Source organism: Ambystoma mexicanum, chromosome 3p, assembly GCF_040938575.1.
Source record: "Ambystoma mexicanum isolate Mex_15411 chromosome 3p, UKY_AmexF1_1, whole genome shotgun sequence".
Lineage (NCBI taxonomy): Eukaryota > Metazoa > Chordata > Amphibia > Caudata > Ambystomatidae > Ambystoma > Ambystoma mexicanum.
The window spans coordinates 287,466,875-287,755,232 of NC_090925.1; the positions used below are offsets into that span (position 1 = coordinate 287,466,875).

Here is a 288,358-nt window from a genome sequence, read left to right on the forward strand (position 1 = left end):
TGGTAGGGCCTGTGAACAATCGGCAGGTCTGAGTAACAGTGCCGGTGCTTCAGTGTTCCCATTACGGTGGAGTACTATGGGACTCCATGGGAAAGGGAACTTACTGTTCCTCCACCGTCCTTAACATACCGGTATTACCAGGCTATCAGGCGCCGGAAGCTGTAAACCGAGATTGCCGGTAGGCCGCCAGTACTACCGGCAGCCTACCAGCAACATTATAATGAGGGCCATTGTACCTTGAAATGTGTACGAATTTTCTTCACAAGTTGTATTTGGTGAATCTTAGATGTTGAGGTGTGTCATATTTCAACTTGCCAAACAAGGTGGAGGCACCGAGCATGCAGTATGTCTGATTGTTATGACTGCCTGTAAGAACAGCGGTCTGTCACTCAGGTCCATTACAGTGGATGGCAGATAGGTATGGCTTTCCTGTTGTGTTTACAACTTATCATTACACAACAAACACTACACACACACACACACACACACTCTCACTTATGCCGAACAAGCACTGCCACAGACACATCCTAGGTAAAAGTGGTCCATGAGCATACACTGACTCAGCACCAGATTTCGGAAGACTCGACAGTGAGTTATCCCAACTGCAGACAGAGAATGGGAGAACATCATCAAGAAAGAAGCGATGCCATATGGACAGATCGTATGAAAGCCTTTAATATGCAGGAACTCATGTAGACACACTTGATGAAAATGCATTCTGCAAACATGCACTCTTACCTGATTTTACAATTTAAAAGTTCCTTTAGTAAAATCAACTGAGAAATTAGCCACATGTGTGCTGGGAATCCAGCAAAAGAGAAACCTATGCCATGGATGAAATATCTAGGAACTTAACCATATTTGCTAGTGCGAATTGGTTACATCAAATTACTGAGTAATGCTACCCAAAATATGGCATTGCTGTTTGATGAGGACATAAAACCTGAGGGGGGTGGTGGGATGGTGTATTTGTAAAGTAGTCCAATCGCTGCTCTTTATTTTGAGACAGCACTGGATGTCTGCTGAGCTTTTATTAGGTCACATACTTTGGGGCGTTCCCAAAACAAGCTAATTCTCCCACTGTTTTTCATTAGGATACCACTGATGACTTTAACACACCCACACATTGGGCCTCATTATGAGTGTGCTGGTCCGGGAACAACGGTGCCGTTAAGCCTACCGGCATTGTTGTTTCCGGACCGGCACACTACAACTTGGCGGGCGGGTGCCGTCCCGCCCGCCAGTGTCAGACCTGGCAGGCGGAACGGCACCCGCCAGCAGAGTTTCACAGAAGCACCTGCACTGTTGATAACGGTGCCGATGCTTCCGTGGTCCCCATTCCCATGGAGTCCTACTGGACTTCATGGGAATGGGGACTTAGAAAATTACCGGCACCTGACTTCCCGGCCACCTGGGTCGGAATACCCTGGTGTTACCGGGAAGTCAGGTGCCGGTAATTCATTACAGGTCTGGCGGCAACCTGCCAGTTTTACCGGCACAGTTACCGCCAGACCTGTAATGAGGCCCATTGTGTTTTATTGCAGTTCTGTGTGTATTTGCAAAACAAAAGTGGTGATGGCTGGAAGGCAGTGCTGGATTATCCATTAGGCCAAGTATGCACCGGCCTATGGACCCACTACTTTTAGGGGTCCCTCGTAACGGATCAAAATAAAGCAGTTCCGAAAATGTAAAACGTATTAGCAGATCATTTGCAAGGGGGGGCCAAGACATTTCAACTGCTTAGGGGCCTCCACAGGTTTTAATCCGGCACTGCTGGAAGGTTTTCAATTAATCTTAACCTCTGGCATTGCGCTGGGCAACCCTCCAGACCATCGTTCTTCACATGCCAAGCCATTACAAAAGAGGAAACACTGTATACAAAACTGTCTTGCCCCCTCACACCCAAAGTTGCGGTCAAACCCGAACTGCTAGGTCACATCCCTTCTGCACGAGACCACAAGCATCCCCAGACATGTTTTGACCTCATTGTACGACATCAGTGAGGAGAGTAGCTTGGGTCTCTAGGCCCAGCAGGCACGGGACCTACATATGGGCATACCTGTCCCACATGGGGTAACAAAAGCAAAACAAAAGAGGTGATGGCAGTACCTGACTGATTTGCATATGTCTGGACCCCTTTTGCAATGGCACAGATGGGCTAAAAAACTGTGGTGTGGAAAGTTACCCAGAGCAGTGCCAGTGGGTCAGATTAATTCCAAGCCTTCCACCAATCACTTTTTTGGTTTTGGTTCTGTGAGTATTTGGCAAAGTATGCCACAACCAAGCATAAACTGTGGATTTAGAAAGAAAGTTCATGTAGACAATGGGCCTCATTATAGGTTTGGCGGTAACCCGGGATACCAGGTGGCATAAAGTATAAGTCCATATTATAGGACTCCATGGGAATGGGGACACGGAAGCACCGGCACCCGTTGCTAACGGTGCCGGTGCTTCCATGACAGCTTCGCCTACTGGGGCCTTTGCACCTCCAGCAGATCAGACCTGCCGGGCACAATGGCCCAGAAAGGCAGTATTGGAGTGTGGCGGTCCAGAAAGGGTGCCGGCACGGAGCAACAAGCACTGTTATTTCCAGACCGCCGCACTCTAAACGAGGGCTGATATCAGTTGATAAGATGGTGGACCCCTGTATCCTGCTTAGGAATCAAAAATATATAGAGCAGGTAAAGGCCAAATCAATCACGTGCACAGAAACTAAATAAACTGGGCCTCATTATGAGACTGCCGGAATCATTTTTTTTTCCGGCGCCCGCAAATGGGCAATTACTGGGGCATTAAAGCCCCCCGTAGGGCTCAATGGGAATGGGGAGGCTGGATGCACCGGCACCATTCAGGAATGGTGCCGGTGCATCCGACATGGTCAGACCTAGTGGACGGAAAATGCACCCGAGAACAGAACTCGTAGTTTGCCGGTCCTGTAGCAACAGTGTCAGCAAGCTTACCGGTACCGTTGTTACTTGACCTGCAAACTTATAAACATATAATGAGGCCCACTCTGTGTGTAGATAGCGACTCCCTGGCATCTACATAGTTAAGTCAAAATCAGCTCTTACTTTTAAATGCACACTTTGATTTTCTTATGACTGCTAAAAATCCTAAACTAAAGCTCACAGTTTTTCTCATCGGAAATACAGATAAATTAAAAAACAAAGTGCCAAACTTGAAGATGTGCGCAGTAGTTAATTCATAAAACACTGTAAATATATATGTTATAATGTTGATCCAGAAGAAAACAACGAGTCAATTCCTTAATTAGGCTAACAAAGTCATTTGCATATTTGCGAGCTTTCGTGGAATGTCTCCACTTCCTCAGGCAGAGATGAAATGCCTGAGGACGTGGAGACATCCCACGAAATGACTTTGTTAGCGTAATTAAGGTATTGACTGGTTGTTTTCTTCTGGATCAACATTCTATTCAACCCTCGGCTAACAAACGAACTGAACTTTAATTATATAGATGTATACACATATCTGTGTGGGTGATTTTATCTGAAGATTTCTCACTCTTGAAAATTGTTCACGTCCTTTATTTACGATGCGTACATTCAAGTTTTCAAGTTGTGTTTTCTACTAATTAATTTCAACCTCTTTGTCCCAATCAGGGTATAATGAATGACATACACATATTGCGCAATGTTTTAACTACGAGCACATGGACAAAGTTTGAGTGACAGGGCAAATTATATTTACAGCTCAAAGTGTTTGTTGTGAAAGATGGAGGGCTCAAACATCTACACAAGTGCAGCATCTCTCGCCCCGTTCACGCTTTGGACAAACCCACACGTGCACAAAGTGGTGTCACACCACGGACACTGTGCCAGCTTTATTGGGGTGTTTTGCGAGGCCTTGCAGACACTAGGACATGGTTTTCCTTTTAAAGAACTTCCATTGGACTTTAATGGTGAGCAGCCAGTCGTTGACATGTGAGCGCTTACAAGCAAAGGGGCACATATGCGCCTCGGGGGGAAGGGTGTGGAGTCCAGGGGGTGGGCACGCTCTCTGTGCGGGGCACAGGTATCCTGCGATTCATTTGGAAGCCTTCTGAGCCTTCTGGGCTGACTTTGTCACTTTGCCAGCACCACCGGTCTTCTTCTCCACGCTTTTGATGACACCAACGGCCACAGTCTGCCTCATGTCACGGACAGCGAAACGCCCTGCAAGAAGGAAGTGAAAGAGAGAGACCAAAATCAGAAGAGGGTACGAAATGGAATGAATGTTGGAGTCTCCGATGATTGGAAGTGGCCATGGGTGAAGAGTGACAACGTGGACATTAGCAATGAGGACATTTGATCATCTCGGGAGGATGGCTCAGGGGCAACGTGCTCACCTTGGAAGCAAGACGACACGCAGAACCACAGGTTCGATCCCCGGGTCCGCACTATAAATAACCTATCATATCAATGGACAACGCAGGGATAGCAAAAGACAGGAAGTTGGATCGAGATAAACAGGATGTGGGCCATGCCTAGTATTGAAAGTCAGAACAGAACAAGGTAAGAAGTGGATGGGAACATCAGAAAGCAGGATGTGTTAACAACAGAACAAGAACTCAGTCAACTGGAGGAGAAGGCCTCAGGAAGCGAGGACAGCAGAAAATAGGGATTGTAATTGGGAGTGGGTTGACTTTGTGCTTCCAGCCTGGCAGCTGCTTCATTTTATGAATGCAGGGATTGGGGAGAACGTCACAAAAAGGATAACCCAGATGCAAAAGACTGCTTTTGAAGACGCTGGATGCCTTGGGACCTTTATTTCTGTAGGACAATATGAGGCTCCTATAATACTGTGACTTCTTTCCGCGTATGGGTGCAGCTACCAGTAACACATTAAACTATATTTACCAAGAGCAGCTTCAACCAAAATAATCAGACAGACCCACTTGACTCTCACATCCAATCTAGTAAAGTTGATCCAGTAAAGAACCCACCATAAAGGGAGGGCTGGTGGGTGCAAGCAGTAAGCAAGCTAGGTGGCTCCGTAGTGCGCTGGCCGGCACGGAGTGACAAACAGCATTTGCCATCCTTTATCATGAAATACAGGAGAGGAGTAAACCAATCTGAGCTAGACTATCTGCATGATGCTCGCCTGCAATTAGGGGGTGCCCTGCTGCAGACCACAGTGCCCACATGTATAAGTCGCCAGCGGGACTGTTGCCTATTGACACCTGTTTTTGAGCAGCACACCACATGCTGTGGCTCAAAAGCGAAAACACAGAGACCTAGCAGGGAGACATCTGTCTAAATGTAGTCAGGACCAGGTCGCTCACCACAGGCAGGTCAGTCATGGAAGTTCCTTCCTGGAGTTGCAGGAGGCAGAGCATGAGCAGGTTGAAGCAGCCACTTCACAAGTAAGAGCAGGAGGGGATGGGGTAGGTTTAGGGGTCTCGTGCAAGTTCATCAGCAGGGGCTTGATAGGCTTTTCGACATAATCTCAAAACAGGTAAATGTATCCAATGCTTACAGGAGATTTTCTCCTAAACTGTTTGATAGCATGAACAACCGGATATCACTTAAGCAATGCTTGAGAAACTGCCTTTGAGCGCTACTTCCACAATGGGTAAATTGTTGCAGTGTTTGCTCTCAAGCTGAAGTATTCATGCAACTTTAAAACTACCACATGAATATGCAGACTTTACGATACTCACGATTTGTGATATTTCAAATCTGGATAAATGCATAGAAAAGGTGCGCAATTGATGTGCACATTTGATGTGCTAACTTTCCAGACAATGCTGAACCACACTGGTCAGGCCTTGCTCATGTATGCAAGTGTAGGTTTATCCAATGCAGTTTATAAAACCAAGATAAACAAGCTGGTTGAGAATACATGTATATTGAGGGTGAATGCATAGAGCTAAACCTGTAAAGGTTGATTGATTGATTTTGCATTTATATAGCGCTACAAACTCTCAGGCATCTGAGCGCTGCTTACTATTACCCACGGTGTGTGGTGCTCATTTATCGACCTCGGAAGGATGAAAGGCTGAGATTAGCCCTGCCGGGATTCGAACCTGCACCAGCAGGCTCTGCATAGATGTCTGTACGTAGGACGCCTGATGTGAAAATGCTGATTCAACATTAAACTTGCTTTGAAAGCCATTACATGAATTGAACATTTTGCAAGAGCATTGCAAAACAGTGGTACTTTGATGATGACATTGAGGTCATTCAAAAGCAGGGCCAGAGTAACTAATAGTTCCTGGGTGGTGACATTTGATGTTGAACTGATGGCATTTGCCTGCTGCACACATGCTATCCAAAGGGATCCCTATGCTCCAGCTAAAATGCACTGCCCTGTGGTCTTGGGACTCTCTTCCCCCCCCCCCCCCCCCGGCCCACCTCCCACTTTGGCAGACTGATATTGGCTAGCGTGCATACTGGGCAGACTTGGGAGTGGAAACTATCAATGTTGGCCAATGGCTCCTATTAGCGAGTATGCATGATAGTGAGAATATGTGTGGTGTGTCTGTGTGTTTGCAGACCAACAAGAACTGCACTTACCATTGCAACATCCTCATCTGGTCTTTTCAATCCCACACAAGTAGTAATACCGTCAATATGATACCTCTAAGAAGTGTGCAGAAAGCAGGCATGCTTGTGCAATACCCCGCTCTACTTGCCTCTCTTTCCATTCAGCACATGGCCACTCTTAAGAGCTGCTGATTGGGGGGAGATGGTCATGTGAAAGCAGGAGTCTGTGTGCATGAGAATAAAGTAGTTACTACTGATGTTTCCTTCCTGTCGAGTGTTTATCCAAACAGGTTTGTGCTTGTGCCAAAGCTCATGTTACTCCAATTCTTCTGTTTCGCCTTCCACTCCCATCCCCAAGTTGCAAAAACATTACAGCCGTTACTTCTTCTAGTTCTTGTTCCCAGTTCTGCTTTGTTACAGCCCTTCTCCATCATAATCCTTTGTCCCAGTCCTTCTCCTTCATCACTGTCCTCCATTATTGTTATTCGACACAACTCTTGTTCACCACAGAACTTCTTTACAGTCCTTCTTCGATGCATCTTTTGACACAGACCTTTTTTGTCAAAGTCCATCTCCTTTGTCATAGTCCTTCATCACAATCCTTCCCTTTCTTTGTCACAGTCCTTCTCCATCGTAATTCTTTTTCCCAGACCTTCGCCTTCATCACAGTCCTTTCCCTTCTCCTTTTCATCACAGAACTTCTTCATCACAATCTTTCATCAGAGTCTTTCGTCACAATCCTTTTTATCACAGTTCTTCTCCTCCCTAATAGTCCTTCATCACAATTCTTCCCTTTCATCGCAGTTCTTGTCCTTTGTCATGGTTCTTCTACATCACCACAGTGCTTCTTCATTGCAGTCCTTCATCAAAGTCTTTCATAACATTCCTTCTTCATCATTACAACCTTCCTTTGTTACAATCTTTCTCTTGCTTCACAGTGATTCTTTCAGAGTCGTTCTCTTTTGTCATAGTCTTTCATCACAGTCCTTCTCCTTTAACCCAGTGCTTCTTCATCACAGTCATTCTTCTTCAGCACAGTACTTCTTCCTCATGAAGTCATTTTCTTTGCACATTCCTTTTCCTTCATCACAGTCTTCTCTTTCGTCACAATCCTTCGCCATTGTCCTTCTCCATCAAGTCCCTCTCCTCCAGAAGAGTCCTTCTTGAGTAAGGCGACCAGAAATGGAAGAAAGGTGGCTACACAAGATCGCAACATGTATTTACTTACTTCATGACAGTCCTTTATCACTGTACTTCTCCTTCATCAAAGTCTTTTTGCTTCATTACAGTCCTTCTGCTTCATCGCAGTCCTTCTAATTCATCACAGTCCTTCGTCCTAATCCTTCTCCTTCATCATAGTCATTCTCCTTCACTGTCACAGTCCTTCTCCTTCATCAGACTTTTTCCATCAGACTTTTTCCATCACAGTCTCCTCTTCATCACAGTCCTTTGCATCTATCATAATCGTTCATTAGCATACCCCCTTGCTCTTTCTTCAGTCAATCTTCACATTCAAATTATGTCATCCACCCCTCCTGCACCCTCTCAAACTGCCTGATCTTCCCTTGACATATTCTCCACCTACCCCAGTGTGTTTGTGTGCATTGTAAGGGTACAGAAGGAGGAGACTGGCACACAGTTGGCATGCTTGTTGGCATAACTCTTTATTTAATCAAAATGAAGAGGAAACCTATCTCACCTTAACTCTAAGAGGGATTTCCCTGCCTCAACTAAAGAACTAAGGATTCGGCCAGAATGTCCAAGTAAATGAAGAGAGTCCACCGTTGTGTGTCAATATGCCTCCTTCTGTCCCTCACACTTGTAACGAATACTAAAGAAGCAGTGGATCTTATTGGTCCAGAAGAATGGCCCCCTTCTTCTGGACAGTTGTCTATAGTTCCAGTTGCAGGTAGGAACTTGGCCTGAGAGAATGACTCCCTTCCCCAGGTCTCAGTTCCTTTCCAAGATGCAAAAGCAAGTTCCAGCTTGTGATGCTATAAGGTTCTCAGTTCAAACTCAAAAGGTACATTTCCAACTCAAACAACAACATTCCTTATTGCACAGTGTTTTCTTCACTATTGGGTTCCTGGAGAATGCCTCCTTTCTCTAGGTATCTTGTTCTCAGTATTTTCTGAGTGTCAGGGGAATGACTCCCTTCCCCGGGCCTTTTTCAGCTTGGTTTCACGGGAGACAACACCAGGGGGTATAGCTTCCTTCCCCTGGTCTTTCTCAGGCTATTTATCACAATTCATGAAGGTTTGGGGAATGACTACTGTTCCCTGACCCTCCTCAGCCTTTCGGAGGCAGTTTGCAATGCCAGCGGAAATGACTCCCGTTCCCTGGATTTGGTGTACCAAGAAAATGTCTCCCCTCTCATGGTACTGTATTCTCACAGTTCTACTCCATCGGGGGGAATGCTTCTCTTCCCATTGCCTTCTTTCTTTTCACCTTGTTTTACTGGCCTGTAAGTTTGGGCCCCAGACTTTTAGAATTCTGCTGCTTTCCTTTGGCCGATATGGCTCACTTTCCTGCCAGGGGCTATGCTGAAGAAGAGGATTTGTAATGCTCTTATCAATTGAGTGCGTATCCCAGACCCGTATTTCTCTCTCGGATTGTTCTGGTCGGTCTGACTCACCCCTATAACAGGAAATGTGCCGAAGAAGAGGATTTGTGATGCTTTTCTCAATTGAGTGTGGGTCCCAGACCCATATTTCTCTGTCTGCCTGTTCTGCAAGTCCTGGCTCAGACCTCTTGGCAGAGCCTTGGCAGAGGTCTGAGCCAGGACTGTCAGAACAGGCAGACAGAGAAACATGGGTCTGGGACCAAAGAAGAGCATTTTTGATGCTCTTCTCAATTGGGTGCGGGTCCCAGACCCGACTTTCATATCTCTTGAATCCTTCCAAAGCCCCACCAAGTGTCCCAGCAACCCTGGTACCTGTGAAGGCCTTCCCTACTGCTCTCTGGTTGGTGTATGGCTTTGTTGTGTCCCCAGTTGGGATTCTGTAGGCTTTGTTTGCCTTTTCATTTGAAGCAGTGGTTCCATATCACTCTGCTCCTCGCTGGCAGCCTGTCTTCCTCTGAACTCCACATCCAGCAGTCTTCGTCATCTGGAGATTGGCTCTCATGGCCTTCCGGCCCGTCCAACCTCAGCAAATGGTAAATGAGCTTCCCAGACGGTCGGTAAGCATCGCAGACGTGGTCTTTGAATTACTCTGCTTTCTGTCTTTCATGATCCTGGCTCCTCCATGGATAAGTTCTCTCTTTGTTCCTCCAGGAAGGGTCGAACACTGTTTCGAGTCCCTCCTCACTTTTTATGCTCATACTGTGTCAACATTGACAGGAATGCCTACTATGGTTCTGCGGCGCATTCCTCATGGCAATATTGGCATGGTCAATCTATACTGGGTTAGTTGGACTCTTCCTCATCTCAGTCTTTCAGTATACTTCAGGTGTGTAGTCCTTACTCTTCCTCATCTCAGTGTTTCTCAAAAGGATTGTGTTATCTCCCCTACACACATACATAGACGTGTAGGGAACTAGTGTTACCTTTATTGGGTAGGAGAATGAAGGAAGTTGTGGTTTAGAGTGGACATACCGCACTCTCCCTGGATAGTTGTCCCCAATCCCACGTGGGGGGATCCCTCCTCAAGAGATCCTCCCACTGAGTATCACCTCCAGGGGGACTATCGGGTAGCAGCCTCACCTCCCAGGCCTCATGAGTAACTCGCCCTCGGGGAGAAGTGACGAAATCCAAGGATTTGTCACAGCATTTTTTCAATATTTTCCAACAACTATAGCTGTTAGCCTGGTCAACGATTGTAAAGCTAGATTGAAATGGCCTGACTATACTGTACATGTTCAAGGTTTTGAAGAAAAGCTAGACTGGCCTCAAACATGCTGCATCTGTACTAGTGAGATGGTAGTTTTCTTTTTTTTAATTTAATTTTTATTACGCACCACATGCCCATGGGCCTCAGTGCACACACATAACAAAGAAAGATATAAGGCAGTAGCGTCAATTCTACTCAATTCAGCTTCAAGTGGAACAACACGTTTTGATGGATTTCTTTAACACAGAGAGGAAGATATCCTCAACGAAAGAGGAAGGGCATTCCATTCTTTGGGAGCTTTCACATCGAATCTTGTCAGAACACATTTCACAAGCTTCAAGTGTAGTTGTAAAAGATTGTGATTGTCAATGGAACGCAAGTTTTGCCTGGACGGATCAGCTTCTAGGCGGCTCGTTAAAGTTTTGAGGGAGCAGGGCTGTCTGACATTTATATGTCAATGACAGCAGTTTGTGGGTAATCCTGTACTTGATGGGGAGCCAATGCAAGGCCCTTCTAAATGGTGTGATGTGATCACATTTTGGTAGACCACAGATGGCTCTAACAGCTCCCTTTTGCACAGTCTGAAGAGAGTGTAGATTAGGTCGAGTGGTTCAGATCAGAATACTGTTGCAGTAATCAATTCAATACAGAAGCGAATGCAAGAAGGGATCTAATTTCAATGGACAAATAAGGCCTTATTTGATGTAGGAGCATCGTAACATATCCACAATAGGAGCGAAGATGGGAAATGTGAGGTTTCATAGACACATCTGCATCCACGTAGACAACCAATGTTTTAACCTGTCTGACTACAGGTATCTCACAACCCATGATCGGGAATTGATTGTAAAGTGGGTCTTGTTTCTTCAATTGAGGGCCCAACGCAGTAATGAGAAGTTCTGTCTTCTCATCACTGAGACCAAGATTGTTTATAGTTATCCCATATTGAATAGCAGAATAAACTCTATTCATGACCTCAGTATCCTGAGAATGATTACCCGATAACTCAAGGATAATCTGGGTATCCTCAACATAGTTGGTATACTGTACTCCCAGACTATCCAAGAGGTTGAATAAAGGCCCAATGTAGATATTGAATTGGGTTGGCGACAAACATGAACTCTGTGGTACTCCACAGGTGGTAATAATGGGAGATGCTCTGGAGTCCTCAATTGCTACTCTAGGGCCCATAAAGAATTGAATCCACTGGGCAGCTGACCCCGAGCAGTGTGTGGTGCCCTTGAGCCTGTTCAGCAAACTGTGTGGCCCACAAGGTTGAATTCTGCTGAGAGGTCCAGTAACATCAATAGTGCAGAATGACTCCTCTCCACAATACTACTCATATTGAACTTTAAGTCCAATAAAGCTGTATCTACACCATGTTTAGATCTAAATCCCATTTGACGAGTGCCTAAGATGTTATTAGTGTCTACAAATTCCTGGAGCTGCAAATATGCAACCCGGTCAAGGATCATCAGAAGGTACGGGACATGATGGGACAATAGTTTTTCCCCATGGAGGGTCCAAGCTGCTTTTCTTCAGAAGTGGAGTAAGCCAAGTGTCTTTAAGACATGAAAGAACTAGACAATTTCTGAAAGCAGCATTCACAATCTTCGTGATCAAAGGAACCAGCAGGTCAAGAGACCCTTTGAAGTTGTTCGCTGGATAAGCATCTCCAATGCAAGAGGCTGGTTTGAAATTAGATTCTTTCTTGGCAATTTCTGCTTCAGTACATTGTCTGAGTTCAAACTCGAGAAACATTGGCTTAATGGCAGCACTATCTGCAGTCTTTGGAGACCATGTATCCGGGGAAGAACCTTTCAGACAGTGCTATCGAGATATAATTGCCTGTTGATGGCCAGAGAGTTTCTTTACAAACTCATCCTGTATTTCCTGATACCAGGCTGCATTCCTAGCTACTAAAGGATATGCTGCGTGTTTACCCTCGATCTCTTTCAAGGTTTTTAAAAAGTTCACTAGAGCTAGACCTGGTGATATTGATTCTGGTGTTAAAATCAATATATTTGGCCTCAATAATGTAGTGTTTTTTTCTGAAGTTTTTTCTTCATTCCCATTCCGAAACTCCCATTCTTTTCTGTTTCCTGGCCTGAATGATATCATCACTAAACCAGGAATTTGATTATTTTTGGTGCTAGAAGGGCAATTATAGGTCAGCTAGATTGTAAAAGATGTGACACCAAGTCAGTGTGGTGATAGGAAAAATAGTAATATTATGAGTCAGTACCCAATCCAATGTGTGACCATCGACCACGAGCTCCATAACTGACTGAGTATAACCAATAGCTCCAAGGGCTACAAGTAATGATGATGCCCGAATATCCTGCTTATCCTCGGCCCAAAGATTGAAATCATCTAGCAGAAGCATTGGTGATTGGGGCTTAAGAATGTCATTAAGGAGAGCATGGAAATGTTCCTCAAACTGTGGCCTACAGTACGCGGGCTTATATAGGATGAGAATACTCACTGGCATATTATGATTAACCTTCATTTTTACAAACAGGATTTCACAGCCCTCAAGGTTTACTGTGTTAACTGAAAAACAATCTAAGTATTCCTTAACAATCAAAGCAACCCCTCCACCTCTCTGCCCAGATCCATCAGACCTAAACATCTTATAGGCAGGCGGGAGAGCCTGAGAGGCTGCAAGATGGGCCGCCTCATGGAGCCACGTCTTTGAGATGGCAAAAATGTCTAGATTTGATGTAAAGTCTGCAATCGCGACTCCATGTTGTACGAGAGAGCGGGGAACTGTTGAGATGCTCTTCCTAAGCAACGTCATTAACAGACAGCAGGTCTTATGAAGTAGAATGCATTTGACAGTTGTTAAATGTGGGCAGCTTAAGTGAACGCAAGGAGATTGACTCAGGTTTATTCTCACCGGATGAATCATTTCCAGAGAACAATATGTAAATGACTAGTGTGTCAGGACTACGAGATTGCAATAGTTCTCCAGATTCTGGTGTTAATACCATGATGTTGCTAGGAGTAGTTGCTTCAGTAGAGTGTTTAATGATCAAGGCAACAAACTCAGAAAGATGTTCATCCTGATTTGTTTCCGTAATCTGGGATGAAATTTTCCCCACCCGGTTTGAAACCTCTAAAATGGGTGCTTCACTAATCTTGCTAGCATGCCTAGTATCTTCCTGAAACAACATATTTTAGTCAGGCTTAGAAACTGGAATAAAAATAATCCATGACCAAATAGCAGGGCACAATCACTGTGTGTGTAGCGTGTTGTGCAGTGGTGAGGTGCAGTGGTGAGGAGGGGTAATTATTTTAGTAGTATGATGCATGTTATCTAGTAAAGCAATGAGATCAGACACAATACCATCGTGTGACAATGGACCTAGGAGGAAGCGCATGTGTAATACAGAAGGTTGCAATCAGAATCAGAATAAGCCACCAAATATACCTGAACAGTATTGGATTCTGCACAGAGGCTATCGGGTGATAGCAAAGCACCAAGGCAAACTGGATGCAAACTTGCAAAAACCAGCTTATCAACTTGCCGGTACTAACATGCTGTCAAGGATAATAAAACAGCACCTGGATTGCTGGGAGATGTAGTTTCCTTGCTGGTATCCCAACTACATGCTAAGCAATGACACAATGCACGAGATTATATTACCTAACTTGAAATGGTACAAATATTTCTAAACAACGAGCTAAACGGCAGCAAACAAATAAATCAATATTAGGAGGCAAAACGAACTGTCAGATGACGTTAGCTTTAAATAGCCGGTGAACAAACTGGCTTCGCAATGCACGAAGGATAATAAAGAAGAGCCTGGATTATTGGGAGATGAAATTCCCTGTTGGTAATGCACCTACTTGGTAAACAATTACACAATGCACAAGATGATATTTCCTAACTTGAAATGGTACAAATATTTCTGCAGAACGAGCTAAATGGCAGCAAACAAATAAATCACAATTAGGAGTGTGAAGGCATCATGAAGTAGAAACAGACAAGTGAATACAGTTTTGGGATACAAACCTTTACTAACTAAAAAGGAGGTTGGAAAAAGGCCTAACTTGCCCTATGCTAAGGTGGGATTTCCCTACCTAAATAAGGCTAATGATACTCTGTGTCAGGAAGTTCAAAGAAATTGGCTGTCTGTGTCCAAAACCTATACTTGCCCTCACATATAATTGGATACAATGTGTAGGGATGCCAGCATCAAATGAGAAGTGTTCAAAATAAAAGTTTGGAGCTTCTTCCAGCTCTTGTGTGGAAAAGGGGTTTCCCATCCCCAAGGTTCAAATAGTCCATGTTACAAAAGAGGGATTCCCTTTCCCAAGATTCCAAGTCTTTCAATGTTCCAAAATACCACAATTCCCTGGGATACTTTCCAGCTCTTCAGGTTTGGTTACCTTTCACCAATTTATAAAGTTCAATTCCTCAATATTAGTTCACATGGTTTTCCTTTATTCAATCACAAAGTGGTTTTTCCTTTGGTAGGTGTATTCAGTCTAGGCGCAGTTGTCAGACCACATGGTCCACCCATTACAGGTCACGCAACTGACACACCCTACTTGGATCTGTTTCATAGGTGTCTTACCACAGTTTCAGCATCACAGGGAGGCTTGGCTTATTATCCTTTCAAGTGCCCTGGAAACTTTATTATTGCTTGTTTTGTCACCATTATTGGCTTTCACTTGCAAAGACCAACATAGGCTTCCCAGAACACTCTCCTGCTCGGAAACGTATTCACTGTTTCAGGTGTCTTGGTCAAAGTATTTTGAGCCCTTCCTCCAGGTTACTCTTGCATACAGGCTTTCTTTTCACACCCATTCATCTCTTTCAGTAAAATTCAATAATGTCTGCTTAACTGTTAGCAATTATTGTTTTCCCCTTGACAATGTTCATCACATTTATTCAGTTCTGCTTGCCTGTTTGGCTTTGTTTGTTAACATTAATTTTCATATTAGTTCACAATCAATTAAATTCACTAGTATGTACGTTTCCTCTGGTTTTATCACAGTACATTAATTTGCTGTTGTATTTATTCTGAATTTCCCCCAGATTATCTTAAGTAAAGGAGTTCACGTAAATACAGTCTCTATCATTTAACAGTTTGTCATATATGGCAAATTTCCCACTGAACCCCATGTCGGTGTGCCCTGGGCTCCCAGTTCTCCTGGGCAGACTCGCCGGTGTTGCTTGGCTTGTCCAGCGTATGGTGTGGGACTGCAGCACTGGCCATGTCTCCAGGAAGCTTTGCCTGTCCTGCCAGTCCTCCTGCAGCTTTGTGGACAGTTTCTCTCTCGCCTGCCAGTACAGACAATGCACCTCACAGCCTCTCTGACTCTGCCAGCCCCTTCTCTGCTGTGGTTCACTCGGCGGCGCTGCTTTGGTTCTCTCCAGGCCTCTCCAGATGCCTCCCCAGTTCAGAGGGAAGCACCAACTTTTCTGTGCAGAGGTTTCTCGCACCGGCCTGCTTTCCACCTTGCTTCCTGCTGTGCTTGCTCTGCATCCCTCTCCGGTTTCTCCGGATTTCTCTGGGTTTTGCTTACACATGGCTGCTCTCTCATTCATGTTCCTCCTCTTCCAACAGTACTGGAATTAAAATATCCTGCCAGCTTGATTAGGTACTCAGCAATTAGACTGTGCATGTTTAGTTCTGTAGTCTGTTGTCAGGTTTTCTTGCATCCTCCTCGTCCCAGTACCAACGTGGTGTTCATGTGAGTAAGAATCAATAAACAGAGGATGTATGGCTCTGGTATGTCTCATGCTCATCCCCGTACCTGACTGGTGTTCACTGGCAGATGATTTATGGGAAAGATATGGCAGGGACTGGCAATAACCTACAAAGGCCTGAGGATATTAGACTCATTAGAAAAGTGAAATGGGGGATACTATTCCTCACCTAAGGGTGCCTCATCCCCAATCCCCAAATCTCCACCACCCAGGTGATCCTCCCTCGCGTGTCCACCCCCATGGTCAGGATCCCATAGGGACAGCCTTTCCCTAGCCACCTCCGAGGATATGTGGATAAAGAAGTGAGGACACCATCCGATTCCTCACAGGAGGCAAAGCAAGCTGGCAGGTGAAGTTGGCTTTAGATAGCCAGAGAAAAACGTTTTACCAGCGCCCCAAGGAAAATAAACAGCTCCTGAATTGCTGGGAGATGTAGTTTCCCTACTGGTATCCCAACTACATGCTAAACAATTCACAAGATTCTGGGCCTCATTACACGTTAGGCGGTAAGGGTTTACCAGTACCGGTAAGGGCACCAGTACCGGTAAACCCTTACCGCCTTACTACGAGTTCCCTTTGTGGGACCCGATCTTAACGGCTGGTTTTGCCAGCCGTTAAAGTAGGCTGCCGCAAAGGGACCTTGGTGCTAATTACGGTACTGCAATTTGCAGTACCGTACAATTTGCGGTACCATAATTGGCGCCTTCCCCATTCCCATTGAGCCCTATGGGGGCAAAAATGGGAATGGGGAAGTGCCTGGGTGAATGGGGAATTACCGCCCCCGCTCACCTTGGAGTAGGGCGGTAATTCCGCCATCCACCAAGGCGTACACAGTAAAATACTGGCGGCAACCATGGCGCTAATGGCGCCATGGTTACCGCCTACCGTTTAATGAGGCCCTCTGTGTTATAACTTGAAATGGTACAAATATTTCTGCACAACAAGCTAAATGCCAGCAAACAAATAAATCACAGTGCACCTTTGTAAGGGAAATTTGCTGTGGCGCCAGAATGCTCAGCCAATACTGCTTTGCAATGGACTTGCACTAGACTTGCACTGGCACTGCCTATGTTGCTCTTGTGCCGATATGTGAGAGGTGCTTTCACTGTTTTTGTACATCCTGCAACTACACCAATTTGTGAGGGAATCTTGGTCTGGCCCTACCCCTACTTCCCATGTATGTACCCTTGCATCCTTTTGTTAGGGGTACAGGCTGTAGCCTTGTGGGACCACTGGCCCAAATAAGGCCAGCCTAGGTTGGGATTACAACGCACAACCTGAATTGGTGAAATACAGTTTATTTAATGAGTAAACTATGCAAAGGTATTTTGCATTATTAGGGCAATGGACTGTTCCTTGAGCATGAGTATGGAGCTTTTGGAATGCCTGGGTAGAAACAATGGATTGTTGACCCCCTCCCAAAGCGTTGCCGGCTGAGAAGGGAGAAAGGTAACAGTTGAGAGGGGAGAGGGTGGCGGGCAGAGCCGGGGGCTCTAGGAGCAAGGGGCTCAAGGGGCAATCAAGTGGTGCGGTCACACAGGGGCACCGCAAATAAAGGGGGCCACCAGCTCATACAATGTTAAGGGTCATCATGACACTTTACATTGTGTGAGCTGGCAGCACCCTTTACATGACACAGTCATGTAAAGTGTCAGTCAATGACTTTCTATTAGTGAGTGACAGAGGTGCGGCGCCAGCGCATATTCAAGAATCACGCATTGCAGGGTGAACAGCAGAGTTCTTGCATCGCTCCAATCCTGTTGTTGAGTTGTTCGAGGTAGCGCTGGTGTTTTATTTCCGTTCATGGCACAGGATGATTCGATTGTGCTTGATAATGAGCTTGTTCCTAGCAACCGTGTGTGAATCCCAGGCCTGGCAACTTTTTTTCCGGATTTAGCCCCCAGTATCCCTGCTGGAAGGCCATTACACTGATGTGCCATGCTGTCTGAAGAACAGCGTCCTTGTATTATAGACCAGAGTCTGTACGGCTGCCATGTCTCAGTTGCTGGTGGCGGCCTGAAAAATCTTGCACAGGGCGCTGGTAGACCTGTGGCCGGCACTTTTGGCGGCTATGGAAGGAGAGAAAAAGGGGAGGAAGAGCAATTGTACCTTAGTGGGGCAGCTATTTTGGGTGGCCCTCAGGGCAGGAAAGTCTAGGCCCACTGTCTGGCGTAATCTTCTTTCCGAAGAGGGAGAGAACGACACACTCCGAGGAACTAAGCTAAGGTTGGCTCAGACAGGGAAGGCATTGAGCGCAGTGCACTGCTGTCCGCGAGAATGCCTCTGGGCCTAAGGTAGACCCATGCCCCGGGTCTCCATGAAAAGAGGGTAATCCAGGGGTGGTGAAGTTTGGCGCTGTGCGAGAGAGGGATGGGACAACCAGTACCGAAGTCTGAGACCAGGTGTGGGAGGATTGGCCTGAAGAGGACCGTAATACTGCCCCTTGGAGGTGCTCACCAAGGTCCTGGTGCCTCGCGGGGACCCCTGAAAGTATGAGGGGTTTGGCCATGGTCCAGCAAGTGTGGGGAGCCTGTACTACCAAGGCCCCATTAGCAGGTGGGCCCAGCAGGCCATGAGCAGCTTTTCCCCATGCTGGACTAAAGGCAGCAGTGTGGGGTGCTCCTTGGACATTGTACCACATTCAAGCGATGCCTCAAGATCAGGCACAGGCAGACAGGTGCAGGCATGCTCCTTCTAAGCACTGACCAGGCACATTGCTGTGAAGTGGGTAGACCCCAGGCATGGGGAAAGCCTGCTGTAAGCCACAGGGGGCCAAACGCTGGAGGCTATTACTTGTGGCTGGAGAGAAGCGTGATTTCTCATAGCATAGTAAGAAAAGTAGGCCACCTCCTTAAATACAAATATGCTGGCAGACAGTTATGATTTATAGGTGCAGCAAATCGTTGAGAGGCCGTTCGGGGTCAGTCTGCACCTGTCCACGTTCACTGGTTATGGTTGTATGTAATTCAGGGACTTCATTTCACCAAAATGCCTGGGGTAGCGGAAGTGACATCACACGACCCTTGACCTCTGATGACATCACAGGAAGTGAAGCCATTTGACCCCCACCCCGAAGTGACATCATGGGAAGTGATGGAACACGACCTTTCAGCCCTTGACAAAAAAGGAAGTGGCATCACATTGCATTTTTCCTAAGTACACTATGAAAAATATGGGTACAATATCACTGTAATGTGATATACATCTCATACAAGAATAGATCACCATATGTATCATTAATATCAGTGTCTATAGGCCCGTATTACCAAATTACTGTGAATACATGCCGACGTTCAAGGCCAAATGATAGTGATGTGTTATTAAATAGCACTTAAGCTAAAGTGCTTTATATTGAATAAATATGCATACAATATCACCCAACCTGTGTTGGTAATGTATCAACCTCAGAAAGATGAAGGCTAAATTGGCCTTGCCGGAACTCTAACATGCAACCTGCAGATCACACATATCGCAGCAGCAAGCGCTCAACCCACTGAGCTATCTTACTGGCTATAGCTATCTCACCGGCTATAGTAAAGTGAGCAATTACATGTCTGAATGTTCTCAAAGTCAGAAATCAAATTACACTCTGTAGTGATACCATTAAACTGAGATTTAACAGCAGGCCAGTTCGTCTGCAGGTCTGGGGGCATAGTTGGCCACATGTCAAACCTGCGCAAATCTAGTTCAAGGGCCATTTAATGTGCTATGGTCAAACAATTCTAGACTGTACACAAGCTTTTAGGCATAAGGATATTGTCAAGTGACCCAGGACAGCGAGATGCAATGTCTTGTGATGATCGTAACACAGACAACGGCAGAATAAACATGCTATAACTGCTACTTGAGAATAGCAAACTACATAGTGCGAAATGGATGCTTATTCTACTCTAAATGCTTTTTGGAAGTTTTTGTCTGCATTGTGAATTTGAGGTGTTTTAGAACAGACTAAATTAGTGACTCAACCCCTGATGTGTGCCTGAAATAAACCTTTACAGAGTCTAGCAATTATTGCATAGAATTCCATAAAGACATTATTTGTTATTCCTATTCTTACTTATTTGGGGTCAGTGCTCGAAGTGTTACACTTGTGGAACCCCCTGTTTTATTTTAAGAGGCCTGAACAAGAAAACCAGCCACCCCAGAATCAAAGAGCAACATGGCACTGGCCACAGTCCAGAAGCTACCATTTAAAAACCAAAAAAAAGAGTTTTCTTTTTTCCTTTTTTTAGGGGTAGCAAGGGAGACCACAGGGGTAGGAAGGGAGAAAAGGGGTCGCAAGTGCGACCAATGGCAACTCCCAAATGACTACCCTCAGGTCATTTGAAAGGAATTGGGGTGCTCCTCGTTCAACCTAAACCCCAGTACCCCCTCCCCATGTGCTACGCTACTATTGATGAGGGTACTGTACATGCTGCTCCAACACACGCACTGTTAGGCTCCAACAGATGCCATATTGCAGGTAGCCCAGGGCGTGATCATCAAAGGTTTGCCAGCTCTTCCTGCCTGTTGCCTTGGCCTCCCTTCAAGGAGATAAAGAGGTTGTAGGTGGGCACAGGTGAATGCAACACCCAGAAGTAATTTGGGTCCGATGTGTACGAGTTTAATACAGCTTTCAGAGGTTACCGTGAGTGCAGGTAACAGCGTGCGCTCATTGTGGTGGCGGCCTATGTTTGGTTCAGCAATTGAGCCGGCTGATTGTGAGCATACTGGCTGCTAATGACAAAAGAGAGCCCCATCCCCCTACCTGCCCCCACCTTGGGCAGAATATCATTTGAGCATTGTGTGATTATTGCTAAGTGTTGCTACTTACCTGTCGATCAAATTGTGTGGTGGTGTCTCGAAAAAGTGTTATTTAATCCTAGAGGTGTTTACAAATTGTCTTATAAAAAACGTACGTGAATTTATCATTCACACTCTTGTGGGGTGGTTTTAAATGAGCAAATGTAGAAGGGGTCTTTTAAAATTCCATTATAGGAGCCAGAGTGTTCCCTTGTATTGCTTTTAAGACGACCTCACTTGTTTAATTTAGTGGGGGGAGGATGGGGAGGGTGTTCTATTATGGTGCTTCTGATGGATTTGCATTGTTGGGCATTTAAATTCGGTTCTTGGGAGTTATTTCAGTTTTTACATTTAATATGGACGATCCAAGTTAGTTTGTTAAGATAGTCCAAACTAGTATAACATAATGGCCGCTGTGTACCTCCGTCCCATCCTTTGTCTGATGGCATAATGGCTGTTGCATAGATCCGTCCTGTCCTTTGTCTGATGGCATAAGGGCTGATGCGTATATCCGTCCCGTCCTTTGTCTGATGGCATAGTGGCTGATGCGCAGATCCGTCCCGTCTTTTGCCTGATGGCATAATGGCTGGGTAGATCCGTCCCGTCCTTTTTCTGATGGCATAATGGCTGATGCGTACATCTGTCCCGTCCTTTGTCTGATGGCATAGTGGCTGATGCGTAGATTTGTCTCATCCTTTGTCTGATGGCATAGTGGCTGATGCGTAGATCCGTCCCATCCTTTGTCTAATGGCATAATGGCTGATGTGTAGATCCGTCCTGTCCTTTGTCTGATGGCATAATGGCTGATGCGTAGATCCGTCCCATCCTTTGTCTGACGGCATCGTGTTTCGTTGTAAGTAAGGCTTCTTGGATCTCCAGGTGCCATGCACACTGTCTTTCCTCTCTAAAGGTTGCTTTGCAGAAAGCAATTCTTTCTCTAGTTCCATAGAACGCTTCTCGCGGAGATCGGCCCGCGCGCTTCATACGTCAAAGGGAGCCTAACGTTTAAGGTTCTGCGCATTCAGCTTTCTGTATTTGCGATGACTTCTTGTGATGCAAACATTGGCATAACAAACAGGTGAGTGTTTTTGCCACAAAATGGACATCTGATGAACACTTTGCTTTATTAGTTTGTACTTTGGTTAAGGTATAGAATTATCTTCTAGTTTGTAGAATATTTGTTTAGCAATTTTAATTTCAACTTTGTTCTATGAAGATTTGGTGACGTTGAGGTTCCTGGTCGTTCTATTTCAGTTAAGGTGCTGGTGTATGCTGGTAATTCGACTGGCGGTGTACCAAATTAAATCTAAAAAATGTACTAATTTTTTCTTGATCGTGTTATAGAAGAGCAGTAGAGCTGACCTCTTCTCCGTAAACACATTCGCCTGTGGGTGTGCAAGGTACATTGCCTTTGCTTTTTGATCTTACACGCAGTTTGAAAATATCTATGTCTGAACAACCACCCCCTCTTTCACTTCTATAAAAACATAATTTGTATGGTTTTGTTAACAGAACATTTCCCTGATGAATAGGCGCCTATAACCTGCAGGCGATGCACTGAAACCGGTTGGCTTGTAATCTCCACGGCAAGCATGTTTTGTCTTTTTGATTTTCCACAACTAGTCCTTCTTTGTATTAATTGTGTTCATATTGGTGAGCATTATATCATGTTCTCTTTATGGGTATTTATTGAATGCTCTGATCCTCTTTATTTCTGTAAAATGCTTTTGATATTACCCTTGTTTGTAATGTATTCACTTATTTCTTCATCAGTACAGATGTTTTGAATTAAACAATGGGATGTCTGTTTCATATTATCTAAGAGAGTGTTTTGTTGGTATGTATTAAAGTGGGTATTAATTACTACTACACTATTATATATATTTTTTTGTTCTAGTTCAAATTGGTGAGGTGTCACGCCGTGACGGGGCGATCTCTGAACCCTCCCCCACCGTTTTGTTGGATGGCCCATGTTTGGGTCAGAACACTCCGGGATGTGACCTTGAGATAGTGAGGGGGTGGGACGAGGGATAGGGTTGTTGGGGCGGGGGCAGTGGAATTCATTCATGTAACAGCGTAGAATAAAGTAGTTTCTGCATTCTATCGGCCAGTGTGCTGGTCTCTTTCTTTGTCGGAGGCTGCCCTGCTTCTCCGCTCCTCGAGCGCGGTATGCTTGACTTTACATGAGGGAATCCTGCTTTGCTCCTGCCCATGTATTTACTCTATGGCCTGCATTTGTGGGACAGGCTCATAGTTTTGGGCTGTTTCTTTCATGGGTGACTGTGAGAGAACTTGTCACTGCTGCTACCTAGCCTGTACCCATTACAATGTATGTTGGTCTGCTTGCAGTGCTGTTGTCCATGATACCTGCTCAGTGTGTGATGAAATCGTTCAATGTGGCTTGCTTCCTGTGCTGTACCTGATCTTTGTGCAGGCGTTAGTTAATTGCTTATCTGTAGGTCAGGGAAATGTACACTTCTGCTTTATGCCATACTTTCTTTGTGTTACTAAAGTTCGTGCTGTTTAGGCCATTGCTGAACTTGTGTACTGAGTTAAGGAAGCAGTGTGGCCTACATTCACGAAACATAAGTGATGTCTTTACACAACAAGTGTATTGCTACTGGGGGTGCTTCATGGGCATTTTGTGTAAAATGTGACATTTTAAAGGACACTGGGATGGCAAATTGATCAAATGTAATAGCTGCACAGTGTACTAAATGCCGTATTGAGGAAATGGGGCTGAAACAGAGATTCTGCAGTTTCCCAGCTCCACTTCCTGGCAGTCTGGCCAATAAGCAGAGCCATTGCCCCATTCCCACATCTGGCAATAGCAGTGACCCATTGGCAGAAATCAGCCAGGCTGAAGACCTTTCGACAGGTGGATTATCTGCACCACCCGATGGCGCTTTGGGTAGCGTGCCACATGTTTAGGGCTGGCGGGTGCAGTCGCATTTCTGTCCTCCGGCCAGATCTCTGAGATTCCAGAGTAATTACTCCCACTCAGCCACTAAGGGTATTTCTTTACCGTCCCTGATGCGTGGAAGGAGGTTGCAAGGAAGTCTACCGCCATCACCAAGCTAGTAGTGGAAGTAGTGAAGCTACTGAAAGCCACTAACACCCTCTGCCTTTTCACTGACTTGAGTGGGGGTTTCTGCACCTCAGTGTGATGAAGGCAGAATGAATGCAGGTGGAGGCAAGACAGTGGCATTGAGACTACAAGAAAAGTCAGTGGTAGCTCCCTCTCCAAGTCGGGGGCGGGGGGATGCTAGCAGTGAGCCAGCTGTGTTGGTTGAAGGAAGCATTAGCCTCCATCTGGCAATCCTTAATTAGATGCCTATTATATCATTAAAGTGGCCCACACTGGCCCAGAAATGTGTCTCACACAGGGACAGGTAGGTGTGTGGTGGGTATGAGGGTAGCAGAGGAATGCTTGATGGTCATTATTTCTAAGTGTGTGTGGGTTTGGTGTGGGTGTGGTGTGTGTGGTGTGTGTGTGTGATAACCAAAGGGCACCATGTGAGGGTGGTGGGCAGAACATGTATGTGAAGAGGTGGGGACACATTTTGCAAGCGGGGATGCTGTAGTCGGGGCACATGGAGTTGATATTGGGGAATGGAAATCACCTTTTGCCTGGAGCAGCTACAATCCTTGCTTCAGCCCTGCATACATGTCACATCCTGTCTGCGCCCCCAGCGCTCTTATTTTTCTTTGCTGCTTGTGGCTCATGTAAGTGTTTTTCTTTCTCTTCTCTAATCCTTGGTGTGCTCTTGTTTCCTTGTCTAGGCTATTGTGCTATGCCTTATTGATTGGGAGCATGTAGATCGTGCGCACTCAGGTATAAGCAAACATTTAATCATTGGTCATACCCTGGCTGAAAGAATACCCAATTCCCCTGTCCCCACTCCAAGGTGCTCTACACCAGTCCCCACCTCCCACCATCATTCATCCTCCCCACATAAACGCAATGGGCGTGTTACTCACACTCCCATGATCCTGTGTTTCTCTCGGGTCACTCCATAGCTTCCTTTTTGTTTGCAAAGGTTGTGACCTGCAGAGTTCTGCTTGTTAGGTGGTCCAGCAGTCTGCTGCTTTCGCTGCGCTCATGAATTTCTCTGTGGATTCCTCTGTGGATTCCAAACATGTCTGGGGATGCTTGTGGTCTCGTGCAGAGTGGATGTGACCTAGCAGTTCGGGCTGGACTGCCCCTTTTGGGGTGGGACTAAGCCTGATTTGCATATGGTCTTTCCCCTTCTGTAATGGCTTGGCAGGCGAAGAACGGTGGTCTGGAGTGTTGCCCCGAGCAATGCCAGTGGTTAAGATTAATTCTAAACCTTCCAGCCATCACCTCTTTGTTTTTGCTATGAAATGCATTTGCCTATCCTTTGACTGTGATATGTAAATACACCAGTTTTACTTCAAAGAAACCTTCAACACTTCATGATTTATTTTGGAATTCCTTCGACTACATATCTACAATGTTCGTGACTACCCGGTCAGGACACAGCTTTCATGTAGCCAAGTCTCGCCCACTGGCGCGAGGAGTCACTTACTATAGGTTTACATGCAATGGAAGAGATGTTGGTGGCTGGTTGGACATATTGAATGTACTCACCCAGGGGAGGATACTGGGAGAAGCTCTCCACACACATGGGCTTCCCGGGGATCATTTCCACGATGGCCGCGTCCCCTGACTTCAGAGACTTGGGGTTGTCCTCCAGCTTCTTGCCAGATCGGCGGTCAATCTTCTCCTTCAGCTCAGCAAACTTGCAGGCGATGTGGGCAGTGTGACAGTCAATGACCGGGGAGTAACCAGCGCTGATCTGCCCGGGGTGGTTCAGGATGATCACCTGCACAAGGAGTACATTGACATAGTCACCACCATTCAACTTCAATTCTCCTTTTACTCTTAACTTGATCTTCTCTTCTTCATCTACCTTGCTTCCTCCCCCTCACTGCTACCTGCCCCTCTTGCTCTCCCGCATGTGTTTTATCTACCAGTCTTTCCCTACCACCTCCTTTTATCTCGCAATGTTCTTCTTCCACTGTCTTTATTCTCTGCTCTTCCATGCTCCTCACTCTTTGACCCACTCTTCCTCTTCCCTTCTCCATTCACTTCCCACTGTTTCATTTCCCTTCTCTCCTCACCTCACACCCTTCAGTCTCCCCCTCACTTTTCTCCTCCCGCTCTTTCACTCCCCTTACGTCCTCATTTCCCACTCTTCCCCTCTCTTTTCTTCTGCTTTCTCTCCTCCTCTCCCCTGCTGAACTCCTGACTGAAACTGCACTGGTCAACTGGCTACCCTCTGATCTAGGGCCCAGGTCCCCTCCCCCGCCAGCTGCACACCTGCACACCTGCACTGCCTTCCAGACAACCCCTGCACTTGGGGGCTGTTTCTGTATCCCTACAGTCCCCACCAGCTCTTAACACTTGATCTCTGCACTTACCCCTGCACTTGCAACTAGCTGGCTGTACTTTTACCTACTGTTTTTATTTATTCTATTTATTTTTTACTGTTGTTCCTATGTATTGCATTGCCCCCTCCCCCTACCCACACTTTCCCTTTCCCCCCTCCCCTGCACTTGCATATCATATCTTCCACGGCTCCTCTTCCATTTCCTCTTCATCCACGGTGTTCATCTCTTCTCTTTCATCAATCCTTCTTTATTTTCCTTCTAATTGACCCCTCTTGCTCTCCCTTTCCATGTTCATCGAGCCATCTTCCTCTCCCTCCACATCATCCCCTCATTCCCTCCATTTCCCTCCTTATCGCACACTCATACACTCTCCTTCCTCATCTACCACTGTTTCTCTATTTCTCTCTTCAATGTCTGCTGTTCCTCTCCCTTTTCACTCTCCCCTCCATCTCTTTTGCTCCCCTTCCCTCCACAACTCACACCTTTCATCTCCACTACCCTCCTGCCCTACTCCTAGTCCTCTCCCTTTCCATCCTCATCGCTCATCCTTTATCCTTCTTCCCTCCTCATCTCTCACTCTTTCACTCCTCTTCCAAAGTAATTGCTCACTCTTCCACTCCCTTCCCATCCACCTCCCCCACCCTTCTCTCCATTTCCCCTCCTTATATCCTACCCTTCATCTCATCTTCTCTCCTCACCTACCACAGCAAAAGAGGAGTGTGTGAAATCCTCATGTGAGCAGTGTGGTGGAGCGCTACCACACATAAAGGAATGCCCCGCTACGGATCGTCAGCGCAGAAGATGCAGCAATATGAATCACTATGCCAGTATGTGCCGCCACTGCCATTTCAATGCCTGCCCAGCCAAGCAAGGGTACGCCCAACCAGAGTGGTAGTGGTAGCAAAAGATCTGCCACAGGCAGCAGATAGTGGCAAAGAGATGTTCAAGGAGGAGGATGTATTCTTCAAATCAGCGATTCCGAATAGTACCGCAAGCAAGCACACACAGCCGCAGTGCTGAGTACAGATTCTGTCGACAGACATCCCGGTCCGTATTGACACAGGTGCCTCGGTCAACGTGATGCCAATAGAGCAGTTCAAGAGGCTATTCTTATTACCAAGACTGGCAACCCCAAAAATGTGCATCTTCACCGATGGAGGGAAGCACCCATTGCCAATGGAAGGGGCGTTCTTCACACAGGTAATGCATGACAGGGTATCCACACCAGCGGTTTTCTGTGTAAAGTCAGAGCAAGGGACACTTTACTTAGCAGCCACATGGCAGAAGACCTTGGTCTGGTGCAATTTGCCTTTAATGTGTACAAGACGGACATTGAAAGCCTGTAAAATGAATTCCAGGATCCATTTTTAAGAGTCAGCTGCCTGAAGGGACAGGAAGTTCGACTATATGTGGACGACACCAACAAGCCGGTATCATTGCAACATAGGCAAATTCCTTTCCACCTGCGGAGAAAGGTGGAAGAGGAGCTTCTGAGACTCCAATAAGAGGACATAATAGAAAAAGTCAATGGGCCGACACTGTGGGTCTCCGGCATTGTACTGGCAGCCAAGCAAAAGCAGCTAGATGCCATACAGATATGCGTGGACGTGTTCATACTGAACAGGGCAATAAAAAGAGAATGCCACCCGACCCCTACTCTAGATGACATCATACTGACCTACAAAGTGCCCAAATATTCTTTACGATTGATTTTCGAGTGGGGTACCATCAGATATCACTACACAATGACTCAAGAGCGATCACCATGTTCTCACCCCACGTGGGGCTGTTCAACACTTCATTTTGGGGTGTCCTCAGCAGCTGAGGTATTTCAGAATACAGGCTTAAAAGAAGTAGCAAACGTAAGTGAAGATATGCTCGTGTATTCCAGGATGTGAAAAGCGCATACAGACCGTCTGAAGGTGGTTTTGGAAAGACTATGTAAAAAGGGGCTGAACCTACATGAAGGGAAATGCCAGTTTCAGCAGAAGAAGGTCAAGTTCTTTGGGTTCATTTTCCAGGATACAGACACCTCAGTTGACCCGCTGAAAGTTGAAGAGATCAAGATGTGTGCCCCACCGACAGGCCCGGCAGAAGTATGCAGCTTCCTGGGCATGGTTAACTTCTGCGGGAGGATTGTGCCCAACTTGCCGATGATCACAGAACTGCTGGGCAATATGATTTGAAAAGATGTGGAGTGGTGCTGGAATGGCCAGACCCACAGTGCATTCAAGGAAGTGAAGGCCATGTTCTCAGAGAGTACCACCATGCCATTTTTCTGCCCCAAGAGGAAGTCAGAGATACTGGTGGCCTCCAGGCCCATGGGTCTAGGGGCAGTGTTAACGCAGATTGATTCAGACAGCGCAAGATATCTGATAGCCTTTGCCAGCAAGGCACTCACGCCCATGGAAAGGCGGTACTCTCAGGATGAAAGGGAGGCGTTGGCAGTACTATCGGACTACGGTCATTTCTACATCTACATCTTTGGTTGCCCCATTAGTGGTCATTGACCACAAGCCGTTGGTACCCCTTTTACAGGGCTCTGCACCGAGGCCCCTGTTGAGAGATGAACGATTGATGTTACAGTTGCAAGTTGGCACTGAAGTTTGAAGCAGGAGTGAACAATCCAGCAGACTATCTGTCATGGCATCCATCATTAGCAAGTGCAAGCTCTTCAGAGGGGTCGGGTGAGGCAGAGAAGATGGTCAGGATGATCACTGGTGCCACGTTCCTTAACCCATGTCCCTCAATGACATTGCGAAAGCCATGGCACAACATACAGGGATGCAAATTGTGGTGGATCCATTGCAGGCAGGACAATGGAAATCGCTGGTAGCTGACATTCACCATTGCACACAGGACACTTGATCTTTCATGAACGGCCTGTGGAGCGTGAGGTCAGAACTGTCAGATGGCACAGAATGGGTGCTGCTGAGGGGCACCAGAATCGTGATAACGCCGAGTGTGATACCACATGTCATGACTAGAGCACACCTGGGGCACCAAGGAGTCAATAAAGCAAAGATGTGGTTGCATGAAAGGTGTGGTTCCCGGACCTGGAAAGCAAGGTGGATGTCATGATAGCGAAGTGCAAGTGGTGCCAGGTGTCAGGAAGGGTTTGCAAACCACCCTCTGTTGAGTCTCCGGTGAGGGAAGTGGTGCCGTGGCAGGAACTGAGTCTATACTTTGGTACGATCCAGCAGAACAGGCATTTCTTGGTCATGCTCGACGAGGTCTCTCGATAGCCGGTGGTGAGATTTGTTGACTCTGGGGCAGCTGAAGTGGTGATTCTGGAAATGGAGGATATGTTTGCAGCTCAGTGGCTGCCTGTCTCTGTCCGCATAGACAATGGGCCGCTGTTCCAAGGAGTAGCGTTCCAGGACAGATAGCATTGCAGCATCACCCCGGGTTGGCTAAGGTCAAATGGGGATTTTTAGCAATTTATACAGACTCTCGAAGTATTCTGCGTCGCTGGGGAAGAAAGTACCCTCATGGAGAGAGCATTGATAACCTTCGGATGGTGTGCAGAGCCACCCCACACACAACATTAGGAGTGGTGCCTGCAGAAACACTGCGTAATAGGAAAGTGAGGTCTACAGACCATGACCACAAGTCGAGAGAGAGGGCTTAGTGAATGTGACAGCCGTGTCAGCATGACAGACATCCCGCAACGACAAGAAGTCCAGGAGAAGCAAACTGGCAGCGTCAGGTGGGCGATGAGATCCTCCTTCGAAACAGGAAGGTTAGACAGTAGCTAGATCTGCCATTGGAGCCAGAGTCATGGCACCAAATGACAGGGGTCGATGGTCACTGCCCAGAGGAGAAGGGAAGAAGTAACACAGAACTGCAGTTGGTTCAAACGACTTATGGACCAGGGGCAGGAAAACATCCAAAAGGGCATACAGTGATAAAGATGGTGACCATAGTGCAGGTGGCTTGCACGAGAAAATGGAGGAACAGGAGATCCAGACGTGCCGCCGAGGGTGCTGAACAAGGAGTCAAGTGAGGATGGAGACAACAGTGGAGAGCAGAGGAGACCCTGGATCGATTTGAAGGATTTTGTAATGGAAGAATAAGAAGTATGAGAAGCCATGATTGTGGTTGCAATGTTGTGGTTTTGTTTATTATGGATGAAGGATGATATAATGTAACCCCACCAACTGTTAAGTTTCTGGAGGCTGTATTAGAAAAACTAAAGGAAAAGGGATGAAAGACTTTTGGGAAAGATAAAGACGAACAATTCACTAACGAAATGCCTGCAAAAACTTTCGGGAAAAGGCGCATTTCTGATTTGTTTGCTTTTTTTTAGTTTACTTAATTTTAATGGATGCAAATAGTGAAAATGTTGTAAAAACTATTTACACTAAATTAAAAAATTCAAAAAAGATATAACGTGACGGGATAGTGACATGAGGGGAGAATAAAAGCACCACATCGCTTCCGAGGAGTGGCCAGTAAACCAACACTGCTTGAGTGCGCATAGTTATTGGGCACTGTGCTCTTCAGGCAGCTACCCCGCCAGTACGTACACATCACAGGCCTTTAGGTGCCATTTCTCCTCTCTACCCCTCTCACCCCTCTTAGTCTCCAACTGACCACATTCCTCAGCACATCCTCCCTGACCCCTGTCTCCTCTAGTCCTCCTGTTCCGTCTATTCTTCCCTCAGTCTCTCACTTCCGTACTGACCTGGGAAGTGAATTGGGCGGCTTCCTGCGGAGGGTCAGACTTGCTGTCACCACAGACGTTTCCTCTGCGAATGTCTTTCACGGACACATTCTTGACGTTGAATCCCACGTTGTCTCCGGGCAGCGCCTCACTCAGAGCCTCGTGATGCATCTCCACTGATTTCACTTCTGTGGTGATGTTCACGGGGGCAAAGGTCACCACCATGCCAGGCTTTAAAACGCCAGTCTCTACACGCCCCACGGGCACCGTACCAATACCTGTAGAGGAGAGCAAGAAATAAGAAGTTTGATTGAACAGTCTATTTATGACTGTGTTCATCAATGCATGAGGTTTGGGGAGTAGAGTTTCTGGTTCCCTTTCTATCACTCCTGAGAGAATGTTTTCTGAGGACTTCCTGAGGTGTCTCCTGCCCTGAGCCGCCACACCTGGAATACTGCGTCAAAATACATGCACTGGACTGAGTGGGACAAGTTGAGAAGGCGCTTCATTTAATGTGTGTGGTATTTTGCTCCAGTGGTGCTTATTTTCTCACTGCCATATTGCACAAGGTGCTGGTAAATTGCATTGGTGTTGAGTTGCACTCTTGATGTGCCTTTTCGTTTTTAAAATATGTGGCCATGTCAGCATAAACTACACCGTGAAGAAAATATAAGAAATGAAGCAAAACCAGCACCCGGGATATCATGCAACGATTCCGTTTTCGCGTTCTCTCTCTCTCTCTCAGGGCCGGCCTTAGGGCACGGCGGGCTGGGCGAACGCCCAGGGTGCCATGCCCCACAGAATGCCATTAGCCCCCGCCAAGCCAGCACAGGGTAGTCTTTCAAGGGCTCCCGCAAGCTGGCATAGTGAGAGAAGGCATGGAAGCGCCCTTTTGTTATTAAATGAGCCTGCGGTGGAGGGGCGCATATAATAACAATGGGGTGCTGGTGCTTTGCATCAGCACCCTATTCACATGATTACCTCCTCGCTCCGATGCGGGAGCGAGGCGGTTTGCATTGGAATAGGGCTATTCCAGTGATTTAAACCCCTGCGAGGCTCTGGAGCAAGGTAAAAAACAAAATGTGGTGCATCCTGCCCCCTGCCCTAATTCGGCTGATAAGCAGGCCCTTGTCTCTCTCTCTCTCTCTCTCTCTCTCTCTCTCTCTCTCTCCCTCTCTCTCTCTCTCTCTCTCTCTGTCTCTCTCTCTCTCTCTCTCTCTCTCCCTCTCTCTCTCTCTCTCTCCCCCTCTCTCTCTCTCTGTCTCTCGCTCTTTCTCTTAGTGGGGGAGAGTCATGTAGTGCAAGTGACGCAGAGCGAAATGCTCACAATTGAATTGTATATTTTACAATTCAATTGTGAGCATTTCGCTCTGCGTCACTTGCACTTTATTTGCTACTAGGTTTTAGAATGTATTTTTAAGATGTTCTTTTAATGATTACTAATAAAATGTATATTTTGTGATAATAGATTGGTGCAGTTGATTATATCCTCTCTACTTTTGCTTTTGTATTTTGTTTAACCAATCCAAAACAGAAGTGTTCTTGTTTCCTCATCCTCTCCTTCCTCCCCCGGCATTCCTTTCTTTTCCTCCCTCTCTTTTTCCCCCGTCAGTCCGGAATCTCTGTGTCCTCTTTGACTCCTCTCTCTTCTTCTTTTTAATCTCTGTCGTGCTCATCCCTTCCTGTAATTTCACGCTTCCAAACTTCTCATCTCTGTCCTAATTTTCTTTGGAGTCATTTATTGTTCCTCCCTTTTGATTGGGCTCCCCGTGTTTCGTCTCAACCCCTCTTCGTTCCATTTAGAAGTCTGCCATTCGGCCTCTCTTCTGCCTCTCTCCCTGCGCCTCCATCTCTTCCTCACTTCTATTTGCATCCACCCTACCATTCGCATCTGACATTCTGTTTCATTTCCTTTCCATTGTCATCAAATGTCTGCATAGTCTTGCTCCCCCATCTTTCATCAGTAGTTTTCTTCTGTTCCCCCTCTCATGCCCTTCACTCTCAATCTCTCTTACGCCTTGTTGCTCCTAAACCCTTCTGTGCCTCTTCTTGCTTTTGCTCTTTTTCCCTACTTGCCCCGCTTCACTGGAATTCTCTCCCTCTTGCTATCCCCTCTCCCTCTACTTATCACATTTTCCGCAACCGCTTAAATGCAGGTCTTCTGTTTCCTCTGTCTGATCCTTAACCATCTGATTTGTACAGCCACTTTTGCATTTGTTTTTGTACTGTTGTCTTTTATGTCAAGCGCTTTGGCAAAAGCGTTATATAAATTCAAATAAATACAAATACAAATGCACAATATCAAAACCTAGAATAACATATACGTTATTTTTGTATACATTATTATTCTGAGATGGGTACTCATGTGCACTCATATTTTACTTTTTAAAAATAGCCCTATGAGAAAGTGTAAGGGGACACATAGCACCAATGAGGCTTCCTGGCTGCTTTGCATAAAATTGGAGTACTTCTAAAACATATGAATGACCACAAATCTTTATATTTGACAAATATGTCCGGGTTAAAAGGGTTGTATGTACATACAGTACACTGGGCTTGGAACGCATTTCACTTTTCACAACACGCATTCTACCATGAACATTTTTGCAACATTGAAACATTTTGCTTATTCAGACAGCTTCAAATTGTGAATGTAAATTTAAAATGTCTGCAACATCAGATACTGCAATGGGATGGCAGACGCCTCTTTACATGTCTCGGCAGTGCAAATAGAGTGAACGCTGCCTGCCATGTACGCATGGCAGCGCCCGTTAATATTTGATTTCGTTGGTTTCCTGCAGCATGAATATGTCATGATGACATGAAATCAAGTTGTTTTTGAAGGCAGATGGCAAACAGGGAATCAGGGGCAGAAATGTAACTCCCACTATGACTTCGCCCTCTGCCCTAAAAAAAAAGAAAATACCCCTGAGTGTGAATGGATGAGTTAAGACAGACGTGAAGTTGCAACGCCTATCTTTAGCCCCTCCATTTACGCGCTGGGGACATTGAGAATGACCTCCTACGTGTCGGCTAAAGAAACCCAAGAGGGCTCAATTTCAATAGAAACGTAATTTGACAGCGAGGAGCCACTACGTTTACACTGCTACCTGATTTTCAACATTTGCACTGAGGGATGGAAATGTAAGGAGCAAAAGACGGTGTACAAGTGTGTATGCAGCCTTTCACATGCCCTTCACATTTGCACTCCACAGTGCAAATTGAGTAGCATTTACTTTTGATGGTGAACGCCGCTTGACATGCCTGCGTGGCAAGTGGTGCTCACTATTAAAATGAAATGCTTATCATGCGCTCTTGGTAAGCAGCGTTCCCAATTGAAATTGAAGCAGGCAGACTTTATAGGGATCTCCACATCTTCACCGGCATGTAAATGCATGCCGTCGCAGATGCTGGAGCATTTGTAGGGCAGAGAGGAAGGGAGCAGCAGAAACGCAAGTTGTGTTCCGCCACTCCTCTCCGCCGTACAAATAATTGAAGATGGGGGTAACGTTCATGGAAGGCGTAAAAGGCTTATGCCTTCCATGAACGTTACACCCCCATGGAATATGAGCCCCAAGTTGTTTTGCTGGATTATGACTTTCGGGAATGTGAATGCCTCTTATGACTGCTCACTACTTTCTTATTTTCGAAAAGCTCTTTTCATCTTTGCACCTCTGCTCGTAGCACTTCCGCGTGAATAGGAAGCAACAGACATTGGGCCTCATTACGAGGTCGGTGGTAACCCACAGGTATGACCGGCGGGTTACCCACTGTTAAAATGGATTTCTAAACTCTAACCTGGTGGGCAAAAGTTAAGAAGGCCACCCTCAGTTTAGTGAAACAGTGAACCTTGTGGACAAGCCAGAGCAATCTGGGTAGCTTGGCAGGCGGTCAAGACTAAACTCCTGATTCATGGAATTATTTGCGTGAAAAACACAGATTTGCGTGCCTTTCTGCGCAGAAAATCCCCATAATTCAAACAGGGATTTTCTGACAGAAAGGAGCGCAAATCTGTGTTTTTCACACAAATCATTCCATGAATCAGCCTGTCAGTCTCAGGTGGGGTGAGAATGATCGGAAGCCAACAATGAGCACACAGAGCAACGAACCACAAATTCCTCTTAAACAAGTGTAAATGAAAAATAGCTATACATTTATTGTCAGCCGGACCAATAGACACAAGTAAACTTCAGTTATATAAAAACAGTTGCCACACAAAATCCTCTACTATATGACATATGTACAATATATTTCCTAATGCGACAAATGAGTAAAACACAGGCACAACCTGTAAAGAGAAGGGTGTATTAACTGACTATGAGCATTAGACAATTCTTCAGAGTCATTCCCTAACTTTCCAGTCCAGCCCTAAGAAGTGGGGAGCCTTATGCTCAACAGTACAGTTTGTGCGTAAAAATGCATGATCGCGCAGGCAGACCAAAAAGTGGGTCTTCTTGGGAGGGCTGTGGCAAGTCAGGAAGGGGCATAAGGTGATGAAGAATTGGTTCCCACTTTTCGAGTAGGATCTGCTCTGGGTGGCAGAGCAGTTTTCAAAAGGTGAGAATAGCTGGGGAGCGCAGGTTAACCCAGCCAAATGCAAATACCTTCTTAGGGACATCCGTGCGTAAAAGAGATTGGATTTGCAAAGGGGCCACCGGTAAGTGATGCAAGTACTCACTGACCCTCGGCACAGTCCGGGCCAAATTTTGCCAGTTTAGTCGACTAGTAGGTTAGAGTCCTGCAGATTTTCGGTGCTCCGCCTTTCAGCGGCTGCAGGCTAGAACGATTATCTGTGATGGGACAGTTGCCTTTTCCCAGCTTCCGAAGGAGATGCAAAGAAGACTCTGGTGCAGCAGGATTCAGAGCACAGGAGAGCAGGTCCGAAAGACACCTATAGCAACCGTCACCAACAGGTAGTGATGCAGGAATCATAGATGTGTGCAGCTTACACACTCTCCTAATTTGGGACCCAGAAGAGCTAGGCCTGTGAATTTTCGCAGGAGAGGGCACGGGAACACAAGCAATCAATGCCCTAAATCTCAGGTTCCAACTCGAGGTGGCAGCGATTCTGCGGGATACCCTGTGGTTGAACTGGACAGTTCACTGGATGGCTGAAGATCACTTCAAGGGGCTTGTTTTGCAGGCAAGCAGGGGGCGCCAAGAGTAGTTGTTCCCACTTCTCCAAAGGGGTAAAGCAGCCTGGCAGCCCTTCTTGATCGATGAAGAAAACAGGGGTCTAATGGGACAGCAGAGGGTGAAAGGTGCCAAACCTTCCAAAAGCACCTTGGCAGTTCCATAGGTCTATTTCTTCAGTGCAGGATACTTGGCTCCTTCTGTAGTTCGGCAAGAACTCAGGTCATCGACCTGGAATGGATGCAGAGCCCTTTCTCTTATCCAAGATTAGCTTCATGCCAAAATCAAGGACTTCCAATCAAAGATCTGCTCTCATGCTTTCAATCACGGTACACTGTTGTCCCAGTCATTCAGGCACTCCAGACATCCTGACACTAGTAGTGTGTATTGGGACCACACAGTTCCAACCCGCTTCCTGGACACACACGTGACAGGCAAAGACCGCAAAAAAGATTGGTTTTCACGGGAGGCTGCGTGCCCAAATAAGGACAACATGGGTTACTCGACCTGGGTGAAGGCAAGGGAGAAAATGGCCATGGGACAGAACAAAGGCCCTTGTGGCTCTTCGGACCTGGCCACAGTCTTGAACCAAATGCGGGAAACGCAATATGATTCCATAAAAAGAAGTAAAACACTTATAAAAAGTAACTTCTGCCACCAGTTCGTCCCCGGCACACTCATAAAATCACCAAAAATTCCTTTGAGGTGTCTAGGGCCACAAAACAAAAAAAGACCCCAGCCCACAGTACTGAAGGCATATTGTGCACTATTAAAAAGTTACCAAGAAATGGCAACATAGTCAAAGACTAATGCAAACATAGTTTCCCAGTACTGACAGTCTGAAAAACGTGTCATTTTCCCCATAACAAGTGAGCAAAATCCCAGGGGAGCACAGCTGAAGTCTGGGCTCCACTGGTGAAAAGTCAGGATAGGGTAGCCAAACAAAAGCAAAAAGGTTGGGGGCTCCACAATTGGAGGGAAAATTATACATAATGAAATCTTTCCTAACACTCGCCCCTCCCAGACAAAGGACAGGGGTAACTAATCCACCCCTAGATGGGCCTCATGTTCAGGTTGGCTAAACATTCTGGACAACACATCAGCATGTTTATGCTGGACACCTTGCCTGTGCTCAATAATGAAGCCAAACGCTTGCAGGCTTATGGACCACCTGAGCAACTTTGAATTATCTCCCTTCATGTTCAGCAGCATCTTTAAGTGCTTATGGTCAGTTTGCACAGTGAAGTGGGTCCCATAGAGGTAGGGCCCCAGCTTCCTTAAGGCCCACACAACAGAGAAACATTCTTTCTGTACTGTGGACCACCTGAGCTAGCTGTCCTTAAGCTGGCGACTAATTAATACAATCGGGGGTTCCTTGCCTTTCTCATCTATCTGTGATAGTGCAGCACCTATCCCAGTGTCAGAGGCATCTGCCTGCACAATAAAAACATGTTTGGCACAGGGAGTCTTTTAAGCCATTGAAGGCCTTCTCGCACTCCTTAGAACAAGAGACCTTCTTAGGCTTTTTGGAGTGGTGAGAGCAGTCGGATGGGGCAGCTATGGTGCCATAGTCTGCTATAACATTTTGATAGTACCCAGTGAGTCCTAATAAGGCACTCACTTGGGTTTGTGTAGTGGTGGTAGGCCAGCCTTGTACTGCTTGTACTTTACTGTGTACTTTACTCCGCCTACTTCATGTCCAATGTAGACCACAGATCCTTGACCAATCTGGCATTTTCTGACCTTTATAGTTAAGTGGGCCTTCTTAAGAGCATGTAACACAATTCTAAGGTGCTCCACATGTTCCTCCCAGATGGCACTGAAGACTGCTAGATCATCCAGATATGCTAAGCAGAATGCATCCATCCCATTTAGAACATGTTTCACAAACCTCTGAAAAGTGGCAGGTGCTTTTTTCAACCCAAATGGCATTACCCTGAATTGGCAAAGGCCTTCCGGAGTCAAGACTGTTGTCTTCTCCTTGGCATGCTCTGCTAGGGCTATTTGCCAATACCCTGCACTGAGGTCAAATGTGCAGAAGAACTTGGAGGCACCCAAGGTATCCACTAGCTCATCTGTTCTAGGTAAGGGGTGAGCATCTGTCCTGGTGACAGCATTGAGAGCTCTGTAATCCACACAGAACCTAAGTTTAGAGGTACAAGCTGTTGCACTAGAACCACGGGACTGGATGATGGACTACAGGAAGGCTCAATCACCCCAACATCCAACATCTTGTTGACCTCATCCTTGATGTAGGATCTCACCTTATCCGACATTCTGTAACCCCTACTTTTTGTAGGTACACTATCCGTGTCTATTTCATGTTTGCACCAAGTTGTCCAACCTGGAGTTAGTGAGAACAAGGAGGAGAACTGCCTCAGCAAAGTTTTTACTTCACCTTGTTGGTCAGAAGTCAGGTGAGGGGCTACTTGGACACCCTCAATGGAGCCATCTGAAGGACCATTCTGGAATAAGTCAGGGAGAGGTTCCGATTCCTCCTCTTCCATATCTGATGCCAGTGGCAGTGCAGCTATTTCAACCCTACGGATGAAAGCTTTCAACCTATTTATGTGAAACACTTTTGGGGCCTGTCTGGGACTTCTAAGGTCTACCAAATAGCTGACCTCACCTAGCTGCTCCACAACTGTGTATGGGACCATTAATCCTGTAGGGCTCGAGGCCTTATTGGGTTCATGATCAGGACTTTTTGACCTGGGGTAAAGTAAACAAGTGAAGCTTTCTGGTCATACCAATGTTTGACCAAAGCCTAACCAGCCTTCAACTTGTCACTGGCCTGAGCCATCAGGAGGATCATCTTCTTCCTTAACCCCAGCACATAGTTTACTACATTGGTAGTTACAGGAGGAGTGGGGAGCTCCCACCCTACCTTAACTATAGCCAGTAGTCCCCTTACATGGTGACCAAAAAGCCAACCCCCTCTTCAGGTACCTTTCTGTACTCAAATAGTAAGCATGGTAACAGAAGATCCCATTTTCTCCTTTGGGGTCTTGCAGAAGTCTGAGGGTCAAGGAGACCAACAATGGCAATCCCTACCCTCTCAAATGGCACTCCCACAACAGGGAATGACTCCAATGACGCCTGGATTGTTGAGCCATTTTTACCAGAGATCTGACAAGTGGCACAACTCCTACAATGGCCTTCTACCTGGACCCCATCTTGGGTCAGTAGTAATGCATAGATAACCTCTGCTTGCTTCTCTTGATCCCAAGGTGACCAGCAAAGGGAACTTCATGCGCCAATTGTAGGAGGAAGGTTCTGACTTGAAGGGGGACCTCCAACCTCCTAGGTTCACCTTCAGTAAACACTGTTTGCTCATTGTACAGGAGCCCACCTTCCCAATAAATCTGATGCTTCCCAGGAGGTTCACCCTCAAGCTGAGAGCAGGCCTGTCTTCTTAGGCCTTCTTAAGATGAGCACTCAGGTTGGCCCTTACTGAACTCTTGCCTATCAGGACCACACCACCTTCAACCAGTAAACGTTGGAGTTCAGGATGGTCATAGGGGTTGAGTAGTTCAGGCAGCACCTCTTCCTCATCAGGTTCAGGTGCTTGGCCAACTGCCTCCACCTCAGCGGTAGATGAGTTTGGGGGGATGTTCTCTTTCCCTCTTTTTGGTTTTCTGACACCCTTAGCCTTAGGTTTCCCCTTTGGTTTTGGCTTTGGCTCAGCCTTGGACTTGGCTAGGGCAACTCTTGTTTGTGACCTTGTGCAGGGCATCTCTGCTTTATCCCCCACAAGACCGAAGTCTCTGAGGTCATTTCCCAGCAGGCCCTTTACAGGGAATTGCCTCTGTATGCTCACAGGAATCCTCACTAATGTACCATTAATAGATTTAAAAGGCATTACTGGGAACTTGAGAGGGGGGCCATCAGCTAACTTGGTGGGCATCAGGGGAGCTCTGGCTAGCTCCTCCTGGTTGACCAGCGTGACACCCACCCCAGTTCTGCTGGCTCCACTATCCCTAAGGGCAAGGGTGTCTACTCCATTGATCAGCACAATGTCTTTAAAGTAGCGCTTGGTGTTGTCAGGTATCCTAGAATAAGCTTCTGAAACTCCAAGCTCACAGGAACCGAGGGAAACTAAGACTACGTCAGAGTATATCCCACTGGGGAAGGGGTCTGAAGAGAAGGATGCCCCTGTGATAATGCTTTCCTCCTCATAGGAGGGGAAGACCAGACTCACAGAGTGGACCCCCAAGCTGTTGACCTTACATCTGGAGTCCCCCTTCACATGGTCACTTGCTCCACAAGCCACGCAAGATCTGCTGGGTCTGTGTACATAGGGAGGCTTATTGTAACCAGAGCTATGCTTGGGAGGATTGCTCCCACTACTCTGACTATTCTTAGGTGACTTACCCTTTTTAAACATTTTGTGGCCCTTCTGAGAGGAGGATTTTTTAGATCCCCCATCCTCATTATCTTTGTGCTTTTCCCCCTCCTGCTTACCAGAATCAGGTTTGTCCTTATGGACGCTCTGTGTGACACCCATACATCTTCTGCAATGGCTAATTTCTTAGGATCTCTCTCCATAGAGTCAGCCAAGTGCTGCTTAAGCTCAGGGAACAAGTTGCCAAAATATGTTCAAGCATGACTAAACACATCATACCCTCAAAGGTGGTGACCTTGCAACTTTCTACACAACCACTCAAGTTTGTAAAGGAATCAGTTACATACGAAACCCAAGTATTACTTTCGTTCTTTGTGTAATATCCGAATCTCTTTAAGTATTGGGCAGAAGTCTTCCCAAACTTTGAGACCAGCGTTTGGTTCAATATCGCAAAGTCTTTTCTGTCAGCCTTTGACATATCCATAATAGCACTGCAGCCAGAATGGGGTAGTTGAGTGAGCATCCATGCAATCTTGTCAGCATCCACTACTTCTTGTACCTCACTTGCATACTCAAATGCAGTCAACCAGTCCATAATGTCATTCTTGCCATCATAGACACTAAGCAGACCTTTGGAAATCTTGGATGAGAGGAAGGGCCAGACCCATTACCAGACCCTCTAGTCGCACCATTGGTGCTCTGCAGTCTAGCCAGCTCCAATTGGTGATCCTGGTCCTTCTGCTTCTCGGGCCTCTCCAGGTCTAGCTCAGCCATACGGAATTCAAGTGACTTCTGCTTAAACAGCAACTCTTGCTTCTGGAATTCCAGCCTGGCCTCAGCCTCAAAGCTGGTCAGTGAAACAGAGGACACATCATCATCCTCATCAGTGTTCCTTTCAATAACAGCCCTAGTTACAACATTTGCCCCACTACCTTCTGCGCTATCGTAGGAGGCCAAAGCCTGAATCCTAATTTCCCACCAATCTGTGATCCTCTGGATCATTTAGGATTTGGCACCCTTGTTTCCGGACCACCACACTCGTAATGTGGCCCATTGTTTTTTGGGACTGGCGCCCTATTCTCTGCTCTCCGATTTCTGAATTCACCACGAAAGATAAGCAGTTCAAAAAAGAAATCACAAATGAGGTGGAAGTTACCCTCATTATTAAGGTAGGCCGTCGGTGTGCCAGGGGAATCTTCCTGTTTGGAGGCAGTGCACGTGACCATCTGGTGATCCCGTGTTCACATCAGAACAGCACAAAAAAAAATGTTTTTTTAAGCTGTGCAAAGCAGAGGTATGATAGAATTGTAGATTTGTATTATTGCTCCTTCTGCGAGACTAGATTAGGGCATTTCAGCCATCTAGCCGCACATGGCAGGTGCCACCCAGTAGCCACCCCTAGAAGTTTACCCCAGTTAACACCAGGTGTCCTATGCAGTGTAGATATGTAAATTATCTCAAAAGAATGTTTTTTTCTGTAGTATTGCGGTACTGAAAGTGTAACTCGAAGTTCTGCTGCCACCTAATGGTCAAAATCAATGCATTTAACTAACGGCTGTTTTCAGAGTGCATTCAAAGGGTGTTTGAAGTGAAAATGGCCGCAGACAGTGATCATACTGTAATGTGATTTATCCTCTAACATGACATTTTAATTTCAGATAATTGAAGTTGAGAATGTACTACATAAGTAACTTGTTCTAAGAATTTGATCAGCTTAATATGTATTTATTTGTATATATATATATTCCAAAGAGTGGTGAAATAAACCTCGATCCGGTGTAATAGAAACAGGGGGGGTATGTAACTTAGCTTATGACTATGGGTTTCCGTCTTTCATCCTAGTTTTCGAGACAAAGCCGGATAGCTCAAGGCCACCAAATAGACTGCCTTCTTTGTTCACTTAAAGTAAGGGAGTGGGGGGAGTGGGGGGAGTGCGAGTCTGTCGTGCCTTCAGCCGGATACTGCAGTGGAGGGTAACTGGCGTCGGTGGGACATGTGATGAGTTCTGTTATGGGAACGGTACTCCTATGTGGGCAAATAAATGACATGGCACTGTCGAGCAAAGGATATGGGCGGATGCACAAGAACACGTGTATGGGAGACGGAGACTGCCGCCAAAGTTCTCTTCATTATTGCCAGAGAGATGGGTACTATCTTGGCTCCAAAGAGCCAACCAAGCTGTTTGATCACAAGCAAATCTTACTGACGCCTATCATTTGTCAGAAATACGTGAACTAAGAAACATCCTCTACATTAAGAAGTGTTCTATAAAAATTAGGCCTTGCTTTGCGTTTTGTTTTGTAGATGATAATAGTTGCTTTGCTGGCTCCATCAGTGACACCGAGGTGAAAAGTGTTACATAAAAGCTGATACTTTTCAGTGAGTTCTGAATATGGGCGTATGGCCAGAGGTTGGTGCCAAGTTCACTGCGCCTGCGCAGTCATGCTGCAGATCACAGATGCAGCCCAATGAGGCCAAAACATGAGAAAGAAGAGATCCCACAGTTAAGTGCTTGTGCAAGAGGCTTCATTTTTAGTGCCTTGCTCCCCACATGGTCATCACGGATCCCCGCGCTTTCTCAAGGCTCTTGTCAGCTGCTTAAGACTAGGGGCATCGCGACCAGTCTCTGGGAGACAACTCCAACTTCACCTCCCAAGCCCGACCAGTCGACACAGGAGTCCCACAAGGAGCGTGTCTATCTGCCCTCCTCTTCAATCTCTACTTGACCGCCCTCCCACCGATAATTCAACATCCTATGTTACAATTACGCCGATGACACACAACTAATTCTAAAATTCCTGAACACGAATCCTAACTCACGACCAGACCTGGCATCCTGCCTCCTTGACATTGAACGCTGGATGACCCAAAACCACCTCTTGTTAAACCCCTCCAAAACAGAAATCATGGTGTGCGGCAACCCAGATCTTCTCCCGCACCCTCTACCCTGGCCAACTGCCATGGGCAACTCACCGATACCCTCCAACACAGTGAAAAATCTTGATTGCACCCTAGACTCTGACCTAACACTCTCGCGCCAAGTCAACAATGTCTCAAAGTCCTGCCACTACCACCTCAAAAATCGTAGGCGCGTCTTTCCATATCTATCATTTCCTAACAGAGTCTCTGCGGTACAATCAATCGTCATCTCACGGCTGGACTACGGCAACCCCCTATACCTCGGAATCCATGCCTACCAAATGAACAAATTTCAAAGAGCACAAAACGCAGCGGCCAAAGTGTTACTTGCGCTTGGTCCAAGAGACCACGTATCCCCAGCCCTCAAGACACTGCACTGGCTTCCAGTAGCCCGTAGGGTAGCTTTCAAAACCTTATGCCTCACCCATCGAGCAGTACATAAAACTGGACCGCAATATCTTCAAGGAAAACTAATAGCTTATCACCCCACTCGCACCCTCAGATCAAGCACAGCCGGCCTCCTAGTAATTCCTAAGACTAACTCAGTCAGGTTAGGCGGAGCATCATTCTCAGCCCTAGCCCCAACCCTGTGGAACTCTCTCCCACCCCACATCAGGCTAACCGAGGAGCTAACAGCTTTCCGCAAACTACTGAAAACCTGGCTCTTTCCGTTAACCAACCGGTTCCGTGCTAGCATCATCAAAATAACACCGACCCAGCGAAGCACCTAAAGCAATACCAAAACAAAAAAAAAAAAAAACGGATTGTATCAAATGTTCACAAAAGAAATTATAACGAGTAATCTAGATCTAAACAGTGAAGTCAATAACACGAATTGATCACTGGACAAAAGAAAAATAGAGCGTGGACGAGCTGAGTGTGGTGAACGGATAAGTGAGAAGGGCGAATGAATAAAGATGATTCTAGACAAGTATAAATGAATGTGGAGGATGAAAGCGGTTGACAAGTGCGTCTGGAAGACGGTTGGGTCTGGAGACCCGATGAATAATACGAGCAAAATCAATGGGGGTGACGGATGAGTGTGTAAACCAATTGACTGTAGAAAGCGGTCCGAGTATGGAGAGCGGCTATGTGTAGAAAGTGACTGTGGAGGGCGGATGACTATGGAGGACGAATGACTGTAGAGGGCGGACAACTGGGCAGGGCGGATGACTGGGCAGGGCGGTCGACTGTGGAGGGCGTATGCCTGTGGAGGGTGTATGCCTGTGGAACATGACTGTGGAGCGCGGATGACTGTGGAGGGCGGACGACTGAGCAGGGCGGATGAATGTGGAAGGTGGATGCCTGTGGTAGATGACTGTGGAGGGCGGATGTCTGTGGAGAGCGGATGTCTGTGGAGAGCGGATGACGGTGGAGGGCGGATGAAGGCGGAGGGCGGATGACGGCGGAGGGCGGATGACGGTGGAGGGTGGATGACGGTGGAAGGCGGATGACGGCGGAGGGCGGATGACGGCGGAGGGCGGATGACGGCGGAGGGCGGATGACGGTGGAGGGCGGATGACAGTGGAGGGCGGATGACGGTGGACGGCAGATGACGGTGGAGGGCGGATGACGGTGGAGGGCGGATGACGGTGGAGGGCGGATGACGGTGGAGGGCGGATGACGGTGGAGGGCAGATGACGGTGGAGGGCAGATGACGGTGGAAGGCAGATGACGGTGGAGGGCAGATGACGGTGGAGGGCAGATTGACGGTGGAGGGCAGATGACGGTGGAGGGCAGATGACGGTGGAGGGCAGATGACCGTGGAAGGCAGATGACAGTGGAGGTCAGATGACCGTGGAAGGCAGATAACTGTGGAGGGCGGACGACTGTGGAGGGCGAATGCCTGTGGAAGATGGGTGTGGATGGCGGAAGACTGTAGAGGGCGGATGCCTGTGGAAGATGAGTGTGGAGGGCGGATGCCTGTGGAAGATGACCGTGGAGGGCGGATGACCGTGGAGGGCGGATGGCCGTGGAGGGCGGATGACTGTGGAGGGCGGATAACTGTTGAGGGCGGATGACTGTGGAGGGCAGATGACTGTGGAGGGCAGATAACTGTGGAGGGCGGATGACTGTGGAGGGGCGGTTGCCTTTGGAAGATGAGTGTGGATGGCGGATGACCGTGGAAGACGGATGACTATGGAGGGCGGATGACTGTGGAGGGCGGATGACTGTAGAGGGCGGATGACTGTAGAGGGCGGATGACTGTGGATGGCGGATGACTGTGGAGGGCGGATGACTGCGGAGGGCGGATGACTGCGGAGGGCGGATGACTGCAGAGGGCGGATGACTGCGGAGGGCGGATGACTGCGGAAGGCGGATGACTGTGGAGGGCGGTGAGCGTACAGAGCGAACGAATATGAAGAGCCAATAAATGTGGTGGACAGATGAATGTGGAGAACACATGAGTGTAGAATGCGGCTGAATGAATATGGAGAGCACATGAATGTAGAAAACGGTTGAGTGTAATGAGGGGAAGAACATGGACCGCGGAGGAGCTGAGGAAACGGCTGAGTACAGCTATCGGCTGAATCTGACGAGCGATGGAATGTAGCGAGCGGCTGAGTATCGCAAGCAGCTGAGTATGTCGGGCGACCGAGTGTAGTAAGCGGCTGAGTATGGCGAGAGAACGGGTATGCGTCGAACGAACGAGAAATAAGAGCGAGAAAACGAGTGTACACAAAACAGTTAAGTACATTGTACGGAAGAGTGAACGGAGCTGATGAATGCAGAACTGACAAGTGGCGGATGAGCATCTGATGCGATTGAGTGCGTAACAGATGAGCCTGGGAGCGGGTGAACGCACGAAACAAATGAATGAATGGACCAGAGCGCATGATTAGCGTACTCCTCCATGCTAGATGGAGGAGTACGCTATACGGAAGAATTTGCCGACCCGATGAATAGTGCATAAGAGCAGATGAGAAACAAAACACATCGCCCGGACCGGACCCCCCTGAACTGCGTAATGTGCAGACTTTGATGTGGAACGCAAGGAACCGTTGTAAGAGCATACTTCATTTCACACCCCACGCTTACTCTCTCCTTACACCACCACTCAAGTAGAACACAGAGATACTATGACACCATTCGGTATATCTGTTCTCATATCAACATCCGCCGCTCACTCCCCATCACTCTAAGTAAACATTGCTGGTTTCTCACCCCCAGCCAAGCGTTCTCGTCAGGCCTAACGCTGCCTCACTCGGACTGGATAATCTCCTGCCAGATCGAACACATACTCCTGACTCCTCAACCACCACACCTATCGCTAGGAAGCAGCTACCACAGAAATTCCGCACCAGCTGCACACATACCTGGTGCGCACACGCACCTTTGACCCTCTCTAATCTCTCCACTGACCCGAACCTCGGTTCCCAAGGGCGTTCAACCTACCAGCGCCTTCGGACCATACCAATGGTATATAAGGCGCTATATAAATGCAAAATAACAATAACAATAACAATAACCCTCATCTCATCGCCTCAGGTGTCACACTGGTAATAGAAAACGGATATGACAAGTGCATAATCTTGCCAAGAGCCTTGAGAAAGCCCCTGGAACAGCACGAAACATGGCATTGAAAATACATTTTGGCTTAGGCAAGCACTGAATGGTTTGGGTCATAGTTGCTTGTGCAATCTGTTTAGCATAAGTGGGGCGCACACACCCACACAAGAGATTTCGGCTGCATGAAAAACGATACAGAGTGTGCACTCCACTAACCTAACTGGTACTGTGCATAGGCGGTGTGCACCAGTCCATGTGGGGTTGCTGGCCATGAGGTCGAACATGACTGGGGCAGTTTGTATTGCCACGCAGGGATGGTGTGGCTTAGCAGTGGAGGGAAGACTGTACGTTGGCTGGGTATCTGGCTGTGGGGGCACAACACCCACCTACCTATGCGTGTTGCCCTTATGTGGGGGGCCACACGAGCTAAAAACAATGCTATGGAATGCTACCCAGAGTAATGCCCAGTGGTCCTGGAGCATTGGGTCCAGCCGTTTCATCCATCACTCTATGGATTTCTCTGAGATATGGGGGTTCATTGTGTAGATCAGTCTACTCTGTTCTGGATCCCCCCACAAACGACTCATCTTATGCGGGGAGTGTCTACACCTGTGGATTTCTTGAAAGGTCGGTTGAACTGCTTTACAAAGACTCTAAACAAGTGTGTCCTGATGCCCCCAGATTCCCAGCTGCCAAACTATAGTTGGGGTATCATTGTACTTCAGGGTTGTAGGTTTGGAATAGGTTATGTTATGTATTGTAAGCACGCAACCTTTGCAAAGTTCACTGACACCATCAGAACAGCTTCCTAGCACTCGTTGCCCCACTCAACCAAACACCAGCGAGATGGCAGGATTATTGAGGAAAGAGGACAGACGCAGGCGCCTTTCTACACTGTAGGTGGGTATCCGTCGCCTGGATTGTGGCGCAGACAGTCAAGGACCAGCGCCAGGGATTACAAATAGCATCGCAGAGGCTGATTTTAAATTGCAGGAGAAGATATGGATAAGATGTACCTCTCAAGAGCAGCGATCCGAGGTTCTGCGCTTTCTCTACAGCTAAACCTTCCTGGGTAGCTGCACATCCATGCTTGGGAGGTAGGTTACTGCAAGGATGCCCCGTTCTCCTTCCTTCCACCTCTGCCTGGACGGTTAGCCAAGATGGCGGCTTACCCATTGGCGTTGTCTTCATGAGGCAAACCAGGATCAGCATGCTAGGTCCCTTCTACCGTCCTTTCGGACTTACACATTCTTTCTTTGCAGCCTTAAGAATGAGCATATTGGTAGAATAGAAAGTAGTCAGGATGCCATCTTGATGAGCTGGCTTGGCCTGCTGGGATGGGGTCAGGGTTGCTACTCTACTAGGGATATTGGCACCCTCGCGGTCCCTAATGATATTGCACAGCCTCTGGCACCCGACATACCTCTTGGATCAAGTCTACAAATAGGAAGGGGTGGGATAAGCACTGACAGGGCCTCAGGGTTTCTCCTCAAGACAAAGGGTACTCTCTGCTTGGGATTGTTCTGCATCAAAAGTGTCATACTGTATCAACCAATAGTGTCAGTGCAATACCTACCAAGGGGATGCACATTTCCAACAGGATCTCTTGCGCACAACACATTCTCGAATAAAGGACCCTACCCTTCTTGTTTCATGTCACAGTCTCAGGGATAGAGCACCCTCAGCTTTTTTATTTCAGCACACAGTATCAGGGATATAGCACTCTTAGCTTCATGTTTCAGGACTCGATATCAGGGATATAGCACCCCCAGATTTTTGTTTCAGGACACAGTGTCATAGATATAGGACCCTCAGCTTCATGTTTAAGAACTCTGTATCAGGGATTTAGCACCCGCAGCTTCATGTTTCAGGACTGGGTATCAGGGATATAGCACCCGCAGCTTCGTGTTTCACAACTCGGTATCAGGGATATAGCACTCTCAGCCTCATGTTTCAGGACTCACTATCAGGGATATAGCACCCTCAGCTTCGTGTTTCAGGACTCGGTATCAGGGATATAGCACCCTCAGCTTCGTGTTTCAGGACTCGGTATCAGGGATATAGCACCCTCAGCTTCGTGTTTCAGGACTCGCTATCAGAGATTTAGCACCCGCAGCTTCGTGTTTCAGGACTCGGTATCAGGGATATAGCACCCTCAGCTTTGTGTTTCAGGACTCTGTATCAGGGATATAGCACCCTCAGCTACGTGTTTCAGGACCCGGTATCAGGTATATAGCACCCTCAGCTTCGTGTTTCAGGACCCGGTATCAGGGATATAGCACCCTCAGCTTCGTGTTTCAGGACTCGGTATCAGGGATATAGCACCCTCAGCTTCGTGTTTCAGGACTCGGTATCAGGGATATAGCATCCCCAGTTACTTGTTTCCAGTCACAATCTCAGGGATATGTGCAGCTTCTTGTTTCAGGTCACAGTCTTGGGGATATAGCACCCTATGCTTCGTGTTTAAGGACTCAGTATCGGGATATAGCACCCTCAGCTTCGTGTTTAAGGAATCGATATAAGGGATATAGCACCCTCAGCTTCATGTTTCAGGACTCGACTCGCTATCCGGGATATAGCACCCGCAGCTTCGTGTTTCAGGACTCAGTATCAGGAATCTAGCACCCCAGTTAGTTGTTTCCAGTTACAGTCTCAGGGATATGTGCAGCTTCTTGTATAAGGTCAGTCTCAGGGATATAACTCCTTCCGCTTTTTTTTCAAATTAGTCTCAGGGATATAGCACCCATCAGCTTCTTATATCAGGGCACAGTCCATGGATATAGCACGCTGATGCTTCTTTGTTGCAGGCCCTCTTCACAAGGGTATAGTGCCCTGCTGATTATTTGTAGTCCACACCAGAGAGATAGTGTCTTTCACATGGGTTTGTTATTGCCTTCCACTAAAAGGGATGGCTCTCGACTTTCTATAAGTGCCATCTAAATGCCCAATGTATATTTAAAAAAAATGAGAGGTGGTGCCCTTCTCATCAGTGACATTTCTCTTGCCCTCCCATTCTCTATCCTAAGGGCTATATTGCCCTTCTCACTCTAACGGACAGCGTGCCTTTCTCACTATGCCATGGATTCCCCCTTCTCTTTCTCCCCTACTAACACATATTCAATATGGTGCCCTTCTCAGCAAAAGGTTCCTTTGCCTCTCTCTACCAGGCAGCTGCAGGTCTCTCTGGTACGTCTACCCCTGCAGTTGTTTCCAGCCCCTGGACCTCCTGTAGCTCCCAGCTCTAGTGACCTTTCAACTCTCTCAAGCCTCCCCATAGCCCCAGTCCCCTTGGTTTTCTCTTGTCCCTTTGCTGACTCTTGCCCCTGCGATGGCTCTGGTATCACAGCTGCCTCTGCTCTCCTAAACCCACTCTTTCTCCTTATGATATAACGTCTCCAAAGATGGTCTAGACTGTTGCTTTCTGTTCAAACCACCCTCCTGCTCTGGTAACTGACCTTTGTACAGGGCCTCGGCCATATAGCAAGTATCGGATTGGTTAAGTGGTCAGGGATTTCTGTACAGTGATCTGATTGGGAGAGGAGCTTTGTAGTCCTAAACATTGGAAGGAAAACATTAAAAGGGCAGGTGGCCATGTTGAAGTCACACCATGTGCTTCCAGCATTTGGTTGCTGATCTGCTGCTCTGCTTCCAGGCACACGTGGTGAGTCCGAGGGCTTTTTCCTTTCGTTTGGCCTGCTCTCCTGCCTTAGCCATGGGAATTTCGAATTGTGTTTCCCACGTTGTTTTCAGGGCTGTTTCAATGATTTGTTAACAGACTTTTGTGTTGACTAGTGGGGGTTTTCCTTCAGAACGTCCTTTCCCTGCTCAGTGAATTGGAGGGGGTCATATGGATTTGGCTCCCCTAGTGTCTAACAGGCTCATTAGATGCCTTTTCTCTTGTCCATGGCGGAACAGAAACAGGGGTTGTAGGGAAAGCAATGCAGTTTTCCAGAACCTCTATCTTCCAAGCTTTTCTTATCTCATGATCCGACTATGGAAAGGGGAGGAAGAACTCTGGGACAGAGTCAGAAACCTGACACGTCACAGAGGAAATGACCCTAATTCTGTTCCAGAGTTGAAGATTCCCAGAGATCTTTCTGTTCATGCTCTAAAGCAGGGGTCTGCATCCTTTGGCTCTCCAGAAATGTTTGACTACAACGCCCCTGCGCCCTAGAGAGTATAGTCAAGTGTGAGGGATCACAGGAGTCGTAGTCCAAAACATCTCAAGAATTGCAGGAAGCAGAAGACCCCTGCTCTACCTGGAAGCATAAGCCTTTCCCCCAAACTAATCTCGATGATAGATCAGAGACTCTCATCTTATCTAGAGTATTTGGAACTTCCTCCTCGATGACATCGATGCCAGCAGGTGAACGATGGCCCCCTCAAAGGCATTGCATATAAATGACTGCAGGCTGGGGTGAGCCTCCTTTCCACTCCTTCTTCCGAGGCTGACTATATCTGCACCATGCAGTGCTTTCTTATGCAGAAGCCGGCGGGGTGACCTTTTCCATCATGGTCGCCCCACGCAACAATTGTAACAGCTAATCCTGCCTGCCCAGGCTCAGAGGAAGCTTGCCATTGGCTGGCTGCACCAACTTCCTCCTCGACGGCATCGATGCCGGCCGTTGTCTGTCCCTGTCTGGCACAGGGAGGTGTCCCTACTGCTGCCCGCCTGACTGTTCACCCTGTGCACTGTGCTCTTAGAGCCCGTATTACCGCTTGCCTCCTTGCCTGGTAAGCACTTCTGGCCACCGGCCTAAGGATGCATCGGCGAATGTTTGCATTGTGACATTGCTGTCTCTTTCCCCCTGTCTCACTGAAAGGCTCATTGACGGTCTTCAAGGATGTTATTTACCCTGACGTGCCCTACTTGCTATGCACCTGGCCATTAGTATTGATTCTCATGCTTCTGGGCAAACTGGAATCTAGGAGCGCTTCCATCTGCTCATGCATGGCTTAGTGCTTCCTGTATCCTGCACCTTCTGCATAGCTTTGCCTTGGGTTAATGTAATCCCTGACGGCTAGTCACCCTTCCCCCCCCCTGCCTTCTTCTTACCCTCTTTACCTTCTTCCTGTCTGTCACTGCCCCTCCCCCCACCCTTCTTTCCTCATTTATGTTACTAGCTCTGAGATGCTGCCATGTCCGTATGATATATATATATATATATCTGATGGATATTCTCTATGTACTCTAAAGTGTTATATATCTGTACCATTATAACGCATGACACTTGCCCATTCTGAACAACTCAAGTCCCTGCAAGAGTGGTTATTATTATTCTTAATGCATCTTTCCCTTGTTCCTCCCCTGCCTTGAAGCATTTTGAAACATTTGTGCTTTGTGCTTAGGTGCTTTACAAATGACCAATACATAAATAAACAGTCTGCAGCCTGCAATCCTTCAGGGTGATGAAATTGAGCTATCTCTTACCTGAATCCCTGTTCTGATTCGCCATGCCCCTGCTGAACGGAGGACCAGTAGACGCTGGGACTAAGCACTGCATGGACACTTTGGGTTCTGCACAAAGCGGCCATGAACGGCGCCTACAGAGACACGCCTCTACAAACATTCCTGCCACGAGCGAAGCGCTGCATAAACTGAAGATCAAAAACGTAGACTCCAGTGGGGAGCACTTCCTGCTCAGGGTTTAAATGCCTATGCAGAAGGGTTTTTGCAGAAGAGACGGAGAAGCGTTTGCTAGGGAGGGGCTTAGGGAGCAATAGCCCCAGGTCTTTTGGTTGTAGCCCCAGATAGAATCTCAGGGCCTACAACCAAAATGCTAGCTAGCCCCGAGTCCCGACAGCCCCGACATTAGCGTAGCCCTGGATCTTTTCCAGACCCAGCAACACCCTCTCCAAGGAGCCTGGCTGTTTAGGGCTGCTTCAAAACCTGGGCACAGCCTACCGAGAGATCCTTTCCTCCATGCTCCTCAGAGCTCCTGCGTCTAAGCCGCTACTCGGAATTCTTCCTTACACGATTGGCTCAATCGATCCACCTGGAATACTGACTTACAAATGTAGGGATTTATGTATTCGATTAATAAAGCACATACCTAGCTGCAAAGCAACAGAAAGCTGTACATATGGGGAAGGCAGAGGAGCATCTTGCTGGACTCCGCCCATTTCTAGGCACAGTAATAACAGATGCAATTATCACCAATGTACTGCTACACACATGTAGGGCGTCAGAAGGCTGAAGGGCTGAATGATGCCTGCTGGGATGTGAACATGCAAGATGCAGGCTGGCCCCATGTAAGAGGTGAGCGCTCAACCCACGATCGGAGGCCCGTCACCAGCTGAGATAGCCATGACACTACCTCCACGTTCAGACTTGGACAGTTCTCTGATTTTAAACAACTGGTTAATCCACTGCTGTAGTTTTGACCCAGGTCACAAGAATTTACCAATTCAATATTTCTATTAAAAAGTGAGATGATTATGGGGATAAGAAGATTTCCATTGGTCAGGGTTGAATATCCAACGAATTAATAAATTCAGCTTAACTATGGTTGTTATTTGAGTGCAATTTTCCTTACATTGACATTATTTTCTCTGCTTGAATTGCTTATTTAATTGTGTCTTCCCATAACCTAAGAAGAAAAGCTCTGTCGCGCTGAGCCATCTACCAAATAGAGAGTAAGGTTTCCTTCTCCTCAATAATGTTGCCACTTCAAGCCAGACTGACTATCCCAGCTTTGCTGAGAAGCTTGGCCTCAAACCTTGAGTGCCACAGACTAATCCTCCAACCTACTGAAGCTGCAAAATAACCTCACAGTGAGGAATAGGCAATAACCATACCTCCAATCTTGTAGACATCCTGTAGAGGAAGGCGAAGGGGTTTGTCCGTCGGGCGAGAGGGGGGCAGGATGGTGTCCAATGCTTCTAGCAGCGACACACCACTGGCATTCCCTTCCTTGCGCTCAACCTTCCAGCCTTTGAACCACGGCATCTGAAGAACAAAGTGACACATGAGCTCATGCGCACCACCACAAACAAGTCCCCCTCGCTACATAGAACATCTAAGAGTGGTTCCTCAACTACATTGAAAGTGTGCCTTGAAGGGTTAAACAGCTGTGTGCATTGTTAACCTGGTGGTGAGAAGGTCATCCATGGTTATGATGATTGGAAATGGAGAGGGTTTAGAATACAATTATTGGTGGAGATCGGGGTGATGGGCGGGTCTAATGATTGGATGATTGGTTGAGCTAGTATAATTGGTATTGAAGAGCTGTGGTCAGGTTTATCATCCATAGACATGGGGGACGTTAGTCTGTATTGTAATTATAATGGCCAGCAGTATCAGAATTCCCTGTAAATAGGGCTGTTGGGCCTCAGAGCAATAGATGACATTGGGCCTCATCACGAGTTTGGCGGTAGCCCTTAAATCCAGCATTAGCGCTTTTACTGCCGGATTTAAGGGTCCGCCAAATCACGGGTAAGGCTGATTTCCCCCCAGCTCTGAGCTGGGAGGTAATCTGATGAGAATTTGAAGATTTTCGGCGCGTTTACCGGCGGCGGGAAATCCGCCGGCAGTAAAAGTGTGAAATGTCCCCATTGAGCCCAATGGGGAATGGGGAATTCCCAAATGGGCTTAATGGGGAATGGGCAATACCCGTTACGCCAAACCCGTGATCCGGCGCTAATAGCGCCGGTGGGTTTGGCGGTAGGGCTAATAACACCAGCGCTATTAGCGCCCAACTCGTGATGAGGCCCAAAGTGTGGTGGATCTGGTCTGTCAGTATGATTAATGGGACTTGCAAGAGGTTGGAAAATACCTTTGACAGAGCTGGAGAGATGGAGCTTAAGGTATAATTAGTGGAGCTTGACGTACATTTTGTTGTGGTTATGATTGGTGCAGATGTGGATTCAGGTTTGACACTAGGTTTTGGGATATCTTGAGTTAGGCTGGGCTTCAGTGACTGGTGGAACAGAGCAGAAGTTGGCTTTTACTTATGATGGGCCTGGCTGTGTGGGATCAGTTTAAGGTTATAATTGATGGATGGGGAGAGGTTGCACCGTAATGATGCTTCGTGGAGAGGAACATGAGTGGAGCTTCAGTGATAAGGGGAGTTGAGGAAAGGCTGGCGATAGTTTAATTGATGGGATAGTGGAAAGGATGGGGCTCAGAAATGTGTGAGGCTCAGGAGGAGTTGGGCTGCAGTGATCTACAATTAGGACTGGTTGGGGCAGGTTAAACTGCCCCGGGAAAGATTGGTGTCTACTAAAGGATGCTGATCAGGAGAAATAGAAATTGAGAGCTAGGAAAGGGGTAGTCGTGGTTTTGATAGGTCGCGCGAGGACAGGGTGGCCTGTAGGTTTGATTTGAACTGCTTGGAAGATGGCAGTTCACAGTTATGCCTGACAAAGGCAAGAGACGTTAGTCTGACATGATAGCTGGCAAATGGCCTGCACTGTGATTAGGACTTCTAGACAGATATCAGGGAAGATTAGCCGGCTTAAAGGTACTAAATCATGGAGCACAAACTGCTTCAAAGACCAACCAAATCAGTGTAGCTTCACATGTATTAAAACAATCCAACAAATCATCATAACAGGTAACCTAAACGCAATCCACATGGGATGCGTGGTACCAGAAGTAGCTCGAGGTTTCCATAACTGACCTGGGCATTACAATGTAGACCTTGATGATACTAGAACTAGAGAGGACATAACCACTGCTAACCTCCCCACCTCTGGTGTTTGTTCTGGTGATTCCCTCTACTCTTTATGCTTTTCATCCAGGTCTGCAGACTCTTAAGCAGTGCAGCGTTGCCATGGTGTATGTGACTGGTGGACGTGGGTTATTGTCATGACTGGTGGGAAGATATGGAGGAACTGAAATGTATATGCTTCATATCTGCTAATAGTTGGTAGGGCATAACGGCTGTGACTTACTGATGGTTGGCGATTGTTGGATTGAGTGATGGTTCAGCCTTTTGCGTGTTGTGTAGCACGGATGAGTGCTCGAGTTAAAGAGAGCCAGACATTGATACTGTTTGGGGTTTGTTGATAGGAAGGATGCGAAGGCGGTTGATAAAGGTGTTGTGGGTTGGGATGTGGCCGAGTTGGTGATGATGTGATTTCTTTGCTGATGGCAGAAGTTGGTGAAAGCTGTGATATGTGGATGGTGTGTCAGTGTTGCAATGTGCTGGAGGTTGCTGGAGTTTGTGTTGGTTAAGATATGATAATAAGGGTTGTGTGACATAGAATCACCCAAACACACAAGTCAGACTGTATCATTCAACAGTCTTTATTAGCTATGACTGGATGGGTCAGATTAATGCCTCTAGGACATGGGTCTGCAACCTGCAGATCTCCAGATGGTTTGGACTACAACTCCCATAATACTTCACCATTGACTATGCTGACAAGGATTGATGTTAGTTGTAGTCCAAACATCTGGTGAGTCACAGGTTGCTAACCTGTGCTTTAGGGCCTATTGTGCAACACAATCAGGATAACAATATTATAAGGTGTCAGTATGGGGTTACTCAATATACTGCCAAACCTAACTAAGGGTTCACTGGTCCTTCCAGAACTCACTAATGTAATGAAGAGTTTCAGGGATATTGCACCCATTGCTAAAAGGTTTAAATTGGAGTCTTGGGAATATAGCGCTTAGCTCACTTCTTGGCTTCACAAGCTCAGGATCATGGCTCCTAGCTAGCTTCTTAACTTCACCTACCAGAAAGTACTTCTCTCCTCTTGCCTTATAATGCCTGTCAACCTCCACAACAATGTTCCACCCTCGATCATCACTTCCTGAAAAATAATCAAAACATGTCCCTTTTCCCACACCTAGTCCAGTCAGACCTCCCCTACCGCCCTCTGTCTATCCTATTCTTCCTATCCTCCTATCCTGTCTTGGAAACTTAGTCTTCCCCTCCTCCCTTTTGAATTTTTGAGCTTTCAAAGACTCTCGGACACCCTCTGATAACGGCCAGCTCTGGACAAAAATGTAAATTAAATATAGGATCATCATTTAAGCCATGGGTCATCCTCTGGGGTGAAGCACAGTATCATTAGATAAAATCTTCCCAGCGAGTATGTCTTCCCCCTTGCTGAGGGTTTTTGTCAGGCTGTGGTATTGTCACCCACAAGCCACAAGGTACTCTCTTGTTAATTTTTAGTATTGTCTCCTCCAGTGGTCGAAGTGGTGGGAGCGGCCGGGAGCGGTGCTCCTCTACTTTTTAAAATTACGTTTTACAGCTCCTATACCTTTATTTTAAAAAGAAACCGTTCCGGAATGGTTTCGTTTTAAAATAAAAGTGTAGGAAGACGTTGCAGCTTGCATTTTCAGTGCACTGCACTGAGCGTTTCCCTAAACATCAGGCACATGTGTTTGGGGGTTTGTATTGTGTGTGAGAGGGGGTGTGGTGATGGGGTTTGTGGAGAGTGGGTGCAGGCCAGCAGGTAACATAGTTCCACTACTTCTTTTTTTACACTTCGACCACTGGTCTCCTCTAATATCTGAGATATAGTTTCCAGCAGGTTTTCTCTCTTATTTGGCCTGTTCTCTGATAGTCTCTGAGTTCTAGCTCTAAGCAAGCTTTCTTTACTCTCTCTGCCTGGTTTCCCCCAGTGTCTGAGATGCACAGGCTTTCAGCTTTCACTGAGGATTTTAGTTTTCTCGCCTTCTTTTGGTTTGGTCTCTGCCAGTGTCTCTTTTGTAGCTTTTATCAGGCTTTCAGATTCCTCTTCTCCTCTGGGTCTAGTCTCTGCAAGTGTCTGAGATGTAGCCCACAGCAGGATTTCAGCTTTTTCTGAATCCTTCTCTGTACACTTCCTGTTCCGGTCGGTAGCCTGTTCACTGCCTATCCCTGCAGTGCCCTGAGCGCTTTTATATGGTTGTTGATGGCCTTGTTCACTAAATAATGCCCCAAGTGTTTATTCCCTGACTTCTCTGACTGTGATTGGTTATTCTCCCTATTTTTTCTTTCTTCCACAGGTGTTCTCTGCCTTCTGGTGATACCCCCCATGTTTCCCTAATTATTATTTCCCTGTTGGTATTGGGGGGCCCAGTCAACATTTTGTCAGTGGTTGACAAGGACTCAAAAAGCCAAGGCGCCATTTTGAAATCACTTGGCGGTAGCATATGCACGGCAAAGCTCTGCTGCACACAGTGATGGATACCAAGGAAATTCCTGGTTCTTTGTGGCTAATTGGTGGTCTGTGAATGATATTGCTTTTCCATCATATGGTCACGGAGGAAGAAATACTGTGGCCACCAACATCAGCGTGAGCTTCCACTTAAGTGGCTCCAGCAGTGTTCCTTTGATGAGAGCCCTAGTAAACAACTGAAGACCGCACGAGGCTGGATTTATAGGGTCTCTTTTTTTTCAGACACCTCTATTACATGGGCACCTTTCAATAGCATACCTTTGTGATGACACTAAGGTGAACGTTTTTGGTTCTGACCTGAAATCTATGCACATGTGTTGCCTTACAAGATAAGTACAAATAAAATCACATATTTTCCTTTAATAAGATTGAGGACATCTGTGACAACATCGTCGAACACACTGTAAAATGACACCCTATTCCAACAAGGCTCATTGATTAAATCTAGCATGAGCTAATATGGACATAGCCCCGACTTTTTGTCTACAGAATGTCTAGACGATAGAATTGCTAATTTAAACTATTAACCCCATCCACTGCCCAGAGATCCATGCCAGTCAAGTATCCTTAGAAGCAATTCTGATTCCTTCCTGCAACACATTGCACATGTATTAAATATTTCCCCTGGAAGTAGTCCTTGACATCTCAATGACGCTTTGGATTATAGCACTCCCTGAAAACCCAATGATGGGCTGTCATTACTCTTTTTAGCTAGTGGCTCACATCTCTCGCGCCTTTTCCTGCCAAGACACCAAAGAGGGCTGGCAATCAGCAGCAAGATCACTGCACCGGCTGCCCACAATGTCGACTTTCAAAAAGCCGACATCCATTATGGCACTGCGCAGTGATCACATACATCACTGTGCCCCACATCCCCCTACCCGCCCCCCCCCCCTACCCACTGTATCCCTGCGTGTCTGAACTGGCGCTGTAGGACCCTTTTTCTTTTTTAAAATGTTGTTTTACTTTTCTCTGTATTGCCGCCCACTATCATCTAATGGAAGCAGGGGACACCCCCAAAACCGCCGAACCCCATTAATCTGAGTAACAGGAGCGGGGAAAACAACCCTGCTTCCATTAGTCAGAGTAATGGGGGTCAGGATTTTAGTATGGTACAAAGGCGCCGTATTCGGTATAGGGGAAATGTTTAAGTCGTAGTATTTGTACAAACCCAAATTTTAAACCCATCGAATGCAGGCAGGCTTTTTGCCAGATACATAGACCTAGACTGTCCTGCTCAATTACCACCTATTATATGAGGCCATTGAGAGAGCAGCATCCTTGGTTAATGGTTGGTCTACATGAGGCCAATGAGAGAGCAGCATCCTTGGTTAATGGTTGGTCTACATGAGGCCAATGAGAGAGCAGCATCCTTGGTGAATGGTTGGTCTACATGAGGCCAATGAGAGAGCAGCATCCTTGGTGAATGGTTGGCCTACATAGGGCTAATGAGGGAGCCGATTCTTTGGTGAATGGTTGGCCTACTCATAGCCTTCAATCTTAGTTTTCAGAGAATGAGTAGGGACATCCATTTTGGCAATAGACATGGTGCCCTCTTTTCTCTCAGGGAATAAAACCTCAAGTTTGCCTGGATCCACACTGGAGAGCAAGCCTGTTTTTTAAAGTGCATGTGAAGCCGTTGCATAATTTCCTTGAGAACCCTTAATCATGCATGCTGATTACAAATGTCTGGGCACTGTCTTTGATAATCTGTATCCCATGAACCAGGCAATACTATGTGATGTAATAAGCTTGCAGAAAGCTTTTTTATGATGAAATCTGACTGAAGTGCGCAAATACCTTGACTAACCAGGCAATGCAAAACAGCATTCTAGGAACTGGAGTGAACATTCCCAATGCCTCAGGTGGGGCTATGTGTTGAATGGACCCCAACATAAAAAAACAGACCGCAGGCATTACCAAAGACCTGATACGGTAGCGGGTAGGACAACAAGCATGGAAAGAGCTCTAAAAGGGCAGGCAGGACTTTAATGCTTTCAAATCCTGGTCAAATGATTTGGTAGAAAACAACTAGACTGCAGAGTCAGAAGCAGGAAGCACGCAATGCCTAACGTGGAGGAAAAAACAGGATAACACCTACACTGGACACTTGCTTCCTGTAAAACACTGCCATGAACGTTCATTCAGAGAAGAAATTCTTAGAGCAGCATTTCTGTGCTAAGGAGTGTATTTAAGCCACACAGTAAAGTACAGCACTTAAAATTGTATCAGGAGAGAGTTCCAAAACTATGAAATGTTTGCTTTACATCCAGACAACATTGTAAATAAATATGCTCCATATTAAGAATTATAATTTGTCGCCATCTTTCAAGGAGTAAACCAGAATGCTAGCTAGACAGAAGAAAGCTGAGACCACGAAATGCCTCTCTTGATGATGGATGAGATGCAGCTGGTCTATCAGGTGGTCTATCCCATGTTTTTTTGCAAACTAAAGTGCCGAGCACAACCTAGAGGGATACCCGGTTTTAAGCCTGTTTCCTTATTATCTTGAGATTTAGCATTGAGATCAGCATTATATGCAACCTTTCCATCCATTGAGCCTGAGGCCATTTTAGAATTCGCAATATACTCTAGACCAGTCACCGCAAGCCCCCACTTTTCATGATCAGTGGAACATTTCCAATACATTAACATGCTTATCATTTAATACTACACACCTGCTCACAATGGGCCGTCCACCATTTGACAGCTGAATGCTGTATTTGTAAGATGGCATATTAAGTTGCAATACTCATTAGCCTTATATCTTAGTACGACGGGCTTCTTTGTTTACATGTGACGTCACCCACGCGCGAGCGTGATGATGTCACTAGGTAAGCAATGACAGCTGGTATGATCGTACTGGTTATCAAGAGACAGCCCTAATTAGTATCCGTACTAACCAGGATTGCTGAGCCTTTATCTACAGGCTACGCTCCCTACACCCTAAAAACATAACCTTAACCCTATTCAATCCCGTTGATGATGTCGCACACGCATACGCGCAATGTAGTCACGGGCATACCCGTCATAAATTCGCCGCCGTCGCTCAGGATGGAATAGGACGAACCTGCTTCTTCCTGATTCCGTGCTGTTCCGACGGCGACTTTAGGTAAGTGCATTATTCTTTGACCATTAGTAGGCTGTCAAGCTAGCCCACACCTTGCCCTATATTTAGCTATTGGGAATCACATTTCAGCTGTGTTTTCTCGATCTTTTTCTTTAGAAATTGGACTTAGCTACTTCCCTCAAAGAACTGGGGTCCCTCCAGAGATGGTGATGATGATACATAATGACCCATAAGTTACTTTCCACCAGTTGAAAACATCTTTTTCTACTGCTGGGACACATGTAAGTGGCATTTGTACACACGTTGCCTTTTTTTAACTAAATTACAACAAGGATCACCTGTGGTGAACCACTGCACTACCGTTGTCTTTCAGATAGAGCTAAAGTTCCCAACCCTATCGACTCGCACCCCCGAGTTAAAACCTGAGATTCCTGCTTCTGTTGCAGACATCCTCCCATTTAATTCATAAAAACTACGATCACAAGGTTAGTACTGGTTATTTATCAGCTCTTGCTTTATTAAGCTACACCCATGTTACTACTCTCTTTTCTTTGTTTTCTTCCCCCTTTTTTTAATTGGCTAATGGAATATACAGTATTTCCATAGGACTTTTTTGAATGGGTTGCTGACCATAATTTAGTCGAAGTGAACTGAATGGACATGTGTTTTATGTTAATGAACAATGTGAGTCTGTACATTTTTGTAAGACAGAAAAATATGAGCTCTTCCATCTATTGCTATGATGTTTAGAACACCTTTCACAATGATTAAAATGCATATTTTTCAAAAAACTATTTTGAGATGAATATGATGTTTAAACATTGATCTAAAAATGACTATACATATGTTTTTTAGAACCTTGATTTGCCCCTGATGAAGAGTGTTGATTCACTCGAAACGCGTTGGGCCCTCCACAGCTTCTACATCACGAATAAATTGAAGATTGGTTCTCGTGACCTCATCTGATTAAAAGTCTATTTTTTTTAACAATTTCCTTTTCTAATCGAGCTAACTTGAAATCTTGTGATAAAAAAGAAATGACACATTTTGCAAATCATCTATGAATTATTGATCTGGTTTTCCCAGATACTAGAAAGTGTGCAGGGGACATGAGTTCCCAAATTGGGAACTTAGTTGTTTCATTCACTATCAGGTGACAACCCCAAGAGTAAATGGCATCTAGGAGGACATCAAGAAACCCATCCTAGAGATCTTTGGATTTGATGAAGAGACTTTCCAGCTAAACCTATGAGCTTTCCACTTAAGTTCAGGGGAAGCCCAAAGACAATTCTGCCATCGGGAAATGACTTGATTCAGGGCCTTATAGAAAAGGGTAGGACCATAGAGCTATGTATGGAGACAACATCAATGCCCATACATACATACATGAGTTTGGCAACACCATCACCCGCCCCTGGAGGAAGCAATCAACATTGCATCAGCCAACCAATGGGTAAATGAAGCTTGAATACAAGTTGCGAAGTCATTCCAATCACCAAGGCTGGCCAGGATTAAAGAAACTGGCTTTCAAACCTCGACTGAAAAATCACTGCCCAGCAAAGCTTCTGGGTGAAACTTTCAACAGAAGGAAAGACCTGTTAAAGCAAATGTTATGGATGGAAAAGCCAGCTGAACACCCACGCCCATTACAGTGTTTTTGGTGTGGAGATTGTGGACCTCTGGCCCAGAACTGTCCCTTCAAACACCAACCTTGAACTATGGAAACAGGAGGTGGGGGAATTCTACCTGAAGAAAGCGAACGAGTGGCAGAGAACATAGAAAACCAACACCCTGCTTCAACTACAACAAGCAATGGATATCTGGAAAACTCCACAATTTAGGAAAAAAGAATAACATATAACCCCCTCTTGCATGATATCATTTCCCTCTAAAGGTAGGACCATATAAGAGTCAGGGCCTATTGGATTCTGGAAATAGAACCACAGCATCCAGACTCCTGTTCAAATGGCCGCAGGGAACGGTGGGAAATAGCGAACATGAGGTCAACGTAAGGGAACAAGAGACAAATCATAGCTAAGATACATGGATCACTAGTTTTATTATAAACAACAGAACATGAGGGATTCGTTTTAACTGACATCACTAAGAGGAGTTTCTCAAATAATACACAAACTAATAAGGCTCCTCTCAGAAGGATGGCCCTCAGACCTTCTCTCTCTCTCCCTTCAGCTTCTATGGTGGGAAAAGAGTCACAGGGTTTTAAGTGCCACGCATTTGTTTTGTGCCCTAATACAATGCCTTTATTGTCAGGATGTCACACATCTGCTTTGATTCTGTAACACCTGTTGCCACCATATCTGGTACCCTGGCTCATCTAAACGTGGGTGAGGTATCAAGCTATTAAGACTGTATTAGACCTAGTAGTTCCCTTCAGGCTGTGTGGGCCTTGCCTGGGAGATGCCCGCTCACCAATTTAACACCCTCGCTGGATTAACTGACTAGCAAAGCATGTCGTGGCCCCAATAGCTGAGCTTATTTTATGTAGTGCCACCATCTTGGATTCAATGTGTGGACTGAGGTTTGTCTGTGCCAGAATCTCCCTCTTCACAGGACCTCGTTGATATGGGTCCCTGCAAACGTAGTCAAGCAGGGCCCTCACTGGACGGCGCTGGTGTTCAGTGTGGATCTCTCTCTTGCAGCAAACCCAATGTTCTTCCAAATATCCATGGATATCAGCAGTCTCAACTTCGTGCCACAAATGAACATATTGTGTATTTTTGTAATTTTTTCTCTTCCCTTAGCCCTCTCACCTGTGTAACTGGTTAAAACAGCGCCCTGATGCCTTCGAGCTTAGGCGCTTTACAAATACACAAAATAAATAAAATAAATTCCATTACATTCTCTCTGGTTTCCGTGGTTCCCTACATTACAGCTCGCCAAGGGGTGTTTGGGTTGGTTATGGGGCAAAGATCATTGGCAGACACTCCCTTTTCCCAGAGGCAATATTTCTTGACTCTGTTCTACATCAACCAAACAGCCAGACCTTTCTGCCCTCAGCATCTTCTGACTGGCGCTGATGTTCTAGACGTTTCAGTGTCTTGTCACAGCTTTCGCTCTTTTTCAATATGTTTTGGAAAATCTGGACAGTCTGTTCGGAGAATAGGTTCTTACGTAAACACAGGGATTACGTCAGACTCCACCAGCACCCCTTCATTTTTTCCTTTGAATAGGTTCTATCTCCATCATAGCCGCAGGTGATGGGTACTGGACCCTACCAAGAATTTGATCAGGGAATATCTGGTTAGCCAGAATTTGCAGTTTGCTTATTCCTGGAGTCTGACAAAGCTGTCACTCTCTGCCCATCTACTTGGATCACGATATAAAGGGTTTATTTCCCCGGATGCCTGAGTGAGCATTTCTAGCTGTTATTCTGGTCACTTGACTTGGTCTTCTGGGTCAAGCCACCACTCCTCTTGGTCCATCTTGCTAGGCTACTATAACAATAGCTGGTATCCACTGGTTTTCATGGTGGCTGATCGGGACAGGTCCGAACAATATGGTCAGTTTTGCCACATACAGGTCTGTCCATGCCCCTGGCTCAGCGGGTCATCATCCTGGATACCCTGCTCCTCCCCCGCCTTTGGGTAATGCAAGAGGACCTAGCTCTGGTGGAGTGTGCACTGGAAAGGCGACCAGTGATGTGTACTGCTTTGGTCAACTCCCCACCCACTTTCTTTTGCTGACTTTCAGGTTGGGTGGGTCAGGGCTGGTACTGTCACAAGTCTCTCCCCTTCTCACCTATTTTTCCTGTTTGCTTGCGACCTTCTTTTGTGACTTCTTTCGCACGGTCCGGGATTTGTATAAGCCTGTGCGCGGGTCTTTGGATTCCAGTGTGCTTCGTTCAGATTGTCCGGGATGGAACCATGAAGGAACAATGTCCGCGCGCGGAGGCACAGAAGCCGTGACTCGAACGCGGGTGAAAAATCCAGGAAAGCTCGGTAAAGTTTGAAGGATGAAAGGAAAGGAGGAGGAATCAAGGAACCTGGAAATAGAATTCAGGAAATTAGCCCCAAGCAAACTCCGACAGCACACGTCCAGCTACGGCGAGCAGTAGCGTTGAGACGCGCAGAGCCGCGGGGGCGTGGGTGTTTTGTAGAACGTAGAGCGTGTAAGTGTCACGGCTCGCTCTCTTCGCTCCCGTTCTCGCTCCCTTCGTTCCCGTCCCCGCCACTTGGGGGCATGTTCTGGGGTTTATTCCTTACTGGACATTTCCTTCGAACCCTATGCTACAGTGTTCTGATGAATGGGGAGCGTTAAAACCTTACTTCCCTTCCGGATCCATTCCTGGTTTTTGGCAGCCAGCATGCTATTTAAATCAAATGACTATGTTTCCCAGAATGCCTTGGCTCACTGTTTCACCTCCTGCTTCCCAGAATGCCTGGCTCACTGCTTCATCTCCTCCCTGGCATCCGGCATGCTACTTAAATCAAATGACTATGCTTCCCAGAATGCCTTGGCTCACTGCTTCACCTCCTGCTTCCCAGAATGCCTGGCTCACTGCATCATCTCCTCCCTTGCAGCACAATGCTGGGAGGAGGATAGGCAACACCTGTGGCTGCAGGTGCAGCAGGCGGCACGCCTGAGGGGTGTGCTCGTTAAGCAGCTTTAAAAGCCTCAGTTTGCTTCAGTCCGGCGCTGGTCATTGTAGCAGTGTTCCTGTTGTGACTAGTCCCTGTTTCCTGTACTTAGTTTCTGTGCCTTGTACCTAGTTCCAGTTCCCTGTTCATAGATATTGAGCCAAGTATCTATTTCCAGTTCCTTGTTCCTAGTTTCTGTGCTTTGTACCTAGTTCCAGTTCCTTGTTCATAGATATTGTGCCAAGTATCTAGTTCCAGTTCCTTGTTCCTAGTTCCATGCCTTGGACCTAGTTCCTGTTCCTAGCTTTGTGCCCAGTTACTAGTTCCTGTATCTTGTTCCTCTGTCCTGGATTTCGGATTTATGCGCTTATTTGATTTATGCTTTCTGAATTTCCCTTTCTGTCTTCCTCTGTCTGCAGACAGCCTTTCTCTGTACTTTACTATTTGATGCAGCCCAGTTTGCCGGTGTTTTCTGTCCCTTTATGCTGTCCTGGTTACTGAAAAGCAGGATGTATTAATATTTACTTTCGTAGAATTAGTTACTGCCTTTTCTCCTTGGATTGGGTGGGAAAGGTTTCCTTTTGTGATATCATTTTCCCTGCTCCTGATCCTACTTTATTGAGATTCCACTCCATGTTTTCCACTACACTTCTGCATTCATTTTCCATTGATTATTAGGTGTGGGTTTGTTGTTACTAGTTCCAGAGTGTTCCCCTTTTAGTTTTCCTCACGATTTATTATCACAATTCAGACTTGCCTTTTACTAGGGTTTATGTATTTTGTTATCTTTAACCCTTTGCTTTTACAGCCTTCTGGGTCCCTGTTTGATCTACAGGGTTCGTGAAATTACTGACATTCAAGTGGTCTTTCCGGTCCTCGTGAGTACTGTTTATAATTTCCTTATTCAGTATTCTACAGATTGTCCGTTCACAGAATCTGTCCTTGCTTGCCCGCTACGTGGGTTTAGCACTGTCAGTATCTGTAAGAGCATAGTGGGTAAAGAGTTTGTCGACTTTCCTTTCAGTCATAAGGAGGTCCTAAGTGTTTACCCCACATCCCTTTTCCTATATTGGTAATACTGTTTTACCTTATTGACGTTCCTGGGTTTTACATATATACACAAGACTTGGGTATTATATACACGTTGTTAGATTCAGAGTTGTTCACAGTGCAACTGTGTGCATTTTCCCTTTTGCCATAGTATGCCTTCTTCCTTTCTTAACAGTAGCGCAGAGACTGGCAAGCAGCGTTCCGCATCAAACGGCCATGTTGGAAGGATTACTGAGTTCAATCCCCTATGTGTCAGGGACCACAAAGTACAGAAGGGACGCAGACGGCGGTTCATGACAGTATGCCTCCTCTGAAGCCCAGCTCCTCTTGGTTTGCCCGGATGTATAAAATGGTATCTTCGAATCAGCCTGGGAGCATTCATGTTTGGCACGGATTCCCAAGTGCGCTCACTTGGAGGGTATCCTTTCCATTCGACCAAATATTGTAGTTGACCATGTCGGTATCTAGAGTCACAGATTCTGGAAACCTCATATTCGAGTTGGTCATTGATGATCACTGGGGTAGATCTTGGAGCAGTTCGAGAGGGCTGAACATATGGTTTCAACAGAAAAGTGTGGAAGACTGGATGGATCCTTTTCCATGATTCTGGTAGCCGAAGTCAAAAGGCCACTGGATTGACTATTTCTTTTATAGAAAAGGGCCCGTAATACCTGGGAGCCAGTTTATTTGGTTGCAGGTGTCGAGGAAGGAGTTTCAAGGATAACCTGACGTTTATCGCCTATGGAGTAAGAAGGCCCAGGTCTTCTTTTAGAGTGGGCATGATGTTTAACGTCTTTTCGGGCATTTTCTAAGTGTTTCTTTGCTTCTTTGTGTACATTAATAAGGGTTTCAATCCAGGAATCAACCGTAGGAACTGGGGTAGGGTGTGGGAGAATGGAAGGTAGAACTGAAGGATGAAATCCTTGACTACAGAAGAAAGGACTGGTGTTGATAGCTGAATGATCCGAATTGTTGTAAGCGAATTCGGCCACAGGTATTAAGAGTGACCAATCATCCTGGACCTTGGTGGCGAAGCAACAAAGATACTGTGCCAGAGTTTGGTTTACACGTTCAGTGGCTCCATTGGTCTGTGGGTGATAACCTGAGGAGAAGGCATGTTGGGTTCCCAGTATACGACATAATTGTTTCCAGAACTGGGATAGGTATTGGGGTCCTCGGTCAGAAATGATCTTGGAGGGTATCCCATGAAGCCGGAATATGTGATCCAGGAAGATTCCGGCGAGTTCAGATGAGGATGGCAGTTTGTATAAAGGCGTAAAATGAGCCAGATGAGTGAACAAATCAATGGTAACCATGATAGTTGTGTATCCCTTGGAAGATGGTAGTTCCACGATAAAATCGGTGGCGATGAATTCCCAGTGTCTTTTTGGTATTGCTGGTTGAAGCAGTAGACCTGCCGGTTTCTTATTATCATGTTTGTTCTGATTGCAAATTGCACATGCCTGGATATGGATCCGGATATCCTCTTTTATCCTCGGCCACCAAAATTGTCTTTGTATTAAACAGAGGGTGTTGGTAATGCCACTGTGTCCTGAATGAAAAGTATCATGACATAGGCTTGTGATCTTTTGCGCAGTCCAGGAGTGGGGATGACCAAGCGATTGTCCTTGAACAGATATCCGTCCCTTGTCTTGAGATTCCATCGATTGTTTCTCTTAAACTCCTTCCAGGTTTCAGAGGACTGAGTTTGAATTTGAATATCCTCCAGGAGGGTGATTGCTTGGGCAAGAAATATTGTGTGGGGAAACATCTTAGGAAAAGTCAGATCTTTAAGGGTTTCGTAATCAGGACGTCTGGATAAGGCATCGGCTATTATGTTGTGTGTTCCAGGGACATGATGGATTTGAAACTGATATTGAGCAAAAAAGAAGGCCCAACGGGCTTGGCGACTGTTTCTACATTCTAAGGATTGCAGGACTTGAAGATTCCGATGGTCCGTGCGGACCTGTACCGGGTGTTTGGCTCCCAGGAGAAGATAACGTCAATCAGTGAAGGCTTGGTGGATGGAATAATGAGTTTCACTGGGAGTCAAGGTGCGAGAAAGATAGGCAATGGGTGTTCTAACTTATCATCAAGTTCCTGTTTTAGGACTGCCCTGATGGCGTAGTTGGAGGCATCAGTTTCCACAAGAAAAGGGCGATCAATGTTGGGTTGAGCTAGAATGGGAGCTTGTCTAAACTCCGACTTCAACCGTTGGAAAGCCGTATCTTGGGCTGAGGTCCACTAAAAGGGGGTATCCTTCTTTAGCAATGTAACAATAGGATGTACAATCTCCGAAAAGGCTGGTATAAATTTCCGATAGAAGTTAGCAAGCCCCAAGCAGGATTGAATTTGTTTTACAGTAGTTGGAACGGGCCAGGATAGAATGGAATCTACCTTTGAGGGGTCCATTCCAATCCCCTTAGGGCTAAGAACGAATCCGAGATAGTGAACAGTTGATACATAGAAAAGACACTTCTCGGGTTTGGCCAGGAGCTTATGTTCACGTAGACGTTGTAAAACTGCCTTTACGTGTTCTTCATGTTTCATATGGTCCCCGGAGTATATCAGTATGTCGTCCAGACAATGGCAAAGTGGAACAGCATGTCAGAAAACATCCGGTCGATAAAACGTTGGAAGACCGCTGGGGCAATAGCAAGTCCGGAGGGCATAACCAGGTATTCAAAATGGCCAAAAGGTGTTCTAAAAGCTGTTTTCCATTCGTCACCTTCCTTTATACGAATTAGATGGTAGGCACCCCTGAGATCTAATTTTGTGAATACTACTGCACCTCTTACTGCTAACAGGATATCCGAGATGAGAGGCAATGGGTAGCGGTCCTTGAGAGTACACTGGTTAAGGCCACGGTAATCTAGACATGGTCTAAGCTCCTTGGTATCTTTCTTGGGAACGAAAAATAATTACGCGCCCGCCGGGGACTTGGATGGTCATATGGTGCCATTTTCCAAGTTAGTATCCAGGTATTCCCGGAGAGCCCTCTTTTCAGGTTCTGATAAAATAAACATTCTCCTGAAAGGGATCACTGCTAAAGGTTCAGTATCGATGGCACAATCCTCTGGTCTGTGAGGAGGAAGAGCTTGAACTATGGCAGTCGAAAATACATCTGTGTAAGCCTGATAGGCCCTGGGAATTCGGATGATGTTATAGACAGTGACTGGACTTTGCTGGATTTCTTGCGAGTTTTTAGAGGACTTTGGTAAGGAATCTAGGAATAAACAGTGGGACATACAGTGTTCAGAACCAAGAAACAAGGAGCCTGCTGCCCAATTGATGTAGGGGTTATGCTTCTGTAACCAGGGCCTGCCTAGAACCATTGGATAGTGGGCAGATCTTATGATGTCAAATTTGATCCTCTCTTGATGGTTATTTATAGAGAGTAGGATCTCTTTAGTTTGAAGGGCTATGGGTCCTAAAGATAGGGGTCTTCCATCAATTGCCTCTACAAGTTGCATAGTCTCTCAAGTTTCATGTGGAATGTTGTGAGTAGTGACCCAATCATGATCTATGAATATACCCATGGCTCCGCAATTCACTAATGCCAGAAAGGGGTAATATTCTTTCTTGGAAGGCGATAGAAAGGCCTGAAGAATCACAAGCTTATTTGGTCCAGGAGAGTTCAAGGAAGGAATTGATGTGGAGCAGACATCATTCTCCCGAAACTGTGCCCCATCTAGGATCGGGAGCTGCGTTTCCCGAACGCTGTGGAGGAGCAATAGGGCACTCTCTGACAAGATGTTTATTGGAGGCGCAATACATGCAGAGACCAGTGTGAATACGGCACATCCTTTCTTGTGGGTTAATGGGTCCACGGAATGCCCCCAGTTGCATGGGTTCTGGATCTGAGGTCGGAGAAACTGCGGGTTCTGGGCTAGAAGGGTGGTCTATGACAGCCTTTTGGAATGATGATTTTGACTTCTTTTTCTCCGCCTTTCTTTCCTGGATTCGAAAATCATTTTGCAAGGAAAGGTCCAAGAGGGCCTGGAGGGAATTAGGGCGAGCTACCCTGGCTAGCTCGTCCTTTATTTCTTAATTCAAGCCTCTGCGAAAGAGAGTGAAGCTAGCCTCTTGGGACCAATCAGCTTCCTTCATAAGTTGTTTGAAATGGGTGACATAGCTAAGCATATCCTGGGATCCTTGTTGAAAATCAAGTAGACGTTCTTGAGCACTGTAAACCTGCTCAGGACGATCAAACATGGCCTTTAGGGCTTCCACGAATCCATTGTAATCATCCAGGAGGGCGTCGCCCGAATTGACTAGGGGAGTTGCCCAGGTTAATGTGTTGCCAGTGAGGTGTGATATCATAAACCCCACCTTTGCTCTAGGGGTGAAAAAGTAGTAGGGCTTGAAGGTGAAATGCACCAAGCATGAAACAAGGAAGGCACGAAGGGTCTTTGGAGAGCCATCATATTTGTCCACCACTCCTCCCAATAACACACTTTCCTTGGTAGCAGAATCATGAGACAATACCAGCTGCTTTAAGGCAGTGTTCTCAGCTTTAAGGTTTTGAACTTCTGTGGTGAGTTCCTGCATGCCTCGCATGAGGTTTTGAACCGCGGCTTCCATCCCTGTATCCATATCGATTTTTAGGCATCTCAATCTGTCACAAGTCTCTCCCCTTCTCACCTGTTTTTCCTGTTTGCTTGCAAACTTCTTTTGTGACTTCTTTCACACGGTCCGGGATTTGTATAAGCCCGTGCGTGGGTCTTTGGATTCCAGTGTGCTTCGTTCAGATTGTCCGGGACGGAACCAGGAAGGAACAATGTCTGGGCGCGGAGGCACGGAAGCCGTGACTCGAGCGTGGGTGAAAATCCAGGAAAGTTTGGTAAAGTTTGAAGGATGAATGGAAAGGAGGAGGAATCAAGGAACCAGGAAATAGAATTCAGGAAGTACAGCTTGTTTCAAAATGGGGCAGTGTAAACATTGAATGGCCTGTTGGAGAGATGGAGGCAGCGAATTGCGAAAGGGTTCAAGTATGGACCTGGCTTTGGCTACTTCTAGCGACATGCCATCTATCAATCTGTCCAGTGCATTTTATATCTTATAAAACAGTTGGCATGAGGTCTCATTTGGCTTTAGGCGTAGGACCCAGAGCCATTGAAAATGATGTTCTGAGTCTTTGCAGAGCCATTCCTAGATACCATTTGTAAGTGTTCATGCCTGCTTTATGTGCCTGTATCTAGGAGTTTCCACTACTTTTTCTAAGTGTGTGAAGAAAGAGTCTGGATTTATCACATTACAATATCTTTGGAATAAGTCAGGTGATGAATGTGGTGTATGATTGGCCTTGGCCAAGGCCTTCTTCAACATCCCAATTACTTTTAGTTGTCCGGAGTCCAGCTACTCAATAAGCTTTTTAAGAACTATTCCTGGGTAGGTGATGGTTTGGCTCTGGTATTCTTCTGAACGCTATGCAGTCAACAGTGTCAGAACAGGGCTTGGAAAGGGGTCTTCTGGATTTTCATGATCTACCCTCATTGGAAAGGACTCTGGGGAAGGTCCAAGATCCAAGGCACTTGATGGACCAGTAGTAGAGGTTTTACCAAAGTGAGATAGATGTTGGGCCATTGGGGTTGAGACTTTTTTGCCCTCTGACTAGGATTCTTGCAGAATCACACAGGCACGAAACCCACGTGGCTGTCCCCAACTAACTTAAAAGACACCTTATGCCCTCAAGGAAGATGCTGTCCTGCCAACAGCTGAGGCACCTGGTTCTAGCTAGTGTGGCCACTAAACTAGATAACTCCCTCATGTGATGTATCCCTCCTCCACCTGAGAAAGGGAGCATGTATATGGCATTTAGTTCTCCAGGGTCAGGTGTGAAGGTACGGGACAAGCTTTATTTTATTAATTGCTAGCGAAAGTACCCATACTCCAAACTGTTTCTGTGGACAGACATGACAACACTGTCATTCATTGTTGGAAATTAATGATCCTGTAGGTTGCTGTTCCGATTTGCTTATCGCTTGATGTGCTTTGCACTCTGACGTAAACTGCACTAAGAATGGGCGTGGGTGGCTGGCTGGCATACTCCAGAGCAGACGTTGTGGGGAGGCAAGAGTTGGTGTGATGCTGCATACTGGGACCTTCTGTGCTCTCTCCCCACCTGTCGCCTCACCCTGGCATGGTGCAGTTTGTTGCAGTGCATTGTGGTGTAAATATCTTGGAAACTGTGCTTTCTAGTGCCTTGAAACACGGTTTTCAAGGTACTGTAGGGACCTTGAGTTTTGTTCCTCGTGTGGAGACCGGTCCTTCTATGATCACATTGATGTTGTCGATTTCAGGCAATCGTCTCATGTGTGAAGGTGTTGAAATCCAGGGAAAGGAGTGGGTGTCCAAATGTCATGTAACTAGTAATGTCCAGATGGTCCTAACAGGTAACTATGCAAAATGTGGTGCAGATTGGTGAAACAGTGTGGAATTGTATAAGGAACAATGCTTCACTAAGCCACAAACTCACAAACAAATTTAGAATTTTGCTGAAATCCGGGGAAAGGAGTAGGTTGTCCAAATGTCCTGTAGTCAGTAATGTCCAGATGGTCCTAACAGGTAACTATGCAAAATGTGGTGCAGATTGGTGAAACAGTGTGGAATTGTATAAGGAAAAATGCTTCACTAAGCCACAAACCCACAAACAAATTTAGAATTTTGCTGAAATCCGGTGAAAGGGGTAGGGTGTCCAAATGTCATGTAGCCAGTAATGTCCGGAGGGGTCTAACAGGTAACTATGCATAATTTGGTTCAGATAAACTACAGCAAATCAGGGATTAGGTTTAACTGAAATGCAAATCTTCTCTGGTGTTCCAGAAACATCTCCTTGCAGCGGCCCAGGGGTGTCTGAGATGGTGGAGTGGCAAATATAACAGCCTGGACTGTCCCTTTATTTCTTTACTTATGCAGACCATGGGCCGGACAAGTGAGCCTGGTCCTTTGCTTACTGAGACGCTTGCACTTGCAACTCTCTGCTTCTTTAGAAAACGTACCACATAAGCAGATGTCATGTGGAACACTGGGGACTGGGCTAGAAGGTTTATCTGTTTTAGACTGGTCACAAGCCTATTTTGACCAGCTCTAGTCCGCGCAGGGTAGTTAAGGCTCTCTAAATGGGGACCACACACAAGGCTGGGGATGGGCTGCAGGCCTGGGGAATCCTCTGTGTAGCCCCTCCAGGACCTGCATTACAGAGTGGATGATGGTACCCGGCTGTCAGGGTCACCCCAGTCCCATCACCCAGCCTCCACCAGTGTGGGAATTTGTCACAACGGGAATAACTTCTACTCATGGGAACCACAAGAATTACTATGGCAGCCCATACGATGGATGCTAACTGCCTTACCTCATCTACCACAACCCATCATTTTGGGTAAAGATTTTCCTCGATTTAAAGAACTGATGGAAGTCTAATGCTAGAAGTGGAAGCCTGACGAAGATCCAAAAATAAGTAAACACCCGGTTGAGAGACCCCCTGAAAACAAACTAAACCAGAAAAACCCCAGAAAGAAACAAAGGAATTCTACAGTAGGAATGGCATTCCTATGTACTGTGACTGGATGATTTGCCATTTCCAGAAGAATCCGTACACATAGGATACCCTGGCATCGGAAGAGAATTCCTGGAAAAACCAAAACATTGTCAGTTGGACAAATTAACATCCGATAATTGGGAGGAAGAGAGAATGTAGGTTATTTTATTAAAAGAGTTAATTCCATGCTGGGATTTGCCAATGTTAAGTGTTGTTGGGCCCCCTTCATGCAATTGTAAACTTTGGCAAAGAGGAATTTAAAACTAAAGAGTATAAAAGCAGGTGAAATTGTCTTTACTCTTTGGTTTTACACACAGTATGGTACAAAATAGAAATTTGCAGACTGCATTTACTATGGATTCCAATGGGATCCACCTATGTTTAGTGGGTGCTCAACGGAGGTGGATTTCAAAGGAATCCATTTGTTTCAACCTGCTTGAAAATCTCATGTAGGCGTAAAACGAAGTAGACAAAGGAGGAAAGCATGGAAGAACCATCAATTCCACCTTGTGCTCCTTCTGCGCCTTCCAAGCAGAAAAGTGTCCTGAAGTGGTAAAACAAGGCAGAAATACTTTCGGGGTCATTTTCAATTCTGGGGACTGCAAAAGTAAAACATAAAAGCAAGGCATTAGGTGTAGGAGGGGCATAAAACAGAGTTTGCATCTCTGCTTTGTTTTCCTCCTCCGTCTTGGAAGAGTACCAGATTTTATGCTGCATGAAAGTGACAGATGACAAAGTTGTGAAAGCCCTTTGTTTTATTTTCTAAATAAAAAAATCGTGGTAGAAATTCTGTTTCTGAAAGGGGAGCCTGCCAATCAGACCCCCTTTTAAAATCGTCCTTGCAAAATACATAGGGCATACATGTGCCCTTGCAGCATCAGTCCTCTGGCAGCTGCCGCAACTGCTTTTCAATGGCTTAGGACTGGTACAAATGTCACATGTGCATTCCTGACAGCTGCTGTGAACAAAAGTCACCCCAGACAGAGCCTGCAATGTTATCTTTGCACCTCTGAACCAAATTGTAACAATGATTGCCTTATTTGCCTGGTGGCTGGGTAAACTCTAAGACTAAGATATTATATGTTGTGATATAGTGACCGATAAGAGCACACAAGTATTGATGCCACACTACTTTGATATCATAACAGTGTCAATCATGTGAGCTCAACCCAGCTATGTGATGGAAACATGTTCCGGTCAGACTGCTTGTTTTGCACTGCTCCCAGTGAGACAATGGCATGGAGGCTGTATTTCTTTGATCGCCCAGTTAGAAGGATAAGCCTCCTCTCATGCATAGAAGCTCTCACCAGGAGTTCTTCTGGGAACCCTAGTTTTAGAGGGGCACTCACATCACAAAGGCCAACCTCACAACAGGGTGTGCCACTCCAAAGGGCTTGTGAATTTCAGGTTTGGGAAGGGAAAAGAGTTAGGGAAGCCAGGGAGATTCAAGGGGACCTACGAAAGGATACCACCATCTTGCTTTTCTGTGGTGCTTTCTTTCCTTCCTGTCCCCTCCATTTCCCATGGAGAAAGGCACTCTGAGTAAGATTCAAGGCAAGAGTCACTTGTTACAGCAACAGGAATTGAACCGAGGCTTGCAACTCTCAACTGCACTGAAACCCAGCTCCTACCTCAAGGTGGAGGAACACCTGCAGGTGCCAGCCTAACTCATTGGACTGGGAAGAGCAGGCTAAGAAGGACTCACTTTGTCCCAGGGCCCCTGGATTTCCCTGGATTGGGACTCCTATCAAGCCGGAAGCCCAACTGCAGCTTGAATCTTGTCTGCACAACTTTGAACCACCTTTGAACTGTATTCAACATCCTTCAAGCTGCAAGGACTCTCAGTGCTGCTTTTGGCACTCAACAGCTACAAACTGCTCGCCTGCATGTTCGAACCAGCCCAACTCTGCATCCCACCAGCAGTGCACATCGCTGCCTCGGTTCACAAACCGGCTCAATGCTGTGCAAGCCTTTGACTCACTGCTTCTTCGAGGACTGCATCGAAACAACAGGACCTCACTTTTCTGTGTTCTCTTATGGTTTGTTGCTTGTGTTTTCTAGTTAGTTATTTGCATTCTTGATTGTTCGATTAAAGTATATATATATTTGTTTAGAAACTTCAGTGGATTTTCTTTTATTTTGGAGTTTTGGGATTATTGCTGTTTGAGTTGCTACTGTGATATCTTCACACACCTCCTGAGAGTGTAGCCTGCCCCCAGCCCACGTTACCACAAATGGCAAAGGAGGTATGGCTATTGTGCTGTGCCTGTTTTACCTTTATGATTGGTATTGCTGCTGGTTTAGTAGTAGTGTGGGACAGAAAGGCAGTTTAGATGCTACTCAAACCTGTACTCTGGCAGAGCAGTTGTCATTTTGTCACAATGAGATTGTCATGCAGGTGTACAACCAGTTGAATATGCCTTGCATTTGCAGCTGGTAAACAGCAACAGGATTCCATACGACTCGATTATAAAACATTGCCTGCGAAGCGTAATTTGCAGGCAGCGTTTTACTTTTACAAAACGGAGCAAAAAAGTCAAGAGTGCAGGTGATTTACTCATCAACATTACAATCACCTTTGTACATGATGCAAACTGCATTCAGGGGACCCACCAGCACGTAAGTGCTAATGTTGACTGTCCCAGGCATTCAATTTGCTTTTCTTCTAAAATGACCCTGTCCATGTATTGCATTTACACCTTAATTTACCACTCTGCCCCTAGTAAAATTATCGCCAAAGTTTCAAAAAAGGAGCCCTCTTCAGGATAAGATGCCCTGGAAAAAACAAACGCTTAATCACTCCAGTCACAAGTCGAGCAAAGATGGCGGAGCTGTGGGTCACATGACGTTATGAGGCACGTTCGGAAAACCATTATGCGTAAATGACAGAAAGTATATATCTATCTTCTGTGCTTCGATGTCTCCGACAAGGTGACTGAAGCCAGAGAGAGGCTTAATATAAGATGGACTTATGCTGAAAAGGATGGAGATAGGTGAGGTATCTCTGGAGGAGGACAGAGCCAGGAGAACCGTGAGGAACGTGAAGTGCAGTTGGCACCAGTAGTGATCCCGAACAAAGCTGCAGACGAAGTGGCTGCGTGAGTTCCATACTGTACCATGCCGTTATCATGTGAGACATACTGAAAGACAAGGAACAGGGATACATTGTTGAGGGTCCGCCAGTGGTGCAAAAATATTCGACCTTTTCTACTGCATGCTGCTGGTCACCCAGGGTCGTGTCCAGATTCTTTTGACTGGGGTGGCCCAAGTCAGACACTGACTTATGCAGGGGTGGCATGCAGTACAAGTGCACACACACACAATGATCATAGTTTAGGATAATGGGGTGTCACTTGAGGTGGCCAATCAGATACCAGGGGTAGCGCCTGCCACCGCAGGCCACTCCTAAGGTCAGCCTTGAGGCTCCCCTAGAGATATTGGCTGCTGACACACAGCTGAGTGGCCAAAGGAGAGCCAGGGGAGAGCACATATAGAAGGCACCATAGAGATACAGTGTGAAGGAAACCCGTAGAAAATTAGTGAGACCCCAGCAGGATGCTTTGGGAGATTCATCTCTGGTGAAACTCACACCGAGACACTGGGGGAACCGAGAGAAATCCAAGAATCAGCAGTGCAGTCAAAACACTGTAACAATCAGAGAGAGCCCAAGCTGCCGGGGAACTGCCAAGGAGGCCGGAGCCACAAACCACTAGAACATTGGGCAACCTTTAGCAGAAAGGATAGACGTGTATTTTGTGAGCAGGCGAGGGACTACAAGAAGCGCAAATCTTGACCCAAATGTGGTTGTTCCAAACAGAAGAGAAAAAAAATGAACTAATAAAGAACACTCTGTATTTTGGGAATCAGAGAGAACATTTCAAAAGCATTGCAAGTGTGGGAACAAATAACCTAAACAAATAAATAAAACACAGCATTCTGGGAAATGGAGAGAGACTCCCAAAGCGTTCCAAGTTGAAAGTCATTTGAATCAAGTGACCTAAATGGTGCATTATGGCAATTGGCCGGATGACCCAAAGCATTTAAGGTCTGACCAAGATAATTGAACCAAGGAAGAAAATGACCTATTCTAGAAATTGCATTGGGAATCACAAGTCTGCATATGATAACGTTCCCAATATAGGAAATTCTGCATCCTGAAAAGGTGAGTGAGGACTCCAGAAATGTTACAAACCTACGATGGGCAACGGAGGCAAGTAAGCAAGCGCTGCATTCTGATAACTGGAGGGTATTTAGCAACACATTTTGTCTTAAAGAAACAGAAACCATTAAAACATTAATGGCTGGACAGAGGAATCAATATATGGACCATACGAACATCCAAAATCCAAGAGGGGTCTTATGGAATGCCACAAGACTCTGAGAGAGTCTGTGCCATTTCACAAAGGCAGAGGAAGCTAAACCAAGTACTCCTCCGGGGGATGAGCGTCCAAGGCAAGAAAGGATTCTGCAAGACAACACTTCCCAGGTAGAGGAACAGCTCGATCCCCTTTCTGATGAAGAGATAATAAATACGATTAGTGAAATAAAACTGGTAGTCAAAAAGGTAAAGTAATCGCAAGAAGAACAGTTCTGGGATTAGGAAAAAGAATTGAAGGAAATGTAACATAGGATACACTGTGATTTCATGGAAAAACTGTGAGATAGGAAACAGCTTTGATGAAATTCCAGATCCTGATAACAGCATATAAATAATATATTTAATTAAATGTTATTGCAGTTGTGCGAGTTTAGTTAGCTCCACTCTGCCACAGAGGATCAGTGAAGAACAGTTGCCAGAATAGCCAGTGGAGCTGCAAGGTATTGTGGCAATAAGACCTGAGGCAGCGATCCAATACCGCCCCAGGTAAAGCCCTGTGGGCGGTATTGGCCCGCCACCGAGGGTCTAATAGCCATTATTTCCCCGGCCCGTTAGACCGGGGTACTATTGGCATTTTTTTCTGTTCCGAAACTCTTCCGCATTTCGAAACAGAAAAAAAAAATCAAATAAAATGGCCGCCGGGAAAAGAAAAACGTAGTCCATTTTCCCTTTCCATGGCGGCCATCGGGAGTGGACGTGCTGGGAACAGAAGTGTTCCCAGCGTGTTCGCTCCCGAGAAAAAGAAAAAAGAAGGTAAGTGGGGTTGGGAGGGCGGGGAGGGGATAGTTTGCAGCAGAGGTGGGTGGAGGAAAAAAAAAACTTACCTGAGTCCCCGGCGGGGGACGAAGGCAGCCTCCAGCCTTGGGTAGGCTCGGAGCAGGGATTGCCCCGTTTTGAGCCTCATTGGCTAAGGGGCTGGCACGCCCCCCGCCAGGAACAAAAGCAGGCACGTACATGAGTCCAGGGGAATACCATGTGGTATGGCTCGGAAAAGAGCCAATCCACGTGTAGTATTTCCTGTGGACAGCGCGTGCCGGTTACTAATGTAGTTTAGGTTCCCAGGCTGAGCCATCAAGAGTTTAGCAGTGGTGATGATCTGCAGAAGTGGGGCGCAGGTGGGTATTAGAACTGGAGAAGATGCAAATGTGGTTAAATAATATTAAGGAATGGGTTGGAACTTGTTGAAGATGTTGGGAGGCAGTTCTTCTTGTCAGTTCTTGAAATAGTAAAACTGAAGCTATTGTTGTACTTTGTTGAAAAGATTAGGGGAATGTTTGTTTGACTTGTTGGGTTATTGTTGCAGTAATGGACTAGGATATTTGTATTGTTGGACTTTGTTGAAAAGGTTAAGATGCGGTTATTGTGGAATTTTGTTGACGAGGTTTCACTAGAGTTATTATTTGACTTTGTTGAAGATGTTCAGTGTTAAATGATTAGGCTGTGGTTACCATTGGACTCGGCTGAAGCTTTCTTGTTGTTGGGCCTTGCTTAACAGGTTAGTCTGCATCTGGTTTGGATTGTTTGTGGGACGTATTTAAGCAATACGCTTATTGCTATTAGTACTCCGGCCTGTGAGAAAGGAGTACTAATAGCATATTTTTTCAGTTGCGAAATGCTCCGGCGTTTAGCAACCGAAAGAAAACAAAAAGATGCCTGCAATGGAACAGGAAACAACGTCTGTTCTCCTTTCCATTGGAGGTCGTTTGAAAGATTTTTAAAAAAGTAACAAAGAAGATGCCGCCATGGAACAGGAGAAGGGACATCTAAACTGGAGTTTCCAGTTTAAGCAGTTATTCTATAAACTGGGAGGCAAAGCAGATACACTCTTGGAATTACACGGGAATGTGTACCATCAATAATCACTGGTATTGCAGTGATTATTGTTATTGCAGTTGTGCGAGTTTAGTCAGCTTGATGAGGGCAGAACTATCTTTCAGCTGTGAATGAGGTCAGGCCCATGAGTAACAGGTGGCCTGGAATGACCTTCCGCCCTCTTGGACAGTGTCTGCACTATGGATATGAAATGTCGATCATTGTTTGAGCCACTCACAATGCACTCGATCAATACAGTTTTTTCAAAGGATGGCTTGGTGGGGCTCTAAAATTGAATTACCCCAAGGAACAGATGGACTTGACCCAACCCCATATCCTCTTTGTAACATGATCTGTGCATAATCAGGGAGAGCCTGGCAATAATGTAGCATCTTGTGCTGACTTACTCCTTCTGGGTAGGGCTGGCCATCAAACCCTGCCCAGGAGGAGAGACACCTAGCACAGCGTGACTGACTTGAGATGCCCTAGCAACTCATGCCATGAGGTGCCTGTGTGTGCATGTAGGTTGATCTGTCTGTACGCATGCACATGTGAGCGTGCGTGAGTGTGTTTGTGTGAGGGGTGTTGGGGGAGGTTATGTGGCCTTAAGAGCAACACTGCATCAGAATCCTAGTGCTGAAAGTGACATTGGGGCAGAGGTGGCTCTGGGAGAGTCACACAGACCATAACTCAGAGAGGGAGAACCATATAGTTCAGACCTGGGGCCAGGAAAGTCACATGTGGAAAACTTGGGCCAGGCAGAGCAACATGGGGTAGGACTGGGGAAGGGAAAGTGATCTTTGACAGAATTGGAACAGTGAGGGACCAATAGATTTAAAGAAATCAGGTAGTGGGGGGCACATGTGGTAGAATTGGGGCTGCGAGACTGGCATGCAGCATAACTGGGCCAGTAGGAGTTGCAAAGGGCAGGAGTGGGGCAGGCAGCACAGCATGGGCAGAACTGTGGCAACAAGCAAAATGAAAATGTCTTTTACAGTGGCAACGCTTGCATACATTGTTGAGACGAGCCCCGTGATTGTTGGTGGGAACACACAGCATTAGCATGGCTGTTACAGTGACAGAGACCATATATAATTGCTGAGACTGGACCTCATAATTTTCTTTGGACACAACAGCACGAAAGGAGGGCAGCACTGGAATATATTCTTGCAAAAGTCCCTATGATTGCCTTTTGGCACAAGTGGCATACACATATGTATTACAGATGCAATACTGTCATATATCATTGAGGCACATGTAATTTTCTTTGGCACTGCTGGCATATACACTAAAAAAGGTCTCCTGGATTTCTTTGAAGATAGGCTGCATAAAAATATGTCTTACATGTGCAATGCTGTCTTATATTGTTGAGGTACGAACTTATGATTACCACTGGGTGCAGGAGTATTTAATGTTTTCAACTGAAGGAATTATAATACCTGTTAAAGTTTTTCGCCCCATTTAGCTGAAATGTGCCCTGTCAAATGTATTTTTTTGACCCATTATTTAAAAAATATGATCATGGACAAGAATCACTGAGTTGTTTGAGGTTCCCTCACTCACTCCGATTTGGGAAAAACATGTATGTTCCATCACTTTAAGATTCAGCAACACCCACCGCTGTTGCCAATACCTCTGACATTTCAATCCACAGCCACTTCAGGTCACTTTGAAGAACTGGGAATGTGGTGGGTGTGGACAATCAGCCACGCCTAGGGTCGGAGAAGTTGCGAGTACATGTGTCATTTTTCACTGGCTGACACCAAATCCTGGCATATAGTGATATTGGATAAGAGGTCTTCTTCATGATCTACATGTCAGGCTGGTGTGCCATCATGAAGGAGGGTCATGGTCCCATTTTATCACGCAAGTGACGAAAGGATTCTGTGAAACAGCAGTTTTCAGCTTTCTGTCTGAAGATTAAGTCGTTTGGCTGAATTCTGGGTTTTGGGAATAGAGTTTGCTAGAGCATTGGGCCCAGTGCCCTCAATTCCCCCTCCACATTTCTGCCATCTGATGTTGATGTGGTGTATTGTAGCAATGTAGAAGGGGCTTGGGTTTCGGGTGGGATTAAAGTAATTTGTGTTCACTTACTTGAGATTGAGACTTTTTTTGTGTATCTAATTTATAAAAATAAATGAAAAGGAAAGATCTAAGGGAGAAACTGTGTGATATGTAAAAGAAATGGTAATTACAACTGATGGAACAATTATTTAATCAGAAAATTCTCAACATGAGTTTCTTCCTGGCATCAGCGGAAAGATCATGATACAAGTGGCGGTTTTCATGTAGTCAGAGTCTTGTCACGGTCATGGAGGAACATTGTCGAGAAATTGCTCTTCGCTGCCTCTCATGACATGGCCGCGTTTAGAATGTGCTATCTGAGGGTTTTCCACCTACAACGATGGTCCGGGGCCTCGGAAGTATGAAGCAACATCCAACAACTTCATGAGAATAGGGGGGGTAGAAAAGGCAAAGCACAAGAGACTATAATACTCACATTAGGCGAGGGCTCCAACATATTGTCGCCATGCCACCCCGAGACGGGTACAAAGGGCACAGTGGCAGGATTATAGCCAATCTTCTTGATGTAGGCGCTGACTTCCTTGACTATCTCATCGTACCGCTTCTCGCTGTACGGAGGCTCTGTGGAGTCCATCTTATTGACGCCAACTATAAGCTGCTTGACTCCCAGGGTGTACGCCAGCAAGGCGTGCTCCCGTGTCTGCCCGTTCTTGGAGATGCCAGCTTCAAATTCACCGACCCCTGCAGCGACTATCAGGACTGCACAGTCTGCCTGGTTGCAAACAAGACACATGGGACAAAAAGTGACCTTTCTAATCCAGAATCACCTGGATAAGATTTCTCAAGAAGGGGTGGTGCACAGCAGCCATGCCCTGAAATGCTGGGCACACACTCACAACTGTTTCATCTAATTCATACTTCTGTCTTCATGTATTGCCCAGCCAGCTTCAAATAACATTAAAGACAGTTGCAAACAATGAAAGAGTCTTTCTGCTCAAGCAGTAATAACTGCTGCAACCCAACACCAGCTATGCCATTCCCCATTGCAGCAAAATCCAAGTCGACCAATCACCATTGCAGCCCAGCCTCACGACCACCAATCACGGTCCCAGACCAACCACAGCTCTGCCAATCGCTGCAGCCCAGCCAGATTCTGAACGCAACAGAAACCCAGGTCAGATAATCACCATTGCAGCCCAAAGCATTGTTCTCCCACCTCCACTTCAGCCCTTCCCCATCCACCCAATCGTCACTGCAGCCCAACAAGAGATCTGCTTGACACTGCTAGAGCCTAAAATCGCATCCACCAATGTTTTTTTTAAAAAATATTTATTTTCAAGAGATACACAACATAGAAACAATATGTACATAATATAACATCATGAAGTAATGACAACAAAGCCAACAAAACTATATACAGCAGAAAACCCCCCTTAGCCCCAGGAGTCACAAAACAATCAATGAACTGGTCTAATATAACAACAGAAATGTACCCCAAATCTTGTTAAATAATGCAGTTTTCTTCTCTCTCTGATACAACACTCTCTCCATATCCGCTAGAGAATACATCTCCGAAATCCATTCCTCAATAGTAACAGGGGTAGATGTTTTCCAATGTCTCAAAATTAGTTTCTTCCCCACTATTGCCCCACGAAAGATCCATTTCTTCTGACGCATCCACCAATTTTAATGGTGCCAACAACATCACTGTAAATCATTGTGGCAGAAACGTTCCACCCCTCTGACTACGGAGGACTCCCGCCCTCTCCGACAATGATTCCTGCAGCTCAGCTTCTATAGGAATCTGTGTAGTGTGATGCGAGCTGAACAAAACCTCACTGAGTCCAATTCCAAAAATGATTATTGAAGCAAGATATCAGCTCCCAACCGCTTCCTAACATGCTACTGCAACTGAACCCTTGCATCACTGGTCACTATCTTCCAAACTCAAATACATCACTTCCCCACTAGTCAACCAGTGCTCTACCGAAGAGACTGTAGTGCGTGTTTGTTTGGTTGTTTTTATTACTTGTAAAGTGCTACAATACCATATGTACAGCTTCAAGTCGCTAGCAGCATTTCGGAACAATCATAAAAAATAACAACAAATGTACAACTAAAAACAATAAATACACCACACAAGAACACATTAAAATGCCATGGTAGCGGACAAGCAGATCATTAAGTACTCACGTCCTCCCGTCCCCAATGAAGCCGAATATCAGCTCCGGCCATCATTACCACAGCCCAGTCCTAACTATGCAAATCATCCATTCAGTACAGCTCAGTACAGCTCAGGCTCTAATGTTATTGTTACCCTGGACATCACAATCTCAATGGGAATCAGTGTAGTTAGACATCAGAACCACCAAACACTCAACTCAGTGCGCTGATCACTAATTAATCAATAAGCCCAGAGCAAGGGTGGCATTACCACTTCAGGTAGTTCCCCGGGGCCCATAGTTACCTTAACAAAGGCCCTGGGGTATTACCTGAAGTGGTAATGCCTCCCCTGCGAGGGGCTTATTGCTATTAGTACCCCAGCTCTGTAAGACCAGGGTACTAAAAACATTTTTTTTTTCTGTTCTGAAAAGCTCCAGCGTATTGGAACAGAAAATAAAATGTAAACAAAATGGCCACCAGGGAAGGGAAAACAAAGTCCATTTTGCCTTTCCATGGCGGCCATTGAAAAAAGAAAACAAAAAAAGGCTGCCATGGAAAGGGCAAAGGGACTACATCTAGTCCCTTCTCCCTTTCCATGGTGCACATTAAAAAAAGTTAAAATAAAAAATGGCCGCTGTGGAAAGCAGAGAAGGGACTACTTGTAGTCCCTTCTTCCTTTCCATGACGGCCTGTCGCGGATCGGGAGCGGACGCACTGGGGACAGAAGTGTACCCAGCAAGTCTGCTCTGGAAATGGACTGAAAAGAAGGTAAGTGGGGGTGGGGGGCATGGAGGGAATTCTGTGGATGGGGGATAGAGGGAGGGGAGAGGAGAGGGGAAGGCAGACAACACATACCTCATTACCCGGCGTGGGGAAGATGGTGGTATCCGGCCGCAAGGCGGCTCGGTGCGGGGCTTTACTGCTGATAAATCCCCCGTTCCGAGCCTCCTCATTGGCTGAGTGGCTGCTACACCCCTCCACCGGGTAGGGACGGGGAAGGAATGTTGTAAACAGTGCTGCATGCACTGCAGGTAAGGGATTCCTGGTCAGGTAACGCCTGCACTGCATCCAATGGCATGCGCATTTAGAAAGCATGCGATGCCTCGCCGGGTACTAATACAACCTAGCATAGCGAGAAGAATATCATCCAAACATTGATGCATCTACTATCACTCCTCTTTAACAAAAATAACTGAAGCCCAACAGTAGCTGAACAAGTAATGCAGCTCAGCCCAAGGTCCACTAACAACCTCTGCAGCACAGCTATGGCCAATATTTCTAAACATCATCATTATTACAGACTTACAGAAACCAACCAATAATTTCTGTATACCAGTTATACTCAAGCAATCAACATAAGCTCTTAAAACCTTCAATGGAACTGAATGAACCCCATCAATAACCAGCACAGTCCAGACATAGGTCATTCAATGACTAAGCTCACGACTAATCACTGAAACCAAGTTTTAGATCAACAAAACAGTCAACTGAACTCCCTTGCATGTTCAGAAATCATCACTGCAGGCAAACAAACTGCACCCAACACCAATATAACCTCCCATTACTTCAACCAATCACTCAACTCAGCCTCAACTTACCGTGGAAGCAAAGATCCAAGCTATTTAAGCCCTGTGCATGCCCATCAGTATCTCACCTGGGAAGTGCCAGTAATCATGTTCTTGATGAAGTCTCTATGGCCAGGGGCATCAATGATGGTAATGTAGTACTTGGTGGTCTCGAACTTCCAGAGGGAGATGTCAATAGTAATGCCTCGTTCACGCTCGGCCTTCAGCTTGTCCAGTACCCAGGCATATTTGAAGGAGCCTTTTCCCATCTGAAGGCCAAAGAGTAAGGGATCAATAGGGGAAAAACTCCCAGATTTCTTACACAATACAAATGAGAGAACCCCACATCTCCAATAGGACATTTCCTATTGCTTGACCTCTTAACAATGTATTTATTTATTTATTTATCTATTTACATGTGTAAAGCGCCTCAACCCAAGAGCATCAGGGCGCTTTTGATAATGTAAAGTGACAAGTGCACAGGCCACTCTCCAATAGTCATGCTGGATTCATCCCATCTCTAAGTGATGTCATGATCGTATTGTTATTATTATGCAATGTTATGAGGCTCGAAAGAGGTCATTTTCCTGGAAGTGCAAACTGCGTGGTGGGGACTAGATCCGTGTACACTTATGCGCACTTCGTTGACCTCTGTACAGTTTTCGTCATTTGCAGTACGAAGTGCAAAATAAAAGCAATCAAGCAGGTGAAATGATCTTAACACACTAATTGTACACTTCATAGAGCAAAAAGTGTAAATTACACCTGCCTGTCCTGCATGGAAGAAGGCATTTATATTGTACTCCTATGGAATCTGTCTGCTTTTAGCAAGGGATAGAGGAATCCAATACTTTTCCATTCAAACTCCCCGTGGACTAAAAAGATGTGTTAAGCCATGTGTTAGACTGTTAAGAGTGTCTATACCACCTGTATCTGCTCCAGGGCACTCGAAAATCATCTCCCATGTACTAGGAATGACTGCAACTCCCGCCCCCATTGTAACACTGGTGTGAGGCTCTGATGCATTTGTGGTGGGGTGCTCAGAGTCAGAACCCAGGTGTGTCAGATCTGGCAATTACACAGGGATTATATGAGAACTGATGGAGCCCCACCACCGTTGGAAACACCCTCGTAATATACACTACTGCAGTTCAACACATCATTAGACACATATCCTGGATCCTTCATTTCCTTGGTCAGTGTATTTTCGCCATTTCTCGAGGTGCAGAATCTGTGGCCAATGCAAAGATGCAGGAACAAGGCTCAAGGCGAAAGCGGCTTGCTCCTGTGTCTTTAGAGACCTGTACCCAGAAGACTAGAGTCTTCCTGTTCCCATTACTGGTAGAGACTTGGGATGGAAGGAAACAGGTGTGATCAGCGGTGCTATCATTTCCGCTGTTGACAGAATCAGCCCTGATGATGGACGCTGTGTCCGAAAATGCATTGGCCACAGATTCGGCCACTCGAGAAATAGTGAAAGAACAATGACTAAAAACGCTGTCCAATAAAATGAAGACTCAGGATATTCATTTGCCTGATAATGTATTGAACTGCAGTAGAGTATCCTGCATGGGTATTATCAACGCTGGCGGGCCTCAATCAGTGGCAATAGTGCACTTCAGGTTTTGGTACACACCATATGCAAGTTTGTGTATATACACAGTAGATTTGGAATAATTGGTGTGCCCGCTCAAACGTTTGCCAGTTACGAAGAGACTAACAGCTCTTTGGTACACCCCCCATTCTTTGCATGTAACTTCTTTTTTCCTTTTTCCTGCTCAGTCACTAAATCACTGGTAACAGCAACCAAGCCTGAGAAGTTAGGGTCCAGTGTTCCTCTAGCTGTTTCAGGTAGGGCCCTGCATGTTTCAGATGTCAGAGTCTCACCTCAGCTGCCTCCTTCTCAAACTTCTCAATGGTCCGCTTGTCGATGCCCCCACATTTGTAGATGAGGTGACCCGTGGTGGTGGACTTGCCGGAGTCCACATGCCCGATGACCACGATGTTTATGTGTGTCTTTTCCTTCCCCATCCTGTACCGCTGTTCCGGCTTGGCCGGTGTGCAGGATCTTCAGGTACTGAGCTGTGGCAAGAGCCGGAGATGGCAGTGGTCTGGAAACAATGAGAAAGTTACACAAAATCAGTCTTGCAAGCAGATATTGTGTTTAATGACTTAATGAAAACATTCATTATTTCAGGATATTGGACCATATCAGAACATGCAAGCAATGTCATGCATATCGCAGATATCACACGACAGATAGAAGGTGAGCCATCCAGGGCGTGTATGAGTCAGAACCTTAGCAAGCTGGTGGGTGTTAGTTGATCATTTGTTTTCATTAACAGTGTGATTTGAAATGTGCAATGAAAGATCCTGGGGGCGATTGCTCAGGCTACTTACAATGACAAATCTAAAACATGATACAATGTAGCACTCAACCCAGAGACTACCCGACTCCTCTGTCAATAGGGAATGGGAACAAGGGAACAAGACTACAGCCACAAATCATACTTTCGGTGCAATGTGTCCTAAAGCAGCCCTGAAGTGGATTTTCAACCTAAGTGAAACCAGGACCTACATATCAAGTGCACAGCTCTGAGGAGTTTGCTGAATAATTAATTTCCAAAAGTGGCTGGAGGTCACCCTTCAATATGCTTCTGTTCAGAAAAGAACCACCAGACCAAAATGTTTTGAAAAGCACCCCTAAATTAATGACGTCACAAGCTCAAGTGGATTTCTCCTGAGCCTTCACTGACAATCACTGGACCACTTCTGATTAGGCCACAGATAGGGAGGATTCTGGGAGCCCATAGAAACATTGCCTCAAACCTCATCTGCACGACTCAGCATTGGAATCCCGACATGGAGTTGGAAACCCGTCTGGAAATCCGCCACGTTGGTTTCCCAGCTCTGCACAGGGAATCTGCATATGTCTCTCTGGCATTGCGATGCCAATGGAGCTGCTAGAGCCTCACAGACTGTGTATTCATTTTTATTGATGAAAAAAGCACGCACAATCTGTCAGCTGCCATTTCTGATATGTGTTCTGTGCACAGAAGGGAGTGAGGAGGGGGAGTAAGGAGGGAAGTCCCTAAGGGGTTGAAAAAGGAAGAAAAGGCAACAGAAACTCAGAGGCTATTTCTTAGGAGGTGGGTGTTGCCTACAAGGGCAAAGAAAGAGAGCAGGACAGGAGTTTAGTGGAAGTTCCTTGTAACCAGAAAGTAGCGCGATACAGTGATACTCACAGAGTTAAAGAAGGAGAAGTGGTGGAGACCATTGCTTAGAAAGTAGGAGTTACCCATGGGTCGAAGAAGAAAGTAAAGCGATGGAACCGGGAGAGCCAGAAAACACAATTGCCAGATTGACAAGAGATGGCAGAGAAAGGAAGAAGAGAAGTCAAAGGACAGAGATGAAGAATTGCCCATGAATTAATCCAAGAGATAGAAGATTGGAGAGCCAGAAGAAGGCCATGAGGAGAGGGAGTGGTTGTAGACAGCCCAGAAGTGAAGAGTAACATGAATCGTTCTCATAGACAAAGGGGATCCGAAACAGCAATGACCAAGGGGCTAAATTACAGAAGAGGGACCCCTGAGAGTAGGCTGCTGGCCGTAGAAGCTAGGATACCATGAGGGGTACCTCGTGGCAGGTATGTTGGACAACCTCTCAGCTCAAATCCAGGACTGCGTGAGCTACCCCGTACTCCACCCAGGGCCCTCAATACCCTGCAGGACATCATATCAGTTGAGCAGAAGATTAAGAAAAACACTACAGAGACCAGAAATACCAAGTCACAGAGAATGAAGGCAAAGGAGGAAAACCCACCAACGTGAGACCAGCACAGAACTGTGCTCTCAAAGGAATCCATAAGAGGACAGGACCCGGGTGTTTGGAGACCCAGGGAGAATTACTTAGAGATTGTGCTAAAAAAAACTCTCCTAGGATGCAAACCATCAAAGCAACTCTGAACTCAAGAGCTGTGATGTTTATTTATCCCCAATCTACAAAACGATCCTGACAATTTTTTCTCCATCCCTGTTTATTATTGTGTCCCACACTCTATAGATCCCTTAATGAAACACAACGGAATTGGTTTAACTTTTATTATTATTATTGTATTTATTGAGTGGTGACCTAGCTTCGAGAAGCAACGGAGCGCTTTACAGAGATATACAACAATACAGATACACAACGGAGCGCTTTACAGAGGTATACAACAGTACATATCCATAACGGAGCACTCTACAGAGGTATACAATAGAATGGGTGCATAGCAGAGCTCTTTACAGAGGTATGCAGCAGTACAGATGCATAACTGAGCGCTTTACAGAGGTATACAGTAGTATGGATGCATAACGGAGCGCTTTACAGAGGTATACAATTTCTTTTTTTTTAAAGTTTTATTGGTTTCAAACTAAAAAAAAGAAATACAATTAATAGTACAAGTGAAACCTTTAACAGTTTTAAAAAGACCAAAACAAAGAATCAACCTTCCATCCTTCCCAACTTCCAGCCATACTTGTGGCACTTTCACAATATCATTTCCAAAAGCCAGATCCCCAGCCGGGCATGCCCCAGTACTACACTCCCCTTTTCTTCTTCTTCTTATTTTTGGCCAGTCGTTGCATTTATAAATTTCAACATAGCCAAAGTGGGCCCTTTATGATGACCAATAAGGATCCAGTCCCAGTATTCTTCAGAGCTTAAGGTTCCCCTCCAATGAGATCCCATATAGTTTGCTCATTCCAAACTAAGGTTCTCACAGACCATAGCAATATGGTAAAGGGATTCTACCTTATCAGACTTGTTACAAAATCGACAGATATTATTTTCAATCCCCTTTTGTTGACGCTTGTACTGGATTTCTCTTGTTGGAATATTCAATATGCAACGAAGTAGGAGATCCCTATAGAATGGTGATGGGAACTTACATAGGTATGATGGAAGATTGTTTAGACTTTTTTTCTCAATCCACCATTTAAATGTATTTGGCATAATGGGTCTTGCTTCACTAGTCTTTATCCAGTCAGCTCTTTCCAGACGAAACTTGACCTTCATCGGATTCCCCTTTAGCAAGGCCAGATCTACTTCCAATGATTGTAATAACTCTACCATAGCTTTTTACCAATCGGATAGTAGTTTTTCCTTAGGGCCCTTTACTAAGTCTAGTATGGAAAAGAAAATAGCAGGGTCTTACATAACGCATTTCTTAAAAAAAGAAATGTCCTTCCACAAAACGATGGATGTCATTGATGATAATGGTAACTCATGGCGATTTTTGGCTGTTCATAAACACCTTGGTAGCTTTAAGATTTTCCGCCAGAAGTGACCTTCCATTTGTAGCCATACTTTTCTATTTAAGTCCAGTAGAGACTCAGCCCCATAAGTGAGGACTTGTATGACTTTTTGTTGGTAGAAAGTTAAAATCGGTATTATAGAGAAGGCCCCATAACGTCTGTGTATGGCAATTCCTTGATTGGAGTTTTAGTTTCAGCCAGGATATGTGAGTACTTTAATATTTCTATTAATTTTCACACCCAAGTATGTGATGACATCAACGACATCCATACACATGTTACCGACCATCCAAGAAAACACTGTTTTCTTCCTCTTCCTAGTTGACGACATGATCAAAATTTTGGATTTCTCTACGTTCATTTTCATGCCATTGATGGTTAAATAGTTGTTAGAGGCTACTATTCTCCTTTGCAGGCCAATTTCGGTTTGATCTAAAAAGACAATATCGTCTGCATACAGTAGTCAAGCTTGCTCACATCCATTCAATGTGGGTGGATAGGCACGGATGTCGTTTTGAGAAATACCCAGATCTGACAAATAGAGGCAGAATAGGATAGGGGCAAGCGCACCGCCCTGTTTCAGACCCTGGAAAGTCAAGATTTTCCTGGACAACCGACCATCAGATCCGAGTCTGATCCGAATAGAGGTGTTAGAGTATAAGGCTTGTCTTGCCTCTAAGATGTCCACTGGACAATCCCATGCTTTAGGTTTGGCCCACAAGCAATTCTGATCGACTCCATCAAATGCTTTATGTAGGTCTAAAAAGGTCATAAACATTTCTGAGTTCTTAGCCAGTGTTCTTCGTATGAGCAAATTCATGATGAAAAGATTTGAGGAAGTTCCTACCTGCTTTAGAAAACCTGACTGTCTGGGATCTAAAATTCCCTTAGCCATCGCCCATTTATTAAGGTCACGAAGAATTAGTGAGGCAAAAAGCTTTACCAGGGAGTCGAGAAGGGTGATAGATTTTCAGATCAGTTCTACCGCCCTTCTTAAATATGGGCACCACCCACCCCTCACGGAAGGAGCTCGGGATCTGGCGATTTAGCATTACCTGGGTAAACAGTGAGAAAGCGAAGCTTGCCCAAGCTTCTGGATTACCTTTCATCTCGCTATTAGAAACCCTGTCAGGGACAGCAGCTCTGGATGAACTGAGCTGCTTAATCATAGTTTCCAAGTAATCCCTATTAAATTCAAATCTCCAGCCATTTGCCCCCCCCCCCACTCTCGAGTTGTGGTGATCTGGTTACTGGAGCCATGAACAGATTTGTGTACTGACACACCCACCCTTCTTCAGTTACTCCCCCAAATAAATGGTGTCTCTTACTACCACCTGCATTATTAATCAATTCCCATAAATTATGGGAGTTATTACTACATATTGAATGGAGAATTATTTCACCATCATTTTGCTTAAGTATCTGTATATCGCTCTTTACCCAATTTGTATACGTTTGGCTACATTTTTTCAGTTGGGTCTTCGAGGTTGGGGAGTTTCCACGTTTTAGTTTCCTCAGCTCAGCTCGATAGAGCCAATGCCTTTTTACTAGCTCCATATCATACGTATGTAAGGGGACTAAGTCAGACCTTCCTTTGGGTCCTATTTTTTTTATAAATCTTGTCAGGGCCCATGCATATTCCACAAGTTTCTCATCTTTGGCAATTTCCTGATCTAACCATTTGGCCAGAAGCAGGGTTATATCTGCAGGGATTTTTAGTCTATTCAGACCTTCATTAATCTCAATTGTAGGCATGATAATGGGCTTGACTTGGTCATTAAGTGTCCGGAAGGTTAGCGATAATAAATCATGATCGCTCTGGCAAACAGATATCACCTCGAATTTTGAGATCAGCTGTCCCAGAGCCGAGGAGACAAAACAAAAATCTATGCATGCGGTCTGTGACCCCTTTCTCCAAGTATTCTTACCCGGGCAGTCACCCACATACAGGCCATTCACAAGTTCCATATCATGGGCAGTAATCTCATCCATCCATTTCTTTCCTATCCCTTGTAAATTCTCATGACAGATGGGAATGGCCACTTTTGATAGGAGGCGGAAGTTGAAATCTGCACAGATTAGAATTTCACAATTACTGCCCTCTATCAAGAATTGATCTAATTTTTCCACAATCATCTTTAACCATTTCTCAATAGCAAGGCCCTTCATTCCTCTATATACATTTATCAACAGGAATTTAGATGAACCATTTGTCTGAATTCTTTCCATTTCCAGTAATGGGTATAGGGGTTGGGGGTAGAATGATGTAGGCCTGAGTAGGGTCTTCCACGCCCCCCTTTCAAAGCAGGATTTAGATACACTTCATATCCATTGCAGGCAGTTTTGTTTCTGACCCACGTATGTTGGAGGCATATAATGTTATATCCCCAGTATAAGATCTTTGTTGGTGAAAAGGAACTCGAAGCCCCGAGTATTCCCGCAGCCCACTTTTAGTTCCTCCCCTGGAGCATAATCACAAGTCCATACATGCCTTTTCACCAAACTTTCCGCAATCCAAGACCAGTACTTGTACTCAGTAACAGGTTTCCTCTTTTTTGTCGGGTTTGAATTATCTTGTATAGAGCAATCTTCATTCCTGATTGTAAAGTTTCCTAGATGTGACAATTCCTTTCTGAAAATGGGCCGGCCTGGTGCTTTTTGGATTGAATTTGAGATTTTCATAGTTTTAGGCTGCAGGGAGGCGTTCAAATGTAATCTAAAGTGTTTGCCCTGGGTACAGATCTTTCTCGCAAGTTTAGATGTTGATTGGTTTTGCAGATATTCCTTCAAGTCATACCCCAAAGAAAGTAATCTTTCCCTTTGTTCCAATAGGGCTTCTTTCATAAGGGTAGATTGTAGATGCAAGATTACTCTGTCCCCCGGATCGTCTGATACAAATTCAACAACTCTTATGTCATCAGATGATATATATCGCAGTGCTGGCACCCGTTGTAGTAACTTCATCACATTACATCTGTTCAGGTGTGACTTTCTATCATTTGATATTTTGGTCAGAATTAGCTTTAATCTATCTTTCCAATTCTCTTGAGTAGTTATCTGTTTGCTTCCCAAGTGGAACAGGGATTGAATTTAGTCCCATTAGATTGATTAAATCTTCTGGGCACATCCTCTTCAGTCCTTCTGTTGACCATTGATCTGACTATAGCCGGCTTGGTTTTAGCAAGTAGATGGTTTGTTTCCACTGGCGGGGATCTTTTCCCCTGTCTTTGGTTCGAACTATCTTGCATTCACTCTTTTTTGACTCCTCCTTTTTTCTTTCGTTGTTTGGAAGAAGAAGACTGAATTCTCAGAATCTAGAGGATCGTGCACTTTGCTTGTTTCTTTCACTTCTGTGTGTATCAGTTCATCTTGTTTTTCAATTTCCTGCCAATCTGAGGCACTCAGGTTTGTCCATTGGGCATCTTCTTCCTCTTCTATTAGTTCCACCAGGTCGCTAAATCCATCCTCCGATTGGAATGAGATGTCATTACTGCCGTTTTCAATATTATGATTTGTAGCAGTGCCCATGCCGGGAATACATGATTGATCATTATTCAGGCTCAGCTCCTTCCTGGGTTTTTTTTGAGGTCTCAGCCGGTGTCAACTGAGAAGGATTCTGAAAGCTCTGTAGGAATGCTCTCGAGCCATTCATTTTTGTTTTTGATGTAGATTTCACATTTTTTTAATGTTTTCTCCAACAGAACTTCACTCTTCCTTTTCTTTCCCCTAGTACCCTCTTTATTCAAAGATCTAACAACTAAGAATTGCCCGCCTGAAGTTAAGACAGACCGAGCATAAATGGCAAAAGAACTACAATCCTGATCTCAGAGAGTCTTATAAAGCCTGTCTTTCCATCTACTTGGAAGACATTAAAACTGCCAAAGCTATTTTTGTCACCAATAAGATTGAAACAGCACTCTGCCAACCCAAAACTCTCTTTCCTGTAGTTAAATCTCTAACCTCCTCAGAAGCCCTTACCTCCAGGGTCAAACCTACCCAAGAACTGTGCAACGACTTGCCCCTTTTCTTTATCAATATAGAGGTTCTTCGCACCAATATTGCTAAATCTTTCGCTACATCGGCTTCTGATGTCAGTAATATACCTTTTGTCTCATCCTCTGATAATTCTGCCATCTGGTCAACTTTCCCTCTCTTTTCCGAGGTTGAAGTCCTATCAGTTATTCAACAAATGAAATCCTCCTGTCCCACGGATGCCATTCCTATGGAGATTATGAAGAAGATCGCTCCTGACCTTCTGGTAGCCCTCACTTCAGCTGTTAATGATTCCTGCCAATCTGGCTTCGTCCCCCCTGAGCTGAAATCGGCTAGGGTTGTACCCCTTTTGAAAAAGCCCACGCTTGATCCAACGGTTCTTGCTAATTTCTGCCCTATTTCCTTGCTTGCTTTTCTCTCTAAACTCTTGGAATCACTAATTGCTCCTCTATTATCTTCTTTTCTGGAATCCACCAATATCCTTAATCCTGCCCAGGCAGGCTTCAGACCAGGCAGAGGTACTGAGAGTGTGCTGGTGTCCGTGCAGGACGATATGTCCAGACTGGTTGACTCAGGGGGGGTTGGAGCCTTGATTTTGCTCGATCTCTCAGTGGCGTTCGACACTGTCGACCACCCCATCCTGTTGTCTTGCCTGGCCCAGATCATAATATCTGGCCAGGTTGTTGCCTGGTTCATTTCTTTTCTGTCGGACCGCACACAAACTCTTGCCATGCCTCCTTTTCTTTCTTTACCCTGTTCTCTCATGTGTGGTGTTCCTCAAGGCTCTTCTTTGTCCCTGATTTTGTTTAACATATATATCTGGGCTTTAGTGTGCCTCATCTACGCCCACGGCATCAGCTGTTACTCGTATGCCGATGACACCCAAATCCTGATCCGGCTAGATCGGGATCAGGCGGTGGCGTCAGCGTGCCTTTGTGACTGTCTGAAGGCCATGGGCGACTAGATGGACCACAACTGGCTCAAGCTTAATGGGGATAAGACTGAGGTGCGGGTGGTGGGATGTCCCCCTGATCCTTCACTATGGATCTCTGCCTTCTGGCCCTCTACTCTAGGACCCCTTACTTGCCCAGTCAGTAAGCTAAAAAATATTGGGGTTATTCTTTCTGACTCTCTCCCCATGGCTAACCAAGTAGCGGCTGTGTGCCAAGCTGGCCACTTTAAACTTAAGATCTTGAAGAAGGTCCTTCCTATGGTATCTGAACCTCTTCGTACTCCGGTAGTTGCAGCACTGGTCCTATCTCGCCTTGTTTATTGTAACTCTCTGTACCTGGCCCAGCCAATCGGCCTGATACAACGGTTACAACGAAAACAGAACCTAGTGGCTAGGCTAGCCACAGACACCCCATATGGAGCTCATATCTCCCCGGTACTGCGTTCACTTCATTGGCTGCCAGTAAACCAGCGCATTCGTTTTAAGGCTATGTGCATTGTCCATAGAGCTATTCACGCCCAAGGGGCTGAGTTTCTGCAGGCTAAATTTCTTTGTTACCACCATGCACGGGATCTTCGCTCCTCTTCTGCCAAACTCCTGGTTGTCCCAAGGTTCCGGCGTACCAGGATAGGTGGTCAGGCCTTTTCCATAGTTGCGGTTAATCTATGGAACGGCCTGACGTCTGCAATGCAGAAAATGTCTAATCACCAGCTTTTAGAAGAGCACTGAAAATGACCCTCTTTTAGGCCTTCGGATTTTGGCCTCATAAGCATTGGCTCTCCTCTCCCTCTCTAGCGCCATGATGCCTTCAGGTGGCCGTGCACTGTATAAATGCATATAACATAACATAACATCCTGTTCGGGGAGCATTAAAAATTCAGAAGGCATTTTTCCTGGGGATTTCCACTGTTATTTTTGTCAAGTCAATTGCCACCGTAGGAGCATCAGGGACCACTTCTTTTTCCTGATTGATTGAAGGAGTGTCATTGGCCTTTTTGCATACTTGCTCCGCCGCTTTCCAGTGGGCTCTCATCCACTTTCCATCTTCCAACAGAGCCGTCATCAATAGCATTTTGTCATTAGACTCGCTAGGTCACAAAATCTTCTTTGCCATTGATTAGAGTTTGTTGCTTCCAGTTTTTTCGTGAAAGACTCAATATTGTCCAGTTTCGTTTGCCAAGCTTGGGCTGAGTTAGCTTGTTCCTGCATTGTCAAATTAATAGACTCGTATAGTTTACAGAAGGATGCAAGGGAGCTCGTCAGGACAGCCATTACTGTATTTTGCAGGCTTGCCCATTCTACAGTTGTTAATCCACCCTCCTTGCTTTTGTTCCTTCCTGGGTAGGAGTAGATCGAGTCAGGGCTCGTGTCGTCTAACGAGGAGATGTTTCAAGATTCAATACTGTTATGAAAGTAGATTTCTTCCTTGCCTAAATCGAGTCCGGGCAGAATCACTGGTAGTTGATCTTTGCCTCCAGGAGATTTCTCAAGCATTTGTGCCGGCATTTACACTGGTTGCTTCCCTACCGCTGTAGGGACCAGAAATGGGCTCTCTAAACCAGCCACCCCTAGTTCTTCCACGCTAGCAGATTTTGTATTAGCCAATGAAATGTATTCCAGGGCCACCAGTTTGTCTTTAATAAAAGACATACTCTTTCGTCTTTGTCTGTTGATTTTGTCTGATAGTGCCGATAGATCTATTATATTCAATTTCATTGTGTTAGTACTTTCATCCTTACTTAGCGGCTCATCTGCTCTGGGATTCACAGGATGATTGCCTAGTCTCAAAGCCTCTGTTTCGGTTTTATCCCTTGGTTTCCCTTCCTGACCAGTTGCAAGTAGTCTTTTCGGCGATATCCTCGGAGTGGTTATCAAAGGGGTTTTGGCGATCGCTTCAGACCCCACACTTTCCATTTCCATTTTACGGCGTGTCCAGGTACCTGCTGATTCATTGTTTCCATCCTTGAGTTGGTGGGAGGGCTCCGCACCTGGCCCGGGGAGTTCACCCAAGGCTACTGTGAATAGAATATCTTTGAATATAATCACACCGGGGTGGGGGGGAGCAAAGCCCATCTTGCGTAGCTAGAAAGGCTATTCTGTAGATGTTTATCTCAGGGTTAGAGTGATCTAAAGTATCCACGGAGGAATATTCCACAGCCGGCCGAGAAATACGGTATTTAAATGCCACTACAATCAAAACTCAGTTTCTGCAGACATATACAGTGTGGCTTACCTCCGAGCCGTCCGTTCGAAAGGCCCGCTCACGGCCTCCACTGGTAGGCTGATCTTCACAGCTGATCACAGCTAATGGGTGCAAGGCACGGAGAAGGACGGGGCAAAATGCCTGCGGGAGGACAGCAGTCTTCGCTGTTGGGCGGTGTGGGGGTGCAAAGATGTGCGGGGACAGCTAGCCTTCCAATGTCAGCGCTAACACTCGCCAACACTCCACATACGCTCTGCATACGTGGGAGCTGGCGATTTTAAGGGTGAGACTCCTCCTCCTCCAAGTCCGGTCCAGTAACAATCACTATAGACAAACTTTGCAGAATATTGCAGAATGCTCACCACACTCGCCAACACTCCACATACCAATAGTATGAATGCATAACAGAGCGCTTTACAGAGGTATACAGCAGTACAGATGCATAACAGAGCACTTTACAGAGGTATACAATAGTATGGATGCATAACAGAGCGCTTTACAGAGGTATACAGCCGTATAGATACATAACAGAGCGCTTTCCAGAGGTGTACAATAGTATGGATGCATAACAGAGCGCTTTACAGAGGTTTTCAATATTATGGATGCATAACAGAGCGCTTTACAGAGGTATACAGCAGTACATATACATAACAGAGCACTTTACAGAGGTATACAATACTATGGATGCATAACAGAGCGCTTTACAGAGGTATACAGCAGTACAGATGCATAACAGATTGCTTTACAAAGGTATACAACAGTACAGATACATAACAGAGAGCTTTACAGAGGTATACAATTCTATGGATGCATAACAGAGTGCTTTACAGAGGTATACAGCAGTACAGATGCATAACAGATCGCTTTACAGAGGTATACAACAGTACAGATGTATAACAGAGCGCTTTACAGAGGTAACAACAGTACAGATGCATAACAGAGTGCTTTTCAGAAGTAACGACAGAACAGATATACAGCGGGGATAGGATACAGAGGGGCACAGAGGAGGGGTACAGCTGTAAAGGGTGGCGGGAGCAGAGGGGCAGACGTTATCTGGGCATTGCTTTTCTGTCAGGGATGCAATAGTTGCTAATACATTACCGCCCGCAGACTATACATATTTCAGTCTATGTACAAATGCTTTAGGGCATAATTAATTAATCTGTTTAATCGGGTTTAATACTAGAGACCAGTCTGAGACAAAGTCTCTAGGCATGGGACAGGGATTCAAACCTGTGTTGTTTTGTGTTGTCTTGCTTCCAAGACAAACACGTTGCCTGGGAGGGTGAGATAATTGGGAGCCGTAAAGCCTGCAATGTTTTGCCATCTCTGGTCCCTGAGCACCACATTCATGCCAGGTGTGCAGGAAAACCAATGACTATGTACAGAACTCGCATTTAAATGTACCCTATTTTGTGTAGTTATCCTCAAAACACACAGTGTATTGTGCTCTTAAGGTCGGGATCGAGGATAATCCTAAAAGGCGGCATTGTTCCTATTATCTCTGGTGAGGAAGTATTGGGAAAACCACTTCTCCATTGCTGCTGGAGGGGAACACAGGCCTTCGGATCATTTTGGGGATGTGGTGACCGTTTTTGGACAAGATGATGTCCTATTGAGTTGCTTGTTATCTAAACCATAAACATATGAGAAATACAATGTCTGTGGGTGTGTTCGGGCCAAAATAACAATTGGTAGGGTCTATAGTAAGCTTTCCAGTTTTCTTAAGACCCCACTCGTAAACCTGTCCCTCTATTCCTTACGTTAGGGATTTCTCCTGCTGCATGCAGTCTCGGGGATCTTATAGTGATCCCAAGTACTTCTTTCATGCTCTCGGTCTTTCTTTGCCATCACAAAACTTGTCATGCTGTTGAGTTAGTCCTACAGGCAGCATCACGTCAGAACCCTTGTGTGGTCCGCCCGGGGTCAGGCATCAGACTCTCCAGCAAAGGTTGAAGCACACAGTACTTGGAAGTTCTACTTGAGGCAAGGTTTGGCGTGGCAACCCTGCTCCAAGTGATTTACTAACCATCCCTTCTGCTTCTTTTGTTATCTCACTGGTGTCAGCCTGTTCTGTGGTCCAGGGGTTGGTTGGATGTGGTGAGTTGTCTGCTTGGTCAGTCTACTTTGTATGATTCAATGTATGTCGGAGATTTCACTCTTAAAGTGATCTGCACTCTGCTTCACCTGCTCCTGACCAACCTTCTAGTTCCAATTCAAGACTTTACCACCATCCTTGCTTCTGGTGGTTACATCCCTACTCTGCTTCCTCTTGTGTTATGCTTCCTGCCTCTTCTGCTCTCCTTCCTTCCTCTCTTGTATTTTTACCACCCATCATCTATCTTTGGCTCTCCTTGCTCAAACCTTTGACTTCTCTTCTCTTACTCTCTCTTGCTATTTCTCCTGCTCCTCTCAGGTGTTCTCTCTTCTGCTTGCTGCTTATCTTCCTCATCACTCTCTCTATCCCTATCCCTCCCTATCTATCTCGATGTTCAGCATATCCATATGTCTCTTTTCAGTTTCCTCCTCTTCTCTTTCTCCCTTTTGTGTTCCTCCTCTTCCCTACCGCATTCCTTCTCCCTTGCGCTCTCAGTCTCTCTCACTTTCTTTCTCTTGCTTTCTCTCCCTCCCACTCTCTTTCTCTCTCATATTGTTTTCCTCCTCCCGTCTCTCTTCCTTCACCACTCCACTCACTTTCCCTCGAAAAATTCCAACCTCTCCCTCCACTGTCTTTCTCATCTCTGTGTCTTCTCATTTTCTCCTGACTACCACCTCCCAACCCCTCTCATGATTGTGATACTAAGGGTTGGAGTGGGTGCAGCTGAACGTGTTTTTTGCCTTGACTATCTGATTGGTTTCGGGTTTGTCCTGTCTCCTCACTGTGTTCTGTGAATGAAGTTTCCATTGTCCTTGAGCGGCCCTTGGCTCCACAAGCAAAGGCTCAAAAGGGGAGTCTGCCTTCTCTGCCTTGAAGTCAGGTGAGCCCATCTCTATACCTCCCAAACCCAGAATGCGTACTCTGTTAATTAGCTTTGTTTCGCTTCTATGTAGGTGTGCTTTCCCGGTCCACACATTGCGATGCAAGCTGCCCCCTGTCAGAGCCAGGAAGAAGTATGCGTAGCTTCCTGATCTGCACATCTATCATGTTATGTTGCCTGGTTTCTAACAAGTAAATTAGAAGGGTCAGGAGCCAGCGTTCTCAGATTAGGCACGCTCCTGCTACTCAGGTGTACCCTACTACCTATGGGTGAGACTCCCATTGAAGGGTCTTGGCCAGTGTGTGGGTGGTAGCCCATGATGCTAGGAATGGGGTGGAGGCCCTGTGGGATCCCCCATATTCCACCCCTGGAGCCAGCATTTCTGTTGCGAATCGCGCTTCCGGTTCCCAGGCTCTCCAGCAGCACATTTGCTAGCCTATCCATTTTGATTTTGTTACCTACGTCCCCAATTTACTGTGCCACATTGGAAGGAGTAATTCTTCTGACTGACCTTACTCCAGCTGCAGTGAAAGTCCTTATTTTGGAATAAGGTTGTCATGGTTCTCTCCTGACTCCCTTGCATGATTTGCCGAGGTTCAGGAGGGAGCGTTTGGCCTGCTCTTTGAGGCCTATTGTCTGCCCGAATAGGTTGGGCCAGTGTAATTCTTGTACGGCTTTCGGGAGGGAATTGGGTAGAGATTGACACCGCTTCTCTGAAACCAGTGCCTCCTTCAATGGTTCCAAGGTCATTCTCGCTCCGTCCACTTCTTGATCAAACTTTGTATCATGTAGCAGAGTTGCTGGGGGGGTGGCACCGAGGGACTGTATCCTAAAATTTTGGTTCTTCTTCCAGTGGCATACAGGATCGTGGCCAGGCCTTTCTGGATCCCTTATTGTATCTGGTCACAAGGAGTCTCCTAGTTAGCGATGGGGATTTCTTCTGCTCCCTGTAATTCACCGGTCAACAGCAGAGGAATGATTCTTTCTCATTGTCCCTTCTGTTTCAGCGTTGCCCCAGTCACTCAAAATAAGCGACAATCACTCCTGGGTCTTATCCATCACAAAATGTTTGCAGGAATGATTGGTGATGTTGTTTCACCCTGGTAGTTTGGGCCACCATTGCCATCAGGTAACCGATCACCATTATTTGTCCACCACCAGTTCTTTAAGACGTACTTCTAAAGACATCTTCTGGTCCGGTTTAGGATTGGGTATTAAACACTTTTCCTCTTTCCTCCAAATTTATGTGGGTGAAAAGATTAGGTAGATCTTCCAAAGGGCTTGTGCCTTTGGCAGTCTCTAGAGTCTCGATTATCACCATCGGTGGTGCAGGAAGTAGGTTATGTGCCTGTCTAGACGGCAGAGATGGTTTAGCACCCTGGAGGTGTCAGCCTTACCAACGAGGATGTGGCTCTAAAGTTGCCTGGGCTGAGGGACACTCCATTTTATCTGGGTTGGATTTGTCAACATCCAGCTCTTTGTCACTGACTAAAGCACATATTTCATCTTCAGAGAGAGAGGAATAGGCCAGTTTGATGGGAGGCTGACAGGAGGACATTGACAACTGGGTGTGTCCTTGTCAATAAGATATTTCCTTCTCGCCCAGAGTGAGACATACAAAGGAGGGGTCTCTTAACCAATTTGCCAGTACTCGCTCTCCCTTTTGGACACCCGACTCTCTAGTCTCAAATTTCAGGTTTGAAGGTTTGTGATGCCACTTCTGGAACCATATGTGAAGATCGAGGGGTGGATAGCTCAGGAGGATAGCTCAAGGCAGTGTGCTCACCTTGGAACCAAGATGACACGGAGCACCACAGTTTCGATCCCTGGGTCCGTCTTTAGAAACCTCTGGGTATTAAGTGTGTTATAAATAACCTATCATATCATATCATAACATACCACTCAAACCAGTGTTAGAGCGTTCATTGTTCTCGGCACAATGGTTAAGGGTGGGGGTTAAGAGCAATGATGAATTCTGGGAGAACTACACTTGGTGTAACTGCACAGAAAATGGTTGGGTTTGGGTCAAAACACCAAGAGAAGGAAGACATGGATGAGCAGGAGTGAGTTTTGCCGCAAATGTAGAGTGAAGTAGATTTGAAGTGGGGAGCACCATAAGATAGGAAAGCTCCAGGCAGAAGACGGGGCAAGATTAGAAGAGAGGCAGCCAAAGGCCAGAAGGCTACTATTAGTGCTAGAGTGGAGGGCAAGGATACAGTTGGAAACCCAACCAATAGAGTGTCCACAGGAGCTGGGCGGAGATGCCAGAAATGAGGAGACGTTGGCATTGATTTGGCAATACTTCTCACAGGTTCCGTTAAGCTGAAGAAGCAGAGCACAGCAATACCATTGACAGACTCAATGGAATGCATGAATCCACACAGAGGCCAAAGCTGAGGAGGTCGAATGAGAACAGAAAGCTAAGGGGAGCACCCGAGAGCTGAAGGGAACACTGCACAAGACCCATTATTGGTTTTATAACAGACCTTCCACAGAGACACCATAAAAAAGCGAAGGCCACGAGGTTGTTAAATTGCTATGGTGCCCTGGGATCAGAGGGAAATTGCCAGAATTCTATGTAGAACAAGACAGGAACAGAGCGGACACCGTAAGGAGTTCAGAGTCCAATCTACGCATGGCTCTCTAAGGACTATTAAAGAAAGTATGAAACTTTGCATTCTGTGAAAACTTGCACAGAGTCCCAAAGTGATATGCACACTCGAGTAAGGAGAAAATAGGCAAGTGTGAAATTGTGCATGCTGGAAATGGAAGCATGTCACTCAGAGACGTATACACCTATGCAGAGGAATTCGTCTCCTGTGGGAGAGATGTATTCATTATAAGGCATTCCACCAGAAGAGGCCGATGAGAAGAAGGTATCAAATCCGAATCACTGTCCAGGAAACTCTTGGACAAGAAAAGGGCGTGTCCATTGGTGTCAGAGTTTTAAGAATCCCCCATAGATACAGAATCAGGGGAATTGAGAGAAAAAGAGAGTTTTGGAACTAACAAGATAATTACCAGACATGAGAATATCTAAGAACAAAGTGAGAAATACTGTCCTGATTATTAAGGCTATGACAGAGTACTGTTGGAAATTGACAAGAGCTGTGGAAGCAGATGTAGTGAAATGGAAGTCTATGATGACAACTCTATTGAATCATCTGACATCCAATTTAAATGTCCTGTCCCATTCTTTTGGAGCAGAAATCAGTAACGGATGTATATTTTGTTTTTAGGATACCTTCTAGAATGTTCTTGTAATCTGTTTGTGCTTTTAATCAGGACAGTTACTTTAATTGAGTTAGAGTAAAATGTATCTTATTTTGCATTCATTGACATCTCCTGAAAATGCGGTTGGGTGTTCATGGTAGCAGGGCAAGACACTTTCTGGGAAGGCAAGCGAATGTCTAGTGATCGTCTGTGCCATGTTTCTGTCCAGTATTGGTGGAGGTTCAGTTAAGGTAACATTGGATCACTATTGTGACTATTCCAGTAAAGCAGGGATCTGCCTGTAGGATGGCTTAGGTCTTGCAAGGTCTAGCCTCAATCTGGTGATAATGCGTATTCATTGCTAATGATTTAAAAATCAGGGGTCCCGTGTGTTTACTTTGGACAAATACTTGTATTTCTGTGCACACACTTGTATTACTTTACAGATTTAATTTACAGTAAAGCATGTTACAACTACTGCATTCTTTATCCTTTAAGCAGAATAGTGTTACTGTAAACAAACCAGTGTAACTGTGTAACTTTACAGTGAACAACATTATTAAAAACTAAGGAATTACTGTATACACAGTGCACATGATCATGTTACTACAAAAGCTCATAAATGTTTTACTTTCACACAACATTATTGTATGTGCAATAGTGTTATTATGCATGCATTCATGTTCAGTGGCATGCGATTATGTTATCGTACATACTTCTTTTACTATACAGTAATCTGTGTTACTATACTATGTGAGAATCCTGAGGGTATTCTCCCAAGAAGAACTCGAGAATCCCTTATTCAGGTGGCCAGGGAAGGGCTGGTGCTCTCAGATCCCCATCTTGGGGGTGAACGAGCGAGGTAGGATCACCTGGGTAGGGTAGCCCAGGGTTATACTCGTGGGAATACCCCAGGTGAGATGCGATATTATACCAGGGATGAAGATGAGGAGGAAGAAGTGCTGGAGGCCTTTGTAGGTTGTTCTATGTCTGCCTCTTCCACCCAACAAATACCCCTTACCCAAATGTAACGACCCCTCCATATCTGGTAAATCCCCTAGGAGTCCAAACCCTGTTGTATTCAGAAACCACATCTCAGAGAAACCCTGTTTTTCTAGTTCCTACTCGAATACTCCCAGTCATTCTTCTCCACGTTCCTCTGGTTATTATTTCCCAAACTCCCAGCATACTTTGACAAAACACTACCATTCCCATAATGCCCCCTATTCATTTCACGAACCCTACATATTTCACCTTTCTGAATTGACCAAGCACTCCCTTACTTATGACATCTTTTCCCCATCCAAACCTGTAGGATATCTAAAAACTCTACGCCCCTCCTTTTTCAACACAAACACTTTCTTACACTGTGACAAACAACGGACTAACACCAGAGCCGTTTACCTGACATGTCCCAATACAAGGGTCAGGCAGAGTCAGGCAATTGACAGTAACCAAGCACACCTGACAGCACTTTACCTTCCCCATAGGGATTAAAGACAGAGCACGAGAGCACACGACGAGCAAGGCCGAACGCACGAGAAAACAGCTACGCTGGACAGGCAGTTCAACTGGAGGAGAAAGGCTGTGAGACCTGGAGGGATGACAAAGGGGGAACTGCCCTTGCCCTTTTCAGCTCAGAGCCGCGAAGCCTCCAAAAGGGAAATCATAAGACCGGGTTTACAGCTGGCATGTGGTGTGACAAGTGTCACCGGTACACTGGTGCCTTCCGTCTTGATAACACAGCCGGGGAGGCAGCACACTGGCTACTGTGGTACCATCACTGACTCCCAAAGCAAGACAAGCCAATGGGTGCACCACAGCCGGTGAGTCGGAGAAAGCTGATAGCAAACCAATCTGTGTTGAGCCCAAGGTTGCCAGTGGCAACATTATATGAATGCAAGAAACTTTGGTAGAAAGAACTTGTGTGTGTTTGAACTTTCGGAAAAACCCAGAGAAGGGCCAGCTGCAGAGTGGTCAGGTGCCACAGGGGTGCTCAATCGGAGGATTATGGCTGGCCCCTTTGTTTTGTGTAGAAACTACAAGTACCAGAAGGACCTAGTAGAGGGTGCCGTGATGCGTCAGAGTGGTCCTACAAGGGTCATGGCCAAATCCCTTGTACAATCGGAAGTCTCTGACCCGTTGCTGGGAGAAAGCTAGGCGAATGGAACACCCACCCCCCCCTCACTTTCTGATAAAATTGTGAACATTGTGATCTAAGGCAAGTGTGAACCCGACAGAGGGATACCAAAGAAAAGCTAGAGGATGGAAACCCCTGCATTCCAAAAAGGTTGTGAAATTGTGAATTAAGGCAAGTGTGAACCCGACGGAGGGATGCCAAGAGAAAAACTAGGGAAACGTAAACCACGCTTTCTGAAGAGATGAAGCAAATAATGAACTGTGTTAAGAACTCATGAACTTTTTGTTAATGATGGCTATGTGAACCCGACGGAGGGAGGCCAAGGGAAAAGCTAAGAGAAGTAAACCCTGCACATGATAAAACAAAGTGAACTGTGGAATTGGCAAATGTGAACCTGGTTGAGAGATGCCTGCGAATCGGGTTGATACATGATGCACCCAAAAACATTGTGTGGATATTAAGAGTGAAGAGCTTTAGTGAACTGACGGACCGGCGGAGGGAGATCCAAGGGACGAAGACCAATCACTGAAGGTACTTTTGTCTGTTTGTTGTTTTAATCCAGGGGCCTTCTAAGGCATGAGACTTTGCAGGAAAGAGACTTTCCCCTGAAGGTCCTGACATCATTGAATAGAATTGTGAACCTTGTGCTAGAAAGGCCCAGTAGTGTGATGTGCTCAGAAGTCCTGCCTTGTCCCGTGCTTAAAACGTGGGGAAAGAAGAACCCGCCATACTATGTTGGCTTATCATTTTGAGAACACTTCTTTCTTTTCTGGTGATCATAATTGCACACTTTTTTTGCAACTTGGGGTAAGGATTGGCAATAGGATGTTTTAGCATAGGCCCTTTTTATTTGACAAGAAGCCACTGGACTGCTTTATCATTATTTGATGGTTGTAGCTTGCTCCAATCTTATCTTTAGGTTTAGGTTAGGCATTTTTCTCACCCATTCATACGTTTAATAAACATCCTTGAACTGTGATCACTTGTTTCTGTCTTTACTGTTGCCACCATGAGTTCATTACAACATGCACTTCAGTTACTGTACATACTGTAGTAAATGTACAGAGGAGTCGGACAGAGTATTCTGAAGTGTATTACAAGGGCTGAGGTTTACCATGTCTGTGCCTCTCTTCTCATCCTGTCCTCCTTGCAGCAACATCATGCCACAAACCCTTGTGGCCTCAAAGATCCCTGTTGCCTGACTACATGGTTGGGCCTTCTTCAACATGGCCGTCGGTTGTATTGTAGTGTGCTGATGCACACCATCTGCCTCCCTGTTTCTCTCCGGATTGGTCAATGTGAGGCTTATCTCATATATGGGCCCAGGAGCTGGCAGGCAACATCGGCCCCCTCTAAGAGCCACCTACAAGGGTTAAGGCTTACCCTGTCTGGGCCTGTCCGGAGCTGGAAGGGGCTGTGCTCTCCGTTTGCCACTCACGTCCATGAGCTCATACTCGTCTGGATGCCTGCAATAACATTGACCCGGTAAGACTCCTCGTTCACACTGTGACACCTTGACTTTGTTACTGGCCCCCCTCTAATTGCCCTACTGGGGTGCACCTTCACAAGCCCTGTGCTTCCCTGATTGCAATATCTCCTTACTGTCCCTGTCCCCAATGCAGAGGCTGTGATGCTTGTGCACGCTCCATCCCCTGTGATTCAGCACCGTCGACTCTTACCTGCCTTCACCTTTCTCCGACTGTTCCTACAGTGGGGCCTATGCGACTACTGGCTTTGCATGCCTGCACAGTACTCCATCTTACTTTTCATCCTCGGCATGCCTCGAGCCTCCTGTTCTCCCTTCCTCATGCTGCCTCAGGACTCATGGTTCCTCCTTCACATTGTACTTGCTTCCTACCTTCACTGAATACCGGACTTTTCAAGACTTTCTTACCCTAATGTGTTACTTCGTGTAATTCTGTTTTCACTCTGCCTTCAAGTTGGCCTGCACTGAACCCCAAATGATTCTCTTCTGCTTCCTGACAACGTCTTGCATTGTTTGAGCTTGTAGCCTTTATCAATTTTCAAGTCAACTCTGTGCGTTCTGAACCCTATGATTGTGTTTAGAACTTAGGCCTTTTTTCACCTGTATCTTGCAATTAAAATGTGTGCATTGTGTATCTTGTGACTGTGTTTTGGGACCTAGGCCTTTTTACCTGTTATTTTGACATCCAAATTTGGGCATTTTCAATCATGTGTCTATGTTTTAGGACTTGGGTCTTTTCATCTGTTTTTAGAAATCCAAATTTGAGCATTTTGAATCCTGTGTCTGTGTTTAAAACCTTGGCCGTTTCACCTGTTATTCTTATCTCATTTCATTATGTTGTGCTTCTACTTCTCGCTGTAATTTAGGCCCTATTCCACTTGGAATCTGACTTACTGCTCATCTGTTTCATCTTCCCTTGTCTTGCTGCTAGGTCATCTGGTGAGTTCCTCATGCACAGTGCAGTCCTTCTGGCTGTTCCATCCTCCCCTTCATCCATGGTGCTCTCTGTCTCCCCTATCTACTATAACTGTTACTCTATCACCTATCCTACCTCTCTCTCGAAGCCTCGAAGGAAAAGGTTTAAGAAAGAACTCTTGTTCTCCAATCCAGGCCTGCCCATTGCCGATAAGTACGTCAATGCTTCCTCCAGGGAGACTATCACTGACATGCTCTTTGTCACTTCCTCTCCGGACCTGTGGACTCCCCACATGGTCTCTATCCTCTCGCCTTTATCTTCGTTGCCCATTAATGATGGAACAAGACGGGAAGTTCTCTTGGCATTCTTCCCATTGTCTAGGTGTACCATTAATATCTATCAGAATGGCACTGTCATGGCCCAGGGCTCTCAGCCAAATCTGTTCTTTCTGGATAGGCGCCTTCTGTCTCTCATCAACTTCCTTCCTTCTCCTGCCATTCCTCCCTCTGTCACCTCCTGACCCCGTTGTCACCAACGGGTATACCACATCCCTGTACCCCTCCTCGGAAATCCTTCAAAGGGGACAACCAGATTCACTTAGCTACTCTTAATGCTTGTTCTGCAAGTAAACCTTCTTCTAACATCTCTCTCCTTCTTGAAGACTTTGACCTTGACATTCTCGCCCTCACTGGGACGTTGCTCAATGCCAGCTCTGTGACTGCTCAAGACACTCTTCTTCCTGAGGACTACGAGCTTCTCTCCAAGCCCAGGCCTAACAGGTGCAGAGGGGAAGTGGCTCTTGTTTTCCCTGAATGGGTTTCTGCTACCGTCATACCCACCCAATGCTATTCTTCCTTCGAATACCTCGTCTGCAGTCTTGGTGTGTGTTTCTCCTACCCTCTCCCTTACTCTTGCCACTATCTACAGGCCCCCTCACCCACTCACCCTCTTCCTCTCTGAATAGGCTGACCCCACCTCTTCTCTGCTGACCTGCACCTCCGAGCTTCTCCTCCTCTGAGACTTCAACATTCATCTTGAGTGTTCTACTGAAGCCACTGTACTGTCAGTAACCTCTGCAACCCCCTCTCCTTCACCATTCTTCCCTCCGTTCCGACTCACTCAGCCAATCACACCTTGGATGCTCTCATCTCAGCAGACATCCCAAGCTTTCTTTTTAAATTTCATTAATTGTATATTAGTCATGATTTTGACTTTTTCACAAATAAATAGACAATTCTTACAAATACACATTCATTCTATTAAATCATTACAAAATAATTCATGTTATTTCTACTCATATAAAACTATTAACCATAACTATTAGCCTCATTATGTACAATATCAGACCCTCAGATAATTATAACTATAAAATGTAACTCATTTAATACCCTCAGAAGCTCCAAAGGTAGGAAGACCTCTGTCCCCGCTGATAGTCTTAGCCATACTCTTCTGTGTTGATCCAATCAGGGTTATGTACAAATTGTGCAAAATATCTACCCCACAAGCCCGCAGTGGATTTACATGTCATCAGTAAATGTCGTAGATCTTGATGAACTCCTTCTTTGCAAAAATCACAATACCCCTCATGAGGATCTAATTTTAAATGAATTCTTTGTAATTCTCTAGTATTAATCAAATGTAGACACAACCTCAAGAGTACAGTTCTCCATATGGGGTTAGGAAAACCTTCTCATGTATGTTAAAACATAGCTTCTTGGCTTAACACTAATAACAACATTATTGTGGGAGAATGAGGCTCTTGTTAAAATATAATCCATCTTTAACAGTGAACATATAACCTTATAAGGGTTCTCAATCAGGGAACTCTCTGTTCAATATCTTCAGCATCTCCTCTAAAAGTCATTAGATACTCACAACGTTCAGTATTCATCACATCCCTTATGTCTTCATAGAGAGAATTCTTTCGAGGCAGAATCACAGTTCTGTACAGTGTCAATATTTTCCTTTTCAAATGGGTACACAGTGATCAGTAGACCCAATGCATACCTTAATCAGGCAATTGGCAAAGACAGAGGGAGGGATAAGACTTTCTTCCAAATCTTACCCTCCATGCACCCCCAATCTAGAGAATACTAGAGAATACTAGCAATGGCTTCCCCTGTAATCAATGGTAGCAACGAAAACCGGCAGTATGTATTTAACCATTTTTTCATTTGTCTTGCAAATTGAGATTTTTTCTCTCCAGTTCAACCTCTAGATTCTTTTAACGAGGGGATGGCATTTAGATTGAAACCCAAATACTTAACTTTTTTTCACACTGGGAGTACTTGCTTAACCATTTTCCAGGTAAATCGAGGCTTTCTCCCATGTGGATTGTTAAAGAGGACTATATTGGACTTTATTGGATTGACTACGAAATCATTCTCATTGGCAAACTTTCCCATAGCTGTAATTAAGCATTGGAGGCCATTGGGAGTATAGTCTAATAAGACTATCGTCTGCATAGGCCAAATAATTGATTTTACTTGTGCTGATTCTGGGACTAGCCAGGGCATGTGGAGAGAGAAATTTGGCCAGGTCCGCCAGATATAGATTAAAGAGGCAGGGAGCTAACATTGAGCCCTGCCTCACACATCTATCTTTAGCAACTGGAGAGGAGAGTTGACCTCATAAGTCTAACCTTACTTGTATGGTGGTCTGATCGTGTACATTTATTATTATAGCTAAGGGACCTTCTGGTATGCCCCATTTTTTAGCTTTTGCCATAACCTACCTCTATTGACCATCTCAATAGCTTTTCACAGGTCTATAAGCGATTTATAAATGGGTTTAAATACACCTGTCTTTTTTTATAGCTATGGTGGCACTCAATACCAGCCCATTTAACATTGTTGACTGTCATTTACAAAATCCAATTTACAATTTGGATAGAATTCCTTTGGATTCCACCCAGTCCTCTAGCTCTTTTAGGTCAATACCCAATAATAAGGTGCTCTCTGAGTCTAGCAGGGCGATAGAGTGCCCTAGATGGCAATAACAATTGCCCACCTCTAGAACTTAAGGCATTGTTGGGTATTCATAAACTGTCCAAACAAGATTTTAGATCAGTTTACAACATAATACTTCAGGATCATATTTGTCAACCCATTTGGGTCTGCAGTTCTCGATTGTGATGCACCCTTAACTAATCCTTCTATTACTTCTATGTCTATATGGAGTTTACATCTTATCTCCTTGCCAGACATCAGTAGATCTTTCTTTAAAGCTATACATGTTTTGCTATAATAATCTAGCAAATCCTCCTCTGTCACTGTATTCTCTTGGAGAGCCTCTTGTGTAACCGTCTGATCATTTATTATTGCTCAAAAAATGTCTTGCATTGGTCGGCAGAACTGATTCTAGCATCCATTGACCCTCTCGTGCATTCCGCATAATTCTATGCTCACAAGACCAATTGCGATATGTGTTGCGGAGATCCTTCTTTGTTTGAAGAAGTGAATCTTTTGATATGCTTTCCTTCATCAAAACGCAAAGCTCTCTATTAACACTTGTGTATAGGCGCGTTACAAATACCATATCCTATCATATCATAACAACTGAGGCGTCTAAAGCTGTCTGCTCTATGGAAGTCTCCTCCAAACAGGTGCTCCCCTGCTCTTCTTGAACTATCAAGGACAACATCTCCTCACTTGTGCCTGCCTTGGCTGACTTCCGTAACCATTCCTTTGCCACTGGCTCCTTTCCACTATCCCTCAAGCACTCCCTTGGGCACCCACTCCTAATAATGCTGTCTGCTGACCCCTCCTGCCCGGGTAACTACCATCCTATTTACACTCTTGGTGAAGTTGCCCATCTCCTTATTGACTCTACACACTGAATCTGTTGGCTGTCTCCATGACCACCAGTGTGGCTTCAGAGAATATAGAGGCATGGAAACCTCTCTCCTGAACACCTGTGATGACATGCTTCCAAACCTTGATTCTAAATCTCCTTCTGCCCTCATCCTCCTGGATTTGTCCTGTTCCTTTGGCATGGTCACTCATTCCCTCATAAAGCAGCTCCAAGACTCCCTTGGTATCACGAGCCTGGCACTGATTTGGTTTAGGTTGACCTCCTTCCTTCCTATGCAACCTGCGCAGGTCCAACCGGGCCCTTTCCTCTCCTCCATTTCACTCTCTACCAGTGGCGTCCCTCTATCCTATCGCTGTGGCTCTTCAATATCTACCTTTCCCCTCTGGCCCACCTGATCTCCTCTTTCTCCGCTCATTTCCAGTGTTATACTGATGAGACTCAGCTCTCCTTCAAGCTTCCCTCTTCGTCCTCCTCCTCCTCCTCCTCTTTGATTCCTGATGGCCTGACTGCTATTCAGCCCTGTCGCATGTCTAATTATGTCTATCTTAAAGCCAGTAAGTCTGAGGTCCTTCTCATTGGGACCCCTGCTCCTCGCTTCCCTCCCACCCTCTGGCCATCCTCCTTGGTTCCTCTCCCCTCACCATCCTGTGAGGCAGAAATCTCAGTGTCATCTTTGACTCCTCTCCCTCCTTCATCCCTCACATCACGTACCTCGACAAGAAGGCCCACATTCACCTTCACCTCCTCAGAAGCATTCTCCCCTTCCTCACCGTCCCTCAGAAACACAACATCTCCAGAACTCAGGTCCTCTCTAGGATTCACTACTGCAATACCCTCTTTCTCGATTTGCACTTTCCTCTCTTCGCCCCCTTCAACTAATCCAGAATAGCACTGAAAGACTTATTCTTGGCCTCAAGCCCAGGTGCTGCATCTCTCCAGACCTTCAATCTCTGCACTGGCTCCCAATAACTGCAAGGATCAAATTCAAGACCCTCTGCATCATCCACAAGGCATTCTGGGGCCTGGGAACATGCTACATCAACTCTATCTCCCCAAATACCTCCCTGCTAGAGCCCTACGGTCATCCAGCTCCAACTCTGCAGATCAAGGTGTCACAATTCTACCCACCTGCCACCCAGCACCGCTACATGTGCACATTCAGAGACTCTGTTTATGGCAAACTTCCAAAGTTAAAACCTACAGACTGCTTCTGCATTCATTTACTTATTTTACTGCTGCAGTTTTGGGCCAATCTAATTTCATAGTCCATTCCGGGTTTTCGGGTTAAACCAGCAGATGCTTTCTGGTACATGTATGCTGTGCAAGAGGCAGATGGCTGAAGGAGGCATATGAAGCACCATTGTTTGCAGCAAGCTACTAAGAGCTGGAGAGGTCCCCGATTGCATAACCTGTTCCAAGAAACTGCAGGCTAGGTTGCGAAGAGCCAGAAAGGCCTTATTACAATCCACTGCTGCAGGCTGTTGAAGCCGGGAATGGACTTAATTGAAGCAGCTGCCTGAGACTGCAATCAGCTCCACCATCCTGGGCTGTTGGCTTGGGGGGTCTTCATAAGCTCACTTTGAACAGAAGCAGTTATTCAGTCAACTGCTTCCTCTGGGAGTTTGTGCTTTTGAACCTTTTCTGAATATCCAGATTTTTGGCTTTTGAATCCTGTTTCTTGGTGTTGCTTCGCAGCACCCTTTGCAGTCTGCTTTTGCAGTCTGCCTGTTTAACTTTTCCTTGATTTCCAGCTTTTAAATTCTGAACCCCTGTCCTATTCTGCTGTTAAAGACATTGGCCCTCACTATAAGGTTGGCGGAATGGGTTTACCGGCACCGGTAAAGGTGCCGGTGCCGATAAACCCGTTCCACCCTATTACAAGGTCTCCTCGCGGGACCCGCAATGGGTGCCTGGAAAAACCAGGCGTCCTTACCGGGTCCCGCGACGGGACCAGAGAGCTAACAACGGGCCCGTCATTAACGGGCCTGTTGTTAGCTCCATCCCCATTCCCATTGAGCCCTGTGGGGGCTCGAATGGGAATGGGGATGGACCGGGTCCGGGTTCCTCAGACGGGGAATTACCGGGTCCACCAAGGTTGCGATGGCCCGGTAATTCCTCATTCGAGGAACCCGGGCCCGGATTGCGGTATGGAGGCAACCATGCTGCTAAAAGCGGCATGGTTACCTCCAACCTTCTAATGAGGCCCATTCAGTGTTTTACTGCCTTTCAGACTTTCTGTAAACACACTGTTTTCTGTAAGCCTTTCTGCTTCACAGACTTGTTCTGTTTCTGCCTAGCTTTTCTCTCTTTCTCTTTGCAATTCCAGTCTCATGAAGTTTCCCTGTTTGTCCCTTGCTTGCAAAATTACCAGACTTCAGTCCATAGTTCTAGAGCACGTTCTTAAGTACTCTGAGTTTCTTGAACCACTTGTATTTGCTGTGTTGGCAGCAACCTATCTTTCCCGAGTCCTTTGACTTGTGTATTCTGATATTTAAGTCTCTGCTTTGTACTTTGTTTCTCTATCCTGTCTGTACCTGGTTACTTGTTTCAACTCTGCTTTCTGCCTGTATTACATCTTGGTCCACTGTTGTACCTCCCTCTGTATCCGTTTACAGTGTGATCCCTGCATTGATCTCTGTTTAGATCAGATAAGGGAAAGACTTATGTTGCCTTTGCCTAGTCTGTTGGAGTCTTACCTGCCTCAATATATGGTCTCCAGTTTTACCCTTGCACTGAGTACAACAATCTCTTCGGCATGCCTAATTCATGACGCTGCTGTATGACAGTTGTTAAGAGTAACTGCGGCTACTGATCCCAAGGGCCTTCCCTAATTCATGGAGACCCCTTATCATATTCCAGTACACTGTTTATTCTGACATTTATTCTGATCAATCCGTGTTGCCCAGTAAATGTGCTTGTCTTTGCCTTCTCTCTGTCTCTTTGCTTACAGCCAGCTTCTGCCCCTGCAGTTCCTGTGAATACCTGTCTCATCTCAGATCAGCTTGGTATGTAACCTGTTTCTGTTATATGCTAACATTGCCTCAGGAATCTCCCCTAATCTACAGTGCATTCTGTGAGATATAGCCTTTGCCCTGTGCTCTCCGGCCAGACTCTTGACACAGACGCGTTTCCAAGCAGAGAGTGGGTGGAAGATCTCTCTCTTCGGCAGGTGCCTCCCGTCTGGAATGGTCTCCCTGCCCCTCTCAGACTTGAGCCGAACCTTGTTAAATTCCGGAAGATTTTCAAGACCCTGCTCTTCTCTACCTCCTTCCCCTCCCTTTCCCCATCCCTTGCTAACACCCCACCTGCGGCTTTCACTGATGGCCTGGTCACTAATGAGTGTCACAGAGTGCCAGGCCCTCCCTGGTCAGACTACCAGCACACCCCTAATTAGCACTCCCCTTACAGGCACCCTCCCTGACTAGTCTGGTGGATCGGGCATCCCTGATGAGTCTGGTTCACCCCATCTTCCTCGCACTTAGACGGCGGTTCAGCCCCGTCATCCCATTGCACTTACCCCACTCGGCTCCCCCTAACACTTGCATAGCCCCTGGGCCCCCCCCCCCCTCATTTATGCCCCTACATTCATGCCCCTTCCCTGATCATCACTACCCTCCATGCCCCTTACTACACTTGCATGTTCCGAATGTAACAAGGCATCCTAGGACCGTTATTTGTTGTTTATATCCCCTGTTCCCTCCCCCTTGTAGTGCCTGGAAACACTTATTTTTGCTGTATAGTGGGCTTTATAAATATTCAAAAAATAAATAAAAATAAATGCATGGAAACTGCATAAACACATGTGCTATTATTTACACAAGTATAACCGTGTTTGTATTTCAGCTATTGAATAGTAATTTGTGCATATATGAACATATAAACCTTACAGTTTAGCCATGATTGCTAATAAATACTTATTATTGCAAACAGGATTTAATTTATGTGCTCAACTTTATGTAACTGAAGGTAAACTGTGTTGCTGAATTCAATTGTGTTTTCTTTAGTACAAATATATTACTGCATGTGTTACTGCAGACATGCTGGAATTACTGCAACATACTTGTCTTCCAAACAATGGTTTAATGTTATACACTTTTACTATTCTAACCACGTTTGTAACAATGCAAAATGAGTTCCTCCACCTCATTGGTACTACTGTATACATGAGTGTGATGCTATAGACATTTCTGTAAATGTGCGTAGTATTTTCCTGTACAAAAATGTGTCACATGCATGCAAGTGTGTAAATATGTACACAATTGTTACTGAAAAGAGAATTGGGTTTATATAAACATGTATGCTTTTAAAAATGGGTGTTATGGATTGATATCAAGTACAATTATTCAACAGTAAACCTACTGTTATGTCATGCACATGATTATGAGTAAATCATCCATTGTTGTGGTTGATTGCCCTTACTATTATGTTACTGCAAAGGGTTTGTTATTTTACTCATTTATTTTTCTTAAAGTACAAATGTTTGCAGGGTAGTGGACACATGCAGCAATGTGGATGTGAACCGAGTTCTGTGTATAGAATGAGAATGCCGTGATCAATAATACAATTCGCTGTGAGGTTAACAACTGTGTAGACTACAAAACGGGAGCACGAGTATCTGCACAGAATATAATAGTTTTTATAGTCACATGTATGTGTACATTGGCATTATTGCATACATTGACATATTTATGTATACAGTGAATAAGATGTGAAGAATAATACAATCGTTAGAGACAATAGTACAATTCTTGGAACAGAAAAGCTATTGTGTGTATAGGTACAAAAAGGTGTGTTAATTCAAATGTGTATTTACAATGACACAACAATGTATGCAGTAACAAATATGTATGCAACAAAACAAGTGTGAGTAGTAAGAGGAATATTTTGGATAGCAACACAGCTCTGTGTAAAGCAACATAATTGGGTATAGTAGCGCAAGTCTGTGTGCAGTTGTTTGCAACCTCCTTTTGTGTACAGAGATGCAGCTTGTAAGCAATAACAATTTCGAGCAGATTAGCCCTATGGCAGTTCAATTGTGTACATTAGTAAAGATGTGTATAGCAATGTAAGTACAAGGGTGTGTACACGTGTGTAAAAGCACGACATAGTGCATTCAATACCAGGATTATACATGCAGCAAGAAATTCCTGTGTGCAGAAACAAGAATGTATGCTGTAAGGAATGAGAGACTATGGTGATAGAACTCTGTGCATAGTAAACAAGTATCTCAGTAAAAACAAGTATGTGCACTAAAGCACAAATTGGTAGACTGGTAGATGTAACAGCCCAAGCAGAGAAAGGGTGATGCAAGAGATTGCAATATTCTTCCTGCACATATAAAAACATCTGTAAGCCAATGTATTCTCCTCCTCTGCGCCTAGACTCCTCATTAGAGTAGTGACAATAGATATGTGATGCGGACACAGAGATTGTCTGAATCTGTGAATGTTTGTATTGCCATTGATTGCAAATTAACTAAAATCAAACAGAAGCTAACATATGATACCAATTTAAGTCTGTATGTACATATTTCTTGAAACAATAATACTTAGCTAGAAGTATGCTTTAGCCAATATAACAAGTTAAAAAACAACATTGCAGGATATTAAAAATTCTGAACACAAAAAAAGCCAATTGTTCATTTTGGTTTAGGGATCTAGGGATCTCATGGACAGTGCATTATTCAAAAAGAGAGATATTGTCAAACTAATACCCTGACGAAGACCCAAAGGGGTCGAAACACGTGTTGGCTTTTTTGTGTTCATAATTTTAAATATCTGACAATGTTGTTTATTAACTGGTTATATTGGCTAAAACATACTTCTAGCTAAGTATTATTGTTTCAAGAAATATGTACATACAGACTTAAAATGGTATCATATGTTAGCTTCTGTTGGATTTTTGTTAATTTGCCATCAATGCCAATAAACACATTCACTGAGTCAGGCAATCTCTGTGTTAGCATTATATATCTATTGTCACTACTCTAATGAGTATGAAATTGTTATGAAAAGATTTTTATTTCAAATGCATTGATTGTGGTAAAACGCAACACTGCAATGAAATCAGGGAAGTCATTTGGGGGTCGCCAGGGGATGCCCCTGCGTCCCTTGAGTTCTCCCTTGCTACCCCTATGGTCTCCCTTGCTACCCCCAAATATATATATATATATATATAAATATATATTTTTTATTTTATTTAATTGAAGCTCCTGGGCACTGGCCAGCACCATGTAGCTCTTTGTTTCTGGAGAGGCTGGCTGGGGGTTCCACAAGTGTAACACTTTGAGCAGTGACCCTAAATAAGAAAGAATAGGAAGAACAAATAATGTATCTTTAAGGAATTCTATACAATAATTGCTAAACTCATTAAAGGGGTGAAAGGTTGTGTTCCATCGGTTCCTGTGATGTCACTGTGGGGTGGGGCCACATGACCTCACATACTGTGATGTCATCAGAGGTCAAGGGTCATGTGATGTCACTTCCACTATGGTGCCATTTTGTGAAATGACGTCCCTGAATGAAATGAGGAGCCAGTCAGCACCCCCACACTATCTCAATGGGAGCAGAGTCTAGATAACTGTATGTCAATGGAGGAGCATGTGTATAGGTCCCGTGACTGACCCCAAAATCATTTTCTTAATTTGGTACAAATGGGGGAGAAGCGGCTTATTGTGCGTTCGAGTTTCTCGTTTTATCTGTATAATTTGCACGGTTTAAAACGATGAACTGACTTTGTATGTGTCACTGATAGATATATCTTTTGTTGTTTATTTTTATATGGCAATATTTGGTGTTTTTTGTATTGTGTTGCTATTCCTTTCGTAAAACGTAATTATTTTTTTAAGTGTCATCTTGGAGTCTAGTGGTCACTCTCGTGTCCTCCTCTGAAACCCCACTGATGGAGGGAACCAGAATCCCGTCTCCCTTTGCCTCCGCCATCTTTAAAGGCATCTCTGCTTGCGTGTTGAAGACACGTTTTCTAACCAACCGTCTCCCATACAGATAACGTGATGCTTTTCTTCATCCATTGTTTCAAGGTGAGATTATGAGGACTGAAAGACCTGGCCCTGGCTTCTACCTCGGACATAGTATCTTTCAACTCAGGACATCCTGGGCTTTCCCATATTGGAAACGTATGAAACAGTCACATGGTATTTTTTTAAACGTTTGTTATTGGTTGAAATTGTGATGATTAATTTGCAACCTGTAACATTCTGCTCAGCTGCGATATGAACTTTTCTGTGTTATGAAATTCCCAGAGAGTCACTCACTGGTCATGTCCCTCAAAGAGTGGCAGCAGCAACTAACAGCAAGAACAGAAGATTTGGAGCTCCAGATGTGTTGGACTACAACTCCCATCACACCCAGCCAACATAGTCAATGACCAGACATCATGGTAGTTATGCGAAATATCAGGAAAGCCACAAGTTGCAGACCTCTTAGTTAAAGTCCGATTTTAAGATTAAGTACATTTTTTATTTATGAATTTATAGAGCGCACAATAATGGCCCAAAGGCATAAGGGCGCTATAGCAATGCAACAACATATAAGTCAAATCCAGCAGGTGAAGACTGACATGATCTACCTGCGAGGTTAGGAGGGTGTGCGCCAGTGTTGAAAGGGAACTGCATTCTCCAGCTACATTGAAGAATCCAGAATGTGCCATTGGCATTTGGACACCTCATTGCCATTCAAGTTCACCACAAGAGGGTCCCACCATAATCTGTGCTTCCTTCCTCCTTCTTGGCCTCCCAGGGCCATCTTCTGCATCTGATTATGCATGTGTCACCCTCTGACCCTCTGCATTGACCGCAAGGCTTTCTGGTGCCGGGGCCCGCATTGCATCCGACTCTCTCTTTGAAAATACCTTCCTTCCCGAGCCGTTCGCTCAGCTACCTTAAACTCTCTGAGGGTCAGACGCGTCTCCAGGCAGAGAGTGTGGGGTAGATCTCTCTCCTCTGCAGCTGCCTCCCTCTGGAATGGTCTCCCTGCACCTCTCAAACTTGAACCGGACCACCTGAAGTTCCGGAAGCCGCTCAATACCTTCCTTTTCTCCTCTGCTTTCTCTCTCTTCCTCCCCTGCTTACCTACCTGTCTGTGGCACCAACTGGTTGCCCGGCTACCCTTAAAGCCTCACTGGGTATCAGGCTCCCCCATAATCAGTCTCCACTGCACTGTCTCTGGGCCTACTCTGCACTTAGGGGCTGTAACTGTAACCTCTACATTCCCCTTCCCCCTTGCACTTACCCAGAGCTGTGCTGCCCTGGCTGCACTTATGTAGCGCAATTGCTACCCTGTTTGCACTTCCCGTCTCCCTTCCCACCTGCACTTTGCACTGTTGCACTTGTACGATCTGAATGACAAGGCCTTGTAAGATAATTTGTCTCGTCCTCCCTCTGTCTTCCCTGCCTTGTATTGTCATGCCTTGGGACACTTGTGTGTAGGCGCGTTATCAATGACATATATCATATCACATCTAATGTCATCATCAGACAAGTGTCACTACAGTGTCAGTATCACTAATTTAAGCCTCTTTTTTCAAGGGGGGATTTCCAGCCATTTGAATACCACAACCGAAATCACAAACATTTTCAAAAAGCGCTGTTCACTCACAGATATTTGCCACATGGCTTTTATGAACAAATATACATTATCATCCTCTACATACAGTAATGCTCCTGAGTAACTAAGTGGAACAGCAGTACCGGCAGTGGGGGCCACACTGGCGTTGCATAGAGACACCCAGTCTTGAGAGGATAGCTCAGGAGCAACGTGCTCGCCTTGGAAGCAAGACGACGCGGAGCAACACAGGTTCGATCCCTGGGTCCCTGCTTACAAACCTCTGGGTATTAAGCGTGTTATAAATAACCAATCATGTCATACCGCAGGTGCCCACCCACCAGAAATAAAATATTTCATGTAATGAAGACATGTTTTTAAAGTTAAACTTTGCACTATTTATTTAATTCTGGATTTTCACAACGCACCAGAAACCAACTTTCAGAGCGCAAAACAAGAGCAGGCGTTGGGGAGGTAAGAGAGGAGCTCCGGGCGAATGTGTGGGGCGTTGGGCATAGGTTCAGATGACAGCACAGGTGGCTAGCCACTATAGGCAGATCGAAACAGCAGTCTCTTCCCTAGTTTCGGAAACTTTAACCAATCTGGCGAGAGGGAAGAGAAGGGGGAGTGAAACGGGGAGAGGTCTTGGTAGGGGTAGGGGGGCCTACCACCAAAATGTCTGTATCTGACAGGTGGGTAGGTCGCAGGATTTGCAAGGCCTGATGATGGCTGGTGATGTAGAAGCAGTTTGGTGGGGCAAGCAGGTGCAGGTTCCCTGCAGGATGTCTAGACCAGACAGAGTGCCTTGAACTCTGTGTCACTTCACTGGAAGCTAATGCAATGGGCTTCATTATGAGGTTGGAGGTAGCCATGCCGTTTATACCGGCATGGCTACCCCCAAACTTGGGTCCGGCTCCGGGTCCCGCGAAAGGTGAATTACCGGGCCATTCTGATCTTGGCAGGCCCAGTAATTCCCCTTTCACGGGACCAAGAGCCGGTACGTCCCCAGTCCCAATTGAGCCCCCATTGGACTCAATGGGAATGGGGAGGATGGTAGCAGCAGTACCATTCATAACGGTACCGTTGCTTCCATCCAGTTCTGCTCACGGGTGCCGCTCTGCACGCCTGGTCAGACCAGGCGTGCCGAGCGGCATCCGCAAACAGAACTCATAATGTGGCGGTACAGTGATAACGGTGCCATTATCACTGAACCACCACTATCGTAATGAGGCCCAGTGTCTTTAGTGCTAGGCTGATGCACTTTAATCTGAAGATGAGGTGAGCCGCATGATTGTCTACTATCGGGAGTTTGGTTAAGATAGCATTGCAATACAGACATGACACGACCACTGCAAGGATCAGTGCTGTCTTGTATGAAGAGTACAAATGAGAGTGCTGACACCCTTCAGGAAGGCTCCTGAATTGCGTATCGGGGGCGCGTCTAGCACAAACACTGCCATCTCAAACACCCACATCCCATCAGGGGCACAACAAAACGTACATTTCAGGGCGGGCGGCCAAGTGGTGATAGGAAGGGCCACTTCAGAAAATAGGCGGGGCAAGATTGGAGGCTCCGTCACCACTGTTCTACCCCTCCATGGTCTGGTGTGGGGAACAACTATCAAATAGTATATTTTAAAGCGCAATATGCAGAGAGGGGATAGAAGTCTTTCTTGAAATTAGCAGCTCTAAAGATTTATTGCGCTTGTTCAAGTACATTTTTCTGAACAAACACAGTAAAACTTTAAGACCGCCAGTTTTGGGGAAAGGCTTCCCTCACCTCTCTGCCTAACAAAATGCAAGTGCGCACTTCCAGGGGTGCCCCTAGGCTAAAATGTAGGTGGGGGCTAACCCTTCAAATGTTGGGAGAGGTGATAACTTCAGAGACGTTGGAGAAGTGGCAAACTTAATTGTAGGGACATCTAACTTCATTACTGATTGTAATGGGACTATTTTAGTGCAGCTTCAATGTTACAGTCCATTAACTCTCTTCTTTAGGTCTGAAAACACCCACTTCTTGCAGGTCGTGAAGGTCCTAGAAAGTGTGACAAAGGCAGATGGTGTGCAAAGAAAAATACTCAATATCATAGCATAACATGACATTGCAGAGTGTGGGGCAGTACTATGGACAGCCCAAGCAACTTCAAGTTCATTCTGGCACTGGCTGCAGGGACGCAGCCTTTATGTCTCAGGGGGGCTGTGACTGTGAAACGGGCAGTGCTTGATCATTCGAGTCCAGCAGATAGCAGATTTGCCTCAGAAGAAACAAAATGCGCCCAGAAGCATGTTACTGATCCTTTGAACTGTTGAAGGGCACGGAAGCCCCGCCCTCAGCTAACATTTCGGGGCGGTGAGGGGGTTCAGCCCGGTCAGCTCAATGAGTTTGCACGCCAGCATCCCATGAATGTACCTTAAGAGCATTACCTACTAGGGGTCCTCATTCTGGTGTAGATCCCAGGTGAATGAATGCTTGAATGTCTTACGGACTGCCAGTGTTTTCACCTCGCAAGATATTTTTAAACATTCTACGTATTGTTCAAAGAGCTGAGCCCCTGAAATAAAACTATTTTCCCAATGTGTGTGCTGATCAATTAAATTACCCTCCATTTGACTAATTTAGCCGTCTATTACTCATACAACACGACTCATCCCTTGCGCCTCCTTCACAGCCTAACATGCCTTCAAATGTACTTTTTGCAAAACAACTGCAACCTCCAATGAAATTACCACCACACTCGTAATGAGGCTCTGTCTTTACATAGGTGTGTGTTGCAAAGCCTCTCTGTGTTGGCACGATCACGTTGGCATGGTTGTCAGCACCTTTGGGCATGCTGCTCCTGCCCTTGAGCCCCTTCGTATAAGGGTAATCGTTTCCTTTTTACCATATGATCTGAGGGTGTAACCTGTTGGGATTCTGTTGAATGTTGGGCCTCACATGGCTCAAACAAGTCTTTTATATTGTTCCCATCATGTAAAAATCCAATCGAACTTCCTGCTAGGCATTTTGCCCAGTCCCCTTGATAGACTTGACTGCGTCTCAATATTGTGCAGTATTTAAGGAGGTTATTTTCTTCTCTGAAGAATTGTGGCTCTGCTTCAAAGTCTTCATTTTTATCCATGACCAAAAGAATTGACAAAGAACTTGAAGAGACTATAGAAGCCGTTTGCTTCCAAGCATCTTATACAATTAAGCGTTTGTAAGAGATTGATTTGGCATGGCCATCAGTGCTCACCCCTTCTAAACTGACTGTTTACTTCTAGCATGTGACGAGGAGACAAATTCACAGCTGCAATTTCATGGGCCGCATTTCCACCCCAAAAAGAAGATGAGATGGAGGCTGTTGGGGGCGTCCACTGTGAAAGGACACCCTCTCCACCATTTAGAAAAAAGAAACAGAGGTTAGAGAGGTGTCCCTGATGAGAGGACATTTCTGTCCCCTCCACATATAATGGGCAAGTTACTGTGCGTGCCACAAGGGTAGAGCCGGGACCGCAGAAAGAAAATGTGCATGGGGATTGCGGATGGGTGAGTGGCAGCAAGGGGTCGGAGGATGTGAGAAGGAGGTCAGAAAACCCAAAAGGGGAGACGGCGGACAGAGGAAAAAGGTTGTACAAGTGAATGTGCCAGAGAATATTGTACCACAGAAACAGAAATACAAGTCCAATCGAGAACAAGACTCTTCTGCCATATGCTACAAATGGTTTCTGGTTACTTAGGATGGCAAAAAAGAAAGTCTCACTGGCAAGGAATGTCAATCTGAAAGAAAATGATGTTGCTCCAGAGGTGGATGGTTTCTAGATAGAAGAGTATTTATTCAGAGTAGGGGTATAAAATGGTATGTTTTATGCAAAGGTCTCATGCATTGCTTGAAAATCAGGTTGCTCTCTCTAGTTTGTGATGATACTACATTTGAATGAAGCACCTCTTGCCACATTCGTACTAGTTCTAATAATAGGTGTTACTACGGCCCACTTTATTGGTACTCAATGTATGATCCTCAAACGGATGATGGGCTGAGTTAGCACTACCGGGGTTGAACCGTACAAAGCGCAGGATGGGCTCGTGTCGGAGGCACTGGGCCTCATTACACGGTAGGCGGAGGACCAAGGTGCTATTAGCACCTTGGTCAATGCCGGTAAATGACCGGCACCGCCTTGGAGGAAAGGGGAATTACCGCCCTATTCCAAGGTTGGCGGGGCGGTAATTCCCCCTTCCCCCATTGCCCTTCCCCATTCCCATTTTTGCCCCATAGGGCTCTATGGGAATGGGGAAGGCGCTAATTACGGTGCCGCAAATTGCAGTACCGTAATTAGCACCCTGGTCCCTTTGCGGGTTGGTTTTTAACGCCTGCTAAACAGCAGGCGTTAAAGTACCAACCCGCAAAGGGACCTCGTAGTAAGGCGGTAAGGGTTTACCAGTACCGGTGCCCTTACCGGTACCGGTAAACCCTTACCGCCGTCCGTGTAATGAGGCCCACTGTCTTGAACTCAATGCAAATGCATTCATTTGTGTCGCTCCTCAAAAGGCTTTCCACTACTCTGGTGATGCCTGCGTTAACTGCGAACAGATTTTGTTGTTGGATTGTTAGTTTGTATCATTTATGTGTGAAAGCATGCTCTATCCTGTGACAAATATCTCAAGTTGCCATGACTACACATATATGTCCAACATTTCAGCTAACTTTCCATGTGAGGTGTACGTCCTATTTCTTAAATCTTGGCTTAATTAATATTTTTGTTACTCCTTGTGACACATATATCTGTACGAGTTTCATTGTTGTTAATATTTATGAGGTGCGTGCTGTTTGTTTTTAATAGAAATCATGTCACAAACTTAAGATGTGTTTATCAACTCAGTTTTTAGATATATTCTCTTTAAATATTATTATGAGAAAAATGTACATTTCAATATGTCCTGCTTGTGTGTATTTTAAACAGACAATAGATTGCATGTGTGTTGAAGTTAAAATGTAGAGAAATGTTTTAATAATTTTGTGTGCACAGTATTTTGTTACACCAATAGAAAGTGTGGCATGTTCAGCGGCTTAAAGGGAACCAATTGGGGCAAAGCTAGATTTCACATTATAGCCACAGTCAGTGATGGTGGCTCTCAATTATCCTGGCAAGTAAAATGTCTCGGCCTGGATAACTTTGGGTTAATTTGCCTGGATGAAGAGGACATCATATGAAAAGAGTTTCTACTTTGGAACACTGTTCCATTATTCCACCACCTTGCTGGGAAGCAGATTAATACGTCATCCATAGCTTCTGCCCCTCCCCCAGCTGAATAAGGCACAGGTGAGAAACGTTACTTCCTAAGACAACCGTACCACTCTTATTTCAGGAAGGTACAGCAGGAGATGGACACCACCTAAGCTGAAGATGGCACGAGTAACCAAACTAACGTTGTGACAATCTATGTGCATTCATTAGACATGAAGCAAATGTGCACTCAGCATGAAGAACGCAGGCATTAGGTAATATATGCCCTTATACATGAGGAATATTAAAATAGCATACATAAGACATAAAAATACTAACATAAGCAATGTATATGCTGAATGCAACATAAACGACACAGGAATAAAGCTCACTAACACAGAAAGGCAACAGTAATGGGCAGCCATCTTTTCTAAAATCGAATCCACAACATGCTTCTAAATAAATGAAAGGCCTCAAGGCTTTGCGAGAGCCCAAAATGCTGAATACGCAAAAATAAATATCTGTACACAGCTCAGGAAGGAGCTGGCAAGCACAGTCAAGGTTACCACAAATTAAGGAAGGGTCAGAACATTGCAGTGAAAGCACGAGATAGCAATTCCCAGGATGCAAGAAGGATACTGTCAAGGTTAATTAAGGTTTTATAAGAGTGCAACTGGCCAAAAGACTCCATGACGAATAACTCAACCTTGTCCCCAGTGGCAAAAGAAAACATAATATTCATATCAATATTAGCTAAACTCCCAATAAATGAGGCGTGAAATAATTCCAAACATGGTCCCATCACATGTGACCCACAATTGAAGAACACTGTTTATTCATTAGCCACAAACACAGATAGGACACCTGCCTTACTCCTTAAATGTATACCCAGACATGAGATGCTACGCAAGGCCAAATACAAAGAGATCACCCTGGCTCATGGCATAGAAATGAGGGGTGGTATCTTCTTTAATTGAAAGGAAAGCAGCCCATGGACATCTCTCCCCCTACTCCTGTCTGGCTCATATCTTGACAAACTGTCAGTTGTCCAAGGTTGGTTATTAAGAAGCCAACCAATTAAAATCTATAATGTCACACCGCCCATGAAGCGAGGTGCCAGACAATTACACATTGCAGATTGTCTTTTTACAATTATCAATTTAGAGGTGGTTGCAGGAGGAGCCATTGGACAAGCGCTACCCAATTAGAAACCAAACCCGCAAAGAATATGTATGTAATCACCACTATTAGCCAATCGCACTTCCTTATAGTATGTCAGTTATGAAAAATGTTGAATATATAAATCATTGTTTTTTTATGTAACCAGGGATAGCGCCAAGGATTCAATGTTTGTATGTTGTCGCTACTTTATTTTGATGATAATAAAGATGGGTTTGGCTTGCACTTTGTCTATTTCCGTTATTGAGTCCGGTTTGAACTGGCTCCAGAACCCCTGTGTAATTTGGAACAGTCCAGACGACCTTAACAGATGGTAGCAGGGGTGATGTTTGCTAGGAGTCGTCGAATTGCCGAGGGGTCCCCGCCGTGTCCTGAAAACTGCTGAGGTGGCCTGTGGAGAGTGGGATCATGCGTAACACAGCGAGGTTGACTGGAGCATCTTTGGAGAAAGTCTTGTCCCTGCAGGGAGCCCCATATGATGGATGGAAGCTGGCAGCTAGGGGAGATTCAACACTGAAGACCTTCAGCAGATCCATGGATGTAAGTATGGCATTGCCCTGGCAAAACAGGGCACAGGATTGTTCGTATATTGGGGGATTGTAATGAAATACAGAGATAAATGACAAGAGTCAGGAAAGATCACGTGACTAACCTTGTTGCAGGCTATTACTAAGAAGAGACGTATACCACACCAGGCGTTGAGAAGACAACCGTAGTGTATTTAATTGTATAGGAATTCGTGGCACCAGCCTTATGTTGTAAGATAGCTTAAGCTTTGTAGAAGTGTACTTTTGTGTATATTGGTATATATTTTGGAGGACATGACGTTGTGGTGTGGACCGAGGAGGGTGGTCCAGTGTGGAAGGAGCTCAGAGCATGAGCGATGTTGTGGTGTTACTCAGAAGGTTTGGAAGAAACAGTGAGGTGGGGCTATTGAGAGTGTGGGTGGAATTTGTGTGGTGGCACTCTGAAGCATTGGGTGACGCAAGAGACCTGGTCACAGGGAGGGATGCAGAAGTATTAATTTGTGGACAAGTATTATTGGGTAAGGGTGTGAAAGGGAGGAAAAAGCGGGTTAGTGGGAATTAAAATAACATTTGTTAAGTATTGGTAAGTTGCGCTGTGATGTATTATCATGGGAGACACTCCCATTATCCACCTGTGCAAAGCATTACCCCAGTATATGGACAGAATCATTAAATACCACACAAAGTGGGTGCGGGACACGGCAGGCACACTGTTTATGCCGTGGCCGCAGGAGGGCGCTCACTCAAAGACATTACTTCAACACATGCCCACTTATTTACATTCCGCTTATAAGTGAAAACAGGTTCAGAATCAATAAGCCATTCTGGAACTGTGGAAAATGTATAGGGAAGAGATAGAGGAGCCACCCATGAAAGAATCAATGCTTTATCAGCATGACAAAAGGGTTATAGCACCCATGTCTCCTCCTCCTCCACCCCAGACCAGTGATCCGTCTTCAGAAGCACATGGATTATATTCAATACGAGCATTAAAAGCAGTGGTAGGGTATACTAATTCTGCGGAATATGACAAGCACCGACAAACCGACAGAAGCCGGGTAGGAGGTCCAGAGAGAGAGAGAGGAAGACAGGGAAACAGGGATAAGGCAGCGATTGTACCTAATGAATGGGTAGTAGGAAAGATAATGCTCAAGTTGGATGGAAACTGCATGGACCATTTTAAAGAAAGAGAAAGGGAGGTTAGAGAAAGACAGGAGCAGGAAGAAGAGAAAAGAAAGGTGAGAGAGAAAGAAAGAAGGAATGAAGAAGAAAGGGAGGGAGAAAAGAAGAAGCAGACAGGAAAAGACAGAAGAGATGAGAAGAAAGCAAAAATGAGAAGCGAAGATGTGAGGAGGGAGAAAGAGAAAGGAAAAGGGAGGAAGAAAGGGAAATAAAGAGACAATGAGATGCAGAAAGAAGTAGAGAAAGACGATGAAAAGAAGTTGACAGCATAAGGGGGAGTACACTCATAGACAGAAAGAGAGAGACAGGAAACAAGAACAAAGAGAAAGAGAGAGGTACTTAGAGACGTTGCAAGAAAGTTGATGACTTAAAATGCATACACTTTCAGATGAAGGGGGGATAGCACCAGCAGTATAAAGAGGAGTAGAGGAAGGTCTCTGCAAGATGAGGGAAGGAATATGATGGAATAGGTGATGAGTGGAACGTAAAGGACGAGTCCCCTTGGAAGACTAGATTTTGAAGACAGAGAAGACGATGAAGGTGGTGACAGTGACAACACTATGTTTCAAGATGAAGAGGGAGACGAAAGCGGAGAGGAGGACGAAGCATGAACCCCTTGTACAAGCATGGGGATAGGGAAAGAGATAGCATGGTTAGATTTGGACGAACTGGTGAGGGGACCTGAGTCAGTTGAATATCTCAGTCACCCAAAGATGCGATCAAACAGTTTAGAAGAGAGAATGCTGTACGTGAATTGACTGGGGAATTTAGTAGGACGGAAGAGAATTAGTATGACAGACATGCTGACAAAGACAAAGGGTGTGGCTGCACACAGACACAGGGCTGGGTTCACACAATCCCCCTTATGGGAGAAAGAGGGAGGACTAATATAATATATCCCATGGTCACAAATGGACAAAAATTATTCAATTTGGAAATTGCCATTAGGGGCGGGTAAATCTATGTATGAATTAGAGGGAAGGACAGCTGGGATGACCATAGCAGTAGGGGACATAAAAAGCTTCCTTGCTGCTATATTAGGGGAGCAATCAGATGACATTTGGAAGTGAGCGGGATATCCTGGGGTGACAGCACAAAATACTAACCATGATGGAGCACCTTTTAATAATTGTCGAGCTGATTTATGGAGAGCACTTAGGGTCCAGTACCCAGAATCGTCAGACAGGAGCGCAATTATGACTCGTAAAATAAGGGCACCGACGGCTTATATTCAGAATATTCAAGAAAAATGGCAGTTAGAAACTAGAAAAGTGTGGGGAAAAAAGAACTATTTTTTTCACATTTTGTGTCAGGGACTTCCTGAGGAAGAGCAAAGACAGTTGAGAAAAATTGTGGGAATGGAAGTGAAGCCATGGCCAGTGATATAACTGATGATTGTTTACCATTGTTGGTTAAAACAAGAGAAAGACAGAAAGAGGTTTGGGAACAGGAAGATTGACAAAAAGAAAGTTACTTCAGAAGAAATTGTCGAAATTTTCAGAGAAAGGAATGCACAAGGGGCACAACAGTTACAGCCAGCAGCGAATGAAAATGTTGCAGGAAGGGGAGAGCATAATTATTTTTGTATGCAGAAGTAAGGGAGGGATGCAAAAGAACTGGCAAGCAGCAGATTACAAGAGGGGGGCAGCATACACCCCAGCGCTTAGCCACCTAAACATTATGCCCAAGATCGCACACAGTATCAGGCACAAGCGCCACAACACAACAGATGCAACAAGGGATAACAACCGAAACACGGCAAGTACTAATGCAGATGCAGCAAACACCAATGTAGACACAGTCACTAGCACAACAGAATGCAGTGACACCATGGAATGCGAACATATTGACACATGCATCTACACCTAAAATACAGGGTTTCACACTAGTGGGAGGGAACTCATATTTTGTTTTCAGTTTAATCATCATACATTGCAACAAAACACAGTGCCCAAACATAGTTTCCCAACATTTCCCTCCTCCCCAACTTCCCACCACCCCCTAGAGCCTCACAATTCTACAGCCTTCCCTCCCTATCCCGTGGGCTGCACGCTTCCCTCACATTCAGAGGAGCTATCTTCTTCAGGTTCCTCTTGCACGGACCCCGACAGTAAGGTGACTAAATGTGACCAGGCCGTTAGTGTGTTCACTTCCTCTTCCCACCCTCTGTTCATTGCTTCCCTCCACATCACTGTTTCAGCATCCACCCATTTCAGGAGATCCCACCACCAAGCCTCTGCATTCGGTCTATTGCTTGCCTTCCAGCTCATCACTATCCTGCTTTTAGCCAGACTACACGCCAGGTCTTTAAGTTTGCTCACATGTTTGAGTTTGTGTGGTCTAGGGAACCCACCCACCATGCACACCCACAAGGAGTCCATGACCAAGTTGTTTTCTTTGCCTGCCAAAGGTGTGCTACCTCCTTCAAACATCTTGCTATTTCAGGACATGCCCAAAACATATGAACCTGGCAATCTTGTTTGGGTCATATATGCCCTATGGGTAACATATAACTGAATCTGTTGAAATCTCACATTTCTTGACACTTTCTTGTGGTATCCTTGCATTCTGACCCATAGACCATCTCCTATCATTTCCCCACTTTCTCCTTCCCAGTCTCGCCTCAACTAGATCACCTCCTTCCCAGCTCTAGACATCATTAGTTCGTAGATTCGGGCAATCTCAGGCCTCCATCAGGCACGGCCTGAAACGTTTCTATGGTGGACTTAGGTTGCTGGGTCAGTTCCGCCTCCGACCACATCCCCTTTACTATTTTCACCAGCCTCGCATATGTAATATATTGTCCACCATGTACACCTGTGTCCTCCCTTAGTGCATCAAAATCTACTTTCTCCCCTTCTTACCACACATCTCCAATAGTTGTTACGCCTACCGGTTCCCAGTGTTCTCTAATAGTTCTCCTCAATTGCTCTACCACCCAATTAATGCCACTAGTGGTATCTGTGGGGAGCATGGAAGTGGGCACCCCAGTCAAAAGGAACTCTTTTACTGGTCCAGGACTGAACATGTATCCATAATATGACAGCCTACAGGAAGACTTGATGTGTTCCACCCTATCCATTACACCAGACCCACAAGAGGAACCAAGGGTCGAGGTGACCATAGGTGACAAATATATTTTCCTTCTTAGTAGATACGGGGGAGACTCTATCTTGTATTAAAGTCGGAAGGTTCCCAATGTCAGGCATGCCATGAACATGCAAGAATGTATCTTAGGCGACAACTACGGTTCCTTTTACAGGCACTTTACCCAATTCCTTAGGTGAACATGGCATGGACGCCATTGTTGTTTTCTCACAAGACACCAGTGAACATATTGGGGAGAGACTTGATAAATAAATATTACATGACAAAATCATTTACTGACCAGCGGATAATATATTCTACCCCAGGGATCCATTATGTAAATGCACAAGAATTCATACCAGCATTTTATGGTCAGGAATTGCAAAGAGTAATGCCATTAAACCCGTATGTATTCCTTTACAGGGTACAAATGTTGTTAGCAAGGCTTTCAAGAATACAGGACAGACTATTGTGGTTTCCCACAGGCTTGGAGGAAGGGCATATAATTACAGTTGAGTTAGAAGGAGCAGTAGTAAGGGAAGACAGTCATTTTACATAGAGTTGATGGGGAGGTGGCAAACTGGAGAACAGTGATAGCTCTTGATGAAGGACATAGATAGATTGACTTAACAGTTGAAAGCTTGTTTACAGATGACGCCTCAGATGGCAAAGGCATGCTTAATATAAGTCTTACATATCAGTTAAACATTAAAATAAGGAGATACCTCAGAGAATGTCACTAATAAAGAAAGAACCAGCCTTTCTCCAGGAAGATTTGGTGTATGTACCGAGCACATGGTGGGCCAGCAGTCCAGACGATGTTGGTCTATTAAAAGGAGTGGGGGCAGTCAACATTAAATTGGAGCAAGGAGATATTTTACCACAAGTAAGACAATATCACATGTCAAAAGAAAGTGACAAAGATATCTATGAAACTATTGCCACCTTAGTGCGACAAGGGATATTATTACCTTCAGAATCACCATGTAAAATGGCTGTGTACCCAGTGATAAAAGCAACGGGAGGGTTATGGAGATTTATCCAGGACTTACGCCCCCCGAATAATATTGTTGAGGCAGAGTTCCCATAATTCCACAGCCGCCACAATATCATGTAGCATACCATCCAAAGCTAAATATTTTACAGTGATTTGTATAAAGATGCTTTCTTTTCCATCCCCTTGCATGGAGAGTCACAGTATTTGACCTTGTTCACTTAACATGGAATTAAACTAAAACATACTCAGTTTCCCCGGGGGTACTGTGGATCCCCCTGGGTCTTTAACTGCGTGCTGCAGATGGACTTGGGAAATGTACAACTTGAAAGCACAGTACGCAATATGTGAGCTACATTTTAGTGTGCAGCAGCACAGAGGAAGAGTGCAGGAGAGACTCAGTAAAGCTGATGACTGTATTGGCCGAGAAAGGGTACAAAGTTGTCAAAGAGAAAATGCAATATTGCCAGGAAGAAGTCTCATACATAGGCCAGCTAATATCAAAAGAAGGAAGGTGACCCCAGGAAGAGCAGAAGCAATCATGAAGACATCCAGGCCTAAGAGTGAAAGGGTTACAGCAATTTCTAGGCCTTTGTAATTATTGAAGGGTGTGGGTTTTTGACTACAGCACATATGTAGGGCCACTTTTAAAATGACTGAAGGAGGCATAGAAGGATAACAGTGATGTAGCCTGGAAAAGCGAGATGATAGATGCATTTGATGAATCGAAGCTAGCAATTAGCACGCCTCTCGTGTTAGGGATCCCTGATTACACTGAAGAATTATTTTTCTTCTTCCGATCAAATGCAGAAGTAATGATGGCTGTCCTTGCACAGAAAACTGCCACGGGACACAAACCATTAGCATTCTACAGTGGGATTTTAGATCCAGTCATGAGAGGTCCTTATCCCTCTGAGCAAGCATTGGTGGCAGCAGCTCCCTTTGTGATTGAGAAATCTGCCAGCATATATGGGCTGCACAGTTACATTATACGTTGAGCATGCCCTTTATGCCATATATGAAAAGCCCAAAAGCACATTGATCACACAGAGAGCCTCCAGTTATAAAGTAATTATGTCAAACCCATTGATTACAATTGTCAAGTGCTGAGTGGTAAATCTAGCGAGATATATAGCAGAATGAGTAAAGGAAGTAGATAATGTGTATGATTGCACTAAGTACACTGAATACCATGATGGAATATCACATGTCAAGGAAAACGCCATAAGAGCCGGGATCATTTTTGTCATAGATTGGTCATAGCCAGTAGACCAGAGCACTGGCGAAAGGCACAGTGGGGCAGCAGTAGTGAAGGCAAAAGCTTTGAGACAGTGATAAGTGTGAGATTGGCAGCTCATTTCCCAGCACAAGCGGCAGAATTCATAGTGCTCATTTTGGCACTTGAAGCACCTGAAGAAGAGGTGGTAACAGTGTATTCCAACTCTGCTTACGTGGTGACACCAGTACATGCAGGAATGTCACATTGGAAGAGGAGGGGCTTTGTTCACACAAAGGGCACACCAGTGTTGTGTGCACCACTAACTCCATTGGCCATCGCCGTGGTGAAGTGTGCAGCACACAACAGAGGTGCAGATTTGATTTCTCATGGCAACAAGTCTGCCAAACTTGAAACAAACAGAGCAGCATATTTTCCTGAAATATCAGACATTGTGAATGCAATTGCATCTAACATGGTGATGAAGGAGGGTTTTAATATGCTACCCATAGCACAAATTACCGAACTACAGGGAAGGGCACCACCAGAAAAGCAAGAGTTATGAAAATGAAGGGGTTGCTCATTTCCCCTCACAGATGCAATGTGGAGACAGGACAGCACCCGGGAACCAGTCATGGCCCTAGGGCTGCTTACAATAGCACTAGACCAATTGCACTACTCAGCACACACAAGTGTCTTGCAGTACTGATTTCATAGGACTGGTTTGTCCAGAATTTGGCAGAACATGTCGCTAATTTTATTGTAAATTGTTTAACATGCCAGACGTTCACTGCTGGGCATACTCTGAAAACAGTGAGAGGAGCAATACCCTGTTCTACTGAACCATTTCAGCATTTTCATATAGACTATGTAGATATGTTCCAAATTTGTAATGGCTACAGGTGGTAATGGCTAGTGACCGTATGTCCCTTTTCCTGATGGATCGAAGCAAGTCCATACGCACATCCAGATTCCACATGTGCTGAAAGGATCCTTGTAAGTGAGTTATTTCCAATGTGGGGAGTGAGAGAATTGCTCCGGTCTGACAATGGACCACACTTTGTAAATTGGATGTTTGATCACATAACTATGCGGTTGGATATAAAGCAAAAACTCTCATCAGATTATCACCCACAAGCAAATGGTAATTGCAAGCACATCAACAACCTCCTAAAGGAGTGAATTGCCAAACTAAAAGAGACACTGAAAAAAGGTTGACTCCATTGCCTTCCTCTAGCCCTATTTGCATTACGCAATCAGCCCGACGCTGACCATCACCTGACTCCATATAAACTGGTTACAGGACAACAAATGCAAACGCCCCTTGCATCTTCCACTTGAGCTCAAACTGATGCAGATGATCCTGCTGCAGTGTTAGGGAAAGAAATGCATGATTATTTGACAGCTATAACAGAATCTCTTAAATTGGTATATCGACAGGTATGAGCACAGCTGTGGGGCTCAAAGAAGACTGATGAAGCAAATTAACAAATTGATCCAGATATTGTGGTGAGAGTATTTTTATTGTTTCCTGGGGACAAAGTCCTGTGGAAGAACTTTACACGACAGTGGCACAAGCCCTGCTTCGAGGGACCATTTGTAAAGGAGGCGGTTACACAATCTACAGAGAAAGTTCAAGGAAGGCGTGGCTGGTTGCATATCCATTACTTCAAACCCTACAATCGGGAGACCCCCGGTCCACCAACACTGAGCAAGAAATTGAAGAAGACGTGGGAAAAGTCCAAACGAGGTCAAGGACAAGTGCCAACCGGCAACAAAAAGAATACAAGACATATTGGTTTGTATATAAATACACAGACAAGTTAGTTCAATATACGTTAATGATGCTTGCCTAAAATAAAGAGTTATACTTTTACAGTAAAGGAAAAATAAGAGATGTTCCCTATAGCAATTCTATTTTTCTTGGTCTTGTCCTTTTTTTATGAACATTTAGCCCTTTGTCGGTGCTTATAAACTCTGCGTAACTATAATATTATTCAATCTAAAGACTTGCATATTTATGGAAAGACATCTTCTCTCAATGTTGACACATTTTTCTTGTGGACACTTGTTTTTTAAAGATACAAAAGAAATGCATCTCCTGATACAATAATGCATATGTTGAATAATATAAGTGCCTAAAAGAGAATTTACTCAGAGATTTTCAGAAAGTAGCTACCCTAGCAATAATGATAATAGCAATGTTTTTTACATTTTTAGTCTTTATATAATAATTTTTATTGCAGCAAGGACATAATAATTTTTAACACTGTAAAACCAGTAAACATGAGCATATGTACTGCAACAACGATAAATGAAATGGCACCAGGACAATTCCCTGGATTAAACGCACAGATAAAGAGACTAAAAAGAAGTGTGCTAGATGGCTCTAGGCACCTGAGCAAATATATTACTGATTCTGCCCATGTCACCAATACTTTATGGTACCAGCACATGAGCAAAGTAGGGACAAGACATCTGATGAGAGCAGTTATCTGTGTTCCCTCAATCCCTATGCCATGCGTGCTTTGAGGAAATTTGTGGCCACGAAAACTCTTGCAAATAGAGCACTTTGCATTTTGCACAACTAGGGTGAAATTCCAAGGAAAATGGGCTACCTTGCGATGGATGACAAAGACAACTTTCCTTACGAGGATAGCTACATAAAACAAAAGGCAATGATGGATGATCCTGGAAGAAAAAATAAGGTGATCCAATACACATTAGAAAGCCTGATTATAGTAGAGGTTAAAATAATGGGCCATAAGATATTACAGTGCATACATGCCACAGAGAAAGAGATAGCTGCGTAATGGGGAAGACCCCAGTTACTAATATAAGGACAGGTGTTTACCTCAGAAGGATGGGTCGAAGAGATGGTGGAGTGCAAACCACAAGCACTCCTGACAGTACCAGTAAAGGTTGTGCAGAATGCAAATCATATATGCCTCAAAGACTGAATATTCCAAATTGCTCACATGGCTAGAGGATGAAGCATGCCCCCCACCCATAATACCCTGGTAGAATGCCACATTATGTTTCAGTAGTACTGGCCAGTGAAAGTAGGGGAAACAAAAGGGTGCAAATACATTTTCGATGTGCCAGGCATGAAAATAGACACTGCCGTATTAATGTACAACTATTGGGCCTGTGGTTCAAGGACTTATATTCACCTCCCTTCCACTTGGAGAGGTATGTGCTTCCTGGTGGTAATAAGTATATCAGCATTGGTGGAACCCCAGAGTGAAGTGCAGATTGGCGATTTTCCCAAAATGAAAAAACACATAAGACATAAGAAGTCCCTCACACGTGCACTCATGAAGAGGAGCAACTATAATTCAATGAAGATGGAAAATGCATATGATTCCACAGCAGATGAGCATACGTTGATTGGCTGAACTCAGATGTTCTTTACATCCCTCTTAACTGCCAGGTTGCAAGCCAACATGAATGCCGAATGGCTGCAAATAACCCGATGGGAGTTGTTGCAAACAATAAACACAACAATAAAAGGATTTAACGCATAAGAAAAGAGTTAAGGGCAAAACGAGTCATGACCCACCAGAACAGGAAAGTTCTTGATCTGATAACCATGGAAGGGGGCGTGTGCACACAAAATAGGCCTTCTTGCTGCATGTACATGCCTGGCCACGATGAGAAGAATGGAACCCTCACAGAGGCCATAGCAACCTTAACAGAAATGCACACAAGCATGGTGGAGGAGGTGGATGACATTGCTGATGATCACTGATGATTTAATTACCTATTCTCATTGATCCCCTCCTGGTTGGCAAATGCATCCAAAGTACTGATAGCCATTTCAGTAAAAGTACGATTTGCCTTCTGTGTTCTAAGAACTGCAATAAGCCATGCAAAAGACTGCCAAAAAGGCAGTAGGAATGAAAATAGTTATACACTTGGATGCGCAAATGCACAAATATACCAAAACAGGTGACCTCCCCTGTGCCCAAGCAATGGAAAGCCCTATCACCCCTCCAGGATCAACACTTATTTTTCCACAGCGCCCTCGCAATTGCAATGAGCACTGTGTATATTGTGATTCCAACGGGGAATGCTGCTATATGACCTGGACTGTGGATGAACATGTTAGACATACAGGCTGCTTCAGGGGTGTGACTAAAATATGGATACCCAAGGAGCCTTATCTGGGAGAGTGGGCAGAAAGCCAGTGTACAGTGAGATGGCATAAAGAAATAGCAGGATATGTGATTTTCAGTGATGTGACTCATAAAACGAAACTGGCTTACACTCAGAAAATATATGAAAGGAAATTAACCAATCGAAAACCAGACAATGTATTTCTGTCTTGAATAGTGTGCTAAATAGTCTGAAGACTATGTAGACAGAGGTCAAGTCAGCGGAAACAAAATAGATGTTTACTTCAAGAACATCGTCCCACCATAACAAAACTGGAGACCGTGCTCCTGGTCACTAACCAGATCACCATACAAAAATCAACACAAAATAATACAGAATGACATATTAGTAGAAATATCATTTATTTCAACACATTAAAAAAGATTAAATAGTTTACAATACTTGTGCAATGTAACAAGTTCAATCATACCATTTAAGGAATAAAGTGCATACAGTGGTAAAGTGCTGGTACCAATCATGAGCCTCTACGACGAATCATCAAGAAATTAATCAATCTCAATCATTCTGAATATCAACACAAAAGGAGGCTGGAAGATAACCCCAGAAGAGTGAAGGATATCACTCCAATGGGGAGCTAACAGTCACCCAATGGTGATTAGAAAGTGCAAATAGCAAAAGTATATTAATAGCACATTCTAGACAATACCAATCCTCAAAAATAACACAAATCAGTTGTCATGATCCTGTACAGCATCCCTAATTTGTATTTCCATGTGTATGTTTTTTATATATCTTTGTGTATTTACTCTGGTATTTGGTCTTCTCGTATTTTGGATCATGACAACTGATTTGTGTTATTTTTGAGGATTTGTATTGTCTAGAATGTGCTATTAATATACTTTTGCTATTTGCACTTTCTAACCACCTTTGGGCGACTGTTAGCTCCCCATTGGAGTGATCTCCTTCACTCTTCTGGGGTTAACTTCCAGCCTCCTTTTGGGTTGATATTCATAATTATTGAGATTGATTAATTTCTTGATGATTCGTCGTAGAGGCTCATGATTGGTACCAGCACTTTACCACTGTATGCACTTTATTCCTTAAATGGTATGATTGAACTTGTTACATTGCACAAGTATTGTAAACTATTAAATCTTTTTTAATGTATTGAAATAAATGATATTTCTACTAATATGTCATTCTGTATTATTTTGTGTTGATTTCTGTATGGTGATCTGGTTAGTGACCAGGAGCACGCTCTCCAGTTTTGTTATGGTGGGACCATGTTCTTGAAGTAAACATGTATTTTGTTTCCGCTGACTTGACCTCTGTCTACATAGATTTTGCTTCCCCTTAGCCAGCGAAGTAGGGGACTCCCATCCACTGTTCCTTTTTAAAAAGTCTGAAGACGTCATCTTTAGAACTTGTTTTTGTTCAGTTTTATGGTTGCAAACATATGTTGATGATTCAGAAAATTTGGGAAACTACTTAGTCATGCTAATTTGCATAAGAAATCAAGTGTTTCAGGAAGTGTCTACATCCAATAGAAATCAAGTGTTGTTTGACCTTTAAGAAAAATAGCCAATTAGCTTACTAAAAAATAAGGTTCACATAGGGCAGTGCCTCCTTAACAGCAGGGTGTATCAGGATTACAGATATCAGTGGGACTATGATAATTGACAGACCTTCCTTCAATCTGAGAAGGCTTGTAAAAGCACTTCTCAAAGAGTTCTCTACGAATACTTAGGCATGCTTCTCCAATGTCTCTTGTATGATGCCAGTTTCCTGACACTACTTTGTTTAAGAAACCGCCTGCCTTTGTCCTTGTATGGACTGGCTTGCTGCTGCAGACCTGGACTTACTAAGAATTGATTTGCATAGCAATTATTGAGAGAGTATAGATCAAATGTATTTGATCTCAGGTATCTCTTCTACTGCTTCCTATATGTTTCTTTCCACCTGGTACTGCCACCCTCTCTGAGTTCCTTAATAACCTTCCCTTGTGTTTCCTGTTAATCTGCTCCACCTAGACCTTCACAGGGGTTAGACTTCCTACTTCTACTGTTTCCTATTCTTTCTTTCTTTACCCCAGAGCTATGCAGCCTGTGGCTCACCAGATGATTTGGACCACAACTCCCATGATCGCTCACCATTTACTATACAGGCTAAGCCTGATGGGAGATGTCCAAAATATCTGGAGAGCCAAACCTCATACATCTGTGCTCTACCCTAACCCTGTGCAGCCTTGTATGGGTGTCTTCGGGCATTGTGGACGTGGATTCCAACAATTGCATCAATGTGAATATTGACCATTATTGGACTATGCCCTTGTGATGGCAGGGTATTACCAGAGACCGATTCTCCCGAAATATGTCCTGCAGTTCTTCTTCTGTGCCTCATTCTTGTACCTGCTTTCTCTGACTCACCCACTAGGACTCACCTGTATCCTACCTCCTGCTGCTTCTCCATCTAGGTGCTTCATCCACTGACTATATCCTACAGGAACATGGTATTCAGTTGCGTTTAATATTTTATACTGGTACATCACAGCATTTACTGACTTACTGGTTTTGTTTTTAGAGCTTGGGAGATTAGGAGTTGGGTAACTTTTCAATCCAAGGGTTGGAGAGAGGGGTCCGTGGGGACCTGCTGTGCAGCCTGCAGCCATCCTGACATTTTTGTGGAACCACCGCTGATGGGAGCTACTGAATGGATTCACCACCTGATCTAGAGTTCTTGCAAGTCTCCATCACTTCATTCTATGTGTGTTCTATGCTCCCACCACCTCTAGAGGCTGTTGCACAGATCCACCTCCTCCGCTGGAGACTGCTGGTCAGATTCACCATCCGTGCAGGATGCTTTTTCTGGGACCCAACACATATGTTTGTGGCTTTCCCATGCATTCAGCACTACTGCGGGAGATTGCTCCATTGAGCCACTTGCTCAATATATTTAGGCATGGCACTATGAAGGCACCTTGCAGCTGGCACTTACTATGGCTTGCCTTGGACTGCCTTCGCCCCAATATCGACAACCCTGACCTTTAGGTATCCCAACCCATTGCTTGAGGGTTCAGACCCCATACCCCATGACCCTTATTCTGTAATAAAACAGACCATTTGGTCACATTTGCAAATCTCATGGTCTGTTCATGGTCTGTTTTATTACAGAATATAATAAGTATATGAGATATGTTTGTTAATATTGAGCCTTCCATCTCTTTATTTTTGCTAAAAGATCGGTGGTTTGTGAATACATGGACATGGTGTGAGATCCAGTTTTGTCACCTCTGGTGAGCATATTGAAAGGTAGCTTGTTGTTATCCCCCTTTCTGTTTCTCTTTGCATTCAGTCCTCCTTCAACAAGCCCCTACAAAAAAAGAGGACCTATGCTGTAAAAGCGTGCTCCTTCTTTTTTTATAAAATGTGTTTAAGTATGTGCCATGGGTTCAAAGGGCAAATCCAGAAATGTCCCTGTGCCCAGAAGGTTCTGGTTTCCTTACCATATTTTGATTTGGCCTTGCAGCGGTGCCATGGCACCATGGAGCAGCACTGAGCCAGGGCCACATGTGTAACATGAGGGCACGCTACCAGCACTAGGAATATTAAGTGCCATGCTACCACATAGGAAAGAGGGCCAGGGAAGGAATTGGGTCGGAACAAGACAGAGCTGCGCACCTGCAAAAATGGTCTTGCAGAGGCGAAGCGTAGACCCATGGTCCAAACCCCCACCAAAGTTGAGGAAACAATGTGCTCCGGGCTGCCTTTGCTCATCAGGTCAGCTGACAATCAAGTAACGAAAGAGTCCAACCCTGTAAACATGTCTCTGCACACATGTTACTGTCATTGTGACTATTCTGGGCGAGGAAATGAGCGCCATACCAAGTGTGCATTGCATGCTCAGAAGAAATGCACATCTGAATTAATGTGGTCATGCTTATATTCCCAACATGCACTTTGTTTTTATGCAAAGCAGCAGCCAACATCCTATATTCAGTGCACCCACCGTATTTGACATTAAGCCCCGCCCACAGTGACAATCCCGCCCCGCAACCCCCACTTGCTAACTCTGCTCCACCCATGAGCGCGTGAATAGAGGGGGGGTGGAGCGAGTTCCCCCAGTACATTTTGTCTATATCCAGAACTGAAGAAGTCAAAATAAACTGTGCATCTCAAAGCATCAACGCCCAGCGATTTTCGCTCCCCTGGTCCCGCGCTGGGTCTGTGATTATATTATAATGCACATACACGCAACATTCTAATTGTGTCATGCAATTTGGGAATACCTGCAGGGAGTGCATCTCGGTAGCCAGGGTAATCTGGTGATGTCACTCTCAGGGGTCATTTTCACTGCCTCTAGATCAGCTTTCAGATGATCAACATCTCTCCCCAGCTGCCCCTCCCCCTTTGCTCCTGGCTCTGTGCCCTCCCTCCAGTCTACTCTCACTCTGACACACACCGTTCACTGTCTCTCGTGCGCCTTCTGCATCCTTCCATCACAGTGGGACTCGCTGCTACTCCTGGAGGCAGCTGTCTCGTTCGGGGCTGGGGGGCGGGGGGTTCGGGAGGGTGGGGCGTTGTTTACTAATCTCGTTGCATGCTTTCCAGGCACCATATACATGTCCAAATCTTCATGCTGATTACCTCATGATATGTAATGCCCACGTCAGCATATAAGCCCTGAATTGTGTTCCCCAATAACCCACCTGCTCCCCACTGTATCAGACACCGTCCACGCCACGGAAAGCAATATCAGGCGGCAGTCGTTTGGGCGGTGTCACGCGGTCTGGCGGGAGGTGGGGGAGAGAGGGGACTGGTAAACAGACCCGCGGGCGCCAGCTAGTGCCAGCTACCACCCTCGCCAAATGCATGCCAACGTCTGAAAGCAGGCATGGCGTGATAATAATAGTCTCATAATGACAGTCACAGCAAATACGGCAATAATAATATGAACGACGTTGATAATAGCAGAAGTGACACCCTTCCTTCTAATCTAAAAGCACAGTGGACCCTTTCTGACTTTAATAACACCACATGAAAGTTGGTAAAATGAGGATTCGGGGATAGAAGGCGGAGTTAGTCCCTTAGAGCTGCAAGGTACACCAACATCCCAGCTGCAGGCGCTCAACCCACAGAGCGATTTTAAAATGTGTGTACACAGCCAGGTATGTCGTAGTGCGCTCAGCATGCTAATGGTGGGGGTCTTGCTATATCAATCACGAAAGCCCCCTGCAGGCACAGACTGCCCACGTGAGGGCATTGAGGTTGGTTCTCGGTATATCCTGCACACATATTCTAGAACTTTCTAAAAAGGCTGTGCCTGGCACCCAAAAGCGGTCTATTTTTAGTGGCGACACAGGCAGGAATGGGCGGAGACGGGGAGGGGGGGAAACAGATGAAGGTGTGACCAACGCAGGGGCTTGGGCGTGTAGGGCCGTCTCCCAGTCCTAGGCATCTTCCCAGAAGCTGCGCCATGCCTCCTGTCCCCTCTGCTGCCCCTTCCCATTATTGCTGACTTGCTCAGCTCCGGTGACTCGTGAGTCTCGTGACGTCCCCTGCCGTTTTGCCCCCCCTTCCCCGCGCATAACACCAAACCAGAAAGACACAAGGAGGCATATTGACCTGGGCACGCTACCCCAGCCCACACCTGTAGTGTATGCACCGAAGCCAATGCCCGCCAAGGGGGGTGTGAGGCACAGTCGGAGCTCTGAGAAAACAGCAGCGGCAGCAGCTGCCGACCCTAACTTCTCAGCGCCGCATCGGCAGAACTGTCGGCCACTGAGAAGGCCCTAGAACGACGATACCGGTGTGACCCCGACCACCCCCCGCTATGTTAGGACCCCACGGCAGCAGTACAGTCGCCACGCGCATCGTCTGCCTCCTCATCCTCGCCAGGCTACGGTGCCGGGGGAGGGGAGGGGGCGGGCACTGTGCAGCAAAACAACAGTCGCAGCTTCCCACTCCAGCTCCCCCGGGGCATGAGCAGTCCCCAGCTCTGGCAACTCCTCGGAGGGTGCTCTCAGCTTTCAGGCGTGTACATCTTAAGGGGGTGGGGGGCGCAGAGTGGTGACCTTGCCCGCAATCCATCCGCCCCCTCGCGCTTCGTATGACCAACCCGTGTGCCCTGGTGAGGGCTCGAACACTTGCACTGCGTGGTGGGAGGGGTGTGCCACAGGTGGGCAATTGGTCTGACTCTGGAATTTAACCCTTTTCCCCACAGTACCTGCCGAGTCGTAAGCTGCTCCCACGTCTGTCTATGGGGGGAGAGGGGGACGTGGTGTGTGTTCGACTTGTCCACCATCCCACGGGGAGGGGTGCCAGCCCGGGGGCCGAAGAGACATGATGTACTCAGATACTTATTTATGTCTTCAACCGCCACCTTCCACCCCAACCCCCCTACCCCCACCCCTCCGTGTGGAGGACGGCAGGTGTGTGCCTCGGTGCCCCTTCCCTGCAGCAGTGCTTGAGTCATGCCAGTCCCAAGTCACACCTACAGGGCATTCTGACTTTCCTTCAAGCAAGGTATGGGCTAATCTGCCCCCCTTACATCCCATTATGTTAAAGCCCCCTTTGAGAGTAACCTGCAAGCCCCAACCTAGGACCCTTCCCGATTACCTGTTCACAACCCCCTCACACCACCACGCGAGGTGCACCTGTGCGCAGTCCCCACATCTCCCCGCCCCGAGCGCTGGACCCATCACCCTCAACTGCCCCCCCCCCCCCCCCAACTCCCTTCAGGCCCACAAACACGCCCCTCCCCGAACCCCCCGTTCTTTTTTCCACTCACTCCAACCCAGGGCTGAGCTCTCACCTGGAGCCGGGCTGCAGACAGCAGGGGTGTCCGTTCTGGAGCAGCCGCTTTATGTCCCTACGAGGGGGGGCACCGCTCCGGCGCAATGCAGACGCCTCCCTCAACCCCCTCCCGCCATCTACCCAGTCAGCCCTGCATTACAGCAATGCGGTACCAAGCGGAGGGAGGGGAGGGAGGAGAGTTTAAGGGAGGGCAGGAGGGCGAGAGGGAACAATGTGGGCGAGGGCAGAATGAAAAGGAGTGGGCATAAGAGGAATGAGGCGAGAGATGAGCACAGAAGAGAAACAAGGGGCGAAAGGAAAGCGAGGAGGAAAAGGCTTTAGAAGGACATATGAGAGGTTGAGGCTGAGTACAAGGGTGGGGAGAAAAGGGATGAAATCAGTGAAGGGAGAGTAAGAAAGTTAGTATGAGAAGGGCAGGAAAGGAGTTCAGGGAAGAGAAGCGGTAGAAGGGGCTGGCCCAGAGGAGAGGAGGGCACTGTAGCTGGTATTTTTTTTTTTTAAATCAGGGATGGCGTTAAGAGTGGAAACTTCCAATACTCTGCAAAGGGCTATGAGATGACAGGAGGGGTGAGGTGACCTGATAGACAGATGCCCCCCCACTTCCTTGGGGAGGGGATGCACTTCAGGCTTCAGCAGTCGGCCTGCTTCCCGGGGCAGGAGTAATCGGGAACCCAACACAGGGGCATAAACATTACGATTAATTCAAGAGACGCCAGGCCTTCCCACTTCTCAACCCGGGGCAGTGATATCATTCACCAAAAGAAATGAAATCTCTATGAAGTATTCCAGTGCCCCCGGCCCAGGGAGTTGCCATGTTCACTGCGCCGCCCTTAGTATTCGGGTCCCACTGGTGCACCCAAGCGTTGCCTTGAGGGCAAATCCCGAATAAAGATGAGTTCTCATGACCCTCTCCCCAGTACGCGGTAGGAGTGCTAGGTGATACGTGTCTGAATCTCGGCACGCAGACAGCCTGTGTGATCTTGGTCATGTTGACACGAGGAGCGGCGATTTACTGCAAATGGTGCAGCTGTGTCAGACTGTTTGCTCATCTCGATCCTGATGTCAGGGGCGGAGCAGCCAATAGTCCCAAATCAAATGCTGGACTGCTTGTGCTGGCCCAACAGGGTGGGCGTGGGAGCTAGAAAGGACTCTGTAGCCACATTGGCTCACCTCTGCTAGCTGTGATGGAGTATGGGCGGTCCAAGCTCTGTGGGAAGAAGTATGTGGGATGAGACCGAATTCAGCATAATACCAAACAGGAAGTTAATAAATATAATTGGCCATTCAAAGGTAATAGCATTAGAAAATGAATTGCTCTTTAATCACCGAACAGTATTATTGAAGAATAAAGATATCTATATAGGAAGAAAACCCGATGTCACTAACCCTATTTACTACAGAGTTCTGGCGCAATTATGTTTACAAAAAGGTGGGATCTGCCGTGGTTATGAAACATGTAAGTGGGCGCTGCTGGTCAACTCGCTACAGGTTTCTTTCCGCACTTCAGCACCGTAGATAGCTCCTTCCAGGCCCCGATTCAGGAAATTCACTGCATTTGAAGTTTGAAGGGGTCACCTTTCTGTCTTGGTCTGTGGTGGGTTTAAGTACTAGTAGTCATGTTCTGAGGAACACAACATTGCAGCTGGAAAATTGCGTTGATTGTGTGCAAAACACCAGAACGTTACATTTAATTTTTATTGGCTAACCATGGTTGTGGGAGTCAGTGGCGGCTGGTGATTTTTTTCAATGGAGGGGTGCACATATTTTCAAATAATGAGCACGAGTGACCGAGCGAAGTGAGGTATGCAAAAACAGGCCAATAGCTGCTTCAGGGGGGGTCTCATACTTGTTGAAATAATGGGTTAAATTCTCAACTTTCTAGTGTGCTTTCTGTAAAAATTCGGTTAAATGCGTAGAATGTACAATCTGGTCTGTAGGGTTAAGCATGAACACATCTACTAGATTCCAGGTGGCCAACAAGGCATTTTCAAAACCATTTTCAGGATGCATTTACCCTCAAAATATGCCATCACTGGCACAGTAAGAACACTCTCTAGATGGTTGTACCCAATATTGCCAGTGTTGCTACTGTAAGAAGACATGTTCATGCTAGTATGCCAATTTATGCCAGTATCGCCACAGTAGAAACACAGTCATGTTGGTTATACCGAATAATACACGTGTGTTGGCTTTACCCAATATTGTCAATAGACCGACTACAAGAAGAAACTCACTTTAGCTTAGCCCAAAAACATCAGCATTGTGACTGTAAGAAGACAGATCCAGGCTTGTTGTGTCAATATATGTTAGTACTGCAACAATAAGAACACATTCATGGCGGCTGTGCCCAATAATGCCAGCAGTGCCACTGCAAGAATATATTCATGAAGACTGTGCCTAGTATTGCCACTGTTGCCAGTCTAAGTACAATTTCATGCTGGATACCTAAAGACCTGAACGTACTACCACTGTAAGTGCACATGCATTTTGGCTTTACCCAATAATGCCAGAATGGCCACTGTAAGAATACACTTCTGTTGGCCATGTCCAAAAAGGCTAGCTGTAAGTACACACTCATGTTGGCTTTGTTCAAGGAGATTACTGACAAAATTTAAACACACCTATGTCCACTTTTTCCAATAAGGCCAGCACTGCTACTGCTAGAATACACGTGCATTGGATTTGTCCAATGAGGCAAGTACTGTCACTGTAACTTCACATTCATGTTGGCTTTCCTTAATAATGCCAATATTGCCTCTCTAAGCAAATGCTTCCTATCAACTGTGCAAGTATATGTCAGTAATACGTGCATACTGTTGTTGGCTTTGCCCAATAATGTCAAGATTCTCACAGTGCAAGAATACACTTTTTGGGGCTATGTCCAGTTAGGACTACTCCTGCCTCGAAAGGGTAGCCCACTTTCTATGCCCCACATATTATACCCTCCAGGGCGATAGTCCACGCCCATGCCAAACTACCACCCCCTATAACCCCAAAGGATCTACCTTACATCAGCAGGCAGCATCCAGTAGTACTGCCTGCAGCGTCACAAACACCAACTGTACCATTGCTCCACCCTCTATTTTGGCCATATGCCATGCCAACACGGACCATCCTATGGCCCTGTCACCCCGTGTTAATGACATAAACCAATGCGAGTAATAATCATGTTACTGTAATGCCGCCACATGTGATTACCGCTACTTGTGCCAACACTGATGTCTTCACTATGGTAAATGCTGTGACTAAGGCTGACAAAGTTCAATCTACTGCCTAGTCCATGTATGTTGACAACTAAGCCTCCTCAAGGGAATTCTAACTCTGCTAACACCACGACTCTGTCCCCACATGCAACGGCCATGACCAACACCACCTATGCACATCCTACCATTGCGCCGCCCCACGCCACTGCCACTCCACCCCCCACAGCTACCCCCACCACCCTGATTAGCCTTGCTCGAGAAACCCACCTTAGCTGTGCACTGGTTGACGCCCACTCCATCAATGCCCATGCTCTAGACATTCATGACCTAATTACCGCCCATAACCTGGACCTACTTATGGTAACGGAAAACTGGCTGCATGAAGCCTCAGGTCCGGCGCTATCCCTTGCCCTCCCCGCAGGCTTCTCCATCACCAGACAGGACCGCCCCTCCAAAGGAGGTGGCGTTGCTCTTATAGCTAAAGACTCCCTCTCCATCAGAAAGCTCGACAAAGACATGAATAACAACAGTGACTACCTCCAGTTAAAACTCAATCTCTCACATCACTGCACTATCTCCCTACGTCTTGTCTACCGCCCCCCTGGACCTCTAGGTGACTTCCAGTCAACCCTCACTCACCTCCTCTGAGACAACTTAAAAAAATCTACCAAAGCCATCTTACTAGATGACCTCCACCTAGGCCTCAATGACGCCAAAGATCCTGCAGCTAAGTCACTTAACGCTGCCCTCAAGACCTTAGGGTTCAGCGATTCCATCACTGGCACTACCCACGCACAAGGCTGACCATTGGACTGGATCGGCCAACACAACTGTCCACTCACAATCACTGGTAACGCACCCACCCCATGGTCGGACCACCACATCATCCAGTTCGACATCCCACTACAAGGAATAATACACACCCTACAACCCCCATACCTCCAGCCCTTTCCTGAAGAACTCACCAGCTCACAAAGGACAGGATTTTACCATACCTACGGGTACTACCAGCCTTGAGGCCTCCCTTCTCCACTGACCCAGAGACCCTCGCAAAATCCTATGACAATGCCATCAAATCAGGAGTCAACACCATTGCCCCACTCAAGCCTTGGAAAGCCAAACCTACCAGCCACACTAACGCCTGGTTCACCCCAGTCCTCCTGTAACTCCACACTAAGAAACGGGCAGCCCTATCCTTATGGCAAACCACCCACTCAGATGCTGACAAGCAGGATTTTCAGAATCGCTCAAAAGAGTACAAAAAAGCCATCATACGTGCCAAAGCGAGCTCATTCCAAACTAGGATCTCTGAAGCTGAATCCAACACTAAAGAGATCTTCTCTATCTTTAGGGATCTAGAGACCCCTACCCCACCCCCCACAACTTCACCAAAGGAAGGTGTGAAGAAATCCAAACAGCCATGCGCATCAAACTCAACACCTTCCAAACTAAAATCCAAACGACCCAACAAACTTTGACAAACTTGCTCCTCCCCAAACACCTACAATCCACTGACACCACCACCCTGTTCTCATTCAAGGAAATTGAGGAACATGACATGATCAATATCATGAAATCTATAAAACCATCTAATTGTAAAGGGGACATATGTCCTGCCGCAATCATCTAAGACTGTGCTAGTACCCTCGCCCCATTTCTGACAGCTTTCGTCAATGCCTCCTTTGCCACAGAGAAGGTTGGTTCCCTCTTGCCTCAAGGAAGCCTGGGTCCAGCCTCTTTTAAAAAAAACAAAACACTGTCGACCCCACATCACCGAACAACTACAGGCCCATAACCACCGTCCCATTTCTGCTGAAAATACTAGACAAAATGGCCTACTTACAGGTGCAAAAATTAATCAAGGAGAACAAACTCCTAAGGCTGTGCCAATCGGATTTCCGCCCTGGGCATCTCCTACACAAACTACGCGGACAATACTCAGATCCTCCTCACACTTACAGGCAACTACGATACTGACTCTAGAACCCTCAACAACATTTACACCACCATTTAGACATGGATGGCGGTTTACGGATTGTGCCTGAATTCCGACAACACTCAGCTGCTCCTGGTAGGACCCACCGACACTCTCAAGAACATTGACTCTCAATTTAGCCACTTAATCATTGACTCCATCAGAATCCCAGTCTCTGAATCAGTAAACACTTTGGGAGTATACTTGGACTCCAATTTATCCATGACTAGGCAAGTCCATGCCATCGCCTCCTCCACAGCATAGCATGCCAAACTCCTGAATGGAGCCAGACCGTTCCTCCCCAAGGACAACTGCACCACCATAGCAAGAGCTATAACCGGCTAAAGGCTACACTACTGTAATACCCTGCATACTTCTGCTAAAAACTTGGAAAAGCTGCAAGTCATCCAAAACAGCGCACTACGTGCAGCTATGGGCATCCCGAAAAGGGAACATATCACCGTGCCAGGAAACAAGCCCATTGGCTCACAGTCAAAGAGCGCATAATCTTTAAAACCTTGGCATTGACCCACAAATGCATCCACCATACTGAACTTTCCTACCACTCACAAAGGATACAGCTGTCTATTTCCTCTAGACCAACCAGAACACCATACACAAACATGCTCACAGTACCCATGGTTAAGAGAGTGAGAGCAGGAGGTGCCAGCTTCCCTTACCTCGCAGCCTTACAATGAAATGCCCTGCCACCACCCCTACGAGTTGAAGAATCACAGATAGCATTCCGCAAAGCTGTCAAAACAATGCTCTTTTCCTGATCACCTCCTTCACCACAAATCTGTACTGCATAAATGTATGAATGTATAATCTGTAAAGGTATATCTAACGTGTACTCTGCCCATGTAACTAAGTTCCCCACAAGTAACAGCACCTCGATGCCCTAGGGCTGTTTGTGCGCTATACAAATGTAAAAATAACTAAATAAATAGGACAGTGCAGTTACTGTAAGCACACACTCTTGTTTGCTTTGGCCAATCGTGCATTTTCTGTCACTATAAGTGCACACTTGTGTTGTGCTCAATAATGCTACTACTGTAACTATAAGGACACAACCAATGGTTTTATCCAAAAAGCCAGTTGTGCCACTATGATGGTGCACTTGTGGTGGTGTTTCCCAATACTGTCTGTACTACCAATGTAGGCACCCGCTTGTGTTGGCTTTGCCCAGTAATATCAATACTGGCACTGTAAGTATACAATTCATTTGGCTTTTCTCATTATTGCCAATGTTGCCACTCTGCTGTGTAACCTGTGTAGAATATAACCAGTTTAGTGCATGCCTGTCTACTACAAGGGCAGGTAGCCAATTCATAGCTGCACAAGGTGTAATAGTCAGCAGAGAAAGTGTTGTCTTTGAAGACGAGGCATTTAGAGAAAGTATTTGCTTGTAAGCAAACGTGTCCCTTAAATAACTCACACAAAGTATACTATCACAACAGTGTTTGGTGAGTCTGCTTATTCCTAAAGAAGCCTTGTTTAGTTCAGAATACAAACAGGCCTGTCATTTTCTTTATCGATGTAAATCATTTGATGTCTAATTTCTTTAGACTATCAAGCATTTTCCATAGATATTTCTAAATGCTGTTGGCATTTAAAAACAATATGGACAACACGATTATACACCTTGTACTTTCATTGGAAATATGTTACAAAATAATATCTAATCTAGCAATATAATAAAAGGCCAGATGTATGTTTGTCCCTGTATGTTTGGTCGATGCAGTAGCTTCTCCTGTTGTCACTGCTAGAGCGAGCGGTTGTCTTAGGATACATAGCGACAATGCCAATTCACCTAGCCTCGCCTGTTACAGTGGTGCAATTCGCCTAGCCTCGCCTGTTATAGTGGTGCAATTCGCATAGCTTCACCTGTTACAGTGGTGCAATTCGCATAGCTTCGCCTGTTGTCACCGCTAGAAGGATCTGTAGGTTTAGGATTGATAGTGGTCCTAATGTGGCAATGATAACCTGCACTTTGGCCAGTGTACACAGGCCGGTACTAATAGGCAATAATGTATTCATCTTTCTTTAACAGTGAATGGATACTGATTTCTCAAGTTTAATAAGCCTCTTTATTCCCTTCTTGCCACTGAGGAATGTAACAGTTCTCTATTCTGTTGCATAAAAGCTATTAGGTGCTACATTTGCTCAATACATCCTCTCTTCAGGGACAACACAGTGATTCTGACCTTGCATATGCTAAAGGTAACCGTTTTTACACATGTAATCATAATCCCACAATAACTAATGAGCCTTCAGTATGTAAAATCCAACAGTTGAAAAATATCGCAAAAATACATGTGCATTTATTCATGGAAGCTTACCAAATATCAAAGATGCACTTGTAGAAAAGCATTTCAACATTCAGTGACAGGTCACCTGATTTGCAGTGCTTGCCCCCTCTGCGGCATCTGGCACCATCATGTCCTCACATGCTTACAGCCTCACCTCTTAATGCCCACACCTCTCTCCATCTCTCTTCCCTCCTCTGATTGTAGGTCTCATTATATACTGTTTTATCATCTGTCCTGAAGCCCAAAATGCCTAACAACCTTTTGACAAGTGTCTGTTTCCGCAACAAAGAGTGAAGAGAGTGTCTGGCAACATGCAAGGCACTTCTGTCTGGAACTTGTATTTGCAAACAATACTTCCATGCGTCTTTTACACTCTGCCGAGACTCCTGGTTTGAGTCAGTTCCTCAGTCAATATATACATTTGGCAAATATGTTATCAAATTCAGTGATCACTATTTTATCTTTATTTGAACCATCTCATGTTGATCATGTAGGGCAAATAAATAAACACAATTTCAGACTTAATTGATTTAGCTTTAATTACAGTCAATTGTCTATTAAGTAGTTGACACATGCCCATTTCAGTTCTTAAGATCTTTACAATCTTGGACGATCTCTCTGACACGCCTGTCCTCCATATTTCCATTGGCAACAATAGTTGAAATTAATGTGTTCTCTTTGTGGCTCCATTGCATAGTTTCTTAAACAAACAATACTTGATCGGTTTGACTTATGGAGTGGCCTGCCTTTGTGCCGTAGTCCTTTGTTTACTTCTGGCTTTTTTCCTTCTCCCACCCAACCCCTCAGCAATTGGCTCAGACAGTCAGGTATCTTTTTACCTTAGTCTTTGTGGCCATCTCCCCTATGTTCCACCTCCCTTCCTGAATGGAATCTGTAGTCATCCTGCACAGAGACCACTTGGTAATCACTCTTAGGGCCTGTGTAATGCTCGGTGAGTGCCTTTCTTTTGATTCTGATCCGTATTTGGCTTGGTTTTCAGTGCTCTTTGGAGGGATTTGTGTGTATTTTCCAGTCGTTTTTCTGAGCTATTACCTGTGTTCGAAAGGATTTATTTGGTGTTTTCCATTGATTCCCAACCTGATTTTTGATCTGGTTGACGTCTGGAGGGCCTGTCCTCATGCCATAGTCATTTGATTGTTTCTGGGTTTTTTTCTTCTCCCACCCAGCCCCTCAGCAATTGGGTCAGGTAGTCAGGTGCCCAGGCATCCATCTCTCCCTGCTTCCCTCTGCCTTCTCCCATTCACCTCCATCCATCCTATCACATCCCCCTCCCCTCTACTCTCCTGCCTATCCTTCTGGTTCCTATTGTTCCATGCCTCCCCATGACTGGGACAGTGGCATTTCAGAGGCCCTTCCAGGGCAGCCTTACCCAAGCATCCACCGAATAAGGGCCACACTGGTAGCTACCCTCTAAGCAGCTTCGCTCCATGTTTGCCCATGTTCGCCTGGGACCCCTGACGCAGGCAACCTACAGGGACGGATAAGGTAAGTGTGGTGTAGGCGGGGAATACAGCCATTACTCTACTCCAGCAAATCCACACCACTCGTATTACCTATTGTCATCTAGACTAATTGTCTAAGGTAGCCATTTTGGCACTCAGTCTAAGTGTGTAAGATAGCTATGCTCTAGATGGAGCCTTAAGCACGTACGGTAACCATACTTCACACCCAAACTGTTGGTATAGCCTTGTTACATTTCCCTTCTGCGCTCTCAGAGATATAACTGCACTGCGTCCCATAGTTAGCAATTGTGTTCCTCACCTAGCTAATTTGTATTGAATATTGCCACACATCGTAAGGCGATACGTGTGGGAAGCACAACCGTTACTGTGCTCCAGAAACCCAGCCACTCTTACACTAGTACTACTATCTAAACAGTTTTAACATAGTTAGCCTCAGAGCTGAGTGTGCTACCCTTCATAGTCAACTATTGTGATACACTGCATAGTTAGCCATTTTACTGAATTGTGGAAGGGAATGTGTTTCACCTACATGTAAACTTGGGGGAAGAGGTCATGCAGGATTTAGTTGTATTTTGCGGAAAACAAAATGCGTTGCATCCAATTGTATTTTGGGGGCAGAAAATGTGTTGCAATAGACACATTGGGAAGATTAGCAATGCATTTCGTTTGGATAGAATTGTGAAGAGTAGTCATGAGTCACGTTTAGATAGAATTGTAAAGATTAGCCATGTGTTACATTTAGTAGTTAGAATTGTGAAGATTAGCCATATCTCACATTAGATTTGTGAAGAATAGTCATGCATCACATTTAGATAGAATTGCAAAGATTAGCCATGTGTCACATTAGATGTGTGAAGATGAGCCATGCTTCACATTCATTTTGCTAAATTGTAAAGATTAGCCATGCATCACATTTACATAGAAATGTGAAGATTAGCCATGAGTCACATTTAGAAAGATTCCTTAACATTAGCCATGCGTCAAATTTAGATAGAATCGTGAAGTTTAGCAACCGAGAAGAACGTTGAGAGCACCCAATACACCAACCCCCCTCTCCCTCAGCTCCTGCTCCCCTCCTACACACATCCATTGTACTATACACACCCATTGCCTAGCCAAACTACACACACCCAACATAACTAACACTTGCATGCAACAACAATCCCATGCACTGGACTATAAACCTTTGGACATAGCAAGCCAATGTACACAACCATAACCTTACACACCAGCCAATGTACACATAAAACATACAAACACACACCAAACATAACAGGAATTAACATACAACAAACAACCCAGGCAATGGTCCTAACCCTATGCATACACAACCCATTGTGCTCAACCACAACCTTAAATGCCAGCCAATTTACACATAAAACACACAAAAACACACCCAACATAACAGACATTCACATATAACAAACAATCCAGGCATTGGGCCTCACCCTTACAGATACAACAAGCCAGTGCATCCCAATAATGCCAATACTACCACTGTAGGTACACACTCATGGGATTTGTCAAATAATACCTCTACTGTAACCGTAAGAAAACACCTGTGACAGCTTTGTCAGAAAAGGCCACAACTGCCACTGTACAAATACACTAATGTTGGCTTTCTTCAATCACAACAGTACTACTACTGTAAGAATACACTCACATTGACTGTGCCCAATGATGCCAGTATTGTCACTGTAAGAATACACTCATGTTTGATAGGTCCAAAGATGCCAGTGCTGCCACAGCAAGTGCACACTTTTGTTAGATTTGTCAAAAACTGCCAATATTGCTGCTTCTACAGGATGTTTCCAGACTGGCTGTGCCAATACATGTTATGTTATCTTATATTTGTAAAGCACGTCTCTCCATGACTAATGTTGTCAAAGTACTGTAGGAAGCATGGCCTTTCAGCAGACCATGGTCTGAAAAGACGACAGAGAGGAAAATGCAATGCATGCCACAGGAATTGAAGTTTAGGCAGTGTACAGAAAGCAGGAATGTTGAGTGAGTAGACATTGGCAGCCAAGGGTGAACACAGAAGAGGAGAAGACTGTATGTAGAAGATACATACTATGTGACAGTTGGACCGAATATTTTTGTGAGACTTCGCTGTAATCTATGGAGAGCAGCGCTAAAAGAGGGAAGCAGCAGGAATCAAAAGTGTATGAACCCAATGGGTAAATGTGAACAAGTGAGGGCTCTGCTATACTTTACATGCAACGTATGTGCATTGGTAGAGTTTATGGCAGCTGGACTTCATCGTTCATGGGACTCATCCGTACGCTATGGGGCACAATGCTACATGCAACATATGTGCACAGTCAATGATATGCAGTAACATGCACAAGATTTGTGCAGACCACATAACTTGATTCAGCAGTACTGTTGCAGCTCATCTTACACGAGAGGTCTTTCCGTTTCATGCTTCCAGGGCTGCCTCCTCTCTCTGGACATCCCATAGACATATAGAGACGTGGACGTCCTTCCCGCCACACTGCTCAGGACCCTCAAATGCCATCATGGAAACCAATTTCCATGCCTGGTGGGATGAACAATGTCCCGGGTTGCAAACATTCTCACCAGCCATCTCCCTCATCTCCATAGCAGTCCCTCAACAAACAAATGAATGTAGGCAAACAATGCATCCATGTTCCATGGCACCCCTGACAGAGGCACGAAGAACAGCCCCCTCCAAGAACACTCTGGACAGGCATAGCAGGGTGCTGCTAAGCCGTGCCCCTCAAGGTCACAGGATGTCCTTTTAGGAAGCTTATTGTTAATGTAACCGACAACATGTTTCCTACTGTTATTCTTTACGAACCACATTGTGGTAATAAAGGGAGATCTTCCAAATACTAAACATAGAAGAACATGGAAAAGCAGCCATTTGAAGACACTGGGCCTAAGGAACCGAGAATTAAATAGAGACATGGGGCATATAAATTGCATGACTTAAATGTAAATTAACTAAAAACGTAGCCATATATATACGCGATATACACATCGATGTGGGGAAATCCTATTTCATTAAGATGTCAGCTGCTGCAACCTAACTAACATTATTTGTAAAGGAATCAGGGTATAGATATTCGTAAAGTGTAAATAGTCATTCAAAGAAACACAATAATAATAAAACTAGAGACTAGTACATTACATAAATGTGTTGGGGAAAATTAAGCAGAACCAGGGATAGTTAATTGGGCTCCGCATTTGAAGCAAATAACAAAGAGAGGTCCTGGTGCAGGGATAGTGGGACTGCTGGCACCGGCTGCCCATGCTGCGTTAAGATGTCTGCAAGTAAGACCAGTAGTAGGGTGCAGTGAAGGTTGAGGGGCATAGTGATTGTGGCGCCTTGAAGTTGTGCTATCTATTGTCTCTTTCGTTCTGTTATGGTCCAGGAAGCCGATGCTGGGAGGGGGAGTGAAGGGGTTATTGTTGTAGGAAGCTAATTTAATTAAACTGACAAGAGGTGCTGTTCCTTTCAGTTCCTAGATCCTGAAAGAAGGCAGCGAAAAACAATGCATCCAGAACACAGAATCGGAAAAGCTATTGATTGGAATGAGGTGCCATCTAATGCAGTGGCCCAAGAAGGCCGCTTGACTGAGACCAGCTAGTGAAACCGACGCTAAGGGGTTGTAGGATTCCCCTCCCAGTCCCGGATTACCAAATAGGCACCAGCCTATGGGCCCCACTCCTTTTAGGGTCCCTGGACAACTGATCAAACTAATATTGATTTGATCTTGAAAGAAAATTACAATCAAGCTTTCTTAAATTGTTTCCAAAAGATAGAAAAAAAATGAATCAACTGAAAGAAACAACATCTTTACATTAAAGACTGTATAGAGAAAACACTGTATTAATGTAATGACCCATTAACAATTTAAAGTACATAAACCAGAGACATCAGATTCACATAACAGTTATCTCTTAAAAGCTCAGCTTCTGGCTGCTGGAGGCTCCTCCAAAAGCACTGATCTCCTCCTCCTCCCCTTCTTACTCCCGGAGCCTTACTTTCGAGCAAAGGATCAAGAGGCATGAAGGATGACAAGCAAGCCAGTCCTGGCAGGATATCAGGAAGTCAGAGAATGAGCAGCTCGCATTACTCTCCTCCAGTTGAAACTCCTGGCTGTGAGCAGCAATCAAAACCCTCCTGTGAAATCTGCGAGTCTTGTCTCCTTCTTCCTACCCCTCACCTCCACTCCATCCAGGCAAGTTTCACCTCCCATCAGAACCCACTGGGCTTAGTGTCCTGACAAACGATGTGTTGCAATGGCAAAAGACCCAGAGAAACATGCAGCACATGCGGTGCAATGTGTGTTGTCCCGTGAAAACCGGCCAAAAGACTCAGGACAGCAAAGCGATGGTGGATAGCGGCAGAGGTTAGAATATAGCTACACAGCACGATGTTCCCAATGTAACGGAAATGCAAATAAAACGAAAGGTGCAGAACTACTCTACAATACCCTAAAACACTTTCATCCTAGGAAACCAACCAGACCATTTTCATGGCACTCACAGGGTCCACTGTCAGTCATCACTGAGTCAAAACAACATAAATCGACATTCTACATTCCTAACCCACATTCCAAACATACAGAACACCAATGGTGTACAGAGTATAAACAAGTATGGGAAGCATGCAACATGTGCCAATGGACAAGAGAGCAGTCACCACGAGAGCTGGGCACCCCATACCTGGCAGAGTCCATTCCTGATAGCTAGGCTGAGTTGCACAGACAGGGAAGTGAGGACACCGATACTGCCTCTGTATGTACACACATATGTTGAATTCTCCCTATGCCAGTACTGCCACTGTAATAAAATAATGATAATGTCTTTGTTCTATAAGGCCAGTACTGCCAAAGTAAGAATATACTCGTTTTGGCTCTGTCAAATATTTTATTTGATTTATTTAAAATAACTATAACGCGCACCGTAGCCAGGATGCAGCAGGTGGCTGTGCAAAATATCATACAGTAATCCAATAACAAAATAAAAAACGATTAAAAAGTTCATTTTCAACATATTTTGGAAATTCCCGCACAATAAGTCTTAGTTGAATTGAAAACCGAAGGAATTCCATACCCAAAGGGATGCTGCAGAAAAGGCCTGATTAGAAAGGGAGTGGTAGTAGTAGGACAAAAGTAGTGGTGATTAAGCTTACACAGTTCCTGGCTTCTAAACTGGCTCTGTCCAGTATGGTAGAAAAAAGATTTGAGAAAGAAGCAACAGTTATCACGCCAAGCTATAGTTTGTCATACAGTTCAGGATTTGGGCTTTGACAAGAAAAAGAAAAAAATGGTTGAATCACTTGTTTTTAAACTAGATGTATTTAATCATATTTTCAGTGCAGTCAGTCTCTATAAAGGTTAGGTTAAACATCTTCGATTTCTGTGTCACCTACACGTATTTCACCAACAAAAAGAGTGCTGGTTCATCAGGAGGAAATAGGATAGGGTTTGTGTACAGTAGTAGAATTGGTTGAACTTATTGTCAATTTCCGTTGTGAATCTAATGATTCAAGAACATATCCTGATAACGCAAATTAGATGATTGCGAGAGTAATATCTTGTTTAGGCGGAGAACCCTATATCTGGGCTCAACATCAAAAACGGGGCCAGTCCTTCCTGTAGATTGGGGTGCCCTAAAGAGGATTTGTCTGTCCGACAAAATCCTTTCTGTATCCTCGCGAAGAGGCAGTATGGCCAGAATTTGCACTGTAAGAATACACTCATGTTTGCTTTACCAATAAAGCCAGTACTACAAAGGTATGAGAGAACACTCATGTTATCTTGTCCAGAAAGGCCAGTACTCCCACTGTAAAAATAGACTGAAGTTGGCTGTGCCACATAATGCCAGGACTGCCACTGTAAGAATAGACTGAAGTTGGCTGTGCCATATAATGCCAGGACTGCCACTGTAAGAATAGACTGAAGTTGGCTGTGCCATATAATGCCAGGACTGCCACTGTAAGGATAGATGTGTGTTTGCCTTGCCCAAAAAAGTGCTGACACTGTACGAATATAATGGCTGCGTCCAATGCCAGAAATGCAGTGCCACCACCCAGACATCTAGAGGTGAACAGCACACACCTCCACACACACTCACACATGTACAAATACTCGCACACGCAAGCGTTCACACTCTCAGAGACACATATTCACACAACACTGATGCAACGGCCCTCGCGACTCTATTTCCTCCTCGCTCTCTCAACTTGGTTGGCTTCCCTTCCTCTCCCAACTTAAATTTCAATTCCTCTGTCTGGTTTTCAAATCTCTCCATGACCTTGCTCCCCCCCTATCTCTCTTCTCTCCTCTCCTCTCATTTTACACTCCCTCTCGTTCTCTCCGTTCTGCTGACCTCTTCTTACTCACTGAACCCCCGTCACCATGTGCCGCTTCTCACTTCCATTCCTTTCAGCTCTTGGCCCCCCTACACTGGAAAGCCTTACCTCTCTATATCCGCTCCACCCCCACCTACACCTCCTTCCGTACCTCCTTGAAAGCCCTTCTTCTTCACTCCCCCCCTTGACCTACCATCTCTCCTCCCCATCTCCCTGTCCCCTCATACCTTCCATTCCCCTTCCTTCTCACTTCAATTTGACCTTAAATCACATATTTGAATTATTGTTCCTCTTCCCTTTACTACCTCCTCTCCCTTCCTCTCACCTTTCCCCTCGCCTCCACTACCTAAGGAAACTGTTCTACATATTGTTTCGCTGGTTTGTCTCATGATTGGTAACTTGCTTCTTCCATTATTGTACCTTGTTATATGGTAAAGCGCTTTGGATTAAAGCGCCATATAAACCTAATACACATAGTAAAAATAACATAATAAACATAATGCACATGGACACATTCACACAACACACACAGGTGTATACAAACATGTTTTTATTAGTCAAGTTTGGGTAAAACAAAGTAGAGGCTCCCTGTTGCCTCGCCACATACAAAAAAGAAAATGGCACCAACCGCTGGAAGGGCCTCGGGTGACTGGAGCAGCATGCAAATATTGTATATGCTCGCCTGCTGTTCCAGCCACCTGATTGGCTAATGGCCCTTCCCCGAATGGGAATGTCAGTTTTACAACTTTAGGAGAAAACCCTTCTGTTTGCTTTGACCAATAAGGCACGTTGTGTCACTGTAAACATAGATTTGTGGTGGTTTTCCCCAATAATGCCAGGATTACGACTGTAAGAATAGACTTCTTGTTGGCTTTGCCTGTAATATATTATTTTTTTATTTATTGTTTTTGGTTCATATTTAAACCTTTACAATTTTTTTCTTTTCACACAATTCATTAATCTTTACACTTACATCATACTCATACAATGCATATTTCCAATCACTAGTACTTTCATCACATACAATACAAAGTAATAAGCAACACTTTCCTATCATACTAAAAACATACTAAAACATATCAGACTATCATTGAGATGAAAAATTTCATTGCAACTTATTGCAAGTTCGTCTGAGATCAAATTTCTCCTTTAGCATCTATTATTCCTACAAATATTGCATTTCCACACGTAGATGTTCATCTATTATATTCAACAGCCTTGTGAGTTTAATAATCAACTTAATACTGTTCCTGTAATATCAGGGCCGCACTACTCCACACCCATGCATCCATGAAAACGCCACTCACGCATATATATTGTGACGCTATTCTCATTGAGTTACAATACAACTACAATAGGATTTCCACTTTTAATATAAAAATACAGAAAAACTGAGTTTGCTGTCCAGCTCTAGGGGTCGTCCCTGTATCCTTTCCCACATCCTTAAGGGGACTCCTTTATCTGTAGCCCAGACTCCCTACTCCAGTAGGGCTGATGCCAATACAGATTTCTCTCTATCATCTACTATCTAGGCTATTCTAGGGAGGGCTAAAGGCTGTAGCCTTATCCAACTAACTTGCTCAGGGACTTTCTAAATGATGTAGTTGGGTATTCTCTTTGCCCTGACGCCCTTGATACAGAGGACTGTCTCACAACCTTTTCTTCATTTGCACATTGTTCATCTCTCTCTCTCTCTCTCTCTCTCTCTCTCTCTCTCTGTCTCTCTCTCTCCCTCTCTCTCTCTCTCTATCTCTCCCCTTTCTCTCTCTCTCTCTCTCTCTCTCTCTGTCTCTCTCTCTCTCTCTCTCTCTCTCTATCTCTCTCCCTCTCTCTAGCTCTCCCCTCTCTCTCTCTCTCTCTCTCTCTCACCCTCTCTCTCTCTCTCTCTCTCCCTCTCTCTATCTCTCCTCTCTCTCTCTCTCTCTGTCTCTCTCTCTCTCTCTCTCTCTCTATCTCTCCCCTTTCTCTCTCTCTCGCTCTCTCTCACCCCGTTCTCTCTCTTCATTCTCAGTTTCCTGGTTTTATCAATCCCTCTATATCTCTCCTCTGGTCTGTCCATTCATGCTCGCTAGGATCTCACCCACTTCCCTAAAAATCTCACTCGTCCCAATACTACCCTTCCTCTACTTTCCTCTACCCCATGATTCTCACTTCTCTCTCACACCCTCTTTCTCTCTCTCTCCCTCTCGCTCTCTCCCCCTCTCTCACTCACACACACACTTGATCACTCTCACATACTTCTACTCTCAATCCCCTGCCTTTCCCCTCTCCAAAATTATCTTTAAACACTCTCTCAAAAACTCATGCAAACCACCAAACTGGTACTGCCCTCCCAGTTTTAACACCATACGTTCACTCTCTTCAGGCTCTCTAGAAGCCTCCTCCATGTCCTCCTCCACCTACTGCAGACTCCTCTCTGGACTGTAGGCCTTCCTCCAGCTCTGTGGATCCCACCCAAATACCTCTCACTGTCAACTGATTCTGCTGACCTTTTATATCCCTCTTCCTGCCCAGACATATCTCTCCACTCCCATTGGCTACCTTAGTCACCTGTCTCCCTGGGCAGATCTCTAACCTCTCTAATCCTGACTCCTTCTATCTCCGCCCTTTCTGAGGAGGGACTTCCTTACCAGGTTTTCTTTAGGCCCTTTAGTCCAAGCTCCTTTTCCAGTCTCCATTTCCTCCCTGCAAGCCATGTGCCTTCCTGCCTTTTGTTGCTCTCTGCATTTGTTTAGTAGCTAGTACGTTAACGTCAACAAATGCGTTAGGGAGGGCTCCTTGGGGTGTGTCATTCTCTGTTGACTCCAGTTCCTCCGCTGACGCTCCCCTGCTCCCCTGTAGCATGCCTAGGCAGGCTGTAGTACATGTTTGGTCTCACATTCACATTCACCTAGTCCATTTCCTTTGAGTAACCAGCCAGTGCTTCCTGTTCCAGGCCTGGTCTTGTATAATGTGCCCATGTGCATTACATGTCGTTTGTTGGATACTAGTGTCTCCCGGGAATCACCTGAAAGAGAAGAGAAATAGACTTGACCAGGACAGAAGCAGATAGGCATTGGGTTCAGGAAAAAGGTACCAATATACATGCACAGCTCCCTGCAGACCGGGGAGCCAAGGGACAGTGCCCCCCTCCTGCTCCACCACACAAACTGTGATGTTCTGGGTCTCCCTTGACAGGATCAAACCATTGACCCCCTCACTACACATAAACACGCATAGATATGCATGTGCTCATACTCACAGAGACACACATTCTCACAACACTTGCAAGCATGCACACACGATATATTTTTTCTAAAATGAAAAGGTCCCCCTTGTCCCTGAGCTCCACCCATGTTCTTAGGTATATGCAGAATCAAAAAACACGTTTGGAATGACTGTGTTACTCAAACAACGATAATAGAAATGTATTGACATAGATTTGAATTTGATAGCCGCATCTGCTTTCTTTTGCATAGACAGTAATCGGTTGTAAAAATAATACACATAATCAGGGGTACACCATGCATACATAAAGTGCAATGTGCAAAAAGTGCATAAGGTGCCTCCCCAATTCCAAACGCATATTGTGCAAAAGATGCCATCACCTCCTAATAAATAAGGACAAAGGAGTCTCTGCATTGATTCACAATCTAAAACATCCAATAATAAAAATCAAACAGATGTTTTCCTCAGGACTGGCACCCACATCTGCGAGGAAGTCAAACACATTGCTCAATGACCATGTGTTTAACTCACAGCTGAATCCCATTAATGTTTAATTCAAAAATAAACAAGTAAAGAAAAATTTAGCCACACTTACTTATTCCATTCTGTAGTGCGCGGACTGGATTGGTTCTAAAACGTCACTGAATACACCTAACCGACCAAACAATTAGGCAAATAGCCCAGAGCATGCGGGTCATTACAGCATAAGGTAATTCCCCCGGGGCCCATAGTTACAGGCCCAAGCGTAACAAGGACCTTTGACGAAGGCGTCGGGGGCATTACCTTATGCGGTAAGGGCCCCCAGGCGAGGTGCTTATTGCCATTAGTACTCTGGCCCTGTAAACAGGGTTGCTAAAAGCATTTTCTTTTCTGTTCCGAAACGTTCCGGCAAAAAAAGTCAAGAAAATGGGTGCCGGGGAAGTCCATTTTCCCTTTCCCTTTCTATGGTGGCCATTGAAAATAAGTGAAAAAAAGTAAAAAAACAAGTTTGCCGCCATGTACGTCGTCCCTTCTCCCTTTCCTAGGCGGCCATTCAAAAAATAGGAAAAAAGTAAACAAAAAAGGCTGCCATGGAAAGAAGAGAAGTGACTACCTGTAGTCTCTTCTTCCTTTCCATGACAGCCTGTCACAGATTGGGAGCGGCCACACTGGGGACAGAAGTGTTCCCAGCGTGTCCGCTCCCAAAATGGACAGAAATGTAGGTAAGTGGGGGTGGGAGGATTGAGAGGGACTTCTGTGGATGGGGGAGGGGGAGAAATACTTACCTGATTCCCTGGTGAGGGGAGATGGAGGCCGCCAGCCCTGAGGAGGCTCAAGGTGGCGGGATTACCATGTGGTAACGCTCGTGTTCTGAGCCTCCCCATTGGCTGGGAAGCTGCCACAACCCCCCACCCCCCGTCGCTGGGTAAGTAACACAATGCCTCCAGGTTTGATCATGGACATATAGTGATTTGTTTTCTAGGTTCCACACATCAATGAGGTTCGAAAATCACTGTATGGAGACAGAGGAGAGGGAAATAATAAAAGTAAGTCTGCATACCAGCTGCCATGTGCCAGTTAATGATAAAGAAATAATTAAAATGTTTGGAATGGAAGTTAAAGTAAATAGAAATCTAAAGCTTACCTCCTGTGAGATGTGAATGATAGCCCCACACACATGTTATCGTGACCATGGAACATCTCAACAGGGCCGTGACATGGCGGAATAGATGGATGCCTCTCGTTTACTTTGCCATAATGGTGCTTGCGAAATCCTGTCACTATAGGTGGAAGACTGCGTGGGTAATGTGACCGGCGTCAAATGTCTGCTGCGCTACGGCCTGCTTTCTTGCTGAGAAAGACTGGACGCTAAGGACAGAATCCAATTCAGACACAATAAAAAGACAAACCATGCTCCTGGCTGGGCAGAAACACTGTATAAAGGACCCACAAGATCTCCAAGCTCACCAAACGTTGTACAACTAATTGCAATGGAAAGTAATGCCAACAAGGGGGGCAAATACAAAAATGGATAGTGAAAAACAAATTAAGCTGCACTCCTCTGAGCTTTCACTCACTTGTTATGGGGAAACTGACACGTCCTTCAGGCTGTCAGCACTGGGAAACTATGTTTCTCTTAGTCTTCGACTATGTTGCCCTTTCTTGCTAACGTTTCATCTATGTGCCAAGTACCTTACAGTACTGTGCATAGGCGTTCTTTTATTATCTGACCCTAGCCACCCTCTAAAGGATTTTTTTGTGTCTGCACAAGTGGGCCTAGGACGAACTGGTGGTAGCAGTTTACTTTTAAAGTATTTTTACTTTTTTTTTATGGACCATACCGCGTTTACCGCGTTTGGCTCAAGACTGTGGTCCGTGCCTAAAATGGCAATGCCACAAAGTCTTTTGTTCTGTCCTGTGGCCATTTTGTCTCTTTGCCTTTACCCAGGTCGAGAAACCCTGGTATTGCTTATTCGGGCATGCAGCCTCCTGCAAAAACCGCTTCTTTCGCAGGCTACTGCATTTCACATTGCTAGTGACCAGGTAGAGGGTTGGGACTGTCTGGTCAAAATCCACACTACTGGTGCCAGTATGTCTTTTATGCCTGAATGACTGTAACCACTGTGAGCCACGATTGGCCCACACCTGGCGTACAGGCAAGAGAGCAGATCTTCCATTGGCTATCTGATATTTGGGCGCAAAACTAATATTGGATAAGAGAACCATACTACAGAAGGAGCCAAGTATCCTTAATGAACGAGCAGACTTGAGGAACTGCCGGAGACGTGCTAGGTAGGTTTGGCACTCTGACCCCACTGTAGTCCTGTCAGACCCCTGCTTTGTATTGTACCAAGAAGGCTTGCAAGAGTGGTTTGCCCCTTTGGAGTAGTTAGAACAACTACTTTCTGCACCTCCTGCTTACCATCGCAAAGAGCCCCTTCGGAAGTGTTCCTGGGCCATCCAGTGAACTGTCCAGCTTGGGGTACCACACATGAATGCTGACGTCCTGAGTTGAGACTCAAGACTTCGGAAATCGCTTACTTGTGTCCTGGGCCTCCACCCACCAAAACCTGTTGTCCTAGCTCCTCTGGGTCACGATTTATGAGAGTGAGCCATGCTGAGAGCATTTGCTGTCCCTATGTCGTCATGCTGTGGTGACTGTCACTGTAAGTGCCTGCAGACCTCCCCCCTATATCCTGAGATGTGCAGCACCGGAAGTATACTTTTCATTTCTTCGGGAGCTGAGCAAAGGCTACTGTCCCGCCATGGACGATCGTCCCATCCCGCAGGGGTAGACCCTCCTCAAGGAGTAGGACTTTATTCTTCATCGTCTCAACCCCCTTCCTGAGCAGTTAGAGCTCCCTGAAGAGAACCCGCTTTTCGCTTTATGCACGACCACTCGTTGTTAATGCACTGCTGTACATTGAGCACAAGGCTCCTCACTTCTTAGAGCTGGAGGACATAAGTTAGGGATTGACTACAAAGAACTGCCTAATGCAATATCTGTCTTGAACCAACCCCTCTCTGTTGCAGGTTGTGGTTATTTTCTCCCCTTTCATCAGCATTAGGCTGAACGCATTTTGTATATATGTTACATAGTGAATAAGCGTATGTGGTAATTGTTTTCTTGATACTGTGATTTAATCGTGTTTTGTTATACATCTGCCGAAGAGTAATCTGTGGAGTATTACTGTGTGTGCTTATTGTGGGCCTCCGATCACTCTCACCCCTCCTGAGATTTAGTCTTGACTGCCTGCCAAGCTACCATAGATTGCTCTGGTTTGTCTAGAAGGCTCCCCTGTTCCACTAAAATAGGGTGGCCTCCTAAACTTCTGCCCACCAGGTCAGAGTTTGGAAATTCATCTTAACAAATTGGTGTACAGCAGTGGGATAAGATCGGAGGTACTCAGTGTTGCGCACTGGTGAAATGCCCAGGTTATACTTACAAAGAAAATACAGTGACCTTAGTTTAAAATTAACTGTAAGCCACCTGCCTCACTTTTAACATGGAAGCAATTGCAAACATAATTTTAAGTGCTTCCAAATCAGAAACGTTCAGAAAGACCTGTGCAGAAGGAGGCTTATCAGCCTCTAGCACAAAAGCTGAGATGATCCAAAAGATCATGGAATGGCAGGAAAACCAGATCTCAGCTTGCCCCTCAGATGACAGTGCAGAAGGTACTGGGGCAGCTCCCAGTAACAGTGCCAATGGGACTGTTGCTGCCATCATTGAGGAGACAGATGATGATAGGGATGATGTAGAGTCCCATGATTCTTTTTCTGGCTGTGAGCCTGAGGCCCTCCTGGAATTCAAAAGACAAGAGCTGCTGTGCAATCAGAAAGAGCTTGAATTCTGCATGGCTAAGCTACAACTGGTAAAAGCAGAGAAACAGAAGGACGGGGATCACCAGTTGGAGCTTGCCAAATTACAAGCTGCCAATGGCACCTCTAGACGATCTGTTAATGGGTTTAGCTCCTGCTCTTATCCCAGTTTCCAAAAGATCTGCTTAGTATGCAAGACAAGAATGACATCATGGATTGGTTGACTGCATATGAGTATGCATGTGAAGTGCAAGAAGTTGTGGATGCTGATAGGATTGCATGGTTGATCTGTCGACTACCCCATTCTGGCTGCAGTGCCATTATGGAAATTTCAAAGGCTGACAGAAAAGACTTTGTGAAATGAAAGCAAACTGTGGTCTTAAACTTTGGGAATTCTCCTGCCCAGTACTTGAAACGATTGAGAGATTACAAAAATAAAGAAGGTAATACTTGGGTCTCATATGTAACTGATTCCTTGAAAAACTTGACTAGCTGGGTAAAAAGTTCCAAGGTCACCACCTTTGAGTGTATGATGTGTTTAGTCATGCTTGAACATATTTTCGCTTCTTGTTCCCCTGAGCTTAAGCAGCACTTGGCTGGTTCGAAGGATAAAGCTCCAAAGAAGTTAGCCGTTGCAGCAGATGTATGGGTGTCACACAGAGTGTCCCATGAGGACAAGCCTGCTCCTGCTAAGCAGGAGCAGGGGAAAAGGCACAAAGATAAGGAGGGTGGGGGGACTGATAAAACATACTCTCTTAAGGGCCACAAAATCATAACAAGGGTAATTCACATGAGAATGTTCAAAATAGTGGAAATCATCCCACCAAGCTTAGCTCTGGTTACAGTAAGCTTCCCTATGTCTCAAGAACCAGTGGACCTTGTATGGCATGTGGAGCAAGTGACCATGTGAAGGGGACCCTAGATGTAAGGTCAAAACCTTGGGGGTACACTCCGTGAGTTTGGCCTTTCCCTCTTATGAGGAGGAAGAGGTTATCACAGGAGCATCCTTCTCTTCAGACCCCTTACCCAGTGGGAAAGAGTCTGAAGTAGTCTTAGTATCCCTGGGTTCCTGGGAGCCTAGAGTCTCAGAGGCTTATGCTAGTATTCCTGATAATACCAAGCACTACTTTAAAGACAGTGTGCTAATCAATGGCGTAGACACTCCTGCCCTTAGGGATAGTGGGGCCAGCAGAACCGTAGTGGATTCCACTTTGGTAAACCAATAAGAGCTTGCCAGAGTTCCCTTGATGCCCACCAAGTTTGCTGATGGCGCCCCTATGAAGTTAACAGTAATGCCTGTAAATCTAACCATTAATGGTACAGTAGTAAGGATACCTGTGAGTGTTCAGAGACAAGTCCTTGGATAGGTTCTGCTGGGAAATTACCTCAGAGACTTAGGTCTTGTGGGGGATACAGCGAAAGGACCATGCAAAAGGTCACACATGAAGGCTGCCCTGGCCAAGTCCAAGGCTGAGCAAAAGCCAAAGGGGAAACCCAAGGCTAAGGGACTCAAAAAACTCAGAAGAGGTAAAGAAAATATTCCCCCTAACTCACTTACCACTGAGCTGGAAGTAGTTGGCCCAGCACCTGAACCTGACAAGGAAGAGGTGCTGCCTGAAATTCTCAACCCACATGGCAATCCTGAACCCCAAAGTTTACTGGTTGAAGGCCGTCCTGATAGGGAAGAGTTTAGTAAGGACCAACGTGAGTGGGCAACTCTAGAAGGCCTAAGGAGATAGGCCTGTTCCCAGCTGGAGGGCAAACCTCCTGGTAAACATAGACTTTATTGGGAAGGTGGGCTCCTGTACAGTGAGCCCACAGAATCTACTGAAGGTGACCATAGGAGGTTGGCGGTCTCCCTTCAAGTAAGACCCTACCTCCTACAACTGGCACATACAATTCCTCTAGCTGGTCACTCTGGGATCAAGAGAACCAAGCAGAGGCTATCAATGCATTTCTACTGACCCAAGATGGGGGTCCATGTAGAAGGCCATTGTAGGAGTTGTACCACTTGCCAGATTGCTTATCCAGGCTCCTTTGATGCCACTCCCTGTGGTAGGGGTACCATTTGAAAGGGTAGGGGTTGACATTTCTGGTCCCCTTGACCCTTAAACCTACTTTGGCAATAGGTTTATCTTGGTACTGGTTGACCATGCCACCAGATATCATAAAGCCATCCCATTGAAAACTGTAACTGCCACGTCAGTTGCCAAAGAATTAGTTGCCATTTTTACTAGGATCAGCTTACCCAAATATGTTGTGTCAGACAGAGTCAGCAACTGTATGTCTAACTACATGCAAGCCATGTGGAAAGAGTATGGGGTCACTTATAAGTTTTCATCGGCTTATCATATACAAACTAAAGGCTTAGTTGAGAGGTTCAATAGAACTCTCAAAAGCATGATTGGGGCTCTGGGCAAACCTCAAAGGAGAAAGTGGGATCTCCTGTTGCCATGCCTACTATTTGCCTACAGAGAGGTACCTCAGGATGGTTTTGGTTTCAGCCCCATTGAACTTCCTTTTGGCCATCCTGTTAGGGGACCACTGGCCATAGTCAAGGAAGAGTGGGAGCTCCCTACTCCTTCCATCCCTACCAATGTAGTAGACTATGTGCTGGGGTTAAGGAAGAGAATGGTCCTGATGGCTCAGGCTGGTGATAAGCTGAAGGTAGGTCAGACTCTGGTGAAACATTGGTATGACCAGAAGGCTTAATTTATTCACTTCACCCCAAGCCAAGAAGTCCTGATTATGAACCTAGAAGGCCTATAGCTCTACAGGACCAGTGGTCAGGCCCTTACACAGTTGTGGAGCAGCTGGGTGAGATAAACTATTTAGTGGACCTTAAGAGACCTGATCAGGCTCACAAAGTGTTCCATATAAATAGGCTGCAGGTTTTCATCCCTAGGGTTGACATAGCAGCACTACTATTGGCATCAAAGAGAGAAGAAGAGGAATCTGAACCTCTGCCTGGCTTCAGATAGCTCCATTGAGGGTGTCAAAGTGGCCCCTCACCTGACCCAGCAAGAGGAAGTAAGACCTTTAATTAGGCAGTTCTCCCCCTTGTTCTCACTGACCCCCAGTTTGACACCTTGGTGCACACACAAAATTGACACAGGGTACAGTGTACTGTAAGGAAGGCATGGTATCAATAGTAAGACAGACACAAGTGACCACAGTTCAAGGGTGTTTATTGAACTTAAACAAGGGTTTGGAAATGCCTATCTAATACTAAATCTATGAATGGGAGCAAGCTACGACCATCAAAGAAAAATAACGCAGTCCTCGTAGTGTCCTGTCAAAATAAAAGGGCCTATACTAATAAAGCTATTGCCAATCCTTACCTCTGAATACAAATAGTGAGGAAACAATGTTGCAAAAAAGAAAGACGTGTTCACAAAATGAAATATGACACCAAGTTCAGGTCATTGGCCTCCCTTCCTCATGTTTTCAACACAGGAAAAGGCGGGACAAGGCGGTACACTCAAATTTAGCACAGTCTCTGGCTTCTCAAGCACGAGGATACAGTTCAATCATTAGCATCAGGACCTTCCGTGCCCAAGTCTCTTTGACTTCAAAGTCTCTTCATTCAGAGGGCCTGATGTGGAAAACAAGCAATTAAGTTATTTTCCATTTTCCAGATTTTCACAAGTACTCAAATTCTTAGGCGATTCACTATTCACTTCGGATCCCCATCAGCTGGGCTCAGACCCTCTCAACACAATGTTTGTAAATTATTTATGCATCCAATTTCTTTCCATTATAGGGGCTGACACTGTTCTAGGTCTATTGCTGGACCTACTGCTCTGTGGTTCTAGTCCTTACTTGCCTAGAAGTCTTACCGGCATACATTTTCAGACAGGGGCATTCTATCACATAGATGACATTGGTACTTTTGCAGATACTATGGAACTTCGAATGCCATTCTTTGTGGTGGCCTTCAAAATTCAATTTAACTATGGTGAATTTACAAGTAGTACAGCCCCCACATGGGTAGTGTCCTTTTACTGGCGGTAACCCAACAAATGGGTAAATGCAGAAACAGGAGTCAGGAAACAACGGGGGGTCTGGGGAGGAGTTGACATTCTAGTTCAGTCCTGCCTCCGGCATTGCCCATATAATGACATTAAACAAATCATGCAGATCATTTAAATTAGACACTCTCATGGATTTCTATGGGCCGTGCTACCTTGACCCAAATAGGGGTGGCCAGGGACAGAGACTTCATAGTTCTCTACTTGGGATATTGCCCCAAATAAGGGTCTGCAAGGCCCCTCTGCATGCAGAGAAGCATTCTATCATTCACTGCACTCCTTGGAGTGAAAGGCTAGAGGCAGGGCTTGCCACGCTGCAGTGCAGCATAGAATGAGTGATAGCTGGTGCATAATGGGAGGGACAGGGCCCCAACGCCCATTATACATCAGCCACCACTGTTGGGAGTGTCAGGATGCTCACAGTGGTAACTGCATGTTCCTCGTCACGGGAACCTTGGTAAGGGATTTCCTTGGTTGGCGGGAAACAGTTCAGAAGGACAATGGTGAGCCTGGTCGCTTCCAGGCGTGGATCCCTCCCTATTAACCAGTGCTGAGTGTATGTAGAAGACTGTAAGGGTCGCGGGACGGCAACTCGACATCGGTGCTACCGAACCAGGGTGCGAAACAGCATGCCTAAGGCCCTGATCACAGATCAACATGGGAGGACATCTGTCCTTTCTGAAGATGAAGGGAACTTAACCGCAGGCCTTGGATCTTAATGAAGGGTTGCCAGGACGCCTATTTTGAATAATCAAAGTAACAAGCATAAAAAGGCATCAAATGCAGAGCACTACTACATACCTAAGACAGACGAGCCTAGCAAATCGCACAGATAGACTCATTTCTGCTAGATGTGGGATATCTTTAAACCCTTTCACTGTTTCTTTGTGGTTATTTCAAGTAATCTAGTAGCAGTTTACATGATTTATACTTCTTCTGCAGAGTATTGGGTGCAGTGATAATAATTGTGGAACTTCTATGCCCCCCTCCCTTTAATTGTCTTGCTAATACATCCTCTCTCCATTATACTCTGTCCGTTCTATTCCACCCCGCCAATTCACCACTCTCTCGTCTGTTTCCTCTGTTTCATCTCTGAGCCATCTGATCCTCCGGCAGTAATAAGAGATGCTTGCGTTTTCAATTTCCCTGCCTCACACCAGGCTTTCCCTGCTGCTGTAACCTGGCCTGCAGTAATCTGAGCAGTGTTCTGATAAGGATCTAGCGGCAATGCTTATTCTAACAAGCACTGGCAAAGCCAACAGTTTTGGCTCTTGTGTAGGCATGGGAAACGCATTTGTCAGGCACTGCCATAATGGTACTATCTGCCAATAAAATGGTAACAGCAGCCATATTGTGCAAGTACCCGGGCATTTGGTAGCTGTGCCCGGCCACTGGCAATCTAATACCTGCACACAAGCCAAATCGATTGGCTTTGTCAAAGCTTGTTCATAACAGTACTTCAGTAAAACAAAATGCACATTGCTTATAAAGCAATATGCTGAAGGCAGGCTGAATTGAGACATTTTTATTACACTAGTAGCACCTTTATAGCTGCAATTATGGTATTAGCTCTCTGAAGACTGCTTTGAAATAAAGCTGACAGGTGATTACATTTGAAAGTCTAATGTTACTGCTTGAAAAATCTAGCTCAAAGAGATTCCAAGATTATGGCCCTCATTAGGACCCAGGCGTTAAGGGGTTTACGGCGCCGTAAACGGCGCCGACCCTTAACGCCTGATTCCAAGGTCCCTTAGCGGGATGGTGATTTTAACGCCTGCTTTTTGCAGGCGTTAAAACCCATGCCGCAAAGATACCTTGGTGCTAATTACGGCACCGTAATTTACAGTGCCGTAATTAGCGCCTTTCCCCATTCCCATTATGCCCTATGGGGCAAAAATGGGAATGGGGAAGGGGCCATTGGTGAATGGGGAATTACCGCCCCACTCACCTTGGAATGGGGCGGTAATTCCGCCATCCACCATGGCGGAATCCTGACCTTAGCGGCATGGACCATGGTGCTATTAGCACCATGGTCCTCCACCAAGGTCGTAATGAGGGCCTATGTGTTTTGGGTAGGGAGGGGCAGGTTAGCGTGGCCATGGTGAAGAGGAGAAAACAGAATGTGTCCCCCGTGCCGAGAGGGCCCCTAGCCAGAAGAAGGTGCACCAGCACCGTAACCGCAGACGCATGAGTTCTTGCAAACCCCCACCGCCCGAGTGTGAATGGCCATCATGGGAAGTGTGTGACTTGTCTGCCCCATGCTCCTATTAAACCACGCACCGTGCGCAAGATGGATGAAGACTGGCAGGAGCTAGCTTATGTCACTCGACTGGACACACTTGACTAAACGGAGTGACCTACGCTATGCAGCGGTCGTTAGAGACACCATGACAACATAGTCGCATTAGACACGAAGTACATGCGCACATCTGCGCAAACTGGATACACATGCACAGGGTTAGAGGACAGTGACATATACATATTTGCATGTTTGTTATTTTGTGAGCTAGACACCATAGTATCGCGGAACGCAGGACGCAAGAAGAAACCATTTCCAAACTTGCAAAGCTTATAGAGGCTTAACCTTAAGGAGGTATGGGACATGGTAAATCATCAAACCCTGTTACACGACAATGCTCAAGTAAAAGCCACCTCAGGCCATGATGGGCTCGGTAAATTTCAGGAGGCGAGATTCTGCTCAACGGAATGAACTTGGCATGGAGATGCAGACAGCCAAGGTTGAATTGTTGTAACCCGATGCCTCACTGGCTCAGCCAAGGTAACACCGGCGGCTACAGACAATGCTCCTTGTTAAATCCACCAAAAAAATCACAGTAATTGAACTCGCAGGAGTGGACCCCTACCACGTGACAAACAGCCCGACAAGGCCTGGCGGGCAGGCACAGGTGCCCACTGATGGGAATGGAATGTCCCCATGGCGTTAGCTGACCAGACACCATTGTAAGACGCAGACACATAGTTGCAACTTACTGAAAAATAGTAGAGAGGCAGGTGTCCTGCGGGCTGGGGACAGAGCTGGTCCCAGGCTTGGGGGCCCGCATCCCAGCCAATCAGGGAATAGCATGCAAGGGTAGATGGTGGGGGACACTAGTCAATCACAGGGCTCTACCAATGTAACTCCTTTCAGGTAACAATTTTCGGGGATGTCCCAAGCAGGCCACCTGACCTAGAGCGACCACTATCACAGCTTTCTATATGCCCCTATAGGGGACCCTCCACTCAGTGGCCTATCCCGAGTGGAGCTGCACCTCAGGGGACAGAGCCAGGGGTGGCTTGGAGTGTGATATCACAAACTATCAAAACTGACCTGCGAGCCCGACTTCGGTGTGAGGTGCCTGGACGTTGCTGGTATCTGAACCCTATGTGTTTCTTTGAATAAACCACAGTAGATCTTGCTGCTTGTGTGGACTTTGACTTCTTGAGACCCGGGAGGTAGTCAAGGCCCTCCGTGAGCTGGAAGGCCTCAGATCCTTGCATGGCTCTGCCGGCCCCCAAAAACTCCTTGACAAGTTGGAGGCCCCAGCAAGATCATTTGTGACGTCGCTCGGCCAGGTGCTGCCTCCTCTGCCGCCAAAACCCTGAGGGGCTGCAACACCCTTGCGGGAACTGCGAGAGTGCCGGCCAGAGCAAACCGCAGAAGGGGCCCCCGGGAGCTGACTTAAAACCATCCCATCTGCGGTTGGAGAGTTGTCCACGCAATCCGGATGGGGTGAGGCGAGCTGAAGGAGGAGCAGCCGAGCGGCGTCGGCAGGCGTGTCACAATTTAAGTGTGGGTCATGCAATGAGCAACCCGAGTGAGAGGAAGGCGGGGTTGTATAAGGGGGAGAGAGGGACTGTAGGTTAGCAGTGTAAGTATGGACCAAGGGGAATAGTGTTCAGGAAGCACTTATGTACATAGCAGTGATTTCTTTAATCGGCATGAGGCCGGTTGTTGTTTGACGCACCTGGGAAGCGGACAGTAGATGTAGCGGATTCCTATGAGTTGGACGTTCTAGTTCGGTGAGATGATGGTTTTCCTGTGAGATTAGCTGAGGCAATCTGATACGGAAGGTGACTAGCTGGTTAAGTCTCCCAGTTGATAGGTGTATCATTCGCTAGGCGATGCAGCGGGTGCAGTTTTAGTCACAAGGGATAATTTGGTTGGAAATGGATACTCCACTCCTGTAGTATGAACCTTAGTTGGTGACGTCACCCTTTGCTACTGCATAGGACCCTGGTTGTGTCAGATTGGCATTTCTTGTGATGCCAGATAGATGAAGATGCGGTGGGTTGTCAGAGTTTGGCAGTCTTGGTATAAGTAGATTGGTGGAGGGGTATACCGCCTAAGGTGTAGAGCCGCGGAGGCCCGTAGGAGGGGTAGGGAATTTCATTTTCTTTCTTCTTTCCTTTCGTTTTCTCTTCCTTCTCTCATACGAACGTAGATGCTGCATTGTGTAATCAACAGATGTTCTTTCCTAATGTGACAGCAGTGTCGAAACCCTCGACTAAGAGGTCAGGTAAAGGTAATGGGGATACCATACACATAAATATTGTACCGTATGGCCCTGTACATTGTATAACCACGAATGTTCCTTCCTTAACGAGACAGCGGAACATCAAAACCCTCAATTAGAGGTCAGGTAAAAAAGATAGAAGAAAACAAACTATGATTGAATTGACAGGAGGAGGAGGGCGGCGGCAAAATGTATAGTGAGTCAGAGATAGCGCAAACCCCCATACAGCACACGTGCCACACATTGCCCCTTTATAAGGACAAAATTATAAAATATATGGTCCAAAAGTATGGAAGGGAAGACATTGAGACCATGGCCGCTTAACGACAGCTTCTCCCCAGTCATGCTGCAATTGCTTCTCACCCATAGAAAGGGGACATACAAGGGGAAGAAGTTAGCTAAACGCATGGAAATATATGATTTGTGGCGTATGTACCACGTGGACCGCCCCTGGATGCTAAGCATACGAGGGTCAGAAGGGGAAGGTGTAGATCGAGTGCAACGCCCCCGGCACCACCCTGCGTTGCCTCTGGTGATACAGATGAGGAGGAGGAAGGGGGATTATATCCTATACGTGAATTAGAGGGACTCAAACAATCGCGGGAATCCCAGGCAGCAGAAGGATATTCAAACCCCACACACAAGCCACCCCCCTAAACCCCCAAGGTATCGGACATGGGAAACGCATCGAGTGGGAGGGGAGAGAGAGCCAATAGCACGACCGATGAGGATGAAAACATGCAGCGATGCGAGACCTGAAATTGCTGGAATAGGCCAGTACAAGTGGGTGGCGGCACATGTTCTACTAAGACTCCAAGGTGTTACAACGGGAGAAGCGGGGGGTGCACTAAAGGCAATAGAGGAATTAGGGCTGGGACGGGAATGTAAGAGGGTGGTGATGCCTGCGGTAAGTGCAGAGTCGCAACTAAAAGGGGGGGACCCGATTAGAGAAGGAAGCAGTGACGGAGCAGGGAGGGATGATACACCAAGGCATAGAGGCACAAGAGACGGTAAATATGGATAGGAGACTGAAGTACCAGGAAGAAGGCGAGGAAGTGGGAGTAGGAAAGAGGAAGTAGCAAAAGAAGAAATTGAATGGGGAAAGGTGAAGAAAATGGAAGCGGAGAAAAGGATAGCGGATGTGGAGAAAGAGATGGCATATTGGAAGAAGAGAGTGATAATGGAGGAGACACGTAAGTACGAAGAAAGAAGACTAAAGGAACTACAGTTCGCACAGATGACCAGGGAAAGGAATGAAAGCGAATAAGAAGAGAAGGATCTTAAGAAAGTAAGAGAAGCTATTAGGTTGGACTTGTCCCGGAAAGAGCGCGATGAGCAGAAAATGGAAGGTCAGCGAAGCAAGCAGGTAAGCAGAAGGGCAACAGGCAGTGGAGGGGTGTCACCAACTCAAGACCTGGGGGGTAGCGGGACAATAATCCCAGGGGGTTGAGGTAGTGAGGATGCAGATGGCTCCGCGGACATTGATCTCACCATACATCAACCCCAGGTACGTAGACTGACATTCTTGGATGGGTTCTGCAGCGAGGTAGAAGATGAAGAGAGCGAAGAGCGAAGGCACGCAGATGAGGGGTGGGAGGGCAGGGTATATAACACGGACAGGTACAGGGATGTCATGGGAGTGTAAGACATTGGGTGAAAGGAAGGAAGAGAAGGACATAAGTAGCACCACCACAGACACAATCCAGGAGGTAATGGCGCAGACGCTGTATGTAAGTAGGCTCCAGGACCTTCCAAGGCACCACGGGAGGGAGGCAGCGACGGCGCCAGTTAGAACGGGTACATTGCCACCAGGAGGAATGACAGGAGTACAAAGGGCATTATACACACAGCACATGGGACAGGGAATAGGAAGGGGAACTGGGGCAGAGGAAGAGCAAGAGCTGCCCCAGGTGCAACCGCGGCAAGATGCCCCTGAGGAGGCTACTACATACTCACAGCTACCATTACTGGAGAGGAGCAGGGCTAGACCGCAGTACATACCATGGAAGCACAGTTACAAGGAAAACATAAGGGTGAGGTCACCGTCCCTGAGTGGGGGGCTGGCAAATGGATATATGAACTGGAGAAGCTAACGGCAGGACACAGGCTAGCAGTAGGGGACGTCAAGGGACTTCTGATATCTATACTGGGAGACGCGGCAGATTCATCCATAACACAGCCCATGATGGAGCACCATTCACAAATTGTAGGCATGTGTTATGGCAGGCACTACGAACACAGTATCCAGACACCTCAGACATTGGGGCAATCACGGGGCAATCACGTCATGCAAGATGTGTGACGACAAGGATCCTGTTAGCTATATTCAAGAGATCCAAGAGCTTTTAGCACCTCGAAAACATGCAAGCCTTGTGACAAAACGATAGCTATCTTTTATCATATCTTGGTGCAGGGCCGACCAGAGCCGTTCCAAAGACAGCTAAAGAGGTTGGTAGGGATAGAGGGCAAGGCATGGTCAGAGATACAGCTTACAATAGTACATTACTGCAGACTATAGCAGGAGAAAATGAGGCAAAAGGCAGAGGATAGGAAAGCGGATGAGGCAAAGTTGGTTCAGAAGAAATTGTCAAAATAGCCCTAGAGGGAGCATGGGAGCATTAATAACTAGCCCGGCCCCACCACAGCAAATAGCGGTATCGCAACCGTAGCCCCAACAACAGCACGCGCCGCCCCCACAACAATTCGATCCCATGCGGCAAACCGCACAACCGACGGAAGGAGAGTATGCAGGGATGGGCGGGTACCACTACACAGGCTATCAAACAAATTACAGGGGAAGGGGTGGGGCCCAGAGGGGACGCCTAGGGGGGATGTTCCGGTTCCTCCCACAGGGACAAGGTGAAGAAGGAGTAGGGTTCCCGTGGCAAATGAAAGAGCCCCAACAATGCTGGTTGTGTGGCCAGCTAGGGCACATATCCTGAACATGCAGGCTGAGCGGAATGCAACAAGGGTGGGGGGAACAATGACCACTGAATTATCAAGGATGGCAGAACGGGTATTATGTGCAGGAACAAAGACAAATGGGACCACCACTAGCTGGGCAGCCACAAAACACACAGCAACTCCAGGTACACCAGCAAGGGATGCAGCCACAAACCATGCAGATACAGCCTCAGCAGCAACAACAGCATCAAAACACAGTAATACAGCATAGGCAACAGGTACAACAACCCATACAGATGCAAGAACACCCCCCTGCAAAGGCAACAGCAGTAATACCTGTGACCAGAATGGGTGGGGTGGCGATAATGGGACCAAACCCTTATACGGGTAATGGACAGTTACTATACCAGCAATAGGACAGCCCACAGACAAACTTGTTGTGTCCCATCCTATCAGTCACACCTAACCCTGCGGAGGAACCATGCATACAGGTGGCTGTAGGTGACAAGGTATTTTCCTTCCTAGTTGACACAGGGGCGACTAGGTCATGCATAAGGGATGGAACAAATAAAATGTCAGGCGATGCCATGAACACACAAGGATTCTCTGGGGCCCGAGAAGTGGTTCCGTTCAGTGAAAACATCTCCCTATTGATTGGGTATAATGACTTATCACTACCCTGCTATACTCAAAACAAGCGCCTGTAAATATATTACGATGTGACATAATGAGCAGATTGAACATGACCATCTCCTTCACAGACAAGGGCATAATTTGTTCTACCCCAGGCATCCATATGCTCACGGTCAGAAAAATACTCCAGGCATACTGTGGTCAGTGCGTAGAGAGAGGGGAGCTAGTTGACCCAGAGGTGTTTCAGTAAGGGACAGACATGGCCCTTACGTGGCTACCCGGGATTGAAGGGAAGTTGTGGAGATGGCCATGAGAGTACCTCTTTAGATCAGAGATACCAGCGGAGGAGGAAGAGGAGGCATTTGTATCATTAAACATTGATGGGATATTAGCAACTGAAGACTGGGTGGCAGTATGTGCAACAGACAAAGGGGGGAAACATGGAGATGCATAATAACACTGGCAGAGGTGTGCAGACTAACGCAGGTGCAGGATGAGGAGTTATTTGCGGAAAGGGGAGATGATATTTGAAATTATTGTGTACGTTTGGGTATGTATAATCTATAGAGAGGTGGCTTAGAGAATGTGCATTGCCGCAGAAGCCCCACCCTCTTTCTGCGAAGATCTGGCAAAGGTACCTGAAACACTGTGGACTACTAGCCCATACGACGTTGGGTGCATAATAAGCATAGCAGGAGTCGGATAAAGCTGAAACCAGGAGCCGTAATACCTAGGAAACTGCAGTACCCGCTGAAAAAGGAAGCAGATGAGGGCATCTACAAGACAATAAGTGCCCTTATAGACAGAGGTATCCTGGTAACATCAGAATCCCTGTGTAACACAACTAGGCAAACGTAGGGTTGTGGCTTTCTATACAGGACTTGAGGCCACTTAACAATATTGTAGAGGCAGAATACCCAGTAGCAGCGAACCCAGCGACAATCTTACGCGGCATCCCGGCGGAAGCAAAGTGCATTACGGTAATCAATCTTAAAAATGCCTTTTTCTCAATACCCCGGCACTCAGACTCACAATTTCTCGCGAGTTTCATGTACAGGAACCAAAAGTGGAAACAAACATGATTACCCATAAGCTACTGTGAGTCACCTTCAATATTTAATAGGATAATACAAATGGACTTGGCAAACGTGCAAACAACCTGCACAGTGCTGCAGTATGTAGACGATATCCTCGTCTGTAGCACGGATGAGGAAGAGTGCAGGAAGGACTCAGAACACATGCTCACCGTGCTAGCTGAGAAGGGATACAAGGTCGACAAGGCAAAACTGCAGTATTGCCAAAAGGAGGTACTGTACTTCTGTCAAATAATATACCAAGACGGCAAGAAAATAGCCGGGCACAAACGATACTTGATACACCCCTGCTGAACACAGTGGCCCTCATTACGACCCTGGCGGAGATCGTGGTGCAATATGCACCATGGAGCACGGCGGAAAGCTGCCGATACCGCCATGGGGGTTGGCGGATTTACCGCCCCATTCCGACCTTGGCGGGGCGGTAAATCCCCATTCCCCATTTTACCCTTCTCCATTCCCATTTTTGCCCCATAGGGTATAATGGGAGTGGGGAAGGCGTTAATTACGCCACCGTTAAATACGGTGGCGTAATTAACAACAAGGTCCCGTAGCGCCATGGATTTCTCCGCCCGGAAAAACCAGGCGGAAAACGGCTCCATGGCGCTACGGGAACTCGTAGTAGGGCGGACGGGTCCGCCGCGAATACCGCTGGTGTAAACCCACTCCGCCAGGGTCGTAATGAGGGCCAGTGAGAGAATTGCAACGGTTCCTAGGCCTGGGCAACTATTGCAGAGCATGGGTCTTCGACTATAGTGCATACACCAGCCCACTTCTCACCGCCTTGAAAGAGGCACAAAGGTCCAACAAATGATTGAAACAGATGAGGGAAATGACAGATGCCTTCTAGGAGCTTAAGCTAGCAATATCCGCGGACCCAGTTCTAGGGACACCAGACTATAAAAAATAGTTCTTTATATTCTCACACACAGACTCCCTAATAATGAAGGCAGTACTCACACAGAAAACAAGCCTAGGGCATAAACTTACTGCAGCGGACAGCTGGACCCGGTAATGCTAGGTCACTTCCCTTGCGAACAACATTTAGCTGCCGCAGTCTTCGCTGTAGGAAAGGCATCCTCAATCACTATGGGGCGCTCCACCTCACTATACGTAGAATATGCCCTAGTTGCCATCTTACACAAACCAAGGAGCACACTTACCACACAAAGAGCAACAGGGTACGAAACAATTTTGTCACAACCAGAACTGAAAATAGTGCGATGCAAGACTGTCAACCCAGCACAATTCATGGTGGAAGGATACAGTGAAGGGGAACGGGGACATGACTGTATACAAGCTATCAAATTATATACAGAGACACAGAAGGTAGAAGAAGACCCCCTTCAGGGTGGGGAGGTGATATATATTGATGGCTCGTAGACAATCGACCAGGGAGATGGGGTGAGATGGACAGGTACGGCAATAGTGAGAATGAGGTACGACGAGACACCAGAGGTAGTGAAAAGTGTACGTCTCCCACCTCATTATTCAGCCCAACACTTATTACTCTTGGGGGAAGTAATAGCAGCGATCACGGACCCAGAGGAGATAGGACTGGTCACATGTCAGGCACATACCAACAGAGAGGACCCAATATCGAAGGGAAATGAGGCAGCAGATTACCACGCAAAGCAGGCTTCATACTTTGGGGAAATGTGGGACATAGACCAGAGACGGAGAGTGAGGGGGTTAGGATGATGCTAATGGCAAAGGGATATAGCCACTTACCAGAGACACAAATAATGGAGCTGCAAGCAGCAGCACCTATGGAGGAGAAGGAACTGTGGGTGAAGAGGGGGTGCTCGATGTCCCCTACTGATGCGTTATGGTGACAGAACAACACAGGCAAGGTGGTGATGCCCTGTGCACTTCTGAATTTGGCCCTCTCACAACTGCACGAACCCGTGCACACAGGGAAGGAGGTCATTGCAGCACGCATTATGGAGTCATGGTTCTTCCCCGATTTTAATGAACACGTATCGCATTTTATAAGTAATTGCCTGATATTCCAGCAGTTTACAGCAGGGGACACATTACGGGTACTTACAGGGGTAATACCCCGACCTGTAGGTCAATTTTGGCATCTCCACATTGATTATGTGGACATGATCAGCGTGTGCCAAGGGTACTGATACATGCTGGTTGTGGTATGGCCATTTCCAAGGTGGGTTGAGGCAGGCCCTTGCTCCCATGCAGACGCATTAAGGGCTGCAAATTCTTGGTATGGTAGGTATTTCCGAGGTGGGGGGGTCTGTGAGGTGCTACGGTCAGACAACGGGCCCCATTTTGCAAATGAATTATTCCGACACTAGCGTATATGTGAATGCCTTAACAGCATATTAAAAGAGAGTATAGCAAAAATTCAGCGAAGAACAAAAATAAACTGGTTACACTGCTTGTCGTTGGCCCTGTTTGAACTTAGGAACAGGCCCAGCTCTGACCACCACCTCACACCTCATGAGGTGGTGACCGGACGATGTATGTGGCAACCTCTGGCCCTACCCTCGAGGGCCACCAGGGACTGTGAGGGGACAGCTGAAGTACTAGGGGCTGAAATGTATGAGCATTTAAATTCCCTTGTTACCAGAGCCTCTTTTGTCTCCCAACAGATCCAGCGGATACAAGGAAAAGCAGAAGACGGTGGACGAGAAGGTGTCGACAGTAACAACACCACCTCACCAGGAAGAGTACAAGGAATCAAGAGGGGGGACCAAGTGCTCCTCCGGAACTTTGTGCAGCGCTGGAATGCACCGCGCTTCAACGGCCCATACAAAGTGGAGGAAATAGTTGACAGGGCCGTTAAGCTACAGGGGAAGATGGTTTGGAATCACTTGCAAGACCTCAAAAAATACCAGGGGGAAACTGTTGATAATTGTGTCGATTTAGAGATACGTAACGACCTGGAAGAAGCTAGGGCCCAGACTCACACACAGATGAGCAGACAATAGATAGCCCCCAGAAATAGCCAGCGACCCGATGACCCGGCGATTACAAGCATCTGCTTACTTACCCCCTACTGTACCAGGACAAATTAAAGGGAGTAGCAATTAAGAGGAGCACCTGGAGGGAACAACTACACCCTATGTAGAAGGTGTGCATGTATATAGAGCCCTTACAGCATGCACAATCTAATCAGGAATACACTGTGTAACACAATTTCCATGTTCTATTTTCTTTTCTTTTCTCTCGCACACGCAGGTTGCAATGTTTATGTGATGTGTAGCTAGCTAAGTTAGTGAAGTAAATGTGATCCTCAAATCACCATCCTGAGACATTGTCCCACCAGTACATACATGCAATAAGGAGAGAGACGCATACGTTGCCAAGACCTCCCCGAAGCTATTACCTTGCCTTTCTCCAATATCTGGTCAGAAACTACCCACAACTCTGCCCTATCCTCCCGATCTTGAAACAGAGACAAATAAGAACATTTTGGGAAGAGATGCTTGTGTGGGCACTGAATGATAGACTAGCTTGCAAAGCTTGAATACTTACCAACACTAATGTTAATGCATTTTATCACGATTTGCAGGCGGGCAGCTATATCATCTCATCTGCTACACCAAAGGAGAGAACAGGTAACAACGTCAAAAGTAATAAAATACGTAATAACGGTTGTATTGTTGTTAATGGGGATGGTTATGCTGGTACTTGGGTTCTGGTATCTTATCACTGCATTGCATGCATCCACTGCTTCATCTACTAACGCCTTCCCCACCCAGCAAACAAAGGTAACTAGGTCAGGTGAACAGGAAACAGTTGTGGCCACGGTGAGGAGGGGAAAACACAGCATAGGCACTGACACAGAGGGCCCACACAGAATAAACACTTACCTTACAGCTACAACACACATAGCCAACAACATGTGGTACAAGCACATGATCAAAATAGGGAAGGATGCAACACGGGAGAGCTGCTATGTCTGTTTGTTGATCTCGTATGCCATGGGGGCTTCCAAAACCTATGTGGCGACAGAGGTACCGGCGGCACCGGCACAGTGTCTCTTCTACCTCGCCATGTTACAAAAGAGAGGAAGGTTCCAAGGGAAGATGGCCACACCAAGATGGTGGTCCAAAGACACCTTTCCATATGAAGACAACTTTATAAAAACACTACCAATGATGAATAATTATTGGCAACAGGCAGAGGCTCTTAGGTATGTAACCAACAGCCCAGAGAAGGGAGAAACTAAGGAAGTGACACTGGAATATTTACCATGAGCAAAGGAGACAGGAGGAGAGCCTGGATCCTGGGAGCGGCCGCAAATCCTGATATATGGCACGAAGAAAGGATGGGAAGATGGGGTTGTAGGAAGCAAGGCACTGACACTATCCAAGGCTCCAGTAAGCAAAGTGCAGGAAGAAAACGACAAGTGCCTCAAGGAATGGGCAAAAAGTGGGAGCTTACTCACCTGGGTCGACAAGGAAGATGGACCACTGACAATAATACCACTGAAAACGCCCACCTTTTGCTACCAGCAAAATGGCACCGAGGAGGTAGGGCGCAACGAGGGGTGTAGGAGAGTGGAGAAAATATTGCAACCAAAGGTAGAGACAGCAGTGCTGATGGATCACTATTGGGCGTGTGGTTAGAAAGCATATGAGAAACTCATGCCAAACTGGGCAGGGGTGTGCTCCCTGACACATGTCAACATACCTTCACTGGTAGTTCCGAAAACAGATGTCAACATTGAGAAATTCCCCAAGATGGACGAAGGAAGAAGCAGGAAGAAGAGATAATTGAGCGGTGAGCCAGACACTACACCAAGTACGGTAGAGGAACGGAAGATACTGAGAAGAAGGAAGAGGGGAAACTACCTCTGGGGGTGAACTGAGACAGCGCTTAGCGAGATACCCCCTTCTCACAGACTCTTCAGCAGAACAACAATGCTCTTTTTGTCACTCATACACCCCAAAATCCAGGCCTACGCTAATGCGAAGTGGCTCCAGATAACCTGTTGGGAGCTCATGATGAGCATCAACTCCACAGTAAACGGCTTCAATGCAATGAAGGAGGAATTAAGGGCAATAAGACTAGTGGCACTATAGAACAGATATGTTCTGGACCTCCTCACAGCAATAGAAGGAGGAGTTTGTGCCAAGATTGGGAGTTCTTGCTGCACATTCATACCAGCAAACGACGAGGACAATGGAACGCTGTCTCATGCCGTGGAGCAACTAGAAAGGATGCACGCGAAAATGGAGGAGGAATCCAAAGGGGTGCAAAAGTACAAGAGCTGGTTTTCATATATTTGGTCCTGGATGCCGTCATGGCTATCGGATGGCCTCAAGGTACTAGCTGGAGGACTTGTGATGGGCCTAGCATCTGTCTTCAGTGTTAAATTCTGCATAGCAAGGTGCAGAAAGGTGACAGAAGAAGCCATAGGTATGAAGCTGCTATTGGCAATGGATGGGGGGAACACATGGATGAAGTAAGGAAGGAGCGGGAGAGACTGAGGCAACAAATAACACAGGTTGATGTACCTCCCCAACATGAAGCTTGAGAACCCTCACAACCTTAAGAAATATGTGTAGAAATGGGTCTACTGAAAACCAGGAGGTGGTTGTGAGTACATGTATTGGACATTTGACGACCATGTGAACCACTATGGACACCTTCGTGGCATAATGAAGGTGTGGCGTTTGGCCGAATATAAAAGGTACCATAATGTGGTGGTCGACAAGTCGACCAGAGGAGGGACTGATGTAACGCTCACCTGGTATCCACGGGGGCACCACCCAGTCCGAACTGTTTCACCCTTGGACCTCTTCCTTTAGAGCTTCGTGTGGCTGAAGACCAGGTATGAAACACAGTAGTTAGATTTTAGCTTGGTATTCTCCTCTGACCCGGGACCCACCTCCCATAGGTACCCAAGGACCCCCTGGTGCACTTCTCACCTTGCTTCTTGATAAGGTGCGCTCTCCGTCCTGCCACTCTGTGTAGGGGTGCGTTGGGCTCATTGCTGCCTAGTTACTTCACTGGAGCGACTCTACAGAGTCCAGACCTGCTGCGACTCCGTTCTTCAGGTAAGTCTGTCTTGATGGTGTGTTCTTTGTTTTGTAATTGTCTCTATTTAACTCTTTCCTTTGTTTATAGGTGTGGATGCTGTCCTCGTGATGTCGCGCAGTTTGTGCACGAGATGGTAAGAAGGCGCGGAGCGCGGCGCTATATGCTTTTCTTGTGCTAACCTGTTTATATTGTCTTTCTTGCAGGCTGCGGTGCTGATCCGGAATACATGTGCCGAGAAGATGGAGAGTGGTGAGTAGTGGAGAGTGAACCGCTTACTGGCACTCTGAGGTGGAACCAGCCCTTCCGTTCTTCTGCAGCTGTTGGAGGCCGTTCTATGCAGGTAAGCAAGTGTTTATTGAATGTGAAGAATAAACGCTTACTAATGTTGTTTTCTCTGTTTCTTTTCCCAGGTAGCGGTTTTCTTGATGGAGCGAGATCCACTGAGATGTTGACTGGGATCCTGGAGCGGAGTACGAGAGCTGATTCCAAAAGGTAAGCGAATACAAATGGTGTTTTATCTTTGTTTCTTGCAGGAGATCAGGTCTGGCGTGCGGATGAAGATTCCAGCTGACCGCGGTGAATGTCACGCTGCAGCAAGCAGAGCAATGCAAAGCGTGTTCCCGCAATCCGGGCATGGCTTATATAGCCTGCAGGTATCCCAGGTGTCCCTGGGCCTGCCACACCCAAAATGCTAGACCGCATGACTCCGTTATGGAACTGAGCCATGTGGGAGCATCCATGTTGTTGAAAAAACGCCCTTATGGGCCCAGATTAATGGCTTTCACATGAGCCTGGTGCCAGGACCGACTCCAAGTGAGTCTGGGGGCAAATGTCAAGGCCCTTGAGGCCCTGATGGAGGTACTGGGTGCAGCCCACATGGACTGACACCCCAGTCCAAGGGCAGGAGTCGTGACAGCACTCCCCCCCAAGGCCCCTCTCAAGGTAGTTTTTGCCTCGGGTCTGGGTTTTGTAGGGTAATCCCGATGAAAGCGCCGAATCAGGTGTGGCCCCTTGGATATAATCATAAGGCTCCCAGGTCCTGTCCCGTGGGCCATACCCATTCCAATCCACTAAATAGTATAGTTTCCTTCTGACATACTTTGAGTCCAGGATGTTTTTGACTTCAAACTCTGGTTTCTCCTTTACCATTACTGGTTCAGGTGGAATGGTTATTCGTGTCCCTGGTTGGACTGGTTTTAAGAGGGACACATGAAACACCGGATGAATATGCATGTTAGCCGGCAAGGCCAGTTTCACTGCAGCTGGATTTATGATAGCCTTGATGGTGAAAGGTCCCAAATACCGTGGGCGAAAAGTCTGAGTCCCCTTAATAGGCACATGTTTTGAAGCTAACCAAACTTCATCCCCCACCTGGTAGTTTGGGGCTTTCTTACGATGTTGATCTGCGTATTTGTTCTGGCGATCCTTGGCTTGGCGTAGGTGTTTGACGGCACTTGTGAAGGCCTGACAAATGATGGTGTGCAAGGTTTCAATGGCCGGCATCTCGAGTGTCGTTGGAACGTCCAGTTCGGAAGTGCGTGGGTGTCTGCCATAGATTGTGAAGAATAGGGTCTGTCCCTTACTGCTGTGCAGGGAATTGTTATATGGATACTCAGCTACCCATAACAAGTCTTTCCAGTTTCCTTCAACTTGGTGTAACATGCAGCATAGGTACTGTTCGAGCGTTTGGTTCGTTCTCTCTGTTTGACCATCTGTTTTGGGGTGATGGCTAGTGGATAGTCTGATGTCTATTTGAGCCATTAAGCAGCATTTTTTCCAGAAGTTGGACACAAATTGGGTACCTCGGTCTGAAATCAGCACAGACGGAAACCCGTGAAGGCGTATGATGTGTTCAAGGAAAACCTTTGCCAGGCTGGATATGTTTAGGAGACCTTTAAATGGCAGAAAGTGGGCCATCTTTGAAAATAAGTCTACCACCACGAGAATGCGATTGTATCCCTGACTTGGTGGTACATCAGTGATAAAATCAAGAGACAAAGTATGCCAGGGTACAGGTGGAATTTCTAACGGTTTGAGGAGCCCAGCTGGTTTCTGCTTAGATGATTTGTTTTGTGCACAGACCCCACACGAAGAGATGAATTGAATAACATCCTTACGCCACGTTGGGCATCAGTAACTTCGCTTTATTTTGGCTAAAGTTTTCGCAATTCCAGGGTGGCCCTCCAGTAAAGAGTCATGATACTCTGAGATTACTTGGACCTGAAGCTCTTTTGTGGGAACAAACAAACGGCTTTCAAAGTATGGTAGTTGTCCTTGATTGAGTAGGGTTCTCCTCGTGGATCCCATTCCTGTGACAATTTGGGAGTCATCTTGGGTTGGATCTCATGCCGAAATTCATCTTGAGTCATCGTGGTTGTAATGCCTAGGGCCTTGTCACTCGGAATGATAGCCACAGGATCGTATATACCATTTCATCCGTACCCATGCAGGAAAGGGCATCCGCTTTTCCATTCTTGACTCCTGGTCAAAAAGTGATTACATAATCATATTCTGCGAAGAAAAGGGCCCAGCGTAACTGTCGTGAAGATTGGGCGCTGGCAATCTTTAGGTGTTGCAGATTCCGGTGGTCTGTTATCACAGTGATAGTGTGCCTGGCACCGAGAAGTTAGTGCCGCCAGGCCTTAAAGGCTGATTTGATAGCTAGAAGCTCCTTATCCGTGATAGCGTAATTGAGTTCTGGTGGTGAGAACTTACGGGACCAGAAGGCTACCGGGTGCAGTTGGCCGGTTTGTGGGTCCCTTTGCGAAAGAACTACGCCCATTGCCATACTGGAGGCATCTGTTTCCACCACATATGGTAGATCCGGTCGAGGGGGTCGTAAAATTGGGGCGGAGGTAAATATCACCTTGAGTTCCTGGAAGGCCTTTTCTGCTTCTTCTGTCCAATGGAACTCCTTGTTGCACTTTCTCAATAAAGATGTGATTGGATGCACTATTTGAGAAAATCCTGGAATAAATCGGCGGTAAAAATTTGCAAAGCCCAACATGCTCTGGATTCCTTTGAACAAGTTTGGAGCTGACCAGTTTAGGATGGCATCAACCTTATGTGCATCCATTTGGATTCCTTTTGGAGTGAGAATGAAGCCGAGGAACTCCACCTCGGTGACACGAAACAAACATTTCTCGAGTTTGGCATAGAGATGATGCTGGTGGAGTTTCGCAAGGACGTAGCTGACATGCTTCACGTGGTCTTGTTTCGAGGCCGAGTATACCAGAATATCGTCTATATAGACCAGGGCACAGACGTCAATTAGCTCTCTCAGGACATCGTTCATGAAATACTGGAATGCAGCGGGGGCATAACCACGGCCAAATGGCATTACCTGGTACTCGTACAGGCCATATTTGGTGTGAAACGCGGTCTTCCATTCATCTCCTTTTTTAATTCGGACGAGATGGTATGCTCCTCTAAGATCTAATTTTGTATAGATTTGGGCATCTTTGACTTGGTCCAGCAATTCTGGAATAAGTGGCAGGGGGTAACGATTCTGTATGGTGATTTGGTTCAGTGCACGAAAGTCGATGCAAGTCCTCAAATCTCCTTACTTCTTCGGTACGAAGAATAAGGGGGATGCTGCTGGTGACTTTGAGGGGCGAATAAAACCATTAGCCATGTATTGCTCAAGGTAGGTTTTCAAATGTTGGTTTTCAGGTTCCGTGAGTGCATAGATTCGGCTGCAAGGGATTTGAGCTTGTTCTTTTTGAAACACATCCTGAAAGTCCTGATATTCACTCGGTAGAGTACCAACCACCCCCAGGGTCACTGCTGCGGTTCCATGGACTGAGGGACTGGTAGTTGTTGCCTTACTTTCCTTGCGATAGCATGTGCGGAGGCAGTCTTTTGAGAACACCAGCTCTCGAGTACTCCAATCTATAAGCGGATTGTGTGCAACCAACCACGGCATCCCGAGAATCAACCAGAACTGAGGTGCCTTGATGAGGTCGAAGGCAATCAATTCCCGGTGGACATCTTGACACAGAAGGGTTAGGACTGTCGTGCACTGGGATACTGGGCCGGAAGCGATTTATGTACCATCTACTGTGTTTACTGTTTCAGTGGTCGACTTAGTACATAGGAGAGCCCCATCTTTGCTGCAAGATCCTGGTCCATATAATTCCCAACTGCTCCGCTATCGATGTAAGCCTCCACGGAATGCATCTTAGACGGTTGTTGGTGGTTGATTAGAATCACGGGCAAAGCAAAATGGGAGGTCTGTAGTTGACTTTCTTCGCTCGACAAATGGACCCCTACATTTGCCGGGCTTGGTAGTTTTCCGACTCTTCACTCGTGGTCTCCTTATCCATGGCACCCACAATTCTCCTTTGAGGTTTTACTGGGCACTCTTTGAGAAAATTACCTGCATTTCCGCAGTATAAACATAACTGCAGTTGCCTTCTCTTATCTCTTTCAGCCTTAGTTAAAGGCGGTCTCACCCCTCCCAGTTGCATCGGTTCCACTGAATTGCCCGTTGCTCGTGGAATCTGGTCTTTGCGCCACACAAACAGTGGGCAAACGTCAGGTCTGTTCCGATCTGCCCTTCGGTTTTGCAACCTGTGATCAAGTTGAACCACAAGGTTGATGAACTCTCCACAGTCTTTCGGCGAATCCACCACTTGGGCAAGTACGTCCTTTAACTCCCCCCGTAGACCCTGATGAAATAACGTGGTCCTTTTCTCATCCGGCCACCCTGTTTCGACCACGAGCCTGTTAAAGGTTGCTATATAGGTTAGTAGGTCCTGGTTTCCTTGACGAAGAGACAAGAGTTCATTATCTACTGCCTGTCCATGAGTACGACGGGCGAAGAGCTTGTCCATCTCATGCTGGAAACCCCCAAAATCTTGTAACAGAGGATCACCCTGACTGACAAAAGGTACTGACCAGTCTGCAGCACTGCCACTCATAAAAAACAGCACGAAGGCAACTTGTGACTGATCATTAGGGAAGGCTCCAGGTCTGCAAAGAAAATGGAGTCGACACTGGTTCATGAAGGTGGCGTATTTTCTAGGGTCCCCCGTAAAATGTTCCGGTGGGGCAAATGGAACTGCTCCTGGGAGAGTGATTTGTACCGGATTGGTTGGTGGTGTAGGCATTGCTGAAACGTTCCCAGGCAAAGGAGCTTGCCCGGCCTGTGATTGGAGAAGCTGTCTACTCAGCTCGTCAGTCCGTTCCTTTGACACTATCAACTCCCTCCGCAATGCATTGGTCTCCTGTCTGGCTGTATGCACTTTCGCGCGTAACTGCCCCAACAGCTGTGCTAGCTGGTCGGTCTCAGAGGTTTCCATGACGCCCAGGTGGATTTTATATTGTGAGGCTTTGCATTCTGTAACACTCACCTGGTATCCATGGGGACGCCACCCAGTCCGAACTGTTTCACCCATGGACCTCTTCCTTTGGACCCTCGTGTAGCTGAAGACCAGGTCTGAAACGCAGTAGTTAGATTTTAGCTTGATATTTTCTTCTGACCCGGGGCCCACCTCCCATCGGGACCCAAGGACCCCCTGGCGCACTTCTCACCTTGCTTCTTAATAAGTTGCGCTCTCCATCCTGCCACTCAGTACAGGGGTGCGTTGGGGTTGGGCTTGTCACTGCCTAGTTACTTCACTGGAGCGACTCTACAGAGTCCAGACCTGCTTCGACTCCGTTCTTCAGGTAAGTCTGTCTTGATGGTGTATTCTTTGTTTTGTAATTTTCTCTATTTAACTTTTTCCTTTGTTTATAGGTGTGGATGCTGTCCTTGTGATGTCACACAGTTTTTGCACGAGATGGTAAGAAAGCACAGAGCGCGGCGCTATATGCTTTTCTTCTGCTAACCTGTTCATATTGTCTTTCTTGCACGCTGCGGTGCTGATCCGGAATACGTGTGCCGAGAAGATGGAGAGCGGTGAGTAGTGGTGAGCGAACCGATTACTGGCACTCTAAGTTGGAACCAGCCCTTCCGTTCTTCTGCAGGTGTTGGAGGCTGTTCTATGCAGGTAAGCGAGTGTTTATTGAATGTGAAGAATAACGCTTACTAATGTTGTTTTCTCTGTTTCTTTTACCAGGTAGCGGTTTTCTTGATGGAGACAGATCCGCCGAGATGTTGACTGTTCTGGATCCTGGAGCGGAGTACGAGAGCTGATTCCAAAAGGTAAGCGAATACTAATGGTGTCTTATCTTTGTTTCTTTCAGATCAGGTCCGACGTGCGGATGAAGATTCCAGCAGACCGCGGTGAACATCACGCTGCAGCAAGCAAAGCAACGCGAAGCGTGTTCTGCACTCCGGGCGTGGCTTATATAGCCTGCAAATATCCCACGTGTCCCTGGGCCTGCCACACCCTAAATGCTAGACCGCATGACTCAGTTATGGAACTGAGCCATGTGGGAGCATCCATGTTGTTGAAAAAATGCCCTTATGGGCCCAGATTATTGGCTTTTCACATGAGCCTGGCGCCAAAGGCCAAAGGCGCCAGGACTGACTCCAAGTGAGTCTGGGGGCAAATGGCAAGGCCCTTGAGGCCCTGATGGAGGTACTGGGTGCAGCCCACATGGTCTGACACCCCAGTCCAAGGGCAGGAGTCGTGACACTGAAGAGAAAACGGAATGTGTCCCCCACGCCAAATGGGCCCCTAGCCAAAAGAAGGCCCAGCAGCACCATAACCGCAGACCACATGAGTTCTTGCAAACCCCCACCACCCGAGTGCGAATGGCCACCATAGGAAGTATGCAACTTGTCTGCCCCACGCACCGTGCCCAAGATGGATGAAGACTGGCAGGAGCTAATTTATGTCAGTCGACTGGACACACTTGACTAAACCGAGAGACCTATGCTATGCAGCCTTCGTTAGAGACACCATGGCGACATAGTCGCATTCGACACAAAGTACACGCGCACATCTGCGCACCTGGGTAACACGCACCACTCTACACGAAGTACATGCGCACATCCGCACAAACTGGATACGCATGTACAGGGTTAGAGGACAGTGACATATACATATTTGCATGTTTGTTATTTTGTGAACTAGACACCATAGTATCGAGGAACGCAAGACGCATGAAGAAACCATTTCCAAGCTTGCAACGCTTATATAGGCTTAACCTTAAGGAGGTATGGGACATGGTAAATCATCAAACCCTGTTACACAACAATGCTCAAGTAAAGGCCACCTCAGGCCATGATGGGCTCGGTAAATTTCCAGAGGTGAGATTCTGCTCAACAGAATGAACCTGGCAAGGAGATGCAGACAGCCAAGGTTGAATTGTTGCAACCCCACGACTCACTGGCTCAGCCAAGGTAACATTGGTGGCTACAGGCGAGGCTGTTTGTTAAATCCACAAAAGAAATCACAGTAATTGAACTCGCAGGAGTGGACCCCTACCATGTGACTAACAGCCCAACAAGGCCTGGCGGGGAGGCACAGGTGCCCACTGATGGGCATGGAATGTCCCTCTGGCGTTAGCTGACCAGATACCATTGTAAGCCACAGACACATAGTTGCAACTTACTGAAACATAGTAGAGAGGCAGGTGTCCTGCAGGCTGGGGACAGAGCTGGTCCCAGGCTTGGGGGCCCGCAGCCCAGCCAATCAGGGAATAGCATCCAAAGGTAGATAGTGGGGGGACACTAGTCAATCAAAGGGCTCTACCAATGTAACTCTTTGCAGGTAACAATTTTCGGGGATGTCCCAAGCAGGCCACCTGACCTAGAGCGACCACTAACTCAGCTTTCTATATGCCCCTATAGGGGACCCTCCACTCAGTGGCCTATCCCGAGTGGAGCTGGACCTCAGGGGCCGGAGCCAGGGGCGGCTCAGAGTGTGATGTCACAAACTATTAAAACTGGTCTGCGAGCCAGAGTTCGGTGTGAGGTGCCTGGACCCTGCTGGTATCTAAAACCTGTGTGTTTCTTTGAATAAACCACAGTAGATCTTGCTCCTGTGTGGACCTTGACTTCTTGGGACCTGGGAGGGAGTCAGGGGCCTCATTTATTTGGGAAGCCACGGAACCTTGGCACGGCTCTGCCGGCCCCCAAAAACGCCTTGACAATGGGCAGTCAATGGGTGGGTAAATAGCAAAACAACACCCACACACTGTGCATCCCTCCTCATATCCCATCTCCCTTACAGCTCTTATGGAATATTTCTGGCTTATAGATGGTGCTTACCACCTAATAGCCACAAATAAAACGTGGCCACGTCCACAAATCCAGGGATTCTGTTTATCCTACCTTAGATGTGAACACAAAATCATTCCACGTTAGGCGGTGAGGACACTGGGATATGCTGGAACCGAAAAAAGGGGTTCCACCCTCAATAGCCACAAGGCTAAATCTTCAGTGCTGGGCACAGCAAGGGAGGAGGACAGCAGGCAAAGGCGTGCTCAGTAGCTTTACTCTTATGGCAGTCCCTCCTTCTCCTACTCCTACTACCCTCCTCCCCCGTAGTCGCCCATTCAGATCATTATCCATGTCTTGAGACCGCGCCAGGGCAAGTGACCTCTCACTCCTCACGCCTTCTCCTTCCAGCCAATCTTCCTGTGAATCCAATAGGTCATCATCACATCTCTGAGGCAACAATTCATGATGTTCCTCCCGACGTAACCCACACTTGAAAATCTAATATTCATTCCTTTTCAAACTGTCCTGCCCACACCACATACCCCGTCATTAAAAATTAGTAACATCTCTCCCTTAGATGCCCCCTTTTGCAAAGTGAGGGCTCAATCCCAAGGTGAAAAGGGGCGCATTCTGTGCCTTGCGTCCTCCACACTCCCCTAATGCCCCCAAATGCAACCACTGCCCACATCAAACATGGCCTCCAGTCAAATGGAGCCTTTATGTCGTAGGACTGGTCATAGAGAGCTAGGATCATCTGTCTCTTAGAGTCCTGTGGAAGATGACCTCACTGAAACCATTATATCCTCCCAGAAGCAATACCTGCAAAGGGAGATGAGGGCAGAAGTATTCAGCAGCATCCTGCTCTTCCTCCCTCTAACTTATATTAGCTATGGGCTTTCCAGGTAAACGATCGACCCGGGGGAGAGCCAATGAATATGAAAGGCCTCTCTGCAGAAACATTGTGAAAAAAGTAGGGAGCGCTCACTAAGTTCTAACTCAATGCGAGACCCCCTTTTCTCTTCACACTCACCAACCCTCCCTAATTTCAATTCTAGCTTTGACCACTCCCATTACCCCTTCTTTCCTTTATTGCCTCTCCCTTTCCCCTCTTTCACAAGATAAGACAAAGCAGCCTGGAAGTGGTATTAAAGTCTAACAAGAAATCTACATACATACAGATCCTCCTACTTATAATTCCTGGGACTTCACTTTGCTTCTCCTAGGTCCATTATTTTCCACCTTGGACTGATTCCCCTATGATGTGTACTCTCACCCCTGTGAGAAACCTGAGGGTATTCTCCCAAGTACACCTCAAGATTTTCTTATGCAGGTAGTCTTCGAAGGGCTGGCGCTCTCAGATCCCAAACCTGGGGGTGGACGAGCAAGGGAGGATCACCTGGGTTGGGGAGCATGGGGTTGTACTCAGGGAAATACCCCAGGTGAGACACGGTATTATACCACGGAAGAAGGAGAGGAAGACAAGATCCCTGAGACCGTTGTAGGTTGCACTACATCTGTACCCCTTCCTCCCAATGGAATAAGACCACGAACAATAGCCAGCGTCTGTTGCAGTAAAAATCAGTGGTACACGGGCCCTCCTCTGCTGATAACCAAGCCGAGGGGAGACGCTTGCCACTGAGGTACCGGCCTTGACTCCAGAGACAGGAAAAGCCAAGCGGTTCATCACAGTCGATGGGAAAGCTGATAAGAAACTAAAACGTGTTTAACAAAAGTAGCAAACGGCTAATTGAAGAAAGTACAAAGAACTGTTGTTTTGATACGAGAGGTTAAAACCAGCTACAGAGGAGTCAGACACCACGTTGGTGTTCACTTGAGAAAATCTGGGCAATTACCCTATGGTTGAAACTACCATTACCAGAAGACCTTGGCAACAGCGCAAGGAAAGGGTCAAAGTGGTCATACAGGGGTCTAGTAAAATCCTCTGTACAGTCGAAAGTCTTTTACCGGCAAATGAAGGTAAAGCTAAGAGAAGTGAATCCCGAACTGTGTGAATTGCAAAAGTGGGCAAGAGTGAACCCAGTGGAGGGAGGCTGATGAAAAGTGGGCTGAGTCTGAAATCCCAGTAAATAGTGTGTTGACAAAAGTGAACCCGGCAGAGGGATGTCCACAGTGAACTGTTTAAAAAGACATTGGGCCTCACTCTGAGCCTGGAGGTAAGGGAAAAACGATGCCGGTAAAGGATTATCAGCATCGCTTTCCGCTACGGGCTATTCTGACTTGTCAGACCACTATTTATGGCACCGTAAACTACGATGCCGTAATTATCGGTCTCGGGTCGCGCGCGCCCCACCATGCCGAAAGTAGCGGCATGGCGTAAACCGGAGCAGCATACAAATACACACTGCTATCCCGGCACAACTGAAGGTGTTGCCTGTGCCCCACACACATTGGGGCCCATGCATGGCATGTCACAACCGTCCATTACACGGTCGCAGAAACAAGTGCTGGATCACCTCCCCAAGCACACAAGGGGCTACAAATCCCTAACATGGACTACCCAGGAGATATACGACACAAAAGTTGGCCCCCATGCATTGGCAGGCATGCCAAATTACATGGGTGCCCCTGACAGCACCCACGTGGATTAGGTGGACCAGCATGGCATGCAGGTGGCGGATCGCAAGTGCAAGCAATACCAAACCTCCAACATGCAGACGGAATGCAATGCAAGCAAGAACATCACACATGGGTGGGCCCGACATTAAGGAACAACTCATGACTCAATGTGCCAGCTGAACTCCATGCTACCGTGCCGCATGGGGCGACATGCAGGATGACATGCCTGGCTGCTTGGTGAGTCATCTGACTGTGTCATGCCAGTGCATTGGTGCCATGAGGTGGGTTCCTGCATGAACAAACTGGGTCGGAATGATGAAGCCAGCGCACGATGTTCACCCCACCAAACACCGTGCCACAGAGCCAGTGTAACGGCACATGAGTACAGATTCCCACATCGATGGAGTAAGGCACACACCAAAGACAACATTACCAACATCTAACAAGGCCAAATCCCACACATGCACCACTCATTGGCGGCCCCCACAACCGTAAGGGCATATAGGAAGACACACTGCATATGTATCATGTGGCTGTCTCCAGCATGTCACCACACCGGAGAGTCATCCCTGGGAGTGGATTGAACTGAGGGCAGCAGGGATACCACACCACATCACTGGTTCGGCACACCCATAGGAGTGGTGGAATTCACCATTGTATGGATCAGAGCAGTATGATGAATATAAGCCACTGACTACAGCCAACACACCCAACTACGGATTCACACAGTACACAGCACTTCATGGCTATAACATCAAGACTGCTGCATGCATCAACGAAGCACGTACCACGAGATGTGTGTGCCATTGTTCATGGACCATCTCGCAGACGTGCCCCCCTACAACATTCCATTGCACTGGACACATATTGTGGCCATGAACGGCCTGAATGCATCCATGGACATGTGCGTATGGGCATCAATGACCTGCTGCCATGTCAGACAAGTTCAGTTCTCCACCATGACAGACCAAACACTTACCTTAATTGGCTAGACATGCAGGTGTTGGTAGCTGTCCCTTGATACCATGGTACGGGACCCCTGTCAGAAACCCACAGAACAGGCCCAGGGTGCCCCGAAATACTGGCCATACCTGTGCATGCATGCAGATGAAGAAGTCACCTGGCTTGCATAAGGCACATATGAGTTGCCGAAGCTGGACTGGTGGGGGACCCATCCACTGCAATGTGGTGTCCAAGACCCCCATGTCATGTGTAAAGCTGGACAAAATGTGCATCCCTTGGAATGTGGCTCTGTCCCCTGACATGGGACTGCTAGCACCAGATGAAGATGTAGTGAAGGAGGAGGAGGAAGGGGCAAGACAGCATCATGAGGCGGTGCACGGGAGGGACATGTCATGTGGCAAACATTGGATGGACATAATAACCACAACACAAGTCAGCAGAGGGCGGCATCACATGGGCACACAGGGCACTGGGTGTGTGTATACTTGTAGACCATGCACTGTCAGACGTCATTATACACATGCTCAATGATGAATGTCCACACAGGTTAAACTTTGCAACTCCAATGGTGTATTGAAAATATAAATGGCTGAGTGTGAACATTCCCAAACCTCCCCCCAACTCCTCAACAAACCCTCACCCCCCACCCCCCACCCACCTCCCCCCAACTCCATAACAAACCCTCACCCCTCACCCACCTCCCCCCCAACTCCACAACCAACCCTCACCCCCCACCCACCTCCCGCCAACTCCACAACAGTAGTCCCGTGTTCTCCATTAAGGGCACATGTGGCAGCAATGCTGATTAATCCATGCTCCCGGGGCCCGGGGGAGGCATGTCCCAGCGCTGCATGGAATGCAGAGTGCGTCGCGGCGGGCTTGCCGGGGTGGATCGGCTGGATGAGGGCGTGTCCTCCTGCTGAGGCTGCTGATTGGTATTCGCAGCCTCAAGGGCATCTGCGATGTGTCCTAGGACGGCACATAATCTGTTGCTGCTCTCTATGACCGCCTGACGCATTTCCCTGAGCTCTAGCCACTCCACCCTGGCCTGGCGGTTGTCCTCCATGAACCCAGTGATGAGGGCAGTCAGCTGAATTGCACGTAGTGCATCCATTGATGCTTGTTCATCCCTGCAGGGTATTGGGCCTACATGCCCTGGCAGGTCCTCGACTGGGGAACTGGGGCCAAGATCAGCATCTCCCTGTGTATCGGCATGTGCACTATGGCCAGGTGTTTCAGGCTCCCCAGAGTCACTGCACGATGCCTGGGGGACATTGCTGGGCTCCGGGGTGTGAACTGTGGGGTAGAACTCCCCCTCGGATGCCCCACAGATGGACAAGGAGCTGTGCACATTCTCCTGGGTTGCCGTAGCTGCCACCTCCCCAGCAATGCTAGACTCCTCCGACCCTGGGGTGGGCATTGTGGCAGTCGCCGATGCAGGGAGGGTTTGGGCTGGTGCATCCTCCACTGACCTTTGGGGAGCCGGGGTGGCTGTTTTTGTCCGGGCTTGTATGCGTCGGACCCTGCCTCTGCCCGTGGTGGTGGTTGGACGGCTTGTCTCGGGCTCCCCGCTCTCATGCTCGGTGCCTGTGGGGGTAGAAGAGAGGGACAACATGAGTGATTGTTTGAGACACTAATTACATTGATGGCTGCATTCACATTTTAGTCATTTGGGGTTTGTGGCCTTTTGGGCGTTGCAACAGCACTAGTACATATGCATGTGTATGACATGGACGCAGGTGTCGGAGTGACTCATCCTGCCCTGGTAATGTGCAGTCTGGCTCGCACACTGACTGCCGAACCTGCTGCACAGTGTGCATAATAGGATGTGCAAGTTAGTGTACTATGGTTGATGTGCATTATGTACTTGCACTTGTCCCTTGATTGCGTGGCAGTTGGCTCTGCATTATTTGGATGGGGGGGAAGGCAGCATGACAAGGTGCCTTTGACGGCCCTTGGGGGAGTATACATCATGTAAATGCCATTGCCAGTGTTGTCTTTGGACACTCACCTCCATCGGCAGACGACGTTGCCCCGCACTCAATATCGCTGACGCCCTCTATCGATTTTGTCGCGAACAATGAGGCACATGTCTCCTCCCATGGCTCCAGTCTCATTGGTGAACTTGGGCTCCCTCCGGTCTGCAGTGCCAGACTCCAGTTGGTGGAGAGGAGGCTCCGCACCCACGCCCGCAATTCATCCCTCCGCTTGCGGCAGTCCTTTGGGGGGCGGTGGGTGGTGCCTACTGTGCTCACCCTTTGGGAGGTTTGTGCCCAGATTTTTTTCTTCCGGATTATTGCCTCTCAGCGCATGTTGCTGCTGAACACGACATCAGCATGCTCCGCCAGGTTGTCCACCATTGCCTGAAGCTCTTCAGGGCTGAATCTCTTCTTGCGGAGCCGGACCTCAGACTTCTTTGGGGCTTTAGGCATTGTTCCTGGGTGTGTGGTCCTTTTCCAGACTTCGGATTGCTCCCAAGGGTGCTGCCTGATGAGGAAGGCAATGGATTGTGTCTTTAAAGATGGCCACTGCGCTCCTTCCCGTTCCTGTGCGATGACGTTATTTCCGCTTCCGTTGTTTTGCGGTGACTGTAATTTACGGGATCCGTAAATTACAGTCACTGTTATTTACAGACGCTGCTGCTTCCGTGGCGGTGTTGTTAAGTACGTCTCGGAGCATGTCGGTAGGGGGTTTTACGGGTCATTTAGCGGCATGCAGCTAGGTAATTTTCCGACATGGCGGAAAGCGCGTGCCCACGAGGTCGTAATGCGCCGCAATTAGCGGTCTGTCACCAAGCCGGTCTCGTAGTTTCCGCCATGCCGGAAAGTACCTGTACTTACCTCCAAGCTCGGAGTGTGGCCCATTAAGATTTGGGAAGCTTGGTTTGAAAAAGACATTAAGAGTCCTGAAGGTAACAGGAGAAACAGATTTGTGAAAAGCCGTAGTGAACCTGACAGAGGGAGGCAAACATTTAAGAAAGGGTCTGAGCCTGGAAGAGGGTGATCCAGGGGTGAGAATCCATCCCCCAAACAACACGTGAATGCAAGCAAGAAAACGTCTTCGAATACAAGCCAGAGTGAACCCGACGGGAGGGAGGCTGATATTCAAGAAGAGTCTGAGCCCAGAAAAGGGGGGGGGCCAGGGATGAAGAATCATCACCTCAAGTGCAAATCCAAGCAGAACTTTTATTTTGAATCTATCAGACCATCAGAGGTCTGATAGATTCAGAAGGTTGGCTAAGAAATCCAACCTTCGAAAGTCCTGATATCATAAAGAACTGGTTTGGAATGTAAGGCCGGAAGAGGGGGATCCAGAGGTGAAAAGTCATCACCCAACGTACATAGGACAGGAGCTTTTGTTTGTTAATTTTGGAATCCTCAGAGATAAGAGACTTTTTGTAGAAAAGAGACTTGACCACTGACGGCCCTGATACATAAAGTGGAACTGTTGTCTCGTGCTTGGAAAGCTCAAGTGTGTGCTGTGCTCAGGAGTCCCGCCTTAGCCCGTGCTCAAAACATGAGGAATGGAGACCCCCAGCCACCACATCCTGGCTTATCACTTGTGAATACTTCTTTCTTTCTTGTGAATCCTATCCCACATTAATTTTGGTATTTAGTTGTAAGGATTGGCAATAGTTTTATTTTGGTATAGGCCCTTTTATTTTGACAAGACGCTAGTATGACTGCGTTATTTTGATTTGATGGTTGCAGCTTGCTCGCATCTTAGATTTAGGTTTAGATTAGGTGTTTTTCCACCCTACCTATACAGTTTAATAAACACCATTGAACTGTGATCACTTGTATCTGTATATTATTGGAACCATGTCTTCCTTACACCCCCTAGTCTATTTCCTCCACGTCAAGGCATGCCTAGCATCTCCTAGTCATCCAGCCTGGACACACGTGACTAATCGATCCCCTGCTTATCACTAATTCAAAATGTTATCCTCCCATAATAGCATATGTCTTTGTCCAGTTTGAACATAATGTACTCCTTACTGCAGTCTTCCCCAGTGCTCCCCACCAACATAAGGCACATCTTCACACACTTTGTTCATCCGCCCCACATGTCCAATGCTTTTAGGAGGGAACACTGTGGTGCAAATGTGTTTTACATAATTACTTTCAAAATACGTGCCATTTCTTGAAACAAACTGCATATGGTTGAGAGGCAGTAGTACCTCAAGGTGTCCTTCCCTTGCAAAGACACACCACACAATTCCTATGATCATCAAGCACAAGGTACTCCCATAAACCTGATTTCAGGCCACAAGCTATAGTAATCTAGTAGTAGTATTAGTGGTAATTTATATAGTGCCTTTTTCCATTTGTAGGGCCTCAACGCACTTGTAGTCGGAACGCCCTCGGGGACCAAAGTACAAGTAAGGGAAAATTCTCAGAAAGGGCTTAGAGTGTGCATGTGCCATTGGCCAATAATTAGGAATTAGGCTGACTAGGCTCCAGTAAGCAACCCAAGAGGTCGGGCATGAGGATGGGTGTTGAGGGAGATCACGCCAGTGCGCTAGTGCAAGAGACAAGATGTGTGACCAGCTAGACTCAACGTCAGCTCCTGCCCACTCCCTCTCCTCTGCAATTTGTAGGGACACATTGCCGCCACCACCTTTTTTCTCCATGCTCTACCCAGAAATTCAGCAGCTTGCAAAACTGTACAATAAGACATGTGTGGACGGAATGGGAGAGGAGGGTAGGAAAGCTGAATGGGAAGACAGGACATACATTTCTGAAAAGTAGACATAATTCCAAGTTTAGGAAGGGGTAATTTGTGGAGATCAGGCAACAACTGTGTAAGTAAAATTCCCATCGTTTGGGGAAGAATTGGAAAAGTGACAGAAAAAAAATGTGTGTGCTGGACATGGTCGGACCTGTAAGGTATTGGCTTCTGCGAATATTGAGAAAAGCAGTGCCCCGCTGCATTTCCCCGACTTTTTGCTCCTTTTTGCCAAGCACGCACACCTTGACACCTTCATTCACCCGTCTATTGATTGATTTGCAGCCACCAAAGGGTTAATTCTCAATCTTTTCTAAGTCTATCTCTTCCCTTCTTTGGCATTGGCGTGCTGCCATCACACCCTTGTTTAATACAAGCGGTCCATAGTGAGGAGGGCAGTTCGAGTAAAAGCTTGCAGTTATTTACTGTACTGCTTGTTTGTACTGGTACTCAGCATTATAGGTTAGGACCCTAAACAGTTTATAAAATATACAGGGCCTGATTCATGGAATATTTTGCACCGTGCAAAGTGACTTTTCACTGTCAACACACACGCTGATTCATAGAACAGTGCAAAGTGTATTTTTGCAGTGCAAAGTCAGTGCAAAGTCATTTAGTATGATATGAACTGTGCATTGACTTTGCTCTGCAAACATACAACTGCACAGTTCCATGAATCATGGTGTGTGTCGGCAGTGCAAAGTCACTTTTCAGCAGTGCAAAGTCACTTTGAACCATGCAAAAAAATCCATAAATCGGGACCAAAGTGACTTTAAAAAAAACTGCATGGTTATCCGCAGGAATAGTATGGGAAAATCCCAGGTAAATCTTCATTATTTAACGTCCGCGGAGAAGGTAGAGGGAAAATGGCGGCGTTGTGTCCCAAAACAGTCTTTCCCCGTGAGAGAAGGGCACATACATTTGAAAGGGCATACGAATGTGTTCCCGATAGGTGCCCACATTCTGATAACGTTTTTTTCAGCCGCTGCACAGCTGTGCACATCCAGATGTTGGGGGGGGGGGGCTTCCAATGTGCACTCAAGTGCCCCAAAACTCCAAGCTCCAATTGAACATTCCACAGGGCTCTACACACACACATACAATCAATCACAATATCCAGGATGCTACACATCCTATATCCACAAACGGGCTGCACTTTAAAGAGCCTGGAAAGCAAAGTATTCCCCGGAGCCTGTTCGAAACAGAGAAAGGGGAATACGTAACAATTTTGATGTCGAACAAGCCAATCTTGGTATCACATTTCCAACACCACTGGCACCCAGTACAGGGCTCAGGGTCAGACTGGGCCATAATATTGTCTCGGGCACCAATGAAAAAAGGGGCCACAATTGCAAATGGCTATTCATTCCTTTTGCAACACTATTTGAATAGATCCCAAGGAGAAGTTTTTTGATAAAATCTGGTCCAAATTGGGCATTTTAAAGAATATTTATCGTGCAAAACTGATCAAAACTACGAGCCGCATAGTGAAGTAACTCATCAAACTGGCTTACATTGCCCAGAAAAGTGGTCCACTTTGACCAAATAAACTGGCCCACACCAGCTTTTTGCGATTTTGGTTCGGCCATGGGCCTATTGCCCTATAGGACAGTCCGAGCATGACAGGGTTTAGCGGTTTGGTCCTTGTTTTCCAGGTTCCTTGCCGTATTAGTGGAAGTCACCAAACTCTCCTTTGACTTCACCCTTTCACCAGAAACAGCAGATCCCCAATATCTCTGTGATTTCATTGTCAATGACCCTCCTCACCATCTTATCATCTCTCATTAACTGGTCCTGACTCCGAACCCGCAAGCAAAAGACCAACGTTGCAGAAGGCAGCCTTGAAGGCTGCCACTCGCAAGTTCGGTCCTTTGCCTCTGCCTTCCTTCCCCCAGCCAATTTCAGCCCACCCCCTGCCTGCACCACACCTCCAGCTGTACTGCCCCGCTGCCACACCTCAGCGACCCACACCACTGATCTCTGCCTCTTCCGGCTTCCCCAGGTCGCGTCCCCAAACATGGACGCACACAGTGTCGCGCAACGTGACTAGCCTTTTGCGCATCCGTTTTTAGGGTAAGTAGTTTGAAGACTGCAATCAGATTAACTCACCTTAGTGGTCACATTAGGATCATCCCAACTGGACTACTGCAACAACCCCAACGCTTGGCTTCCAAAAAGTCACTACTGAAAACCAAAAGAAGTCCCACCTTATCTTATCCGGAACTAATTTGTCTAGATCACAGCACCACAGATGTTGCCCTAGACTCCTTAAATACCTACTACAGAACTGTATGCTTGATCAACAAACAAGAGGCAATATGTCCAAGATTCTCCAGTCAAATTCCTGAAATTGACCAAGATGAAATAACTTACCACTTGAATGACTCGAATATAGAAATATGGTGTCATAACTCAGTAGGTTTATCCCGGGGCCTAGTCTCTGGAATGTGTTCCCAGGGCAGCAAGTCCGCAGAGGCTTGGAGACTTCATTTTTCCAATCTGCGAACAGTAACTCCAACCCTCCAGGTATCATCTCTTTCTAACCTAGCCTCCCCTTCAATTCTTTGCTCATTGGATAGATATTAGTGGTTTCTACTTCCTACTGCTCAAACACTGCCAATGAGTCTGGGTCTTAGTGGGTATTTACCATCCACCGTCTTTATATCTAATCCATCGATTGTCCGCACACTGAGAGAGTGACCAGCCAGCCGGACTACATAACGTGCTCAGACTGGCTAAGAGTATTCTCACTGTTGTTTCTGATGCTGCTGTTTTGCTCCCTGGCGATCCTTGTGTATTCCTGAAGCAAAGCGCTATGACGCTGCCAAAAGGTGGAGTGTAGCACTTTTTTTAAATCCATAAGATAAAGGCATTAATTAAATAAACAAATCCTGACTTTTCCCTTTCTCCCCGAAGACCAAAACGCTACCTCGAAGAATCGTGAATCTCTTATTTCCCTTAAATACCTGTTACATAAGTAATTGAAACATAAACAAAGCCAGGGACAAGCTGAAAGGCATCCCCAGGGCACCCCCAGGAACCGACCCCATCGTCCTGGTGTGACAAACACGGGGCTCTTTAACGACTCTTCAACCAAAATTGCTTGTGGTGCGCTGAAGGTAGACTTAACGTGGCACGGCGCAAATCCACATACATTCAATACTTACTTTCTGGCATTTTCTCCTTAGGTGCATGGGGTCAACCGCCAGTTCTTATTGGTCCTGCCAGGGAACTGCACCATCCGGGGCTTGGTACTGCGGTTGAAATTGGCTAAGCAGAATTCTTTGGCTCACCATTGATATGTGTGCTCGAGCACTCAGGACCCAGCTTTTAGGAGGGTGTGCAGGGTGGCACTAGATTGAGAGTCACACAGGGATTATCTCAGGCAACAGAGATAATTGTTGCATTAGCATATAGCGCATAGATACCAACAGAAGCCCTGCACCAGGCTTCCCCGGTTTATGTGGCTTCATGGAGGGTGGGAAGTGGGAACACTGGAAAATGCAGTTTTTGGTGTCTGGGACCTATGGCTGAGGGAGTGCTGTCCACTGTTGGGATTGCCGGTGGGCTAGACCCATGTCAAAAGGCAAGGGACTTGCAGTTCTGTGCAGTCATTTCAGCAGCACACTGCCGTGCAAGGTTTGCCACCAAGTGATTCAGGCGCTTCTGCCTATCCAGAACCAGAGGACACAGCTAGGAGCCAGGCAGCAATATACCAGGGTATCGGCCTGCCTCTGGATGTCCTCAGGAACAATGACTAAGTGCATAGGGCTTCAGAGTAGGGGCCGCCATCCTCTACTACATCAAGGACCTGCCCCTGATGACTGTTTGATGCCGCCTTACGGCTCTGTCAGTGAAGAGGGTCTCTTTTCTCAGATGCCCCAGTCACCTTTTATGACACAGTCCCTCTCTAGACCAGCTTGAATTTAGCATCAGAACCCAAAGTTTCAGGCAGGGGTTCTTTCCTAATCACGCGGAGTGGAGAAATTAGCACTGCGTGTGCAGGTGGCGTCGCCTTGAAGGCATTCCTGGAAAGGTCCCCCATGTCCTTCAGACTTTCGCCATCACAGTACATTGCAGTTTCCTGTGAGACATCGTCTGCAGTGCATAACCTCATCAGCAGCTCATTCCCAGCATGTCTTCCTCAGAAGACCTCTTCCCAAGCCTTCATGGGGATGCTGATGAGGGTCTCGGGTCGCAGTGGGAAGGGTTCATTCATTCAAACACAGGAGAATTTTCAGCCAGCACCAGACATCATTATTCGAACTTCGTGGCCCTTTTTACAACAGGGGATTTTGTATTGCATGGGTTATGTGGTGTGAGAGGGCCCTTAAAAATTAGAATATCAGACAGTGAGTATAGAGCATAGCTTTATTTGCTTAAATGGTTTCAGGTGGTATGTTTGTTGTTTAGCTACAGTATGTGGGTTCCTCTGTCGGTCTTTTTAGGAAGGTCTGTAAGAACATGGTCTTAAAGTTTCAGCATGCAGCATTTCTCAGTTCACTCTTTCTCATGGCGGTCTCCAGGAAGTTTCCTTCCCAGTTCCAGCATGCAGCGTTTCTCAGTTCATTTTCTTTCTCATGGCGGTCTCTGTTCCAGCATGCATCGTTTCTCAGTTCACTCATTTTCTCATGGCGGTCTCCAGGAAGTATCCCTCCCAGTTCCAGCACGCGTTTCCCACCCAGTATCAGCATGCACTGTCTCTCAGTTCACTCTCTTTTTCATGGTGGTCTCTGTTCCAGCATGCAGCACGTCTCCAAACACAGGTTGCTCACAGACTGCTATCTTGCGTGGTCTTGCTTTCCGCGTTGCCCCTGTGCTATCCTCTGTTTGCAGACACCCGGCACCCCTCTCTCCCTCCCTCTCTCCCTCCACACTATATACCTTATGCAAACTTACTATATGCAAGTTTGTGTTAAACAAAAGAGGAAGAAATTTAGTGAAAATCAGTTCGATTCCATTGCCATTCCTCAAAAGTGGGGAATACGGGTCTTTCAGGTCCTTCACCCCATTGTCAGTGCCAGACATTCCACTCATGCACACTGGTTTCTCGATGACCATATTTAGCCACATTTGTACATCTTCTGAATTTGTATCACTGCCTCTGAAATTTCTGTCCTAAATGCATAAAGTGAATATTCTGTAATAGCGCCACAATGCCTCCGGGCCGCTGGGCGCTTTATAAATCCAAATAAATAAAGTCTCACATTATTTTGTAGGAATCAATGTCTGTGTAATGTTGAACATGGATTCTTAGAGGTGTAGATGGTAGGTATTGCCCCAATTACACAATAGGAGACCCCACAAATGTATAACACTGCTACCAACAAGGTGCTTACTCTCCCAATCCAGCTATGTAAGGTTACACGCCTCAGGAAAATGGTTGACATGGTGTAAATTGGCCATGTACATTGACATGCAGCAGCCTAGCACTTCTGAAATCACACATCATGAACTACCATCCTTTCTGGATCTGGCAATCAGAGCAGTAAGAGGGGCCACCTAAAGATGGTCTGCAAACCCCAATGAAATGCCGTCCACCCTCACCCTCTTTTCAGTTTGTTGCTTATCTTCCACAGACGACGACAGGGGAACAATACTACAGCACTCAGACAAGCATCAGCGTCTTGTTATCACTGTGATGGAAATTTTGTGCAGTAGAAAATCTTTCTAACATAACACAACATAGTGTAGAGGAGGAGCCAACTACCCCCATCAAAAGCTCCGCCCTCATATCGCCTATATGTTGGGAACCATGAATGATGACACGCACAGTGCCAGTGAGAATACCTATATTGCAAAGAATCTTTGAGACAAGGTATTCATTGAGAAAACCCTATGTGCAAGCCCGAAGAAATAACATTCTTCTGGAAGGAGTTCCCGAAGAATTGTGAAAATGAATCAGAAAAGGAGCCTGGTGACATCATAGGCAGCAGACTTTATGCACCCTGAAAAGTCACACATGATAAGAAGACATAGATATTCTATAGAAGCTTTAGATGAAGTATCGAAGATAAGCAACATTTTGGGATCGAATTTTAGAAGCTTGTGCAAAGAAGCACCAAAGAAAATGCAAAGTCATTTTACATTGTACAGATGCAGTAACGCAAGTAGACATAGTGATCATAAGACTAGCTACGTAGTGAATTAGATTGCGGCGGTGCGCCAATGTATACACGCAGCTATGTACAGAACATGTCTGTTCCATGATGCATTTTAGCAAGGCTTAAAACCCCATGATCAGAAAGGATTTCAGTGTGGAGCAGTTGGAAAATAACTGATGGCGAAAGAGAAATTCGAGAAAGGCATGGCTGGCTCAGCACCCAGAGTCGAGACCACAGTGAGTTGGGTCCCCTGTCAAAAGGCTATGATGAAGATGAAAAAAGAAACAAACTTCTTTTTGAAGCAGAATGAAAAAACACTGAAGGCGTCAAGAGTTCATCATTTAATAGTATTATATGCAGCAAAAGCTCAAAAGAGTGGTCTCCAGTCACATGGTGGAGATCAAAATAGCTTTGGGTCAAGCTACGCCGAAACCAGAAGACAAGACAATGCCACACTCCCTTTAATTCTCAGGCACAGAAAGCTTCCTTCTGCAAGGCCAAGTTGAAAGCCTTAATTGACTGGCAGTCTGTAGGAGTGATGATAGATGTTGGCCTAATTGGGTGGGGAAGCAACCATCCCAACCCGCCATGCACCTGGAATGCTAGCCTGCGTGCTGCTAGCATGTGAAATAGTCCAGAAGGGTACAAGCGTGCCAATTAATTGCAGAGGGCCACATATCAGAGAGCCCTATAGTTTGTGTAACCAATAAATCGTTGTATATTTTATGAAGATGACTCTCTCTTGGGATGGAGTGCATTTTGCTAAGTGGGTTTTGCTGTCTCGCTGTGCCGACTGGAATTGGAATTGGCAGTACTTGAATGCCTTCTTTCCAGCTTTTATGATGTGACACATCCTTCTGGGATTGTATTTGACGCTGTGGATTGGTCCGTTAGGACATATTGACTCTCGAAGAGCATTTTGAAGAGCGTAACCTGCTGGTGAAATGTAGTTTCACAGGACATTGTCCTTTTGGTTGGTAAAGCTAATACTCTCCATTTTCCCTTATTTTTTCATTTAGTGGTCAGCCCGCCTCCATACCCTCAATTCCATACAAAAAATGTTTTGCTGCGCCTTCGCGCGCGCGCTTTTAGCAAAGTGCGTTTTGCTAAGTGGGTTTTGCTGTCTCTCTGTCTAGCGGGATAGACAGTTTAATAAACACCATTGAACTGTGATCACTTGTATCTGTATATTATTGTATAATCTGTCTATATTTTATAATCTGTATATCTGTATATTATTGTATAATCACGAGTGATTGTAATTGTAAATATTATGTCTAGAAGTGTATACACGCTGAAATCTTCAATGCCACCATTACTTGATGACACAACTAAATGGATGAATGTGAAATCCAAACAAATATTCTTGGCTGCAGCTCTAAACGAACGTAAGCTTTTGAAAATGCAGAGATCTGTATCACCATCAGCGACCAACCAGACAGTTTGTGTTGTGATCCTGTCACTACGACAAATGAGGTGACTCAACAGAGCATGTTGACATTGGAGACAGTTATAGTTGAGGCCTCGAAGCATGAATATTGGAGCAGTGCTAAAGAAATTGTAAAAACGCCTGCTCAGCCTAATTTGAACACTTTGGTGTCTCAGGAATTAACCAACACCACATGTAATTCGGGGGACTTATGCTCCCCACAGGTAACTTGTTAACCCATGCAATTGACCAAGACTCCTTATCGAAACCGCCACCAGCATGTACAGTTGTGACACAACACGCATTGCGCCAACGTATGAAAATCTAACAGTTACGGGTGAAATCGATGAGGAGGCTATGGACTTCATGGATAGTAGTAATAATCAAAAGCACGACTCACAGGATATCATGTACATATGTTCTAACACAGGGGATCTGATTCAATTACATAAAGAGAGAGACACACATTTAGGGGCCAATGAACTAAATAAACCCACAATAGAAGGTCCGGAAATACAGGGGGTAAAAGATCTGGAGTTATCAAAATCTCTGATCATGTTTGAAAAATCGGAATCGGAATCCTCTGCCAGATCTCTCTCCTTTGTAGCACCGACACCTCAGCGATCGAAATTTCATGTTCTGATGGAGGAACGTCCATATTTCATTCATGAGACACAAATGAATCCATTGCCTAACCGATTTTCCTTTCCCGAGGCACCAGCCTTAAACAACACCCTAAGTGCGATGAATACAGCTTCACTCTCCTTTGCTAAGATTTATGAGTCTCTGGATGAAAAAATAAATAAACAAATGGTATTGTTGACAGAATTCATAGCTGACTCAAAACAACAACAAATAGATGAGAAAGTAAATGCGCAATGTAAACAAGTTCCTTCTTTAACAAGGAAACAACAAGTAAGAGACTCTGAGCATAACAAAAATAATTGCTCCCACGTCAATTGTGCCAACCCATCCTATATCGTCAAATTCCAATACAGTCATGCAAACAGATGAATTAGTATCCCAAATACCTCTGTTAGTAACAAGAAAATCAACTGAAGTTAGGGTTGAGCCTCCTCTTCAAACCTCAACTGCCAATGAGAACATTGATAATGTACTTATGGAAAAAGTAGAACCGGTGATCCCCTTAAGTATCTTTAGCAAAGTTGTCCACCTGACCTTAGAGACCACATCACAAACCCCGGCTATATAGAATGTATACTTAGATGTTCACTGAGGGCCAATCACTTTCCCAGATAAGTGTTATTACTTTGCCACGTAGTGTGACATCAATATTGACGAACTGTGACTATAAAAGTTATGTTTTTTATAAAAATGTAATGAGATCATGCTGTATAACGTCTGATGTTGTCCGTTGTAACTCCCTGTTTTAGATAATTGATATTAAAACAGAACAAAGGTTTGCCAACTTCCTGAGTCATTTTGATTATTGGTGTTTGAGTAACTTCTGGATCCCCGTCCACCTTTAAGTATTGCTGCCTCGCCTTAAAGGACCCCATGTCCGCGGGGTCAATATGCAAATCTGATGCTAAAGCCAATCACAGGTTTTCAAAAAACCTCTGTCTTTGCCTTTTAGTGGCAAGGCAAAATACTTATTCTTTACTCTGTAGATGACTGGCAGACAATTCCATATTACAGTATAGCGCAAAGATGCAAAAGCAATGAATACAATAGGATTTTAGCAAGTTATCATAAAATGTAACCTTTTATTCACAGAAAAATGTCACACCAATGCAAAAGACAAAATTGGAAAGATCTATCTATTCTTAAAACAATAAAAACAAGTTTTAGCAAACAAAGTACAGGAACATCTCATTATTGCATTCTGCTAAAGCAATAACGGTTGAGAATTTTTTGTCCTGGACACTCCAGGCAATGATAAGTCTCTCGCGAGTCTCCATAATGATCCCTTTGCCAGTGCAAGGGCAGATTTGGTTATTCCTACATTGAGGAGCTCTGCTATCGTACAAGATGTCAAGCTGACAGTCCAGAGGTTAGAATAGGGGACTGTGATCAGGCTTCTTGGTGCACTGGGACGGCAGCTGCAATTTGTAGCATGGACACCATCCAGACAACATAGCATGCTGGTTCTATTTGAAAATGTCCCCTAGGAAAACGTTGCCAGGTAGGCAATTTTTTCCCTGCACCCCTAGAATCCTTCCACCACATATTCAAGGATAGGTATTAATTACTATTCTAACTCCAGTTCTAGAATAATATTGGGGGAAAGTGCTTGATTTTCGTGGGAGGGCAAATTTGGGGAACTGTCTTCCCCTGACAACCTTTTCCCAGGCAACTTTATCACTGCATACCGGCATGCTTCACTGCAAGCACAGCATCAACATGGCTTCATCTCACAAACATGCTTTAGGCAAAGGCCATGCTGAGAGAAGTTCTCCCCAAGGTGCTAGACAGACACACAGGACAGAGCACTGGCTAACAATGTAAACAGCGGAGAGGTTTGGAGCCTCACTGATCTTGAAAGTTTCTACTGTGCTGCCCTAAACTGGACCACCACTGTGCTCCACCCCAGTGGGTCATCACAGCTGCCATAGGTTGCGAGACACTATTTACTCAATGCCAGTAGATGTGAGAAATTTAATTTTTTCAAGACATACATTTGGTGGTGCCAGAAATGATAGAATATAGTTTAGAGCAGATTGTTTGTAATTATTCTTCTGCCATTCATTTTCTGGTGTATAAATTAAACAGCTCTTTGATACCTATTGGTTATTGTTCAAGCCATATAGAACTGCATTTGAAAGAAAAAAACATAGTGCTTCCCCAATGCCCACTCGCTGAAGTGCCCAACTTAGCACAAGCAAGGCATGTAAAAAGAATCACAGATGATGCAGCTTAGTCAACTAAACCATATGCAGAAAGGAAGACATCTTTTCCATATCAGAATTCAAAATGTTTCAAACCTTAAAGAATGGGCTAGACCAGCAACATGCACCAGTGTCAGCCACACTCTATGGTAGAACATACCCATGCTTCAATTCAGATACCTTCTTGGCAAGGTGTGTGATCAGATGTGCCAGACCCAGAAATATATTTTATAACAAAGTAATTTTGTCCAATATGAAGCTCCCTTGCAGGCCTTCTATGATCAATGACAAACAGGGTCTCTGACGGGACAACAGTGGGGTCAGGGTGCCAAACCTTCCAGTGGGTCACCAGCGGTTCCACAGATCTGCTTCTTCAGCTCAGGATACTTGGCTCCTTTACTAAGTTTGGTGTGAACTCAGAAGATCGACTTGGAATGAGTGTTGAGTGCCTTCTCTTATCCAAAGACTCCTTTGCGCCAATAAGAAGAGAAACCAATGGAAGATCTGCTCACATTCAGCAATCACAGATGTGGACCAATCCAGGACCACAGTGGTCTCAGTCATCCCACCACACCAGACATCATGGCACCCAGGATTTGTATTGGGACTAGACAGCTCCAGCCATATCCTGGGCGCACACACACAAGGCATGCAGAAGCCTGCAAAAGCTTTGGTATGCGAGGATCTGTATGACCAAATAAGGAATTTTCCTGGGTCTGCTCAACCTGGGGAAGGTAAAGGGACAAGATGGCCAAAGGACAGAAAAAAGGACCTTGTGGCATGGCCATTCTAGGCACTGCCCACTGTCCTGGGCCAAATGCCATAAACACGGTTTGGACTAAAGAAGAGAATCCAAAATACTTTAAAAGTAATTGCTGCCTTGAGCCCTGTCCTGGGCACTCTTGTACATTTACCAAAAATCCTTCGAGGGTGTCTAGGGCTTTAAAAATGAAAAGGAAACCGCAGCGCACTGTACTGTAAGGTACATTGTGCACTGATAAAATGTTACCAACAATTGGCAACAAAGACTAAGGGAAACAAAGTCTCCCAGTACTGACAGTCTGAAGCACATGTCCGTTTCCCCATAACAAAATGAGCAAAAGCCCAGCGGAGTTCAGCAGGCTGGGATGGTCAGAAGAAAGCAAAAATGTTGTGGAGTTCACAACTAAAGGGAAAATTACCCATAAATGGAAATCTTTCCTAACACTCGCCCCTTCCTGACCAAGGACAGGGGAAGCTAATCTACCCCTGGATGAGTTCTTTGTTCCGGTTGGTTAAACATTCTGTACAACCTATCAGCATTGCTATGTTGGCCACCTGGCCTATGGTCAATGGTGAAGTCAAACCGTTGCAGGCTTATGGACCACCTTACAAACTTTGGATTCTCTCCCTTCATGTTTATGAGCCACTTTAAGGGCTTATGGTCAGTTTGCACAGTGAAGTGGGTCCCATAGAGGTAAGGCCTCGGCTTCCTTAGGGCCTACACAACAGAGAAACATTCCTTCTCTACTGTAGACCACCTGTGCTCTCTGTCCTTAAGCTGGTGACTTATGAATCCAACAGGGTGTTCCATACCCGTCTCATCTTTCTCTGATAGTGCAGCACCTATGCCAGTGTCAGAGGCATCTGTCTGCACAATAAAAGGTTTTTTGTAGTCAGGGTCCCTGAGAACAGGTTCCTAGCACAAGGAGTCATTTAAGCCATTGAAGGACTTCCCACACTCCTCAGAGCAAGAGACCTTCTTGGGTTTCTTTGGAGTTGTGGGAGCAGTCAGAGGGGCAGCTACAGTACCATAGTCTGCCATGAAGTTTCAGTAATACCCAGTGAGACCTAAAAAGGCTCACACCTGGGTTTGAATAGTGGGGGTAGGCCAGTCTTGTACTGATTGTACTTTACTGGATGGAGGCTGAATTGTCCCTCCACCAATTTCATGCACAGGGTAAACCACTGAACCTTGACCAATCTAGCACTTGCTGGCTTTTATGGATCGTCAAGTGGGCCTTCTGAGGGGCCTGCAATACAATTCTGAGGTGTTTCACATGATTCTCCCAGGTGCCTTTATAAACTGCTATATCATTCACATATGCAAGACAGGATTCATTCAACCCATTAAGGACATGATTCACAAGCCTCTGAAAAGTGTCAGGTGCATTTACCAATCCAAATTACATTACCCTGAACTGGTAAAGGCCTTCTGGAGTTGAGAATGCGGTCATCTCCTTGGCATGTTTTGCTAGGGCTATTTGCCAATACACTGCAGTGAGGTCAAATGTGCTGAGGTACTCGGAGGCACCCAAGGTAGCCACCAGTTCATCAGTTCTTGGCAAGGGGTGTGCATCTATTGGTGACAGCATTCAGAGACCTGTAGTCCACACAGAACCTCCACTCAGAGGTACCTGCCTTTGGTACCAGACCCACAGGACTGGACCAAGGACTACTGGAGGGTTCAATCACCCCAGGATCTAACATCTTGTTGACCTCCATCTTGATGTAAGATCTCACCTTATCTGATATCTTGTATCCCCTACCTTTAGTAGCTACACTATCTCCTGTGTCAATATCATGTTTGCACCAAGGTGTCAAACCAGGAGCTATGGAAAACAAGGAGGAGAATGGCCTCAGCAAACCTCTCACCACATTGGCTGAACAGAAGTCAGGTGAGGGGCCACTTTGACACCCTCAATGGGGCTGTCTGAAGGACTGCCTTGGAACAGGTCAGTAAGAGGGTCTGAATCCTCCTCCTCTAAATCTGATGCCAAGAGCACTGCAGCAATTTCAACCCTAGGGATGAAAGCCTTCAGCCTATTCACATGGACCCCTTTTGAAGCCTGTCCAGCCCTTCCAAGGTCCACTAAATAGTTTACCTCACCCAGTGGCTCCACTATTGAGTAAGGGCCTGACCATTTATCCTGTAAAACTCTTTGCCTTATAGGGTTCATGATCAGGACTTTCTGGCCTGGTGTAAAGTTGACAAGGGAAGCATTCTGGTCATACCAGTGTTCCACCAGAGCTTGCCCAACCTCCAACTTATCACTGGCCTGACCCATCAGGATGACCATTCTCTTCCTCAACCCTAGCACATAGTCCACTACATTGGTAGTGATAGGGGGAGTAGGCATCTCCCACCCCTCATTGACTATAGCCAAGGGTCCCCTAACAGGGTGACCAAAAAGAAGCTTGAAGGGGTCCAAGCCGCCTCGTGTGGTACCTCTCTGTAGGTAAAAAGTAAGCATGGAAGAAGGAGATCCCATTATCTTCCAGAACCCCAATCATGCTTTTGAGGGTTCTATTGAACCTTTCAACTAAGCCATTGGTTTGGGAGTGATATGCTGAGGTAAACGTGTAAGTAACCCCACACTCCTTCCTCATGGCGTGCATGTACTTAGACATGAAGTTGCTGCCTCTATCAGACACAATTTCTTTAGGTAAGTCATCCCTCATGAATATGCCTAGCAAAGCTTTAGCAACTGATTTGGGAGTTACTGTTTTTAATGGGATGGCCTCAGAATACCTGGTGGCATGGTCGACCAGCACCAGGATAAACCTATTGCCTGAGGATGTCTGAGGGTCAAGGGGACCAACTATGTCAATCCATACCCTTTCAAATGGTACCCCCACAACTGGAAGTGGTACCAATGGAACCTGGATTGTTGTGCCACTTTTACCAGATAACTGGCATGTAGCACAACTCCTGCAGTGACTTTCTACCTGGAGCCCCATGGCTATCCCTCGCTTGGTTCTTTTGACGCCAAGGTGACTAGCAAGCGGGACTTCATGCACCAGCTGCAAGAGGAAGCGTCTTAGGTTAAGGGGAATCAACAACCTCCTATGGTCTCCTTCTGTAGACTCTGTACAGGAGCTCACATTCCCAAGTAGTATGCTAAAGTATCTACATTCTTAGGTGGAACCTTGTTTGGATTAGAAATGTATTACTCCTTCCATGGTTGGTCTCATATGGGGATTACTTGTTTGATAAATGCCAGATACCCTTTTGGCCATGGGATGGTGTACCCAGCTTTGTGGGGCACTTTGAGGAATCCTCATTGCGCCTTCTATCTATTCTGCTCCTCATTGCATCATGATGAAGCCCCTGCATGGTAGCAACATCTCAGGTTTGGAGAGGTTTGGAGGTTCTAATTGTCAATTTCTAAACTCATGCCTGCAACCCAAACTCGCCTGTGAGTTCAAGTACAATTTGGGAGCAGAAGTGAGTCTCAGCAGAACTAGTGAGCCAGCCAAACCATGTATTGACTTCATTGGATGGAGATAGCCCATGGCTTACCAAGAAGTAGGGGCTTCCGAACCTAAAGAGAAAAAAGTAAATTTCCCAACAGTCTCTGAAAGACAAGAGTGGCCAAGGCAGAGGCAGTCACATGTGCCTGACTGGCAATTGACTAAAGGGGGTTCATCCCTAATAACATTTCCAAAACACCTGGTCAGCCTCTTTATAAGAGAGAGAAATGGCCAGTGGGACACTTCTGAGCACATTGGCTAGCTCATGCCAGATAGTAAGTCCATGTACTGCCCACTGGTTTTTCCTCTGTGTGTTCATGATTTATTTTGTATTCTAGGCTTTGTTGACCATTGAAGTCTTTCAACATAGCATCAATAATACAAGGATTCCTCACTAACAACGCATTCTGTGCATGGTAGTGAAGTTCAGTTCTCATTGCAGTTAAACCATGCCAATGAATCACCTTAATTTGGAATTGGGCAGATCCAAGTATGTCTCTATCTGATCATCAAAACGTATTCTTTCACCATAGGCTGGAATGTGTCTGTCAGATCATACCTTTGCCGCCTTCCCTTTGTTCTCCACCTATGTTCAGCTTTCAGACACTCTATTCATGACTGGGTCACACTCTGCCTCCATGCTTGTCCACCCAAGAATTAATATTCAGAGACTGCCTAATGGGAAATGTTTAAAGGTAGCCCCAGGCTAAAAGCCACCACACGTCATAGTTCTGCTTGAGCACAGTCCATTTCCATCAGGCAGACTAACACTCACTTAACTATTACCTTTGTAAAATGCCTCGCGTAGACAGTCCGCTTGATTGCCAAAAAGGTTTGAATTTACCTTCTTTCTTATAACCTAATCTACGGTGATATGTAAATGGATCTACAGGCAGTCAAGCTACCACAAAACTCAATTTACACATCTGCATCCTCCGTTATCTGTCTACCACACCGGCAACCTCTCTTCTCTGACCTTTCGCTTGCTCAGTTTTCCTCCAAGTACAATTGGGGGCAAAATACACTAAACTCCAGAACAGCCTAGGCTCTCTGAGATCACTACGGCAGTGATTTGGTGCACTATAAAGTTTTTGTAACACAGCATTAATCACTTAGGTATTTGTGTGTGCTACTTTGGTTCAAGCGGAAGCACGCAACTCCAGATGCAGGACAATGACTTCATCCGAGAATAGAATAGAAATAGAAAGCAGCTCTGGATCTATAGTCTTACAGTAATGTAGACCGCTTTGGAGCAGAATAGAAATAGAAAGCAGCTCTGGATCTATAGTCTTACAGTAATGTAGACCGCTTTGGAGCAGCATAGAAATAGAAAGCAGCTCTGGATCTATAGTCTTACAGTAATGTAGACCGCTTTGGAGCATTTCCAGTTTTCACAGATAAGAGATCTGGGGTGCATGCAGGGAGGTAAAGGGATTTACCCAAGGTTCGTAAATGATGGTCAAGCGGCGGGACCAGTATTAGAAACAAGGCCACCTGAAACCACGGTCACCAACTTAGTCACTGCTCTTCATGTCTTCCAAATGAGAGGCCTGAGAGTAAATTGATGTCTGAACATGATGATGCACCTAAAGGGCAAGTACAGGTGGTACTGAGCAGGTCATGTGCTTGTCCCAGTGAGTAAAGGACAGAGGAGGGAAGTGCACCACCACCGCCCTACCCTGGCTGCCTCCAGGACCACACTGCCTTTGTAGGGTTGCAGAGAATTCAGCCAGGGGTGGAGGAGAGGCAGGAAGGTTTGCTCCTCTCTCACTCCTCTCTGCCCACGGACAGGCCTGGCAGAGGATTGCAACGCACATTCTCCCCATAACTCCACCCAGCTCTTGCTCTTGGCAAATGAATGTCATACCAGGCAAATGGTGTCTGGGCATGTGATGTGAGCTCCTGTGGGCAACTACTGCACTACATGGAAAATGGCGTATCTGGACATGTAATGGCCACATCTGGCACATGGTGTGAGTACCTGGGCATATGATTCCAACACATGGCAAATGGTGATACTTCCTCAGAGGTGATTTACATGGGGAAAGTATTGCCTGGCCTGGCAAATGGTTGGAGTATGTGGGTAGCTGATGGGGGAAAGAAATAGGCCAACGTTTCGCCAATCTGACTCAGTATGACGGCTATACCCAGCTTCCGGGCCTATAATATCAACTGGCTTTAGCTTAACTGATATAAAACTATGTGCTCAACTAGCCAAAAAAAAGCTTGTCAATGCAACTTCCAAGACTGAAATGGAGGCCCTGGCAAGGCAGCTGAGGCACTTAAGCACTTAGAACCTGGTACCGTGCTCGCCTGCAAGATGGTGCCCCTGACAAGGCAGCTGAGGCAATTAAGCACTTAGAACCTGGTACCGTGCTCAGCCTGCAAGATGGCGCCCCTGGCAAGTCAGGTAAGGCACTGAAGCACTTCGAACCTGGAACCGTGCTCAGACTGCGAGATGGAGCCCCTGGCAAGGCAGGCTGAGGAACTTAAGCACTTCGAACCTGGTAATCGTACTCAGCCTGCAAGACGGAGACCCTGGAAAGGCAGCTGAGGCACTTAAGCACTTAGAACCTGGTAACCGTGCTGAGACTGCAAGACGGCGCCCCTGGCGAAGCAGCTGAGGCACTTAAGCACTTAGAACCTGGTAACCGCGCTCAGCCTGGAAGATGGAGCCCATATCACGGCAGCTAAGGCCCTTAAGCACTTGGAACCTGGTAACCGCGCTCAGCCTGCAAGATGGAGGCCCTGGCAAGGCAGCTGAGGCACTTAAGCATTTAGAACCAGGTAACCACGCTCAGCCTGCGAGATGGAGCACCTGGCAAGGCAGCTGAGGCACTTAAGCACTTAGAACCTGGTAACCGTGTTCAGCCTGCAAGATGGAGCCCCTGGCAAGGCAGCTGAGGCACTTAAGCACTTAGAACCTGGTAACCGTGTTCAGCCTGCAAGATGGAGCCCCTGACAAGGCAGCTGAAGCACTTAAGCACTTAGAACCTGGTAACCGTGTTCAGCCTGCAAGATGGAGCCTCTGGCAAGGCAGCTGAGGAACTTAAGCACTTAGAACCAGGTAACCGTGTTCAGCCTGCAAGATGGAGCCCCTGGCAAGGCAGCAACCTGGTAACCGTGCTCAGCTCAGCCTGCAAGATAGAGCCCCTGGCAAGGCAGCTGAGGCACTTAAGTGCTTAGAACCTGGTAAACCTGTTCAGTCTGCAAGATTGAGCCCCTGGCAAGGCAGCTGAGGCACTTAAGCACTTAGAACCAGGTAGCCATGCTCAGCCTGCAAGATGGAGCCCCTGGCAAGGCAGCTGAGGCACTTAAGCACTTAGAACCTGGTAACCCTGTTCAGCCTGCAAGATGGAGCCTGTGGCAAAGCAGCTGAGGCACTTAAGCACTTAGAACCAGGTAACCGTGTTCAGCCTGAAAGAAGGAGCCCCTGGCAAGGCAGCTGAGGCACTTAAGCACTTAGAACCTGGTAACCGTGCTCAGCCTGCAAGATGGAACCCCTGGCAAGGCAGCTGAGGCACTTAAGCACTTAGAACCTGGTAACCGTGCTCAGCATGCAAGATGGAGCCCCTGGCAAAGCAGCTGAGGCACTTAAGCACTTAGAACCAGGTAACCGTGTTCCGCCTGCAAGATGGAGACCCTGGCAAGGCAGCTGAGGCACTTAAGCACTTACAAACTGGTAACCGTGCTCAGCCTGCAAGATGGAGCCCCTGGCAAGGCAGCTGAGGCACTTAAGCATTTAGAACCTGGTAACTGTGCTCAGCCTGCAAGATGGAGCCCCTGGCAAAGCAGCTGAGGCACTTAAGCACTAAGAACCTGGTAACCGTGCTCAACCTGCAAGATGGAGCCCCTTGCAAGGCAGCTGAGGCACTTAAGCGCTTAGAACCTGGTAACCGTGCTCAGCTTGCAAGATGGAGTCCCTGGCAAAGCAAGCAGCTGAGGCACTTAAGCACTAGGAACCCGGTAACTGTGCTCTGCATGCAAGATGGAGGCCCTGGCAAAGCAGCTGAGGCACTTAAGCACTTAGAACCAGTTAACCGTGTTCAGCCTGCAAGATGCAACCCCTGGCAAGGCAGCTGAGGCACTTAAGCACTTAGAACCTGGTAACCCTGTTCAGCCTGCAAGATGGAGCCCCTGGCAAGGCAGCTGAGGCACTTAAGCACTTAGAACCAGGTAACCGTGTTCAGCCTGCAAGATGGAGCCCCTGGCAAGGCAGCTGAGGCACTTAAGCACTTATGACCTGGTAACCGTGCTCAGCATGCAAGATGGAGCCCCTGGCAAAGCAGCTGAGGCACTTAAGCACTTAGAACCAGGTCACTGTGCTCAGCCTGCAAGATGGAGCCCCTGGCAAGGCAGCTGAGGCACTTAAGCACTTAGAACCAGGTAACCGTGTTCAGCCTGCAAGATGGAGCACCTGGCAAGGCAGCTGAGGCACTTAAGCACTTAGAACCAGGTAACCGTGTTCAGCCAGCAAGATGGAGCCCGTGGCAAAGCAGCTGAGGCACTTAAGCACTTAGAACCAGGTAACCGTGTTCAGCCTGAAAGAAGGAGCCCCTGGCAAGGCAGCTGAGGCACTTAAGCATTTAGAACCTGGTAACCGTGCTCAGCCTGCAAGATGGAACCCCTGGCAAGGCAGCTGAGGCACTTAAGCACTTAGAACCTGGTAACCGTGCTCAGCATGCAAGATGGAGCCCCGGGCAAAGCAGCTGAGGCACTTAAGCACTTAGAACCAGGTAACCGTGTTCCGCCTGCAAGATGGAGACCCTGGCAAGGCAGCTGAGGCACTTAAGCACTTACAAACTGGTAACCGTGCTCAGCCTGCAAGATGGAGCCCCTGGCAAGGCAGCTGAGGCACTTAAGCATTTAGAACCTGGTAACTGTGCTCAGCCTGCAAGATGGAGCCCCTGGCAAAGCAGCTGAGGCACTTAAGCACTAAGAACCTGGTAACTGTGCTCAACCTGCAAGATGGAGCCCCTTGCAAGGCAGCTGAGGCACTTAAGCGCTTAGAACCTGGTAACCGTGCTCAGCTTGCAAGATGGAGTCCCTGGCAAAGCAAGCAGCTGAGGCACTTAAGCACTAGGAACCCGGTAACCGTGCTCTGCCTGCAAGATGGAGGCCCTGGCAAAGCAGCTGAGGCACTTAAGCACTTAGAACCAGTTAACCGTGTTCAGCCTGCAAGATGCAGCCCCTGGCAAGGCAGCTGAGGCACTTAAGCACTTAGAACCTGGTAACCCTGTTCAGCCTGCAAGATGGAGCCCCTGGCAAGGCAGCTGAGGCACTTAAGCACTTAGAACCAGGTAACCGTGTTCAGCCTGCAAGATGGAGCCCCTGGCAAGGCAGCTGAGGCACTTAAGCACTTATGACCTGGTAACCGTGCTCAGCATGCAAGATGGAGCCCCTGGCAAAGCAGCTGAGGCACTTAAGCACTTAGAACCAGGTCACCGTGTTCAGCCTGCAAGATGGAGCCCCTGGCAAGGCAGCTGAGGCACTTAAGCACTTAGAACCAGGTAACCGTGTTCAGCCTGCAAGATGGAGCACCTGGCAAGGCAGCTGAGGCACTTAAGCACTTAGAACCAGGTAACCGTGTTCAGCCAGCAAGATGGAGCCCGTGGCAAAGCAGCTGAGGCACTTAAGCACTTAGAACCAGGTAACCGTGTTCAGCCTGAAAGAAGGAGCCCCTGGCAAGGCAGCTGAGGCACTTAAGCACTTAGAACCTGGTAACCGTGCTCAGCCTGCAAGATGGAACCCCTGGCAAGGCAGCTGAGGCACTTAAGCACTTAGAACCTGGTAACCGTGCTCAGCATGCAAGATGGAGCCCCGTGCAAAGCAGCTGAGGCACTTAAGCACTTAGAACCAGGTAACCGTGTTCCGCCTGAAAGATGGAGACCCTGGCAAGGCAGCTGAGGCACTTAAGCACTTACAAACTGGTAACCGTGCTCAGCCTGCAAGATGGAGCCCCTGGCAAGGCAGCTGAGGCACTTAAGCATTTAGAACCTGGTAACTGTGCTCAGCCTGCAAGATGGAGGCCCTGGCAAGGCAGCTGAGGCACTTAAGCACTTAGAACCTGGTACCGTGCTCGCCTGCAAGATGGTGCCCCTGACAAGGCAGCTGAGGCAATTAAGCACTTAGAACCTGGTACCGTGCTCAGCCTGCAAGATGGCGCCCCTGGCAAGTCAGCTAAGGCACTGAAGCACTTCGAACCTGGAACCGTGCTCAGACTGCGAGATGGAGCCCCTGGCAAGGCAGGCTGAGGAACTTAAGCACTGCATAACCTGGTAATCGTACTCAGCCTGCAAGACGGAGACCCTGGAAAGGCAGCTGAGGCACTTAAGCACTTAGAACCTGGTAACCGTGCTGAGACTGCAAGACGGCGCCCCTGGCGAAGCAGCTGAGGCACTTAAGCACTTAGAACCTGGTAACCGCGCTCAGCCTGGAAGATGGAGCCCATATCGCGGCAGCTAAGGCCCTTAAGCACTTGGAACCTGGTAACCGCGCTCAGCCTGCAAGATGGAGGCCCTGGCAAGGCAGCTGAGGCACTTAAGCATTTAGAACCAGGTAACCACGCTCAGCCTGCGAGATGGAGCACCTGGCAAGGCAGCTGAGGCACTTAGGCACTTAGAACCTGGTAACCGTGTTCAGCCTGCAAGATGGAGCCCCTGGCAAGGCAGCTGAGGCACTTAAGCACTTAGAACCTGGTAACCGTGTTCAGCCTGCAAGATGGAGCCCCTGACAAGGCAGCTGAAGCACTTAAGCACTTAGAACCTGGTAACCGTGTTCAGCCTGCAAGATGGAGCCTCTGGCAAGGCAGCTGAGGCACTTAAGCACTTAGAACCAGGTAACCGTGTTCAGCCTGCAAGATGGAGCCCCTGGCAAGGCAGCAACCTGGTAACCGTGCTCAGCTCAGCCTGCAAGATAGAGCCCCTGGCAAGGCAGCTGAGGCACTTAAGTGCTTAGAACCTGGTAAACCTGTTCAGTCTGCAAGATTGAGCCCCTGGCAAGGCAGCTGAGGCACTTAAGCACTTAGAACCAGGTAGCCATGCTCAGCCTGCAAGATGGAGCCCCTGGCAAGGCAGCTGAGGCACTTAAGCACTTAGAACCTGGTAACCCTGTTCAGCCTGCAAGATGGAGCCCGTGGCAAAGCAGCTGAGGCACTTAAGCACTTAGAACCAGGTAACCGTGTTCAGCCTGAAAGAAGGAGCCCCTGGCAAGGCAGCTGAGGCACTTAAGCACTTAGAACCTGGTAACCGTGCTCAGCCTGCAAGATGGAACCCCTGGCAAGGCAGCTGAGGCACTTAAGCACTTAGAACCTGGTAACCGTGCTCAGCATGCAAGATGGAGCCCCTGGCAAAGCAGCTGAGGCACTTAAGCACTTAGAACCAGGTAACCGTGTTCCGCCTGCAAGATGGAGACCCTGGCAAGGCAGCTGGGGCACTTAAGCACTTACAAACTGGTAACCGTGCTCAGCCTGCAAGATGGAGCCCCTGGCAAGGCAGCTGAGGCACTTAAGCATTTAGAACCTGGTAACTGTGCTCAGCCTGCAAGATGGAGCCCCTGGCAAAGCAGCTGAGGCACTTAAGCACTAAGAACCTGGTAACCGTGCTCAACCTGCAAGATGGAGCCCCTTGCAAGGCAGCTGAGGCACTTAAGCGCTTAGAACCTGGTAACCGTGCTCAGCTTGCAAGATGGAGTCCCTGGCAAAGCAAGCAGCTGAGGCACTTAAGCACTAGGAACCCGGTAACCGTGCTCTGCCTGCAAGATGGAGGCCCTGGCAAAGCAGCTGAGGCACTTAAGCACTTAGAACCAGTTAACCGTGTTCAGCCTGCAAGATGCAGCCCCTGGCAAGGCAGCTGAGGCACTTAAGCACTTAGAACCTGGTAACCCTGTTCAGCCTGCAAGATGGAGCCCCTGGCAAGGCAGCTGAGGCACTTAAGCACTTAGAACCAGGTAACCGTGTTCAGCCTGCAAGATGGAGCCCCTGGCAAGGCAGCTGAGGCACTTAAGCACTTATGACCTGGTAACCGTGCTCAGCATGCAAGATGGAGCCCCTGGCAAAGCAGCTGAGGCACTTAAGCACTTAGAACCAGGTCACTGTGTTCAGCCTGCAAGATGGAGCCCCTGGCAAGGCAGCTGAGGCACTTAAGCACTTAGAACCAGGTAACCGTGTTCAGCCTGCAAGATGGAGTACCTGGCAAGGCAGCTGAGGCACTTAAGCACTTAGAACCAGGTAACCGTGTTCAGCCAGCAAGATGGAGCCCGTGGCAAAACAGCTGAGGCACTTAAGCACTTAGAACCAGGTAACCGTGTTCAGCCTGAAAGAAGGAGCCCCTGGCAAGGCAGCTGAGGCACTTAAGCACTTAGAACCTGGTAACCGTGCTCAGCATGCAAGATGGAGCCCCTGGCAAGGCAGCTGAGGCACTTAAGCATTTAGAACCTGGTAACTGTGCTCAGCCTGCAAGATGGAGCCCCTGGCAAAGCAGCTGAGGCACTTAAGCACTAAGAACCTGGTAACCGTGCTCAACCTGCAAGATGGAGCCCCTTGCAAGGCAGCTGAGGCACTTAAGCGCTTAGAACCTGGTAACCGTGCTCAGCTTGCAAGATGGAGTCCCTGGCAAAGCAAGCAGCTGAGGCACTTAAGCACTAGGAACCCGGTAACCGTGCTCTGCCTGCAAGATGGAGGCCCTGGCAAGGCAGCTGAGGCACTTAAGCACTTAGAACCAGTTAACCGTGTTCAGCCTGCAAGATGCAGCCCCTGGCAAGGCAGCTGAGGCACTTAAGCACTTAGAACCTGGTAACCCTGTTCAGCCTGCAAGATGGAGCCCCTGGCAAGGCAGCTGAGGCACTTAAGCACTTAGAACCAGGTAACCGTGTTCAGCCTGCAAGATGGAGCCCCTGGCAAGGCAGCTGAGGCACTTAAGCACTTATGACCTGGTAACCGTGCTCAGCATGCAAGATGGAGCCCCTGGCAAAGCAGCTGAGGCACTTAAGCACTTAGAACCAGGTCACCGTGTTCAGCCTGCAAGATGGAGCCCCTGGCAAGGCAGCTGAGGCACTTAAGCACTTAGAACCAGGTAACCGTGTTCAGCCTGCAAGATGGAGCACCTGGCAAGGCAGCTGAGGCATTTAAGCACTTAGAACCAGGTAACCGTGTTCAGCCAGCAAGATGGAGCCCGTGGCAAAGCAGCTGAGGCACTTAAGCACTTAGAACCAGGTAACCGTGTTCAGCCTGAAAGAAGGAGCCCCTGGCAAGGCAGCTGAGGCACTTAAGCACTTAGAACCTGGTAACCGTGCTCAGCCTGCAAGATGGAACCCCTGGCAAGGCAGCTGAGGCACTTAAGCACTTAGAACCTGGTAACCATGCTCAGCATGCAAGATGGAGCCCCGGGCAAAGCAGCTGAGGCACTTAAGCACTTAGAACCAGGTAACCGTGTTCCGCCTGCAAGATGGAGACCCTGGCAAGGCAGCTGAGGCACTTAAGCACTTACAAACTGGTAACCGTGCTCAGCCTGCAAGATGGAGCCCCTGGCAAGGCAGCTGAGGCACTTAAGCATTTAGAACCTGGTAACTGTGCTCAGCCTGCAAGATGGAGCCCCTGGCAAAGCAGCTGAGGCACATAAGCACTAAGAACCTGGTAACCGTGCTCAACCTGCAGGATGGAGCCCCTTGCAAGGCAGCTGAGGCACTTAAGCGCTTAGAACCTGGTAACCGTGCTCAGCTTGCAAGATGGAGTCCCTGGCAAAGCAGCTGAGGCACTTAAGCACTAGGAACCCGGTAACCGTGCTCTGCCTGCAAGATGGAGGCCCTGGCAAAGCAGCTGAGGCACTTAAGCACTTAGAACCAGTTAACCGTGTTCAGCCTGCAAGATGCAGCCCCTGACAAGGCAGCTGAGGCACTTAAGCACTTAGAACCTGGTAACCCTGTTCAGCCTGCAAGATGGAGCCCCTGGCAAGGCAGCTGAGGCACTTAAGCACTTAGAACCAGGTAACCGTGTTCAGCCTGCAAGATGGAGCCCCTGGAAAGGCAGCTGAGGCACTTAAGCACTTATGACCTGGTAACCGTGCTCAGCATGCAAGATGGAGCCCCTGGCAAAGCAGCTGAGGCACTTAAGCACTTAGAACCAGGTCACCGTGTTCAGCCTGCAAGATGGAGCCCCTGGCAAGGCAGCTGAGGCACTTAAGCACTTAGAACCAGGTAACCGTGTTCAGCCTGCAAGATGGAGCACCTGGCAAGGCAGCTGAGGCACTTAAGCACTTAGAACCAGGTAACCGTGTTCAGCCAGCAAGATGGAGCCCCTGGCAAGGCAGCTGACGCACTTAAGCACTTAGAACCTGGTAACCGTGCTCAGCCTGCAAGATGGAGCCCCTGGTAAGGCAGCTGAGGCACTTAAGCACTTAGAACCTGGTAACCGTGCTCAACCCGGTAACCGTGCTCTGCCTGCAAGATGGAGGCCCTGGCAAAGCAGCTGAGGCACTTAAGCACTTAGAACCAGTTAACCGTGTTCAGCCTGCAAGATGGAGCCCCTGGCAAGGCAGCTGAGGCACTTAAGCACTTAAAACCTGGTAACCCTGTTCAGCCTGCAAGATGGAGCCCCTGGCAAGGCAGCTGAGGCACTTAAGCACTTAGAACCTGGTAACCGTGCTCAGCATGCAAGATGGAGCCCCTGGCAAAGCAGCTGAGGCACTTAAGCACTTAGAACCAGGTAACCATGTTCCGCCTGCAAGATGGAGACCCTGGCAAGGCAGCTGAGGCACTTAAGCACTTACAAACTGGTAACCGTGCTCAGCCTGCAAGATGGAGCCCCTGGCAAGGCAGCTGAGGCACTTAAGCACTTAGAACCAGGTAACCAGGTTCAGCCAGCAAGATGGAGCCCGTGGCAAAACAGCTGAGGCACTTAAGCACTTAGAACCAGGTAACCGTGTTCAGCCTGAAAGAAGGAGCCCCTGGCAAGGCAGCTGAGGCACTTAAGCACTTAGAACCTGGTAACCGTGCTCAGCCTGCAAGATGGAACCCCTGGCAAGGCAGCTGAGGCACTTAAGCACTTAGAACCTGGTAACCGTGCTCAGCATGCAAGATGGAGCCCCTGGCAAGGCAGCTGAGGCACTTAAGCATTTAGAACCTGGTAACTGTGCTCAGCCTGCAAGATGGAGCCCCTGGCAAAGCAGCTGAGGCACTTAAGCACTAAGAACCTGGTAACCGTGCTCAACCTGCAAGATGGAGCCCCTTGCAAGGCAGCTGAGGCACTTAAGCGCTTAGAACCTGGTAACCGTGCTCAGCTTGCAAGATGGAGTCCCTGGCAAAGCAAGCAGCTGAGGCACTTAAGCACTAGGAACCCGGTAACCGTGCTCTGCCTGCAAGATGGAGGCCCTGGCAAGGCAGCTGAGGCACTTAAGCACTTAGAACCAGTTAACCGTGTTCAGCCTGCAAGATGCAGCCCCTGGCAAGGCAGCTGAGGCACTTAAGCACTTAGAACCTGGTAACCCTGTTCAGCCTGCAAGATGGAGCACCTGGCAAGGCAGCTGAGGCACTTAAGCACTAAGAACCTGGTAACCGTGTTCAGCCAGCAAGATGGAGCCCCTGGCAAGGCAGCTGACGCACTTAAGCACTTAGAACCTGGTAACCATGCTCAGCCTGCAAGATGGAGCCCCTTGTAAGGCAGCTGAGGCACTTAAGCACTTAGAACCTGGTAACCGTGCTCAGCCTGCAAGATGGAGCCCCTGGCAAGGCAGCTGAGGCACTTAAGCACTTATAACCTGGTAACCGTGCTCAGCCTGAAAGATGGAACCCCTGGCAAGGCAGCTGAGGCACTTAAGCACTTAGAACCTGGTAACCATGCTCAGCATGCAAGATGGAGCCCCTGGCAAAGCAGCTGAGGCACTTAAGCACTTAGAACCAGGTCACCGTGTTCAGCCTGCAAGATGGAGCCCCTGGCAAGGCAGCTGAGGCACTTAAGCACTTAGAACCAGGTAACCGTGTTCAGCCTGCAAGATGGAGCACCTGGCAAGGCAGCTGAGGCACTTAAGCACTTAGAACCAGGTAACCGTGTTCAGCCAGCAAGATGGAGCCCGTGGCAAAGCAGCTGAGGCACTTAAGCACTTAGAACCAGGTAACCGTGTTCAGCCTGAAAGAAGGAGCCCCTGGCAAGGCAGCTGAGGCACTTAAGCACTTAGAACCTGGTAACCGTGCTCAGCCTGCAAGATAGAACCCCTGGCAAGGCAGCTGAGGCACTTAAGCACTTAGAACCTGGTAACCGTGCTCAGCATGCAAGATGGAGCCCCGGGCAAAGCAGCTGAGGCACTTAAGCACTTAGAACCAGGTAACCGTGTTCCGCCTGCAAGATGGAGACCCTGGCAAGGCAGCTGAGGCACTTAAGCACTTACAAACTGGTAACCGTGCTCAGCCTGCAAGATGGAGCCCCTGGCAAGGCAGCTGAGGCACTTAAGCATTTAGAACCTGGTAACTGTGCTCAGCCTGCAAGATGGAGCCCCTGGCAAAGCAGCTGAGGCACTTAAGCACTAAGAACCTGGTAACCGTGCTCAACCTGCAAGATGGAGCCCCTTGCAAGGCAGCTGAGGCACTTAAGCGCTTAGAACCTGGTAACCGTGCTCAGCTTGCAAGATGGAGTCCCTGGCAAAGCAGCTGAGGCACTTAAGCACTAGGAACCCGGTAACCGTGCTCTGTCTGCAAGATGGAGGCCCTGGCAAAGCAGCTGAGGCACTTAAGCACTTAGAACCAGTTAACCGTGTTCAGCCTGCAAGATGCAGCCCCTGGCAAGGCAGCTGAGGCACTTAAGCACTTAGAACCTGGTAACCGTGCTCAACCCGGTAACCGTGCTCTGCCTGCAAGATGGAGGCCCTGGCAAAGCAGCTGAGGCACTTAAGCACTTAGAACCAGTTAACCGTGTTCAGCCTGCAAGATGGAGCCCCTGGCAAGGCAGCTGAGGCACTTAAGCACTTAAAACCTGGTAACCCTGTTCAGCCTGCAAGATGGAGCCCCTGGCAAGGCAGCTGAGGCACTTAAGCACTTAGAACCTGGTAACCGTGCTCAGCATGCAAGATGGAGCCCCTGGCAAAGCAGCTGAGGCACTTAAGCACTTAGAACCAGGTAACCATGTTCCGCCTGCAAGATGGAGACCCTGGCAAGGCAGCTGAGGCACTTAAGCACTTACAAACTGGTAACCGTGCTCAGCCTGCAAGATGGAGCCCCTGGCAAGGCAGCTGAGGCACTTAAGCACTTATAACCTGGTAACCGTGCTCAGCCTGAAAGATGGAACCCCTGGCAAGGCAGCTGAGGCACTTAAGCACTTAGAACCTGGTAACCATGCTCAGCATGCAAGATGGAGCCCCTGGCAAAGCAGCTGAGGCACTTAAGCACTTAGAACCAGGTCACCGTGTTCAGCCTGCAAGATGGAGCCCCTGGCAAGGCAGCTGAGGCACTTAAGCACTTAGAACCAGGTAACCGTGTTCAGCCTGCAAGATGGAGCACCTGGCAAGGCAGCTGAGGCACTTAAGCACTTAGAACCAGGTAACCGTGTTCAGCCAGCAAGATGGAGCCCGTGGCAAAGCAGCTGAGGCACTTAAGCACTTAGAACCATGTAACCGTGTTCAGCCTGAAAGAAGGAGCCCCTGGCAAGGCAACTGAGGCACTTAAGCACTTAGAACCTGGTAACCGTGCTCAGCCTGCAAGATAGAACCCCTGGCAAGGCAGCTGAGGCACTTAAGCACTTAGAACCTGGTAACCGTGCTCAGCATGCAAGATGGAGCCCCGGGCAAAGCAGCTGAGGCACTTAAGCACTTAGAACCAGGTAACCGTGTTCCGCCTGCAAGATGGAGACCCTGGCAAGGCAGCTGAGGCACTTAAGCACTTACAAACTGGTAACCGTGCTCAGCCTGCAAGATGGAGCCCCTGGCAAGGCAGCTGAGGCACTTAAGCATTTAGAACCTGGTAACTGTGCTCAGCCTGCAAGATGGAGCCCCTGGCAAAGCAGCTGAGGCACTTAAGCACTAAGAACCTGGTAACCGTACTCAACCTGCAAGATGGAGCCCCTTGCAAGGCAGCTGAGGCACTTAAGCGCTTAGAACCTGGTAACCGTGCTCAGCTTGCAAGATGGAGTCCCTGGCAAAGCAGCTGAGGCACTTGAGCACTAGGAACCCGGTAACCGTGCTCTGTCTGCAAGATGGAGGCCCTGGCAAAGCAGCTGAGGCACTTAAGCACTTAGAACCAGTTAACCGTGTTCAGCCTGCAAGATGCAGCCCCTGGCAAGGCAGCTGAGGCACTTAAGCACTTAGAACCTGGTAACCCTGTTCAGCCTGCAAGATGGAGCCCCTGGCAAGGCAGCTGAGGCACTTAAGCACTTAGAACCAGGTAACCGTGTTCAGCCTGCAAGATGGAGCCCCTGGCAAGGCAGCTGAGGCACTTAAGCACTTATGACCTGGTAACCGTGCTCAGCATGCAAGATGGAGCCCCTGGCAAAGCAGCTGAGGCACTTAAGCACTTAGAACCAGGTCACCGTGTTCAGCCTGCAAGATGGAGCCCCTGGCAAGGCAGCTGAGGCACTTAAGCACTTAGAACCAGGTAACCGTGTTCAGCCTGCAAGATGGAGCACCTGGCAAGGCAGCTGAGGCACTTAAGCACTTAGAACCAGGTAACCGTGTTCAGCCAGCAAGATGGAGCCCCTGGCAAGGCAGCTGACGCACTTAAGCACTTAGAACCTGGTAACCGTGCTCAGCCTGCAAGATGGAGCCCCTGGTAAGGCAGCTGAGGCACTTAAGCACTTAGAACCTGGTAACCATGCTCAACCCGGTAACCGTGCTCTGCCTGCAAGATGGAGCCCCTGGCAAAGCAGCTGAGGCACTTAAGCACTTAGAACCAGGTAACCGTGTTCCGCCTGCAAGATGGAGACCCTGGCAAGGCAGCTGAGGCACTTAAGCACTTACAAACTGGTAACCGTGCTCATCCTGCAAGATGGAGCCCCTGGCAAGGCAGCTGAGGCACTTAAGCATTTAGAACCTGGTAACTGTGCTCAGCCTGCAAGATGGAGCCCCTGGCAAAGCAGCTGAGGCACTTAAGCACTAAGAACCTGGTAACCGTGCTCAACCTGCAAGATGGAGCCCCTTGCAAGGCAGCTGAGGCACTTAAGCGCTTAGAACCTGGTAACCGTGCTCAGCTTGCAAGATGGAGTCCCTGGCAAAGCAAGCAGCTGAGGCACTTAAGCACTAGGAACCCGGTAACCGTGCTCTGCCTGCAAGATGGAGGCCCTGGCAAAGCAGCTGAGGCACTTAAGCACTTAGAACCAGTTAACCGTGTTCAGCCTGCAAGATGCAACCCCTGGCAAGGCAGCTGAGGCACTTAAGCACTTAGAACCTGGTAACCCTGTTCAGCCTGCAAGATGGAGCCCCTGGCAAGGCAGCTGAGGCACTTAAGCACTTAGAACCAGGTAACCGTGTTCAGCCTGCAAGATGGAGCCCCTGGCAAGGCAGCTGAGGCACTTAAGCACTTATGACCTGGTAACCGTGCTCAGCATGCAAGATGGAGCCCCTGGCAAAGCAGCTGAGGCACTTAAGCACTTAGAACCAGGTCACTGTGCTCAGCCTGCAAGATGGAGCCCCTGGCAAGGCAGCTGAGGCACTTAAGCACTTAGAACCAGGTAACCGTGTTCAGCCTGCAAGATGGAGCACCTGGCAAGGCAGCTGAGGCACTTAAGCACTTAGAACCAGGTAACCGTGTTCAGCCAGCAAGATGGTGCCCGTGGCAAAGCAGCTGAGGCACTTAAGCACTTAGAACCAGGTAACCGTGTTCAGCCTGAAAGAAGGAGCCCCTGGCAAGGCAGCTGAGGCACTTAAGCACTTAGAACCTGGTAACCGTGCTCAGCCTGCAAGATGGAACCCCTGGCAAGGCAGCTGAGGCACTTAAGCACTTAGAACCTGGTAACCGTGCTCAGCATGCAAGATGGAGCCCCGGGCAAAGCAGCTGAGGCACTTAAGCACTTAGAACCAGGTAACCGTGTTCCGCCTGCAAGATGGAGACCCTGGCAAGGCAGCTGAGGCACTTAAGCACTTACAAACTGGTAACCGTGCTCAGCCTGCAAGATGGAGCCCCTGGCAAGGCAGCTGAGGCACTTAAGCATTTAGAACCTGGTAACTGTGCTCAGCCTGCAAGATGGAGCCCCTGGCAAAGCAGCTGAGGCACTTAAGCGCTTAGAACCTGGTAACCGTGCTCAGCTTGCAAGATGGAGTCCCTGGCAAAGCAAGCAGCTGAGGCACGTAGGCACTAGGAACCCGGTAACCGTGCTCTGCCTGCAAGATGGAGGCCCTGGCAAAGCAGCTGAGGCACTTAAGCACTTAGAACCAGTTAACCGTGTTCAGCCTGCAAGATGCAGCCCCTGGCAAGGCAGCTGAGGCACTTAAGCACTTAGAACCTGGTAACCCTGTTCAGCCTGCAAGATGGAGCCCCTGGCAAGGCAGCTGAGGCACTTAAGCACTTAGAACCAGGTAACCGTGTTCAGCCTGCAAGATGGAGCCCCTGGCAAGGCAGCTGAGGCACTTATACACTTATGACCTGGTAACCGTGCTCAGCATGCAAGATGGAGCCCCTGGCAAAGCAGCTGAGGCACTTAAGCACTTAGAACCAGGTCACCGTGTTCAGCCTGCAAGATGGAGCCCCTGGCAAGGCAGCTGAGGCACTTAAGCACTTAGAACCAGGTAACCGTGTTCAGCCTGCAAGATGGAGCACCTGGCAAGGCAGCTGAGGCACTTAAGCACTTAGAACCAGGTAACCGTGTTCAGCCAGCAAGATGGAGCCCGTGGCAAAGCAGCTGAGGCACTTAAGCACTTAGAACCAGGTAACCGTGTTCAGCCTGAAAGAAGGAGCCCCTGGCAAGGCAGCTGAGGCACTTAAGCACTTAGAACCTGGTAACCGTGCTCAGCCTGCAAGATGGAACCCCTGGCAAGGCAGCTGAGGCACTTAAGCACTTAGAACCTGGTAACCGTGCTCAGCATGCAAGATGGAGCCCCGTGCAAAGCAGCTGAGGCACTTAAGCACTTAGAACCAGGTAACCGTGTTCCGCCTGCAAGATGGAGACCCTGGCAAGGCAGCTGAGGCACTTAAGCACTTACAAACTGGTAACCGTGCTCAGCCTGCAAGATGGAGCCCCTGGCAAGGCAGCTGAGGCACTTAAGCATTTAGAACCTGGTAACTGTGCTCAGCCTGCAAGATGGAGGCCCTGGCAAGGCAGCTGAGGCACTTAAGCACTTAGAACCTGGTACCGTGCTCGCCTGCAAGATGGTGCCCCTGACAAGGCAGCTGAGGCAATTAAGCACTTAGAACCTGGTACCGTGCTCAGCCTGCAAGATGGCGCCCCTGGCAAGTCAGCTAAGGCACTGAAGCACTTCGAACCTGGAACCGTGCTCAGACTGCGAGATGGAGCCCCTGGCAAGGCAGGCTGAGGAACTTAAGCACTTCGAACCTGGTAATCGTACTCAGCCTGCAAGACGGAGACCCTGGAAAGGCAGCTGAGGCACTTAAGCACTTAGAACCTGGTAACCGTGCTGAGACTGCAAGACGGCGCCCCTGGCGAAGCAGCTGAGGCACTTAAGCACTTAGAACCTGGTAACCGCGCTCAGCCTGGAAGATGGAGCCCATATCGCGGCAGCTAAGGCCCTTAAGCACTTGGAACCTGGTAACCGCGCTCAGCCTGCAAGATGGAGGCCCTGGCAAGGCAGCTGAGGCACTTAAGCATTTAGAACCAGGTAACCACGCTCAGCCTGCGAGATGGAGCACCTCGCAAGGCAGCTGAGGCACTTAAGCACTTAGAACCTGGTAACCGTGTTCAGCCTGCAAGATGGAGCCCCTGGCAAGGCAGCTGAGGCACTTAAGCACTTAGAACCTGGTAACCGTGTTCAGCCTGCAAGATGGAGCCCCTGACAAGGCAGCTGAAGCACTTAAGCACTTAGAACCTGGTAACCGTGTTCAGCCTGCAAGATGGAGCCTCTGGCAAGGCAGCTGAGGCACTTAAGCACGTAGAACCAGGTAACCGTGTTCAGCCTGCAAGATGGAGCCCCTGGCAAGGCAGCAACCTGGTAACCGTGCTCAGCTCAGCCTGCAAGATAGAGCCCCTGGCAAGGCAGCTGAGGCACTTAAGTGCTTAGAACCTGGTAAACCTGTTCAGTCTGCAAGATTGAGCCCCTGGCAAGGCAGCTGAGGCACTTAAGCACTTAGAACCAGGTAGCCATGCTCAGCCTGCAAGATGGAGCCCCTGGCAAGGCAGCTGAGGCACTTAAGCACTTAGAACCTGGTAACCCTGTTCAGCCTGCAAGATGGAGCCCGTGGCAAAGCAGCTGAGGCACTTAAGCACTTAGAACCAGGTAACCGTGTTCAGCCTGAAAGAAGGAGCCCCTGGCAAGGCAGCTGAGGCACTTAAGCACTTAGAACCTGGTAACCGTGCTCAGCCTGCAAGATGGAACCCCTGGCAAGGCAGCTGAGGCACTTAAGCACTTAGAACCTGGTAACCGTGCTCAGCATGCAAGATGGAGCCCCTGGCAAAGCAGCTGAGGCACTTAAGCACTTAGAACCAGGTAACCGTGTTCCGCCTGCAAGATGGAGACCCTGGCAAGGCAGCTGGGGCACTTAAGCACTTACAAACTGGTAACCGTGCTCAGCCTGCAAGATGGAGCCCCTGGCAAGGCAGCTGAGGCACTTAAGCATTTAGAACCTGGTAACTGTGCTCAGCCTGCAAGATGGAGCCCCTGGCAAAGCAGCTGAGGCACTTAAGCACTAAGAACCTGGTAACCGTGCTCAACCTGCAAGATGGAGCCCCTTGCAAGGCAGCTGAGGCACTTAAGCGCTTAGAACCTGGTAACCGTGCTCAGCTTGCAAGATGGAGTCCCTGGCAAAGCAAGCAGCTGAGGCACTTAAGCACTAGGAACCCGGTAACCGTGCTCTGCCTGCAAGATGGAGGCCCTGGCAAAGCAGCTGAGGCACTTAAGCACTTAGAACCAGTTAACCGTGTTCAGCCTGCAAGATGCAGCCCCTGGCAAGGCAGCTGAGGCACTTAAGCACTTAGAACCTGGTAACCCTGTTCAGCCTGCAAGATGGAGCCCCTGGCAAGGCAGCTGAGGCACTTAAGCACTTAGAACCAGGTAACCGTGTTCAGCCTGCAAGATGGAGCCCCTGGCAAGGCAGCTGAGGCACTTAAGCACTTATGACCTGGTAACCGTGCTCAGCATGCAAGATGGAGCCCCTGGCAAAGCAGCTGAGGCACTTAAGCACTTAGAACCAGGTCACTGTGTTCAGCCTGCAAGATGGAGCCCCTGGCAAGGCAGCTGAGGCACTTAAGCACTTAGAACCAGGTAACCGTGTTCAGCCTGCAAGATGGAGTACCTGGCAAGGCAGCTGAGGCACTTAAGCACTTAGAACCAGGTAACCGTGTTCAGCCAGCAAGATGGAGCCCGTGGCAAAACAGCTGAGGCACTTAAGCACTTAGAACCAGGTAACCGTGTTCAGCCTGAAAGAAGGAGCCCCTGGCAAGGCAGCTGAGGCACTTAAGCACTTAGAACCTGGTAACCGTGCTCAGCCTGCAAGATGGAACCCCTGGCAAGGCAGCTGAGGCACTTAAGCACTTAGAACCTGGTAACCGTGCTCAGCATGCAAGATGGAGCCCCTGGCAAGGCAGCTGAGGCACTTAAGCATTTAGAACCTTGTAACTGTGCTCAGCCTGCAAGATGGAGCCCCTGGCAAAGCAGCTGAGGCACTTAAGCACTAAGAACCTGGTAACCGTGCTCAACCTGCAAGATGGAGCCCCTTGCAAGGCAGCTGAGGCACTTAAGCGCTTAGAACCTGGTAACCGTGCTCAGCTTGCAAGATGGAGTCCCTGGCAAAGCAAGCAGCTGAGGCACTTAAGCACTAGGAACCCGGTAACCGTGCTCTGCCTGCAAGATGGAGGCCCTGGCAAGGCAGCTGAGGCACTTAAGCACTTAGAACCAGTTAACCGTGTTCAGCCTGCAAGATGCAGCCCCTGGCAAGGCAGCTGAGGCACTTAAGCACTTAGAACCTGGTAACCCTGTTCAGCCTGCAAGATGGAGCCCCTGGCAAGGCAGCTGAGGCACTTAAGCACTTAGAACCAGGTAACCGTGTTCAGCCTGCAAGATGGAGCCCCTGGCAAGGCAGCTGAGGCACTTAAGCACTTATGACCTGGTAACCGTGCTCAGCATGCAAGATGGAGCCCCTGGCAAAGCAGCTGAGGCACTTAAGCACTTAGAACCAGGTCACCGTGTTCAGCCTGCAAGATGGAGCCCCTGGCAAGGCAGCTGAGGCACTTAAGCACTTAGAACCAGGTAACCGTGTTCAGCCTGCAAGATGGAGCACCTGGCAAGGCAGCTGAGGCATTTAAGCACTTAGAACCAGGTAACCGTGTTCAGCCAGCAAGATGGAGCCCGTGGCAAAGCAGCTGAGGCACTTAAGCACTTAGAACCAGGTAACCGTGTTCAGCCTGAAAGAAGGAGCCCCTGGCAAGGCAGCTGAGGCACTTAAGCACTTAGAACCTGGTAACCGTGCTCAGCCTGCAAGATGGAACCCCTGGCAAGGCAGCTGAGGCACTTAAGCACTTAGAACCTGGTAACCATGCTCAGCATGCAAGATGGAGCCCCGGGTAAAGCAGCTGAGGCACTTAAGCACTTAGAACCAGGTAACCGTGTTCCGCCTGCAAGATGGAGACCCTGGCAAGGCAGCTGAGGCACTTAAGCACTTACAAACTGGTAACCGTGCTCAGCCTGCAAGATGGAGCCCCTGGCAAGGCAGCTGAGGCACTTAAGCATTTAGAACCTGGTAACTGTGCTCAGCCTGCAAGATGGAGCCCCTGGCAAGGCAGCTGAGGCACTTAAGCGCTTAGAACCTGGTAACCGTGCTCAGCTTGCAAGATGGAGTCCCTGGCAAAGCAGCTGAGGCACTTAAGCACTAGGAACCCGGTAACCGTGCTCTGCCTGCAAGATGGAGGCCCTGGCAAAGCAGCTGAGGCACTTAAGCACTTAGAACCAGTTAACCGTGTTCAGCCTGCAAGATGCAGCCCCTGACAAGGCAGCTGAGGCACTTAAGCACTTAGAACCTGGTAACCCTGTTCAGCCTGCAAGATGGAGCCCCTGGCAAGGCAGCTGAGGCACTTAAGCACTTAGAACCAGGTAACCGTGTTCAGCCTGCAAGATGGAGCCCCTGGAAAGGCAGCTGAGGCACTTAAGCACTTATGACCTGGTAACCGTGCTCAGCATGCAAGATGGAGCCCCTGGCAAAGCAGCTGAGGCACTTAAGCACTTAGAACCAGGTCACCGTGTTCAGCCTGCAAGATGGAGCCCCTGGCAAGGCAGCTGAGGCACTTAAGCACTTAGAACCAGGTAACCGTGTTCAGCCTGCAAGATGGAGCACCTGGCAAGGCAGCTGAGGCACTTAAGCACTTAGAACCAGGTAACCGTGTTCAGCCAGCAAGATGGAGCCCCTGGCAAGGCAGCTGACGCACTTAAGCACTTAGAACCTGGTAACCGTGCTCAGCCTGCAAGATGGAGCCCCTGGTAAGGCAGCTGAGGCACTTAAGCACTTAGAACCTGGTAACCGTGCTCAACCCGGTAACCGTGCTCTGCCTGCAAGATGGAGGCCCTGGCAAAGCAGCTGAGGCACTTAAGCACTTAGAACCAATTAACCGTGTTCAGCCTGCAAGATGGAGCCCCTGGCAAGGCAGCTGAGGCACTTAAGCACTTAAAACCTGGTAACCCTGTTCAGCCTGCAAGATGGAGCCCCTGGCAAGGCAGCTGAGGCACTTAAGCACTTAGAACCTGGTAACCGTGCTCAGCATGCAAGATGGAGCCCCTGGCAAAGCAGCTGAGGCACTTAAGCACTTAGAACCAGGTAACCATGTTCCGCCTGCAAGATGGAGACCCTGGCAAGGCAGCTGAGGCACTTAAGCACTTACAAACTGGTAACCGTGCTCAGCCTGCAAGATGGAGTCCTGGCAAGGCAGCTGAGGCACTTAAGCATTTAGAACCTGGTAACTGTGCTCAGCCTGCAAGATGGAGCCCCTGGCAAGGCAGCTGAGGCACTTAAGCACTTATAACCTGGTAACCGTGCTCAGCCTGAAAGATGGAACCCCTGGCAAGGCAGCTGAGGCACTTAAGCACTTAGAACCTGGTAACCATGCTCAGCATGCAAGATGGAGCCCCTGGCAAAGCAGCTGAGGCACTTAAGCACTTAGAACCAGGTCACCGTGTTCAGCCTGCAAGATGGAGCCCCTGGCAAGGCAGCTGAGGCACTTAAGCACTTAGAACCAGGTAACCGTGTTCAGCCTGCAAGATGGAGCACCTGGCAAGGCAGCTGAGGCACTTAAGCACTTAGAACCAGGTAACCGTGTTCAGCCAGCAAGATGGAGCCCGTGGCAAAGCAGCTGAGGCACTTAAGCACTTAGAACCAGGTAACCGTGTTCAGCCTGAAAGAAGGAGCCCCTGGCAAGGCAGCTGAGGCACTTAAGCACTTAGAACCTGGTAACCGTGCTCAGCCTGCAAGATAGAACCCCTGGCAAGGCAGCTGAGGCACTTAAGCACTTAGAACCTGGTAACCGTGCTCAGCATGCAAGATGGAGCCCCGGGCAAAGCAGCTGAGGCACTTAAGCACTTAGAACCAGGTAACCGTGTTCCGCCTGCAAGATGGAGACCCTGGCAAGGCAGCTGAGGCACTTAAGCACTTACAAACTGGTAACCGTGCTCAGCCTGCAAGATGGAGCCCCTGGCAAGGCAGCTGAGGCACTTAAGCATTTAGAACCTGGTAACTGTGCTCAGCCTGCAAGATGGAGCCCCTGGCAAAGCAGCTGAGGCACTTAAGCACTAAGAACCTGGTAACCGTGCTCAACCTGCAAGATGGAGCCCCTTGCAAGGCAGCTGAGGCACTTAAGCGCTTAGAACCTGGTAACCGTGCTCAGCTTGCAAGATGGAGTCCCTGGCAAAGCAGCTGAGGCACTTAAGCACTAGGAACCCGGTAACCGTGCTCTGTCTGCAAGATGGAGGCCCTGGCAAAGCAGCTGAGGCACTTAAGCACTTAGAACCAGTTAACCGTGTTCAGCCTGCAAGATGCAGCCCCTGGCAAGGCAGCTGAGGCACTTAAGCACTTAGAACCTGGTAACCGTGCTCAACCCGGTAACCGTGCTCTGCCTGCAAGATGGAGGCCCTGGCAAAGCAGCTGAGGCACTTAAGCACTTAGAACCAGTTAACCGTGTTCAGCCTGCAAGATGGAGCCCCTGGCAAGGCAGCTGAGGCACTTAAGCACTTAAAACCTGGTAACCCTGTTCAGCCTGCAAGATGGAGCCCCTGGCAAGGCAGCTGAGGCACTTAAGCACTTAGAACCTGGTAACCGTGCTCAGCATGCAAGATGGAGCCCCTGGCAAAGCAGCTGAGGCACTTAAGCACTTAGAACCAGGTAACCATGTTCCGCCTGCAAGATGGAGACCCTGGCAAGGCAGCTGAGGCACTTAAGCACTTACAAACTGGTAACCGTGCTCAGCCTGCAAGATGGAGCCCCTGGCAAGGCAGCTGAGGCACTTAAGCATTTAGAACCTGGTAACTGTGCTCAGCCTGCAAGATGGAGCCCCTGGCAAGGCAGCTGAGGCACTTAAGCACTTATAACCTGGTAACCGTGCTCAGCCTGAAAGATGGAACCCCTGGCAAGGCAGCTGAGGCACTTAAGCACTTAGAACCTGGTAACCATGCTCAGCATGCAAGATGGAGCCCCTGGCAAAGCAGCTGAGGCACTTAAGCACTTAGAACCAGGTCACCGTGTTCAGCCTGCAAGATGGAGCCCCTGGCAAGGCAGCTGAGGCACTTAAGCACTTAGAACCAGGTAACCGTGTTCAGCCTGCAAGATGGAGCACCTGGCAAGGCAGCTGAGGCACTTAAGCACTTAGAACCAGGTAACCGTGTTCAGCCAGCAAGATGGAGCCCGTGGCAAAGCAGCTGAGGCACTTAAGCACTTAGAACCAGGTAACCGTGTTCAGCCTGAAAGAAGGAGCCCCTGGCAAGGCAGCTGAGGCACTTAAGCACTTAGAACCTGGTAACCGTGCTCAGCCTGCAAGATAGAACCCCTGGCAAGGCAGCTGAGGCACTTAAGCACTTAGAACCTGGTAACCGTGCTCAGCATGCAAGATGGAGCCCCGGGCAAAGCAGCTGAGGCACTTAAGCACTTAGAACCAGGTAACCGTGTTCCGCCTGCAAGATGGAGACCCTGGCAAGGCAGCTGAGGCACTTAAGCACTTACAAACTGGTAACCGTGCTCAGCCTGCAAGATGGAGCCCCTGGCAAGGCAGCTGAGGCACTTAAGCATTTAGAACCTGGTAACTGTGCTCAGCCTGCAAGATGGAGCCCCTGGCAAAGCAGCTGAGGCACTTAAGCACTAAGAACCTGGTAACCGTGCTCAACCTGCAAGATGGAGCCCCTTGCAAGGCAGCTGAGGCACTTAAGCGCTTAGAACCTGGTAACCGTGCTCAGCTTGCAAGATGGAGTCCCTGGCAAAGCAGCTGAGGCACTTAAGCACTAGGAACCCGGTAACCGTGCTCTGTCTGCAAGATGGAGGCCCTGGCAAAGCAGCTGAGGCACTTAAGCACTTAGAACCAGTTAACCGTGTTCAGCCTGCAAGATGCAGCCCCTGGCAAGGCAGCTGAGGCACTTAAGCACTTAGAACCTGGTAACCCTGTTCAGCCTGCAAGATGGAGCCCCTGGCAAGGCAGCTGAGGCACTTAAGCACTTAGAACCAGGTAACCGTGTTCAGCCTGCAAGATGGAGCCCCTGGCAAGGCAGCTGAGGCACTTAAGCACTTATGACCTGGTAACCGTGCTCAGCATGCAAGATGGAGCCCCTGGCAAAGCAGCTGAGGCACTTAAGCACTTAGAACCAGGTCACCGTGTTCAGCCTGCAAGATGGAGCCCCTGGCAAGGCAGCTGAGGCACTTAAGCACTTAGAACCAGGTAACCGTGTTCAGCCTGCAAGATGGAGCACCTGGCAAGGCAGCTGAGGCACTTAAGCACTTAGAACCAGGTAACCGTGTTCAGCCAGCAAGATGGAGCCCCTGGCAAGGCAGCTGACGCACTTAAGCACTTAGAACCTGGTAACCGTGCTCAGCCTGCAGGATGGAGCCCCTGGTAAGGCAGCTGAGGCACTTAAGCACTTAGAACCTGGTAACCATGCTCAACCCGGTAACCGTGCTCTGCCTGCAAGATGGAGGCCCTGGCAAAGCAGCTGAGGCACTTAAGCACTTAGAACCAGTTAACCGTGTTCAGCCTGCAAGATGGAGCCCCTGGCAAGGCAGCTGAGGCACTTAAGCACTTAAAACCTGGTAACCCTGTTCAGCCTGCAAGATGGAGCCCCTGGCAAGGCAGCTGAGGCACTTAAGCACTTAGAACCTGGTAACCGTGCTCAGCATGCAAGATGGAGCCCCTGGCAAAGCAGCTGAGGCACTTAAGCACTTAGAACCAGGTAACCGTGTTCCGCCTGCAAGATGGAGACCCTGGCAAGGCAGCTGAGGCACTTAAGCACTTACAAACTGGTAACCGTGCTCAGCCTGCAAGATGGAGCCCCTGGCAAGGCAGCTGAGGCACTTAAGCATTTAGAACCTGGTAACTGTGCTCAGCCTGCAAGATGGAGCCCCTGGCAAGGCAGCTGAGGCACTTAAGCACTTATAACCTGGTAACCGTGCTCAGCCTGCAAGATGGAACCCCTGGCAAGGCAGCTGAGGCACTTAAGCACTTAGAACCTGGTAACCGTGCTCAGCATGCAAGATGGAGCCCCTGGCAAAGCAGCTGAGGCACTTAAGCACTTAGAACCAGGTCACCGTGTTCAGCCTGCAAGATGGAGCCCCTGGCAAGGCAGCTGAGGCACTTAAGCACTTAGAACCAGGTAACCGTGTTCAGCCTGCAAGATGGAGCACCTGGCAAGGCAGCTGAGGCACTTAAGCACTTAGAACCTGGTAACCGTGTTCAGCCAGCAAGATGGAGCCCCTGGCAAGGCAGCTGACGCACTTAAGCACTTAGAACCTGGTAACCATGCTCAGCCTGCAAGATGGAGCCCCTGGTAAGGCAGCTGAGGCACTTAAGCACTCAGAACCTGGTAACCGTGCTCAACCTGCAAGATGGAGCCCCTGACAAGGCAGCTGAGGCACTTAAGCACTTAGAACCTGGTAACCGTGCTCAGCCTGCGAGATGGAGCCCCTGGTAAGGCAGCTGAGGCACTTAAGCACTTAGAACCTGGTAACCGTGCTCAACCCAGTAACCGTGCTCTGCCTGCAAGATGGAGGCCCTGGCAAAGCAGCTGAGGCACTTAAGCACTTAGAACCAGTTAACCGTGTTCAGCCTGCAAGATGGAGCCCCTGGCAAGGCAGCTGAGGCACTTAAGCACTTACAACCTGGTAACCCTGTTCAGCCTGCAAGATGGAGCCCCTGGAAAGGCAGCTGAGGCACTTAAGCACTTAGAACCAGGTAACCGTGTTCAGCCTGCAAGATGGAGCCCCTGGCAAGGCAGCTGAGGCACTTAAGCACTTATAACCTGGTAACCGTGCTCAGCCTGCAAAATGGAACCCCTGGCAAGGCAGCTGAGGCACTTAAGCACTTAGAACCTGGTAACCGTGCTCAGCATGTAAGATGGAGCCCCTGGCAAAGCAGCTGAGGCACTTAAGCAATAAGAACCAGGTCACCGTGTTCAGCCTGCAAGATGGAGCCCCTGGCAAGGCAGCTGAGGCACTTAAGCACTTAGAACCAGGTAACCGTGTTCAGCCTGCAAGATGGAGCACCTGGCAAGGCAGCTGAGGCACTTAAGCACTAAGAACCTGGTAACCGTGTTCAGCCAGCAAGATGGAGCCCCTGGCAAGGCAGCTGACGCACTTAAGCACTTAGAACCTGGTAACCATGCTCAGCCTGCAAGATGGAGCCCCTTGTAAGGCAGCTGAGGCACTTAAGCACTTAGAACCTGGTAACCATGCTCAACCTGCAAGATGGAGCCCCTGGCAAGGCAGCTGAGGCACTTAAGCATTTAGAACCTGGTAACTGTGCTCAGCCTGCAAGATGGAGCCCCTGGCAAAGCAGCTGAGGCACATAAGCACTAAGAACCTGGTAACCGTGCTCAACCTGCAGGATGGAGCCCCTTGCAAGGCAGCTGAGGCACTTAAGCGCTTAGAACCTGGTAACCGTGCTCAGCTTGCAAGATGGAGTCCCTGGCAAAGCAGCTGAGGCACTTAAGCACTAGGAACCCGGTAACCGTGCTCTGCCTGCAAGATGGAGGCCCTGGCAAAGCAGCTGAGGCACTTAAGCACTTAGAACCAGTTAACCGTGTTCAGCCTGCAAGATGCAGCCCCTGACAAGGCAGCTGAGGCACTTAAGCACTTAGAACCTGGTAACCCTGTTCAGCCTGCAAGATGGAGCCCCTGGCAAGGCAGCTGAGGCACTTAAGCACTTAGAACCAGGTAACCGTGTTCAGCCTGCAAGATGGAGCCCCTGGAAAGGCAGCTGAGGCACTTAAGCACTTATGACCTGGTAACCGTGCTCAGCATGCAAGATGGAGCCCCTGGCAAAGCAGCTGAGGCACTTAAGCACTTAGAACCAGGTCACCGTGTTCAGCCTGCAAGATGGAGCCCCTGGCAAGGCAGCTGAGGCACTTAAGCACTTAGAACCAGGTAACCGTGTTCAGCCTGCAAGATGGAGCACCTGGCAAGGCAGCTGAGGCACTTAAGCACTTAGAACCAGGTAACCGTGTTCAGCCAGCAAGATGGAGCCCCTGGCAAGGCAGCTGACGCACTTAAGCACTTAGAACCTGGTAACCGTGCTCAGCCTGCAAGATGGAGCCCCTGGTAAGGCAGCTGAGGCACTTAAGCATTTAGAACCTGGTAACCGTGCTCAACCCGGTAACCGTGCTCTGCCTGCAAGATGGAGGCCCTGGCAAAGCAGCTGAGGCACTTAAGCACTTAGAACCAGTTAACCGTGTTCAGCCTGCAAGATGGAGCCCCTGGCAAGGCAGCTGAGGCACTTAAGCACTTAAAACCTGGTAACCCTGTTCAGCCTGCAAGATGGAGCCCCTGGCAAGGCAGCTGAGGCACTTAAGCACTTAGAACCTGGTAACCGTGCTCAGCATGCAAGATGGAGCCCCTGGCAAAGCAGCTGAGGCACTTAAGCACTTAGAACCAGGTAACCATGTTCCGCCTGCAAGATGGAGACCCTGGCAAGGCAGCTGAGGCACTTAAGCACTTACAAACTGGTAACCGTGCTCAGCCTGCAAGATGGAGCCCCTGGCAAGGCAGCTGAGGCACTTAAGCACTTAGAACCAGGTAACCAGGTTCAGCCAGCAAGATGGAGCCCGTGGCAAAACAGCTGAGGCACTTAAGCACTTAGAACCAGGTAACCGTGTTCAGCCTGAAAGAAGGAGCCCCTGGCAAGGCAGCTGAGGCACTTAAGCACTTAGAACCTGGTAACCGTGCTCAGCCTGCAAGATGGAACCCCTGGCAAGGCAGCTGAGGCACTTAAGCACTTAGAACCTGGTAACCGTGCTCAGCATGCAAGATGGAGCCCCTGGCAAGGCAGCTGAGGCACTTAAGCATTTAGAACCTGGTAACTGTGCTCAGCCTGCAAGATGGAGCCCCTGGCAAAGCAGCTGAGGCACTTAAGCACTAAGAACCTGGTAACCGTGCTCAACCTGCAAGATGGAGCCCCTTGCAAGGCAGCTGAGGCACTTAAGCGCTTAGAACCTGGTAACCGTGCTCAGCTTGCAAGATGGAGTCCCTGGCAAAGCAAGCAGCTGAGGCACTTAAGCACTAGGAACCCGGTAACCGTGCTCTGCCTGCAAGATGGAGGCCCTGGCAAGGCAGCTGAGGCACTTAAGCACTTAGAACCAGTTAACCGTGTTCAGCCTGCAAGATGCAGCCCCTGGCAAGGCAGCTGAGGCACTTAAGCACTTAGAACCTGGTAACCCTGTTCAGCCTGCAAGATGGAGCACCTGGCAAGGCAGCTGAGGCACTTAAGCACTAAGAACCTGGTAACCGTGTTCAGCCAGCAAGATGGAGCCCCTGGCAAGGCAGCTGACGCACTTAAGCACTTAGAACCTGGTAACCATGCTCAGCCTGCAAGATGGAGCCCCTTGTAAGGCAGCTGAGGCACTTAAGCACTTAGAACCTGGTAACCGTGCTCAGCCTGCAAGATGGAGCCCCTGGCAAGGCAGCTGAGGCACTTAAGCACTTATAACCTGGTAACCGTGCTCAGCCTGAAAGATGGAACCCCTGGCAAGGCAGCTGAGGCACTTAAGCACTTAGAACCTGGTAACCATGCTCAGCATGCAAGATGGAGCCCCTGGCAAAGCAGCTGAGGCACTTAAGCACTTAGAACCAGGTCACCGTGTTCAGCCTGCAAGATGGAGCCCCTGGCAAGGCAGCTGAGGCACTTAAGCACTTAGAACCAGGTAACCGTGTTCAGCCTGCAAGATGGAGCACCTGGCAAGGCAGCTGAGGCACTTAAGCACTTAGAACCAGGTAACCGTGTTCAGCCAGCAAGATGGAGCCCGTGGCAAAGCAGCTGAGGCACTTAAGCACTTAGAACCAGGTAACCGTGTTCAGCCTGAAAGAAGGAGCCCCTGGCAAGGCAGCTGAGGCACTTAAGCACTTAGAACCTGGTAACCGTGCTCAGCCTGCAAGATAGAACCCCTGGCAAGGCAGCTGAGGCACTTAAGCACTTAGAACCTGGTAACCGTGCTCAGCATGCAAGATGGAGCCCCGGGCAAAGCAGCTGAGGCACTTAAGCACTTAGAACCAGGTAACCGTGTTCCGCCTGCAAGATGGAGACCCTGGCAAGGCAGCTGAGGCACTTAAGCACTTACAAACTGGTAACCGTGCTCAGCCTGCAAGATGGAGCCCCTGGCAAGGCAGCTGAGGCACTTAAGCATTTAGAACCTGGTAACTGTGCTCAGCCTGCAAGATGGAGCCCCTGGCAAAGCAGCTGAGGCACTTAAGCACTAAGAACCTGGTAACCGTGCTCAACCTGCAAGATGGAGCCCCTTGCAAGGCAGCTGAGGCACTTAAGCGCTTAGAACCTGGTAACCGTGCTCAGCTTGCAAGATGGAGTCCCTGGCAAAGCAGCTGAGGCACTTAAGCACTAGGAACCCGGTAACCGTGCTCTGTCTGCAAGATGGAGGCCCTGGCAAAGCAGCTGAGGCACTTAAGCACTTAGAACCAGTTAACCGTGTTCAGCCTGCAAGATGCAGCCCCTGGCAAGGCAGCTGAGGCACTTAAGCACTTAGAACCTGGTAACCGTGCTCAACCCGGTAACCGTGCTCTGCCTGCAAGATGGAGGCCCTGGCAAAGCAGCTGAGGCACTTAAGCACTTAGAACCAGTTAACCGTGTTCAGCCTGCAAGATGGAGCCCCTGGCAAGGCAGCTGAGGCACTTAAGCACTTAAAACCTGGTAACCCTGTTCAGCCTGCAAGATGGAGCCCCTGGCAAGGCAGCTGAGGCACTTAAGCACTTAGAACCTGGTAACCGTGCTCAGCATGCAAGATGGAGCCCCTGGCAAAGCAGCTGAGGCACTTAAGCACTTAGAACCAGGTAACCATGTTCCGCCTGCAAGATGGAGACCCTGGCAAGGCAGCTGAGGCACTTAAGCACTTACAAACTGGTAACCGTGCTCAGCCTGCAAGATGGAGCCCCTGGCAAGGCAGCTGAGGCACTTAAGCACTTATAACCTGGTAACCGTGCTCAGCCTGAAAGATGGAACCCCTGGCAAGGCAGCTGAGGCACTTAAGCACTTAGAACCTGGTAACCATGCTCAGCATGCAAGATGGAGCCCCTGGCAAAGCAGCTGAGGCACTTAAGCACTTAGAACCAGGTCACCGTGTTCAGCCTGCAAGATGGAGCCCCTGGCAAGGCAGCTGAGGCACTTAAGCACTTAGAACCAGGTAACCGTGTTCAGCCTGCAAGATGGAGCACCTGGCAAGGCAGCTGAGGCACTTAAGCACTTAGAACCAGGTAACCGTGTTCAGCCAGCAAGATGGAGCCCGTGGCAAAGCAGCTGAGGCACTTAAGCACTTAGAACCATGTAACCGTGTTCAGCCTGAAAGAAGGAGCCCCTGGCAAGGCAACTGAGGCACTTAAGCACTTAGAACCTGGTAACCGTGCTCAGCCTGCAAGATAGAACCCCTGGCAAGGCAGCTGAGGCACTTAAGCACTTAGAACCTGGTAACCGTGCTCAGCATGCAAGATGGAGCCCCGGGCAAAGCAGCTGAGGCACTTAAGCACTTAGAACCAGGTAACCGTGTTCCGCCTGCAAGATGGAGACCCTGGCAAGGCAGCTGAGGCACTTAAGCACTTACAAACTGGTAACCGTGCTCAGCCTGCAAGATGGAGCCCCTGGCAAGGCAGCTGAGGCACTTAAGCATTTAGAACCTGGTAACTGTGCTCAGCCTGCAAGATGGAGCCCCTGGCAAAGCAGCTGAGGCACTTAAGCACTAAGAACCTGGTAACCGTGCTCAACCTGCAAGATGGAGCCCCTTGCAAGGCAGCTGAGGCACTTAAGCGCTTAGAACCTGGTAACCGTGCTCAGCTTGCAAGATGGAGTCCCTGGCAAAGCAGCTGAGGCACTTGAGCACTAGGAACCCGGTAACCGTGCTCTGTCTGCAAGATGGAGGCCCTGGCAAAGCAGCTGAGGCACTTAAGCACTTAGAACCAGTTAACCGTGTTCAGCCTGCAAGATGCAGCCCCTGGCAAGGCAGCTGAGGCACTTAAGCACTTAGAACCTGGTAACCCTGTTCAGCCTGCAAGATGGAGCCCCTGGCAAGGCAGCTGAGGCACTTAAGCACTTAGAACCAGGTAACCGTGTTCAGCCTGCAAGATGGAGCCCCTGGCAAGGCAGCTGAGGCACTTAAGCACTTATGACCTGGTAACCGTGCTCAGCATGCAAGATGGAGCCCCTGGCAAAGCAGCTGAGGCACTTAAGCACTTAGAACCAGGTCACCGTGTTCAGCCTGCAAGATGGAGCCCCTGGCAAGGCAGCTGAGGCACTTAAGCACTTAGAACCAGGTAACCGTGTTCAGCCTGCAAGATGGAGCACCTGGCAAGGCAGCTGAGGCACTTAAGCACTTAGAACCAGGTAACCGTGTTCAGCCAGCAAGATGGAGCCCCTGGCAAGGCAGCTGACGCACTTAAGCACTTAGAACCTGGTAACCGTGCTCAGCCTGCAAGATGGAGCCCCTGGTAAGGCAGCTGAGGCACTTAAGCACTTAGAACCTGGTAACCATGCTCAACCCGGTAACCGTGCTCTGCCTGCAAGATGGAGCCCCTGGCAAAGCAGCTGAGGCACTTAAGCACTTAGAACCAGGTAACCGTGTTCCGCCTGCAAGATGGAGACCCTGGCAAGGCAGCTGAGGCACTTAAGCACTTACAAACTGGTAACCGTGCTCATCCTGCAAGATGGAGCCCCTGGCAAGGCAGCTGAGGCACTTAAGCATTTAGAACCTGGTAACTGTGCTCAGCCTGCAAGATGGAGCCCCTGGCAAAGCAGCTGAGGCACTTAAGCACTAAGAACCTGGTAACCGTGCTCAACCTGCAAGATGGAGCCCCTTGCAAGGCAGCTGAGGCACTTAAGCGCTTAGAACCTGGTAACCGTGCTCAGCTTGCAAGATGGAGTCCCTGGCAAAGCAAGCAGCTGAGGCACTTAAGCACTAGGAACCCGGTAACCGTGCTCTGCCTGCAAGATGGAGGCCCTGGCAAAGCAGCTGAGGCACTTAAGCACTTAGAACCAGTTAACCGTGTTCAGCCTGCAAGATGCAACCCCTGGCAAGGCAGCTGAGGCACTTAAGCACTTAGAACCTGGTAACCCTGTTCAGCCTGCAAGATGGAGCCCCTGGCAAGGCAGCTGAGGCACTTAAGCACTTAGAACCAGGTAACCGTGTTCAGCCTGCAAGATGGAGCCCCTGGCAAGGCAGCTGAGGCACTTAAGCACTTATGACCTGGTAACCGTGCTCAGCATGCAAGATGGAGCCCCTGGCAAAGCAGCTGAGGCACTTAAGCACTTAGAACCAGGTCACTGTGCTCAGCCTGCAAGATGGAGCCCCTGGCAAGGCAGCTGAGGCACTTAAGCACTTAGAACCAGGTAACCGTGTTCAGCCTGCAAGATGGAGCACCTGGCAAGGCAGCTGAGGCACTTAAGCACTTAGAACCAGGTAACCGTGTTCAGCCAGCAAGATGGAGCCCGTGGCAAAGCAGCTGAGGCACTTAAGCACTTAGAACCAGGTAACCGTGTTCAGCCTGAAAGAAGGAGCCCCTGGCAAGGCAGCTGAGGCACTTAAGCACTTAGAACCTGGTAACCGTGCTCAGCCTGCAAGATGGAACCCCTGGCAAGGCAGCTGAGGCACTTAAGCACTTAGAACCTGGTAACCGTGCTCAGCATGCAAGATGGAGCCCCGGGCAAAGCAGCTGAGGCACTTAAGCACTTAGAACCAGGTAACCGTGTTCCGCCTGCAAGATGGAGACCCTGGCAAGGCAGCTGAGGCACTTAAGCACTTACAAACTGGTAACCGTGCTCAGCCTGCAAGATGGAGCCCCTGGCAAGGCAGCTGAGGCACTTAAGCATTTAGAACCTGGTAACTGTGCTCAGCCTGCAAGATGGAGCCCCTGGCAAAGCAGCTGAGGCACTTAAGCGCTTAGAACCTGGTAACCGTGCTCAGCTTGCAAGATGGAGTCCCTGGCAAAGCAAGCAGCTGAGGCACGTAGGCACTAGGAACCCGGTAACCGTGCTCTGCCTGCAAGATGGAGGCCCTGGCAAAGCAGCTGAGGCACTTAAGCACTTAGAACCAGTTAACCGTGTTCAGCCTGCAAGATGCAGCCCCTGGCAAGGCAGCTGAGGCACTTAAGCACTTAGAACCTGGTAACCCTGTTCAGCCTGCAAGATGGAGCCCCTGGCAAGGCAGCTGAGGCACTTAAGCACTTAGAACCAGGTAACCGTGTTCAGCCTGCAAGATGGAGCCCCTGGCAAGGCAGCTGAGGCACTTAAGCACTTATGACCTGGTAACCGTGCTCAGCATGCAAGATGGAGCCCCTGGCAAAGCAGCTGAGGCACTTAAGCACTTAGAACCAGGTCACCGTGTTCAGCCTGCAAGATGGAGCCCCTGGCAAGGCAGCTGAGGCACTTAAGCACTTAGAACCAGGTAACCGTGTTCAGCCTGCAAGATGGAGCACCTGGCAAGGCAGCTGAGGCACTTAAGCACTTAGAACCAGGTAACCGTGTTCAGCCAGCAAGATGGAGCCCGTGGCAAAGCAGCTGAGGCACTTAAGCACTTAGAACCAGGTAACCGTGTTCAGCCTGAAAGAAGGAGCCCCTGGCAAGGCAGCTGAGGCACTTAAGCACTTAGAACCTGGTAACCGTGCTCAGCCTGCAAGATGGAACCCCTGGCAAGGCAGCTGAGGCACTTAAGCACTTAGAACCTGGTAACCGTGCTCAGCATGCAAGATGGAGCCCCGTGCAAAGCAGCTGAGGCACTTAAGCACTTAGAACCAGGTAACCGTGTTCCGCCTGCAAGATGGAGACCCTGGCAAGGCAGCTGAGGCACTTAAGCACTTACAAACTGGTAACCGTGCTCAGCCTGCAAGATGGAGCCCCTGGCAAGGCAGCTGAGGCACTTAAGCATTTAGAACCTGGTAACTGTGCTCAGCCTGCAAGATGGAGGCCCTGGCAAGGCAGCTGAGGCACTTAAGCACTTAGAACCTGGTACCGTGCTCGCCTGCAAGATGGTGCCCCTGACAAGGCAGCTGAGGCAATTAAGCACTTAGAACCTGGTACCGTGCTCAGCCTGCAAGATGGCGCCCCTGGCAAGTCAGCTAAGGCACTGAAGCACTTCGAACCTGGAACCGTGCTCAGACTGCGAGATGGAGCCCCTGGCAAGGCAGGCTGAGGAACTTAAGCACTTCGAACCTGGTAATCGTACTCAGCCTGCAAGACGGAGACCCTGGAAAGGCAGCTGAGGCACTTAAGCACTTAGAACCTGGTAACCGTGCTGAGACTGCAAGACGGCGCCCCTGGCGAAGCAGCTGAGGCACTTAAGCACTTAGAACCTGGTAACCGCGCTCAGCCTGGAAGATGGAGCCCATATCGCGGCAGCTAAGGCCCTTAAGCACTTGGAACCTGGTAACCGCGCTCAGCCTGCAAGATGGAGGCCCTGGCAAGGCAGCTGAGGCACTTAAGCATTTAGAACCAGGTAACCACGCTCAGCCTGCGAGATGGAGCACCTCGCAAGGCAGCTGAGGCACTTAAGCACTTAGAACCTGGTAACCGTGTTCAGCCTGCAAGATGGAGCCCCTGGCAAGGCAGCTGAGGCACTTAAGCACTTAGAACCTGGTAACCGTGTTCAGCCTGCAAGATGGAGCCCCTGACAAGGCAGCTGAAGCACTTAAGCACTTAGAACCTGGTAACCGTGTTCAGCCTGCAAGATGGAGCCTCTGGCAAGGCAGCTGAGGCACTTAAGCACGTAGAACCAGGTAACCGTGTTCAGCCTGCAAGATGGAGCCCCTGGCAAGGCAGCAACCTGGTAACCGTGCTCAGCTCAGCCTGCAAGATAGAGCCCCTGGCAAGGCAGCTGAGGCACTTAAGTGCTTAGAACCTGGTAAACCTGTTCAGTCTGCAAGATTGAGCCCCTGGCAAGGCAGCTGAGGCACTTAAGCACTTAGAACCAGGTAGCCATGCTCAGCCTGCAAGATGGAGCCCCTGGCAAGGCAGCTGAGGCACTTAAGCACTTAGAACCTGGTAACCCTGTTCAGCCTGCAAGATGGAGCCCGTGGCAAAGCAGCTGAGGCACTTAAGCACTTAGAACCAGGTAACCGTGTTCAGCCTGAAAGAAGGAGCCCCTGGCAAGGCAGCTGAGGCACTTAAGCACTTAGAACCTGGTAACCGTGCTCAGCCTGCAAGATGGAACCCCTGGCAAGGCAGCTGAGGCACTTAAGCACTTACAAACTGGTAACCGTGCTCAGCCTGCAAGATGGAGCCCCTGGCAAGGCAGCTGAGGCACTTAAGCATTTAGAACCTGGTAACTGTGCTCAGCCTGCAAGATGGAGCCCCTGGCAAAGCAGCTGAGGCACTTAAGCACTAAGAACCTGGTAACCGTGCTCAACCTGCAAGATGGAGCCCCTTGCAAGGCAGCTGAGGCACTTAAGCGCTTAGAACCTGGTAACCGTGCTCAGCTTGCAAGATGGAGTCCCTGGCAAAGCAAGCAGCTGAGGCACTTAAGCACTAGGAACCCGGTAACCGTGCTCTGCCTGCAAGATGGAGGCCCTGGCAAAGCAGCTGAGGCACTTAAGCACTTAGAACCAGTTAACCGTGTTCAGCCTGCAAGATGCAGCCCCTGGCAAGGCAGCTGAGGCACTTAAGCACTTAGAACCTGGTAACCCTGTTCAGCCTGCAAGATGGAGCCCCTGGCAAGGCAGCTGAGGCACTTAAGCACTTAGAACCAGGTAACCGTGTTCAGCCTGCAAGATGGAGCCCCTGGCAAGGCAGCTGAGGCACTTAAGCACTTATGACCTGGTAACCGTGCTCAGCATGCAAGATGGAGCCCCTGGCAAAGCAGCTGAGGCACTTAAGCACTTAGAACCAGGTCACTGTGTTCAGCCTGCAAGATGGAGCCCCTGGCAAGGCAGCTGAGGCACTTAAGCACTTAGAACCAGGTAACCGTGTTCAGCCTGCAAGATGGAGTACCTGGCAAGGCAGCTGAGGCACTTAAGCACTTAGAACCAGGTAACCGTGTTCAGCCAGCAAGATGGAGCCCGTGGCAAAACAGCTGAGGCACTTAAGCACTTAGAACCAGGTAACCGTGTTCAGCCTGAAAGAAGGAGCCCCTGGCAAGGCAGCTGAGGCACTTAAGCACTTAGAACCTGGTAACCGTGCTCAGCCTGCAAGATGGAACCCCTGGCAAGGCAGCTGAGGCACTTAAGCACTTAGAACCTGGTAACCGTGCTCAGCATGCAAGATGGAGCCCCTGGCAAGGCAGCTGAGGCACTTAAGCATTTAGAACCTTGTAACTGTGCTCAGCCTGCAAGATGGAGCCCCTGGCAAAGCAGCTGAGGCACTTAAGCACTAAGAACCTGGTAACCGTGCTCAACCTGCAAGATGGAGCCCCTTGCAAGGCAGCTGAGGCACTTAAGCGCTTAGAACCTGGTAACCGTGCTCAGCTTGCAAGATGGAGTCCCTGGCAAAGCAAGCAGCTGAGGCACTTAAGCACTAGGAACCCGGTAACCGTGCTCTGCCTGCAAGATGGAGGCCCTGGCAAGGCAGCTGAGGCACTTAAGCACTTAGAACCAGTTAACCGTGTTCAGCCTGCAAGATGCAGCCCCTGGCAAGGCAGCTGAGGCACTTAAGCACTTAGAACCTGGTAACCCTGTTCAGCCTGCAAGATGGAGCCCCTGGCAAGGCAGCTGAGGCACTTAAGCACTTAGAACCAGGTAACCGTGTTCAGCCTGCAAGATGGAGCCCCTGGCAAGGCAGCTGAGGCACTTAAGCACTTATGACCTGGTAACCGTGCTCAGCATGCAAGATGGAGCCCCTGGCAAAGCAGCTGAGGCACTTAAGCACTTAGAACCAGGTCACCGTGTTCAGCCTGCAAGATGGAGCCCCTGGCAAGGCAGCTGAGGCACTTAAGCACTTAGAACCAGGTAACCGTGTTCAGCCTGCAAGATGGAGCACCTGGCAAGGCAGCTGAGGCATTTAAGCACTTAGAACCAGGTAACCGTGTTCAGCCAGCAAGATGGAGCCCGTGGCAAAGCAGCTGAGGCACTTAAGCACTTAGAACCAGGTAACCGTGTTCAGCCTGAAAGAAGGAGCCCCTGGCAAGGCAGCTGAGGCACTTAAGCACTTAGAACCTGGTAACCGTGCTCAGCCTGCAAGATGGAACCCCTGGCAAGGCAGCTGAGGCACTTAAGCACTTAGAACCTGGTAACCATGCTCAGCATGCAAGATGGAGCCCCGGGTAAAGCAGCTGAGGCACTTAAGCACTTAGAACCAGGTAACCGTGTTCCGCCTGCAAGATGGAGACCCTGGCAAGGCAGCTGAGGCACTTAAGCACTTACAAACTGGTAACCGTGCTCAGCCTGCAAGATGGAGCCCCTGGCAAGGCAGCTGAGGCACTTAAGCATTTAGAACCTGGTAACTGTGCTCAGCCTGCAAGATGGAGCCCCTGGCAAGGCAGCTGAGGCACTTAAGCGCTTAGAACCTGGTAACCGTGCTCAGCTTGCAAGATGGAGTCCCTGGCAAAGCAGCTGAGGCACTTAAGCACTAGGAACCCGGTAACCGTGCTCTGCCTGCAAGATGGAGGCCCTGGCAAAGCAGCTGAGGCACTTAAGCACTTAGAACCAGTTAACCGTGTTCAGCCTGCAAGATGCAGCCCCTGACAAGGCAGCTGAGGCACTTAAGCACTTAGAACCTGGTAACCCTGTTCAGCCTGCAAGATGGAGCCCCTGGCAAGGCAGCTGAGGCACTTAAGCACTTAGAACCAGGTAACCGTGTTCAGCCTGCAAGATGGAGCCCCTGGAAAGGCAGCTGAGGCACTTAAGCACTTATGACCTGGTAACCGTGCTCAGCATGCAAGATGGAGCCCCTGGCAAAGCAGCTGAGGCACTTAAGCACTTAGAACCAGGTCACCGTGTTCAGCCTGCAAGATGGAGCCCCTGGCAAGGCAGCTGAGGCACTTAAGCACTTAGAACCAGGTAACCGTGTTCAGCCTGCAAGATGGAGCACCTGGCAAGGCAGCTGAGGCACTTAAGCACTTAGAACCAGGTAACCGTGTTCAGCCAGCAAGATGGAGCCCCTGGCAAGGCAGCTGACGCACTTAAGCACTTAGAACCTGGTAACCGTGCTCAGCCTGCAAGATGGAGCCCCTGGTAAGGCAGCTGAGGCACTTAAGCACTTAGAACCTGGTAACCGTGCTCAACCCGGTAACCGTGCTCTGCCTGCAAGATGGAGGCCCTGGCAAAGCAGCTGAGGCACTTAAGCACTTAGAACCAATTAACCGTGTTCAGCCTGCAAGATGGAGCCCCTGGCAAGGCAGCTGAGGCACTTAAGCACTTAAAACCTGGTAACCCTGTTCAGCCTGCAAGATGGAGCCCCTGGCAAGGCAGCTGAGGCACTTAAGCACTTAGAACCTGGTAACCGTGCTCAGCATGCAAGATGGAGCCCCTGGCAAAGCAGCTGAGGCACTTAAGCACTTAGAACCAGGTAACCATGTTCCGCCTGCAAGATGGAGACCCTGGCAAGGCAGCTGAGGCACTTAAGCACTTACAAACTGGTAACCGTGCTCAGCCTGCAAGATGGAGTCCTGGCAAGGCAGCTGAGGCACTTAAGCATTTAGAACCTGGTAACTGTGCTCAGCCTGCAAGATGGAGCCCCTGGCAAGGCAGCTGAGGCACTTAAGCACTTATAACCTGGTAACCGTGCTCAGCCTGAAAGATGGAACCCCTGGCAAGGCAGCTGAGGCACTTAAGCACTTAGAACCTGGTAACGATGCTCAGCATGCAAGATGGAGCCCCTGGCAAAGCAGCTGAGGCACTTAAGCACTTAGAACCAGGTCACCGTGTTCAGCCTGCAAGATGGAGCCCCTGGCAAGGCAGCTGAGGCACTTAAGCACTTAGAACCAGGTAACCGTGTTCAGCCTGCAAGATGGAGCACCTGGCAAGGCAGCTGAGGCACTTAAGCACTTAGAACCAGGTAACCGTGTTCAGCCAGCAAGATGGAGCCCGTGGCAAAGCAGCTGAGGCACTTAAGCACTTAGAACCAGGTAACCGTGTTCAGCCTGAAAGAAGGAGCCCCTGGCAAGGCAGCTGAGGCACTTAAGCACTTAGAACCTGGTAACCGTGCTCAGCCTGCAAGATAGAACCCCTGGCAAGGCAGCTGAGGCACTTAAGCACTTAGAACCTGGTAACCGTGCTCAGCATGCAAGATGGAGCCCCGGGCAAAGCAGCTGAGGCACTTAAGCACTTAGAACCAGGTAACCGTGTTCCGCCTGCAAGATGGAGACCCTGGCAAGGCAGCTGAGGCACTTAAGCACTTACAAACTGGTAACCGTGCTCAGCCTGCAAGATGGAGCCCCTGGCAAGGCAGCTGAGGCACTTAAGCATTTAGAACCTGGTAACTGTGCTCAGCCTGCAAGATGGAGCCCCTGGCAAAGCAGCTGAGGCACTTAAGCACTAAGAACCTGGTAACCGTGCTCAACCTGCAAGATGGAGCCCCTTGCAAGGCAGCTGAGGCACTTAAGCGCTTAGAACCTGGTAACCGTGCTCAGCTTGCAAGATGGAGTCCCTGGCAAAGCAGCTGAGGCACTTAAGCACTAGGAACCCGGTAACCGTGCTCTGTCTGCAAGATGGAGGCCCTGGCAAAGCAGCTGAGGCACTTAAGCACTTAGAACCAGTTAACCGTGTTCAGCCTGCAAGATGCAGCCCCTGGCAAGGCAGCTGAGGCACTTAAGCACTTAGAACCTGGTAACCGTGCTCAACCCGGTAACCGTGCTCTGCCTGCAAGATGGAGGCCCTGGCAAAGCAGCTGAGGCACTTAAGCACTTAGAACCAGTTAACCGTGTTCAGCCTGCAAGATGGAGCCCCTGGCAAGGCAGCTGAGGCACTTAAGCACTTAAAACCTGGTAACCCTGTTCAGCCTGCAAGATGGAGCCCCTGGCAAGGCAGCTGAGGCACTTAAGCACTTAGAACCTGGTAACCGTGCTCAGCATGCAAGATGGAGCCCCTGGCAAAGCAGCTGAGGCACTTAAGCACTTAGAACCAGGTAACCATGTTCCGCCTGCAAGATGGAGACCCTGGCAAGGCAGCTGAGGCACTTAAGCACTTACAAACTGGTAACCGTGCTCAGCCTGCAAGATGGAGCCCCTGGCAAGGCAGCTGAGGCACTTAAGCATTTAGAACCTGGTAACTGTGCTCAGCCTGCAAGATGGAGCCCCTGGCAAGGCAGCTGAGGCACTTAAGCACTTATAACCTGGTAACCGTGCTCAGCCTGAAAGATGGAACCCCTGGCAAGGCAGCTGAGGCACTTAAGCACTTAGAACCTGGTAACCATGCTCAGCATGCAAGATGGAGCCCCTGGCAAAGCAGCTGAGGCACTTAAGCACTTAGAACCAGGTCACCGTGTTCAGCCTGCAAGATGGAGCCCCTGGCAAGGCAGCTGAGGCACTTAAGCACTTAGAACCAGGTAACCGTGTTCAGCCTGCAAGATGGAGCACCTGGCAAGGCAGCTGAGGCACTTAAGCACTTAGAACCAGGTAACCGTGTTCAGCCAGCAAGATGGAGCCCGTGGCAAAGCAGCTGAGGCACTTAAGCACTTAGAACCAGGTAACCGTGTTCAGCCTGAAAGAAGGAGCCCCTGGCAAGGCAGCTGAGGCACTTAAGCACTTAGAACCTGGTAACCGTGCTCAGCCTGCAAGATAGAACCCCTGGCAAGGCAGCTGAGGCACTTAAGCACTTAGAACCTGGTAACCGTGCTCAGCATGCAAGATGGAGCCCCGGGCAAAGCAGCTGAGGCACTTAAGCACTTAGAACCAGGTAACCGTGTTCCGCCTGCAAGATGGAGACCCTGGCAAGGCAGCTGAGGCACTTAAGCACTTACAAACTGGTAACCGTGCTCAGCCTGCAAGATGGAGCCCCTGGCAAGGCAGCTGAGGCACTTAAGCATTTAGAACCTGGTAACTGTGCTCAGCCTGCAAGATGGAGCCCCTGGCAAAGCAGCTGAGGCACTTAAGCACTAAGAACCTGGTAACCGTGCTCAACCTGCAAGATGGAGCCCCTTGCAAGGCAGCTGAGGCACTTAAGCGCTTAGAACCTGGTAACCGTGCTCAGCTTGCAAGATGGAGTCCCTGGCAAAGCAGCTGAGGCACTTAAGCACTAGGAACCCGGTAACCGTGCTCTGTCTGCAAGATGGAGGCCCTGGCAAAGCAGCTGAGGCACTTAAGCACTTAGAACCAGTTAACCGTGTTCAGCCTGCAAGATGCAGCCCCTGGCAAGGCAGCTGAGGCACTTAAGCACTTAGAACCTGGTAACCCTGTTCAGCCTGCAAGATGGAGCCCCTGGCAAGGCAGCTGAGGCACTTAAGCACTTAGAACCAGGTAACCGTGTTCAGCCTGCAAGATGGAGCCCCTGGCAAGGCAGCTGAGGCACTTAAGCACTTATGACCTGGTAACCGTGCTCAGCATGCAAGATGGAGCCCCTGGCAAAGCAGCTGAGGCACTTAAGCACTTAGAACCAGGTCACCGTGTTCAGCCTGCAAGATGGAGCCCCTGGCAAGGCAGCTGAGGCACTTAAGCACTTAGAACCAGGTAACCGTGTTCAGCCTGCAAGATGGAGCACCTGGCAAGGCAGCTGAGGCACTTAAGCACTTAGAACCAGGTAACCGTGTTCAGCCAGCAAGATGGAGCCCCTGGCAAGGCAGCTGACGCACTTAAGCACTTAGAACCTGGTAACCGTGCTCAGCCTGCAGGATGGAGCCCCTGGTAAGGCAGCTGAGGCACTTAAGCACTTAGAACCTGGTAACCATGCTCAAACCGGTAACCGTGCTCTGCCTGCAAGATGGAGGCCCTGGCAAAGCAGCTGAGGCACTTAAGCACTTAGAACCAGTTAACCGTGTTCAGCCTGCAAGATGGAGCCCCTGGCAAGGCAGCTGAGGCACTTAAGCACTTAAAACCTGGTAACCCTGTTCAGCCTGCAAGATGGAGCCCCTGGCAAGGCAGCTGAGGCACTTAAGCACTTAGAACCTGGTAACCGTGCTCAGCATGCAAGATGGAGCCCCTGGCAAAGCAGCTGAGGCACTTAAGCACTTAGAACCAGGTAACCGTGTTCCGCCTGCAAGATGGAGACCCTGGCAAGGCAGCTGAGGCACTTAAGCACTTACAAACTGGTAACCGTGCTCAGCCTGCAAGATGGAGCCCCTGGCAAGGCAGCTGAGGCACTTAAGCATTTAGAACCTGGTAACTGTGCTCAGCCTGCAAGATGGAGCCCCTGGCAAGGCAGCTGAGGCACTTAAGCACTTATAACCTGGTAACCGTGCTCAGCCTGCAAGATGGAACCCCTGGCAAGGCAGCTGAGGCACTTAAGCACTTAGAACCTGGTAACCGTGCTCAGCATGCAAGATGGAGCCCCTGGCAAAGCAGCTGAGGCACTTAAGCACTTAGAACCAGGTCACCGTGTTCAGCCTGCAAGATGGAGCCCCTGGCAAGGCAGCTGAGGCACTTAAGCACTTAGAACCAGGTAACCGTGTTCAGCCTGCAAGATGGAGCACCTGGCAAGGCAGCTGAGGCACTTAAGCACTTAGAACCTGGTAACCGTGTTCAGCCAGCAAGATGGAGCCCCTGGCAAGGCAGCTGACGCACTTAAGCACTTAGAACCTGGTAACCATGCTCAGCCTGCAAGATGGAGCCCCTGGTAAGGCAGCTGAGGCACTTAAGCACTCAGAACCTGGTAACCGTGCTCAACCTGCAAGATGGAGCCCCTGACAAGGCAGCTGAGGCACTTAAGCACTTAGAACCTGGTAACCGTGCTCAGCCTGCGAGATGGAGCCCCTGGTAAGGCAGCTGAGGCACTTAAGCACTTAGAACCTGGTAACCGTGCTCAACCCAGTAACCGTGCTCTGCCTGCAAGATGGAGGCCCTGGCAAAGCAGCTGAGGCACTTAAGCACTTAGAACCAGTTAACCGTGTTCAGCCTGCAAGATGGAGCCCCTGGCAAGGCAGCTGAGGCACTTAAGCACTTACAACCTGGTAACCCTGTTCAGCCTGCAAGATGGAGCCCCTGGAAAGGCAGCTGAGGCACTTAAGCACTTAGAACCAGGTAACCGTGTTCAGCCTGCAAGATGGAGCCCCTGGCAAGGCAGCTGAGGCACTTAAGCACTTATAACCTGGTAACCGTGCTCAGCCTGCAAAATGGAACCCCTGGCAAGGCAGCTGAGGCACTTAAGCACTTAGAACCTGGTAACCGTGCTCAGCATGTAAGATGGAGCCCCTGGCAAAGCAGCTGAGGCACTTAAGCAATAAGAACCAGGTCACCGTGTTCAGCCTGCAAGATGGAGCCCCTGGCAAGGCAGCTGAGGCACTTAAGCACTTAGAACCAGGTAACCGTGTTCAGCCTGCAAGATGGAGCACCTGGCAAGGCAGCTGAGGCACTTAAGCACTAAGAACCTGGTAACCGTGTTCAGCCAGCAAGATGGAGCCCCTGGCAAGGCAGCTGACGCACTTAAGCACTTAGAACCTGGTAACCATGCTCAGCCTGCAAGATGGAGCCCCTTGTAAGGCAGCTGAGGCACTTAAGCACTTAGAACCTGGTAACCATGCTCAACCTGCAAGATGGAGCCCCTGACAAGGCAGCTGAGGCACTTAAGCACTTAGAACCTGGTAACCGTGCTCAGCCTGCGAGATGGAGCCCCTGGCAAGGCAGCTGAGGCACTTAAGCATTTAGAACCTGGTAACCGTGCTCAGCCTGCAAGATGGAGCCCCTGGCAAAGCAGCTGAGGCACTTAAGCACTAAGAACCTGGTAACCGTGCTCAACCTGCAAGATGGAGCCCCTGGCAAGGCAGCTGAGGCACCTAAGCGCTTAGAACCTGGTAACCGTGCTCAGCCTGCAAGATGGAGCCCCTGGCAAAGCAGCTGAGGCACTTAGGCACTTAGAACCTGGTAACCGTGCTCAGCCTGCAAGATGGAGCCCCTGAAAAAGGCGGCTGAGGCACTTAAGCACTTAGAACCTGGTAACCGTGCTCAGCCTGCAAGATGGAGCCCCTGGAAAGGCAGCTGAGGCACTTAAGCACTTAGAACCTGGTAAACATGCTCAGCCTGCAAGATGGAGCCCCTGGAAATGCAGCCGAGGCACTTAGGCACTTAGAACCTGGTAACCGTGCTCAGCCTGCAAGATGGAGCCCCTGGCAAGGCAGCTTAGGCACTTAGGCACTTAGAACCTGGTAACCATGTTCAGCTTGCAAGATGGAGCCCCTGGCAAAGCAGCTGAGGCACTTAGGCACTTAGAACCTGGTAACCGTGTTCAGCCTGCAAGATGGAGCCCCTGGCAAGGCAGCTGAGGCACTTAAGCACTTAGAACCCGGTAACCATGTTCAGCCTGCAAGATGGAGCCCCTGGCAAGGCAGCTGAGGCACTTAAGCACTTAGAACCTGGTAACTGTGCTCAGCCTGCAAAATGGAACCCCTGGCAAGGCAGCTGAGGCACTTAAGCACTTAGAACCTGGTAACCGTGCTCAGCATGTAAGATGGAGCCCCTGGCAAAGCAGCTGAGGCACTTAAGCAATAAGAACCAGGTCACCGTGTTCAGCCTGCAAGATGGAGCCCGTGGCAAGGCAGCTGAGGCACTTAAGCACTTAGAACCAGGTAACCGTGTTCAGCCTGCAAGATGGAGCACCTGGCAAGGCAGCTGAGGCACTTAAGCACTAAGAACCTGGTAACCGTGTTCAGCCAGCAAGATGGAGCCCCTGGCAAGGCAGCTGACGCACTTAAGCACTTAGAACCTGGTAACCATGCTCAGCCTGCAAGATGGAGCCCCTTGTAAGGCAGCTGAGGCACTTAAGCACTTAGAACCTGGTAACCGTGCTCAACCTGCAAGATGGAGCCCCTGACAAGGCAGCTGAGGCACTTAAGCACTTAGAACCTGGTAACCGTGCTCAGCCTGCGAGATGGAGCCCCTGGCAAGGCAGCTGAGGCACTTAAGCATTTAGAACCTGGTAACCATGCTCAGCCTGCAAGATGGAGCCCCTGGCAAAGCAGCTGAGGCACTTAAGCACTAAGAACCTGGTAACCGTGCTCAACCTGCAAGATGGAGCCCCTGGCAAGGCAGCTGAGGCACTTAAGCGCTTAGAACCTGGTAACCGTGCTCAGCCTGCAAGATGGAGCCCCTGGCAAAGCAGCTGAGGCACTTAGGCACTTAGAACCTGGTAACCGTGCTCAGCCTGCAAGATGGAGCCCCTGAAAAAGGCAGCTGAGGCACTTAAGCACTTAGAACCTGGTAACCGTTCTCAGCCTGCAAGATGGAGCCCCTGGAAAGGCAGCTGAGGCACTTAAGCACTTAGAACCTGGTAAACGTGCTCAGCCTGCAAGATGGAGCCCCTGGAAAGGCAGCCGAGGCACTTAGGCACTTAGAACCTGGTAACCGTGCTCAGCCTGCAAGATGGAGCACCTGGCAAGGCAGCTTAGGCACTTAGGCACTTAGAACCTGGTAACCATGTTCAGCTTGCAAGATGGAGCCCCTGGCAAAGCAGCTGAGGCACTTAGGCACTTAGAACCTGGTAACCGTGTTCAGCCTGCAAGATGGAGCCCCTGGCAAGGCAGCTGAGGCACTTAAGCACTTAGAAGCCGGTAACCATGTTCAGCCTGCAAGATGGAGCCCCTGGCAAGGCAGCTGAGGCACTTAAGCACTTAGAACCTGGTAACTGTGCTCAGCCTGCAAGATGGAGCCCCTGGCAAGGCAGCTGAGGCACTTAGAACCAGGTAACCGTGTTCAGCCTGCCAGATGGAGCCCCTGGCAAGGCAGCAACCTGGTAACCGTCCTCAGCTCAGCCTGCAAGATAGAGCCCCTGGCAAGGCAGCTGAGGCACGTAAGTGCTTAGAACCTGGTAAACCTTTTTAGTCTGCAAGATGGAGCCCCTGGCAAGGCAGCTGGGGCACTTAAGCACTTAGAACCTGGTAACCGTGCTCAACCTGCAGAATGGAGCCCCTGACAAGGCAGCTGAGGCACTTAAGCACTTAGAACCTGGTAACCGTGTTCCGCCTGCAAGATGGAGACCCTGGCAAGGCAGCTGAGGCACTTAAGCACTTACAAACTGGTAACCGTGCTCAGCCTGCAAGATGGAGCCCCTGGCAAGGCAGCTGAGGCACTTAAGCATTTAGAACCTGGTAACTGTGCTCAGCCTGCAAGATGGAGCCCCTGGCAAGGCAGCTGAGGCACTTAAGCACTTATAACCTGGTAACCGTGCTCAGCCTGCAAGATGGAACCCCTGGCAAGGCAGCTGAGGCACTTAAGCACTTAGAACCTGGTAACCGTGCTCAGCATGCAAGATGGAGCCCCTGGCAAAGCAGCTGAGGCACTTAAGCACTTAGAACCAGGTCACCGTGTTCAGCCTGCAAGATGGAGCCCCTGGCAAGGCAGCTGAGGCACTTAAGCACTTAGAACCAGGTAACCGTGTTCAGCCTGCAAGATGGAGCACCTGGCAAGGCAGCTGAGGCACTTAAGCACTTAGAACCTGGTAACCATGCTCAGCATGCAAGATGGAGCCCCTGGCAAAGCAGCTGAGGCACTTAAGCACTTAGAACCAGGTAACCGTGTTCCGCCTGCAAGATGGAGACCCTGGCAAGGCAGCTGAGGCACTTAAGCACTTACAAACTGGTAACCGTGCTCAGCCTGCAAGATGGAGCCCCTGGCAAGGCAGCTGAGGCACTTAAGCATTTAGAACCTGGTAACTGTGCTCAGCCTGCAAGATGGAGCCCCTGGCAAGGCAGCTGAGGCACTTAAGCACTTATAACCTGGTAACCGTGCTCAGCCTGCAAGATGGAACCCCTGGCAAGGCAGCTGAGGCACTTAAGCACTTAGAACCTGGTAACCGTGCTCAGCATGCAAGATGGAGCCCCTGGCAAAGCAGCTGAGGCACTTAAGCACTTAGAACCAGGTCACCGTGTTCAGCCTGCAAGATGGAGCCCCTGGCAAGGCAGCTGAGGCACTTAAGCACTTAGAACCAGGTAACCGTGTTCAGCCTGCAAGATGGAGCACCTGGCAAGGCAGCTGAGGCACTTAAGCACTTAGAACCTGGTAACCGTGTTCAGCCAGCAAGATGGAGCCCCTGGCAAGGCAGCTGACGCACTTAAGCACTTAGAACCTGGTAACCATGCTCAGCCTGCAAGATGGAGCCCCTGGTAAGGCAGCTGAGGCACTTAAGCACTCAGAACCTGGTAACCGTGCTCAACCTGCAAGATGGAGCCCCTGACAAGGCAGCTGAGGCACTTAAGCACTTAGAACCTGGTAACCGTGCTCAGCCTGCGAGATGGAGCCCCTGGTAAGGCAGCTGAGGCACTTAAGCACTTAGAACCTGGTAACCGTGCTCAACCCAGTAACCGTGCTCTGCCTGCAAGATGGAGGCCCTGGCAAAGCAGCTGAGGCACTTAAGCACTTAGAACCAGTTAACCGTGTTCAGCCTGCAAGATGGAGCCCCTGGCAAGGCAGCTGAGGCACTTAAGCACTTACAACCTGGTAACCCTGTTCAGCCTGCAAGATGGAGCCCCTGGAAAGGCAGCTGAGGCACTTAAGCACTTAGAACCAGGTAACCGTGTTCAGCCTGCAAGATGGAGCCCCTGGCAAGGCAGCTGAGGCACTTAAGCACTTATAACCTGGTAACCGTGCTCAGCCTGCAAAATGGAACCCCTGGCAAGGCAGCTGAGGCACTTAAGCACTTAGAACCTGGTAACCGTGCTCAGCATGTAAGATGGAGCCCCTGGCAAAGCAGCTGAGGCACTTAAGCAATAAGAACCAGGTCACCGTGTTCAGCCTGCAAGATGGAGCCCCTGGCAAGGCAGCTGAGGCACTTAAGCACTTAGAACCAGGTAACCGTGTTCAGCCTGCAAGATGGAGCACCTGGCAAGGCAGCTGAGGCACTTAAGCACTAAGAACCTGGTAACCGTGTTCAGCCAGCAAGATGGAGCCCCTGGCAAGGCAGCTGACGCACTTAAGCACTTAGAACCTGGTAACCATGCTCAGCCTGCAAGATGGAGCCCCTTGTAAGGCAGCTGAGGCACTTAAGCACTTAGAACCTGGTAACCATGCTCAACCTGCAAGATGGAGCCCCTGACAAGGCAGCTGAGGCACTTAAGCACTTAGAACCTGGTAACCGTGCTCAGCCTGCGAGATGGAGCCCCTGGCAAGGCAGCTGAGGCACTTAAGCATTTAGAACCTGGTAACCGTGCTCAGCCTGCAAGATGGAGCCCCTGGCAAAGCAGCTGAGGCACTTAAGCACTAAGAACCTGGTAACCGTGCTCAACCTGCAAGATGGAGCCCCTGGCAAGGCAGCTGAGGCACCTAAGCGCTTAGAACCTGGTAACCGTGCTCAGCCTGCAAGATGGAGCCCCTGGCAAAGCAGCTGAGGCACTTAGGCACTTAGAACCTGGTAACCGTGCTCAGCCTGCAAGATGGAGCCCCTGAAAAAGGCGGCTGAGGCACTTAAGCACTTAGAACCTGGTAACCGTGCTCAGCCTGCAAGATGGAGCCCCTGGAAAGGCAGCTGAGGCACTTAAGCACTTAGAACCTGGTAAACATGCTCAGCCTGCAAGATGGAGCCCCTGGAAATGCAGCCGAGGCACTTAGGCACTTAGAACCTGGTAACCGTGCTCAGCCTGCAAGATGGAGCCCCTGGCAAGGCAGCTTAGGCACTTAGGCACTTAGAACCTGGTAACCATGTTCAGCTTGCAAGATGGAGCCCCTGGCAAAGCAGCTGAGGCACTTAGGCACTTAGAACCTGGTAACCGTGTTCAGCCTGCAAGATGGAGCCCCTGGCAAGGCAGCTGAGGCACTTAAGCACTTAGAACCCGGTAACCATGTTCAGCCTGCAAGATGGAGCCCCTGGCAAGGCAGCTGAGGCACTTAAGCACTTAGAACCTGGTAACTGTGCTCAGCCTGCAAAATGGAACCCCTGGCAAGGCAGCTGAGGCACTTAAGCACTTAGAACCTGGTAACCGTGCTCAGCATGTAAGATGGAGCCCCTGGCAAAGCAGCTGAGGCACTTAAGCAATAAGAACCAGGTCACCGTGTTCAGCCTGCAAGATGGAGCCCGTGGCAAGGCAGCTGAGGCACTTAAGCACTTAGAACCAGGTAACCGTGTTCAGCCTGCAAGATGGAGCACCTGGCAAGGCAGCTGAGGCACTTAAGCACTAAGAACCTGGTAACCGTGTTCAGCCAGCAAGATGGAGCCCCTGGCAAGGCAGCTGACGCACTTAAGCACTTAGAACCTGGTAACCATGCTCAGCCTGCAAGATGGAGCCCCTTGTAAGGCAGCTGAGGCACTTAAGCACTTAGAACCTGGTAACCGTGCTCAACCTGCAAGATGGAGCCCCTGACAAGGCAGCTGAGGCACTTAAGCACTTAGAACCTGGTAACCGTGCTCAGCCTGCGAGATGGAGCCCCTGGCAAGGCAGCTGAGGCACTTAAGCATTTAGAACCTGGTAACCATGCTCAGCCTGCAAGATGGAGCCCCTGGCAAAGCAGCTGAGGCACTTAAGCACTAAGAACCTGGTAACCGTGCTCAACCTGCAAGATGGAGCCCCTGGCAAGGCAGCTGAGGCACTTAAGCGCTTAGAACCTGGTAACCGTGCTCAGCCTGCAAGATGGAGCCCCTGGCAAAGCAGCTGAGGCACTTAGGCACTTAGAACCTGGTAACCGTGCTCAGCCTGCAAGATGGAGCCCCTGAAAAAGGCAGCTGAGGCACTTAAGCACTTAGAACCTGGTAACCGTTCTCAGCCTGCAAGATGGAGCCCCTGGAAAGGCAGCTGAGGCACTTAAGCACTTAGAACCTGGTAAACGTGCTCAGCCTGCAAGATGGAGCCCCTGGAAAGGCAGCCGAGGCACTTAGGCACTTAGAACCTGGTAACCGTGCTCAGCCTGCAAGATGGAGCCCCTGGCAAGGCAGCTTAGGCACTTAGGCACTTAGAACCTGGTAACCATGTTCAGCTTGCAAGATGGAGCCCCTGGCAAAGCAGCTGAGGCACTTAGGCACTTAGAACCTGGTAACCGTGTTCAGCCTGCAAGATGGAGCCCCTGGCAAGGCAGCTGAGGCACTTAAGCACTTAGAAGCCGGTAACCATGTTCAGCCTGCAAGATGGAGCCCCTGGCAAGGCAGCTGAGGCACTTAAGCACTTAGAACCTGGTAACTGTGCTCAGCCTGCAAGATGGAGCCCCTGGCAAGGCAGCTGAGGCACTTAGAACCAGGTAACCGTGTTCAGCCTGCCAGATGGAGCCCCTGGCAAGGCAGCAACCTGGTAACCGTCCTCAGCTCAGCCTGCAAGATAGAGCCCCTGGCAAGGCAGCTGAGGCACGTAAGTGCTTAGAACCTGGTAAACCTTTTTAGTCTGCAAGATGGAGCCCCTGGCAAGGCAGCTGGGGCACTTAAGCACTTAGAACCTGGTAACCGTGCTCAACCTGCAGAATGGAGCCCCTGACAAGGCAGCTGAGGCACTTAAGCACTTAGAACCTGGTAACCATGCTCAGCCTGCAAGATGGAGCCCCTGGCAAAGCAGCTGAGGCACTTAAGCACTTAGGACCTGGTAACCGTGCTCAGCCTGCAAGATGGAGCCCCTGGCAAGGCAGCTGAGGCACTTAAGCATTTAGAACCTGGTAACCGTGCTCAGCCTGCAAGATGGAGCCCCTGGCAAAGCAGCAGAGGCACTTAAGCACTAAGAACCCGGTAACCGTGCTCAATCTGCAAGATGGAGCCCCTAGCAAGGCAGCTGAGGCACTTGAGCACTTAGAACCTGGTAACCGTGTTCAGCCTGCAAGATGGAGCCCCTGGCAAGGCAGCTGAGGCACTTAAGCACTTAGAACCTGGTAACCGTGCTCAGCCTGCAGAATGGAGCCCCTGGAAAGTCAGCCGAGGCACTTAAGCACTTAGAACCACCGTGCTCAACCTACAAGATGCAGCCCCTGGCAAGGCAGCTTAGGCACTTAGGCACTTAGAACCTGGTAACCGTGTTCAGCTTGCAAGATGGTTCCCCTGGCAAGGCAGTTGAGGCACTTAAGCACTTAGAACCTGGTAACCGTGCTCAGCCTGCAAGATGGAGCCCCTGGAAAGGCAGCAGAGGCACTTAAGCACTTAGAACCTGGTAACAGTGCTCAGCCTGCAAGATGGAGCCCCTGGCAAGGCAGCTGAGGCACTTAAGCATTTAGAACCTGGTAACCGTGCTCAGCCTGCAAGATGGAGCCCCTGGCAAAGCAGCTGAGGCACTTAAGCACTAGGAACCTGGTAACCGTGCTCAACCTGCAAGATGGAGCCCCTGGCAAGGCAGCTGAGGCACTTAAGCGCTTAGAACCTGGTAACCGTGCTCAGCCTGCAAGATGGAGCCCCTGGCAAAGCAGCTGAGGCACTTAAGCACTTAGAACCCGGTAACCGTGCTCTGCCTGCAAGATGGAGCACCTGGCAAAGCAGCTGAGGCACTTAGGCACTTAAAACCAGGTAATCGTGCTCAGCCTGCAAGATGGAGCCCCTGGCAAGGCAGCTGAGGCACTTAAGCACTTAGAATCTGGTAACCGTGCTCAGCCTGCAAGATGGAGCCCGTGGAAAGGCAGCCGAGGCACTTAAGCACTTAGAACCTAGGAACCGTGCTCAGCCTGCAAGATGGAGCCCCTGGCAAAGCAGCGAGGCACTTAAGCACTTGGTAACCTTGTTCAGCCTCTAAGGTGCAGGTTTCGATCTCGGCAGATAAGGCTCTGCCCTTCAGCTATCCCTCTGAGATGCAGAAAGGAATTGGGTGATAATAGCACCCATTTTTGCAGAGCTTGGAAGGGGTACACGTCCTACATGAAGTGTTACAGACACATGTATAGTGGGCAGAAAGGAATTGAAAACTGTGCATCCTCACTGTGTTTTCTTAGGATTTCCTCGAAGGAATAATGGCCAGAACAAAAGCGATCCTCAATGGGGCAGAGAATTGAGGCTCTGGAAGAAATGAAGTGGCCAGTGTGAAAAGCCTGCCTTCTGGAGATTGAGGAAGCAGTGGTCGTTTTCAATGACTCGCGTATAAAACCCCTTTTGTTGACGTGCAGAAACGCACAACGCACTCCAATGGCACGCCATATGTTTTAGAAACGTCTTGAGGTGGCTTTATTTTACAATACCATTTCTACATTTTTATTATGTTGGTATTGTATAAAAGGTTATGTAACCGCAGTATTCTTGGCAGCGGCCACTCTTTTGAAAACGAGTCAAGCGTGTGCACGACTGGCACCAAGTGACCTCTGCCAGGGTAACCCAATCCTGCCCTTTAGTAACCTCGGCTATTCCAGGGGGATAAGATCCACTCCGCAGCCGCTCTAGGCAGCAAGGCCTCCATGAGACTCCGAGTTGCATGTACAGCTTTGGGGGGGCGGGGGGGGGGCGCCCGGCGGTGTCCTGCTTTCTTTAGGATACGGGGGAGCCCGAGAAGGCGTGGCCTTCAGAGGAATGAAGGCTATGAGTCTACAGGGGATGAGTGTCTCGTTCCAGGGGATGCGTGTCTCTTTCCAGGGGATGCGTGTCTCGTTCCAGGCCCTCCTTTGAAACCCAGAGTACGTGCCTATCTGTGCCTCTGTTGTGCTCTCAGGGCAGCTGCTTCAGCAAGCTGTGCCCTTTTCTATCCAAAGGTGCCCGGCCGCCAGTGCCAGCTGGATGGAGGTAAACTGGTTGAAACTTAATCCAGAAAGCCAAGAAGCTTGTGGTCCGGCTTTTTAGAACCTCTTTACATTGGTCAAGGAAAGTGTGAGGGAACACACTTTTTTTTCAGAAATACCATACGTGGTATTTCCTATTTGTATTGTAACTGTCGGTAAATTTCCCTATGCGAAGTACCCTTATCTTTTATCATGTTTTTGGAACCGAATGTTCTTTCCTAGTCCACCCCGCGTCGTGTGTAGTGAGTTAAAGTTCAGAAGTAGGGAGTGACATGAGAGCAAGATTTAAGCGCAGGTCACAGAGGCAGAAATGTCATTACCTTTGGCTGCCAACTCACAGGTTTCCATGTCTGGAATTCCTTCCCCCATCGCATAGACTTCTATACTTGACGAACCTGCCTTTCTCACTGACCCGCATTTCATGTATTCCTTAAATCCCATGTTTTTGTAAAGCGCCCATGCCACCGAGGCTGCTTCAGAGCAATGGGGGAGTGGAGGTGGGGGGGGGGCGGGTGGTATAGGGCAAGAGGGAACTTGCATAATAGTGATGGAGCCATGCACAGACTGCCACTTTAGCCCGTGTGGATTAGGTGAAGGCAGCAGATCAGAAAAGGGGGGCTTTCAGGCCTCTTCTGAACTATAAGTAGTTCTTCTCCATCCAGGAAGATGGAGGGTGTTCCATGGCAGGGATACTTCATAACACCATACCTTGCAAGCCTGCCACCACTGTACTATACATAGACATAAAAAAAACTCCAGCCCCTAAGCACAGACAAGATATCGAACCCGTGCAGCTTGGCAATATCTTCTTTCCTAGACCAGCCCATTGCCCCTGAGCAATCCTCCCAGTCAGACGTATGCTTGGCAATTCGGCCTCCTACCCTTATAGACACACGTACCTACCAAACCTGCCCTCTTACTCCGTTACTACCACTACTTGTATAATTCCTATAGGTAGTACTGGAACTACTGTAAGTACTATTACCAATGGTACCAATTATATTATTCTTACTGTTACTCCACTACTGTTCCAACTTGCACTACTACTAATAATACTAATACTAGCGATACCTGTACTGTCAATTTCTGCACTCCACATCATCAGAGACTGCCCCTACAGGTAACCTCCCCCGGTCGGTACCAACCACAAACAGAGATTTTCATATCGGCACACAGGTAACAGGTACTTCCGACCTGCGTCCTTCAGCACCACAGGTTTCTGCATCTGCCTTCATGCTATCCAACCCAAACCACTGTTAAGATGTAGCTTGGGTATATGTTAAGATGTAGCTTGGGTATACTTCACATGTTCATTTGTATTGATAATACACTTATCTGTTTCTTATCCTGTTCTCTGTAACTATGATGTCATAGCATTCCGAGTTGGAGTGTTATTGTATGTACATAATTCTATGGTGGTCAGTTGAGCTTTGCCTCTCAAGGTGAGGCCTGCTGCCGCGTACTTCTTTGCCCGAATAAATATACTTTTACTTCTTCAAGCCTGGCACGTTCTAATTTAACATTGGTGACGAGGATAACTGAAGCGGGCCCTGTGTGCGCGTCTGAAGGCGTATCTCCAGCTGATCTAATCAGCGTCGTGTTCGTCCGGTCCTCCTTCTTAGCAGCGGCAGCAGGTGGATCGCGGAGGGCGGCGGAGAACATCGGATGAAGGATCCTCACACAAGGCAAGTCAGCGGGTTGTGCCTTGTTGTGGGAAGAGAGGGGAGAAAGCAAGAAACTGTGTGATTCCGCATGCTCCGCCACAAAAGCACAACGCTTCCACAGGCCCGTGCGCGCGGGCACACACGTGTCTCCCAAGCTTTCCATACCGGTTTGCTGATGCTGGCTCTCTGGGGGCACGTCATATTACACGCTACGGCTCGGAAATGTAAATAAAGCCTCCATTGTGACGTTGGTTGCCTGGCAACCAGTTTTCTGCCCTGAAAGCACAAAGGAACATGGAATATAGCGAAGCAAAGGATACATTGTTGCAACAATCGTGAACAGCAGACAATTGACTTCAAGCACTGCTGCTCCAGCCTATTTCTGTCTCAGACAATCTGCTGGTGTTCCACATCATTCAAAAAGTTCTTATTTAGCCCTCATCTACCATGGCTACCTCTATTCCTCCACCACAATCATTTCTAAATGAACCTGGTCGCCCTTCCCTTAGATGGGATAAGTGGAAGGGCACTTTTGAAAATTACTTGATAGCAATGGGGGGGGACAGATTCTCCCCTGTCAAAAAAAAGCCCTCTTGATTAATAATTTGGGAATTGAAGGACGCAGAATATTTGATGGTTTGACTGGCGATCAAGTACCTGAGGCTGGTGACATAGATGTGTATGCTCTGACCATCAAAAAATTGCAAGATCATTTTGAACCACGCAAGAATGTTAGCTTTGAAAGACATAAATTCTTTCAGAGGATGCAGGAACAAAATGAGTCTGTTGAATCATACATTGCCTGCTTGAGGTCCTTAAGTTATACGTGCGAGTTCGAACAACTGACGGACTCACTGATCAGGGATCAGCTACTTAGATGCACGAATAATGCCAGAATCCAGGAAAAACTACTTGCGAGGGACATGAAGTTGGAAGAAGGAATTGAGCTGGCAAGGAGTATTGAGCAGACATCTCAATATGTGAAGGAGCTCAAAGTTGACAAACAAATTACTCCAGCTATGTCAGTCTGTGTTATTGATCAAAAGAAGAAGGGAAACTTCTCATCAGTAAAAAAGGGAATTGGAGTTCAAGGGGCTCATGTCCCAAGTGTGGAAGTTTCAGACATGGTGTGAACTTTCCGTCTTGTCCCGCCAAATTCGCTGATTGTTTCAAATGCGAGGGAAAGGGACACTTTGCCAACGTTTGTAGAGCAAGTTCAGTGAACCTTGTAGAACCCAGGATGGAAGTGAAATCCACTCACGAAGAAGAAATTAGGAGGAACTATAACATCCAAGAAGTATCAAACACTCAAGAACCAAATGCAAGGTTTATATTTGAAGTATTGTCCATACATGGTGATGAGAAAGGACCGACGGATACTTTCTGTGTGGATGGTTACAATATTATAATGAAAGTTGACACATGCTCTCCTTGGACCATAGTATCAAGGGATACTCTAGTGAATGTTTTGAAGAAGGATGAAGCCAAAATCAAACCCACTGATGTCAAAGCTTGTGGGTACGCAGAATCCGCCATTGATACCATGGGTGAAGTTCCAGTGAAAATATTTTACAAAGGAAGGGACTGTCAGGCCAGAATACTTGTTGCCAGGAGAGGGTCTTCTTTACTAGGATGGGAAGAGCAAAGAGCTTTGGGGGTGAGAGTCCAGGCAAGTGCACCTAATCCTGTATCTATTGCAGAGATAGAAGACGCCTGGACAAAGAATTTTCCTGAAGTGTTTTCCGAGAAACTGGGAAGACTAAGAAACTTTGAACATCACATAAGACTTAAAAAAAAATGCACAACCTGTCGTACATAGGGTAAGGCAAGTCCCATTAAGTATGAGAAGTCAACTCTGTGATGAACTACATGACTTGGTTACAAAAGGGGTGATTGAACCTGTAGCTGCAACAGAATGGCTATCACCCACTGTGCTTGTGGCTAAATCCAATGGGAATTTGAGGTTGTGTGTCGACTTACGCAGCCTCAATCAGAACATCATCATTGAGAGACATCCCCTTCCCAACATCTCTGAGACCCTCTCCACTTTGGGTGAGCCAAAGATATTCTCCATCATTGATTTATCAGCAGCTTACCACCAGGTCCCACTATCGGAAGATGTGCAACATCTCACCGCATTCATTACTCCTGAGGGTGTGTTTAAGTATAAGAGAATGCCATTTGGTTTAGCTTCTGCTGCGTCCGTTTTTCAAAAAGTAATGGAGGAAGTGCTCAGAGGTTTAAAAAGAGTGACGGTGTTCCAAGATGACATTCTAGTGTTTGCTGACAATAAACTGGAGCATGATAACACTCTTATGGCTGTTCTAACTAGGCTCAGAGAGGCTGGCCTGACTGTTCAGAGGAGCAAATGTAAGATTGCTGTAAGGGAAGTAGATTACCTGGGCCATAAGATTTCTAGTGACGGTATTTCTCCCAAGAGGTCACTCGTGGACAGCATCAGCAATGCTCCCCAGCCTCAAGACAAGGATCAGTTACGGTCATTTATGGGGCTGGCGGAGTATTACCACAAGTTCGTTAATAATTTTGCCACCATCTCCACTCCCCTGAGAGAATTGTTGAAGAAGAATGTTAAGTTTGACTGGTCAAGTGAGTGTGAGGTGGCTTTTGGAAAGATCAAAGAAAGTATTGTTCAAGCACCCTCACTTGGTGGGTTTGTAGCTGGAAGAAAGACAATTTTGGCGGTTGATGCAAGCAATCAAGGTCTGGGGGCAGCTTTATCTCAATATGACTCTGCCAAGGTGGAACACATCATTGCGTTCGCATCCAGACCACTGAGAGGTGCTGAAGTGAATTATTCAGTAATTGAAAGGGAAGCTCTGGCTGTGTCATGGGCTGTGGCTCATTTCAAGTTTTACTTGTGGGGTCAAACATTTGTGGTCAAAACGGACCACAAACCTTTAGTCCAATTGTTAGGAAGTGTCGAGTGGGCCAAAGGTTCACCCAGAGTCTCAAGGTGGATGGTTGACCTGTTGGCTTATGATTTTAGGATTGTTTATATAGCAGGTCAAGATAACGTAGTGGCAGACTGCCTGTCTAGACTACCAGTGGGGAACAAAGGTAATGAAGAAGACTGCTTAGAACAAAATGTACTTATTTCTGAACTTGAATATAATGCCATAAGTAAGGAAGAGTGGGAAATTTCCAATGGTGAAGATATTATGTTAGAACAAGTTAAAAGCTGGACCAAAACAGGGTGGCCCCAGAAAAATGATGTTGAGAAAGTTTTTGAGTGCTATTATAACATTAAAGAGGAACTTAGTATATCAGAGGATGGTCTCAAGCTTAGAAAGGGTCTGAAAGTTATCCCCCCTGCCAGTATTAGATCTAGATTGGTGAACTTAGCTCATCAAGGGCATCTAGGAATAGGAGGCACAAAGAGACATATTAGAGAGTCCTTTTGGTGGCCAGGGATTGATGGAGAGGTTGAAAAGTGTGTTAAGAAGTGTAAAGATTGTGAGAAAAGTGACAAGAGCAAAATAGTAAGAGAAGCACCCATGAGACCAATGAGTGTCCCTACCGAGCCTTGGAAGAAAGTTGCAGTAGAGTTGATAGGTCCTCTGCAGGACCTGGGAGAGGATCTCAAATATTTGATTGTCATGGTAGATTATCATTCTAAGTGGATAGAGTGTAAGGCTATACAAGAAGCCACCAATGCTCAGATGATTATCTTCTTCGAAGAAGTATTCTACAGGGAGGGTTTTCCCACAGAATTGATTTCGGACAATGGCGTCCAATTCTGCTCAGACAGGATGACAGAATTTTTTCGAAAATATGGCATCAAGCATTACAGAACGGCTCTCTATCAGCCCAGAGCTAACGGACTGGTAGAGAGAGCAAACAGGTTTGTTAAGGGAGGACTACAACTAGCCATGGCTGCAGGATTGAATTGGAAAAGAATTTTGAGGGAGATGATATGTGGTTACTGTACTACACCCCATACTGTTACTAGGATCTCTCCCTTTATGTCTCTTAAAAGGAGACAGCCAGGCACCCAACTCTGCCCTGGTTGGTTGAATCTGGACAAGAGTGTTAATGTCGATAGGAACAAAATTGTCACACTTATTACAGAGGCCCAAGACGAGTATAAAGTCAGATTTGATCTAGAAAAAAACTGTAAGAGTGTTGATTGGAAGGAAGGTGATATGGTATATGTGAAGAATCCTAGACGGTCACCCAAGTGTATTGAAAGCAAGTTCCTTGGACCCAAAAGAATTATCACTGTAAGAGGCAATGTAGTGATTCTGGAAGGAGGGGAGTGCTGGTCCATGTCCAGACTTGTGAGGTGCAACAACAATGGAGAGGCTGAAGAATGTGAGGATGAAGACAGTGATAGTGACTTGGGTTATGACCCAAGGAAGAGTGGGACTTCATCAGAACACAGTAATGTGGTTAATAGAAACAATGCAGAACGTATTAGGAGCAAACCTCTGTGGCTGAGGGATTACTATGTTGAATAATATTTATTTTGTTTGTTTTTGTAAGGGAAGAGATGTGTTAAGATGTAGCTTGGGTATATGTTAAGATGTAGCTTGGGTATACTTCACATGTTCATTTGTATTGATAATACACTTATCTGTTTCTTATCCTGTTCTCTGTAACTATGATGTCATAGCATTCCGAGTTGGAGTGTTATTGTATGTACATAATTCTATGGTGGTCAGTTGAGCTTTGCCTCTCAAGGTGAGGCCTGCTGCCGTGTACTTCTTTGCCCGAATAAATATACTTTTACTTCTTCAAGCCTGGCACGTTCTAATTTAACAACCACCCTGCCCCATTCTTAAAGTGCCATGCGCAGCAAGGCCAACGTTATTGGCAGAAGGACGCTATGTAGGGCCACTGTACATTACATTAAATTACTAGTACTGGCACCATGGGTAATATACATTGTAAATTAACTACTTCAAGCACTGCTAGTATGGCTACTTGGACTCTTAATTGTCTCACTACTACTCACTCCTTTATAGTAGTTCTACAGCTGCAAGTCCCAATACACTGGTACTGTTACTAGTGATAGCCCTTATGCTGCTGCTTCTGTGTTCCCTGTGCCTCCAATATTGACAAGGAAGAGTGTTGGGAGGATCACTTCAAATTAATAATGACAACTGTCAATTGCTTTGGGAAGCCATCTACTCCATTGCTTCCAGAAGGATATGCTGTTGCAGTAGTGGTCTTCAAACCTTTTGTTCAGACTGGAAAAAATATCAATGTGACGTCCCACCCAGGGACATAACCATTAATCCCTTCTCAAAATGAACGGTAAATATGGTAATGGCCAAAAATGTCGGCCTCACATTTACGACGGCCGAAAATGCTGACTTTGTTTGTTGTTAGACCCCCCTACACCATATATATGTGGGGGATATGTTATATAATCGTAATAAAGAGGGGGCCTATTGGAGAAGCCTTTTAAAGCTCTACACCCGTAGCCCTCATAAGGCACGAACTAGGGCTTATATCAATACAAGCCATCTATAAATGGAAAATATGTATGTTGTATAGGAAATGTGCTCTTGAAAACCATAATAATGGGCTGGTAAAGCAGTTAGCGAACTATGTGAAGGAGTCAGAGGACAGTTTTATTAAGCAATGGATGCAACAAGCGCAGAAATTCATGCGAGAGGCAGACATAGAGGATGAGCTTTTGTTACAAAATCCTGACAAAGCAAAACAAAAAATATGGGAAATGGATTGGATTAGGACCAGGGAACTGTGCCTTGTGTATAAATGCTTTGAGCAAAATTCCTTTGCCTGGAAACCCTTTGGCACCCCCGAAGAGTATCTTTTAAAGTCACCAAGTGTCATGCACTGAGCAGGACTTCTGCGCTTGAGGCTAAATCAATGGAAAACTAAAGATGTTACATCAAAGTGGGTTGCTGTTGATGAAGGAAACAGCTTATGTCGATTTTGTAATATGCACGAGGAATCTCTGGAACATCTGACCACTGTCTGTTCAGAATTGGAATGTTTAAGAATCAAATATTTCAAAAATCTCTTTAAGCACCTAACACACATGGAGTCGAAAGATCTGTGGAAGTATATATTTCATGTGTACAAAAGAACAGTAGGTTATGCAACTATAAATTTCCTGAATGAACTAAAACTTGAAACTGACGATGAGAAAAAGGAAAAAGCTAAAAGCGAACTGGCAAAACCTTGTTGTAAAACGTCTGTTATGTCAGGTTTGAAACTCATCTAAAAGTATTCTGGTCGCCATGTTAGATAAGTGTTAATTGTCTATACTCTTGGTTATTTTGTCTTTTTTCTTTTATATTCGTTTTTTTTATTTTAGTTTTTCCTTCACTATTTGTTGCATACATTTTATTGAGGACATGAATGAATGTGTATTTAGATGTTTTTGATTCATTTTATGAAAATTGAAATTATTTGTTCGAATTTCATGTTCATATATTTGTATATGTTTTAAATATGTGAGTAACAATAGAAATAAAGTAAATGTATTTTGTATTGAAAGGTTGAATTTTTCAGCCAAATCAAATTTAAAAAATAAATAAATAAATAATCGTAATAAGGGTGAGGGGGCGGGGGTCCCCCCGCATATGTATGTGGTGTAAAGGGGGTTTTAAAAAAGTCAGCATTTTCGGCTGTCGTAATTATGGGGTTGCAATAATCACATAGATCCACAAATATTGTAACAAGAGCAGCAAGTCATCACCTGCCATGTCATAATCTGACCTTGTCAAGAGGGGACGGGAACTCCTCTCTGCCTGGGGTAGGAGGCCTACAAGGGTGGAAGCCAGAGCCAACCCTACGTCAGAGGGGCAAGGTGACAGTTGAGAGGGCCCCAGTTGCTGTCTACTCCCCACATGCCAGTGCCACTGTAAATCACCCCATACCTCTTCAGCCAAAGGCTTTCCAGTTTCTTTCTTTCTTTTCAGACAGCAACAACCATCAAAACCCTAGGCAGACCACTTACAAGATTGCACCCCATGAGAGCCCCCAGGCAGACTACTCCAGCCGTCGGATCACTCCGACCAGCGGGAAGAGAGAGAGAGTGGAAGGAAATCTGCACAGCCGTTAGCAAGGCAATGCGTTGAAAGATGACGATGCACCCGCCGCATCGGTGCTCCACAACAAGAACTGTTGCAAACCTTCCACGGAGGAGCTTCCTGAAAACCCCAAAGGCCCCCCTCCTCCCCAATGCGTACCATGGACTCAGGAACGTCATTTAGGGGTTGCCAGAGGTCGCAACTGCGACCTCTGAGGTCTCCCTTGCAACCTCTGTGGTCTTTCCTGCAACCTCTAAAAGAAAATGAAAAAGAAAATCGTTTTTTTTGGTGGGAGGGGTTTGTAATGTAAGCTCCTGGGCTGTGGCCAGCACCATTTGGCTCTTTACGTCTGGAGTGCCTGGCTTTCTTGTTCAAGCCTCTTAAAAAAAAGAAGAAAAATAAGAACAGGAGTGCCACAAGTCTAACACTTTCAGCACTGACCTTAAATAATTAAGACTAGGAATTCAAAATAATGTGTCTTTCTGGAATTCTATACAATAATTGCTAGACTCATTAAAGGTTTATTTCAGGCACACTTCAGGGGGTGAGCCACTGATTTAGTCTGTTCTTAAACGCCTCAACTCAGCCTTTCATCCTTCTGAGGTCGATAAATGGTACCAACACAGGTTGGGTGATATTGGGTGTATATTTTTTCTATATAAAGCGCTTAAGCGTAAGTGCTATATAATAACACATCATTATTATTTGGTCATGGATGTATGCTTGCATTTACAGTAATCTGGTAATATGGGCCTATACACACTGATATTAACGATACACATTGCGATCCATTCTTGTATGAAATGTACATCACATTATAGTGATATCGTAACCATATTTTTCGTAGTGTACAATGCTATGTGATGCCACTTCCTCTTTTGTCAACGGGTGAAAGGTTGTGTTCCATCGCTTCCTGCAATATCACTTCAGGGTGGGGTCAAATGGCATCACTTCCTGTGATGTCATCAGGGGTCAAGGGTCATGTGATGTCACTTCCGCTACCCCTGGCATTTTGGTGAAATGACATCCCTGCATGGACTTAGCGCGATGTGGCCCACTGACACGAACTGGAACACTTCCCAACATGGACTGCCATCTTCCAAGCACAGTACACCAGCGTGGCAAAAAGGGGTGTGGATTAGCCCCTTTTTTGTGTATTCTGTCACATTATGTCTTCTGTCACCTGCTGGTGGGGAAGTCAAGGTGAGATTGGATATGGGAAGAACACCAATGGGAGAAGGAGGAGGTGATAAAAAGGAGACAGGAAACAGAAAGGTGTGGGTTGTTGTGGAGAGGTCAGATAAGAAGTGGCAGACCAAGAGTCCTGAGAAGGAAGGGCAGTGCACTGGTGAGTGCAGGCATTTTGGAGAGAAGGTGAGGTATTGCTTGGTGAGAACAAGTAGTACTGTGTTGTGGGTGAGATGATTATAAATAGTGTAGAGTGAGTGGGTGGGGTTTTAGAGAGTGAAAGGAGGATACCTGAGTAGAAGGTGGGATGAAGTAGTAGTGGAGTGGCGAAGGGACAGTACTTGTAGAGTGGAGAGGAAAGAGTAGTTGAAGTCAGGGCCTTCTCTGCTGGCATGCATGCCTTGCCCTCTGTAGGGCAGGGAAGCTGGCAACCTCCGCCTGTTTATCCTGGCACCAGGCTGGGTCTCTCTTGCCTTTGTCCCTGAGCACCTTCCTCCTCTCACCTAGATTTTGGAAAACTGGAAGAACAGTACCTAAAAACCCTGGCTGTGCAAGATACAGACCCACGCCGCTGCCCCCACACCCACACCCAACCGCGAGACCTGAGCAATAGAATGCTCTTGTCTTTGTTAAATATGCAAGAAGGCCTGCTGTGCTCTTCAAGTTGGGAGGTTGTGCCGCTCTGGGCCTGTCTCTATGACGGCTTAGGGAAGTGCACCCCACAATTTGAAGATCAATTCATTACAGAAATGGTAATAACATTTGCAAATCATGCATGGTCCCACCTCAAAAAGGGACGCCCAAGTCAAAGAGCTAGGTCACAACCTTCCTGCAGTGACCCCTATGATCCCTATACATGTTTCTGCCTCACCAATGTTTAATGATGCATGGGGACATCTAAATGGGGGCCCAATCTGCTTGTTCTCAGTGTGCCATCCTTCCCCTCACCTATGACACCAAATGGGACTTAAACATGTCTTGGGCTGCTTGTGGTTCCATGCAGTAAGGAAGTGGTCCAGCTGTTCAGGAAGGACCGCCCCTTTTGGGGTAAGGCCATTATTGATTAGCACATGGTCTATCCCCTTCTGTGATGGCACAGACAGGCAAAGACCGGTAGAATGAAGAGCTGCCCAAAGCGATTGCCAGTGATTTTGTTGTTCCAATGGTTTCCATGTATCACTTCTTAGTATCACAAGGTAACCTTTCCTACTGATCTCAGTGTTATTATTAATGCTACCAATACTACTACCAGGACCAAATATACCACTACTAACACAAGTGCTAATAATGCTGCAACCTGCAGTACTGTGGTTAATACTAAGACTATTCTAGCTGACTTTAGTAATGCTGCTGGTGCCGATATGTACACCCTCAAAGGTAATATCCGCACCTCTACCACTTGTCATACTGCGGGCGGGTACTAACAGGAATGCAACTGCTGCAGCTAGTGTTGGTAATGGAGACAATATTACAACGCCTACTGTTGTAAAATTGCTCATATCACTAGTAGTGCAACTAGTATAGTACTAAAAGTATTAGTAATATTACCAGGAGTCAGTAGTATCACCACTAAAAATAATAGTAATACAAGTTTCAGTTGTCGTACTTACAGAAGCATTTAGGCCCTTTCTAGGGGTAGAAGCAGTCCAAGTATCTTCGATAGCAGCAGTATCAGTAATAGTAGAATTAGTGCATGTAATATTGCACATATATCAGTGCCGGTACTACATGCAATGGTCATAGTAGCAGTATCAGTAATACATGCAGGAATGGGGAGGCTGTAGTGGTGCTATTAGTGCTAACAGTAAAAGTAGGCATAGAAATAGAAGGATTCATAGAGGCTTTAGGTGTAGTGCTACTAGAAGTACTGGTAGAATTAAACTAGTATTACTAATAATAGTTATGGTATTTATGCTAAGTATTACTGGTAGCAACAAAACTACTATTAGTACATAGAGTCGTAATAGCAGTGGCCATAGTAGTACCAGTGGTAGAAAGAGATTTGTTTCTGATTAAGAAATCAAGCAGAAATGAAAACACAGATAGTGTTATACAAGGTTTAAAAATAATGTGTATTTCCTCTTTAATGAATGTCACCCACTACTGCCCATGATGCAGGTGTACTTCCTGCTGTCCTCTTTAATCAATGGCACCCACTAGTGCCCATGATGCAGGTCCTCTTCCTGTTGTCCTCTTTGTGGTGCCCACTTCTGCTCATGATACAGGTGCACTTCTTGCTGTCCTCTTTAACGAATGCTTCCCTCTACTGCCAATGATCCCGATATGCTCCATGCTCTCCTCTTTAATGAATGGCGCTCGCTACTGCCCATTAACTGGGTGCTCTTCCTGCTATCCTCTTTAATGAATGGTGCCCACTACTGCCCATGATCCAGGTGCGCTTTCTGCTCTCCTCCTTATTGAATGGAGCCCATTATTGCCCATGAGCCACGAGCACATCCTGCACTCCTCTAAAGAATGGTGCCCACTAATGCCCATGATCTAGATACGCTTCCTGCTGCCCTCTTTGTGGTGCCCACTTCTGTCCATGATCCAGTTGTGCTTCCTGCTGTCCTCTTTCATGAATGGCACCCACAAAGACCCATGATCCAGGTGCGCTTCCTGCTGTCCTCTTTGTGGTGCCCACTACTGCCCATGATCCAGGTGCGCTTTCTGCTCTCCTCTAATGAATGGTGCCCACTACTGCCCATGATCCAGGTGCGCTTTCTGCTCTCCTCTAATGAATGGTGCCCACTACTGCCCATGATTCAGATGCGCTTCCTGCTCTCCTCTTTAATAAATAGAGCCAATTACCCCCATGATCCAGGAGCGCTTTCTGCTCTCCTCTAATGAATGGTGCCCACTACTGCCCATGATCCAGGTGCGCTTTCTGCTCTCCTCTAATGAATGGTGCCTACTACTGCCCATGATCCAGGTGCGCTTTCTGCTCTCCTCCTTATTGAATGGAGCCCATTATTGCCCATGAGCCACGAGCGCGTCCTGCACTCCTCTAAAGAATGGTGCCCACCTCGTCCCATGATCCAGGTGCGCTTCCTGCTGTCTTCTTTGTGGTGCCCACTACTGCCCATGATCCAGGTGCGCTTTCTGCTCTCCTCTAATGAATGGTGCCCACTACTGCCCATGATCCAGGTGCGCTTTCTGCTCTCCTCTAATGAATGGTGCCACTACTGCCCATGATCCAGATGCGCTTCCTGCTCTCCTCTTTAATGAATAGAGCCAATTACCCCCATGATCCAGGAGCGCTTTCTGCTCTCCTCTAATGAATGGTGCCCACTACTGCCCATGATCCAGGTGCGCTTTCTGCTCTCCTCTAATGAATGGTGCCCACTACTGCCCATGATCCAGGTGCGCTTTCTGCTCTCCTCCTTATTGAATGGAGCCCATTATTGCCCATGAGCCACGAGCGCGTCCTGCACTCCTCTAAAGAATGGTGCCCACCTCGTCCCATGATCCAGGTGCGCTTCCTGCTGTCCTCTTTGTGGTGCCCACTTCTGCTCATGATCCAGGTGCGCTTCCTGCTCTCCTCTAATGAATGGTGCCCACTACTGCCCATGATCCAGATGCGCTTCCTGCTCTCCTCTAATGAATGGTGCCCACTACTGCCCATGATCCAGATGCGCTTCCTGCTCTCCTCTTTAATGAATAGAGCCAATTACCCCCATGATCCAGGTGCGCTTTCTGCTCTCCTCCTTATTGAATGGAGCCCATTATTGCCCATGAGCCACGAGCACGTCCTGCACTCCTCTAAAGAATGGTGCCCACTAATGCCCATGATCTAGATACGCTTCCTGCTGCCCTCTTTGTGGTGCCCACAACGTCCCATGATCCAGTTGTGCTTCCTGCTGTCCTCTTTCATGAATGGCACCCACAAAGACCTATGATTCAGGTGCCCTTCCTGCTGTCCTCTTTGTGGTGCTCACTTCTGCCCATGATCCAGGTGCGCTTCCTGCTGTCCTCTTTGTGGCACCTACCTCTGCCCATGATCAATGGCCACTTCCTGATGTCCTCTTTAAAGACTGGAACTGCTACTGCTAATTATCCAGGTGTGTTTACTGCCGTCCTCATTAAGGCATGGCACCCACAAGGGCATATGATCCAGTTGCGCTTCCTGCTGTCTTCTTCCTGGTGCTCACTTCTGCCCACGAGTCATGTGTGCTTCCTGCTGTCCTCTTTAATGACTGGCACCGGCTACTGCCAATTATCCAGGTGCTCTTCCTGCTGTCCTCTTTAATTAATTGCACTCACAAGCGCCTATGATCCAGGTGCCCTTCCTGCTGTCATCTTTGCTGTGCCCACTTCTTCCTACCAGTCAAGTGCACTTCCTGCTGTCCTCTTTAATAAATGCCACATACTTCTGCCCATGGACCAGGTATGCTTCCTGCTATCCTGTTTGTGGCACGCACTTCTGCCCTGGTGCACTTCCTACTGTCTTCTTAGAGCAGTTTGTATGTGGGTGCCCAAGTCACCTTCGTTTTTTTATGCCACAAACATCTCCTATCTGGTTGTTTTTAAGAAAATGCTTAATTAGAAACATGCTCCTTGCCCAGCGCAGCTATTTTCCGAGAAAAGCTGCTTAGCAGGGCATCAGACCCCAGGTCATGTCATGACGGCAGTGGCAGAGCTAATGGTAAGGTTTGTTTAAGCAGAAATAGGGTGGTCGTATGTTAGAGATTTAGATCTGCAAACTCTCACCTTCTCAAGATCCCCAACTTCAGCCGCCTTCCCAGTCGTGGCTCACAAACTTTGAAAGAATTTCCTTCTTTTTTAAATATGTCTTCAAATTTGTTATGTTCATGGATTTTGGGTGGGGGGGAAGATGTGTGGTATTCAGGGCAGTATTTATTTTAATGTTATGTAGTTCCTCCAGTATGCATTTAATGTTTTGCAGTGCCACCTCTTGAATGCATTTAAATGTTATCTAGTTACATCTTTATTTCTTTCATTGTTAAGTCATACTTTGTTATGACTAAGGATTTTGGGGAAAGATGTGTGGTACCTGCTGCACGTTCCATTGGAACATTGGGTGGTCGTCATGGAATGTGGAATGTAGGGGTTGTCAGTTGGTCGAGAGGGACGCTGTGGTTGGTTCATGGAGGCTGTGCTGCAGGTTTTTTTACATTAAAACGTACCTTTTGCATTCATCCAAGTGTGCCGTGCCTGCTTCACAGTGCGAACTCACTATGCACCTCACTAAATGTTCCATGAATTAGGCCCTCACTGTCTCAGTCCGAATGAGTTGCAAGTAACCACGTCACGTATCATGTTGCATGAGTCGCTGCATTGCTCTTGCAAGGCTCAACAAAATGTACGGAAAAGGTTAATGCATATGGCATATCATTTGCCATTTTAGGGTTAGCTCTTATCAGGAACAGCATAGGAACATCAATGGCGGCAATTAGGCAAGTTTTTACTGGCATCTATAATGCACAGCACATTTTGCCCTGAGCTAATTAGCCCATGTTACTTATAAACACATATTATTAGCTACACGCATGCTTCAGATTGAGCAACATCTTAATGTAGATTTCACAGCAACACATGCGCTTGGCCATGCACGGCGTCATGATTTCTTATAGACTGTTTTGTTGTACCTGACAAAACCCATGGCAACATGGCATACCTCGGTATCAGGCTGATTATATGGTGCACAGTATGTGCTGCAAAGGCGCCAAGAGTACAATGTTTGTAAATTCATTGTTTGTTTTATTCTTATTGATGGAAGGTTTTTTGTTCATTTTTCTCTGTTTCTTTGTTTTGATGTTTTCCCACATATGTTTCTGTTCAAATTCTGTAAATCAGCTCGTAATGTATGTTTTGTACCCATTTGTTGTTACAATGTGGTATTTGTTACCCGATGATTACAGTATAACCCTGATGAAGAGCAGAGCTTGAAACACTTGTTGATTTCTCAATAATATGACTGCTATTCGTCTGAAAGTGAACCACAAACACTTTAATGTGTTTTATTAATAAGTTCTCAAATTCTTTTTTTCAAGGAAACTTTAATGTGAGCCGCTCTTTGACACGTATTGCTTGTTTAATGTAT

At 47.5% G+C, this 288,358-nt stretch overlaps 1 protein-coding gene across 4 annotated transcripts; it reads right to left on the bottom strand.

The window, feature by feature from the left end:
• Nucleotides 1-3,811: 3,811 nt before the first annotated feature.
• Nucleotides 3,812-146,129, bottom strand: EEF1A2 (eukaryotic translation elongation factor 1 alpha 2). 4 transcript variants are annotated; one of them, XM_069650813.1, is made up of 8 exons: nucleotides 145,995-146,129; nucleotides 88,017-88,240; nucleotides 86,219-86,398; nucleotides 82,877-83,173; nucleotides 53,606-53,756; nucleotides 30,922-31,178; nucleotides 25,432-25,666; nucleotides 3,812-4,172 (listed from the first exon to the last, which is right to left on the bottom strand). In XM_069650813.1, exons 2-8 carry the CDS (start codon nucleotides 88,158-88,160, stop codon nucleotides 4,045-4,047), a joined length of 1,392 nt encoding a protein of 463 aa, XP_069506914.1. In that variant the 5' UTR covers nucleotides 88,161-88,240; nucleotides 145,995-146,129; the 3' UTR covers nucleotides 3,812-4,044. The 4 variants fall into 4 exon arrangements, with proteins under 4 accessions (XP_069506914.1, XP_069506916.1, XP_069506917.1 ...); XM_069650815.1 differs by lacking the exon at nucleotides 145,995-146,129 and adding an exon at nucleotides 145,407-145,429; XM_069650816.1 differs by lacking the exon at nucleotides 145,995-146,129 and adding an exon at nucleotides 143,890-143,912.
• Nucleotides 146,130-288,358: the final 142,229 nt, after the last annotated feature.

Excerpts from the sequence above, each read along its gene's own strand:
- EEF1A2 (XM_069650813.1), bottom strand. The coding sequence starts at position 88,160 with ATGGGGAAGGAAAAGACACACATAAACATCGTGGTCATCGGGCATGTG. Across the intron at positions 83,174-86,218 it reads TGATTACTGGCACTTCCCAG|GCAGACTGTGCAGTCCTGAT; the intron begins GTGAGATACTGA and ends GTTTGCAACCAG. Across the intron at positions 25,667-30,921 it reads CCGCCCAATTCACTTCCCAG|GTGATCATCCTGAACCACCC; the intron begins GTCAGTACGGAA and ends CTCCTTGTGCAG.